Source organism: Odocoileus virginianus, chromosome 17 (genome assembly GCF_023699985.2).
Source record: "Odocoileus virginianus isolate 20LAN1187 ecotype Illinois chromosome 17, Ovbor_1.2, whole genome shotgun sequence".
Lineage (NCBI taxonomy): Eukaryota > Metazoa > Chordata > Mammalia > Artiodactyla > Cervidae > Odocoileus > Odocoileus virginianus.
In genome coordinates, this window is record NC_069690.1 from 52467772 (window position 1) to 52703237 (window position 235466).

General features: G+C 49.8%; 9 protein-coding genes and 3 non-coding genes across 23 annotated transcripts; 7 read left to right on the plus strand and 5 right to left on the minus strand.

Annotated features, from left to right (window-relative positions):
• The first annotated feature begins 8086 nt into the window (after nt 1-8086).
• PRPSAP1 (phosphoribosyl pyrophosphate synthetase associated protein 1) lies at nt 8087-34054 on the plus strand. 2 transcript variants are annotated; one of them, XM_020915562.2, is made up of 10 exons: nt 8087-8510; nt 11473-11525; nt 14363-14429; nt 24054-24226; nt 25765-25880; nt 26363-26418; nt 27136-27281; nt 30908-30978; nt 31752-31898; nt 32772-34054. In XM_020915562.2, exons 1-10 carry the CDS (start codon nt 8341-8343, stop codon nt 32928-32930), a joined length of 1158 nt encoding a protein of 385 aa, XP_020771221.1. In that variant the 5' UTR covers nt 8087-8340; the 3' UTR covers nt 32931-34054. The 2 variants fall into 2 exon arrangements, with proteins under 2 accessions (XP_020771221.1, XP_070336028.1); XM_070479927.1 differs by having other exon boundaries at nt 8119-8177.
• Nucleotides 34055-36306: 2252 nt separating this feature from the next.
• QRICH2 (glutamine rich 2) lies at nt 36307-60795 on the plus strand. Its single transcript, XM_020915626.2, has 20 exons — nt 36307-36816; nt 36969-37058; nt 38619-38678; nt 39081-39191; nt 42215-45383; nt 46682-46767; nt 47866-47969; nt 48467-48581; nt 53133-53393; nt 54125-54247; nt 54325-54399; nt 54591-54755; nt 54851-54972; nt 55653-55718; nt 55939-56040; nt 56667-56870; nt 57559-57706; nt 58003-58090; nt 59024-59149; nt 60574-60795. Exons 1-20 carry the CDS (start codon nt 36307-36309, stop codon nt 60756-60758), a joined length of 5910 nt encoding a protein of 1969 aa, XP_020771285.2. The 3' UTR covers nt 60759-60795.
• Nucleotides 60796-63192: 2397 nt separating this feature from the next.
• On the minus strand, nt 63193-69057 carry UBALD2 (UBA like domain containing 2). 2 transcript variants are annotated; one of them, XM_070479928.1, is made up of 3 exons: nt 68647-69057; nt 68199-68261; nt 63193-64237 (listed from the first exon to the last, which is right to left on the minus strand). In XM_070479928.1, exons 1-3 carry the CDS (start codon nt 68764-68766, stop codon nt 63917-63919), a joined length of 504 nt encoding a protein of 167 aa, XP_070336029.1. In that variant the 5' UTR covers nt 68767-69057; the 3' UTR covers nt 63193-63916. The 2 variants fall into 2 exon arrangements, with proteins under 2 accessions (XP_070336029.1, XP_070336030.1); XM_070479929.1 differs by having other exon boundaries at nt 63193-64234; nt 68647-69054.
• Nucleotides 69058-85062: 16005 nt separating this feature from the next.
• On the plus strand, nt 85063-159809 carry RNF157 (ring finger protein 157). 3 transcript variants are annotated; one of them, XM_020915558.2, is made up of 20 exons: nt 85063-85420; nt 104589-104707; nt 130733-130821; nt 134253-134399; nt 135468-135585; nt 136165-136231; nt 136516-136559; nt 136972-137019; nt 139544-139615; nt 140489-140648; nt 140766-140878; nt 142977-143215; nt 144176-144284; nt 145665-145776; nt 146371-146558; nt 146841-146906; nt 147738-147786; nt 150342-150452; nt 154431-154471; nt 156791-156878. In XM_020915558.2, the coding sequence occupies exons 1-19, from the start codon at nt 85333-85335 to the stop codon at nt 154469-154471; spliced, it is 1980 nt and encodes a 659-aa protein (XP_020771217.2). In that variant the 5' UTR covers nt 85063-85332; the 3' UTR covers nt 156791-156878. The 3 variants fall into 3 exon arrangements, with proteins under 3 accessions (XP_020771217.2, XP_020771216.2, XP_020771218.2); XM_020915559.2 differs by lacking the exon at nt 154431-154471 and adding an exon at nt 87440-87599 and having other exon boundaries at nt 85335-85420; nt 156791-159809; XM_020915557.2 differs by lacking the exon at nt 154431-154471 and having other exon boundaries at nt 85064-85420; nt 156791-159809.
• Nucleotides 124853-124925, minus strand: TRNAG-CCC (transfer RNA glycine (anticodon CCC)). The gene has a single exon. It is a non-coding gene; the product is annotated as a tRNA-Gly (tRNA).
• TRNAE-UUC (transfer RNA glutamic acid (anticodon UUC)) lies at nt 153410-153481 on the plus strand. Its single transcript has one exon. It is a non-coding gene; the product is annotated as a tRNA-Glu (tRNA).
• Nucleotides 159810-160998: 1189 nt separating the features above from the next.
• FOXJ1 (forkhead box J1) lies at nt 160999-165782 on the plus strand. The gene is made up of 3 exons (XM_020915590.2): nt 160999-161133; nt 161688-162354; nt 164006-165782. The coding sequence occupies exons 2-3, from the start codon at nt 161857-161859 to the stop codon at nt 164771-164773; spliced, it is 1266 nt and encodes a 421-aa protein (XP_020771249.2). The 5' UTR covers nt 160999-161133; nt 161688-161856; the 3' UTR covers nt 164774-165782.
• A 13037-nt stretch (nt 165783-178819) lies between these two features.
• On the plus strand, nt 178820-196990 carry EXOC7 (exocyst complex component 7). 8 transcript variants are annotated; one of them, XM_020915546.2, is made up of 21 exons: nt 178820-178960; nt 179144-179209; nt 180356-180540; nt 180731-180836; nt 183214-183436; nt 186256-186423; nt 189269-189361; nt 190272-190340; nt 191311-191456; nt 191706-191858; nt 192086-192184; nt 192559-192621; nt 192873-192939; nt 193687-193725; nt 194449-194514; nt 194808-194928; nt 195129-195224; nt 196005-196068; nt 196287-196328; nt 196436-196569; nt 196817-196990. In XM_020915546.2, exons 1-21 carry the CDS (start codon nt 178901-178903, stop codon nt 196917-196919), a joined length of 2163 nt encoding a protein of 720 aa, XP_020771205.1. In that variant the 5' UTR covers nt 178820-178900; the 3' UTR covers nt 196920-196990. The 8 variants fall into 8 exon arrangements, with proteins under 8 accessions (XP_020771205.1, XP_020771206.1, XP_020771207.1 ...); XM_020915547.2 differs by lacking the exon at nt 193687-193725; XM_020915548.2 differs by lacking the exon at nt 190272-190340.
• On the minus strand, nt 181461-181567 carry LOC139039223 (U6 spliceosomal RNA). Its single transcript, XR_011492546.1, has one exon. It is a non-coding gene; the product is annotated as a U6 spliceosomal RNA (small nuclear RNA).
• Nucleotides 196991-197950: 960 nt separating the features above from the next.
• ZACN (zinc activated ion channel) lies at nt 197951-199791 on the minus strand. The gene is made up of 4 exons (XM_020915556.2): nt 199349-199791; nt 199028-199235; nt 198762-198926; nt 197951-198141 (listed from the first exon to the last, which is right to left on the minus strand). The coding sequence occupies exons 1-4, from the start codon at nt 199682-199684 to the stop codon at nt 197951-197953; spliced, it is 900 nt and encodes a 299-aa protein (XP_020771215.2). The 5' UTR covers nt 199685-199791.
• A 2941-nt stretch (nt 199792-202732) lies between these two features.
• GALR2 (galanin receptor 2) lies at nt 202733-205185 on the minus strand. Its single transcript, XM_070478456.1, has 3 exons — nt 204818-205185; nt 202906-203511; nt 202733-202823 (listed from the first exon to the last, which is right to left on the minus strand). The coding sequence occupies exons 1-3, from the start codon at nt 205183-205185 to the stop codon at nt 202733-202735; spliced, it is 1065 nt and encodes a 354-aa protein (XP_070334557.1).
• Nucleotides 205186-211346: 6161 nt separating this feature from the next.
• On the plus strand, nt 211347-235097 carry SRP68 (signal recognition particle 68). Its single transcript, XM_020915564.2, has 16 exons — nt 211347-211554; nt 213115-213181; nt 215162-215275; nt 218198-218393; nt 218984-219066; nt 219314-219423; nt 219763-219845; nt 220149-220289; nt 226752-226850; nt 227766-227830; nt 229974-230130; nt 230998-231092; nt 231600-231729; nt 233322-233397; nt 233836-233888; nt 234300-235097. The coding sequence occupies exons 1-16, from the start codon at nt 211380-211382 to the stop codon at nt 234525-234527; spliced, it is 1872 nt and encodes a 623-aa protein (XP_020771223.1). The 5' UTR covers nt 211347-211379; the 3' UTR covers nt 234528-235097.
• The last annotated feature ends 369 nt before the right edge of the window (nt 235098-235466 follow it).

Genomic DNA, 235466 nt, shown 5'->3' on the forward strand with positions numbered 1-235466 from the left:
CCCAAATAGTTATTACAAATTCATCTCTCTTTTTGAAGGCTGTTTTTGGTGTGGACCATTTTTAAAGTCTTTACTGAATTTGTCACAACATTGCTTCTGCTCCATGTCTTGGTTTTTTGGCCATGAGGCATGTAGGACCCCAGCTCCCCGACTAGGGATCAAACCCCAACCCCCTGCACTAGAAGATGAAGTCTTAACTGCTGGACCACCAGGGAAGTCTCCCTAATTCATTTTTTATGGCCCTTCCTCCCTATCACTGGAGAAATAAGAGAAGTTTGTAGGAATTTAGACATTGAGGCTTTGTGAAGGTGAGGACTTCTGATCTCAAATTTTGTACATTTTTTCATCAGAGACTTCTAAACATGAGATGGGGCTGGCTAAATGTGATCTGTCTGGTCCAGAGACACAAGGATGAAAGAACACAGACTCATCCATGCCTTTTGGAGCTAACAGTCTGGTGGGGAGATAAATAATCACCTGAAAATGGGGACCAGTTGGGGACAGGCTAAAAGGCTCTAAGAGAAAGCTCCCAGCATACCATGCTTTAAATCAGATAGACACTGATCTCCGGTCCTCTGTGACCAAGCTGAGGTGGGTGGTCCAGGACTGGCGGGGCAGGTCTGCTTCCTGAGGTCAGCCAGCAACTCGGGTGATAAGCTGACTCTGCTGTCCTCAACACATGGCCTCCAGCTCCAGGTCCACAGGGGTTGCTCCAGTGGTTGTCATTTCCCAGCAGTGAAGTGACGGACTGGGGGCACCAGATGCCTGCACGCTGCACACATCGCTTCCTTTCTCACTCTCTTGACCAAATGTGTTCAGGTGGCCACCCAAGCTGGGGCCTGGCACTAGCTGGGCGGGTTCTAATACTGAAAGGAAGAGGGAGATTGGGTGCAGTCTCATGATTGGTGGTCCTCACAATATACACATTTGCAAGTGTGAGTTCAGTTCAGTTCAGTCACTCAGTTGTATCTGACTCTGCGACCCCGTGAACCGCAGCACGCCAGGCCTCCCTGTCCATCAACTCCCGGAGTCTACCCAAACTCATGTCCATCGAGTCAGTGATGCCATCCAACCATCTCATCCTCTGTCTTCCCTTCTCCTCCCGCCCTCAATCTTTCCCAGCATCAGGGTCTTTTCAAATGAGTCAGCTCTTCCCATCAGGTGGCCAAAGTATTGGAGTTTCAGCTTCAACATCAGTCCTTCCAATGAACACCCAGGACTGATTTCCTTTAGGATGGACTGGATGGATCTCCTTGCAGTCCAAGGGACTCTCAAGAGTCTTCTCCAACACCACAGTTCAAAAGCATCAATTCTTCGGCACTTAGCTTTCTTTATAGTCCAACTCTCACATTCATATATGACTACAGGAAAAAACCATAGCTTTGACTAGAGAGACCTTTGTTGACAAAGTAATGTCTCTGCTTTTTAATATGCTGTCTAGTTTGATCATAACTTTCCTTCCAAGGAGTAAGCGTCTTTTAATTTCATGGCTGCAATCACCATCTGCAGTGATTCTGGAGCCCCCCAAAATAAAGTCAGCCACTGTTTCCACTGTTTCCCCATCTGTTTGCCATGAAGTGATGGGACTGGATGCCACGATCTTAGTTTTATGCATGTTGAGCTTTTAAACCAACTTTTTCACTCTCTTTTACTTTCATCAAGAGGCTCTTTAGTTTTTCACATTCTGCCATAAGTGTGGTGTCATCTGCATATCTGAGGTTATTGATATTTCTCCCAACAATCTTGATTCCAGCTTGTGCTTCCTCCAGCCCAGCGTTTCTCATGATGTACTCTGCATATAAGTTAAATAAACAGGGTGACAATATACTGCCTTGACATACTCCTTTTCCTATTTGGAACCAATCTGTTGTTCTATGCCCAGTTCTAACTGTTGCTTCTTGACCTGCATACAGATTTCTCAAGAGGCAGGTGAGGTAGTCTAGTATTCCCATCTCTTTCAGAATTTTCCACAGTTTATTGTGATCCATACAGTCAAAGACTTTGACATAGTCAATAAAGCAGAAAGAATGAAGGGACGGAACCAAAGCAAAAACAACACCCAGCTGTGGATGTGACTGGTGATAGAAGCAAGGTCCGATGCTGTAAAGAGCAATATTGCATAGGAACCTGGAATGTTAGGACCATGAATCAAGGCAAATTGGAAGTGGCCAAACAGGAGCTGGCAAGAGTGAACATCAACATTCTAGGAATCAGCGAATAAGATGGACTGGAATGGGTGAATTTAACTCAGATGACCATTGTATCTACTACTGTGGGCAGGAATCCCTTAGAAGAAATGGAGTAGCCAACACAAGAGTCCGAAATGCAGTGCTTGGATGCAATCTCAAAAATGACAGAATGATCTCTGTTCATTTCCAAGGCAAACCATTCAATAGCACGGTAATCCAAGTCTATGTCCCAACCAGTAATGCTGAAGAAGCTGAAGTTAAATGGTTCTATGAAAACCTACAAGACCTTTTAGAACTAACACCCCAAAAAGATGTCCTTTTCATTAGAGGGGACTGGAATGCAAAAGTAGGAAGTCAAGAAACACCTGGATTAACTGGCAACTTTGGCCTGGGAGTACAGAATGAAGCAGGGCAAAGGCTAATAGAGTTTTGCCAAGAGAATGCACTGGTCATAGCAAACACCCTCTTCCAACAACACAAGAGAAGACTCTACACATGGACATCACCAGATGGTCGACACCAAAAAAAGATTGATTATATTTTTTGCAGCCAAAGGTGCAAAGGTGTTTTTGCTCTATACAGTCAGCAAAAACAAGACCAGGAGCTGACTGTGGCTCAGATCATGAAATCCTTATTGCCAAATTCAGACTTAAATTGAAGAAAGTGGGGAAAACCACTAGGCCATTCAGGTATGACCTAAATCTAATCCCTTATGATTATACAGTGGAAGTGAGAAATAGATTTAAGGGACTAGATCTGATAGACAGAGTGCCTCATGAACTATGGATGGAGGTTCGTGACACTGTACAAGAGACAGGGATCAAGACCATCCCCAAGAAAAAGAAATGCAAGAAAGCAAAATGGCTGTCTGAGGAGGCCTTACAAAAAGCTGTGAAAAGAAGAGAAGTGAAAAGCAAAGGAGAAAAGGAAAGATACACCCATTTGAATGCAGAGTTCCAAAGAACAGAAAGGAGAGGTAAGAATGCCTTCCTCAGTGATCAGTGCAAAGAAACAAAGGAACACAATAGAATGGGAAAGACTAGAGATCTCTTCAAGAAAATTAGAGATACCACGGGAACATTTCATGCAAAGATGGGCTCAATAAAGGACAGAAATGGCATGGACTTAACAGAAACAGAAGATATTAAGAAGAGGTGGCAAGAATACACAGAGGAACTGTACAAAAAAAGATCTTCATGATTCAGATAATCACGATGGTATGATCACTCACACTCACCTAGAGCCAGACATCCTGGAATGTGAAGTCAAGTGGGCCTTAGGAAGCATCACTATGAACAACGTTAGTGGAGGTGATGGAATTTCAGTTGAACTATTCCAAATCCTAAAAGACGATGCTGTGAAAGTGCTGCATTCAATACACCAGCATATTTGGAAAACTCAGCAGTGGCCACAGGACTGGAAAAGGTCAGTTTGTTTTCATTCGAATCCCAAAGAAAGGCAATGCCAAAGAATGCTCAAACTACCGCACAATTGCACTCATCTCACATGCTAATAAAATAATGCTCAAAATTCTCCAAGCCAGGATTCAGCAATATGTGAACCGTGAACTTCCAGATGTTCAAGGTGGTTTTAAAAAAAGCAGAGGAACCAGAGATCAAATTGACAACATTTGCTGGATCATTGAAAAAGCAACAGAGTTCCAGAGAAACATCTATTTCTGCTTTATTGACTATGCCAAAGCCTTTGACTGTGTGGCTCACAATAAACTGTGAGTATGAAGTGAAGTGTTAGTTGCTCAGTCATGTCTGACTCTTTGCGACCCCAGGAACTGTAACCCACCAGACTTCTCTGTCCATGGGATTCTCCTGGCAAGAATACTGTAATGGATCACCATTCCTTTCTCCAGAAGATCTTCCCGACCCAGGGATCAAACCCGGGTCTCCTGCATTGCAAGCAGATTCTTTAATGTTTGAGCTATGAGAATGTGACCAAGGTATATTGCTGGTAGAGCCAATGGGAGGAGACTTTGACCTTCTCAGAGAGGTCAGAGAAGGCTCTCCAGGGCTGAAAAGGAATGAGAGCTGACTGGGTGATGAGAAGGGGGCAGAGCTTCCCAGTAGAAGGAACAGCACATGTAAAAGTCCTGTGGCAGCAGGCTACAGGGCCAGAGCAGGGCGGGAAGGAAGCCAATCAGGTTGATGCCAAAGGGAAGAATATAAGGCATGAAACTGAAGACACAGGCAGGGATCAGACCTTAAGCTTTGGCTTTATTCTGAAAGTGACAGGGAACCTCTGATACCTTTTGGGAGGAGTCACTATCAGATCTGTATATGTAAATCCCAGGCTGGCTTATGTGGAGAACAGGTGAACATAAAGAAAAGGTCATAATGAATGGAACCCAATAGGGAGGAGCTGGTTACCCTAGTGAGACACCTATCAACAGGGCTAAGAAGGTGGGAGGGCTTCCAGAACTTTTGGTAAGTAGAAAACACAAAACTTGGTTGGTACCCCACCCCAGAACCCTCTTCTGCTCTTTTCCCTATTTTTTTCTTCTGTGGTAGCAAGGATAACAGTCCTCCAAAGATGATGACATCCAGATCCCCTTGTCAATGAAAATAATCAATAAACAATCTAAGGGACTTCCCCAGTGGTCCAGTGTTTAAGACCCTGCACTTCCACGGGGGGGGGCGCAATGGTTTGATCCCTGGTCAGGGAAGTTCCATACACCTCGGAACAAAGCAAAACGGAAAACAACAACCAAAAAACTATAATAGGAAAAGAAAAGAGTATTATTTGAGCCAAACTATAGGCTGGAACACAGCCTACCAGATAACTCTGAGGAACTGCTCCAGAGAAGCATGGTTTTCAGCAGTTTTATGTCTTATTAGGACAAAGAACATCAAACAAGTCAGCAAGACACTCTTTCAAAATTAAAAAATAAAACAGATCAGCAGGAACACAGTGACTCATGGCCTTGTGCCTGGGAAGGGAGTCTTATCATTCAAAGAGTAACCAACATTGGCACCCCAGAAGGGAGGCATTCAATCTTTATTTTATTTTCAATCTTTATTTTTAAATTTTTTTTTTTTTTAGTTCTACCACTTTATTGCTACCAACCCATCTCCCTCAACCCTCATGTACACATGCTCAGTCATGTAACCCCATGGACTGCAGTCCACCAGGCTCCTCTGTCCATGGACTTTTCTAGGCAAGAATACTGGAGTGGGTTGCCATTTCCTTCTCCACAATCTTTAACATGTACATTCTTTACGGTGCCCCGATAAAGAATCTGCCTGCAATGTGGGAGACCTGGGTTCAATCTCTGGTTTAGGAAGATCCCCTGGAGAAGGAAATGGCAACCCACTCCAGCCTTCTTGACTAGAGAACCCCATGGACAGAGGAGCCTGGCTGGCTACAGTCTATGGGGTCGAAAAAAGTTGGACACGACTGAGCGACTCTTCTGGTCAGTGTGCCCTTTTCCTTAATAACTAAAACAGATGTACACTGTAATTTTCATAGGCCACTAACAGACTGTTAGAGTTAGTATAAAATTCAAGTTAACTCTTAACTCGTGTATAAGCCAGAATGACTTCCCATACCTCAATATGTGAAAATTTCTTTTATAGTACCGAACCAGCGAGTCGATTACTTTACACGGTAAAAGTGACTTCACAGATAAGGTTAGGACCTTGAGATGGGGAGATTTTACTGGATTCTCCAGTTGGATGCAGTGTCATCACAAAAGTCCATAAGGGGGAAGGGATGTCAGAGTGGGTAAAGATATATGAATGGAAGCAAAGATGAAAGAGATTTGAAGATGCTAGGTTGTTGGGTTTTTTTTTTTTTTCTTTTTTAGGTTGTTGGTTTTGAAGATGGAGGATGGGGACCACTAGCCAAGGAGAGAGGTGGTCTCTAGAGAGTGGAAAAGGCAAGGAAATGAATTCTCTTCCAGAACCTTCAGAAGGAAATCAGCCTGCCAACACCTCCATTGTAGGACCTTTGACCTCCAGAGCTGTAAGATGGTATAAGTTTGTGTCATTTTAAGCCACTTCGTGGCTCAGATGGTAAAGAATCCACCTGCAATTCAGGAGACCAGGGTTTGATTCCTGGGTTGAGAAGATCCCCTGGAGAAGGGAATGACAACCCAGTCCAGTATTCTTGCCTGGCAAATCCCATGAACAGAGGAGCCTGGCAGGCTAGAGTCCATGGGATAGCAGAGTCGGACACAACTGAGTGACTGACACTTTACTTTTTTACTTTTAAGCCCCTTTGTGGTAATATATTACCGCTGCAATAGGAAATAAATACAACTTCTAACATACTATATAATTTACTCAATTATTATGTTTATTTTTCAATCTCTGTCCCCCTGATAGATGTTCTTCTCCAGGGTAGGAATTGCCTTTTGTTTTTTCTCTAAAGTATCCCAAATTACGTAAAATGGGCCTGGCAAACAGCAGATGCTCTGTCAATGTTAATATATGGATAAGTGGATAGATATAGAAAGTGAAGAAAAGGAAAGTGCCAAGGCTTCTCTTGCGCTTTATTGACTGGGAACCTCATGTTATGTTTACTCACAGAAGGAACAGAGGAGCCAGACAGTTTGGAGAGAATCACAAAAACAAAGATGGGTTCAGTTTGAGGTCTGAGAGGTTCTGTGCGAGATATAAATAGATAGACATGACGTGAGGGACTTCCCTGCTGGTCCAGTGGCTAAGACTCCACACTCCCAATACAGGGGGCCTGGGTTCACTCCCTAGGCAGAGAACTAGATCCCACACGCCTCAACTAAGAGTTGGCCTGCCGCAACTAAAGATCCCAAGCGCCGCAAATGAGACTCAGGGCAGCCAAAGTAAGTAAATATTTACAAATATATATTGCTTTAAAAAAGAAAGAGAAAAATGTGTCAGTAATTCTGCAGAGGCAGCGGGAATGTGGGTCAGGCTGCTAACAGGCCCTGGGGCAGTTCAGTTTCCAAATCCTGAAGCTTGTGGCTTGGGAGGCTTCACAGCACAAGAGTCACAATCAAGTGCCCCCTCAGGATTAATGTCACAACAGGCAGGGTCCTCAGAATAAGGAGAAACGGATCAGCCCCCCTCCCCAATCCTGGGGCAACTGATAAACTCACAAGTTTCCTCGTCCTTTAACTTTCTTCTTGGATCTTAACTGATAGGAATTGTGTGCCTCCGGAACTTGTAACACCGCCCCAGACACCAGGAAAGACAAAAGCACTAAGTGTTACACGATCTTGCCCTCAGAGGACTTACATTCTAGTTGGAAAGTCAGACGTTCACAAAACTAAATTAAAATAGAAGCAACCATACACGGTGCCGCGCATGGTACTGTCCAGCGGGCGAGGGTGGCTTACTGTGGCTGAAGCATCTAGAAAGACACAGTGGAGCAGATGTCACGTGAATGGGTCTTCGAGGGGCAGGGGCACAGAGAAAGCCTTTTCTGACCGACAGCAAAGACTACCAAGAATGCTTTGACTCGTTCAGAGAGCCTTGCCTAACGTGCAGATTCCAGATTGGAGTCTGTTGGGGGAATAAACACTTGGTTTAGGTATACACCACATTTGGGGCATTTTAGTATCCCAGGCAACCTACCATCCCAGCGCATGCGCCTCGCAGGGCTCTCGCACAGTGTTACCATAGAGGCTCAGGGCTAGATCGTCAACCAGCGCAGAGGCAGACATTTTGGATCCTGGCAGGAAAAAGTTGGACAGGCTGGCACCACTAAAAAGTCAGCCTGAACCGCCCAAGAACGTGGGAGCAAAAGAACGCCCGTGGGGGCGACAAGATAAAAGTGGCGAAACGAATCTTTAATGCCTTCCTAGGAAAAAAATAAGCTTGTGGAAAGTTGCCCACCGCCCTGCCCTTATCTAAGATGGCGACCGTGCGGGCGCTCTAGCTGCGCCTTTTCGGATTCCCAGAGGGGGCGGTGCCCTCGTCCCTATCTTCGAGGTGATCGGCGGCGCAGGTTGCTTTGCTCTCTCGTCGCGCCTGATTCCTCAGCGAGTGGCCTTAGGTACAAGGAAGTTGGGGGTCTCGAGACTCTCCCCCGCTCCCCCGCCTCCCGTGTCGGTTTTCTCGGCGCCTTCGCTGCGCTGGCCTCGCGGCCGCCTCCGTCAAAACCACCCCCGGGTGCAGCCCCTCGCGGGCCGGCTGTAACCGCGCCCCCGGGCCGGACGATGCCCAGGAAGCTGCTGCTGCTGCCCCCGCTCTCCGTGTCCTCCGCTTTCCGCGCCCCGCGTGCCTGCCCCGCCGCTCGCCCGGCCATGAACGCCGCCCGCACCGGCTATCGAGTCTTCTCTGCCAACTCCACGGCCGCCTGCACCGAGCTGGCCAAGCGCATCACCGAGTAAGGGGCGGGGGACGGGGATGTCCTAGGGGGCCCTTCCTTTCAGGGAGACCGTCCTTGCTCCTCTGCCTCCACATCCCCCGACCGGGGCGAGGGGTGATTTGGCCCCTTCATCCTGCCGCCCCCACCCCAACTTTGCAGCTGAAAACGCGTTGGGCTGGCCGACTTTTGGCTTTTCCCCCAGCCCACCCCTCGGGTCCTTGGAGCGCCCGCCCTGCTTTCGGCTCCCCACTCCCACCTCCCAGGCAGTGGAACCCCACCCCCACCCCCAGATTAGAGCTTTGTGGGAACCGGGGCGGCTCTGGGTTTGGCTCCTTTTCCCACGGTTGGAGTTGGCCTCTGAATCTGATCGCCGCCGTTCCCAAGTCTCCCCACCCTGGGAGACGGAGGCCGGCACGTAGTTACAATATCGGGTGCAGTAGATGGGGCAGGGGGCGGCCTTGGAAGTGAAAGACCCCCGAGGCCCAAGATGCACGCGTGTAGGGGAGGGCAGTGAGGACAAGGCAACCCCAGGGGAGCAGATTTATCGCAGCTTATGATTGGAACGACAGGTCTAACCGTAGTCTGTAAGTCAGTTAGGTTCGATCAGTCTTAAGTCTGCTTTTTCACCTGAGGAAGCCTCCAGCCTCGAGTGGCCTTTGGGGTCTTAGGACCTTGCCCGTCTTGCCCTTGGGCAAGAGACTTGATTTTCCTTAACTTCATTGGTAAAATAGAGACAGTTCCTTCTACTGGACCCAGAACATTGTGAACATGAACCAAATAATGGTTCATGCGTTCAAGTGCCTAGCAGAGCAGAGGTTCATAGTGGCCCTCTGAATAATACATGCTTACTAAATGGCCTCTTTTCTAGTTGGCTCTTGTAGAGAGTTCCAGAGTCCTATTGTAGAGAAAGAACCTTCTGAGCCCTTTGCAAATAAGTTGTTAAAAAAATAAATAAGCTTGTTTTTTAACTTTTAGAGTCATTCTCACATTTTAAACAACTTACTAGAGTTCTGTGGAGTTTTCAGAGTTTGTAAGTAATGGCATGAATATATTTTAAAATTCTAGATGAAAAATATAGAAGAAAGGGGAAACTTCAGTGATATTATCTCAGTATTGCCTGTGTTCTTTTCAGTTAGTTTTAAATGAGATTAGAAGAGTTTAAAAAAACACACAGTCCTTTTGCAGTCTACTACCTAGTTTCCATTTCTGACCACTGATTATTTGTCTTTTTGAGGCCAACTAAAACATTTAATTTTAAATATAAAGCTTGTGTTTGTTTATTTTGGGTCAGATTTACCACAGTGACCTTGCTAAGAGAAACCAGAGAGGGGAGGGCAGAATTAAATAGTCAGTGGTTTTGCCTTGGTCTTATATTTGGTTCTTGAAAAAATTGTTCCAGAAAAGTTTTAAGTTTTAACCATTTTTAAGTGTGCAATTCAGTGGCATTAAGTACATTCACAGTGTTGTGTGATTATCAGCACTGTTCATTTCTAGATCTTTTTCATCATTTCAAACAGGAACTCTGTATGCTTTTAAGTACTAACTCCCCTTTATCCACCCCACCCAGTCCTTGGTAACCTCTGTTCTATTTTCTGTGACTGTGAATGTTCCCGTTCTAAGGTCCTCCTATACATGGACTCATATAATGTTTGCATTTCTGTGTCTGACTTTTTTACTTAGAATCTTTTTTTTTCAACCAAGGTTTATCAATAATGTGGGCTTCCCTGGTGGCTCAGATGGTAAAGAATCTGTCCACATCCCTGGGTTGGGAAGATCCCCTGGAGGAGGGCATGGCAACCTACTTCAGTATTCTTGCCTGGAGAATCCCATGGACAGAGGAACCTGGACGGGCTACCGTCCATGGGGTCGCAAAGAGTCAGACACAGCTGAGCATCCGAGCACACAGCACAGCCTCCGTGCTGTAGCGTGGACCAGAATCTCACTTCTTGTTAAGACTGAGTAATGTTCTGTTGTGTACTTGGCTGGAGTGTTTTTAAACAGGTTGCAGAACATAAACAACAACCATTATCAACAACCCTTATTTCACTCATAAAAATGGTAATACTGACCAATAAGAACTGAAAACAAACCAAACCCGCCATTAATTCCTATATGTCTACTCTCTTGTCTAGTCCTAATGTCTAGTTCTTGTGCATATTTCACTGTGTGTGCTAGTCACTCAGTCATGTCTTTGCGACCCCACAGATAGTAGCCCACCAGGCTCCTCTGTCCATGGAAGCAAGAATACTGGAGTGGGCTGCCATTTCCTTTTCCAGGGGATCTTCCTGACCCAGGGCCTGAACCTGGGTCTCCTCCATTATAGGCAGGTTCTTTACCATCTGAGCCACGAGGGAAGCATATTTCCTAGATTGTCTCAGAAATGAGTTTTCCACTTGGTTTGTTCTAATCGGGATCCAAACAAGATTCATACTGCGTTTGGTTAATGACACGGAAGTCTGATGCTTTTGACAATTGAGGCATTTGCCTTTGGCTTGTGTTTTTTGAGTTATTGCTGCTAACCACGTGTTTATTTGGCATCAATTTTGCAAGACAATTATTATTCGAGAAATGATGGAAGTAGATGTTAAACTTTGGTTGTGGGCTCTTCCTAGTAAAGCAGTGTGTTACAGAATGGTGAGCGCTGGAAGCTGCTCATGGAATGACAGGATTTTTAGTTCTTAATGAGTTAAATTTTCTAAATTTTTTTTTTTTGTAAGAGAATGCTGGTGTAGTTATTGTAGTCTTTTTGTTAAACACATGCCTGTGAACTGGAGTTTTTCTAACAAGAGCCTTCATTCTTCTTTTTCAATTAATTTGTTTATTTTTTGGCTGAGTTATGCAGCATGTGGGATTGTAGTTCCCTGACTGGGAATTGAACTCCAGTCCCCTTCATTGGAAGCATGACTTCTCTGATGGTCCAGTGGTTAAGAATGGTTAAATGCTCCTAAAAGAGCTTTAATTGCTTTTTTTCTCCCTTTAGGCGTCTTGGTGCTGAATTGGGGAAGTCTGTGGTTTATCAAGAGACCAATGGAGGTAAGTTAAACTTCTTAAACATTCTTTGTCCTTCAAGCTCCGTTTAATTGACTGGCATGTTTTTAAAAGGCGAGTGTTACTCATATTTAACACAGAAATCTGTTGCTCTTTAACAGTAGGGCTGGAAGGCTTTCAGTACTTCTAAACCTTGACTTCTTATTTTCTCCTTAAGTCTTCTTTCCTGTTGTTCCAAGGTAATGCAAATATCTTGTTATTTTAGAATGAAAAAAGTGATGGAGGAGATTTTTCTTCCTTATTTTGCTGTATTTGATATATACGTTCTACGTTTATCTGTCTCACTAAGTCATCAAATGGTGTTAGGAGCCATCTGTACTAGATAGGTAATGACTTACTTTAAAAACCTCTGAATTAGTTTTATCTCTCATTTTTTCTCTCAAGTCTTATCAAAGCTTACCCTGGGTTAGTCACCACCTTTTGTTGCCACCTGAGTCTTTTGTTCCGAACCAGGTGGAGGATGTGGGACTCTTCATTCCCAGCCCGGGATGGAACCCGCACCTCCTGCAGTGGAAGCGTGGAGGGCCATTGGACCGCCAGGGAAATCCCCTGCTGGGTTTCCAGGGAGAGCTGGAACATGAAATAATACTGCTTGAAGGCACTTTGTTGATAGCCGTGTTCCAGGAATAAACCCCCAGCTGGGAATTATTTTTGCAAAGTTGAAAGCCTTGGATTCATGTTTCTGTGTTTGCCCAGGAGATAATTAAGATGGAACTGATGTTTGGGGAGCTAAAAAAGCCAAGTATCGGACAGTAATGTAAAGCGTGCGTTCTGGAGTGTGTGCAAGTTACATCTGTGTTATAATTAACCCCCAGAAACCCTTAATCCAGTTTCCATACTCAACAGCTGTTAACTTGGTGACTTCAGAAGCTTTCCTGTCAGGGCAAGTCAGGAGATGCTTATTTTTGTTGTTGTTGTTAAACACATGCCTGTGAACTGGAGTTTTTCTAAAAAGGGCCTTCATTCTTCTTTTTCAATTAATTTGTTTATTTTTTGGTTGAGTTGTGCAGCATGTGGGAATCTTAGTTCCCCAACCGGGAATTGAACTCCAGTCTCCTTCATTGGAAGTGTGACTTCCAATGAAGGTGAGTGCATGTAGGTGAGATAGCCTATTTAACAGTAACAGATTTGGTTCATTGTGATGGCATTTGGAGATCTCATAAATGAAGCACTCGAGGAAAGCAGGGAGGTTTAGGGAGGACCTTTTTCTCCATCTTCCCATCACTGTTCTAGGCCTCCTCTCTCTCTTGCTGTCAAAGTAGCTTCTTAACAGGTCTTCTTACTTGCATTTTTAGCCTTTAGTTTGTTCTACTCCCCTCCAACGGGTTATTTCCACAATACAAACATTTTTTACTTATCTCTGCTTCACATTTTATAGGCCAGAGTTCAGTCTCCTTAGCAATCATGTTGGGGCCCTTTAGGACCTAGGTTCTGCCCATCTCACCTGCTTCATCTTTCATCACGCGCATCAGCATGTCTTGTGTGCCCCGATTCAGGAATCCATTTGAAATCTCCCTGCTTCTCTCACTGTCTCCACTGCTGCTGCTCTGGTCCAGCACACTGTCTGTCACTTCCCTGGACTCCTTAAAAAACAACCTAGATGGGGAACACATGTAAATCCATGGCTGATTCATGTCAATGAATGGCAGAAACCACCACAATATTGTAAAGTAATTAGCCTCCAACTAATAAAAATAAATGGGGGAAAAAGAGAAACCAACATGGAGTGGCTTTCCCCAAGTAGCCTCTCCTGCTTTGCCACCATTCTCTTTACACTGTAGCCAGTGATCACACGGATCCTCCAGTGGTTCTCCTGTCTACTTTGGAAGAAAACCCAGACTCAGTCTGGTCCTAGTTGGCTCCCTGCCCTCCTCTCTGTCTCCTTCTCCTCTTTAGTCTGTTTCCAGATGCACAGTGACACCCCCTCTGCTTGGTACCCCCTGCCCCCGCTGTCCCACACTTTCGTTCCCACTACATGGTCCGGCCCGCGGTGAGGCCATCGTTCCCAGGCCTGTTTCTCCTTTCTCGTGGCTGCGCTTTGTCGTATACATTGTCCTGGAGTGTTTGCCAGTCTTTGGCATTGCATTGTCTCTCCTGGGTCAGTCTTCCCCTTGGTCCATTTCCTCCTCTTTGGGACCCCAGCTCAGGGCCTGACACAGAGGAGACCATGGCTTTGTTAAAAAGAATAATAAGGATATTAACCTTTGGCCTCTTTAATTGCTGAATGCTTTTCCCTGAGCATCTTGTGTTTATTTAGTGATGGATTTTCTTTTCTGGACCCTGAGATTTTTACATAGACCTGATTATTGCTTTTGCCTTCAAAGTCTATTTTTGGCTTATTTTCCCCTGAGCTTGACTATTTTTTTTTTTTTACATCAGTACATGTCATTCCCAGATCTACTAAGAATTTATTTTGATGCACTAAGTGAAGTGTTGATTTCAGTTCAGTTCAGTCGCTCAGTCATGTCTGACTCTTTGTGACCCCATGGGCTGCAGCACGCCAGGCTTCCCTGTCCATCACTAACTCCCAGAGCTTGCTCAGTCTCATGTCCACCCAGTCGGTGATGCCATCCAACCATCTCATCCTCTGTCGTCCCCTTCTCCTCCCGCCTTCAGTCTTGCCCAGCATCAGGGTCTTTTCAGGTGAGTTGTTGTTTAAATTCCCCTTCACTCCCTCCAAGTGTTGGCTTAGATTTCCCTTTACTCCCTCGATTGCTGCCCAATTCTTACAGCATTCTTTTTTTTTTTTTTTTTCCTTCTTACAGCATTCTTACAGCATGAAGTACTTTTCCTTAAAACTATAGAACATTTTTATTTTTCAGAAACAAGAGTTGAAATAAAAGAATCTGTTCGTGGCCAAGATATTTTCATTATACAGACAATACCCAGGTAAGAGCATGACTTTATCCCTTTTCCTCTAAAAATCTTAGTGATGTAACATGCTGTCTCTTCATGTGAACTTCAGTTTTCTCTAAATTGTAAATGTGTTTGCATGTTAACTGCTTTCTAAAACATGATGTATATGTATGCGTTCGCATGTATACACACACATTCGGTCTTTTGGAATTCTTCCCATGATTGTCACACTGCACTTAACTGCTGTGTGTTTACTTGATCATCTTTTCCAAGCTTGAAAATCCTCAAGGACAAAATATCCTCCCTGCGTTTGCCAGGGTCTGTCTGTTCAGCTCTACTGAAAGCCTTTGTTGTTAAATGCAGTGCATGGCCGCTCTGGTTCGTGTCCACTGAGGCCAGTTTTTGCACTACATTTAATTTTGCACAGTGGCGGGTCCCCCCACATTGTCTCTATCGCAGATGCCATCTACTCCTCTCCAGGCAGGACAGGCCCTGGGAGAATCCTGGCATATCTGAGCGTGAACTTCCCTGTGGGGTTATCTCCTCTCAGCCCCTCACTGGGAATGGGGTTGGTGTCTTTGAAAAATCTAGACCTTCACGTCTTGATCAGATTAGTTCCTGAGACTGTGTGAGTAATAAGCAGGGCCCTGGGTGCCAGCAGCGTGCGGGTGCTTTACATGTGTCACTTTTAATCCTTGGGTGTCAGTTCCACGTGGCCACTCTTGTTTGGCCTCTGATTCTGAGATTTATAATAAGAAATATGGATTTGGTCTTCCTGTCCTGGTGCAGAGCTCCTAAAACTATTGGAACTTCCTCCTTGAGAATAGCAGTCAAAGTATCTCCATTATTCAGAACAAGCCCCTTTCAGTTACTGCTGAATTATGTTAACGCAGGGAGTTTTGGAAATCCTCTGGATAAACCCAGGATGGGGGCTGGTTCCTAGGGGTACCAACCTTGTGATGAGAGGGTGGGTGCCTTCAACCTAGCCCCCGTGACCTCTGGAGAGGAGTTGAATCCATCTCCAGTGGCCAGTGATTTGACAACTTGTGCTGGTATCATGCTGCTGCTGCTGCTGCTAAGTCGCTTCAGTCGTGTCCGACTCTGTGTGACCCCACAGACGGCAGCCCACCAGGCTCCCCAGTCCCTGGGATTCTCCAGGCAAGAATACTGGATTGGGTTGCCATTTCCTTCTCCAGCTTGTATCATGAAGCCTCCATAAAACCCCCAGAAGGCCTGGGTGTGGAGAGCCTCTGGGTTGGTAAAGATGGGGGTGTTTGGAGGTGGGTGCACGCAGCAAGGGTGGGGACGCTCTGCACCCTTCTCCCATACAGCATGCAGGATCTTCGTTCCCCGACCAGGGATCGAACCCGTGCCCCCCTGCAGTGGAAGCACCAAGGCCTAACCACTGGGCCTCCAGGGAATTCCCTGAGTTCTTTTATTGTTATTATTAATTTGTTCTAGCAAACTAATCGGAGCTGAGGAGTGGGTCCTAGGAACCTCTCAATTTATAGCAGGTTGGTTAGACATGTGACAGTCTGGACTTGCCTGTATCTGAAATGAGGAAGGGTGGTCTCATGGGACTGGGCCCTTAAGCTGTGGGATCTGTTGCTATGTCCAGAGAGAGACAGTCAGAATTGAACTGAATTGTAGGACACCCAGGTGGTATCCCCAAGATTCTGAGGATTACATATGTATGGGAAAACCCCTACACATTTGGTGACCAGCAATATTCAGTGTGTGAGTGTACAGAGAAGGAAAAAGCCTTTTCCTCACACTCCCCTCTGGAGGGATTGAGAAAGCTGGGCCTAAAGGAAGCCGAGGACCACAGGGTCATGGACAGAGTGATCTGAACCCTAGTATAAAGAGTTTCCTTGTATAGTGGTAACTGGTAGCTACTAAGTATTTTAATATTTTTTCTGAACATAGGAGTAATAATCATCTCTAAAAACACAGGCTTTATAGAAACATGTATCAGAAAATAAAAATTCCCCAGCCCTCATCCACCCGCCTAGTCTTCTGAGATAACTAGTTTAAGTAGGTCCTCATTCCTCTCTGTTGGATATGTACAAACAAATTTAGGCTCCATAATTCAGGTGATCCTCAAAACCAAAATAAAAGCCATTTTAATTTGTCTGAGTGGTTCAGATTTCAAAAGGGTGTGTAACGAGGTCTGCCCTCAGCCACTCCACTTCCCTCCCTGGATGTGGCAAGTGTCATCAGGTTCCTAGGCATCCTTTCAGAGACTCTGCATGTTCAAGCAGTTGCGTATATGTTTTTCTTAATTTTTTGCATAGAAGGAGCCTGATAGGGAGTTCCCTGGCAGTCTGGTGGTGAGGACTGTACCCTTCTGCTGCAGGGGGTACGGGTTTGATCCCTGGTTGGGGACTAAGATCCATGTATCATATCAACATAGAACGAGCCACCTCATCTTTTAAAGATTCAGATTTTGAAACAGTCACAGACTTACAGAAGACTTGCCTGTACAGTGCAGCCACTGAGACAAACTTGCCAGTCTGACATCTCCCCACCCCCCAAACACTGTTCAGTGTGTGGTTCCTGCAAAGGAGAGCTTCCTCTCTCTCTCTCTCTCTCTCTCTCTCTCTCTCTCTCTCTCTCTCTTTCCTGCACCACATGGCCTGTGGGATCTAGTTCCCCAACCAGGGATCAAACCCGGGTCAGTGGCAGTGAAAGCTCGAGTCTTAACCACCGGACCCCAAGTTAGTTCCCAACGAGGGCGTTCTGTACCACCACAGTCAGGACACTGAGACCGCTGTGTCATGACCGCCTGAGCCTCAGGCCCCATCCCCTGGTGTCCGCTGTCTCCAGGGCTCTTCCTGGCTCAGGGAGCCAGCTGAGGCTCAGGCGGCGCTCACTTGTCATGTCTCTCATCTTCTAGTCTGGAACCGTCCCTTAGTCTTTCCTTGACTTTGAAACTTTTGACGCTTTTGGAAGATGTTGACACTTCGGCCAGTTGATTTTGTTGCGTGCCCCTCAGGATAGGCAGTTTATTTCCTTGGTGGCAGGAAGTTGTGCTTTATCTAATTATTGGTTTCCATATCATGGTAACCAAGAATGCAGTAGAAATATTAATACATGCAATGCAGGGTGAAGTTGGGACAGTACTATAGACTGAACTTTATAATGTGCACATGTTTTCCAGGGGGAGGATAACATAAACATGGAAAAACATGTTGGTTAATAGCTTACTGGCAAATATTTTTTGTTTTTTTGTTTGTTTTTTCTACTCATGCTTAGGATATTTGAAATTTAACCAAAGGAAGAGGTAGGGAGCAGTCCTCAGAGTTACAGTGGAGAGAGTGAATCTTATAGCATAACATGACAGTAATTTTACATACTCACCATGTGGAAAGTCTTCTCTTTGAAGAAGCAGCACAGATACACGAGATGCTTTTAGAAACCAGAACCTTGTCCTGAAGATGGTGGGGTTCCCCGTGTGTACTTGTTTTGAGATTATTTTAGAAGCCACCGTTGTCTTCCCTGTGGTTCAGTTTGGTGGTATCAAAGCAAAAACACCTTCCCTGGACAGTTCCTGTATCTTTCAGGATGATGGGGATGGGAGAGGAAATTTGGAGAAAAGACAAAGAGAATGTGTGTGGGTGTGGATCCCATGTAGAGTTATTGGGTTTATCCCAATAAACAGTATAAAACAACATTCTGTTGCCTGACTTCAGAATATTTGAATGACAACTAAATTTAGTTAATTTAGTGGGGAATTTAGTTTTTTAGTCCTATTTGCCATACATGGTTGTATAGATTGCCAATTGGTGCAAAATACACAGCCTAAAAGTTGCAAGTTAGGTTTTATTTGAGGACCTTACTTGAGGACTATAGCCTTGGAGCCAGTCTAACAGATGGAGCTAAGGAACCACTCTGATGAGGTAAGAGAGGAACCAGAATATGTGTGAGGTATTTTCCGGGTGGGGGCGGAGTCGGGGTAGTGAAACATCAGAAGATTGTTGGTGATCACAAAGCAGAGACATCACAATGATTTTAGTGCTTTTCTGTACTTGGGAAGACAAGGATTTTTGGTCATTGAAATTAGCCCTTAGGCATGCATCTGTTTATCTAGGGCCTGTTACCCAAAGCCTAGAGAGCCGCTTGTTTTTCTCCATCCTGAATTCCCCTCAGGGTTTGACTCTGGTGGAAGTCAAGAGGTGTCCTGGGCAAGGTATGCAGGGAGGGGTCCAGAACTTTCAGCCGCTCTCCCCCCAGCTCTCCAACCCAGAAGTTCTCTGAACTCCCTCCTTTTGGTTTTTACAGAGGCTTCATTACAAAGGTATGATCTATTAAATCATTAGCCTTTGGCGATTGTTTGAATCCACAGGGTAGGACTTAGTCACGGGGTAGGACTGAAAGTTCAACTTCTCTAACGTCGTGTGTCTCCCAGGCAACCAGTCTCCTCCTCCAGGTGCAGTCCGAAAGTCACCTCATTAACATAAGGTGTCCCTTTATTGTCTCAAAGCTTAGGAAATTCCAAGGGTTTCCAGAAAGCCTGAAATGGCAACCAAATAGGCATTCCTTACAGTCAGTCACACTACCACAGGGGGGTACTCGGGAGCTCCCAGGTGCCTGAACTAGGTGGGGAGCTTTACCAACTGTTGTTCGGAGGACAGTGTGTTTTATGTCACACCTTCTAGTTTGTTGATGTAACTGTTGGTGTTTAGTCACTAAGTCATCTTAAGTGATCTCTTAAGTCCATCTCTTTGCGGCCCCATGGACTGTAGCCCGCCAGGCTCCTCTGTCCATGGAGTTTCCCAGGCAAGAATACCGGAATGGGTTGCCATCTCCTTCTCCAGGGGATCTTCCCCACTCGGATTGAACCCGAGTCTCCTACATTGGCAGGCAGATTCTTTACCACTGAGCTGCATAAGACGACTCATTAGAAGAACATGACAGCTTACTTGCTGCAAGTGATTTATTGTTGGAGGTGGAGGTGGCGCATGTCCTGCTCCCTGACCCTGTTCTCAGAACTTCCATCTGTGGTGCTGGTCTGTCTTTGCAGTTTTAACTGATATGTATAGACTGTGTCCTTACCTTGCACTCATTTTTTGCCCATTGAAAATGGGAGAGCAGTAAAAGCCAAGGTTAATGTAAGATGTGATAGTCTTAGGGAAGAGAAAGAGTTGGTAAACAATTAAGATTGTTCTACCTAGAGATTACAGGCACTAGCCAGAATGTCGGAGAAGGTAATGGCAACCCACTCCAGTGTTCTTGCCTGGAAAATCCCATGGACGGAGGAGCCTGGTGGGCTGCAGTCCATGGGGTCGCTAAGAGTTGGACACGACTGAGCGGCTTCACTTTCACTTTTCGCCTTTATGCATTGGAGAAGGAAATGGCAACCTACTCCAGTGTTCTTGCCTGGAGAATCCCAGGGACGGGGGAGCCTGGTGGGCTGCCGTCTGTGGGGTTGCACAGAGTCAGACATGACTGAAGTGACTTAGCAGCAGCAGCCAGAATGTGCTGGGAACAGATAAAGCAGAAGCTGCCAGCTAGTTTCTCTTGGCCCTGCTAGCCCACACAGTAACTGCCTGGTATCCAGTTTGTCCGGAGTCCTTCAGAGAATGGGTAAAGCCCCTGTGACAAAGGCCCTTTTGTCCCCTTCCTGACCAAAAAGGGGTGGGGCATGGGAGGCTTTCCTTAACCTTGATCTAAAGAATGTTGAATCCCCTGGTGCATAGGTCATTAGGAAACGGAAAAAGTTAAAAAAAAAATAAAAACCTCATGGGAGAGATTAGTAATTAGTGGAAAGAAAATTACCCTGAAATCACGGCTTCTCCAGAACTTTTGTTCCTCTTGTTACGCTCAGCGTCTTACCATCTGGCCCTCCCTTGGTGCCTCTAAACCTGGTGGCGTATGGTTGTGTATTGTAAATGCTGTCACAAGACAGCTGAAAGCCCATGGCCCAGATAGATATCCTTCCAGGGTCTGTTTAATTAACTTCAACTCTCAACGTATTGCTGGCATTGGGATCTGGTATAAGAAACCACCACGTCCAGTGAAGCTTTTTTAATGCCACACGCTGCACCACACCAGTGGAAGATTAAGAAAGCTTATCTAACGTCAACAAGCAGTCTGTATGTGGAAGAGGCTTTTGATAGAGGGTATATGATGCCTGATGTTTAGAGATGGGCTCCTGAGTTACCTTCATTCTATCCCGAGTGCCGTGCCGGCTTCATCTCAACCCCCAGAGCCCACAGGCATCCCTTGAGATGATCTGTTGTGGGTGGGGAGCTCTCCTCTGGGCTGAAGGATCAGAAGGGGAAGGGGACATTCTTAGGTGAGTTAGCATGCTCCTTCTAGGGACAAATGATTCCAAGGGTGATGGTGGGAGAGAGCCAAAGGATCCCCTCCCCAACAAGATGAGGTCAGCCTCATTTACCAGGTTATCTCCCCACCTGACACAGTACCTGATGCAAGGTGCTCAGTAAATATTTGGTAAATGGATGATGCAGGATGAAAATTGTTGAAGAGTGTGGAAAACTGACCAAGTATTATGAATTCCTAAGTGTTAGGTTGATACAAATGTAATTGCGATTTCAGACCATGAATTTTAAATCATTAACTGGGCTCAAACACATCTTTATTATAAAATAGGAGCCATTAAAATCAACACATTTTTGCCAGAGGAATAAGTTTCCGGGAATAAGTTGGTATATTCTTGTAGTGTAAAAATCTGTGCTTCAGGATTATACAAACTCTTGGAAAGCATTTTCTTCTGCCTTCTGCTGGTTGTGGAAACATTTTCCCTGCAAAAAGTTGTCAAGATGATTGAAGAAGTGGTAGTTGGTTGGCGAGAGGTCAGGTGAATATGGTGGATGAAGCAAAACTTTGTAGCCCAATTCATTCAACTTCTGAAGCCTTGGTTGTACAACGTATGGTTAGGTGTTGTCATGGAGAAGAATTGGGTCCTTTCTGCAGCCTCAGTTGCAGGCGTTGCGGTTTTTGATGCATCTCATCGATCTGCTGAGCATACTTCTCACATGTAATGTTTTGCCAGGATTCAGAAAGCTGTAATGGATCAGACTGGCAGCAGACCACCAAACAGTGACGTTGACATTTTTTTGGTGCAAGTTTGGCTTTGGGAAGTGCTTTGGAGCATCTTCTCAGTCCAGGCACTGAGCTGGTTGTCGCCGGTTGCCGTATAAAAGATACTTCTCATTGCATGTCACAGTCAATCCAGTCGAGACGTGGTTCACTGTTGCTGCATGGAGTAAGAGAAGACAGCATTTCACAATGACAGCGTTCTGATTTTTCGGTCGCCTCGTGAGGCCTGCGCTCAGAGCGCTCTCACCGCTTCAGTTTGCCTCGAAGGCTGTGTGATCACAGAATGGCCGTTGTGGAGTTCTTTGGCAACTTCTTGTGTAGTTGTGAGGATCAGCTCCGGTGATGCTCTTGGTTGTTTGTTGTCAGCTTCCGATGGCCAGCCACTGCGCGCCTCGTCCTCGAGGCTCTCGTCTCCTTTGCAAGACTCCTGAACCACCGCTGCCCTGTACGTTGTTAGCCAGTTCCTGGGGCCAGTGCATTGTTGATGTTGCTAGTTGTCCCCGCTGCTTTATAACGCATTTTGAACTTGAATAAGAAAATCGCAGGAACTTGCTTTTTGTCTAACGTCATTTCCCTAGTTTAAAATAAATATAAAATACACAGTAATAAGTTATTAGCAAAAAAACATAAAGTGAGAAACATGCATTAAAATGATGTATAGTATAACCATATTTATTTAAGGAAATATTCCAAAACAGCGAAGTTCAACAGTGCAAAACCAAAATTACTTTTGCACCAACCTAATAACCTTGAAAGTGTTTGATAAATGTCTTGTCATGATTATACCAAAAGGTTGTGTGTCTTCTGACCTTTTGATGCCAGACATGGGATGTTATTAACTTGGAAATATGAGGGAGAAGAAGATTCTAGTTTATTTCAGAGGAAGGAAATGATAATTGGAAAATATGTAACCTGTTAGCAGTCCAAAAGGAATATCTTAGTCGACAGTTGCATCTTGAAGTTGAGCCCAGAATCAACTCTGCCTACCCTGTGGGAGAAGTAAACATAGAAGCTTATGACTGAACCTTGAAATAGTCATGAAAAGTCCAGACTACAGAGGGGAGGTAAGGAGTCCCCCCAGTGAACATGGGTGCGGAAACGGTGTCAGAGGGAAAGGGTGTCTTTGCATCGCTCCCTCCCAGGTGCACAGGTGTGAATATAAACTGGAAGAGACTAGGGGGAAGCAGCCTGACAGTCTTTCAAGCTGAAAAGCATTTCATGATGAGTATTTCATTCTTCCACTTATTCAACAGTCATTTGTTAAGTTTCTGCTTTGTTGATGGCAGGCCTTTCCATTTTGATCAGGTGATTCAAGAACTAAATGATCCAGGGATTTCCCTGGTGGTCCAGTGGTTAAGACTCTGCCTTCCAAATCAGGGATGCAGGTTCAGTCTCTGGCCAGGTAACTGAGATCCCACATACCACGGGGTATGGCCAAAAATTAACATAAATAAGTAAAACTTTTCCTTTTTTCTTTTTTTTTGTAAAGTATAATCTGAAGAGCCTTTTCCTCACTTGGGTGGGAACTCGGACATGGGAAATGATCTTCTCTATCTTGGGAAGGCAAGGGAAATACACTCCTAATGCCAAAGAAAGGGTGTTTGAGGACGGACAACTCCAAGAAGAGTTGGGAGGAGGCTGGAGAGAGAGGATTGAACTTTGGAAGGTCATCCTGAAGGATTTCAAGGCCCTTTAAGAGCAGAGCCCTACTTGCTACTTGATCAGTCTTGGCAAAGGGTGGCACTCAGCATTCATTAAAATTTGGAAATAGCCTTTCCTTTGAATACCTTTCAGATTCACATTTCCTTCTTTGTCTAGCTGGGTGACCTTTGTATCGCAGGTGGCTCAGTGGTAGAGAATCCACCTGCCAATGCAGGATCCACAGGAGACGATTCCTGGGTCAGGAAGATTCCTGTGGAGAGGGAAATGACAACTCACTCCAGGATTCTTGCCTGGGAAGTCCCATGGACAGAGTAGCCTGGTAGGCTATGTCCATGCCCTTTTGCCTGGGAGGCAAAGGGTCTGATACAACTGAGCGACTAAGCACGCACGTGAATCTGTGTATCTCACGGAAAGAAGGGATGGGGGAGATTTTTGGAAATTAACTTCCAAGACCTTCCTGCCCCACTCACCCTTCTCTCCACCCGAAAAAAAAAAAGACCAAATTCCTTCAGCTAAGTGGAAGGGCTTGTGGATTTCCCATGGTGTTCCCAGGAAAAGGAGGTGCCAGCACCCTGGCCTGAGTTCAGATCCTGGGGATGGTACCAGCAGGTGTTGGTTAACCGGTCATCAGCAGTCAACATCTGCTTCACCTGCCACTCCCATGACCGGGTCATTGACAAGATCCAGGCAGAGATGAGTGTGGATGATGGTGCTGTGAATGTCAGTAACCTCAGATGCAAACTAGAGTTCACTCAGCTCAAAAGAAAAGTGAACCAGCTTCCTCCTCTATTCAGGAGGTGCCATCCTAAGCTACTGAGATGATTCACATTAACACCCATCTTGGCAACCCAGGTCAGGTTGCTGGGATTGAGATCCTTGCCAGGGGTTAATAAATGACATTAATCCCAAAGGACAAATCACCTGTTTCAGAGACGTGAACACGGCTGTGATGGAGTTGCTGATCATGGCGTATGCACTGAAGACCGCCTGTGCCCGGAACATCATTGGCGTCATCCCCTACTTCCCCTACAGCAAGCAGAGCAAGATGCGGAAGAGGGGCTCCATTGTGTGCAAGCTCCTGGCATCCATGCTGGCAAAAGCAGGTGAGTGCGGCCTGCGCCTGGGGCCCTATACCGGCAGTTAGGACCCTCCCCGGGCCAGAGTAGTCCATACCCCACCAGCCATAGGTGGTTGGTGGTTACCTGTTTCTCTGAGTGTTGTTGGGTAGTTTCTTTGTCTTGCTTGTTTTTGCATAATTCTGGTTAAGGATCTGTGAGCTTAGGTGTACATTTTTTTTCCTCTTTGTCCCACTTCAGAGTGACCTTGTTTGTTTCAGGATTCTTTTCTCTTAACTTGGACTTTTTCCACATTCTATGTCCTAGTCATCTTATCATCATTGAAATTTTAGCTGACCATCTTGGCATTCGGCTGTGATCTTTTGAGCTTCGGTCTAGATTTGTTTAAACCTTAGCTACCAGGGGGCTCAGTGATAAAGAATTCCCCCCTGCCAATACAGGAGCCACAGGAGACGTGGGTTTGATCTGAGCCCTGGGTTGGGAAAGTCCGTTAGAGGAGGAAATGGCAGCCCACTCCAGTATTCTTACTGGAATAATCCTGTGGACAGAGGAGCCTGGCGGGCCACAGTCCATGGGGTCACAAAGAGTCAAACGCAATAGCACAAAATTCAGTGTATGTACATAGTAGTAAAACTGGGTTTTTCTTTTACCATTTTTTCAGCTTACATACTCTCTTCTCCCTCCCTTCTGTATAGCAGATCATTTCATCATATGTTTTTGTACTGACATACTTTCTGTTCAATGTAATAACCTTTCAGTTGTCGGGATTTTATTTGCTTCATGTTTATTTAAAAACTCAAATATAGATCTGAGTCCTCAGAAACATATTTGAATTCCATTCTTTAAAAATGTGTAATGTTTTTGGAAAGAACAAGTCATTCTGGTTGTTTCCAAAGAACCAGAAATTTTGCTCTGGAAATTTTTCACTGAGCTTGGCCACTTGCCATGAATGTACATTTTCTTTTGTTTAGCACTGTTGATTATAAGAGTATGTTTTCACTGTTTTTCTGTAGGCGTACTTCCTAACCCATTCTCTTAGGACATAACACAGATTTTTCCAGACTCTTCAGTGTCTTATCCTTGTGTTTTGTGGTTTCTTTCTTTCTAGTATATATATATTACTTTGCTTTTGCTTTCTTGTTCCTTCTTCATTTATCTACAACCCTTCAACATTTCTTCCTAGATTCTTTAATCAAGGCCTTACTTGTTTTTAACATCTATTTTTGCTCCAGTATTTAATGCCCTATTCATACTTTTGCTTCTGCCTGATTTTTCTTTCTCTAGTTTTCAGGCCCAAGCTAATGGTTAGAGGAGAAGGAAGCGCGCTGTTCTTTCTAGGTTTAGTTTTCTAATCCGTGTGGAAGTTTATGGGCTTCTTTACATCAGGCTTAGCATTGTCTTTACTAAGTTTTGTTAAGGTTGCAAATAAGGTATAGAACCAGCGCACTTCTGCACAGTACCCCCTGCCTTCTGTTAGGAAGCAGGCATTGGGCGCCTAGTTTGTGTCCACTGTAGCCGTCAATTTGTAGGGGTGAACTTTGTAATTTTGTGTTTTAAAATTTCAGGTTTAACTCACATTATCACTATGGATCTTCATCAAAAGGAAATACAAGGCTTTTTCAGCTTTCCCGTGGACAACCTTAGAGCCTCACCTTTCCTGCTTCAGTATATCCAGGAAGAAGTGAGGAGCACCAGCAAATACCCCCTTGTCCTCAAAAGAGACCCCATGTAGTTCTTCTCTGGTACCAGGTTTCCATATTGAAAGGCACAAAGGGTGATCACATGATCTCTTGCTGAAGTCTTAATGCCTGAGGCAACCAGCCAGGGTCAGCGTTGAGGCACAGAGGTTCTTTTATTTTTTAAAGACATTAAAGACAGATTTCCTTCTAATTATCTTTAGCCATTTGCTTATATTTTTTAAAATGAAGGTTTTAAGAATTGTTTTTTATCTTCTTGATGTAGCCTACTTTGGCCATGATGCTAATTGATAGGGATTAAAAAATGGTAACTGTGTGAATTGAGATTCTAGCATACTTTTTTGCTAATATGGATCATTTTTATAAGAGGAAAAAATTATGTAATGCCAGCACCCAAGTATTTTTGTTTATTTATTTATTTTTTTGATATCTTTTCAGTATTTTCTTATTTTTCCTCCAAATCTAGATTCCAAATTACAGAAATGCAGTCATTGTAGCTAAATCGCCTGATGCTGCAAAAAGGTAAATAAGCTAGACACACTCATCGCTTTCGGGTGCTTCTGAAGTCAAAATGGGCTGTGTTAGGATCCAGGGTCTGTCCACATACAGCCTGTGAAAGCTCACAAGTCCAGCTTTCCCCCAAGTCACTGTCATACTCCAAACCACAGCTTTACCTCTAGTCTCCAAATAACATGTGTGGTTCTTGGAATTACTCAGTTTTCCCTTGGGAGAAAATTAAGTCCTTTGAGTTCTCAGCAAAAGGGAAACAGGAATGCCACAAGTGCCTTTCAGGCAGTGGTTTTTGAGACCTTTTTGAACAGAATTCTGAAGATGAGTGACTTCCCTGGCAGTCCAGTGGTTAAGACACTGAGTTTCTACTGCGGGGGGGTCTCAGCTTCCCTCCCTGGCTAGAGAACTAATATCCTGATGTGACAGGCAGCCAAAAAGTAGAGAAAAAAACAAAACCAAAAAGCAACTAAAAATGAATGTTAGGCTGTTGGGCAGAGAGTAGAACCAAAATGACCAAAGTCAGATGTCAGCCCACTTCCCACCTTGGGGTCCTCTTGAGACATTTGCATTCTGGCCCAAGCCTCACATTGTGACTTGCAGAAACAGTTACTTTGCGTGTCCCTAAAATGTGGACTGGTATTTTCATTCTGTGGTTAATGAAGTGATGAAAAAGCCACGCTTGGGTCTTCTTCCCATGCATCTCACCCTCTCCCGTTGGCTTCCTCTCAGGGCCCAGTCGTACGCAGAGAGGCTGCGTCTGGGCCTGGCTGTCATCCATGGGGAGGCCCAGTGTGCGGAGATGGACATGGACGATGGCCGCCATTCCCCGCCGATGGTCAAGAACGCGACTGTCCACCCAGGGCTGGAATTGCCGTGTAAGATCAGCTGTGTCTTTATTCTGTTTGTAAATCGAAGACAGTTTTGAATAGTAGGAGTGGCTAGGAGTTCATTCCTACATGGATGTATTTTGGTATTTTTTTTTTTTACAAGTTTGAAATTTTATTTCTTTTTTTAGTATTATTACAAGTTTTAGATTTTATTTCTTTTTTTAGTATTAATATGATTTAAAAATTACTTTATATTGGAGTATAGTTGATTTACAGTACTGTGTTAATTTTGAGTGTATAGCAAAGTGGTTTAATTATTTGTGGTTGTTGCTGTTTAGTTGCTAAGTTGTGTGTCTGACTCTTTTGTGACCCCATGGACTGTTGCCCACCAGACTCCTTTGTCCATGGGATTTCTCAGGCAAGAATACTGGAGTGGGTTGCCATTTCCTTCTCCAGGGGATCTTCCTGATCCAGGGATTGAACCTGCATCTCCTGAATTGGCAGGTGGATTCTTAACCACTGAGCTACCAGGGGAGCCTAGTTTAATTATTATATCTATTACACATATTACACACACGTATATCTATTCTTCTTCAGAGTCTTTTCCCTTATGCGTATTACAGAGTATTGAGCAGAGTCCCTGTGCTGTGCAGAGGCCCGTGCTGACTGTTTCACATACAGCAGTGTACATGTTAGCATATCTGTCAATCCCAAACTCCTAACTATCTCCCTTCATACCTCTCCCCTTTGGTAACCATAAGTCTGTTTCCTAAGTCTGTGAGTTTGTTTTGTTTTGTAAATAAGTTCATCTGTGTGCTTTTTTAGATTCTGTTTATAAGTGACATGCTATCTTGGTATTTTAAAATAATTGAATGGTATTACAGTGGTTTCGCCTTTGGTGAAATATTTTGTTACACACATTTGTAGGCATTGAGGACAGTAGAGCTAATATGGGTAGCCCTTGGCTTTCCAAGAGTGTGAAATAATTTTGGCTTTAGTAAAAAGTTGTATGTGTAGTGGTATGAAATCTTAAGCATTTGTATTTTGGTAAGATGGGTGATGACGCTTTCCAGATGGTGCTAGTGGTATAGAACCTGCCTGCCGATGCAGTCGACTTAAGAGAAACGGGTTGGATCCCTGGGTCAGGAAGGTTGCCTGGAGGAGGGCATGGCAGCCCACTCTAGTATTCTTGCTTGGAAAATCCCGTGGACAGAAGAGCCTCGTGGGCTGCAGTCTGTAGGGTCACGGTGTCAGACATGACTGAAGCGACTTAGTACACCTGCACACAAGATGGATGTTGGCAAACATTGGTCAAATATCAGGCTTTGGTGATCAGGTAACTAGCATTTATTTTAGTGATGTAGCTCTTTTCACCTGATACCTAACTTTGTTGTTGTTAGTAATTTATTTGTTGATTTATTTCCGGCTGTGCTGGGTCTTTGTGGCTGCACGGGCTTTTCTCTACTTGTGACGAGCAGGGGCTACTCTCTGGTTTGGGTGCGAGAACTTCTCCTTGCGGCGGCTTCTCTTGTCGCAGAGCACGGGCTTAGCTGCTCCTGCAGCATGTGGGATCTTCCCAGATCAGGGATCAAACCCATGTCCCCGGCATTGGCAGGCGGATTCTTAACCCAACGCGCCACCAGGGAGGTCCTGTGGAGGCCTGTTCTCTTGATGCTCTAATGAAGTCTGTCTCTTTTAGTCACCACCAAATTGCGTGTTGAATTTGTGCTGCTCCCAAAGCCAGTTATGAGCAGGGACTGAGTGTACCAGGCGTGAAGCTTTTGTTTTCTTAGTCTTTTTTTTTTAGGCCTCAACCCTAGCCATGCCTGTTTTTTCATTTCAAACTGATAGAATTTGGGGGTGGGGGGGAAGGTAAGCTTACCAAACAGTCAACAGGAGCATCAAACGAGAGCCGAGTGTCTGCTGCGGTCTGACGGGACTCTAGCTTGCAGTCTTTTCCTATTTTTACAGAGAAAAATGGTCAAGAAAGGGACCACTCTCTTTAAGAAGTGGGTAGGTCAGCATAACCACCTACCCACATGGTTTAATTTACAGACAGGATTTGAGGAAGGTTTTTCTGATGTTGGTGGTTTACTTCCTTCTCTTTTAGGTGATGCTTATATGCAGAGCCTTTGTGACTGCCCAAATTCAGGAAATTGCCCTTGTTTCCGGGATGGGAAATCAGGAAATGTCTGTTGAAGTTTGCCAGTAATGTGGTGTTGGATTTCAGCCTGGCTGATTTGCTGGTACACGCGGAGGGACACCTGTTCTTGCAGGTTTACAGCACCTGTCGAGAGGAGTCAGCTCTGGTGGATGGCCTGCTGATGATCACTGAACTGTAGAATTACCCTGAATTTAGCCTCTTCCCTTCCCTCACTACTCCTACAGTAGATATTTCAGAATTTAAAGAAGCTTTCCAAGACTTCCCCTGCGGTCCGGTGGTTAAGACTTCACACTCCCAGTGCAGGGGGGCACAGATCGGGGAAGTGGCTAGAAAAAATTAAAAAGCTTTCCCAAAAAAGCAGAATGTCTGTTGTGAAATACTTCTGCCCCCTCAGTTTACTGGGGCCTCCCTGGTGGCTGAGCAGTGAAGAATCTACCTGTAGTGCAGTAGCCTCGGGGGACGCATGTTCATCTCTGGGTTAGGAGAGTCCCCTGGAGCAGGCCGCGGCAACCCCTCCATTCTTGCCTGGAGAATGTCCCCGTGAATAGAGGAGTCTGGCGGGCTGTAGTCCATGGGGTCGCAGAGTCGGTCACAACTGAAGCAATTTAGCACGCTGCATGCCCAGTTTACTTAACCCCCTTTGCAAAGTGAATTCCTCTGTCCCTTCTGCATCCTGTAGTTTGCTTTGTATTCAGGATGGGCCTTTTTCACATGTAAATTTTGTAGTAGATAAGAAGCCTCAACTTTAAGGACCAGTTAAATCAGGAAAAGATGATGGACTTGTGATTATTGTCTTCAGCTTCCTAATTTTCAGGAAACTGATTATGTCTGTGGTGTAGTTGTTTGATAGTGAGGTTACATTCTTTGTCCCAGGAAGGTCACCGTGGAAGAAAATGAAGTCAAGCCAGCTCTTTGACAGCATTTCCCTGTTTACTTTCTCAGCGGCATTTATTTACATTTCTGTTTCTGTTCTGAGTGGCTTTGCGGTCGGTCGGGCTGCTTCTCTGTACCAGTGAGCTCTTTCTCGCTCTGCTCCTCCACCCTCCTCTGGAGGCCCCCGAGTGCCCAGCGTGGTCTGGGTCTTGGGCACATGGGGCCACTGAACCCTTGAAATGCCGTTTGTCCCAACTGAGAATCACCATGTGTGGAGAAGGCACACCAAATAAGAAGACAGTGATGAGGGGAAACAAAGTCTCTAATAAAGGTGCATATCGATTCTGTGTCAAAATGATAATATGTTAGGTATACTGAGTACAGGAAAAATCTGTGAATTTCATCTGTTTCTTTTTGCTTTGTGATGTGGGTATGTAAAGTTTAAACTCGGCTTCCTTGCTGGTGAACGGTGCTCCTCTAGATAACCCATCTCTGAGAGGCCTCAGGTTGACTAAGGCACATTTTTAAATTGTCTGTTCGGGCTCTGCCACCCGTTCCAGGGTATGTGATGTGATGACTTCATTCACCTAGTGACCCTTGGCTGACTGGGATCTTGTGATTTGTTTTGCTTTCCTAGTGATGATGGCCAAGGAGAAGCCACCCATAACGGTAGTTGGAGATGTGGGAGGACGCATCGCGATCATAGTGGTAGGTCACCATCTCCCGTCCTGTGCAGACCTACTAATGTCCATCTTGGGATGGGTGTCCGGTGATGATCGTACATTTAAACGGATCCATCTGGCCTTGGACCCCCTAGGACAAGTAGCAGAAGCTTTTAAAGCAGATGAACAGAGATCATTATTACAACTTAACACATGTAAAATGAGCACAGTAGTAGCACCTGTAAGTAAATACAGTTCCACAAATAACCTTGTCTTCAGGGCCCTGGGTTCTATCAAACCAGCTGACCCTGCTCCTCACCCTTAAGTCTGTGGGCCGTGACGTGAGCTAGACGGCCCTTCCATTTTCACCAATGAGAACATGTGTCTCCTTTGTTACTTTAACACAGTACCTGTGCTCCCAGCTCTTAACTGCGTCTGCTGGGCCACAGGATCAGACCTTTACTGTGGCTCACTTCATTGCTCTGTTCCCATCAGTTAACTTTCTCTTGGGCAAACAGTAAATGAGACACTGGCTATGTGGTTTTCATCAGAAGTTTGAAATAGATAGGGAGAGGAATCTTGGGAGATCTCCTGAGCTGAAGCGGAATGTCACGCTGTAAGGCTTTGCCGCGCTCTCCTCTGAAGTTCAGTCCACGCGGCTCTGTTGCCGCTGCCGAGGGCTGTTCAGTCCTGTCTTTGACCCGGGCGGATGGCTCCGTTCTTCCATTGGACAACCTCGGAAGCAAAGTGCAGAGAGGCGCGTGTTTACAGACGGGGGTGGAGGGACCTCCTCGAGCCCGAGCGTGGGTCTGTCCGCAGGATGACATCATCGACGACGTGGAGAGCTTCGTGGCCGCTGCGGAAATTCTGAAGGAGAGAGGCGCTTACAGGATCTACGTCATGGCCACACACGGCATCCTGTCCGCAGAGGCCCCCCGTCTGATCGAGGAGTCCTCCATCGACGAGGTCTGTCTGCTCTTTTCGAGGTTTTAAATCTTTATTTTATACGGAAAGAGCTAACATTATTTCCCTGTAAGGTAGACGTCCTGGGTGAGCCATTCAGGGAAGTGCACTTAGCCTAACTTAGAGGTCTGTCTGCTCCTGAGTCATGATTTGCTGCTCTGTCTTCTGTGGATAGTTCAGTGGCTCAGTCAGTATCACTTCCTCCCTCTCCAAAGGACTGAAATCATGCTTTGGGTGGCTAGCAGTCTGGGCAGATGTCAGATTTACAGTTAGAAATAGGGGCTTGCCTGGTAGCTCAGCGGTAAAGAATACACCTGCCGTGCAGGAGCCGCAGGAGACACAGGTTCGATCCCCGGGTTGGGAAGATCCCCTGGAGGGGGCCATGGCAACCACTCCAGTATTCTTGCCTGGAGAATCTCATGGACAGAGGATCCTGGTGGGCTGCAGTCTGTAGGGTTGCAAAGAGTCGAACATGATTAAAGTGACTTAGCACACATGCGTGCACAGTTAGAATATGTCTATTTTCATAAAGACTTGCTCTCTGTACTTCAGTATAATTTGTATTTCAGTATAATTTCATTCTAAAGTAGCATTTCTCTCAAGACCTAAATTCTTCCCTAATAGGAAGGTTTCTCGCAGAGCTGGGTCTCACCCTATCATTTCTGCATACATAGACGAAGACCTCCATAAGCTTCTCTTTTGAACCCCTTCCCTTGAATGTTGGTTTAGTTTGTAAAAACATACCCTGTGAAGTAAGGTTTTGTAGTTTGAGACTTGGTCTGTGGGCACCAAATGTTAGATACACGTTTCCAAGTGACCACCTCAGGCCACACGACGTCAGTGACAGTGTTCATTTTGCATCACCGCGTCAACCAGGTGGTGGTGACGAACACTGTCCCTCACGAGGTGCAGAAGCTGCAGTGCCCCAAGATAAAGACTGTGGACGTCAGCCTGATTCTCTCTGAGGCGATCCGGAGAATCCACAACGGGGAGTCCATGGCGTACCTCTTCCGGAACATCACAGTGGACGACTAGCTCTCGCGGTTGCCTGCGCCCTCGAGCTCCTAAGGAAGACGTGTGGAGAGCAGTGCCGTCAATTATGTGCACGGTGTTTCCTCTCAAGGGAGGCACGTGGTTTCTCTTGCCACGTTCGGTGGGTAGGAGGCGTTAAGATAGTCCAGGGGACAGCAGGGATCCTCAGCTGTCTGCTGTCACCATCCTGTCTCTTAAAAGAGCTAGATGCCTTCCTGAATAGAATCTGAAAATCTTGCTTGTGTTGAAAGGGAGTGAAAGGCAGATGAAACCCTGACCCTCTAACGTTCTTTCAGTTGTTTCCACCGCAGGACACATCCGTGTTAATGTTGAACCCAGTTAGGGAAGCTGAGCACCGTTCTTGTTCCACTTGTCGTCTCACCGGTCAGCTTTCTCCAAGTCTTTTCTAGAGAATCCTATTTTTCTTTAAGAACCCGCTTGCCAACAGTCAGTGAACAACGATGCATTGGTTGTGGTGCTCCTAGCAAGGACTTCACATTAGCGAGTCACGCTTATCTCTGGATCCCTGCGTTACTCTTAAATTGCAAATAAAAGAATTTGCTGTGGTGTTAGTGTCTTCACTGCAGAGCTGCCCACTCTCCTGCCTTCTGTCCAGACGCTGCAGAAGCCAGTGCCTTGAATGCGGGACAACCCAGGTCCGGCTGGCCCCAGCCCTGGACAGACGTGCCCCTCTGCACATTCCATTCCCCTCCCCTCATGTTCCCTGAAGTTAAATTCTTGTTGAATAATAAGTGAATGTTTGAATATTCATATCTGAATGTTTGAATGTTCAATATTTGAAACCTAGGTGGCAGTTTTTATTTTAATAGACCTAAACTGTACTTTTCCCCTGTGTGCTAGGTGACATTTAGTTTGGTTGCGTTACTTAGGACTGCACTTCATTTCTCTGCCAACACTGAAAATGACACAGTCGTGGTTCTGTTGTAGTCGACATCTTATTTGTCAGGCAGGCCTTGCCGCAAGTGCCATGTAGACTTCTTCTAGTCTGATCCAAGTCAGACCTGAATGAGACGGGAGGGAGCAGTGTCCGCCCGGAAATGAACTGCAGTTGCTCGTTTGTTCTGTTGGTTCCTGAGATTAAATAAACACCGATTCACTTGCTTGTACCATTGCATTTCTCTGTGGGGAAGTTTCCTGGACATTCTTCTCCCTTTCCTAACAGCTAGGAAAGTTCCCCAGCCCACCATGGAGACTTGAACACATTCCCTTTCTCAAGCACACAAAAAAGTTGCCTTCTGTTAAGAGTCCAAGTAGGAGGATCTTGAGAAAAGAACTTAATTGTAAAATGATTCCCGTGGTTGTAGAGGAAGTGTCGTGGACTGCTGTTACTCAGCAGACTGGTTTTGTCCTGGAGGTTGGGCCAATGACCCTTCCCAGGTCTCTCTCATCAGCTGTCAAAGGGGAGGTTTGAAATCAAAAGCCAAGGTCCTTTTCAACCCAAATTCCATTTACACCTCCAGTAAGTGTTTTCTGTGTCTCCAAGAGATTTTAAAGGTACTTATTTAACAGAAGCATTTGGGTGTACAGTTCCTGGGGTTAGAATTGGAGTATGTTAGAATAAGCCCTTTGCATTGACATTTAGTGAGTCCTAGTGTGTGCTCAGGGACGGGGGAGCCTGGTGGGCTGCCGTCTAGGGGGTCGCACAGAGTAGGACACGACTGCAGCGACTTAGCAGCAGCAGCAGTGTGTGCCTAGCATGATAGCAAGTCTCGGACGTGAAAATGGAAACATGAGGGCCCAGAGAGTTGATGTTCTGGCCTTAGCTAGTGTAGTAGCAGTCATATTTTTCTGGAAGGTCCCTGAACTTAGAATCAATTAAGCCCACACATTTCACCCTCCAATACAGCTGACGCTCAATCCAAAAGCTTCAGCTATGACTCTGACCTGCCTTTATGTTTTCTAATGTAGGAGTGTATGTGCACGAAAGACTGCGAAGAATTTTTTCTCCCTATTTTTTGGCCACTTCTCGCAGCATGTGAGGGTCTTAGTTCCCCAACCAGGGATCGAACCCCTGCCCTCGGCAGTGGACACTCAGAGTCCTAACCACTAAACCACCAGGGAGGTCTGAATAATTTCTTCTGATCACAACAACCCCTCTGAAGGCCTGCTGTATGTCAGGCTCTGGGAATATTATAGTGAACAAAAATCCTTGGGTTGTTAACCCTCATGGAGGTTACAGACTCGTTAACTCCATTTCCAAGAAACACTGCTTTTATTTTGGAGGGGCGTAGGGAGTGAACATGGAGGCTTTCAATTTTACCAGTTCAAACTAAAAATTTTACTTTGAAAAGTAGTGAAAATAGTATCTAGTATAAGTGCCGATGCAGGTTTTCACTGAAAGCGGTACCCATTTCCTGGGAGAATCTGGCATGGGAGAACAAGCCTCAGTTGCTGAGAGCATCACTTTCCCCGTGGTCCTATCTCATCAGCCCTGCCGTGTAACCAGGGGAGATGCTGGCACATGACCACATGAATCTGTTCTGAGATAAGCGAGGCCAGGGCAGCACAGAAAGTCCTATCAGCTGGTGGCTAACTAGAACCACCTGGATAGTGTGACTGGTATTTAAGTTACCTTCCCTCTGATTGAGCAGATATGGGAACTGTGCCCAAGGGGCCAAGGTCTCACAACTGTGTCTCTTAGATTGCCATTGCCCTATGAAGGGAACACACAAAACCCAGTGGCCATGAGGCCTCCTAAAATCTTTGCATTATTGTGACCCGCCCTGCCCCCCGCCCCCCGCCCCCCCCCTCGAGTGAACCAGCTGGAATCTAGGTGAGCCTTAGGGGGCCTCCACCCTTCTACCCCCAAATTGATGTGTTCCCTGGGTGTGGGGGTGGGGGGCGTTTACTGAGAACCAGAATTGGTGGCGCTTTGGGGTGTGACCAGGGCTTCCCAACCCACTAGAACAGGCTCTCCTTGGGTCTGGGGTGGCTTCAAGGACCAGCAGGTCTCCCCTCCGAGGCTAACTCTCTGCTGGGCGCGTTCTTCCGTGGAATCCTCCGAATGCGCGTGGGGCCCCCCACAACCGGGCAGCGAACGGGGCCACGAACTTCGTTCCAAACGTCCGCCGGCCGCTTGGACACTGCACTCCCGAGTTCGAGCTCGGTGATCGGATGGCGGCGGGCTGACAGCAGAGGCTCTGCGGTCCCGGGACCCGAGTTTCCCGGGAGCGAAGAGTGGGAAGCCCGTGGCCGGGCGCTTCCTCTCCGTCCTTCAGACAGGCTCCAGACCGAGACTGGTGTCCAGCGCGGCTGAACCCACGGGCAGGGGCGCCCCGGGGCGCCTCAGGGGCCCTGAAAGGGCCCGGAGGCGGGGCAAGCAGTAAGGCAGGCAGGCGGTCGCCGGAGAAGGCGCACGATGCCGCCCGCGACGTCGGCCCCCTCGGTCTCCCTCCGGGAGCTGGCTGACCTCGCCATCGGCACCCCGGAGGTGGGCGCCGTCAACTTCATGGCCCTGCACACGCTCCTTGTGGCCATGCTCAAGAGCCTCAACCTGCAGGATACGCGGATCGACTTCCAGTCTCCGATGCTCGACCAGAGCCGCTCCTTTGAGTCCGCGCGGGCGTCGACCAGCACCCCGCAGCTGCCGGGGCCCAAAGAGAGGCGAAGGAGCAGCGTGGCCAGGGCGCAGACGCTGGAGACCCAGGTGAAGGACCTGGGCGGCCAGGTCCAGGACCTCGGCCGGCAGCTCAAGACCATGGGGAGCCAGGTGCAGGCCATCGTGGCGCACGTGCGGCACCTCCCCACCCAGACTGGCGGGCTGGAAGACCGCGACTGGCTGGAAACGAAGGATTCGGCCTTGCTGGCGCAGGAGAGGGGGCAGGCAGGGCCAACGAAAGGCAGGAAGGACACCAAGCCGGTCTTCCAGGTGGGTGTGCGGGCGGCCCGCCCCCTCCAGGCCGCTCTCCAGCGCCGCGCCCCCAGGGAGCCGCGCTCCTGGGAGGAGTCCCGGAGCCCAGAGGGAGGCGTGGGAAGGCCGGTGCAGGCCGGGAGCCCTGCGGCTGGTTTTCTACCTCTTAGGGCCCCGAGCTGCTCCAGGACCTCATGGAAGACATGAAGATTTTGAAGGAAGCCCATCAAAAGAAGGAGCAGCCTGAGTTGCAGCCCGAGGTGAGGGCGGCAGGGGCCCCCACCTTGGGGGGCTGAGTTGACCCCCTTCCTGGGCAGCCTCCTTCCTCCCCTCTGTTTACCCGGGGCTCACCCACCCCTTGTCAGACACCCATGCGTCCTGAACAGACCCAGAGAGGGCCCAAGAACTTCTCAGAATGTTTTTAAGTGACTTTCCTTTAAACTAAATAAAGGAGCACGGTGGTGGGTGTTGAGGGATAAAGTTTGGTCCAAGAGAAGGGAGCTAGAACGAGAGGGTCATGGGTCACCACCCGCAGCCCCCCAGGCAACACCTCTCTCGCTTGGATCTTTGTTTCCTTGGAGGGAGAAGCCGGAAGCCCTGAGTGTAAGCATTTCCCAATGAACAGCAGAGCCCTGGTGCAGGTCAGTTCCAGGAGATACCAGGCCCGGCTCCTGTTTCAGGCCTGTATGAGGCTGAGTCTGGGATTAGAGCTGGAATAAGGAGGAGCAGTTTGGAGGAAGCCCAGGGAGAGAAGAGAGACTTGAGGGAGAAAAAAAGCTCAAAGGAGGCGGCTACCAAGACCCTAGAGGGGGCCCGCCACCAGGCCCACGTGCCCATTTCATCTCAGACCTCCGGCCAGACTCATTTTTGCTCTGGGAAGCTTTTCTTTTTAAAGTTGTGGTGGTTTTAGGTTTGTGGCTTTCCCAGTGACTCAGCAGTAAAGGTTTGATCCCTGGGTCAGGATGATCCCCTGGAGGAGGGCGTGGCAGCCCACTCCAGTATTCTTGCCAGGAAAACCCCAGGGACACAGGAGCCTGGCAGGCTACGGTCCACGGGGTCGCAAAGAGTCAGACACAAGTGACCAAGCACACTTTTAGGTTTGGGGTTTGTCTTTGGTCTTTAGACTAAAGGTTGTTTTACCTTTAGATTGGTAGATTCTGAAGTTTTGCCCAAGTTCTAAGGGGCCACTTGTGGTTGTTGTTTTGCTAAGTTGTGTCCAACATTTTACAACGCCATGGACTGTCGTCCACCAGGCTCCTCTGTCCAAGGAATTTCCCAGCCGAGGATACTGGAGTGGGTTGCCATTTCCGCTTCCAGGGAATCTTCCTGACCCCGGGATTGAACCCGCATCTCCTGCATTGGCAGGCGGATGCTTTACCACTGAGCCACCGAGGAAGCCCCAAGGAGCCACTTAAGTGGTAGCGATTTGCGTTGATCCTTCAGAGGCACTTTTCTCTTTAAACAGTGCAGACTTTCAGACACCCAATCGCCTTTGTTCTTGAGAGGCGAGGTCAGTCTGATTCCAAAGTCCCACTAGTGGGTTGTATGAAATGCATCCTGGGACCAAAGAAAGGGTCCCATCCCCGCACCATTTTTGTCCGAGGCATGCAGCCCCCAGGTACCACCCACCACGCCTCATGTCCCTTCCTCTTGTTGCTTGGGAAGAGAATGGGGAGCCTGGCTTGGCAAGCTTCCCTGTACCTTGGGCTCCTCTAAGACCCAAGGACCTCCTTTCCTCTTCTGCCTTGTGTGTGTGAGTGTATGTGTAGGGGCCACTGGAGGGGCTGTTTTGATCCTCAATCTCTGAACTCTTCTTCCAGAAACTCCTTCAGCGAATTGAAGAACTGGAGAGGATAATTAGAGAAAGGGACGAATTCCTGGTAATATCAGCCAGTTCTGAGGGAAAGGGTGGGTTCTGAGAGAGGGGGGTTAGGGGTAGGATGGTTGCCCAGAGCCTGGCCCCTCTCCCGGAGCTCACCCAGATTCCCACCCCAGGGGTCTGCATGCCTTCATTCTAGGGTGATGTATGTCCCCTGCCTCTTGGGGTGCCGTCCATGGCATGTGGGAACATTCTTTCCCTGCTCATTGGTCCATCTGGGGCCCATACAGGACACGAAACCAGCCACCCAAGATGCACTGGTTTCTTGAAGGACAGTACTTCTCCTTGGGGCTTCGGAAAGACCCACCCCATCCTGTGCTGTTCTCTTCTGTTCCTAAAGCTTCCTGGGATTAAACTAGGGGTGTGTCTGTGCTTGTCTGTGTGTGTGGTCTTTCACTGTCAGGAATTATTAAACCGGAAGCTGAGTGGGATGCCGTCTCCAGAAGAGGCCACCATGGTCACCTGGGAAGAGCTGGAGCAGGCGATTACTGATGGCTGGAAGGGTTCACAAACGGTAAATAAGGGTGGGGGGTCCTGGGGGTGGGCAGTGGTCTTGGAAGGGGCCCCTGAACCCACAGTGTTCTGTTATGTGGGTGTTTATAATTTCATTCATGAGTTTTCTATTAATATTACGGATAGTTTTAATGTTTTTCCTCAAGCTTATAAGGAACCCTGCTCTAATGTGACATTCACACAAGTGAAGGTATTCATAGGGTAAATTCCTAGAAACAGAATACATGTTTATAGTTTGGCTAGCTTTGGCCAAAATTGCCTTTTGTGGTTGTGGTTCCGATTTGGAATTCCACAAACAACGGAGGAGAGGACTTGTTTCTCAATACTGGATTTTCTTTGTTTTGTTTTGTTTTATTTTTAAAAAATATTTATTTGCTGCATCGGATCCTGGTTGCGGCATGTGAGATATTTTCAGTTGCAGCACGTGGGATCTAGCCCTGACCAGGGATCAAATCCAGGCCCCCTGCATTGGGAGCATGGAGTTTCAGCCACTGAACCAGCAGGGAAATCCCTGGAGCATAGTTTTGATTTGCTTTCCTAGCTTTTCAAAGTTCCTTTAGAGTCCTTCCTAAAACGCATGAATCCCTTCACTATTAGTGCCCAAAGGTGACTAACCAAGGAAATAAAACCTGTTCAGGGAGCCTTTTGCTGATGGGGACTTGTACACATGGGTGGCATCTGCCTCGAGGCAGTGCATAGGATAACCAAACCAAGCTTTCTTCGTCTGAACAAAGTGGGTATTTTCAAATGACCCTCAAGGACAAAGATCAGGTGCCCTTTTGGTCTTGACATTCCTCTTCCTCTGAATTTGTGTATCTGGATTCCTCAGAAAGGGTCACACGGATGGACAGAGAAGCAGGGGAAAGAGAGTGAGCCCTTTGGCGCCACCCAGTGGCCATCCTGGGTGCGCCAAATACCATCTGGGTACAAAGACACCTTTCTCCTTGTTTTCTGAGCTCAGGGCCCTCTTTGAGATAAGCAGCATCAGAGAGTTCAAAAAAGAGCCTGCAAACCAAGTGACCAGCCTATAAAAAGGTGGCCTCTGCTTTCACCGTCATTTTTTTTTTGAAGCCAAAGCTTTTTTGCATTTACCCACATATCACTGTTCTGTGTTTTGAGTGAGCAGCACATTTTTCAGGGTACCAGCAGAAGACACCTGCAAGACCTAAAAATAAGCCTCGACAGAAGTCCTCTAGACTTTTTACTTTTCCAGAAGTAAGAAAGTGTCAGGGTTCTGACAGTTGCTCAGAATCACGAACAGCCCCAGAAGCGGATGAGAATAAATATAAATATTAATTTTTGAGAAGCAAGAGTCAGTAATGACCATAATGAAAGCAGTGGAGAGTTTCACTCTCTCAAGCTGAGGAAATACAACATGCTTGAGTCTAATGTTTTGGGGTTTTTTTTGCCTTGTTGGCAGTAACTCTGAGGTGATTCTGAGGTACACTGTCCGCCTGCATCATGAGCAGACAGGCAGGATTGAAGCTTGGATGTGAGTACAGGGGGAGTGTGTGATGAGTACAGAGGAGTGGATTCCATGCTTGGAGACGCAGACATGAGAAAGGACACGGTCCATGAAGCAACTACAGTTCAAGGAGCTCAGAATTCACATGGAAGGTGCTCATCCCAGGACTTGAGTATGAAGGGACACTGACTGCTTGTTCCCAAGGGTGTGTTCTGATGGCCGACAGGGCACATCTTTGCAGCTTTGTTCATATACCCAGAGGTGCTCGTGGGGCTTCTCTCCCACCTTCTTTTTCTCTCCCTCCTCCTCCTCTTCAAGCAATTCTTGTATCAGTTGCATCCCTAGAGGAGAGGTCTTGAAGAATCTTCTGTAAAACAGAGTTGACTACCTCCCGCGGTTCATCTGTTTAGAATTTTGTTTATTCTTGACTGCGCTGGGTCTCTCGCTGTGTGCAGACTTCCTTTCATTTCGATGAGTGAGGGCTGTTCCCTAGTTGCGCGGGTTTCTCACTGTGGTGGCTTGTCACGTGGCAGAGCCAGGCTCTAGAGTGCGGGCCCAGTAGCTGTGGCACATGAGCAGAGTTGTTCCATGGCATGTGGAATCTTCCTGGATCAGGGATCAAACCAGTGTTCCCTGCATTGGCAGGCAGATTCTTTAGCACTGGACCACCAAGGAGTCCAGAAGCATGGAGTCTTAACCACGAGGCCACCAGGGAGGCCTCTTGGTCCCCTATGGATAACCTGTTTCATAAACAATGCCTCAGACTCTGTCTTTGTACATGTATCTTGGCCTGTTCTTTTGTGAGAGTCAATGCAGACAATTCCTATCTATGGAATTTCTGAGTTTGTGCTTTACGTTTTAAATACATGGTTTACTTTCCCTACTGTGTACGCTTCTACTGCCAGCAATGGGTCAATGGTGGAGTAGACTTTATATTGTAAACTCAATAAATTACTCATGTCCTTTATTTGTAGACTCAATAAAAGCTGGAGTTGATCACGTGGTTTAGCAGGTCCCCCCCCCTTTTTTAAATTTATTTTTTGGCTGTGTTGAGCCTTCATTGCTACATGTGGCCTTTCTCTAGTTGCGACGAGCAGGGAAGATTCTCTAGCTGCAGAGCATGGACTTCTCATTGTGGTGCTTTCTCTTGTCATGGTGCATGAGCTATCTATGCCCACAGGCTTCAGTAGTAGTGGTGTGCAGGTTTAGCTGCCTCATGACATGTGAATCTTCCCAGACCAGAGATCAAACCCATGTCCCCTGCACAGGCATATGGATTCTTAACCACTGGACCACCAGGGAGCTCCCCCCTCCTGTTTTTTATGAGGAAAATTACATATAAGGACACCATTTACAAATGTACAGACTCAAAAATCTGGAGAACTGTCTTTTAAGGATGTCACAGTCAGTCTTTGTGTCCAGTTTAGTTTTATAAGGGTGCTTGTTTTTTCCCCAAGGACTCTAAATCATCTTCATCGGATACCCCAGACTTCCTACCCTCTCTTACCATGAGTACTTTTTCCTTAGAGTCACTGATTTCTTTCTTCCTCTTTCACCAGATCTCAGAGTCATCAACAGGACTTCAGCGGCGCAAAAGACAGGGTTCCATAACATCAAATGACCTCACTGCAAGTGGAGTCTCCACCATGCATCCAAGTGTTGACCAGGCTATAGACTCTGCTGGTTTTATCACAGACAAGACCTTTTCAGGAACCAGCGGCATAGGATACCCCTTTGATGGGCCTCCTGGCAGGGAACGAAGCAGAGTTTCCTCTGCTACTGGGTTTCCGGGTAGAGAACAGCACTTAAGAGCCCGTGATGAAGCTGGCCTGGCCAGACCCCATCCGCCATCTATGTCCCAGTTGAGGGCAGAGTCAGACCGCCGCCGGTCTAGAGAGCAGCACAGCTTAGGTCATCTACGCAGAGATGAACGGGATGCACACCTTGGCCCAGTGTATCAGGATGTGTCCTTGCCCAGAGATCGACACCCTCAGGTGTCCCCAGATCAGCACAGGGGAGTGTTCACTAGCCAAGGCCACCTCTATGCAAGGCCTGATCAATATGGACTTGGATCATTTGACTTGGATCAGTTTGAATCGCTATATCCCAGCACTTATGTGCCTGGCATGGTACCCCTCAGTGTGGATCAGGTTGGAGTGATGCTGCCTGGAATGGATGAGCAGGAATTGGTACTAGCTGGCATGGCTCAGAGTGATGCAGTGCCAACATTGGTACCTGGCAGAGATCAGCAAGGATCAGAACAGCCTAGTATAGATCAGCCTGGTATGGTTCCACTTAGCACATATCAGCTTCCTGGAATGGATGAGAGTGGTATGGGACCACTTGGCACATATCAGTCTGGATTGGTACCTCTTGGTGTAGATCAGCATGGATTTGTAATATATCCCATGGATCAGCAAGTTTTTGTACAGCCCAGTTTGGGAACATCTGGCTTCATACAACCTGGCACAGAGCAGCATGAGATGATCCAGCCTGGTGCAGGTCAGGCTGGCATGGTGCAGCCCAGCGCAGGTCAGGCTGGCGTGGTCCAGCCCGGCGCGGGTCAGGCTGGCGTGGTCCAGCCCGGCGCGGGTCAGCCTGGCGTGGTCCAGCCCGGCGCGGGTCAGCCTGGCGTGGTCCAGCCCGGCGCGGGTCAGCCTGGCGTGGTGCAGCCCGGCGCGGGTCAGGCTGGCGTGGTCCAGCCCGGCGCGGGTCAGGCTGGCGTGGTGCAGCCCGGCGCGGGTCAGCCTGGCGTGGTCCAGCCCGGCGCGGGTCAGCCTGGCGTGGTCCAGCCCGGCGCGGGTCAGGCTGGCGTGGTGCAGCCCGGCGCGGGTCAGGCTGGCGTGGTCCAGCCCGGCGCGGGTCAGCCTGGCGTGGTCCAGCCCGGCGCGGGTCAGCCTGGCGTGGTCCAGCCCGGCGCGGGTCAGCCTGGCGTGGTGCAGCCCGGCGCGGGTCAGGCTGGCGTGGTGCAGCCCGGCGCGGGTCAGGCTGGCGTGGTCCAGCCCGGCGCGGGTCAGGCTGGCGTGGTCCAGCCCGGCGCGGGTCAGCCTGGCGTGGTCCAGCCCGGCTCGGGTCAACCTGGTGTGGTCCAGCCCGGCATGGGTCAGCCTGGTGTGGTGCAGCCTAGAATGTATCCACGAGGTTTGGTGCAACCTGGGATGTATCCACGAGGTTTGGTGCAACCTGAAATGTATCCACGAGGTTTGGTCCAACCTGGTATAGGTCACCCTGGTTTCATGCAGCCTAGAATGTATCCACGAGGTTTGGTGCAACCTGGAATGTATCAGCGAGGTTTAGTGCCACCTAGAATGTATCATCGAGGTTTGGTGCAGCCTGCTGTGGGTCAACCTGGTGTGGTGCAACCTGATATAGGTCAGCCTGATTTGGTGCAACCTGGTGCAGGCCAAGCTGGTGTGATCCAAGCTGGTGCAGGCCAAGCTGGTGTGATCGAACTTGGTGCAGGCCAAGCTGGTGTGATCCAACCCGGTGCAGGCCAAGCTGGTGTGTTCGAACCTGGTGCAGGCCAGGCTGGTGTGACTGAACCTGGTGCAGGCCAGGCTGGTGTGATCCAGCCCGCTGCAGGTCAGGCTGGTGTGATCCAGACCAGTGCAGGTCAGGTTGGTGTGATCCAGCCCGGTGCAGGCCAGGCTGGTGTGGTGCAGCCTGGTGCAGGTCAGGTTGGTGTGATCCAGCCTGGTGCAGGTCAGGTTGGTGTGATCCAGCCTGGTGCAGGCCAGGCTGGTGTGGTGCAGCCTGGTGCAGTCCAGCCTGGGTTGGTGCAACCTCAAGTGGATCATTATGGTTTAGTACAGTCTGGTAGAGGTCAACATGGCTTTTTTCAACCTAATATATCTATGCCTGGCTTGGTCCCACCTGGGGCATATCCTCCTGGTCTGGTCCAGACTGGTGCCTATCCACGTGGCTTCGTGCAGCCTGGTGCCGATCAGCAGGGTTTGGTTCAGTCTGTAATAGACCCGCATTGGGGGAGGCAGTCTGGCACAGGTCGAAGCATAATACCGCCAGGCACAGAGCTTCTCGGGTTTCCAACATACCGTGCCGATTCTCGAAGTTTGACATCACCACGTCCATACCAGCAAGGTGTGGCACCTCCTGGCAGGGATCAGTATGGTCGGGTGTCATCACTCCTAGCCAGTCAAGGTCTGACACCATCAGGTATAGACCGAGAAGTTTTGGTACGAGAAATGTATCGACAAGGTTTGCTGCAGCGTGGCCCAACACTATCAAGCACAGCTATAGGACCTTCACCCCAAGATCAACAGCATTTGGAAACACCTGAACCAGAGCAGCGTGACCAGGCTGTTCCTGACTCTATCGCAGACTCCCAGGGCCTAATGTCTGGTGGCCCAGGGTATCAAGGTGTAGATCAGCAAGTCCAGGTAGGTGTGGGTCCAAAAGAACTATATAACTTAAGCCAAGCTGGAGTTTCTGTTCAGACTTCCCCAAGCCAAGAGGCCCTCTTTCCCAGGAGCACACACTCCCTTGACTATCTGAACCGAGGCTCATCCGAAAGGAGTGATACTCAGAGTGAGAGACATGAATCACTGGATAAATTGACTCCTAGCTTCCCCATAGCAGTGGAAACATTTCGTATGATGGGAGAGATTATCGCCCTCTACACGGAGCTTAAGGAGAACATAAAGGACCTGGATGAGGAACAGGCTGGCCAAACGAACTCGGAGAAGATCCAGTATCTGCTGGCACTGATGGGTGGGTGCTGCATGCACAGAGGAGAGGCCACTGTCCTCCTCCTCAGCTGATTTCATCCTTTTTTCCTCCTGCGCCTCTGCCTGAGACCCCAAAAAGGGCATTTCCATTCTCAGCTATTCTGGGTTCTCCCATAGCCTTCAAGGGTCCAAGTTGTTGGTGTTTAGTTGCTAACTTATGTCTGACTCTGCAGCCCCACGGACTGTAGCCCACCATGTTCCGCTGTCCATGGGATTTCCCAGGCAAGAATACTGGAGTGGGGCCTTCCCTGGTGGTCCAGTGGTTAAGAATCCACCTTCCAGTGCAGGGGAACACAGGTTTGATCCCTGGTCAGGGAGCTAGATCCCACATGCTGCAGGGCAACTAAGCCGGCACACCGAAACTAGAGAGACGCCCTTGAGCCACATGACAAAGACCCTGAGTGCTACAACTAAGACCTGATGCAGCCAAGTAAATAAATATTGAAAGAAAGAAAGAAAAGGAATACTGGAGTGGGTTGCCATTTCCTCTTCCAGGGGCTTTTCTGACCGAGGGATCAAACACACGTCTCCTGCTTGGCAGGTGGATTCTTTACTGTTGGGCCACCTTGGAAGCCCTCGGGGTCCAAGGGATGAGATTAAACGAGTAGGAGTGAAGGAGCCTCAAGAGAGGAGGGAGGCAGCTTCCTGTGCCTCTGCTGGGCTCCCTGGAAAGCAACCAGGAAGATGCTGAGCAAGAGGGAAATGACTGTGCTGGGTTGGACGGGGAGAGAGAATGTTGAAAATTTAAGCTTAACCTTTGCACAGTCACAGCTCTAGCCCCAGAGAATTAAGATTTGAGTGGCAATTGTGAGTTAAACGGGTAATATCCTTTAGGAAATTAAGCATTAGGTGGACTTTTAAGGCTAAGGATTTTGTTGTCCTTGTTTAGTTGCAAAGTTGTGTCCGACTCTTTTGTAATTGTTGTTTAGTTGCTAAGTCATGTCCAACTCTTATGTAATCCCATGGACTGTAGCCCACCAGGCTCCTCTGTCCATGGAATTCTCCAGACAAGAATACTAGAGTGAGTTGCCATTTCCTCCTCCAGGGGATCTTCCTGACCCAGGGATCGAAACCATGTCTCCTGGATTGTAGGTGGATTCTTTACCACTGAGCCACCAGGGGAGCCCTAAAAAGACACTCCTTTCTTCCCATCCCCTCTCCCACCCCCCAGCCCCCAGGAAAAGCCAGATAAATGATCCATGTTGTTCTTCATTGTGAGGCTGGGACTGGGAGCCCCTTAGAAATCTGATTTTTTGACTCTAAGATCTCTGTTCTCCATAGTCAAGAAGTCCATACCCCCTGACCTGCAGGAACAGCTGAAGACCTTAAAGTCTTTGACCAAAGAAATTCGACAAGAAAAAGCAAAAGTAAGTAAGGGAGGGTCCACCTGCTTTGCCTTCCAGTGCCGCCAATCCCACTTTCCATTTGCATTTTCATGGACTACACAGTCCTTTCACCTCCGTTACTGTCACATGATCTTTACAGCCCCCTCCGGTGGGAAATACACCCCAGGTTTCAGCGTGTTTCTTTCCTAGATCTAAAACCTGTCATTCAAAGCTATTAAGATTCCACTGAGCCAGCAAGGTGGCCTGGGCTCCTTTCATTACGTGTGGTTGTTTGCAGGAATACCTACTGTCCCTGGAGCAGCCTTGGAGTTTGTGGGACTGTCTGGGACCAGCAGTCACGGCGAGGGGCTGTTAGGTCTTCAGTCCTTCTCTCTGTCTCTTTTTAAAGTTTTTATTTTGATGTGGATGATATTTAAAGTCGTTATTGAATTTGTTACAATATTGCTTCTGTTTTTTTATGTTTTGGTTTTCTGGCCCTGAGGCATGTGGGAATCTTAGCTCCCCTACCAGGGACTGAACCCACTTGCATTGGAAGGTGAAGTCTGAATCACTGGACCACCAGGGAAGTCCCCAGTCATTTTCTTAATGCCAGCTCTCTACATCCATGGGCTTCTCTGGTAGCTCAGGTGCTAAAGAATCCAGCTGTGATGCAGGAGACCCTGGTTCAATTCCTGGGTTGGGAAGATCCCCTGGGAGGGCATGGCAACCTACTCCAGTATTCTTGCTTCCATAGACAGAGGAGCCTGGCGGGCTATAGTCCATGGGGTCGCAAAGAGTCAGACACAACTGAGCGACAAAGCAACAGCATCTTCATCCACGGGGTAGACGGACTGAATGTCAGGAAGGGACCTCAGACTTTGCTAGAGGATTGGATTAGGATTAGGGGGTGGGGTGACTTGCCTGGAGGTCCAGTGGTTAGGACTCTGTGCTTTCCCTGCCAGCAGCCTGGGTTTGATCCCTGGTTGGGAAACTAAGATCCCGCAAGCCTCATGGTATGGAAAAAAAAAAAAAAGAAGAATGGATTAGGGAATGGGGGAGGAGCTTGCTGGGCCTGCAGAGGCACATTCAGAAAGCAGAGATCTAAGCCTGCCTGACACTCCTCTTCCATTGGATTTGTAGATGGAGAAGATGAGCAAGATCCTGGAGGGTCATGGTCATGGGGAGAAAGAAATAGGAAAGGAGGAGAAAGATAGCCCGCTGAACCTGCAGCTGGGTATCCTCAGGTAAAATCCCCCGGCCGAGTGCAGCTTGTGTCCTGGCATCACGTGTTCTCAGCCAGGGAGGCGGTAGCAGCCTCCGGTCCCCTCATTCCTGAACTGACTGCTCTCTTTGACCCAGATCATATCTGCTCTTCAGGTTCAGGTTGCCTGTGGGAGTTTCCCAGGTTCTTAAAACAGTTCAGCACCAGGGCTTGGAAGAGCACTCCTCTCCCTGGACCAAAAGCTCCCGAGATTCTGTCCACAGTTGGAGGCTTCAAAGCATCTGCTGGAGCCCCTCAGAGCAGTCTCGGTGCAGGGCCAGACCTCACCCCCTTGAAGCCGGGCACACTGGGCACCCACCTCCACGGCAGGCAGGGCCTTGGATGCTTTAGCCAGAGCCCAGAGAGGGGATATGAAGGAGCGCCGGTCTGCCTCCTCCATCCCTGACGGCCAGGGCTCAGCCATGGCGGGCCCAGGCCCCTGGGCGGGTAGTGGGGCTGGACCGTCTCTTGCGCACACAGAGTCACCATGGCCGACATCGAGAAGGAGCTGGGTGAGCTGAGGGAGAGGCAGGAGAAGGGCAAGGTCAGCGTGGAACATTCGGTCTCCGAAGCCTCCGTTTACCTGCAGGATCAGGTGAGGCCCTTCAGCCACAGGGATGAGCTGGCTGAGCGCGGTGGGATCTTAAACACTCATCCGATATACATTTTGCAAGTATTTTCTCCCATTCTGGGGATTGTCTTTTCACTCTCCTGGGAGTGTCTGCCTTTACATCGTGAGTGTTGGTCGCCCCAGAATGTTCCCAGTGAGGACTGTCTGGACTCAGACCAGCTCTCTGAGCGCCCACAGAAGGATCAGATGGGCAAAGTCACGGGCCCAGGGGGTTCACGACGGGAACCCCTTTATGCTAGAGGCCCCATTTGGGACCCACTCCAAGTTTGCCAGGATGGCGGTGTGCACCATTTCGCAACCCAGGACTGACTGTCTTGGATAGGATGGCAGTAGATGGTGTGTTTGAGAGTCACGTGTTATCCCAAAGCTCAGGCCTCAGCTTAGTTAGCCACCTCTGGGGCTCCCCGGGGCCACACCTGGAGGGCACCCACCCGCCGCTGGGCAGGCCCAGCTCCCGACTCTTCTGGCGGCAAGAATCATGCTGAGCTCAGGCCAGCAGGAGCCTGGTTGAAAATATGTATGTGTCGAGGAAATTGGGAAGGGCAAACTTCCAGGCCAAGGGGCCAGTCTGGCCCAGGCCATTACCTGTCTGTCCTTGCGTGTCTTTTTTGAAACAGATTTATTTCTTTCTTTATTGGCTTGGCTGGGTCTTCTTGGCTGTGTGCGAGGGTTTCTCTAGTTGCATTGAGCAGGGGCTACTCTTGAATGCGGTGCGAGGGCTTCTCCCTGTGGTGTCCTCTCTTGTCACAGAGCACGGGCTCAAGGTGCGCGGGCTTCGGTAGTCGGCTCTAGAACACTGGTTCAGGCCCGTGGAGCACCAGGTCAGCTGCTCCTTGGCCTGTGGGCTCTTGCCAGACTAGGGATCGAACCAGTGTCCCTTGCTTTGCAAGGCAGACTCTTAACCACTGGACCGCCAGGGAAGCCCTCTGCGTCTTTTGTATCTGTCTTTGCCTCCGTGTCCCTTTCTTTATCCATCTTTCTCAAACACCACCGTATCTCTCTTCCCTTCTCTATTCCGTCGGCTTTCTTTTTTTTTTTTTCCTAATTTTTTCATTTATTTTATAATTGGAGGATAATTGCTTTACAATGTGGGGTTGACTTCTGCTGTGCAACAACATGAATCAGTCATAATTATATATATATATATATATATATATATATCCCCTCTCTCTTGAGCCTCGCTCCCCGCTCCCATTCCACACCTCTGGGTCATCCCGGAGCGCTAGGCTGGGTTCCCTGTGTCAGTCAGCTTTCTTATCTCTCACACATGGTCCAAAAGGGCTGCCCCAGGCCTTGCAATGTCACATGCTTCCGAGAAGGGGGGCCCTAGGTTGGCGCAGCCCCTCCCCCCGAGGCTGCAACACGTCACAGATCTTTGGCCCGTCCGGTGTCTACCCAGGACCAGTCCTTTATGGGGACAAACTGGGACCCTGGGATCCAGAAGAGAGCAGGAGGGCCAGTGGAAGGAGTCTGTTCCCACCCAGGCCGTGAGAGACCCCTGCAGTGGTGGCGCCGGTCACATTCTCTCTTTTTAATTGAAGTGTAGTTGATCTACAATATTACATCAGTTTCAAATGCACAACATGGTGATTCAGTATTTTGACAAATTATACTCCTCTGAGGGCTTCCCAGGTGGCTCAGTGGTAAAGAATCTGCCTGCCAAGCTGGAGACACGGGTTCGATCCCTGGGACAGGAAGATCTCCTGGAGAAGGAAATGGCAATCCTAAATGACTCAACAGCAACTGCTCCATTGAAAGTTATTATAAAAGAATGGCTCTCTTTCCCTGTGCTACACAATACAGCTTTGCTGCCTATTTATACATAGTAGTTTGTACCGTTTAATTCCCTCCCCCTGTCTTGTCCCTCCCCGGGCTCTCCCCCAGCTGTAGCCACTAGTTTCTTCTCTAGATCTGTGAGTCTGCTTCTGTTTCGTTACACTCACTAGTTTGTTTTATTTTTTAGATTCTACATATAAGTGACAACATACAGCATTTGTCTTTCGGACTGATTTCACTAAGGATAATACTCTAGGTCCATCCACGAAAGTGAAGTGGAAGTGTTAGCTGCTCACTCGTGTCTCTTTGCAACCTCATGGGCTCTAGGCCCGCAGGCTCCTCTGTCCATGGAATTCTCCAAACAAGAATACTGGAGTGGTTAGCCATTCTCTTCTCTAGAGGTCCATCCATGTTGTTTTGCAAATGGCAAAATTTCAGTTTTTGTGACTGAGTAGTATTCCGTTTTAATATATAAACCACATCTTCTTAATCTATTGATGGAAACTTAGGTTGCTCCCATATCTTGGCTATTGTCACTAGTGCTGCTGTGAACATTGTGGTGCATCTCTCTTTTTGAATTCGTGTTTTCATTTTCTTCAGATACATAACCAGGAGTGGAATTGCTGGATTATATGCTAATTCCATTTTTAGTGTTTTTGGAAATCTCTGTACTGTTTTCCATATTGACTGCACCAATTGACGTTCCCAGTAGACTTTTTGATGCTTGCCATCTTGAGAGGTGTGCAGTGATATCTTATTGTGGTTTTGACTTGCATTTCTCTAATAAGTAGCAATGTTGAGCATCTTTTCATGTCCCTGCTGGCCATCTGTATATCTTCTTTGGAAAAAATGTCTCTTTAGGTCTTCTCAGTTCAGTCACTCAGTCGTGTCTGACTCTTTGCAACCCCATGGACTGCAGCACACCATGCTTCCCTACCATCACCAACTCCTGGAGCTGCTCAAACTCATGTCCATTGATGCCACCCAACCATCTCATCCTCTGTCATCCCCTTCTCCTCCTGCCTTCAATCTTTCCCAGCATCAGGGTCTTTTCCAATGAGTCAGCTCTTCACATCAAGTGGCCAAAGTATTGGAGTTTCAGCTTCAGCATCAGTCCTTCCAATGAACATTCAGGACTGATCTCTTTTAGGATGGACTGGTTGGATCTCCTTGCAGTCCAAGGGACTCTCAAGAGTCTTCTCCAATACCATAGTTCAAAAGCATCAATTCTTTGGTGCTCAGCTTTCTTTATAGTCCAACTCTCACATCCACACATGACTACTGAAAAAACCACAGCTTTGACTAGATGGACCTTTGTTGGCAAAGTAATGTCTCTGCTTTTTAATGTGCCATCTAAGTTGGTCATAGCTTTTCTTCCAAGGAGCAAGCATCTTTTCATTTCATGGTTGCAGTCATTACCTGCAGTGATTGTGGAGTCCAAGAAAATAAAGTCTGTCACTGTCTCCATTGTTTCCCCATCTATTTGCCATGAAGTGATGGGACCAGATGCCATGATCTTAGTTTTTTGAGTGTTGAGTTTTAAGCCAGCTTTTTCACGCTCCTCTTTCAATTTCATCAAGAGGTTCTTTAGTTCTTCTTCACTTTCTGCCATAAGGGTGGGATCCGTCCATTTTTAAATCGGGTTGTTTTTGAATGTTGAGTTATATGAGCTGTTTATATATTTTGGATATTAACCCCTTATCAGTCAGATCATTTGGAAATATTTTATCCTATTCCATAGGTTGTCTTTTCGTTGGTGATTTCCTTTGCCGTGTAAAAGCTTTTCAGTTTAATTAGGCCTCATTTGCTTATTTTTGCTTTTATTTCCTTTGACTTAGGGGGCAGATAGAAAAATATTGCTACAATTTCTTTTATTTTTTATAATTGATTTATTTATTTTTGGTTGCGCTGGGTCTTCGTTGCTGCTCGTGGGCTTTCTCTAGTTGCGGTGAGTAGAGGCTACGCTTCATTGCAGGGCACAGGCTTCTCACTGCAGTGGCTTCTCTTGTTGCAGGGCACAGGCTCTAGGCACATGGGCTTCAGAGTTGCCGCCCTTGGGCTCAGATGTTGTGGCAGGTGGGATAGTTGCTCTACGGCATCTGGGATCTTCCTGGACCAGGGATCAAACCTATGTCCCTTGCACTGGCAGGCAGATTCTTCCAACAGACCACCAGGGAAGTCCTATTGCTATAATTTATGTCAAAAAATGTCCTGCCTGTTTTCTTCTAGGAGTTTTATGGTCTTGGTTTTACATGTAGGTCTTTAATCCATTTTGAGTTGACTTTTTTTGTAGGTGGCATTAGAAAATCACGTTCTCTTATTGTTATTTGCATACTAAATGGGGAGAGAGCATGTGTGAGTCCACCGCTCCTCTGCCCAGTGCCCGAAGCAGGGCCTGTGTGTCGCCAGGGTCCTCAGAGTGTTTGTGGACTGACTGACGGACATCAGCACTGGGATTTAGCTAGAGGAGATACATTCTCACATTGCCGCAATGGGCTGGCTGGAGAAAGGTCCAGAAGCCTCCTTCCTGCAAGGCCTTAATCAGCACCTGCCCTACCCTCCCTGGGATCACTGTTCACTGTTTAATGGACGGACATCGAGCACTTCCCATGAGCTGCATACCAAGGCACCAAGGCTCCAGCAACTGCCTGGATCACAGCAGGTCAGGGCAGAAAGGCTGGTGGTGACCATGTGGTGACTCGCTCACTGCCCTGCACCCGCCCTCTCTCCCACACCCAGTTAGACAAGCTCAGGACGATCATTGAGAACATGCTGGCCTCGTCCTCCACGCTGCTGTCCATGAGCTTGAACATGACCCCGCACAAGACCCTGACCACCCTGGCCCCCAGCCAGATCGACCCTGCGGCCACCTGCCCGGCCTGCAGCCTGGACCTGAGCCACCAGGTCAGCATGCTGGTGCAGCGCTACGAGCAGCTCCAGAACATGGTCAACAACCTGGCTGCCTCCCGGCCCTCCAGGAAGGCCAAACTGCAGAGCCAGGTGACGTGCCTGCCTCCCTCCTGTGTGGCTGCAAACAACCCGCCCACCAGAAGCTGCTTGGGGAGTCCCCGGGGGAGGGATGTTGGGTCACTTTTGCATGATGGAGCCCTTTAGCAACTGCCCGAAAGTGCCTGGTCTTTCTGTAGGGTCACAGCAAGGGCAGCCATCAAGCTGGCCCTGGGCACAGGGGACTGTGGGGCAGAGCTGGGTCCACGGGTTGGGATGGGGGCAGCATAGCTGGTGGATGGGTGGAGCAGAGCCATTCTCGTGCCTCGGGGACGCTGACACAGCTTTAGAGTTTGTTGCCCCCCCCCTCCCCCGGCTCCTTCACACACTGGTCTTCTGGTCCATTTCTCTCTTCCCCTGTAAAGGGCAGGCCTGCTGGGGGTGGGGAGGGCAGGGAGGACAAGTCCCGGAGGCCTGTCTCTTGGACTCCAGAATTCACACTTACCTCAGGGCAGGAGGGGAGACTGTAGACCACACCCCAACTCTCAGGGGCCCTGGGGCAGCTCACCACCTCTACTGATCACCTGCGCCAGTGGACCGGGTCCCTGGAGGCTAGTCCATGGGGAGGTGGTGGGTTATGATGGCAACCCAGGAGACCTAGAGTGGGGTCTGATATCAGCCTGTCTGCTGGGTGATATTCTAAGGGCTCCCCTGTTTGGGGGTGGCAGTACCCGAAGTGGGGGTGGGGGAGGCTGCCCCAGGGAGCCTGCCTTTGTCTTGCGCAGGATGAAGAGCTGCTGGGCCACGTCCAGAGTGCCATCCTGCAGGTGCAGGGCGACTGCGAGAAACTCAACATCACTACCAGCAACCTCATCGAAGACCACCGGCAGAAGCAGAAGGACATTGACGTGAGGGCCGGCGGGGGGCGGGGCTGGGGCGCGACCTGGTTCCCTGCTCCTTATTCTCTGCTCCCTCGGCCTCCCAGGTGTTGTACCAGGGTCTGGAGAAGCTGGCGAGGGAGAAGGCCAACAGGGAACACCTGGAGATGGAAATTGACGTGGTAAGGCCAGGCCTGAAGAAAAGCCACCCAGGGAGGTCCCATTGCTCCCACTCTTGAAAAGGCAGAGAGAGGAGAGGAGCCCAAGGTGGGATGTGGGCTCAGCATCAGAGTTGAGCTATGTGGAGCGGGGCCCCGCTGTGACTCTCTCCCATCTTGGTGGGGGCGCATCTCGTCCCTCTGTCTCTGGGCAGAAAGCTGACAAGAGTGCCCTGGCAGCCAAAGTGAGCCGCGTCCAGTTTGACGCCACCACGGAGCAGCTGAACCACATGATGCAGGAGCTGGTGGCCAAGATGACAGGGCAGGAGCAGGACTGGCAGAAGATGCTGGACAAGCTCCTGGTGGAGATGGACAACAAGGTGACCGGGGCAGCGCCACCTCCGCCAAGCACTGCAGACCCCCACCTGCTTTCTCAGAGCTCACCTGGTGCCCGCCCCCCACTTCCTCCCCAAAGCTGGACCGCCTGGAGTTGGACCCAGTGAAGCAGTCACTGGAGGATCGATGGAAATCCTTGCGACAGCAGCTCAAAGAGCGCTCTCCTCTCTACCAGGCGGACGAGGCAGCTGCCATGCGGAGGCGAGGCCCGGCAGGGGAGAGGGTGGACCAGCTGGAGGGTCCCCATGTGTGTTTGGAGGGACTGGCAGATCCTGTCTGGGACTGTCCAGCAGTAGGAAGGGACAGAACTTGAAAAGCTTTTGTAGCTCAGGCTGATTCATATTATAGCAGAGAGAGGGAGGGGAGGGAGGCGTAAGGCTCTCTGGGCACAGGTGGGAGGGGGTCCACAGCCCCCAGAGCTCAGCATCCAGGGTGACAGGCCCCAGGCCACCAGAGGCAGAGCCTGGGGTGGGGGTGGGCTGTGAGTCCTCCCGGCCGGGGGGTGGGACCGGGGCGGGGTGGGGGTGGGGTGGGGGGGTGGGTGGTGTGCCTGGCTTATGGCAGCTTGAGTCCCAGCATTCCCATTCCTGGCCACCAGAGGGCCCCCAAAGCTTACGGAGGGCACCCACCCCTGGGGGCCCTTGAGAGCCCTGCCGGCTTTGGGTTAGGGGATGTGCTAGATGTGTGTCCAGAAGTGGGCATCTCTAGTAGCTGATGCGTGCAGGGAGCGGGGCCCAGACCTGCCTCCGGTGGCGTGAGGCCCCGACCCCTGGGCACTGAGCATCCAGCCTACCAGCCAAACCCTCTTGAGTTCTCCATCCCTCCCGTTGGGACCCTCTGGGCAGGGTCCTCACCCTCTGCGTGTGTCCCATCCCTCACAGGCAGCTCTTGGCACACTTCCACTGCCTCTCATGTGACCGTCCCCTGGAGACACCTGTGACTGGACAGTGAGTGCCCCCCGTGGCTGGCCGTGATGGGGGGCGGCGTCTGTACTCCTGCCTGCTCCTCCTCTCTCGGGTCCGCTCTATGCCCTGGGTTGCTCTTACCCCTCGGCCTTCAATCCCCAGGGTGGGAAGGCTCCTCGGGCAGGTGGAGCATGAGGAGTGGGTGATGGATTTGGATGCTGGGGTTTCTCACACCGACCCTCCCTTCCCTGCCCCTGCCCAGAGTCATCCCCGTGACTCCCGTGGGCCCTTGTCTGCCTGGGCACCGCTCCGTCCGCCCCTACACAGTCTTTGAACTGGAGCAGGTTCGGCAGCAGAGCCGCAAGTACGGGCAGTGCCGCGGGGTCCTGTGAGGGCTTTGCAGGGGGTCTGGAGGGCGAGAGTGGGGGCTGGGGCGGGGTGATGCTAGGGCACTTTTTGAAGCAGCTCCCAGCTCTTCCCGGGGGGGGAGCATCAGCCCCGAGGTGCAGACCTAGTAAGCACCTGCCTTTGTGCCCCTGCTGGGCATCCTGGTGGGAGGTTGCCTCTGAGACTCCCCCCAGCCCCCGCCTTTTCCCTGCTCAGACTGGGCCTGGGAGGAAGGCAGGGGGCAGCTCCATGAGTGTGAGATGAGTGGTGGGGGCTGTGTTTCATGCCCTCCCAGGCTCCTGCCCTCCTCCCCACAGCCTTGCCACCTCCTGAGGCCGGAGGTTCAGTGGAACGGCTGGTTTTCAAAGCTGCCCTTGGAGCCCACAGGGGCCAGGGGTGCAGGGCCAGGGCGAAGGGGCCCGATGGATTGGGCTGCTCTCCTCTCTGGCTCTCCCGCACGCTCTCGGCTCAGGAAACTCTCCCCGGCAAGCCCGGCCCTGGTCCCTGGGGTTTGATGGAGGGGGCTCCCACCCCACAGGTCTCTGCTTCCTGGGGATGGTGCCGGCGCACGGCTCACCCCTCCGCTGGGCCTGCACCCCACAGCCTGAAGCTGGGCAGCAGTGGCTTCCCGCGGGGGGACCTGGGGCCGGTGGAGCGGAGCGTGGGGCGCCTGCGTACCATGCACTCCAAGATGCTCCTGGACATCGAGAAGGTGCAGATCCACTTCGGGGGCTCCGTCAAGGCCAGCAGCCAGATGATCCACGAGCTGCTGCAGGCCCAGTGCCTCAGCTCCCCCTGCTACAGACGGTGGGCGGCCCGGCCGGGCCCGAGAGCCTGGCAGAGTGTGTGTGTGTGTGTGTGTGTGTGTGTGTGTGTGTGTGTGTGTGGAGTGGGGCCTCCATGTAGGAGACAGTATGTGATTGTGTATGTCTGTGAGAATGTAAACATGCCTATAAGTGTGTATGAAAATGTGGGCGTGATTATACTGTGTGAACGTTTGTGTGTGTGCTTCTGAAAGAATGCAAGAGAATGTGTATGTGTGAATGTGTGTGAACATATGTACGAATGTGTTTGAGAATCTGTGTGAACACATGTATGTGAACGTGTACATGAGTGTGTGAATGCATGTGAACAAGTGTGAGAGAGCATTGTTAAATGTATACTATATGAGCAGATGAATGTGTGTGTATGTGTGAATGTGCGTATGAATGTGGGAACGCGTACGTGTGCGTTCTGAGTGAGAGTGTGTGTCTGCGAACGTATGTGTGAACGTGTGTGTGAGGATCTGTGAATACACGTGTGTGAATGTGTGTATGTGAGAGAGGGAGTGTGTGTGTGTGTCCCTCTTGAGGCCACCCTGCTCGCTCACCCCCTGCCCTGTCCTGGCTCAAGCTGTGGCCCCTGGAGCCCCCTGTCAGCGCCACCCCACCTGCAGCCCCCCACCCCCACCGAGGCGTGTCCCAGGACACACCCGCTCCCTGTGTCTCCACCGCAGGCTGCCAGACATGGCTGATTACAGCTACTCCTCGGCGCCCCGGCCCTGCGGGGGCAGCCACACCCTCACCTACCCCTACCGGCGCATCCGCCTGCAGCATCTTTCCCAGGGCCTGTACCCCCCCGAGGAGATCCAGATCGCCATGAAGGTGGGGACATTCCTGGGAGCCTCCAGGGAGGGCCCCCCAGGGGCCCCCAGACTCCCAGGTCCCTCCGGAAAAGCTGCCAGCAGTCCCCTGCCCGGCCCTCGGCCTCGGGGGCAGTTTCTTAATCAGACCAGTAAAGCCTCAGGTTCTTTTCCTTTCCTGGGAAGAAGACAGCCATCCCGGCCACCTGGCCCTGTCCCCAGGCCCCTTTGAGGGCTCTGAGCACCGTTTGGCTCAGAGAGAGGGCAGGAAGGAAGCTCAGGCAGCAGGTGGCCATGGGCAACCACCCGTCTCCACAGCACGACGAGGTGGACATCTTGGGCCTGGACGGACATATTTACAAGGGCCGGATGGAAACACGGCTGCCGGACCTCATGAACAAAGACAGTGAGTGTCCAGATGACCCAGGCGCCCTCGGGCTCCTTGCTTGGGTCCTGCAGGGCCTGTCCAGCTCCTGGAGGCCCCAGCACTTCTTGCGGCCACCAGACCCCGACTGCCTTCCTCCTCCACCTCCCTGACTCCAGACGCCCCCAGGTCAGTGTTTGCAGCAGGGGGACAGCTATCTAGTCTTAGCCAATTAGCAGGAATGTCGTGGCCGCATCTTTTCTGGCCAGCCTTCATCCGCAGGCTGTCACCCCAGTTTTCCCACCTAAGCCTCTGTTAGCATCACCCATTCTTCAAAACTCTTCCTGAGCCCCCTACCCCTTTGTGAATCTCTCGTGTTCTGGAATGTCCCCTTCCAGTTGGCCATCCTGGATGTGCTTTGTCACTTCTCTCTGGGTCTGACAGGCGTGTATGCATCTTTCGAGTCACTTCCCCTCCCAAACTGTAGACCCAGGGTCAGAACTCACCCAGCACCTGGCATGGGGCTGCTGTCTGTGGGTAGATATCAGAGTGAGTGGACAGACAGATGGCCAGACAGACGCACAGGGGGATGAAGTGCTTGCTGTTGCTCAGTCGCTAAGTTATGTCTGACTCTTTGCGACCCCAGAGACTGCAGCACGCCAGGCTCCCCTGTCCTCCACTATCTCATGGAGCTGGCTCAGATTCATGTCCACTGAGTTGGTGATGCTATCCAACCATCTCATCCTCTGACGCCCTCCTCTCCTTTTGCCTTCAACCCTTCCCAGCATCAGGGTCTTTTCCAGTGAACGAAGTGCTTGCTTATAAAGGGCATTTCCACGAATTCAGACTGAGAAGGGCGCCCGCTGAGGCAGGCAGAGACCAGCAGCCCGCCGCCCTCTCCCCATCCCCACGGCCCCCCTCAGAGCTCCCAGCTGGTGTCTCGGAGCTGACCCTCCCCACTCCGTCTCCCATCAGATGCGGGGATGAAGCACAAGACCAAGCAGTCCCGGCCCCACGGGCATCGGCAGCAGCCCCCCAGCGACGGCGGCCAGCTGCCCTCGCGGCCTCAGAGTGCCCAGACGCTGGCTGCCAGCGACTCAGGTAGCTCCTCCCTGGACGGAGGGCCCTTCTGGGTGGCACTGCCCACCGACCCTTCTCCTTGCCCCGCCAGGCGCCTCTGCTGCCCGTGGCTGGTAGAAGAGGGGCCCGGGAGCCAAGGGATGGGATGCGAGGGAGGAGAGAGAAAACCCTTCCCTCCCAGGCGCCTGCTTTGTGCCAGGTCTGTGGGCAGATACTGTCACTGCCCCCATTTCACAGAAGAGGAAACAGGTGCGGGCTTGCGGCCCAAGCTCTGGCTCCAGGCCCACGTCCTTCCCCGCTGCTCACATGTACTGACTCTCCTGGGCCTGGGAGGTCCCCAGAGTCTGTGCTCTCCCCAGAGGGGCCAAATCTGGCCTGAAAGCCAGAGGGCTAAGCCTTTCCCCGGGGTTTGGCTACCATGGGGGCCAGAGAGGGACGCTGGCCTGGAGCCGAGGGGCTAGACCACTTCCAGGTGACTCTGAGCACGTCTCCCCCTCCTCCTGGCCAGTTTCCTCATCTGTCAATAAAAGGGTGCTGGATTCTGGCTGCTAAGTTAGGAGCCCCCCCGCCCCCCGCCCCCCAGCAGAGTCTAAGAAAGCTGCTGAGTTTCTTCTCATGAAACCTTATGTACCCACAATGCTTTGCAGCTACTTGCTGGAGGCCCAGGGAGCCCCACCACACCCCCGCCCAGGTCTAGAGCCGCAGCCCGAGGTCCTCTACACCAAGCCTTCCAGTTCCAGCCCCCAGTGTCTGCAGGAGGCAGAAACCAGTGCAGTGGTGGGATGTGCAGCCTCGCCTCTGCCAAGGGTTCCTCACTGCTGAAGAGCTTTACACGTGTGAATCAATAATTTTAATCCTCACGTGTTAAAAGATAGGGACCACTGCTGGTCCCACCTACAGCTGACAAAGCCAAGGCACAGAGACATTAAAGTACATGCCCAAGGTCACACAGCTAGAAAGCCGCAGAGCCGGAGCTCAAAGCCAAGCTGTCTGGCCCTGGAGCCAGCACTGGCAAATAGCCTGGGGTGGAGGATTCCGCAGGGGACAGACAGCATTGGCCTGTGGCTCTGGCTCCCAGGACTGTTCTTGGGGGAACTTAGCTTCCCTCTCCCTGGCATGCCAGGGTCCACTCTAAAGGCCCATTACAGAAGCAGGGAGGCGGGGGGTGTCTTAAAGAGAAATTCCTGCCCTGACTTAAGTCAGTGTGGCCCTAACAGTCCCTGTATTAATAGAGGGAATGTTAACAAAGAGGCAGGCTCTTGGCCCCTGACTTATTTTTAACTCAGAGTATAAAGGAGTGTGGCTTAGGGGCTCGTAGGAGAGTGTGACCCTCCAGCATGATGTCTTGGCTCAGCCTGGTTAGTGGGGCTTTGGGCAAGCCAGGGTGGGCCGCCGGTGGGCGTGGGAGTCAGCCTGAGCCATCTGGGGCCCCTCCTGTCCCACAGCTCCTTCCCGTCATCGGAAAGACAGACCTGTCTCCACCGAGGGCCGCCTCTCCCAGCCGAACCCAGCCCACCTGCCTGGCAAGACGGGGAACCTGCCAGGGGGGCGGGACGAGCACAGGGATATGCCCCCTGGGGAGGGGCTCGAGGAGCCCACCCGGGGGCCACGGTCCACCTCTGCTCACTGAGCAGGGCTATAAATAAACGCTCAGGAGAAAGCTCGCAGCCACGAGGCTCCTCCGGTCCTGGTTCAGGTGGGACAGCAGGCTTCCTGCAGCCTGACGGACGCAGCTCCCCCAAACAGGGCCAGCTGTTCTGAGGGCACCAGGGCTTCAAGAGGGCTGAGTACGGCACCCAGGGCGAGGAGGCGGCAGCACAGGCCCGACTCCAGGCCCTGGGGACTGGCAGGCCTGCAGGGGGCCCCTCTCCTGACCGTGGCTGGACCTGGTGCTAAGGCCCTCTCTGGCACAGGCACCGCCTTCCCTCTGGGTAAGTGCCCAGGGCACTCTGGAGGGTTTAGATGCTTCACATCCATGCTCAGGCTGTACCCTGGGGCGAAGGTTTAAGGGCTCCTGGCAAGGCTCCTGGTTGCCATCCCCTCCGGCTTGCAAAACGAGGGGCTTACCTAGGGTGTGCTAGTGGTAAAGAATCTGCCCGCCAATGCTGGCGATGCGAGAGACGCGGGCTTGAGCCCCAAGTTCAGAAGGTCCCCTGGCACCCCACTCCAGTATTCTTGCCTAGAGAGTCCCATGGACCGAGGAGCCTGGCGGGCTGCGGTCCGTGGGGTCACCCTTGAATGGCTGCCGAAGACGCAAGAGGGGCTGCTGGGGCCAGGCCGTGTCCCTGCTCCCCCTCCCTCCCCAGGGAGATAGAGAACCGTGTCTGACGGCCCTCGTCCTGCTCCAGGTCACCCTGAGCAGAGGAGGGGGCTCACTGCTGTCCACCCAAGTCAACTGTAAGGGACAAGCCCTTGTCCCCAGAGCCCCAGGACAAGGTAATAGTTGCCTCCCATCCGGATAGTCATGGAAGCAGTTCTCTGCCTTCAGATCTATTCTCATCAGCCCCCTCCTCAAAGGTGGGGTTCCCTCCCCCACCCCCAGGCCCCTCTGCCAGTGGGAGGCCTGCTTTAGGGGTGTGAGGGGAGGCGCGACATAGAGCTCCACAGAAGGGCATGGCAGGAAATAGCCCAGAAAAGGGTTTCTCCCTCATCCCCCTGTGGGCACCAGAGGGTGGGGCTCACTGGGGGTGTCATGGGTGGAGCAGGCACTCCCTACAGGAAGGGGCACCCCCCCATCTGCTGAGATCTGATTCATCATAGAAGCCCGGAGCCCCAGCAGGCACCTGGCACCTTTTGCTCTGCGAGCGGGAGGCAGGCCAGGCCCAGGACCTCCTCTGCTGTGTCCTGGCCTGGAATCCAAACCCACCAGCTTGGTGGGGAGGGGGGAGGAGCAGCCCACCCCACCCCCACCCCGACGCCCCTGAAAGGACGGAGGCCCCCCACTCCGCCTCCCCGCACCTGGGCTGCCTGCTCGCCCTCAGCCAGCACTGGCCGCCCACGTGCCTGCAAGGGGCTTCCCCTTCCAGCCTGGGAAAGCACAGGTGGGCAGTGAGGGGTGCGGGTGGGAGGAGTCCCACGGATCTCCGACCAGGAAACAAAACTGAAAGGACAAACCCAGCCTCAAGCACACTGTCACATGCAGAGCAGGTGGCCGAGGGCAGCTGTGTCCCCAGTCCTGCTCCACACCCATGGGGGGCTGCCCCGCAGCAACCCCATGGAGACACGAGGGCCCAGGAGTAGGGTGGGCCAGTCAGCCAGGCGGGGCCCTTCCCAGGTGTCCCTGCACTCTGGGTCTGAATGTCCAGACCTGCAGGCCTGATTGACAGCAAGGCCCAGGCTGCCGAGAGGGAGGGAACGCGCCCACTCACATGTGCTGGAGGGGGCTGGAGGCTGGGGGGGGTGGGGGGAAGGGGCTCGAGCAGGAACCCCAAGCCTGGGGCCTGCCACCCAGCTCCTGCATTCGGGCTCCACACCCACCTGGCCACCTGTGTGGGAGAGCCTGAGGAAGGGCCCCACCAGGTCAGGAACTGCCATCACCGCTCCATCCTAGCGCCGGGAGGCCAAGAGGAAGGCGGGAAGGGAAAACAGCCAGTCCCCTTGGGGGCCCACCCGGGCTTCTGGCTCCGAGAGCTGCGACTGACCTCTGGGACAGGGCCACATGACACGCACGTGGGGACAGGATGCCCCAAAGGAGCTTGGGGGCAGGAAGAGCAGAGATGGTGGAAAGATGCCTTGGGGGGCCGGGGAGGGCCCAGGCTGAATCATAGGGCCGGCCCCCCGAGGCAGGCAGCTCCCCCCGTCCCCCACCAACTGCAAAGACAGGGGCTACAGGGCTAAGGCTCAGCCTCTGGTGGCCAAGGGCCAGGAGAGGGTCACCGTGACCTAGCCAGGACCTGTTCTCCTCCCACCCGATCCAACCTATCAGCCCCCGTGTCAGGACACCTGACCCCGCCGCATGCCCGTGGGGCTGGTCCCCCGACTGCAGCACAGCCAAGGGCCCGCCACCCCTCTGCCCAAGGAGCGCGCTCTCCGTACCAAGGCAAATAAAGGCACCGCAAACCAGGGAAGTTAGAAAAGTCTCTTTTACGTTTTAAATTAAAATTTCACCCTGGTGAGATGATTTGATTTGGGAACTCCATCCAAAGGCCAGCCCTCCGCTCTGCTGTCCGCAGCCGGACACACAGTGGGAGAGGCAGGGCGGCCCTGGGGCTGGGGGCCAGCTCGCAAGCCCTGCACGAGCCCTGCACAGCTGGCCGGGGGTGGGGAGCGGCCCCCACACCTTCAGCCACCCAGCACCACCGGGAGTCCCTTCCACAGCCTCCCGCAGGGTGGGAAGGCAGAGGTCCTTCGCCGGATTCCAGAAGGTGTGACCTTTGAAAGGAGGCAGCGAGCAGACACCACGTGACTGCAGAGTCACGCCACCTGGCTCCCAAGCACCTGCCCTGGGACAGGGGTGGAGGAAGGGGTGCTGGCCCCCTGGGTGGCTCCCCTGGCCCTTCCCCGCTGACCCAACACCCCATCGGCCAGCCCCGGTCTCATACATTAGTTATTTTTACATATTCATATATATATTATAGTTATATATTAAAAAGAGGAAAAACAAAAAAACTTGCCTGAAGAGAAACTCCTGAAGGATCCAAGTGGCTCAGGAAGTTTACTGTCCCCCCACCCACAAAAATTCTCTTCTATAAAATCTTCCAGTGCGATCTTCAGGAAAGCCCCGCGCCCAGCCTCCCCCCGCCCCTGGACCGCCCCCAGCTCCAGCCCCGCGCCCGGCGGCGCCCAGTCTCATCTCTGGCCGTCCGTCGCCGCCACGGCCTTCTGCGGCGTGCTCCCCTGCTGTCCTCCAGGGGGCCACGTGGGCTGTGGGTGGCGGAGGTGGTGGAAGCTGTGGGCCGTGGGGGAGGAGGGTGGCATCCAGGCGGCCTGGTGGCTGGGCGGGGACGAGGCCCAGAAGGGGCTGAAGTTTGCAGGGGGCGAGCAGGCCACCGCGGTCATGGGGCTGTTGCTGCTTTGCAGGCCCTCGGAGGCACGGAGCTTTGAGAACATGGCCAGCGCGTCGGGGAAGTTGGGCGGTGTGGCAGGTGTGTTGCTGGGGGTACACATCTGCTGGGAGAGAACACAGGGGTCTCAAAGGCTGCCCACGTGTGCCCCCCTCCCCGATCCCCAAGCCACAGTCCGAGGTCCTACAGAGCCTGCCTTCCCGTGGGGCTCACCCAGCCCTGACTCTTTTATTTTCCATTGTTCAGTCCAGAAGAGGTTTCAACAGCACAAAAGCATCCCTTGTACTGAACCGATAAAAACCAAAAACATAGAGATGGGCTCCTACAATTTTTGTCAAAACCAGAGTGTTTCTTTTTATTTGGCTGTGCTGGGTCTTAGCTGCAGCAGGTGGAATCTAGTTCCCTGACCAGGGATCGAACCTAAGCCCCCTGCATTGGGAACAGAGAGTCTTAGCTACTGGACCACCAGGGAAGTCCCCAGAGAGTGTTTCTTGATGCTTGGGAATGACATCCCAGTGTCAGAAGCAAATGGTTGATTCCAGCCAGGAGCTAGGGTGTCAGATTAAAGCCGGGACAAGGGAGGAAACCCAGGACACCACTGCTGAGTGCCTCAGCCTGGGTGAAAACCCAGCTGGCTCCTCAATAACCCGCCTGCAGCTGTCCCGGGGTTGTCAAGTCAAGGGAAGACAGCCAGATCTGGGGTCTCCCTCCAAGGCCAGCCCAGGAGAAGCTGCGCCTGCTCGGCGCTCCAGTCCGTTCCCCGGCAGCAGCGCTGGTCGGCGGGCCTCAGGGCCTCTGCCTCATCACCTCACTTCTCATGGGGGTGACAGGTCTTTCTGATTATTCTCTCTCTGTTAGAGGTGAGGAAACCGAGCCCCAAAGCTCAAATCACTTGACCAAAAACACAGCACTGCAGGGACTTCCCTGGCGGCCAGTTGTTAAGAATCTGCCTTCCAATACAGGGGACGCAGGTTCAATCCCTGGTCGGGGAACTAAGATTGCACAAGCCACGGCGCAACTAAACCCATCTGCCTCAACTAAGACCTGATACAGCCAATACTTAAAGCACACCACTGCAGGGCGCAAGCTGAGAAGCCGGAACGTGGGGGGCTCCCAGGTCTGCAGACCCAAGCTCTTAACCTCTACCCAGGCCCTACTCGTCTGCAATCAGTGAATCTAGCGTGACTTCATGCCCGGGCTCCCAGAGGACAAAAACCAGGGATGTCGGTTTCCGGCGTCCCTGTGACTTGCTGCCAGCGTCTCGGCGAGTCCACTCAGCCCCTCTCAGCCCTCTTCTCGGGGGTAGCTGCAAACATGCCAACCTCTGCTGTCTTCTACCACAACCCTGAGCAGGGACTCCAGCCAGGAAGGGCAGGGGCCAGGCTGGTGTGCCGTAAAGGCCAGCCTCCTTGCAAACATCAGGGAAGGCAGCCCCCAACCCCCTGCACCTGCCATGCGGGGAGCACAGAGGTGCCATCCAGGAGTACCTCGCGGGGGCCCAGGGAGGAGGCAGCAAAGAACACGGCCAGCACAGAGCCTGTTGTGACCCCATGGCCGCTTCTCCCTTTCCCAGGAAGCCATGGGAGCCCTTCTTTGAATTTCTCCTAATTTTAGCAACACCGGCCCCTCCCCCAAGCACAGGGAGCAAGATTTGCGGACTCTTCACCTTGCAGACGAGCTTACAGAGCTCTGCAGTTAAAAACTCCAGTCCCCAAATGGGGACAGGCCCACGGCGGGGTGGGCAACCCTCTCTGATTAACTGGGGTGAGTCCCCCATCAGCAGCTGGGGCTCCAACCCGTGTCCTCTCCGGGGAAGCCACAGGACCCAGGGCAGCAGGCCTGGCCCCACCCAGACCACTTCCCTCCTCCCTTCACTATTCCTCCACCACCACCCGCCTCTCCCAGGGCTGACTTCTCGGCAGCAGGAAACAATGAATGGGGGGTGGGGGCAGAAGCCAATTGCATCACAACATCGTGACCGACTTCCCCAGTTCACCAAGCCAGCGATCTGGAGCAGGCCTGTGCCCGTCTGCCTGTGAGCTCAGGCGATCTCCTTAACCTCTCTGGAGCTGCTCTCTGCTTCTATAAAACCAGGGGTTTGGACCAAGTCCTGTGAAAGTCCAGCTCTGCTTCTAACAGCTACGGAGAGCGCTTCCCAGCTCCCAAGCACACCCGGCGTCCACTGCACCCTCTGAATGTCCCACTGTTTCCTATCCAGTGTTTTTCTCCTCTTCCTGGCCCTTCCCAATCTAAGCCGGGAGCCCATCCCCCTCTTATCTGGGAAGATGCCTCCAACTGTTTATGTCCAGTAATCTACAGGACAACTATTTACCAGTTACTCATGGCCTGGGGCACTTCTGGTATTTTTATGTAACATTTTCCTTTGATTTATTATCTCTTAAAAAAATGACCAGCTTCAAGAGGGCAGGGATGGTGTTCTCTCAGGTGCTGGTTAGGTATTCAATACACAGTACACTCGTGGGGGACAACAATCATACTATCTGTTACAAAACCGGCAACAGCCCTCGAGGGAAGCTTCAAAAGGATTACAAACCCTGGGGATTTGCAGGGAAAGAGCAACAGAACCTAAAAAGATCACCAGTCCCGGCTCTCGCAGGCGAGCCTCTCTGTTGAAGGCAGCACAGAGCCGCTGAGCCGGAAGCCTGGGCCTTTTGAAATGACCAGTTGATGGAACAAACCTCGAGGGCCCCATTGAGAGGACACAGAGGCAGGACATTCCCAGGCTCACATGGCAGGTTCCCCTCAGTCAGGTGCGGGTGGAGGCCCCCCTGGAGATGAACCCCTCTTGGTTATAACAAGAGCCTGGCCTCAACTGCCACAGTCCTGCAGCCAGCATAATTCTCATCATACTCCTATGCGGTTTTGTTTTTTGATTTATACACAACACGGGCCATTCCAAGAGAAAAGCTGGTTAAAGGGGTCAAAACAGAACCCCCCGCCACCACTGGTCCTTTTTAACTAGATGAATGCATGGCATCAACAAGACACAGCAGAGGAACCCACGGCAGCTTCTCCAGGCAAAGCCGAGAACTCTCCCACTCTGAGAAGGGAGCTGGGGGCCAGGACACTGAGGGTGAGAAATGGCAAAAAATACACTTCAGAAGCCGCAACAGATCTGAAGGAGCGTGTTTTACGATCGCTATCATGGGGCCCTCCTCCCCCAGCAGGGCAAACCGGTAACTAGAGGGGGGAAAAGGAGGCATTCAGACCTCTAAAGCGAAGGGACGTCCTGTGCCCAGTGGAGAGCAGGATACCTTATGGCCAGGAGGGCAAAGGCCCAGGCCTGGGGCCAGCTTGGAAAAGAGAAGAAAGCAAATCCAGGCCTGAACCACTTCTGTTTCCTGTGCTTTATATGTCTTCACCTACAGAGATTAAATGCATTCTTGGCTTATCTAGTCAAAAACCTCTAAGTCTTCCAGGCGACTCAGGGTTAGGTCTTTTTCCATGAACAGGAAAGAGTGGACATAACTACCTGGGAAGAGCCCAGCTCCCAGGCCGGGGTGGATTTATCCCTTTCCTGTTCCCCGTAGAGCTGGGCTGTTTGGATGGGAGGGGGGGAGGGGGCTGCCACTCAACAGCAAGAAGTAGCGCTCCATAAACAGACACCCCCAGGTCCCAGTCCTCTGGGGGGAGGCCTTCACTCCCGCCCTCCGTTTTCCCCCTCCCCCGATGTCTAGTTATCCTCCGAGCCCCCTCCCCATACCTGCCTCCTGGCTACTCCTCCGGCCGCCCTCCTAGCCCCTGGCCTAGGAAGATCGCCCGGGCACAAGGCCTCAGGTCGAGCCACAGTGGCCCCGGAGGCCTGACCGCAAAGTTGGGCGAGCCGGCCGGCCCCGGGAGCCGCTCTTTCCTGGAAGACATTTTGGCTCTTTGTTTACAACGCGGCGCGGCGCTCCCCGGCAACATGGCTGTCACCGCCGGCGCCTGACAGCGGCCCCCGGCCCGCGCGCTCTGCCGCCCCGGTGCGCTGCGTCCCCGGCCGCCCCGGGTGCGCCGCGGCTGCGGCGAGGCCGGCCCTCCTGCCCGCCGCGCCCGGCCACACTTACCATCTGGTGGTGGTGGTGGCCGTTGGGAATGTTGGTTTCTTGGAAAAACGTGCTCAGGGCGGTCTGCAGACAAACACAGCGGTAGGGTGGCGGTTAACGGGGCCGAAGGCAGGAAGCCCACCGGCCAGCCCGGCCCCACCGGCCCCACCGGCCAGGACCCTCCGCGGTGTCCGTGGCGCTGCGCTCCCGGGCCTCCGGGTCCGACCCTTCGGCCCGCCGGCACGCGTCGCTAAGAGGGGGCGTCCCCCAGGCCACACGAGGGTCCCAGGCGGTGGGGCCCCGCGTCCCACCGGGGCGCGATCGCCGGACCGGGCGATATAAATAGAGCTTCCCTGCCCCCTCCCCCTCCGCGGCGCGCTGCTGGGCGCTCCGGCCTGCACCCCGACCCCAGGGCCGGCGGCCAGCGAGCGGGGCCACCCGGGAGCGCTGGCTCTCGGCCCGCACGCACCTCAAACTGCCAGTGGGCCGCCTGCAGCAGCTGCTTCGCCTGATCGGCCGCGCAGCCCGCTGCCAGCACGAACTGGTTGATCATGACCTGGTGCCGCAGCTCATCCATGTTCACCGACATGGCTCCGGCCGGCGCGCACTCCCGGTCTCGGCGGCCGCGGGAGGCCGGCTGCCCTCCGCTCGCGCTCGCCGCCGCCGCCCGCGGCCTCCGGACCCTCGGCCGCCGCGCCGCCCGCCTGGCGAGTGTTGTTGTCCGGCTCGCGCTGCCGGCCGACACCACAAACAACAGCGCGGGGCGGGGCCGCGTGTCCCAACGTTCGGGGGCCGAGAGCCGCCGCCGCTGATTGGCCCGCTCCGCTTGGCCGGCGCCCGGTTCCCGTGCGGACGTTCGATTCGAATCCTGCGGCCTGCGGGCCCGCACTGTTTCTCTTTTCGCCTGGCCGCGCCCATTGGCGGACGTCGGCGCCGTGGGGCTCCCGGGCATTGGCCAGACTCTGTGTTTTGGCTCGTCCGGGCTCCTGATTGGCCCCGACCCGGCGTTTGGGGCGGAGCCGCGCCATCTGATTGGTCTCCCGTGAGTCTGTTTGAACTCAACTTGAAAACCTTGAGTGCCAGCTGATTGGCTGAGGCTCCTCTATTTGCTGTTGTAGTTTTGGGGGGTGGTGCGGCCAAGTTCATTCATTACTTCATTGAAACTGAACATGCTCAGCTGGAAAAGCAAGACAGAGTGGCTTTGACTCACTTCCTCTGAAAGATGTGGTCATCTCGAGAAACACAGTGATCAAAATAGGAAACAGAGTCTTTGCAGCTACTCAAGTCTCAAAATTGTTTGTTTTTTTTTAACTTTCAAGCTGCTCTGCTTTTTTTTTTTTTTTTGGCTTTTTATTGAAGTGTAATGTAATCTCTTCATGCCTCCTTCCAGTCCAACCCACCCCAAAAGCCCAACAGCCTTTCCCTACGTTTTTAGGCCAAAAAATTGGCTTTCTGAAGATGTAAAATAATGTTCAGTTCAGTTCAGTTGCTCAGTCGTGTCCGACTCTTTACGACCCCATGAATCACAGCAAGCCAGGCCTCCCTGTCCATCACCAACTCCTGGAGTTTACGCAAACTCATGTCCATCGAGTCGGTGATGCCATCCAACCATCTCATCCTCTGTCGTCCCCTTCTCCTCCTGCCCCCAACCCCTCCCAGCATCAGGGTCTTTTCCAATGAGTCAACTCTTGGCATGAGGTGGCCAAAGTATTGGAGTTTCAGCTTTAGCATCAGTCCTTCCAATGTTAATGTACATTAAATATAATCTCAAGGAGAAAATGAGACTTTCTCGGACACTAATATGAAAACTAAAAACAACAAAAAAACGTTCTTCCATAAATTGATTGACCTAACTGAAACTTTAATTTTTCTATACAGGTGCTGGCTCTCCACTCTAGACATTTAAAAACAAAGTTTATTTATATACACTGAGCTTCCATCTTCTGAATTGGATTTAACCTTCAAGTTTTGTGCTTGGAAATTGTCAGGATGGGAAAAGAACTAGGAGTTTAAGCAGACTGAAGACGGGCTAGAGAGTTTAGAAAGGTAAACATTGCTAGGAATTCACTGTGAGAATTTCTGTTTCTGAAAAACTTTGTAAGTTCTGGATCTAAAATACCAATCAAAGAGTACATTATAATTAATGAAGAGTCTTCAAAACAGGAGGCTAAAAGAAAGGAAGCCATGATTCTATTTTGACTGCCTGAAGTGGATTTAACTCTCCATCTAAGAAAACCTAACCATATTTTTTTAAAAAAGAATATAAATAAGGAAAAAGTTACACCCAATGTTTATGTACTGATCAAAAACAGCTCCAGGCACTATAATGAGTTTGCCCCATTTAGTTAGTCCCTTTGTTTGTTTGTTTTGAAGGAGTAGGAGTCAGCTTTTTGCCTGCCCAGACCCATTTCTGTTGCTGTAATTGTACTTAGCTACCTCCAAGTTTGCATGGGCTGAGACCTGGAGTGTGGCTGAAGAGTCAAGTACAGCTTGCAGCCCTTCCCTTCCAGTAATTGCAAGGTGAAAACAAAAGTGAGCATCCAGAAGTTGCCATTTGCCAAGGAGCCTGGGCCACAAGCAGCCTCAGAACAAGGAAGTACTGTCATTGTGGGGCTCCAGTTTTCACAAGTACATACAGGTGTCCAGCATGCCAGGGCCATGAGTAGTAGGATCGAACTGGGCAGAGGCATTTCAGACTGCAGGAACCCTTACGTCTGTTTGTTTGTTTTGACTACGCCTTGCAGCATGTGGGACCTTAGTTCCCCAACCAGGGATCAAACCTGTGCCCCTTGTAGTGGAAACAGTTTTACCCACTGGACCACCAGGGAAGTTCCAGGAGCCCTTTTGTCTTGTTTTGTTTAGTAGCTAAGTTGTGTCTGACTCCTTGTGACCCCATGGACTGGAGCCCTGTAGGTTCTTCTGTCCATGGGATTTTCCAGGCTAGAATACTGGACTGGGTTGCCATTTCCAGGAAGACAAAGGTCCTGAAAACACCAAAATTGCCAAAGCTATTTTTGCTTGGGTATCAGTGTGATCTGTTCTGAAGCTTTCTTTCATGTTTACCATTTGCAGGGCACAGCTATAGACACCCAGCAGAGGCATGGAAGACCAGGCCCCCGAGCCATTCTGGTTATCTGCTGTGGGCATAAAGTCAACTTGGGCAGAGAAAGCAACAGAATTCTGCCTCAGATTTGTAGCTGTGAGTAGTGGAAATGCTTAATCAATACTTTGGCTTCTGAGAATCTGTTTGGCAATGAATAGGAATAGGGCTTCCCCTTCTCAGTCTGAGAAACAGGAGTGCCCCCCTCCTGGGAGCACAGGGAACATGAATGAGGTCATGTTTGTAGAGGGCTTTGAGCTGTTGGGATGAAAGCAGCTCCCCAAGTGCAAGGTGTTATTAAGTGAAGGTATTATTTTCATCTGAGAGGACAATGTGCAGCAGGCAAAACAGAGCAATAAAAGCATGCCCATTAATAACGAATAAAGCACAGTAGTAGTCTTGGAAGGAACAAAATCCTTGTTACATCAATGGTCTAGGCTACAGAAAGAGCCATGCTACAATAACTAAGAGAAACAGTCTTAGCCAGTATTTCCTCAGGGACCATGGAGGTGGGGCAGGGGGTCCGCATAACAAGGATGTTGGGAATGCAAGTCATTGAGTTGGTGGAGAGACAGGCAACAATAAATATCTGGATCATCACAACAGCTGCAATTAACCAAGCATTTCTGGTGAGCCAGGCATCTTTTGAAGAGTTTATTGTTGTTTAAGTCGCTCAATGGTGTCCGACTCTTTGTGACCCAGTGGACTAGCCCACCATATTCCTCGATCCATGGGATTTCCTAGGCAAGAATAGTGGGGAAAGTTGCCATTTCCTTCTCCAGGAGATCTTCCTGACCCAGGGATCAAACCCAAGTCTCCTGAATTGGCAGGCAGATTCTTTACCACTGAGCCACCAAGGAAGTGTTTCAAAGAGTTTACTGTCTGTTAACTCATTTCAATCCACGACAATCCAGAATTCCATTTCACAAGCAAGGCAATTAAGGCACAGAAGAGGGGAGGAGCTTACCTAAGGTCACAGTAGTAAGTACTGGAGTGAAGCATTGGCCTGTGTAGTTCCAGAACCTTGTGGTTAACCATTACACCACACTACCTTCCTTAATGCTATAGTGTCACCTCAGTGGGGCTCACAAAGAGCCATCAAGGGCACTGGGACTTGTACAGGGGTTGCTTGGAAAGGAATGAGCCCCAGATGAAGAAAAGGAGGAATCTGCTCTCTTGGGCAGTCATGGGGGAGGGGTGGAGAACTGACATTCCCAGTTCATCTCTGATGTACATTCCATTCCTATTTCTTTCTTCTTCCTTTCTACTTCTTATTCTCTGACCCAAACAGATCCTACAAAACTGAGAGAAGGACTTCCTTGGTGGCCCAATGGTTAAAACTCTACACTTCCAATGCAGTGGGGTGCGGGTTTGACCCCTGGTCAGAGAACTGAGATCCCACATGCTGTGTGGAACAGCCAAAAAATTAAAAAACAAAACAACTGAGGGGGGGACTTGAGGACTCTTGGTATGCAAGACCCACCATATGCAGTCTCCTTGCTGAAATTTTGTACAACTCTGAACATCTTCTCTGGTTTGAAACTTCGAATAGGCTTTGAGGCTCACTCAAAGTGATTCAGTGATTCAAAATCACTGCTTGATTTATGGCAGCACTAGGATTAGATCTCTCCTTTTCTTCCACTCCCTCCATCTTTCCTTCCTTCTCTCCCTCCTCAAATTCTTATTTCTTGTTTCCCTACTGTTGCTTCCAGGTACCAAGACAACAGGACGAGGTGGCCGGGAGAAGCAGAAAGGTGTTGAGAGGAGAAGAATCATGGGAGAGGATGTAGTGTCAGGTAAGGAGGTCAAATGCAGACAAAGTTCAAGGGGCAGCTGGATTAGGCTGGAGGTTAGGCATACCTCTCCTTTTATGGCTTTCTAATGCAATTGCCAACTCTTGCTTGTTTAACACAACCTATTTTTTTTTTTTCTGTTGCGGTGGGTCTCAGTTACAGTGTTCGGGCTTCTCTCTAGCTGCAGCCCATGGGCTCTCGGGCACTCAGTAGTTGCAACACAGAGGCTCGGTAGCCCTGTGGCATGTGGGGTCTTATTTCTCTGACCAGGGATCGAACCTGAGTCCCCTGCATTGCAAGGCTACTTCTACTATATGACGGTTAAGGTAAACGTGGCCACTTTTTTCCCTAGTCTTTTTCCTTAAAGAAAGGGCTTCCCTGGTGGCTCAGATGGCAAAGAATCTGCCTGAAGTGCAGGAGACCCAGGTTTGATCCCTGGGTCAGGAAGATCCCCTGGAGAAGGAAATGGCAACCCACTCCAGTATTCTTGCCTGGAGAATTCCATGGACAGAGGAGTCCATGGAGTCGCAAAGAGTTGGACACAATTGAGCAACTAACTTTCCTTAATGGAGATGCGGGCTTGGTGCAGTAGCACGTCTACTCCAGGCAAACCCCAGTCCTCCTCTGTGATCATTGAGATTTATGTCTGTCGAGAATGTTCTCTGAGTCCAGCTCTGTGCTATTCTTTATTTGGATTACCTTTTTTAATACAACAACCCGGTGAGGTGGGGACTGTGCTTATTCCCAATTAACAAAGAAGAAAAGCGGGGTCAGAGAGGTAATGAGTGACCAAGTCACCAGTTAGCTCAGGGTGGAGCTGAGATCTGAACCCAGGTCCACATGTTTGCTCCCAGAGCTCATGCTCTTCAATATCACAGGCTCCTTTCTAGCTCTGTCCACCCGCTGGAATCCACCTTCAGTGATACAAAAACTGGTCTGTATTGTTGGAAGTAGTGGGAAGGTCAAAGCCAGACCTCAGGGATGAGTTCATACTGGTTTATACCAGATTACGTTTTCACTAGATGTCACCTGTCCCAAGGTACAAAGGTCGTACCACTCCCAGCAGAGTTAATGGCATTTCCCCAAAGCAGCACTGCTGGCCTGTACTCTGTGTCCTGTGCCTGCCAGCCCTGTGATAAGCCGGCCCCGCCTCTCGTCGCCAGGTGTGTCTTATGGTAGGTAGGTCTCTGGCAACCCTTTCGAAGGGACAACATCAGAGGTGGGCCTTGGCCAGAGGGCAGGAGACAGCCTTCTTAGGAAGGTCTTCCTTCTCTGGGGTCCTCAATTGTCCTCTTGGATTCAGGCGCCAGCCTCTTTCTATGGGACAGAAATTGATGAACCTGGCACTGGGCCTCTCTTGCCCCACCCATGCTTCCAAAACACAGGAGGAGGCTGGTTGTTATGACCGACACTGACTTTAAGGTTTGAGACAGCCTTCCAACCTGGCACACCTTTTTTTTTTTTTTTTTGAGAACTATATCATGCACTAAGTTTGTGTATAACCTATGCACAGTTTGAAGCATAATGAATAATAACCCATGTACCCAGCACAGAACTCAAGACTACTACCTCTGAAAGCCATGACTCTCCTTAAATGCATATATTCCTTTCCTCCCCAGACTCATAATCCTCAAATTTGCATAAGCATTCCCTTGTTTGCTTATTTTTTGTCATTTAATCCTATGTGTATGTATTTCCAGACAAAGGTGATTATGAGTCTAAGAGATTGATTCCAGTGCACAAATGACTCACCTTTCCCCGGGCCCAGTCCCTCTCTCCCCTAACTCTGTCGGGTGAGCTCAATGGAGCCCCCGAGCAATATGAATCCTTGGCTCTTTTTTGTGACCTCAGACAGAGACAATGATCCAAACTAGCAATCATAGGAAATAGTCCAAGAAAGTTCCTTGGAGGAGGGAAATCTAAGATGGGAAGGATTTGGGTAGATAGAAAGGAGAATGAAGGGAATTTTTTTTTTTTTTTTTTTTGGCTGCACTGGGTCTTTGTTGCTATGCGAGGGCTTTCTCTAGTTGCGGTGAATAGCGGGGCTACTCTCTAGTTGCAGGGCTCTAGGCATGAGGGTTTCAGTAGTTGTAGCCCACCGGCCCAGTTGCCCCTTGGCATGTGAAATCTTCCCAGACCAGGGATCAAACCCCATGTCCACCACACCAGCAGTGGATTCTTAACCACTGGACCACCAAGGAAGTCCAGAAAGGTACTTGAAGAGTTGCCTTGAAAGCAAGTTCATAGCAAGACCCATTGGAGCTTCTGTTGGGAAGCCCCAGCTTCTGCTGGGAAGTGGAGCGGGGAATGTTAAGCTTGGAAAGGCAAGGGTTGGAGTGGACCTGTGCTGGGCAGCAGGGGAGAAGGGGGCTAAAGTGTCACTTCCTTTATCCATGAAAAATGGTACATCCTTCCTCAAGTTGCTGCCAAGACTCTTCAAATTAGGTTAGGCTAAGCTATGCTGGGGTAACTACAATCCTTACTTGTTACCCATGTGAATTTCGCTGTGGTTTGGTGACTTTCAAGAAAAACTGACCTCTGGGCAGTGATGTAACGATCCAGCCTATGGGAGCTTCCACTGTCTTGTAAACTACAGCCCTTAGGCTGCCTCCTGTTTTTGTAAATAAAGTTTTATTGGGACACAGCTACACTTATCTGCTTGTGATTCATCTATGAGTACTTTTGAGCTATAGCAGTTGCTGTATGAACGACAAAGCCTACAACATTTCCTGTCTGACCCTGTGCCAGAGCTTGGCAATGAGAGGGCTGGAGGGTTGAGCACTGGCAAGTAAGCACTTTAGCGCAAAAGTAATACACCTCTGCTCATGGTTCATTGTCTGGAAAAATCACATGGCTACTCCTAACTTCCAGGGAGCAGCAAAGTCGACCCACCACACACCCAGAAGTACAGAAGGAGGGACTGGTGAACATCAACAGTGGAGTGGGTTGACCTCTGTGAAGGTCAAATGACCTCTGTGAGGCCCTTCCACAGGTACCAGGCTGTCGGGCAGTGAGGATGGACTTATTCTCCCTTGCTTATCTGTAAATCTCAGAGTCATAGAGGGAATATAAATGGACCAGGGCTCAGCAAAATGGAGAGAAATATTGGAGAGATCTGGAGTTTCCAATGAGATGCTACTTGAGGTTGCAGAAATTTTCAGAAACACAGGAAGCCAGGGTACATTGAGGGAGGAGAAAAAAAAAGGGAAAGCAAGTCCTGGAGGGGAAGTGTTTGTTTAAAATAAAGTCCTTGGTTGGTTTTGTTTGGTGCTAACAGGTACCTTCCTCCTTTGGGAACACAGGGCACCTTGGGCAGATGATGGACATTCGCTATTTCCTGACCCCAAGAGCCCACGCCACATAGATCACTCTCTGGACCAAGCAGGGTGCTGTTAATGAATACAGGGCAGCTTTCCACATAAAGAGGAAGGAAGTTTCTACTGAGAATGACAACTCTGGGTTGTACACAACAGAATTGGGAAACTACCAGAACGCGCCTTTGTCACCAGCAGTACCCATGTCCATCAAGCCCTGGACCTTGAGAGCAGCCAGAGGAAATCCTATGACCTGTCCTTGGGGAGCGGCCAGACCAGAGCCGGCCTACTGACCAGGCTGTGCTCAGAGCCCAGTCATCAAACAGGATTGTGCAAGGAGTCAGGATTTCTGTCCAGACCTGAAGCTCCTAAAGAGCACAGTCTTCACCAAAGCGTCTATAGGAGAGAAGATTAGGCCAAGAAAGACCTTCCATAGGAGGGGTATCAAAGGGCTTGCTGAAAATGGTCCTAATTCAGATAAGGAGAAGAGGTAGAAGGAAGTGGGATGGGGAAGGTAGGTTAAACTTAGAGGGACTTCCCTAGTGGTCCAGTGGCTAAGCCTCTGTGCTCCCAATGCAGGGGGAACCGGTTCAGTCCCTGGTCAGGGAACTAGATCTGACATGCTGTGACTAAAGATCCCATGTGCCGCACCTATGATCCGGCACAGCCAAATCAATCAATAAATCTTTAAAAAAAACTTGGAGAGGCAAAGTGAAGGTGAGGTGGAGAGCAGTCCCCATGTGTTGCCCCCTTTCACTGGTGGCCCTACAGAGAGAACGACTCTGCTGGCTCAGGGACCAGCAGGCCTGGCAAAGGGACAGGTTTGCCTCGTGGAGGCTGGCAGGACCAGTAATCTGCAGGGAAGACCTGGGGCTTTAGGCTCAGGTGAACCTCAGACAGGTTCCTGCTCCCTACACCTGGTTGAGTGAGTTTCAGCTTCCTCATCTGGGAAATGGGAACAATAACCATACTTATTGCTTCAGGGTTGTTTTGAAGATTAAATGAGATAATGCACTCAAAACTGCTTAGATGGAGTCATTGTGCAAAATCGATTAATCTTTGTAAGTATTTAGCACGTCATTTATTGAATCACATACAGGAAATGGGCTTCCCAGGTGGCTCAGTAGTATAAAATCTGCCTGCCAATGTAGGAGAAGCAAGAGATTCAGGTTCAATCCTTGAGTCTGGAAGATACCTTTGAGTAGGAAATGGCAACCCACTCCAGTATTCTTGCCTAGAAAATTCCACGGATAGAGGAGCCTGGTGGGCTACAGTTCACAGGGTCGCAGAATCAGACACAACTGAGCATGGACGCACATATGGGAAACAATGCGTCTGGTCCTTCTGAGCGATTCAAAGAAATCTAAGACTGGGGGTGTGCTGGCAAACTGGCTCTGGGGTGTGGGGGAAGCCCTGGTTTGCAATTTTTGGTGGTTTCTGTGGTTTAAATAGTTCCATCATGGCCAATTTCAAGCTACTGACAGTTTAGCAACTGGCTGGCAAAATTCCAAATAATCCAGTCTAGCGAGCAGGCCCCCAACCCAATGGGCTTTCTCTGTAGTTAGCAGATGACACACCAGTGGCCGATCTAGAAGGCCTTTGAGGGCCCTGTTTTCAGGGTACAAGCAGGGTCTACTGAGATGCAGAGGGAGAAAAGGGCTCAGGGGTAAAACATCCATCTTGTATAAGGTAATAGGGAGCCACTGAAGGTACACGGGCAAGAGTATATGATGATGATGGGTGCATGTCAGTAAAGTTAAGCTGGGAGTGATTTTTCAAATGGATGAGAAGAGAGAGGATTGAGAGGCAGGAAAACCAGAGGGGAAGCTAATGAAATCGCTAGATCTCTTTTCATGCACAGATTGCATCTTGGACTAGGAAAGATAACAATACACAACGAAGCAAGATAATAAACATACACTTCGTGGAGCATAATAGCGATCTGAGGCTTCCAGCAGTTTACCCTGAGAACCACAGTGGTGAGTAGCATCTCTGTTTATTGCTCTGTCAGGCTCAACACACAAACTTTGAAGAACCCCTGATGAAGATAGTAGGTGTTGCTTAAATGAATAAGCTGTTAGCTCAGGAGTAAATGTGTCTTGTAAATGAAGTCATGCTTCCCCGGTGGCGCAGTGGTAAAGAAGCCACCTGCCAATGAAGGAGATGCGAGTTCAATCCTAAGTTGAGAAGGTCCCCTGGAGAAGGAAATGGCAAACCACTCCAGTATTCTTACCTGGGAAACTCCATGGACAGAAGAGCCTGGTGGGCTACAATTCAGGGCGCTGCAAAGAGTCAGACATGACTGAGCATACACACACACACACACACACACACACAAAGTCACGGAACTGTTTGGTGATCAAACCTTAGTGAAGAGCTGACTCATTGGAAAAGACCCTTATGCTGGGAAAGATTTGAGGGCAAAAGGAGAAGGGGGCGACAGAGGATGAGATGGTTGGATGGTATCACCGATTCAATGGACATGAGTTTGGGCAAACTCCAGGAGATAATGAAGGACAGGGAAGCCTGGTGTGCTGCAGTTCATGAGGTTGCAAGGAGTCAGACATGACTTAGCAACTGAATAGGAGCAACAGACTTTAGCAGGGAAGCACCTTGAATGTGTAAGTAACACTTTTAACCTATTTGCTTAGAATGTGATCTAGCCCTCAGGGGTGATCCTCAACCCTCTTTTCTCATCTGCCCTTTGGTTTCCATGCCTGGGAGGAGATGAATGACCCATCTGACCTCAGCTCCAATTTCAGGAGGATAGAGGCAGGGTGTAGGACTGCAGCTTCCTGCTTGAGCTTGAGCTCAGTACTGGGTAACTAATGTGGGAGGGTGGTATACCGTGTGTTGGGACTGGCATCCCAGCAGGTGAACATGTATTCACACTGATTTGTCCTCTTCTGTTGGCACTAGAAGTCAACCTACCCTGTAAATAAAGACACCAAACCAGCAATTCGGGTTTCCCACAGTGAGGCCCGGAGCACGGAGCTTGGGATCCCTGGGTTCTGAGCCAGGCAGCCACTGGCCTGACCTTGGGCAAGTCCCTCGGCTTCCCCAGGCTAGAGCTATGTCCAACCTGTCAGGTGAGGGGCCCTGGATTACATATTCTTCCGGCTTCTTCTAGAACTGACGCTCCAGCCAGCACTCGGTATTGTCAAGAAACCCCAGGAGAAGGAAGAGAATTTGTTCTCAGTTTCTCCCTTTGATTTTCTAAGTAACCGCAGTTGAGCATAGAGGTGTGGAGGCTGTCAGCACGCTGCCTCTTCCACATTCTGGTTTCTCTGGCTAGCAGGAGACAGATGCTGGGCTTTTTGCCTGCCTGGAGTGTTTCCCCCGGAGGAGGCAGAGCGGGCAGAGGATCCAAAGTGGGCTGAAACGTTAGTGGCACCTCCTTTAGCGCAGATTTCATCACGTAGCATGTGCAGCCCCAGATGGGGCTGAGTTGAAAACCAAAAGAAGGACAGGGAAGTGAAGGCAGAAGCAAATGTACCGAAACGAGCTTAAGGGCTCTGGTGTTTGACAGAAACAATCTGGGACTAAACTAAAGCAAAATAGAAGGAACTCTCCTGATTTCTTTAACTGAGTGCTTGAATGGGATTAATGTCCCAGGTCTCCTTTTTCCAAATGCCAGAGGCCCGGGGAAGCAGGGCTGGAGGCAGGGTGAGGCGCCTTGCAGGACACTGAGTGCCAACTTCAAGGTCACACCCCAGGCACCTCACTCTCCCCACCCAAGCCACACCGGGCAAGTGTAAACATTGTCTTTCATTTCAATCTTAACTTGAAAAGTAGATTAAGAAGCTACAAACCCAACTGGAGTCTAAACAGTTGACCTTTGTTAGAGGCACGCAGCTGAGCAGGAAATTAACAATGAGGAATTCACACTTGGCAAGACGAAAAAATATGAAAGGCCGACGGCTGATTTCCTAGTGGGAAAGGTTATTTTCCTCAACAGAGAGCTTTCGGTTGTCGGAGGAACAGTTTGCTGGGTCCCAAAACATTTAGGATCAGGCCCCTGTGTCCGCATCAGCCTGGCGTGTCCACCTGGAGCAGGATGTGAAATTCTCTGCTTGTGGTTTTAGCTTGAATTCACTGAAGCCAAGGGCCAAGGACTGAGAGAGAGAGCTGAGGGGTTATGCGTTGTGATTGGGCCCCTTGCTTGTTGGTTTGGTTTTGAATCTGGCTGCTCTAGAACTTCGTTTCAGCACACAGGATCTTCGATCTTCATTGTAGCACAGGTTGGGAGGGGTGGTCTTTGCTTTAGTTGTTGCATGAAAACTCTTTAGTTGTGGCATGTGAAATCTTAGCTCCCTGACCATGGAACCCGAGCCCCCTGCATTGGGATCGTGGACTCTTAGCCACTGGACCACCAGGGAAGTCCCTGGGGCCCATGTTTTGGATACTCAAGATAGCCAGAGTTCTAACTTTGCTGTCACGCAGCCCAGGCAGAAGGGTAAGGCAAACAGGCAAGAAGGAGCCTGTCCTATCTCCTTTAGGTCCCTGAGGCATGCCCCCCAACACACCAGTTCTGTTGCCTTGGGAACTCTGTGCTACCATTAGGATAGCATCTATCAGCTCTTCACCTGCAAGCTCTCTCTCTTCCTCCTGATACGGGCATCTGTGTGAATCTTTGAAATGAGTAGATGTGTCACGAAAGGTGGAAAATGCACGACGGAGCTGAAACCAGGACAGCCCAAACGAACAAAATTAAAGGCTCAAGGGGACTAGCTGACCTAGAAATTACTCATCCCTCTGTTCCCCTCCCCGCAGGCTTCTCCTTTCTCCCTTAGACCCAAGGTGGAGAAGGGCTAGGACCTGATAAAAATACACGGGCTTAAAAAAAAAAAATACATGGTCTTGTTACCTCCCTGCCTTCCTTGGATGATTAGAGGAAACCCCTGAGACCCTTAAGCGCTGGCTTCTCTCCTAGGGTTCTCCCAAGGGCGGCATCCACCTTGGCTTGAACATGGTTAGAATGCCTTGAGGCTATTTACACAAAGGATGTGTGGTATTTGCATGTAATTTCCCTATGCGATCTGCACCATCTCTCCCCAGACCATTTGTTCAAGTTAAAAGTATTTTTATGACTCTCTTGATGGCTCTCACTTCTGGATTTTTCCTCTTGTCTGTGCTATCTTTTCCCTCAGGGCCTCTCCTTGGCCCACATCTCTGGCAAGGGGAGTCCGGAGGCACCAAGGAAGGACCTGGGAGGAATGCAGTGACGGCTCTTTCAAGGGTTTGCTTATCTCGCCTGCACCCTTAGCACCGGGGAGGTTCTTTTTTCCAAAAACAGTAACACTGTGTGATTGCATTGTAGACTGTGGGACTCTAACCCAATTCACAGAAAATCTCTTTGATCTGGAATTTTTTCTGAACTACCCTCATCCCTTTCTCTTCTGCCTCTGACCCTAGTCACCCTAGTCAGCCTGTTACCATTATCACTTCTTTTTTTTTTTCAGTCTTAACTCTTTTTTTTGGGGGGGGGGGGTTCTGCTGGGTCTTGGTTGCTTCAAGCGCGCTTTCTCTGATTGCGGTGAGCAGGGGCTACTCTCTAGTTGAGATGCTTGGATTTCTCATTGCAGTGGCTTCTCTTATTGTGGAACACAGGTTCTGGGTGTACATGTTTCAGTAGCTGTGGCATATAGGCTCAGTAGTTGTGGCGTGGGGGTGGACTTAGTTGCTCTGGGATCTGCCCAGACTAGGGATCAAACCCACGTCCCCTGCATTGGCAGGTGGATTCTTATTCACTGTACCACCAGGGAAGTCCCGATCACTTCTTTTTTTAAACTGAGTCTTGATTCACTAATGGCTTCTTTGTAATAGCCAGTAAGGATTGGAGGAAGAACAAAGTTATAGGCTTGGGGAGTGTTATCCAAGATAGGGAACAGGGCTTTCCTGGTGGCTCAGTAGTTAAAAATAAAAACAAAAAAAAACTGCCTGCCAATGCAGGAGACACGGTTTCCATCCCTGATCCAGGAAGATCCCACATGCCTCAGAGCATCTAAGCCCATGTACCAATTATTCAGCCTGTGCTCTAGAGCCGGGGATCTGCAACTACTGAGCCCACGCGCTCTAATGAAGTCCGCGTGCCCTAAAGCCTGTGCTCCACAGCAAGAGAAGCCTCTGCACCTTGAGAGCCCATGCACTGCAACGAGAGAGTAGCCCTTGCTTGCCGCAACTAGAAAAAAGCCCTATGCAGCAACGAAGACCCAGCACAGCCAAAAATAAATAAATAAAAATAAAACTATATTTATACATAAAAAGATAGGGAACAAACCCACTTCCCAAGATCAGAGGTTGAGATGGGAGAACAGATCATTGCAAACAACAGGAACAGAGCTGCCTGATTGAGCTACATCCTGCCTGATTCTGGTTGCAGATGTGGGTAAATCTGCTCAGGGATGGTGCCCCCTTTACCAATGGCCAAGGGCAGGAAGGACAAAGGCTTCTTTGATAATAAGATTATAAAGCATTTTACTCTGTGATGTGCTAAAGGCCTTCAGCTTTGAGGTCATTCTGATTCTTCGTGACTTGTATTTTATCTTTACCCAGTAATTACAAGGTAGGCCCTGTGTGTGAAAAGGGTAGCTGGTAGTCATTGATTCCCTTCCAAAGATATGTCTAAAAGCCTTCTAGTGGTGAGGGTCAAGGGTTGGAGGGAGGGCTCTGAACTCTGCCACAGAGCCCTGGTGCTTGGGAGAAGCTTCCATCTGCTGGCCTGGGCCAGGGGCTTGCCTGCTCCTCAGCATCAGTCAAAAAAAAAAAAAAGACAAGTATGTGTTCCTGCCATCCTGGCGACCTTGAAGACAACCAAGGCAATTGGGTGACGGTATCTTTGTCACCAGGTCTGCAGCTGAGAAGAGGACAATTAAAAGTACAAAAGAGGAAACTTCCTGGCAGTTCAGTGGTTGGGAATCTGCCTTCCAGTGTTGGGGGATGCCGGGTTCGATCCCTCGTCAGAGAACTAGGATCCCATGTGTCCACCAGTCAATTAAGCCCCCTCTAGGCACCTGCTGAGCCCGTGCACAGCACAGACTCCAGGCAGCCAAGTAAATAAATAAGTGAATAAAAAACTAGTACAAAAGGTAATCAGGAAAGAGACTTTATGAAATGGCTTTTACAAATCTAATCAAGGGAACCCAAGGGCCCAAACAGTATACTGAACATTGTTGAAACATTGCTGACATTGTGTTCTAGCTGTTGAACTTTTTGCTAATCAGTCTACCCTCTCACCAAAACCACACACACACAAAAAAAGGTCTAAAACACACATGTCTGTAATTAAGCTCTGGAGTGGGCATCTTCTGTCTGTCCCAGTGACCCACTGTATGTGTGTGTTCTCATTCAGAGAAGCCCTTCTCCACCTGTCATCCCACCTTGACTCTCCTTGTTCACAGGTCTCTCCAAAGTTTCCAAAAGGCATGATCCGAGCTTGACTGTCTCGACCTACTCTGAGTTGAGGGTCTCCTAACTTCAGGGCTACATGAGCTGCAGAAGGGACTCATAAACAGAGAATGTGTATAGAATCCTGCTCTTTGAAAGGAACTAAATAAGAGGGTTAGAAGTAGAAGTGGAAGCGGTGTCAGATTTTGTTTTCTTGGGCTCCGAAATCACTGCAGATGGTGACTGCAGCCATGAAATTAAAAGATGCTTGCTCCTTGGAAGGAAAGCTATGACTAACCCAGACAGTGTCTTTAAAAGCAGAGACATCACTTGGCAGACAAAGGTCTGTCTAGACAAAGCTATGGTTTTTCCAGTAGTCAGGTATGGATGTGATAGTTGGGCCATAAAGAAGGCTGAGTGCAGAAGAATTGATACTTTTGCACTGTGATGTCGGAGAAGACATTTGAGAGTCCCTTGGACTGCCAGGAGATCAAACCAGTCAATCCCAAAGGAAATCAACCTTGAATATTCATTGGAAGGACTGGTGCTAAAGCTGAAGCTCCAATACTTTGGCCATCTGATGCGAAGAGCCTATTAATCAGAAAAGACCCTGGTCCTGGGAAAGATGGAAGGCAAAAGGAAGAGAGGGCGATAGAGAATGGGATGGTTGGATGGCATCACCAACTCAATGGACATGAGTCTGAGCAAACTCTGGGAGACAGTGGAGCTGGGAGATAGAGGAGGGGACATGCTGCAGTCCATGAGGTTGGACACGACTTAGAGTGAGACGGATGTCGGTGGCGACGTCTTCCGAGCGGGTCACCAGCACTGATCAATCACCCTGACCCCGGGGAGTCCCTTTGAGGCCAAGGCGCTGGGGGTGGGGGAACCCACCCGAAGTTCCTCGGCTGGGGGGGCGGGGGCTAGGGGCGCCCCTCTGCAGGGTTTCTGACCATTGGCTTTGGGATGTTGAGGGGTGGGGCTGGAGAAGGCATCCTCCCGGCCGGGAAGCCGCGTCCGCTCTTCGGATGCTGGGGACAATGGTGAGAGAACTCTTGGGCCTCGACCTGGCGCGCGCGGCGAGAAGGCGGCTCCCGCGCAGTCACCTGAGCGGGGTCAGCTGGCTCCGCTGGAGCGACGCGTCCCCGGCCCCTCCAGCCCGCCCTGGGCCGCGAGCGCCGGGCCGCGAGCCCCGAGCCGGCCGGGCGCGCCGGGCCGCCGCTCCGCCGAGTGCCGCCGCCCATTGGCTGGCACGGCGCGGCCCGCTCCCGCCCCGCCCCGCCATTGGCCGCGGCCGCCGCGGGCCCCGCGCGCTAGCCGCCGCTGACATCACGAGGCCTGAGGCGGCGGCGGCGCCCCCGGCCCAGCCCGCAGCCCCCCTCGGCACAGGCGCCGCCGCGGGGCCCGGCGGAGGATGGTGCGCGGCGCGCCCGGGGCTCCCCGCCGCCGAAGCCGCAGCGCCAAGGCAGGAGCGGGCCGCGGCGCGCAGCCGACCCCCGCACCGGACGCGGGGCGAGCGGCCGCCGCGGTGAGGCGCCCAGGGCGGCGCGGGCGCAGCGGCCATGGGGGCCCTGACCAGCCGGCAGCACGCGGGCGTGGAGGAGGTGGACATCCCGTCCAATTCCGTGTACCGCTACCCGCCCAAGTCCGGTGAGCGCGACCCGGGGCTGCGAGGAGGTTGCGACGCCCCCGCGCGGGGGGTCCCCCGGGGGTCCGAGGGACCCAGAGGCCGAGGGCGCTGCAGAGCCATCTCGGAGGGTGGGAGGTGTTGGATCAGGTCTGGGGGGGCTGCTTTAGGGCCCTTGGCGGGGGTCGCCGGGGTGGGCAGCCCCTCCGCCGGGGGCTGGGAGCGGCCTGCGCGCCATCGGGTCCTGTGACGGAGACGTGCGCTCGGGGGACTGCGGCTCGGAGGGGCGGGGTGTCCACGGCGCAGGCCGGGTCCCTTCCTTCCCGCCGGGTGCCCGGGCCCCCTCGGGAGCTGAGGGTGAGGTGAAACGGGCTGGCATCAGAAGCAGGCACCTGTGCTAGGTGCTGGCCCTGGTGGCCTCTGGAGAGGGAGGCACAGGTTTGAATTAGGTTCTCCGGGTGAGGGGGAGCTGCTCGAGGATGGCGGCCGAAAATGCGTTCGCTGTTGCGGGTGCTTTTTCAAGACGCTGTCAGAAGAAGGAGTTTAACAGAAATGTATCAGTCATTCGGGTTGTCGCTTTGCCAGAGCAGTGGCAAGCCTGGCATTTGGAATGAGAATAGCCCTGGGATAGGGCACAGGTATTGACAATGCCTAGAAGTATTATGTTTGTTTTCAGAATCATTAAAACGATTAATGTCTCCAGCCTCTGGCTTGTAGCATAAATATTGGAGGTGGAGGAGAATTTTGACAGCACAGGGAGGCTTACAAGTGGATTGAGCACCAGCCAATTCGAAACTGCTGGCCCGGGACCTAACTCCTGGCTCTTTGTTTTTCAATACTTTGCTCAAGACTTCTGGGGATCCATGACTACCATCTTCCCTTCGGCTTTGGACCTGATGGAGATTTTCATGATCTTGGAGAGATGTCAGAGTTACAGCAGTAGAATAAAGACATGCTAATGAGATGAGCTGGTTTCTCAGCAGTTGGTCCAGTTTGTGCCAGGTGAAAGCTGGGACCAGACAATGAACCTGCACCCTGCAGTGTGTCTGCCAGGGCCATGTTGCACACTGCTTTTGTGCCAAAGAATGAATCGTTGCAGACATGAATATGCTTTTGAGCTGCTTTAGTACAGTCTGAGATCAAGGGAGGCATCATTAGTGTTTTAATAAAGCTCTGACTAATTACGATCGTATGAACCCAGTGCTAAAGGAGGCATGCATTTTGCTTTTCAGTCGACAAAAATATACACAATTATTTGTGGACTTTTCTGAAATCACTTAACTTTTATTGATTAGCATATGGAGCGTGTTTTGCTGAACTTGGAGTTTGCAGTGGCATTCACTGCCTCAGAAGAGTATTCATCTATCCTTCACTTATGGGAATAAGCATAGGTCGATCAAAGTCCCCAAAGGATATTGATGCAACTGTGGATCTTGGATGATGATAATAAAAGGGTAATGGACCAAACCGAAACTTTCCCTAACCATCACCCTCCATACTTATAGTCTTAAATCATCATCTCTGCTCTACCAATCTTTTTTTAAAAGTTTCACCTAATGGTAACTCATTTTTTAATCAGAGCTTTTGCACGAGAGAAATCTTTGTAGCAAGTGGATCAAATTTTGTATGTTCACAGAAAATAGGAATCAGAACGTTCATGTCCCAGTCGGCAGACCTCTGTGTACTTGAAAATTTTGTGTACTTGGCGTACACGTGCTAGTCTAGAGGCATCTGCTATCTTTCACGTGATCTTTATCATTATTATTGTTTTATTTATTTGACTGTGTTGTCGCTTTTCGGCACACTGAGTTCTTTCTCTGCAGAGAATGGACTGTCTCTAGGACTCTGTCTAGTTGTGCCTCGAGGGTTCAGTAGTTACAGCATAGAGGCTTAGTTATTCCATGGTATGTGGGATCTTGGTTCCCTGACCAGGGATTGAATCTGCGTCTCCTGCACTGCAAGGAAAATGCAAGTTCCTCATGTGATCTTTAAACTTACCTGACTATTGGATTATAATATTTTTTGTTTTTTTGGCCGGGCAGTGCAGCATACAGAATCCCTACCAGAAATCGGACTGATGCCCCCTGCATTGGAAGCTTGGCGTCTTAACTGCCGGACCATCAGGGCAGTCCCTGGATTATAGTATTTGAGCCCCAAAGGAACCTTGCAGAGAATCTGGCCCCTGATCCTTTCATTTGGCGGGTAAGAAAATGGAGACTCAGAGAAGTTGGTAAAGGCCAAGGTTACCCAGCAAGTTAGTGCTCTTCTTACTAAACCATCAGCCTCTGCTTTTCTTAAGGAATTGGGTTTTGAACTCATCCTTGATGATTTGTGGAATGGAGGCTATTCTGCATCAGTATTGGTACAAAACTCAGAGGCCTGTCTCTCTGGCGAAGGATCAGACTGGGTTGATCTTGAGGTCTCCCTGTCTTTGGTACTGAACAAAGCAAACAGCAGAATCAGCTTTCTCCAGGTGACCGACCTGGTGAAGCTGGGACCGCCCTCTGGCTCACTAGGAGGTCTCCAAACTCCACAGCAAGCACAAGGTCATCTGTCCCTGTAATGATGGTCACAGTGCCCAGCAGAAATTGGTTTTTCTGCTTTTTGTATTTTTAAAGGAACCCCTTAATTTTGTACACACGTTGACCTGGAAACATTTAAAAGATATTGAGAACAGCTGTTTTCATGTTGGAACTTGGATTTATTGCTTTTTTTTCTTTACTAGAGATAGGCGAAAATAAAATAGCCTAAAATTGTTTAGAATTATTTATTTTTTTGAATTAGTCATATGTGACTAATAGTTCTAAGTTGAAAAGAATGAAAAGGCGTACAGTGAGAATTGTTCTCACGGTGTCTGTTCATCCACCCAGTTACTCCCTGTATGCCGCCCATGCCTACGGAACCACTTTCTGGAATTCTTCCAGAGTTTCTTGTGTAAATACAAGTAGTAACATGCTACTTGGACTGCTCTGCACCGTGTTTTGTTTTGTTTTGTTTACTTTCAAAGATATTGGAGATCTTTTTCTATTACCTCCATATTAGGGTTTTTTGTTGTTGCTGTTATTGTTGTTCTTTTAAAAAATAAAACAACTATATCCCATTCCTTGGTGTGTACATGCTATCCGTTTTTCACACAGTCTCCTACTGGTGAACATGTGGAAGTGTCTTTCCCCCAACCTTTTACTATTACAAACAATGCAGCAATGATTAATGTTATACATATGTTCTCAGGCAATTTTTAGCTTTGTTAATAAATACACAAATATTAATCACTTAAATAACAGAAGGTATGATGGGAGTTTGTTGCTGTAGAGTATTTCTACATTAGCACAGAAAGCTGTTTTTAGCACTGTTCTGCACAGTGCTAAAAGGCACAGGGTTGTGCCTTTGTAATTTTTGAGTTAGAAGCCATTCTGTGCTTTTAAATCCTCCTCTGAGATCTTTGTTTCTTTCAAAGCCCACGATCATTTGTTCAGCAAGGGTATGGTTTTGCTGAGGTGTTGTTTTTACGCGTGCAGGCCCAACTTTTGAAAGGTGTCCCCATACTGATAAGAGTCATTGGTTCTGTTTTTCTCTGTCCAGGAAGAAATAGCATACCATAAACCCATTCATTTTAATTCAGTACCTGATAAATCTAGTTCATTTCCCTCTTACGTATTTGAGCAAATTGGAAAATAGGAATAATTCGTTTTGCTCAGGTGTTAAGAGGGAAACCTATTATAAAAATTTAGAATGGGGAAGGGATAGTTGGGGGTTGGGATGGACATGTATACACGGCTGTATTTAAAATGGATAACCAACAGGGACCTACTCTATAGCACATGGAATTCTGTTCGATGTTACTTGGCAGAGTGAATGGAAGGGGAGTTTGGGGGAGAATGGTTACATGTATATGTATGGCTGAGTCACTTCACTATTCACCTGAAACTATTCACAACATTGCTAATTGGCTATACTTCAATACACAATAAGAAGTTAAAAACATAAAATAAAATAAAAAAATTTCAAAATGGTGAGACTTCCCTAGTGGTCTAGTGGTTAAGAATATGCCTTGCAATGCAGGGGATTAGATCCCTGGTCGGGAAACTAAGATCCCATTGCCCCAGGGCAACTAAGCCCGCACCCACACACCCCAACTACTGAGCACCACAACTGGAGATCCCACGTGAGGGGACAAAGATCCCGTGTGCTGCATCTAAGGCTTGATGCAGCCAAATAAATAATTTTTTAAAAAGCAAATAAAATTCAGAATGGTAATCAGAGTCCTGGACAGCTAACATCATCATTCTCCAAATTTTTTGTTGTATTGGAGTACACACATGCTTGTCAAGTGGGTCTGTCCTAGGGCAAGAGCAGTTTCTAAAGCATAGGTACTAAGTCTTTGCTGGTTGTACAGTTGTAAAAGTTTCTCTCAGCTTTGTTGTTATTTAGTTGAGAAGTCATGTCTGACTTTTGCAACCCCGTGGACTGTAGCTGGCCAGACTCCTCTGTCCATGGGATCTCCAAGGCAAGAATGCTGGAGTGGGTTGCCATTTCCTTCCCCAGGGGTCTTCCCAACCCAGGGGTCGAACCCTCGTCTCCTGCATTGGCAGGTGAATTCTTTACCACTGAGCCACCAGGGAAACTTACTGCAGAATAAAAAATTATTTGGTTTTGGCAAATTTTGATTGATGCATTAACTAAAATTAAGTAGGTCTCTTGGGACTTCCCTGATAGTCCAAAGTTTAAGACTTAGCCTTCTAATGCAGGGGGTGCAGGTTCAATCCATGGTCAGGGAGCTGAGATCCCACATGCCTTGAGGTCAAAAAAACCAAAACATAAAACAGAAACAATGTTGTAAAAAATTTAATAAATACTTTAAAAATAGTCACACATAAAAAAATATTAAAAAAAAATAAAAAATAAATGAAGTAGGTTTCTAAAATTTTTATTAATTATATTTAATACCATAATAAGGTTAATGATTGTTCTATTTAATGACAGAGTCATAAAGATCAAGAGTTCAAATGCTGGTATTATTTTTGAACACTTAAAAGGTGGTAATTCTACTTTCGAAACCTCCAGTATTTTTGCTTTATTTGTACCTTACTTCATTGAGAGCCGACTGATTTCTTTCACTTCTCAATTTTGTCTTATGATTGAGGGCCTTTGGTTTCCTTATATGATAGTGGTTGTATTCTTTTGTTCCTTGGCAACTTTTTTCTCATTCTTTTATTACTGTTGGTGCACATTTTCGGGCACTGATATATTGTGCTGTGTGCTAGTGTATAGATTCTGATCCTGGGATTTTGATGCCTATGGCAAGCATCCGGATAGAAGCCCTTAAATCAACTTTGTAGTTCATGATGTGGGTCACAGAAGGGAGGATTGCAATACAGGCTATATGGTGGCTGTATCACCAGGGTTCTCCAGAGAAAGAGAACCAATAGGAGATGTACACATATAATTGGCCTCCATTATTGTGAGGCTGGCAAGTCTGAAAGTTGTAGGGCTGGCCAGCAAGCTGGATTCTCAGGAACTGATGTTGTATTCGTCAGTCTGAAATCTGTAGGACAGGCTGCCAGATGAGAAACTCAGGCAGGATTTCTGTGTTAGTTTTTTTTTCCCCAAACTTTGAACTTTTTATCTTGCATTGGGGTATAACCAGTTAACAATGTTGTGGTAGTTTCAGGTGAACGGCAAAGGGTCTCAGCCATACATATGTATGTATAAGTCTTACAGCAGAATTCCTTTTCCTCTGTTAAACCTCAGTTTTGGCTTTTAAAGCCTTCAACTGATTGGATGAAGCCTACCCACATTATCCAGGTCAATCTCTTTTACTTAAAATCAATTAATTATAAAGGTTAATTACATCTACAAAATACCTTCACAGCAACATCTAGATTACTGTTTAGACAACAACTGACCAGCATAGCCCTAGCCAAATTGACATAAAAATTAACAATCATAGTGATTCTTTTTTTTTTTTTTTTGGCTGTGCTGCATGTCTTTTCAGGATCTTAATTCCCCAACCGTGGATCAAACCTTTGGTAGTGAAAGTACGGCGTCCCAACCACTGGACCACCAGGAAATTCCGAGTAGCTTCTTATTTTATCAAATTATTTGTGCTAGATAAGCACAAAACTTTGGCTCACGTTTTTAGTTTCTGAAAGAGTGCCTGTGCTGGGAAATCATATTTTTAAATGTCTAAAAATTACAGTCTTTAAAAATCATTTTAAGAATTACACTTCTTCCAAAATTTCAGTGCTTATCATCTAGTATCAAATGTAGAATGCAATCATAAAGATATAAATAAGAATATAAAATATACCATGATCAGGTGGAATTTATGCCAGGAATGCAAGGTTGCTTTGATATCTGAAAAATCAATTGATGTTAAGATACCATATTGGTAGAATAAAGAGTAAAAACTACATGATCATCTCAATAGATGATCCAGTACCTTGGACCAATACTGCTTAACATATCCAATACCTTTTCTTTTTTTTCTCAATACCTTTTCAAGATAAAAAACATTCAACAAACTTGGAATAGAAAGGTGCTTCTTCAATCTGAGGGACTTCCCTGGTGGCTCAGAGGGTAAAGCGTCTGCCTTCAATGCAGGAGACCTGGGTTCCATCCCTGGGTCGGGAAGATCCCCTGGAGAAGGAAGTGGCAGCCCACTCCAGTATTCTTGCCTGGGAAACCCCATGGACTGAGGAGCCTGGTGGGCTACAGTCCATGGGGTCGTGAAGAGTCGGACATGACTGAGTGACTTCACTTCCCTTTCTTCAATCTGATGCAGGGTATCTATGAGGTACTCATAGCTACCAGTATAATTAATGGTGAGATACAGATTTCTTTCCTGCTAAGATCAGGATCAAGACAAGGATGTCTGCTTTTGCCATTCAGTATTGACTGAAGATTCTAACTGGAGAGTCTAACCGGATTGGAGATTCTAACAATAAGGTCAAACAAAGAAACACATTAAAAAGAAATTTTAAGGCATCCAGATTGTAAAGAAAAAAGTGAAACTATTCACAGATGATATGATCCTATGTATAGAAAATACCCAGGATTCCACAAAAAAAGCCTACTAGAATAATAAATGAGTCAGGTTGTAGATAAAAGATCATATAAACACGAAAAAATCAATTGTGCTTCTATATACAAGCAATTATCTGAAGGGCTTCCCCGGTGGCTCAGTGGTAAAGAGTCCACCTGCAGTGCAGAGGATTTGGAGACATGGGTTCAATCCCTGGGTCAGGAAGATCCCCTGGAGGAGGGAATGGCAACCCATTCCAATAATCTTGCCTGGAAAATCCCATGGACAGAGGAGCCTGGTGGGCTACAGTCCATGCTGTCGCAAAAGAGTTGGACACGACTGAGTGACTAAACAACAACAAGTAATCTGAAAATGAAATTAAGAAAACAGTCCCACTCCCAACAGCATCAAAAAGAATATAGTGATTCTCAGGGATAAATTTAACGTAAGTATGTGATTTGTACACTGAAAATTCTAAAGTGTTATCAAGATTAATGCTCTAAGATTAAAGAGGTCTATATGAATAGACATTTCATGTATATGAATTGGAAAACTCAATATTGTTGAGATGCCAGTGATCTCCCCATTGATCTGAAAATTGACTACATTCTCTGTCACAATCCCAACAGACTTTTTTTGAAGAAACTGGCCAGCCAGTTCTAAAATACATGTGGACATGCAAAGGATCTAGAATATTCTTAACAATTTTGAGAAGGAAGAACAAACTTGGAAGGTTTTCATTACCCAATTTCAAAAATTACATGAAGACACGGTGTGGTGTTGGTACAACTAGAAGGATATAGATCAGTAGAATTGCAAGACAGAAATAAATCCTTATATTTATGGTTGGTTGCTTTTGACAGAAGTGCCAAGACAACTAATTCAGCAGGGAGAGGATATGCTTTTCAAAAGAAGGTGCTAGGACAATTGGATATTAACAAGCAGAAAAATGAGCTTAGACCGTTTATTCACATCACCAAAAATTAACTCACAGTGGAGCATAGAATGAAAATATTGACCATGGAATGGAAGAAAATGTTGGCAAATCTTCTCTATGGTAAGGGATTTGTACCTAGATTATATAAAGAATGTGTGCAATTCAAAAACAAAAGGACAACCTGAAAAGGAGCAAAGTTCTTCAGTAGACATTTCTCCAACAAAGATATACAAGTGAACAATAAGCATGTCAGTAATGAAAAGATGCTTAATATTGTTGGCCTTTAGGGGAATGCAAATCAAAACTACAGTTAGATTACCACTTTACAGCCACTAGGATGGCAATAATTTTTAAAAACAAATAGTAAGTGTTGGTGAGAATGTGGAGAAACTGAAATCCTGGTCCACCACTGATGGGAATGTAAAAAGTTACAGCTGCTATGGAAAACAGTTTGACAGCTCCTCAAATGCTTTGTTACTTTGTAACTCAGCAGTTACAGCCCTGGGGTGTGTGTGTGTGTATGCCCAAGAAAAATGAAAAAAAAAAATTTCAACACCAAAACATGTACATGAAGGTTCATAGCAGCATTAGTCATAGTAGCTAAGACTGGGAATAACCCAAATGTTCAACAACTGGTGACTGGAACAACTGATAAAATGTGGTAAATCTGAGCAGTGGAGTGTTATTCGTCAATAAAAAGGAATGACGTATTGATATGTGCTACAGCTTAGCTGAAACCTGAAAGACACTAACATGAAGTGAAAGAAGCCAGAGGCAAAAGGCCATATATTGTATAATCCCGTTTATATGACATGTCCAGAAGAGGCAAATCCATAGAGACAGAAAGGAGATTAGTGACTGCCAGTGGCTGGGGGAGGGGGAGATGAGAAGTGATTGCTAACAGGGTTTCTTTCTGGGATTATGAAAATGTTCTAAAATTAGATAATGATGAATAGTTGCATAACTTGGTGAATATACTAAAAAACCATTGAATTGTATGTTTTAAATAGATGAATTGTATGGTATGTGAATTATCTCTCAATAAAGCTGTTTTTAAAAGGGACCTGGGGCTTCCCCAGGGCTTCCTGGGTGGCTCAGAGGTAAAGAATCTGCCTGCCAGTGCAGGAGACTCAGGTTCTATCCTCGGGTCAGGAAGATCCCCTGGAGAAGGAAACGGCGACCCTTTTCCTGTGTTCTCATCTGGGAAATTCCATGGACAGAGAAGCCTGGTGAGCTACAGTCCATGGGGTCACAGAAAAAGTCGGACACATCTCAGTGACTAAAATGACAACAAAGAGGACTTCTCTGCTGGTCCAGTGGTTAAGCCTCTACCTTCCAATGCAGGGGGCAAGAGTTCAAACCCTGGTTGAGAATCCCACATGCTCCTCGATGGGGCCAAAAATTAAAAAAAAAAAAATGGACTTAGATTCAAGAGTTAGAACTATAAAACCCCTAAAAGAAGATATAGGAGAAGCTATGTATTTGTTTCAGATTGGGCAGAGTTCTTTGATACAATGCCAAAAGCAAAATCCATAAGGGAAAAAAATGATAAATTGGATTTCTTCCAAATTAAAAATGTTTCTACTTCAAACAACATTAAGAATATGAAAAGACAAGCCACCTTCTGAATGAAAATATTTGCAAAACACATAGAGGATTTACATCCAGAATATTTTGACAACTCTTACAACTCAATATTAAGATGACAACTCAATTTAAAAATGGACAAAAGAGTTGAATAGACATTTCACCAAAGAAGATACAGGAGTAGCCAATAAACGCATTGAAAGATGCTCAGCATCAGTAGTTATTAGGGAAATACAATTAAAACCACAATGAGACAGCATTTCAAAACTGCTAGGAAAGCAACAGTAAAAGAGGCAACATCAGGTGTTGGTGAGAATGCAGAGAAATTGGGATCCTCGTACCTTATGGATGGGAATGCAAAATGGTAATGGCCAATTTGGAAAAGAGTTTGAGAGTGTCTTAAAAAGTTAAACTTAAATTTACCTTATGATCTAGCAGTTGCACTCCTATTGTTGTTCAGTCGCTCAGTCGTGTCCAACTCTTGGCGACCCCATGAACTGCAGCACACCAGGGCTTCCCTGTCCTTCACCATCTCCCGGAGCTTGCTCAAACTCATGTCCATTGAGACGATAATGGAGTCCAACCATCTCGTCCTCTGTCATCCCATTCTCCTCCTGCCTTCATTCTTTCCCAGCATCAAGGTCTTTTCCAACGAGTAAATCTATTCAAAAGAAATGAAGACATAGATACACACAAAGACATGTGTTCGATTGTTCATAACAGCATTGCTCATAATGATAAAAAACTGAAAGTAATCCAAATGCCCATCAACTGGTGAATGGATTAACAAAATAAGGTATATTCATACATTATAATACTATTCAGCAATTTAAAGAAAACAGCTATTGGTATATGCTACACAATGCAGATTAACCCCAAAAACATTGTGGTAAGTGAAAGTAGCCAGATACAAGATGATGTATTATTGTATGTGTCCATTTGTATGGACTAGAAATAGCAAATACAAAGAAATAGAAAGCAGAGCAGGGTTTGCTTAAGGCTGGGGATGGGAGTGGGAATTAGTTGTAAATGGACATGAGTGAGCATTTTGGGATGGTGATATTTTCAACTGGATTGTGGTAATAGTTGCCAAAATCATTGAATTGTAGCATGGATGAATTTTATGCTGTGTATATTATACCTCAGTAAAGACTGTTTTTAAAAATAACAGTAAAGAGACTTCCCTGGTGGTCCAGTGGTTAAGACTCAGCTCTCAATGCTCGGGTTCAATCCCTGATCAGGGAACTAGATCCCACACGCAGCAAAGATGGAAGATCCCGAATGCTGCATCTAATTCCCGGCACAGCCAAATACATAAATAAATATTAAAAAAGGCAATACCCAGTATTTTATGCCAGTTGAATAAAATAAAGAGGAGAGCTTGAGGACTTCCCTAGTGGTCCAGTGATTAAGAACCTGTTGGCCAGTGTGGGGGACATGAGTTTGATCCCTGGTCGGGGAAGATTCCACATGCCTCAGGGCAACTAAGCCTGCACACCACAACTACTGAGCTCATGCTCTAGAGCCAGCAAGCTGCGACCACTGAGCCCAAGTGCTGAGGCTTCTGAAGCCCTCAAGCTCTAGAGCCCATGCTCCACAGATGGAGAGTCCACCGTGGGGAAAAGCCCATTCACCGCAACGAGAGGGTAGCTCCTGCTCACCACAACTAAGGCCCAGAGCCGTCAAATAAAGAAAGAAATACTAAAAAAGAAAGAAATTAGTGTTGAAGCATTCATAGGGTGAATGAAGTGTGAGAAAAGACGGTTGGCCTGGTTGGTGTTCTGGAGAAGAGTTTCAGTGCAGTGGTAGAAACTGCTGTAAAGATTTGGAGGAGTTGTTGCATGTGGGGGTGGGAGCAGACAGAGGATGGAGGAATGGATGGATGGGTGGGTTGGTGAATGGATGGGTTGTTGGGTGCATGGGTTGGTGGGTGCATGGGTTGGTGGGTGGATGAGTGGGTGGGTAGATGGGCTGGTGGGTGAATGAGTGGGTGGATGGATGGATGGATGGGTAAGTGGTTGGGTCTCAAGGAATTTGTTTTTGTATTTGTTTTTTAAGTCAGGGAGAGAATATGTTTGTAGAGGCCAACAAAAAGCCAGTGGAGAACGAGGAATAGAAATCTTGAGTGAGAAGGATGGTTGCTGACGAGGTCTGGAGGAGGTAGAGTTAGTTGGGAATGAGAACCTAGGTGAAAAAATTAAGCTTGCGATGGGGAAAATAGGAATATCTTCTTGAGACGGGAAGAAAGTATGAATACAAATATAGGGAAGTTGAAGGTAGTGAAACTTTGGTAACTGAAAAGGGTTTTTAAAGAGCGCCACAAAGTAGAAGGAAAACAGGTAGAGGGATCAAGGTTGGGGACGTGAGAACGTGGGAAAGGTTTGGGTCTGTTGACGTGTGCCTTGCTGTATATACTCTGAAGCTACAGTTGTTAAAACCTGTAGTGGGACTTCCCTGGTGGTCTAGTGGCTAAGACAACCACACTTCCAATGCAGGGGCTCCGGGTTTGATCCCAGGTCAGGGAACTAGATCCCACATGCTGCAACTGAGGGTTTGTATGGTGCAACTAAAAGATCCTGCACCCCACAGCTGAGACCTCGGGGCATTCCCCCGCCCCCAAAAAACCCCCACTATGTTGTACTTGTTCAGAATAGAGTAGGATCCAGATCTATATATATATATATAGCATGATAAAATTCAAATTTCAATTAGTGGAGGAGCCCATGGGCCACAATGTTTGAGCCTGTGCTTAGAGCTCAGGATCCACAGTTACTGAAGCCCAGACATCCTGGAGCCGAACTGAGCAGCAAGAGAAGCCACTGCAATGAGAGGCCCAGGCACCGCAAGTAGAGAGGAAGCCCCACTCGCCGCAACTGGAGAAAGCCCAGCAGCAACGAAGACCCAGCACAACCATAAATAAACAAATAAGAAAGTAAAATAATCAGTGGGGGAAATGTGCAACTGGAGAAAGCCCAGCAGCAATGAAGACCCAGCACAACCATAAATAAATAAATAAGAAAGTAAAATAATTAGTGGGGGAAATGGAATAGTCAAGAAATTATGTTAGTGATGTTTCCTATTTAGAAAAAAAAAATTAAACCCTTATCTCAGACGGTTCACAAGGACAATTCCAGATGTAAAAACAATAAAATTAAAAAAAAAAAACCAGACAAGCAACATAAACTAGAAAGAGTAGGGAGTGTTTATCAGGAGGGAAACGGTTAATTCAATCTGGACACTCAATGGGATTACAGTATAATGGTTAAGAGCACACACAGGCTTTGGAATAAAAATAGCTGGATTTGGGGCATGGCACTGCCTCTTCTTAACTGTGTGACCTTGGACAAAGTCCTTAACCTCTCTGGGCATTCAATTCCTCTTTGGTAAAATAATAATAAAAAAAAGTTAACACCCACCTTACAGGGTCGTAAGGAATAACCTATGTAATATTTGTTAGTATAACACTGGTATATAGAGTAAGCCTTCAAAAAGAGGTTGTTATTATATAGTCGTTAAGAACAATGAGGTTGGGAATTCCCTGGTGGTTCAGTGGTTAGGACCTGGCCAGGTCTGGGTTCAATCCCCTGGTCAAGGAGCTAAGATTTTGTAAGCCAATTGAAGTGGGCCAGAAAAAAAACCAAAAAAACAATGAAGTCGATCCATAAGTCCATAAGTACAGACATGGAAAGTTGCCAATATTACATTAGAGAAAAAAAAGCTACGTGCAGATCAATATGAGTAATATTTTAATTAGGTTAAAAAACAAAGTAAAGCAAAACCGAAAACTTGAATGTGCTTATATATGTATAGGAAAACCTAGAAGGCTGCAAACAGTTTTTTGTTGTTTGTTTGGGGGCAGAATCATTATCTTTTTGAAGTTAATTAAGTTTGTTTTTGGTTGCACTGGGTCTTCACTGCTGTGCGCAGCTTCCTCTAGTTGCTGCCAGCAGGGGCTACTCTTCGTGAGGGTGCGCAGGCTTCTTACTGCAGTGACTTGTTACAGAGCTCCGGTTCTAGGCACGTGGACGCAGTAGTTGCCACGAGGTGTGTGGAGTCTTCCCAGACCAGGGATTGAACCTGTGTCCCCTGCATGGGCAGGCAGGTTCTTAACCACCGGACCGCCAGGGAAGTCCCCCCAGATTAAGAGTTTTTGTTTGTTAACATTTAGGGTATCCATTAAATACAGAGTTGAAGAAAAGTGAAAAGTGTCAACTGCCCTTTATTGTGTGATGTAATAGTTCATAGTGGTTTGGTGGCAAATGTCAGAATATCTCATTGGGGCAGACATAAATTCTAGAATCCACTGAGCAACATTTGCTTTCATTATGATGTTAGGAATATACCCCAGTAGTGTAGTTTACTGGGTAAACAATTTAAGATTGTTAATTCCAAGATATTTCTTTTTCACATGCTGAGTAACAAATAGCTGTATTCTTCTTAGCAGATAGTTGAAAAAAGAATGTGACTAGCACCTTAAAATATTTTTATATTGATTACATGTTGAATTAGTATTTTAGATATATTGGGTTATTAGAATATCCAACGCTGGGTTAAATAAAATATATTCAAATTAATTTTGATTGTTTTTACTTCAAAAATATGGCTCTTAGATCATTTTAAATTACATATGCGGCTTGCTTTTTCTTTTTTTTTGGTCATGCCTCAAGACATGTGAAATCTTGGTTCCCTGACCAGGGATCAAACTCTTGACTCTACCCTGGAAGACCAGAGTCAACCACTGCACTTCCAGGGAAGTCCTGTCATGGTATATTATTACTGAACAGTGCTAATCTGGAAGAACAGTACTAGTGTAATTTTCTTCCCATGTAAGTAATTTTTTTTTTAATCTGGATGCCTTTTTTTCTCTAATACTTAAAAAAATACTGAACTGTACTAGTACTGATCATTCTGGGCCATACCTTATGGGGTTTTCCCCTTTGATATTTTATTTATTGTGGTTAAAAAAGGGTAACATTAAACTTAGCACCTTAACCATTTTCAAGTGTTAACAGTTCATTAGTGTGAAGATCTCTAGAACGTCTTCTTGCAAAGCTGAAGCTATACCCATTAATCATGAATTCCCCGTCTTCCCTCCCACACACATCTTATGTTTTAAATACAATTTAGGGGGTGAGTGGTAAATTAGGAGCTTAGGATTAAAATGCCTATACTACTATATGTGAAATAGATACCAACAAGGACCTACTATATAGCATAAGCAGCTATAATCTATATACTCAGTATCTTGTAATAACTTGTAATGGAAAAGTATATCTATAACCGAATCACTTTGCTATACTCCTGAAACTAACACACCATTGTAAATCAACTAGATTTCAATAAAAGTTTTTCTTAAAAGTATATAATTTTTGAGTATGATGTGGCTTCTTTTTTCTAGTTCTATTGAGATATAATTGACAACATTCTGTAAGTTTAAGGGGTACAACATGATAATTTGATCTATGTGTATCTTGCAAAACGATTACAAGATATTCTGTTTTAAAATAAGGTTTAGATTTTTTAAATTGAATTTGTTTTTGGCTGCAGTGGGTCTTCATTGCTTTGCGAGGGCTGTTCTCTAGTTGTGGTGCACTGACTTCTCTTGTTGCGAAACACAGGCTCTGGGCACTTGAGTTGAGTAGTTGTGACTCTTGGGCTTAGTTGTTCCTTGGCTTGTGGAATCTTCCCGGACCAGCGATCAAACCAACATCCTCTACGTTGGCAGGTGGATTCTTAACCCTTGAACCAGGGATGTCCCAAGATGTATCTTCTGAAAGCCTGCAAAGAATTCCAATTATGATTTGGTTAATAAATCATAGCCAACTATGGGACTTCCCTGGAGGTCCAGTGATTAGGATTCCATACTTTCTATGTGAGGACTGCAGGTTTGATCCCTGGTTGAGGAACTAAGATCCCACATGCTACATAGGGGGCCTACAAAGTAAAATAAAAACCATAGCCAATTAATAATGAAAAGCTTGCAGGCAATCTACTAGTCATGTATGTTGTTTCCTATTCACAAATAGGCAAAGAAATGTTTTAGTGTAGTTCTCTTTTCCATACCATTTCTGATCTTAGTGCGCAGTTCTCACGAAGAAGCAACAATGTGCAGACGGTGTCCACAAGGCACTTTTTTTTCAGAGCCTGTTGGTGCATTTGGTGTTCCCGTCTGTTGATGTGGCCTCACCGTCCAGGGCACTGCGCCCTGATCCCCACCTCCGGGCAGCCTGGGCAAACAGCATGCCTTACCCAGGCTGCAGATGGCAAGTTCGCTCTCTCTGCAGTCTAATTTCAAAGAGAGGAAAAAAGCAAAATGTGGGTTGTGTTTAGTTTTTCTTTTATCTCATGAGGCGTTCATATTTACGTGTGCCAAGGGAGATGAGTGTGGCCTTGGCACTGCTCTCGAAATGAAAAAAATCTCCTTTTCAAGGTGGATTATTGACCTTACTTTTAGGTCTTTGTATATGTGTGCTCTTGATTTTTACTGCCAAGTGAGGCTGGATTTCCCTGGGACTCCTGTGGTTATGACTCTGAGTTTCCAATGCAGAGGATGTGGGTTCAGTCCCTGGTTGGGGAACTGAGATCCCACATGCTGTGCAGTGCAGCCAAAAATAATTTTTTTTTCTTTTAAATAGTCATAAAAGAAAATAGAGACTTCCCTGGTGGTCCAGTGGCCTAGACAGCAAGCTTCTATTCCAGGGGGCCCAAGTATGATCCCTGACCAGGAAACTAGATCCCATATTCGACAACTAAGAGTTCACATGCCTCAACCAAGACCCTGTGCAGCTGAATATATTTATTTAAAAATAAAAAATTAAGTTAAAAGTTAAAAAAGAAAATAAAATGCCAGACAAGGTTACAGTTAGCTCTACACACTGCTTTCTGGGTAATTTCATTTATTATCGTGGCTGTCCCCTAAAGGGCATTTCCAGTAGAACCCTGCCATCTTTAATGCTTTAACCCCAAAGCCTTTAACCCTGAAGCCATTAGTGCTCTTCTCTTGCTAGGATCAATCTCTACCATGTGTAAGCTGATTATCCGTTGATTTCATTGTCCCCACGTCCCTCACCTGATGGCTCCAGGTCCTGGAAACTCAGCGTGTCCCAGATTGAACTCAGCCTGTACCACTCCAGACACCGAACCTGCTTCTCCCCATTCTTTATTCATGATCTGGGCAAGCCACCCATTAATGTAAACATCTTTCCTAATTTCACCTAATGTATAGTACATGTATATTGTCTAATGTGTAGAAAATATATTTTCCTAATGTCTGACAGTAAATGACAAATTCTTTGAGATGGCTGCTTCTGTTTGTGACAGCTAGGCACCTCCTTCTGTATAAATTATGCACGTGGAAAATAGGGCTAGCAAGTGCTAGCCATAAATAATTTATAACGAAGCTCCTAAATGATGAATTGCACCGTGTATCCCTGTGGATGGCTGCCCCTGTGTGTTTCCATGTTGATGGGTAACTGTCAAGGGTTCCTCCTAGATTGCTTAGGTTTTGGCTGCTTTCACCCTCAAGGGGCTTTCCAGGAGGCTCAGTGGTAAAAGAATCCACCTGCTAATGCAGAAGACATGGGTTCAATCCCTGGGTCAGGAAGATTCCCTGGAGAAGGAAATAGCAACCCACTCCAGTATTCTTGCCTGAAAAATCTAATGGACAGAGAAGCCTGGCAGGCTACGGTCCCCCGGGTCCCAAAGAGTCAGACACGACTTAGGAATTAAAATAACAACAACGACTCTCAAATAATGTTTTCCTGCTTGCTGGTTAATTAAAGAATTGCCTCACTTTGTGGCAAAGGATTTTATCCATGTTGTTTTGTTTAATGTGTTTCTAGACCAAAGCAACTCCATGTGTAGAAAATCCAAAAAAATGAATGTTTGATTCCATTTTCCTGTTAGGACTTTCTGCCTTTGTTGCTGTGGCTTCTTCACAGGCTAAAAGTGCTGAATCTCATTTTTTTAGAGTTTTCTGTAAACTTAAAAAATTGAAACATTTATCCTAGCCATATAACACATAAAGAAGACTTTTGCTGAATTAATCCAAGAAGTGGGGTATATGAGAGCATTGATAGAATATGTTATGGCTGAGTCACTCACTTTTGAACAGTTTACCTTTATGGGAGAATTAGGTTATAGAAATGTGGGCTAAGAAGCATTTGGGTGGTTGTTATTGTTACTGTTGTGTTTTTATTGACATACAGTTGATTTACACTGTGTTAATTTCTGCTGTACAGTTAAATGATTCTGTTTGTATATGTACATTCTTTTCTGTACTCTTTTCCTTTGTGGTTTATCACAGAATATTGAGCACAGCTCCCTGTGCTATGCGGTAGGACCTGTTGTTGATCAGTCGGTGAGAAGCGTGCGTTTAATCAGATCTAGAAAGTGTTCTCAGATGGAATGGGCAGTGTTACCTAAGCCTCGGTTACTTATTGCCATCGTGTCCTAGCTTGGTTCCTCCAGCTGTCTGGATAAGGCAGTTGGAGATCCTGACCCTGGCTGCAGATTGCCTCTGGTTAGTGTAGAGTTGAAAATATTCCTGCCTCCTGGCTGGTCAAGGTGGGTAACCTTGACCAGCCCTGTAACCTTGGCCATGAAGACTGCTAATGAATTTGCGACTAGGGTGTATATGCATGTCCGTGTCTTTCAAAATCACTAAACTTGTCCAGTTAAGCAATATAATCCGTGTGGTATGTGAGTGCCCAGTTGCTTAGTTGTGTCTGACTCTGAGACCCAGTGGACTCCAGCCCGCCAGGCTCCTCTGTCCATGGAATTTTCCAGGCAAGAATCTGTGTAGTAGTTGATTGGTAAAGCCTGGGGCAGTATTGCTTAATTTGTATTTTCCTATTAAACCATCATTTTAAAGCAAATATGGAACACAAGGAGCCTTCATTGTGGAGGGTGTTGGAGGTATACATGGAATTGGCAGGGAAATGCTGAGACTACTGTGTTTGGGTATGAGCTGGTGTATGAAAAATCTAGGCAAAGGAACATATGTGTGTGTGTGCATGCTGATACCTGCAGTTAAGATTCATGAGTACATGTAGGGTAAGGAATAACCACTTCAGGTGTGAGGGAAAAAATTCAGGAACAAAATACACACACACATATATATATATATATTCATTAATGTGCATTGTGGGGCCTTCTGGTCTTTTGCTTCTTGGTGTGATAGGCAGATCATGGTAAAGATTCAATTAGGAATGTCAAAAGGGACTTTCCCGGTGATCCGGTGGTTAAGAATTCGACTGCCAATGTGGGGGACAGGGGGATTTGATCCCTGGTCTGGGCAGATCCCACATGCCGCAGGGCAACTAAGCCCGTGTGCTGCAACCACTGAGCCACCACGCCACCACAAGAGAAGTCCTCAGTCACTGCAACTAGAGAAACCCCACGTGAAGTATAGCCAAAATAAAAGAATGTCAAAAGGAACACAGTGATCTATTTTATACTTGATATCTTGGGTTCTCACTGCTAGGATTTTGCGTATTTTGTGCCTTTATCCCCAATCAAGAGAAGAAAATCTTCCTAGGGTTAGAAATGGCTCTAATTGTTGAAGGGTTAACATTTTTTTTTCCCCCTGAATCTGCTTGTTCACTTGGCTTAGTTTGACTGGTTTCTGTCTCTCGCCCTCTAGGAAGCTATTTTGCCAGCCACTTCATTATGGGAGGAGAGAAGTTTGATTCAACTCACCCCGAAGGCTACTTGTTCGGAGAAAACAGCGATCTGAACTTTCTGGGGAACAGACCAGTGGCGGTATGGTTATTTTCTGTTTACTTTCACTCGGGGCTAAGTGGCCGAGTCAAATGGTCTTGTCAAAATAAGTTTGTAATTGCTGGTTCAGCAGTGTCTGCGGCTTGGTCTGAGTTGAGAGGAGCCAGACTGCAGCCTCTTTGGTGGAGCAGGGTCTCCTGGCACCAGAGGCTGCCCTGTGGAAAAGTACCCGGTCTGCCTGAGGGTGAGGACAGCTCACAAAACCCAGCTCTCCTTGGATCTGCCCCTCTGAAGCTTTGCCTAAATGCCACCTCTGCAGACTTCCCTTGCCCAGTCCCTAGCTTGTCCACACCTTGCTTTTCATTCCTCTTCATAGCAACTAATACCACGTTGTTGTTTTTCAGTCGATAAATCATGTCTAACTCTTTGCAGCTCCATGGACTGCAGCATGCCAGGCTTCCCTGTCCTTCATTGTCTTCTAGAGTTTGCTCAGATTTCATGTTTATTGAGTCAGTGATGCTATCTAACCATCTCATCCTCTGCTACCCCCTTCTCCTCCTGCCTTCTTTCTTTCCCAGCATCAGGGGTCTTTTTCAATGAGTCAGCTCTTCGCATCAGGTGGCCAAAATATTGGAGCTTCAGCATCAGTCCTTCCAGTGAATATTTAGGGTTGATTTCCTTTAGGATTGACTGGTTTGATCTCCTTACAGTCCAACGGACTCTCAAGAGTCTTCTCTAGCACCACAATTCGAAAACACCAATTCTCCCTAATACCAAATAAGCTTCTGTTGCCTTGTCACTTCTATTATCTGCCTTTTGCATCAGAATGTACATTTCCCAGGGCAAGGGGGCTGTGCCACTGTCGAAACCCAGCACCCAGAACAAAGCCTGGGACATTGTGATAAGCCTTTCATAAAGATCTGTTGAATGAATGACTGACAAATTTCCCCTCGATATCTGAGTTGATATCAGACTGTCTCTCTCTCCATTCATTCAACTCATTCCATAAAAGTTTATGGGGCATTTTCTCTGCACCCAGCATGAAGCTTTGCAAAAATAGCTGCCATGTGGCTACTGAGTGGCCATTTTATGCTAAGGAAGGCCCTAGAGACTTTTCAGACATTATTTCTTATCTTCATAAAGACCCACTTTAGAACTTCCCTGGTGATCCAGTGGTTAAGATTCCACACTTCCAATGCAAGGGCCAGGGTTCAATCCCTAATCCGGGTACTAAGATCCCACGTGACATGTAGCAAGGCCAAAAAATAAATAAATAAAAAATAAAAACAAAACTATATTTAAAAAAAACCCTGCCTGTCAGAGAATTTATTATCAATATTATTTTGTAAGCAAGAGAACTTGAGGTTCCAAGAGCTAAACAGTGGTAATAGCCTTCGTTGTTTACTCACTAAGTCGTGTCCAATTCTTTTGTGACCCCATGGACTGTTGCCCGCCAGGTTCCTCTGTCCATGGGATTTTCCAGGCCAGAATACTGGAGTGGGTTTCCATTTCCTTGTCCAGAGGATCTTCCTAACCCAGGGACTGAACCCACTTCTGCAGTGCAGGCGAATTCTTTACTGCTGAGCCACCAAGGAAGCCCAGTAGCCTTTATGAAGTGCGCACTGTGTTCCAGGCCCTGTTCAAAATGCTTTCAGAAAATTTTTCCCAAAGCCACATAACTAGATCTGCCTAGCCACCGATCAATAACCTTTCCACTGCTTCTCTTTGCTCCAAAATATCCTGCCGTTCTCTAGAAACTCCTATTTTAGTGGGGCAGGCCAAACACAGGAACAAGAGATATTTCAATAGCAATCAAGGTCTGAAAGGGCTGGGATTCCGTAGGTATAGAGAGTGGGGGAGGGGAATCGCAAGGGCTGATGCTTTGGTGCCGGTTTTGAGAAGCAGGCCTTGGAGGATGGCTGGGTTTTCGTGAGGTGGGTGGGCATGGGGCTTCCCGGGAGGGAGGCACAGAGCCCAGGCGTGAAAGCATTCACGTTTCTGTCGAATCAGCAACCATTTACTGAGAAACTACTGTGTGCCAAGTACTGTGGTCGGCGCTGGGGATACAAAGCTGAAATGAGAATGGTTTGTTCCTCCCCTGGAACAAATAAGGAAGCCAGTCTGGCAGGAGTGGACCTTTCCTGGTGGAGAAGCAAGATTGGAAATGTAGGTGGGGGCTCCGTTCCCTCAAGACATGTTCCACTCTCTCCCATAGGCTCTGGGGAAATACGTTTTTTAGGCAGATGAGCACCCCCAGAGAAATCATTTATTTTTTGGTCTTTAGGAAGGTTAATCTGATGACGATTTTCCATCTGGAGCTTTAATTAAAAAGCATTTTGGTTGTTGTTGATGGTTTTTATTGTTTTCTTCCTTTCTATCTGGGCTTTGCTGATGGCTCAGAAGATAAAGAATCTGTCTGCGATGCAGAAGACCCCAGTTCGATCTCCTGGAGACGGGAATGGCAGCCCAGTCCAGTATTCTTGCCTGGAGGATTCCATGGATGGAAAAGCCTGGGGGGGCGGGGGGTCTATAGTACATGGGGTCACAAAGAGTCAGAAACAACTGAGCGACTAACAGCACCTTTCTTTCTGGAGTGATAATACCCCGACCACACCCCGGTGCTGTGTGCTCAGTCGTGTCCAACTCATGAAATGTAGCCACCCCTCACCCCCCCAGGAATTTTCCAGGCAAGTATACTGGGAGTGGGAAGCCATTTCCTTCTCCAGGGGATCTTCCCCACTCAGGGATCAAACCTGCATCTCCTGCATTAGTAGATGGATTCTTCACTGTGCCACCTCGGAAACCAATTCTTAGTTGAACAGTACTTTCAAAATACCAAGTACTTTCTGCTTCACAGTCAATTATGACAACCCATACTTATCAAATGTCTACTGTCTGATTTTTCTACTATTACCTTAGCCTTTAGAGTGGAATGATCTTTTTTTCTGCTTGAGTCAGATAAGAACTCCCTCACTTCCTGGGAGTGGGCTCATGCTTGAAAAATACCCTTTCTTCTCACAGGGACTTGGCCATTTGCATCTACTTCTTCCTCCCTGTTTTCTTTCCTCTGGTGTCAGAATAGTTTATATACTTTTTTAAAGTGTAGGTTTAAAAAAAAAACTTTCAGGCCATAAAGGTGAGTTTAAAACAAGGGAACACTTCTTTAGGCTCATTTTGAGGTTGAGGCTGGTCGACAAACCTCCCCAAAGTATAACCGTCTTGTTTATACTTCTGTAAGCCCGTGAGTGACCGAGCTCTTCCAGGAGCCCCGGAGAGCAGCGTTGACCTTCACTTGCAGGCTTTCTCCCAAGGAAGCATCAACATTGGCCTTTTTGTTGTTGTTTTTGTGGACTAATCATTAAACATGCTTCATGTTGCACAGAGCAAATGTTTTCAAAGGACATCATCGTTTCACGTCAAGAAAGCAAATCGGAGTAACTTGAAAGAGGGAGGTGGAAGTAGAGAATGCAACACGTTTCCCTTTGCTTTTTCCCTTTCTTGGTTAATAATAGCTAACATGTAGTGAACCCTTACCATTTTCCAGGCCCGGTTGTTCCAAGTTCTCTGTATGTGTTAACTCTTTGTGTCCTTGTTAATGCAAGTTCAAGGGCGATGCACAGTGGGGCCAAACTGAAACATCAGAGTTTGGAGCAGAGAAAGGTTTATAGCAGGACCGTGCAAGAGGTGGGTGGCTCATGCTGTAAAAATCTTCAACTCTCCGAAGAGTTTTGGCACGGCGCTTTGGAATGGCAGGGGAGGCAGGGTGGGCGGTGTTGCGAGCTATGTGATCGCCTTGTGCAGTTCTCTGACTGGCTGAGAAGGAGGGAGCAGGGGTGTCACAGGGTCACTTTAAGGGTCCTCAGACTCCAGGAGGCCTGGGGCTGTGTGCTCCTGGTCGGCAAGTAGTTTTCCATTTGATAGGAGTTTTTTCAGATCTGCAAAACAACCCAGGAAATTTGCATCAAATACTATTATCTAGGTGCTTCAGAGAGGAGCTGAAGCAGAGGATATGGGGAAGGCCTGTCCAGGGCAGGCCCCATAGGGTCCTGCTGGGTTACAGCCTCACACCCTAACGAGGAAGGTCCTGATGGCAAAGCCTGGAGGTGACTGACTCAGGATTTGGACCCAGCAGTCCAGCTCCAGAGCCTGGGGTCCCCTGCCCTGTCCTGCTGGTCAGGCTGGGAGTACTCAGGACCCCTGCCCACATCCTGTCTGTGAGTCTGAGTAGACCCTTGAGGGCAGTTTGTGAAATGTGGGGAGAGTAGCCAGCGTGGCCGTGACACGTTTTCACAAGTATCTCTTGAGAGAGTTTGTATTTGGTGTGTAATTCCACCGGCCGACCTGACCTTGGCCGCCTGCTGTTACCGCACGTCAGCTTGTTTAGGGCAAGGCCCAGCGACTGAAGGCTGACTGGTCACTGGAGTTCTCCAGAGCTGACCTCTACTCTCTACTAACATATCCCAGTGTCGGTGGATGGGCGTCGGGTTGCAGAGGAAAGGGAACAGCCTTATAAAGCCATCCAGGAGCCCCGGGCAGGAACGGCTCCTCTTTCCAAAGAGATGGGGACATAATATGTTGAAATACATGGTTAGATTAGATTATAAAGGCCATAGACTTCCTGGCTTCTGGGACTTGTTGTATTTCCTGTCATCTTCTGAATGATCAGACTCAGATGAGTACCATTTAGCAATGGCTCGGCCTGTAGTTTTTACTGAAGCTCATCTCCCGCTTAGGATAATCCATTCGTCAAAGTCAGATGTATTATCAAGTCTTCAGGTCAGATTTAAAGAACCAGAGTGTGTGTGTATATGGAAGGACGGTTGAAGAGAGGTCAGAATCAAGATTGCAAATTTTACATGCATCTTACTATTGCAACCCTGGCAATGAAGATTGCAACCCAGACTCTTTGCATCCCTGGCAAGGGTCCATCACTCAGGCTCTCAAATTACCCACTTGTAACGGGGAGACTGGTCTGACTTTGTAGGAATGTCATGCTTGAAAAATGCGTTGGAATTGCTGGAGGAAGAGATGTACGCAACAATGTTAGCTGCACTCACTAGCCTTTCAGGTTGGTTATTTCTGTGATTACAGTTCTGGGTGGAGCACATACTCACTTTTTTTTTTTAAGTTAATTTTGAGTTTTTTCTTATTTTATTTCATTTTTTTATTTTCTTGGCCAAGCCACGTGGCAGGTGTGATCTCAGTTCCCAAACTAGGGATCTAATTCATGCCCCTTCCAGAGTCTTAACCACTGGACCACCAGACAAATCCCCTCACCGGTTGTTAAGTAACTATCTCAAGTAGTGAACAGGGCTTCTACAGGTCCTTCTGCTCTGGTCTCTGTATAGAGGAGATGAGATGGTGGTGTTTGTACATCACAGTTGAGGCCACCCTCCCCTTCCCTAGGTGGCAGAAGAGCTGATGCTGGTTTTTTGGTCCTTTATTGCATTAGATCTTTTTTTTCTTTAAGAGTTTTTTCCTTTTCTTTTTTTATGGCTGCACTGGATCTTCGTTTGCTTTGCTCGGGCTTTCTCTAATTTCAACGAGCAGGGGGCTACTCTTGCTTGCGGTGCATGGGTTTCTCATTGTGGAGGCTTCTCTCATGGTGGAGATCTAGGCACACAAGCTCTGTAATTGTGGCTCCCAAGGCTCCAGAGCTCGGGCTTCAATAGTTGTGGCACACAGGCTTAGTATGCTCCATGGCATGTGGAATCCTTCTTGACTAGGGATTGAACCCATGTCCCCTGCATTGGCAGGCAGATTCCTATCCACTGCAGCACCAGGGAAGTCCTAGATCTTATTTTATTGAGGTAAATTACTGCTAAAACTCTAAATCATTGGGAGGTTTAGTGACCTTAGGATTGTCAGTTTTCGAGAGATATCTTGACTCCAGAGGCATTTAAAAAAAATATCCACAATGCTGGAATATTTTAAGAATTCGAACAGTGACAACTATAGTGCTTTGATTTTCATTTTAGAAAGTTAATTCTTTAAATCAGCTCAGAGTATAGAGTGAATCAGAAAGACAGGAAGAGACCAGTTAGGAAGTCATAGTTTATCTTACTTTTTAGATAAAAAGTGCATTTATCTAGAGAGAAACACACTCCATAGACAAAGTATGGGCCACCTCAGAAGGCGAAAATGGCCCAGAAGTCATAGTTTATGTTAGTTAAGAATGAAAAGTACCTGAACTAGGATATTGGCATTAAAAAAAAAAAAAAAGGATCCAAGAGTTCTGGGCAGTTGGAGTTGAGGAAAGGGGAGAGGTCAAGGCAGAGGACGTGGAGGAGCAGAGCCCCTAGGGGCAGCTGCCACTTGAGCAGGGCGCTCCGCAGGTGTTTCGTCTGAAGGTTGCTTTGTGCCCCGGCCCCAGCGTAACCAGGCAGGTTGGTCACAGGTGCAGTGATATTACGGCCTTAGAGCCTCTATTCGTCTGCGCAGGCTGCTGTAACAAAATACCATAGGCGGGGTGGTTTAAACAACAGACACTCATTTTTCATGGTTCTGGAGGCTGAGAAGTCCAGGATCAAGGTGCCAGTTGGAAGTGAAGGCCCTCTTCCTTACTTGCGATGACTGCCTTCTACTGTGTCTACACACGGCAGAAAGAGCCTGGGAGTTCCCTAGTGGTTAGGATTCTGAGCTTTCACTGCCAAGGGTCGGGTTTCAGTCCCCGGTTGGGGAATTGAGATTCTGCAAGCCTGTCTCAGTGCAGCCACAAAGGAAAAAGAGAGAGAATGTTCGCTCGCTTTCCACTCCCATCTTGAGGGGCCCACCCTTGTGACTTTTTCTAACTGTATGTTTTTGTTTAGTCACTAAGTTGTGTCCAACTTTTTGCAACCCCATGGACTGTAGCCCCCCAGGCTCCTCTGTCCATGGGATTTCCCAGGCAAGAATACTGGAGTGGGTTGCCATTTCCTCCTCCAGGGAATCTTCCCAACCCGGGGATCGAACCCGAGTCTCCTGCATTGGCAGGCGGATTCTTTACTGCTGAGCCACCAAGGAAGCCCTGCTGCTGCTGCTGCGTCACTTCAGTCGTGTCCGACTCTGTGCGACCCCATAGACGGCAGCCCACCAGGCTCCCCCATCCCTGGGATCCTCTAGGCAAGAACACTGGAGTGGGTTGCCATTTCCTTCTCCAATGCATGAAAGTGAAAAGTGAAAGGGAAGTCGCTCAGTCATGTCCGACTCTTAGCGACCCCATGGACTGCAGCCCACCAGGCTCCTCTGCCCATGGGATTTTCCAGGCAAGAGTACTGGAGTGGGGTGCCACTGCCTTCTCCAAAGTACCTAATCTAATTACCTTTCAAAAGCCCCATCTCCAAATATAGTCACTTTGGAAGTTGGGCTTCAATATATGAATGGGGGAGGGGGCATAATTGAGTCCATTATTGTTGTTCAGTCGCTAAGTCCTGTCTGACTCTTTGTGACCCCATGAATTGAGCATGTCAAGCCTCCCTGTCCTTCACTGCCTCCTGGAGTTTGCTCAAACTCATGTCCACTGAGTCAGTGATGCCATGAGTTCATGGCACAATGTAAAGTCCATGGAGGGAGTGTATGGGTGTGTGTTTGTATGAAATTGGATTTTTTGCCTTTTGTCTATCTTCTTTCCCCCTTCCTTCCTTTATAATGGTACTACAGCTGTTTTTCATTTTTTTGGACGTTCAGTTTGCATTGCGTATTTAATTTTCATCTGTGGCTCAGCTATTTCTCGTCTGCAAATGTCCCTGTAGAGGAAGAACATACTTCTGTGTGTCTCCTCTGCTCTCAGTGTTCTCCTGCAGCACTGATTCACTTTGACACCAGATACCTGTGGGTTTTCCACATATTAGGCAGGAATCATCAGATAAATTATAGCGTGTCTATACTGTGAACTAGGACTCAGCCAAAAATAAGGTAGAGCTGTATTTACTAAGATGAAAGTATATCCATGACCACGTCATTTACCATGAAAAGCAAGTTGCTGTATATAATGTAGAGTCTGGTTTCACTTCTGATAAAAGTATTAGTAACAGTGTATAAAATATTTGTGCATATGTTTATGTTGATATTTACAGGTGCATAAAAATACATGAGCACACAGCATTTGAACCTGTGACGGGGTAACTCTTAGGGCTACATCCGTGACGGGAGGTCCCTCCTTCATATCCTTCTGTGCTGTTTGAATTTTCCCCAGTGGACATGTTTTTATTTTTTAATTGAAAGCATTTACATTTCCTTTAAAAAGCAAAAAAGGATTACCGCTGTGCACAGGAAGGAAATAGGCCTAGGAGAATATATAAAAGTAGGAAAATGAAGGAAGTTCATAGAATAATAGTTTTTTTTTAGTGAACTGCAGGAAGGGTGTGGTCTGCTGAGTGGGGTTGCATGCTGAATCAATCAGTCGTGTCTGACTTTTTGTGACCCCGTGGACTGTAGTCCACCAGGCTCCTCTGTCTATGGGATTTCCCCGGCAAGAATACTGGAGTGGGTTGTCATATTCTCCCCCAGGGGATCTTCCCAACCCAGGGCTCAAATCTGCATCTCCCAGGTCTCCTGCTCTGCAGGACCATTCTTCACCACCGAACCACCAGGTCAGGATGTACTAATAAGTGGTTGAGGGCTTTCGGAGAAAGACACAGACATCAGAATCAGCATGGGGAGGAGAGGAGCTGGGAGCTTCAGCCTCTGGGTGTCAAGGTGCAATGATTCACCTTTAAAATGTCAGATTCAGTGTGACTGGGTCCTGTTTTTAACAACCTGAGAGTCTAAGAAAATCCAGACCATAAAAAAGCTAAACTATGAATATTTATACTTTTAAAATGCGAATAAGGCTTTACAGACCTTTATGTAAGGGTTTTTTAAAAACAGCACTTTTATAATACCTGTCTCCCTGCTCCTGGACTCTCCCCAGAGGTGACTACCGTACTCAGTTCAATATGTTATCTTCTCAATCTTACTTTCATTTTTTAAAACTGTGACAAAATATGCATAACATAAAAGGTATCATCTTAGCAATTTTAAGTATACCAATGTCAGTACATTCACATTGCTTTATACACAAGCTCCAGAACTCTTTTCATCTTGCAGAACTGAAACTCTGTCCCCATTAAATACTAACTTACCCTTATCCTCTCCTTTCAGCCCCTAGCAACCATTCTAAGAATTTGACTTCTCAGGATCTGTATCATGGAGTCTTACAGTATTTGTCTTTTTGTGACTTGTTTCTTTCATTGAGCATAATGTTTTCAAGGTTCATCCATGTTGTAGCCTATATCAGAATTTCCTTTTTTTTTTTTTTAAAAGTGTTCAATGGCTGTATCAGGTGTTAGTTGTGGCATTAAGGAGATTTTAGTTGAGGCATATGGGAGTCTTGTCTTGCAAACTGTTAGTTGCAGCATGTGAGATCTAGTTCCCTGACTAGGGATCGAACCCAGGCCCCATTTTTTGGGAGCTTGGAGTCTTAGCCACTGGGCTTCCAGAATTCTGGCAGTCCCAGAATCTCCTTCCTTTTTAAGGCTGAGCAATATTCCAGTATATAGATAGACCATGTTTTGTTTATCCTTTCATCTGTCAATAGACACTTGGGTTGCTTCCTGCTCTTGGCTGTTGTGAATAATACTGCTAAGAACATGAGTGTTACATTCCATTTTTAAGGCACACATGCCAGTATTGGCCTAGGGAAGAAGTGACCATTTACTTTTAGAAATTATATAAATAAAATTATTGTACATCTTCAGTTTTGAAATTTAACTTGTTTTTCATCGTTACCCCTTGACTTTGGGTTAAGATGTGTGTTAGTTGCTCAGTCGTGGACTCTTTGTGATGCCATGGACTGTATAGCCTGCCAGTCTCTGTCCACGGGATTTCCCAGGCAAGAATACTGGAGTGGGTAGCCATTCCTTTCTCCAGGGGATTTTCCCAACCTAGGGATTGAACCCAGGTCTCCTGCATTGCAGGCAGATTCTTTACCATCTGAGCAACCTATTCTATTTACGTTACCTTGTAATTCTTAATAAAGATGAAGAAATCATTTCAAATGCATTCTTCTAGGGAAAGTTGCTTCCTGACACTTAGTGAATAAATATTGAATATGTAAACATATCTCCAGTGTGCAGATACCATCCTATCATATTTCCAAATACTGAAGGACTATAACCAAATTATAGATTTTATTCAAGCGTTGGCTTCAACTGTCTCTTGATTCCAGAGATAATGTTAAAAACTGGTTACTTTTATTTAAAAATTTTTAAAATCTGTATTTATTTATTTGATGGTGTTGGGTCTCAGCTGGGACACGCAGGATCTTCATTATGTCCTTGGGGATCTTTCATTGCTGTGCACAGACTCTCTAGTTGTGACACTCAGACTCAGTAGCTGTGGCCTATGGGCTTAGTTACTCCACTGCATGTGGGGTCTTAGTTCCCCACTCAGCGATCAAACCTGTGCCCCTTGCTTTGGAAGGTAAATTCTTAACCCCTGGACCGCCAGGGAAGTCCCATGCTGATTACTTTTACATGCAGTGTACTACAGATTATGTTTTAGGTAAATAAAAGCCTAAAATAAAGAGACTTAACAGTACGTGTAATGTTAGCTCCACCTTTGGAAAATAAATTATAACATAAAAAAGACAGCTTTGAAAGCTAGTTGGTTGAGTCCAAGCATTTGATACAGTACTTGGCACTAAGAAGGGATTTTTAATGTGACTTCTGTCCTGGTTTTCCACCCTGAGACCTCTGTTTTATGGAGATGAGTTTCTGCAGGTGACGGACCATGGGATGGAGAAGGGCTCCACTGGTGTGACGGGCCAGGAGGGTGACGGAGGAACCTGAGCCACACGGTCAGGTTCACGCTGGGGCCCCAGCGACCTCAGGGGCTTTTTTCCCAAAGACTGCTGTGCCAGTTCTGCAATCATTTAGTGTGGTCCATTGTTCTTCCGGGCTTCCCTGGTAACTCAGAGGCTAAAGAATCTGCCTGCCATGCAGGAGACCTGGGTTCGATTCCTGGGCTGGGAAGATCCCCTGGAGAAGGGAAAGGCTACCCACTCCAGTATCTTGGCCTGGAGAGTTCCATGGACAGGGGAACCTGGCGGGCTACAGTCCATGGGGTCGCAAAGAGTCGGCCACGACTGAGTGACCGAGCACACACATCCCCGTCTCAAGCCTTAGAGTTCGTGCCTTTCCATCAGGACCTTGACTTTGACATGATAGACTTGCCTGGACCGAGTCCACCCTCCTTCTTAGGGTTTTTTTTTTTTTTTGGCTGTGCTGGATCTACGTTGCTGTGCAGGCTTTCTCTAGCTGCAGGGAGCGGGGGCGACTCTAGTTGCGGTGCTTGGCCTTCTCCCTGCAGTGGCTTCTTTTGTGGAGCTTAGGCTCTAGGGTGTGCAGGCTCAGTAGTTGTGGAGCACTGCCTTAGTGCTCCAGGGAACTTCCTGGACCAGGGATCAAACCCGTGTCCCCTGCATTGGCAGGCAGACTCTTATTCACTGGACTACCAGGGAAGTCCTTCTTCTTAGTTCTGCCACTCCTTAATTTCAGGTTTTGTGCCTGCGGGGGGTGAGTGCTTTTAGGCCGACTGTCATACTTGGCTTCACATCGTCATAGCTGAGATTGTCTTTTTCCATTTTCATTGGACAGATGATATTTAATAACAGCCATCCAGTCCCACGGTCCTTCTTGTGGCCGTTTCTTCTGCACTTCCTGTACCAGAGACGTGAAATGGGTCAGTGTGCGCCGCTCCCCCCTCAACCTTGCCACAGGGCATAACACCCCAGGGACCTTCACCCCACTGATGGGTCCACGTTGCCAAATGGCTGGTGAACGACCCACCACCCCCAGAATTCCACCTGCCGAGTCCACTTCCGTAGGCAACTTCTGCCGCCACCTGTTCTAAGGCAGACTCTCTGGAAGCAAACCTGCATTGGAGATCTTTATGAAAGCTGTTTATTGAAGGAATACTCTTTGGAGAAGAGGTAAAACGGAAGCCAGATGGTGCAGGGGAGCAAAATTAGCAACAGTGTGGTCTTGGCAGAGACTTGCTCCAGCCTGGTCCCTTGGAAAAGCTCTGGAATGCAGCTTGCACCATAGAATCCCCCCATCTCGAGGACAGGGAGCTGACCTTTTGTAACCCCTGCCCTGCTGCTGTGAACCTTCTATTGTATGAATTTGGTTCAGCATGAAAGTGAAACTGTTAGTTGCTCAGTCCCGTTGACTCTTTGCTACCCCATGAACTGTAGCCCACCAGCCTCCTCTATCCCTGGGATTCTCCAGGCAAGAATACTAGAGTAGGTGGCCATTCCCTTCTCCGGGCGATCTTCCCAACCCAGGAATTGAACTCAGGTCTCCTGCACTGCAGGCAGATTCTTTACCATCTGAGTCCCCAGGGAAGCCTTTGTTCAGCATATGTATGCGTATTTGTTAGATGTGTGCTCATGGCTGGCATTGCTGGGGCATCCAGCATGCTGTAGAAGATTCTGCCGGACAGTTTTCCAAAGCAGCTCTGCCAGTTTTACTCCTTCCAGGAGTGTTTGGGGCCCCTGGCACCTAGTTATTTTCCATCTTTTTCATCTTAGCTATTCTGGTGGGAATGCACAATTAATTGCCATTTTCTGGATGACACAAGAGGTTGAGTACCCTTTTTTTTTCCTTAGGTTTTTTTTTTGAAGTGGACCATTTTTAAAGTCATTTCTTGAATTTTTTACAATATTGCTTTATTTTTATTTTTTTTGGCCATGAATCACGTGGGACCTTAGTCGCCCAACCAGGGATCCAGACCATAGCCCCAGCGTTGGGAGGTGAAGTCTTAATCGTTGAACCGCCAGGGAAGTCCCAGTGAGGCTGAGCACCTTTACATATGTTTAGTGGCCATTTGGATCCATCCTTGGAAAAGTGTCAGTTTGAATCTTTTCTCTTAGCTCAACTGCTTTTTCTTTCTTAGTAAGGAGATAATAGGGCAGCATGAGTCTTTGCTCAGATAAATACATTGCAAATGTCTTTTCCTAGTCTCTGCTTGCTTTTCATTCTCTCTTTTAAAAAATTATTTATGGGAGTTTCCTGGTATCCCGGTGGTTAGGATTCGGTGCTTTCACTGCTGTGGCCCAGATTCAATCTCAGGGAACCGAGATCCCACAAGCCATGCTGCGAAAAATAAAATAAACAAATATACTTTATTGAGACATAATTGACAGGTAACTATTGTGTTAGTGTGAGGTGTTGACTTGACACATTTATATATTGCAATATGATTACCACCAAACGTAGTTGCTAATACCTACCTCAGGGCATGCCCTTATTATTTCTTTTTTGTGGTGAGAAAACATTTAAGACTTAGTCTCTTAACAGCTTTGAAGTTCAATGCCTTTTTCATTCTTTTCATGGTATCTTTAGTTGAACAGAAGTTCTAAATGTTAATATAGTCCAGTTTATCTATTTTTTTCTTATATGGTGGCACTTTTTTTGTGTCCTATTTAAGAAATGTTTCAAATACCAAAATCATGAAGATGTTTCGGTTTTCTTCCAACAGCTTTGTTTTACCTTTCACATTTAGGCTTGTCATCCACCTGGAATTGACCTGGGGGTGTGCTGTGAAGTAGGGGCCAGGGTTCTTTTTTGTTTTTTTCATACTTATTTATTTGGCTACTCTGGTCGTAGTTGTGGCAGGCGGGATCTTAGTTGCAGCGTAGTTACCTGTCCAGGGATCAAACCCGGGCACCCTGCACTGGGAGCTTGGGAGCTCAGAGTCAGCCACTGGACCACCAGGGAAGTCCCAGGGCCAAGCTTCTTTTCCTTTTCTTTTTGTTTTTTTGTTTAAATTGACCCAACACCGACTGGAAAAGGCTATCCATCCCTGTCTTATGGCACTGCAAATCAGGTGACTGTATCCAATTTCTGCAAAAAAGAATCCACTCACGTCCAGCCTGAGGGCTGCAGCGGTGGAGAGGGGAGCAAGCCTGGTGGCGGGCTTCTGGGGAAGGGGCTGAGTGGTCTCAGCAAGCTTCCTTTCGGAGACTTTTGATTCAGCTGTCAGTTTTCAAAGAGCTCCCTCGCCTCAGCCGCACCCCATGTCCCTGAGTCCCTGGGACTGTCAGATTCTCTGATGTATTCTCTGAGAAACCTGACTTTAAGAAAAAACAGGAATGTCTTAAAAAGGAGGAGTTCATAGACATACCAGTGCTGTCTGCAGCCTGGCCTCCACGTGGTCCGGGGAGCCCGTGTTTGTGGACGTGTAACAAGGAGGTGGTCAGCGTGTCCCCCAGACACGTGCTGGTGGGAGCGGGGACAGGTCAGCTCTGCTGCTCCATCAGCAGCCCTCAGCCAGAGGGGCTGATCCCAGCCCCCCGCCAGCGGGTGCCTGGGTATCCCTGCAGAACAGAAGCTGGTCGTCTCAGACCTGAGTGTTGTGTTCTTCGCTAGTTCGTGTTTGCTTTGAATCTAGTGCAGAGGTCACGCTTGTGCGCTGGACCACCAGGGTCTCAGCAGACAGGAGGCAAGCTTGCTCAGCTCTCGCTTTACCTTAGACGGCACCTCCCATGTCCTTCTAATCACAAACTGAGGATCTCAGAGAGCCTTCCAGTCACTGTGGTGAGAATTTTTATGCTTCTGTAGGGAGGGTGGGTGCTGTTCCCAGGAGGTTCAATTCCAATAGAATATGTGGCAGATTTGCAGTCATTCTCCCAGGCAAAAGTGAGATGTGTCCTAAATTGTATTTATTCCAAGTGTTTTGGGACTCATGGATAAGAGATACTTATCTCACTGCTGATAATTTGTGTATTCTTTTTTCCAAGAACTCAAAATGGCATTACAGATAGAATTTTTTTTAAAGAAAATAATATTGTCACAAATAATCATCACTAATGATCACTATTGATAACCTACATTTTCATAGCACAGTGTGATTTTTAGAACATTTTCTATTTGGTCTTAATCCAGTATTCTGGCCTGGAGAATTCCATGGACTGTATAGTCCATGGGGTCGCAAATAGTCGGGCACCACTGATCGACTTTCATTATCCTCTTACTACTTACCCTACCTGATAGACAAAGGCTGTAAATCCCATTTTACAGATAAGGAAACTGATGCCACAGATGTTAAATTACTCACCCGAGAATAGAGGCAAGAACTTGGATCTTCCCTCCTGGCAGCTTATCAAATCGTTTCACTTGTATTGTTTCATTTCATGCTTGCACACAGCTCACTGGCAGGACCAGAGGATCCTAGCTCCTAGTTGAACTTAAAAAATATTGTTCCATAAAGCCTATATTAAAAAGCACATGGCAGGAACTTCCCTGGCAATCTAATGGTTAAGATTCTGTACTTTCGATGCAGGGGACCTGGGTTTGATCCTTGGTTGGGAAACTAAGATTCCACATGCCACATGGTGCAGGCAAAACTAAAAAGCAGAAAACACATGGCAAGGAATTCCCTTATTGGTGGTTAGGACTTGGTACTTTTATTGCTCTGCCCTGGGTTCAGTCCCTGCTTCAGGAACTGAGATCCTTCAAGCCAAGCAGTGCTGCCAGAAAGAAAAAAAGAAAAGAAAAGAATAATGAAAAAGAAAAAGAATGTGGTGGGAGGGGGGGTTCAGGATGGGGAACACATGTACACCCATGGCTGATTCATGTGAATGTATGGCAAAAACTACCACAATATTGTAAAGTAATTAGTCTCCAATTAAAAAGAAAAATGTGTATATGGGTAAAACTGAATCACTTTGCTATACAGCAGAGACTGGCTCAACATTGTAAATCAACTATACTTCAATCAAGAGTAAATAAAATAAAAAACACATGGCAGTCTGTTTTTTAGGTATTTTGTATTAATTGTGCCAACCTGTTGTTTAGGGCAAATATTCAAAATCCAGGTGGTCACCATGGGCACACACTGTGCTTCTCTGAAGAATTTATTCATATCTTCATTGTACAGATACCCATTTTAATCATTTCTGTGTGCTGGTCTAATCACTCTGGGTGATACAAAAATGTCTCTAGCATAGACTTTGCCCTCAAGTGTATCATCTCGCAGGAAGCTCAGACACATACACACGAAAGGGGAAGTAGTGCTAAGTGTAGACTGAGCTTCCAGAAGCTCTGAGAAACTTTACTTTGTGACATAAGTTTTGCTGACTTGGAAAGTGCTGCAAAATGCGTGAACTTTTGGTTTGTTGTTGAAGGCTGTGTCTCTTAACAAACCAGGGCACAGAGAACTGCTGCGGTTTTCAACAGTGAAACTAAAGCATCTGTGTTGTAGGAATTTCCTCGAAATTTCTTTGAAACATACTGAAACTAAGTGCACACTCTCACCTCTTGTTTCCTGTTGTCACGGTCCACCCCAGCTTACGGGAAACTATACGTATCTGTGCTGCATTTCAAAGAAAAATTCGGTTAATTTTTTTAAGCTTTTGAAGAGATGCAGAATGACCTTATATTGTAAGAAAAGTGGGTTTTTGTTTTTTTTTTTTTAACAAAAGTCTATAAAAGTCAAAGACTTCTGGGTCAGATAATGTGGTTATATGTAGATAGCATCCCTGAATGGCACACTTACTTCACTCAACTAAAATAGTAGCTCTGATTATTACAGAAATGAATCAGACGTGTGCTTTATCTTTAGAAGACAGCTCTGACAAAGCGGGCTTTGCGGTAAAGGCTGCTATAATTATAGAATAGAATGTAGTCCCATAGTTTCCATTTATTAAAAATGTAAATGCTTTAAATACCAAAGGTGCATGTCCTCTGCTAACCCACACTGTTAGATGGTTTCTTAAAGAACGAGAGGGAGATGACTTCCCTGTCGGTCCAGTGGTTAAGACTCTGAGCTTCTACCGCAGGGAGCAGGGGGTTCCTCCCCTGATCAGGAACTGAGATCCCACAGGCCACGTGGTACAGCCAAAAAAAAAAAGAGTTAGCCCAGCCACTTAACAGAAGTGATGATGATAATAAGTACCAGTGGGTGCCATTTACAGTCTACACAGTTGTTTCACAGTTAACTGCTCAGCTGTTTTCTCCCTGCCCCGAATCACCCTCCACGGTGAGCAGGGGTAATATTGGGGCGCTCTTCTGCCAGGTTTCCCCACTTGCAGGCTCTGCCAAGAGAGGATGCTAAAGAGTCTGCAGGCCTGGAGGAGGAGGAAGGGTGGTACCCAGAGGTGCCGTCTTCTGGAAGCCTCTAAGATCGGATAGCCCCAACCTCTACCCCTGGTCCCCTCTGCGCTGGGGACGGTGGCAGCTTCCCCGAGGTGACTGTGTCGGCTCAGTGTCCCTTTTTTGTATTTGGGTTCTCCAGTGCCCGTTTAACCAGTTCCTTCTATTAAATTCTCTGTTAAAATACCTGGTGTGGTTTGTTTTCCTGACTGGACCTTGATTAATATAACCTTTACTCTCTCAAATTATAAGGCAGATATTATCAGGCATATTTTACTGGTGAGGAAGTGGAGACTTAGGGTACTGCGGTTTGTGTAAAATTGCGCAACCGCTAGTACAGGAGCCGAGGCAGGTCCATCTTCCATTTTGAGATCCTCCGTTTTCCATTCCTTCTGGTCCTTTCTCTTGCTTAACTTCCTCCCTTCCTTTTTTTTTTTTTAATAATTTTATACCAAAAGAAAAAGGATTTCTCTGGCAGTCCAGTGGTTAAGACTTTGCACTTCCACTGTAGACGATACAGGTTCAATCCCTGGTCGGGGGACTAAGATTCCCCGTGCCCCTCGGCACAGCCCAAATAATAATAATAATAATTTATCCTTAACAGAAGAACTGCAAAGGTAGTAGGAAATTCCGGTATACCCTTCACCCAGCTTTCTTTAATGTTTTCTTTCTCTAATCTTATACAACCATGAAGCATTTATCCAAACTAAAAATTAGCATAGGAACATTACTATTTTTCAAAGCTACAGATTTTATTAGGACTACACCAGTATTTCCATTAATGTCTTTTTTTTAGTCCCAGATCACCTTTGGTTGTTATGTCTTCTTTATCTCGTCCAATCTTTAACAGTTTCTGTTTTTCCTTGTTTTTCATGACCGTGACAATTTTGAGATGTACTAGTTAGACATTTTGTAGATCTCCCATCAGTTTGGGTTTTCTGATGTTTTCTTGTGATTAGATTAGAATTATGGTTTTGGAGGAAGAACAACACAGAGGTAAGTGCCCTTCTTATTGCATCAGATCAGAGGCACGTAATAGTTTATGCTACTCCCAGTGATGGCAACCTTGATCACTTAGTCAAGGTGATTGTCAGGTTTACCCACTCTAAATCTTTCCTTTTCCATAATTTATTTGTTTAGAAGCTAGTTACTAAATCCTCCTGCTGAACTTTTGACTTCCCACTTAATCCTTGGGCTCTGCTTTCTTGGCAGATTATTAACTATTGCTTAAAGAATCTTTGTATTAATTGACTAGGCTGAGAATTATAAACCTAGGAGTCAGACTAACCATGCTAAGATTTATGGCTGTGTATTGCTTCTTGGAAAATTATTAGCTGTTGCACCATTTTTGCCTTGCACTATGTTTAAACATGGAACTTGGCTATTTTTAGTCTCAGAAAGCTTATGGTTAATGCTAGGACACCTTTTACTTGATGAACTGGAATCACCTCTGATAAGCCCAGAAAGATGATCAGAAGCCCAGGGTCTTAATAGCATGTAGGAAATCAGTAGAAAGTGTAAGAGACAGAGAGAAGTGGTTGCTGAGAAAATTGGAAGGAAAATTGGAAGGACTGAAGGATGTGGTTGAAGGAGTGGAAATTTACAAGGATGAATGAGAGGTGACAGGTAACAGATGGAGGGACACAGAGATCTCAGGTAGGAGGTCAAAGAAAGGTTAAGGATGGAACACAGGATGAGCGAGAAGCCTGTGACAACCTTGGGGCTGGACTCTGGACTTGATATATTATAAATATTTGTAGTTTGTCCTGAGATTCACCATCTAGGATATAAGATTTATACTTCTAGCTCTAGATTTCATTATGGGCAGACTTTAAGTGACCTTAGGCCTCAATATAATATATTTAATATATAAACCAGAGAAAGTAGTTCAGTTGGTTTACATAGCCTTGGCTAATCACTATTATTAAGGAGTGACTGAAGAATGATCAGAGCTCTCAAACTTTTGGAGGCTTAGCAAGACAAAATGAAGCAGATGGTGCCTTGTTAAATTAGCTACAAATTATAGATCTTAATATTAACAATTTAGAAATGAAAACTATCAGACATGAGCTATAGGCTTTTATTTTATGCTATTTTGTTCTAATTATATGGGATTTCCATATCTCATGATTGACTAAACAAAATAAAATCTCATTAGAGTTTTTGAGTCACTAATGGCCTTCTTCTTAAGCCTGAGGCTGTATCTGCAAATATGTAGCTTAGCCAAGATAACAGACCTCACCTGGGCTTAGAATTCTGTATTTGATTGGCTTGGTGGTGATTTAGTCATTAAGTCGTGTCTGCCTCTTGAGACCCCATGGACTGTAGCCTGCCAGGCTCCTCTGTCCATGGGATTCTCCAGGCAAGAATACTGGAATGGGTTGCCATTTCCTTCTCCAGAGGCTCTTCCTGACCTAGGGATCGAACCCAGACTCCTGCATTGCAGGCAGAATCTTTACCGACTGAGCTACCAGGGAATTGGCTTAGAAATCTGTATAAACGTAACTGTTTCTGTATTTCATACTATTATTCTTTTTCTGAAGCCAAGATTCTTTTTTTTTTTCTCAAGATTTTTAGAAATGTGGACCATTCTTTTAAAAGTCTTTTGAATTGATTGCAATATTGCTTCTGTTTCATGTTTTGTTTTTTTGGCCACAAAGCATGTGGGATCTTAGCTTCCTGACCACGGATCACACCCCCACCTCCTGCATTGGAAGGCCAAGTCTTAACTGCTGGACCACCAGGGAAGTCTCTGAAAAGCTGAGATTTCCATCACAGCAGACTTCAGATGTGATCAGGCACATTCAGGGTGGTGCAGCCGTACACAATAGCAGACCTCAGAGCATATTTTCCTTCTAGCAGTTTGAGAGATGGAGACTTGAAATTCTTGTAATTGATCTTGAATCTTACATAGGTAGCTTACAGGAGGGCCACAGGTAGGCAGCTTGGAGTTTTTCAACTTGAAAATCAACTTATTTTTTTAGTTTAGGTCTTTTAATATTTACTTGTTTGCACCAGGTCTTAGTTGCAGCACGCGGGATCTTCTGTCTTCATTGCAGCGTGTGGGATGTAGTTCCCTGACCAGGGATTGAACCCAGGCCCCCTGCATTGGGAGTGCAGAGTCTTAGCCACTGGACCACCAGGGAAGTCCCAGTTTTTAGTTTTTGAAACACAGACTGGGGATGACTTTAGCCCACTTGGCCTTCTTAATAGTTGGCCTGTTGAAAATGCCTCTGTGTTTAAAAAAAAAAAAAGACTGGAAAACTAACACTTGGTGGCATTAGAACATTCATATGCTTCTTTGGGAAAAAAATATGTTGTGTATTTTTAAATGCCTATTTTGGCTGATGCTGGTGCTTAGCCTTCTGGGCACATTCTTTACATACAGGACTAGGCATCTCGAAATCTCTTACTTAAAAGTGAATTCTTATTTGTGGGTTAGGTTACCAGTCTGCTGACCAGATGAAATCTGGAAGTCAGACATCTAGAATAGAGTGCTTGTCTGAAGGGAGTCATTTCTCTGACGATTAGTCATTATTTACCAACTTAACTGGAGGGAAAAGATGACGGTGTCTGCTTTACTAAAAGCCCCTTTTTTCCCTTTTAATGCTCCTTAAAATTAGCTGGTGTTAGGCAGAACCCTCTGTATCTAAAAGCAGCTCATGTGCGGGAAGGAACTTTTATTGTAGAAGCACAGGATGAACTGGGTAGTGTTTTATCTCTGTGGGAGGGGCTTTCAGTCAGGAACCGGAAGTCAAGTAGGTTTCACTTGTGATCAAAGCCACACATTTGATGCATTTGATGTCAGAGTGAATGGAACCCATTGCCTGGTCTGAGTACTCCTGAGCAATGTGAGTCAAGACCCACATAATAGAGGGAGGAAATGGGTCTGTGATGGTTGTTAACGGAGACCTGGGCGATTTTGTGATGGGCGCTTTTCCCCGCAGTGGATCTCTCATGCTCTGTCATCACCTGTTAAGAGAGAACTGGGTTATTGGGCATACCCATAGTAGGGCTTAAGTATTTTGGAAAGGTCAACCTTAGAGGCGATATCAGGTAGCCAGGACATTGGTCCTGTGTGCCCCTTGCCAGGGGACCTGGCGGAGGAGTTAACAGATTATAAATAGACTGCCATCTTGGATGGATTCCTTTGGTAACCAGACCTGAACACAGAGCATCTTTGAGTAAAGGTCATCTTGTGACCCCCTCTTGGTGTCTCCCTCACATCTTCAATTTGAGTGGAAAGGATGTCTTTTCACATCTTGTCAGCTTTGTGGTTACCAGTCTTTCTACACAAGTGATTGATTCCCCACGAGGATTGGGTGGAAAATTAATGTAAAGGGGTTTTACTGCTATAAATATAGCTCATTGACGTTTTGGTGGACAGCAGGCACAATAGAGCCTGTCCCAGGGCTACAGCTGGTTAAATAGGGAAATTTGTATTCATTTCACAGCTTTCAACCAGAGTGAACTGTTCTCCCCAACAGGGATCTTAAGAAAATGTTCTGAAGTATCACTAGTCTAAAAATATCCACTGGTAAAGTTTTGGATACACTGTGTAACTGAGAAGAGGGGAAGTAGAGAAGGCTGAGAAAATAACCAAGCATCAAATAAAAAGGAACTGAAATTTAAATAGAAAAGCCCTAAAATCTATAAAAGCAAGCGCTTATGTAAAAGACTGCTGTAAATGAGCTATTCATATGACCCCAGATGTTGATTTCCATATTAACTATTATTTGTTTCTCTGACACAAGTGTTACTATCTGCTGTGTATTAAATCAGTACTTTTCTATTTCCATCATAGTTTGTCTAAAAATAATTTCCTTTCTCTTCAGAAGCAGATTTTTGGCATTCGGGGCTTTTTGCTTTGTAAATAAAAAAACTGCGTTAGGTTGTATTCATTTGTTTTTCTTTTATGTCCCTCTCCCTTTTTTCCTATTAAGTTTCCTTTCAGGGAATGTGTATTGTATGAGTGTTTGTAAGAGTGAAAACTGGAGATAGAGCAGGTGTTCCATCAATAAAAGATTAGTGAATACATGATGGTCTGAGATAGACTTCTCTAGAAAGGAACCAGGGCTCCTTGGAGACATGATGGGTTCGAGGAAGGGGACAGAAAAACAGAAGGTGAGCCTGGAGTATCTTTCTGTGCCAGAAAGTAAGCAAGTGCTTCAACAAGTGATGGGGGAGGGTACCCCCCCTGGTGGTCCTGCGGTTAAGAACCCGCTTGCCAATGGAGGGGATTCAGGTTCGATCCCTGGTCTGGGAACTAAGATCCCACATGCCACAGGGCAACTAAGTCCATGCACCAAAAACTCCTAGGGGCTGCAACGAAGACCCAGTGCAGCCAAAAATAAATTAATAGGCAGTTTTTGGAAAGTGATGGGGGCGAGTCTAAAGGACCCAGGAGCCATTGAGTGGGCTCCAACAGGCCACATCCAGGCTGCTCTGTGGGTATGTGGTCAGGCCCGAATTTAATAGCAAATGTCAGCAAATTATGTACCTTTAAAAAACCTTTCATTGAAATTAATTATTCATTTTCATGACTGGATTATAGTCTCTTTTACAGACTACTGGGAATCGCCCAATAATTTACAACTGAAGTAAGATGTTCTGTAATCTCGTATGCACTGGGACCATGTTTTTTACAACAAAAATGTGCAAAAGTAGGAGGTAGTTTAACAAAATATTTGAAATTAGGATGGCTAGAAAACCTAGGATACATGGTTGATATACACATACACATGTGTGTATAAATATATACGTATGTGTTGTTCAGTTGCTTAGTCATGTCTGAGTCTCTGTGATCCCATGAACTGCAGCACACCAGGCTTCCGTGTCCTTCACTATCTCCCCGAGTTTGCTCAAACTCGTGTCTATTGAGTCAGTGATGCCATCCAACCATCTCATCCCCTGTCACCCCCTTCTCCTCCTGCCCTGTCTTTCCTAGCATCAGGATCTCTTCCAAAGAGTCAGCTCTTCGCATCAGATGGCCACAGTATTGGAGTCTCAGCTTCAGCATCGGTCCTTCCAATGAATGAATGTTCAGGTGTACACATGTTCATATCCATAGCAGGTCTCTGTAAACTGGCAATTCCACATTCGGTCACCAGGTGGCGCCTGGCTGGTGTAAGAAAAGTGTACGGGGAAACTGATGAACACCAGGATAAAAGGCCAACGAGAAACTTGCTTTATATTCACACAGAGCCTTGATCAGCAACCCCTGGGAACGCATTGAAAGAGTTCCTCTGGCTGAGTGCTATACCACGTCCTCCATGACGCCTTCCAGATTACCTCAGCCAGAAACAATCACTTCCTTTATAGTTGCCCTTTTGTTTAGCTTTTCTCTGCTCAATGTTACCGTTATTTGTGTAGCAATATCATCTTCCTTATAATGCTGCTCCCTGAAAGAGCAGGACGTCGTCTTTTCCACTTGAAGTCTCTTTACACGCCGCACTGAGGGTTGTGGATAAGACTCTGGGTTACTGAAAGGCTGCTAAGGCAGAAGCTTTGGTAGGTAGGAGCCTGCAAACCGGGTTAGTTTCTCCTAAAGAGGTTTTCAGTGGTTTTCTTCTGTAGTGGGGGAGAGAGGTAAAGAGCTAAAATGTAAGCATGGATTTATTATACTATAAAGGCTGTATGCGTGTGCGCTTAGTCACTCAGTCATGTCCAACTCCTTGCGACCCCATGGACTGTAGCCTGCCAGGCTCCTCTGTCCATGGGATTCTTCAGGCAAGAATGTTGGAGTGGATAGCCATTCCCTTCTCTAGGGAATCTTCCTCACTCAGGGATTGAACCTGAGTCTCCTGCATCGGCAAACAGGTTCTTTACCACTGAGCTACCAGGGAAGCCCACTACAAAGGATAGTTTGTATATATAAACAATTGATCCCAGGGATGTCTTTCCTTGAGCTCTGAATAATTTGTGTTCCATTGCCAGTTATCATCAAATGTAATATTCTAAGTGGGAGATGAGGAACACTAGCTTTCCCCCCACCCTTTTCTTTTGTTTTTCTTTGGGGGAAGGATGTGGAGAAAGGGGCAAAGGGTGAAGGGAGAACCTCTAATTTTGGGGTTTTTTTTTTTTAACTCAGGTAGGAGTTATGGATAGCTCTTAAGTACCCGTGCAAATAAATATGATTAACTTCGCTACTCCAGAAAAAAATTTTAATCCCAAAGTCATTTATTTTGGCTTTAGAATAGACAAGCATTTGTGTCGGGATTTCCTGCCTAATTACTTTTTGCTTAAGCTTATTTAAAAATTGTTTTAAATTCCTTTAGTGTGACAGCCCAGCAGAATGGTCGGGGGTGGGGTGGAGAAACAGGCCACAGATGGGGTCTGAACCAGGATTTCAGCTTTCCTGTATAAAAGCCTCCTGATACGCTGCATGCAGGAGAGCAAGGTTGAAATTAGCTTTCTGGAGAACAGTTTGGCAACATAGTTTTAAGAGTCTTAAAAATATGCTTACTCTTTGATCCAGTAATTCCATTTCTAGGAATTTGTCCTAAGGAAATAATCAAGCAGGCATGCAGAAATGTAGGGACAAGGCATTCACCGTGACATTTATATCAGGAAAAAAAAAAAGTAAAACCCCAACTGAAAACACTGAATAACATGGAATTGATTAAAGTTGGCCCCGTCTTCATTGTGGCGTGCTGGATCTTTAGTTGCGGCTTGTGGGATCTAGTTCCCTGATCAGGGATCGAACCCGGAACCCCTGCATTGGGAGCATGGAGTCTTAGCCACTAGACCACCAGAAAGTGTTAGGTGCTCAGTCATGTGCAACTCTTTGCAACCCCATGGACTGGGGCCTGCCAGGCTCCTCTGTCCATGGGATTCTTCAGGCAAGAATACTGGAGTGGATAGCAATTCCCTTCTCCAGGAGATCTTCCTGACCCAGGGATCGAACCAAGGTCTCCTGGATTGTAGGCAGATTCTTTACCATCTGAGCCTCCAGGGAGGCCCAGACCACCAGGGAAGTCCCCCAGTGTATTCTCGTAAGGGTCACATTCATACACATGAAGTATCAGCGATCACACTGAATACAAAATCAGATGTCTAATACCATAGGTTCAATGATGTTTCCCAAGTAAAACAGTTATAGTCAGCAAAAGTCCATGAAAGCACAGAGTTTCGTGTGGATGTTCTGTTTTATAAAAGCAGCACAAGAGAGCAGACTCTTCAGAGCTAGGAGGACCACGTTTTTACAAAGCTTCAAACGCTAGTAGGTTTTCAGGGAACCACATGTGAAAAATGTTTACTGCCCAAGTGACATTATAAGAATACCAGGAGCATTGTAGATCACCCTGATTAATCTTCTTCGAGCAATTCCCAATTAAATATTTTACTGTGCCCCCCTTTCTTATTTCCTCATTGTCATCACCTCACAACTCCAAACCCAGATGTCTAAACAGGGAGAGAGAGTGAGAGTGTAAAGTAAACGATGGACAATCGAAAACCTTTGATGACCCTAGAAGAGCTCTTGGCTCATGGTTTTTTTGTTTGTTTGTTTTCTAAAAACCCTCTGCTTTATATGATCAGCTGCGGAGGAAATTTGTTTTTCGCTGTTTGCGGGCCTTCACTGTACACACGTTGGGGTTCTCTTGTGTTTGCAGTTCCTAAACTCTTCAGACACCATGCAGCTTCGCCGAAGGAAAATCCTTGCAGGTCCGGCTCCCCGTGGTGTAAGGTCAGGCGGAAAAGCCTTTTGTGATTAACTTGGCCACCGTGTGTCGCATGGTATTTGGAACTGCAGTGGGAGCTTTTATTAGTTGTCCACATTTTGAATGCTGACTCACATAAGCTTCATCTAATGGGAAAGGCAGATAACTGTAGCATTTTGGATGCTGAACGCTCCCACCCTGCCCTCCCAGCAGCTGTGACCTTGAGCAGGTTCACTTACTATGGTGATGGGTCTTTCTAAACACACTGTCTTTTCCCACTTTGTTTCCGACAGTTTCCTTATGCAGCCCCCCCTCCCCAAGAACCAGTGAAGACTCTGAGAAGCCTGATCAACATCCGAAAGGACACCCTGAGACTCGTCAAGTAAGTTCAGGTTCCCAGCTGGGGGGCAGCCGACTCCCCAGGGGACCCACAGAACTGTTTCTGCCAGACCCAGAGCCCAGCCTCCAGGCCTCCAGTCTGTGGGCTGCTTGCATGAGATGTCTCTGCACCTGGATTGTTCAGAACTTTCTGAGACAGTTAGTGTTGGTGAGGAACCTTCTCTTTTCTGAAAGCCATCGTGGTTATCCCAACCTGATGAACTGTCCAAAACAAAGAATTGTTGAGGGAGAAAGTGAATTTTGCAGATACCAGACAAACCTATGTGAAAATGGGATATTTGAACTTGGCACAGGAAGTGCTTACTTTCCTGCTTATATTTACTTTTTAGTTTATTCTTAATCTCATGTGCCTTTCCTCTGGCACCCTGAGTTTGCTATTTAATCACCATCATCAGTATTAGTTATCATCAGCATCTGACTTCTTTGTGCTGTCTCTGAGATAGTGTGTGTGTGTGTGTGTGTGTGTGTGTGTGTGTGTGTGTCTGCACTATGTGGCTTGTGGGATCTTAGTTCCCCAACCAGGGATTGAACTTGCACCCCCTGCAGTGGAAGCTCAGAGTCTTAACTGCTGTACCACCGGGGAAGTCCTAGAGATAGTATGATTTTTAAACCAATGCTGCCCTCCAGATAGCAAATCTGTCTACCAAGAGTTTGGGTTCGAAATAGTGGTTAATGCATAGAGAACTAAGCAGCTGGGGGAGGAAAAAAAAGAGCACAAACTCTGATAAAAGCTTGTGCAGGAAAAGGAAAATGATTAGAGATTACTCTGTGGCTGAGCTGTGAATAATGCTGATAGACTCATTTGGATAGAGGAAGATGTACTGAGCTAACAAAATCATGGTGAGTTACATGCAGGAGGGAACACCACTGTGTGGAGCAGAAGGAAGGAAGGGAAAGAACGTCTTGGGACTTCCCTGGTGGCTCAGGGTTAAGAATCTGCCAGTCAACACGGAACACAGATTCAGTCCCTGGTCCAGGAAGACCCCACTTGCCACAGGGCAATGTGCCACAGCTCCCGAGCCCACGCTCCAGAGCCTGGGCTCTGCGACCAGAGAGGTCACCACACCTGGAAAAGCCCGCACGCAGCACCGACATAAATAAAGAATAATTTTTTTTTTAAAGAATAATTTTTAAAAAACCTTTTAAAAAGAAAGCCTTGTTCCCATAGTAGAAAGTCAATAAGTGAAAGTGAAGTCGCTCAGTCATATCCAACTCTTTGCGACCCCAGGGACTGTAGCCTACCACGCTCCTCCGTCCATGGAATTCTCCAGGCAAGAATACTGGAGTGGGTTGCCACTTCCTTCTCCAGGGGATCTTCCCGACCCAGGGGTCGAACCCAGGTCTCCTGCGTTATAAGCAGACGCTTCACCATCTGAGCCAGCAGGGCATCCCAGAATACTGGTGAGTGAGTGAATGAGTGAAGGTCACTCAGTCGTGTCTGACTCTTTGCGGCCCCATGGGCTACACAGTCAGTGGAATTCTCCAGACCAGAATACTGGAGTGGGTAGCCTTTCCCTTCTCCAGGGGATCTTCCCAACCCAGGGACTAAACCCAGGTCTCCCACACTGCAGGTGCATTCTTTACTAGCCACAAGGGAGGCCAAGTCAGTAGACAGCGCCTAAAGCTGAAAAAGCAACCTGAACCTGTTATTTCAAAGCATGCAGGTAAATGCCAGAAACTGTCAGCTGCAGAGGGAAAGTCGGTTTTCTCTGAAGAAGCAGAAAACGGGCAGAAAGTGACCCGCTGCGTTTTTGTCACAAGCCTTGTGGAAACTATTTAAACGATGGCATGAGTAACTTTGATTAAAGTAAAAGCTATTTTTTTTAAAAAAGTCTGGCAGACATACAAGGATGTGAACTGTGGCACCATGAAGTATCAGAAATTGCCTAAATTCCCCCCATAGCAGTAACAGGGTGCTCTGCCGTCATTCAGAATGAGGGTGGAGCCCTAAGTGTGTGATCACAGAGGGAAGCCCACATTCTGTTCAGTTAAAAAAGAAGAGAAGTGACTTCCCTGGCGTTCCAGTGCGTAAGACTCAGGCATCCAACGCAGGGGCCCCGAGTTCGATCCCCAGTCAGGGAACTAGATCCCACATGCCAGTCTGCATGCTGCAACTAAGATCCAGCACAGCCATTAAAATAAATAAATAAATTTTTATAAAATAGGAAAAGAAGGGAATTCCCTGGCGGTTCAGTGGTTAGGACTCCTTGCTTCCACTGCAGGGACCGTGGATTCAATCTCTGATCAGGGAGCCAGGATCCCACCAAAAGAAAAAAGATAGCAAACGGACCCAAGAGTGGGTGATGGACACGACCACAGGCAGGGGGAGGAAAAAAAAGAGCAAACTTGATAAAAGCTTCTGCAGTAAAAGGAATGATTAGAGATTCTTGAACTGAGGCCGTGACATATGCTGAAACTCCATTGGTTGGCTGTTGACAAAAAACGATGCTGATACATCAGGAGTGACCCTGTGGTCGATTGAGAAAGGAGGGGAAGAGCGGGCCCCTGGGCTCAGGGTAGATCTGCAGTCAGGAGATTCAGTCCTGGTCAGGAAGACCCCAGCAAGGCATTGCCGCCGAGCCTCACTGCCAGAGCACTAGGCTGCTGCGGAAGAGAGGTCAATGAAAAGCCGCACAACGCAATAGAAGTGAATTTTTTTAAGGAAAATTTAAAACTTTAAAGAAGCCTTGTCCACATCAGGGGCATGGGTTTGCTCTAACAACCTTGCGAAAGGACTGTAGCATATCAGCTCAGCCTTCCATGGATTGCACCAGGCAAGTAGAGTGGGTGTGCCACTTCTTGCCCAGTGGATCTTCCACCAGGGGTCGAACCAGCTCCTGATAGGCAAGCTCACCATTGAGCCATGCAGGGCATCCAGATGGTGGTGAGTGAAGAAAGGCACTTAGTACGGCCTGCTCTTCGGCCACCATGCCACATAGCTCCAGCAGAATACGGTAGTGGGTGGGCTTTCCCTTCTCAGGACTTCCACCTGGATAATCCCACATGCATGCTTAATCCCAGGGGCCAAGTCATCAAGACATTCGCTAAGTGTAAAAATCAACCTAACCTTGTTTTGTGCAGAAGCCAAACTGTACCAGCAGGAGGAAAGTCGCCTTTTTAAGAGGACCTAATGTACCTGCTGCGTTTGTTACCTTAGGACAATTCATGCAGAGTAACTGAAAAGTAAGCATTTAAAAAGCTTGGGAACAAGAGTGGACTTGGCAGACCCTAAATTCCATGCGTAACGGGGATCCTGCCGTCATACAAATGGGTGAGTCATTAAGTGTGTGATCCAGGCCACATTGATCCTTAAATATTTAAAATACTTACTTGTAAAGAAAAAGAGAAGGAAAAAGATCACTTTAAACATGTTAATTGGCTACCCCCGAATGCCGCGTCTCTGTGGTTTTCTAGATGTGCCGAGGAAGTGAAGACCCCGGGGGAAGAGGCAGGCAGAGCGAAGGTCCACTACAACGTGGAGTTCACCTTTGACACGGACGCACGGGTGGCCATCACCATCTATTACCAGGCCACCGAAGAGTTCCAGAATGGCATCGCCAGGTAAGAACAAGCGGCCACGGAAGCCGCGTCCTTCCCACACAGGCCAGGGTCCGTGCCTGACATGCTCCCCTGCGGAGGAAAACGTTCTTTTTCTACACTCAAGTGAGAACTGTTCCTGAATTTGGATTTTCTTACTTATACAGTCTTTTTCACTTTTTCCCTTCAAACTATGCCATCTTGGTACAGTGACAGGTAGCAGCATATAGTCCTTCAGGTCATCACAATGCTGTTAGAAATTGATTAAGCTGGGACGACTTCCTGGTCCAGTGGCTAAGACTCCACGTTCCCAATGCAGGGGGTCCGGGGTTCAATCCTTGGGCAGGGAACCTAGATCTTGCATGCCCCAACTAAGACCTAGCACAGCCAAATAAATAAGTATTTTTAAAATGTTTCAAGCTTCATTTCTGTGGATATGTGGGTTGAATAGATACCTTTTAAAAAATATTTACTTATTTATTTTTGGCTGTGTTAGGCCTTAGCTGTGGCAGGATCTCCACCGCAGCATACAGGATCTTTTCATTGCAGCAGGAGACTTAGTTGTCCCAAAGCAGGTGAGATCTTCATTCCCTGACCAGGGATCAAACCTGCGTCCCCTGCATTGGAAGGTGGATTCTTAATCACTGAACCACCAACGCTCACTCAGTCGTGTCCGACTCTTTGCAGCCCCATGGACTGTAGCCCGCCAGGCTCCTCTGTCCATGGGATTCTCCAGGCAAGAATGCTGGAGTGGGTTGCCATTTCCTCCTCCAGGGGATCTTCCCAACCTGGAGATCAAACCCTGGGATCAAACCCAAGTCTCTTGCGTCTCCTGCATTGGCAGGCAGATTCTTTACCACTAGTGCCGCCTGGGAAGCCCTCATAGGGAAGTGCCTAAATAGATAACTTCAATAGCATCACCAAGCAAGGGCAAAGAAAAGAGATTATAAGGAGGTCTTTTTTCTTTTTTTTTCTGTTCCCCTCTATACTGAGAGCCTGTTGATAATTGACAACAGACACGGAACAGAGGAAACCATCAGATCCTCTGGGCGAGACAGTAACTTGTGCTTTGCTTCCCACTTTGACCAACAGCTACATCCCCAAAGACAACAGCCTGCAGTCGGAGACGGTGCACTATAAGCGCGGGGTGTGCCAACAGTTCTGCCTGCCCTCACACACCGTGGACCCCTCCGAGTGGGCGGAAGAGGAGGTGAGCAGCCAGCTGGCGGAGCAGACCAGCCACCGGGAGAAAGCGCAGGGCAGGTTCCACGCACAGACCTGCAGGGTGTGGGAGCTCCTTGGGACCCCGGCCGGCAGCACAGAACCAGCCCAGGTGCTCAAAGGCATGCTCCCCTTCAGCCTTCTAATGCCTTCATGCCCTGGGAAGGACATATCTAATCTTCTATCCCAGAGCAGCCCCTTAATTAACCTAGGATATTTTAGGAAAGCCGTGCCCAAAGGAAAGACCTACAGATTAGAAGCCTTTACATCTATGAGGTTTCTTACAGAGAGACCGGTAGCCTTCAACTCAATGGATGCAGGTAGTTGGAAATGGCAACCCACTCCAGGATGCCTGCCTGGAAAATCCCAGGGACAGAGGAGCCTGGTGGGCTAAAGTCCATGCTGTTGCAAGAGTCAGACGCGACTTAGAGACTAAACCACCGGGTAGCTACCAGGTTGATGGGTGAGGAGCTGAGATGAAGTTAAGGCCTCCCTTTCTGATGGATAACTTCGTCCTCTGAATGTAAATCCCCCTCCTCCCTCCCGTTTTTCTTTTCTTTCCCTTCAGCTTGGCTTCGACCTAGACAGGGAGGTTTACCCGTTGGTGGTCCACGCCGTGGTGGATGAAGGCGATGGTACGGGTGCTTCCTGTCTTCTGGGCTGCACGCAGGCCCGTTTGTGGCAGGCAGGCTGGCAGCGACTGCGGCCTCAGATCCACAAGGCTCCTCCATGGACACCAGTTTCCACATCCCGGCACCCTCCTGCCCCCAGCCTCCTCGGGCACCGACAGTCCTACTGGGTGACTTAACCTCCCCCTCCCTGTGAAGCCAAAGGGTCGCAGGGGCTCGGGGAGGGTGGGTGGGGTCAAGCTGTATCATTAGCTTTCTTCTTCCCCATCGTGTGCCTTTCTTTCTTTCAGAGTATTTTGGCCATTGCCACGTCCTGCTGGGCACTTTTGAAAAGGTCAGTGGCTGACATTACGGGCCTTGCTTTGGTACGCACTGCTCTGTCTCTCCTCCGAGGACGCGTGGAGGCCCCTTCTCTGGCTGCCTGGGCTCGGCAGAGCGGGTCTGGCTGGGAGGCTGCGGGAAGCCGGGGGGAGCACCCCCTGCACACACAGGGCCGAGTTCCAGCTTGGCCAGAAGCTTGCTGATGCCCCGAGACTCCTTAGGCCTCGTTTTGTCTTCTTAAATTGGAAGGGCTAGACTACATGCTTGAGGACCCTTCCAGAATGAGGAATCTGTCATTCCACTGTCCGGGGCGGGGGTGGGGGGTCCAAGAACGTGCCTAACTGAGAGAAGTGAAGGGAGAGCAGCTGGTCCTCATCTCCCGCCCTCCTCGTCATAACTGTCGTCTTTCCGTGTTTTCGCTGCAGCACTCAGATGGCACTTTCTGTGTCAAGCCCCTCAAACAGAAACAAGTGGTGAGTATTCAAGGGCCAGGGACTGTTGGTGTTTCCCCTTCACTCGCTCTCTCTCCCCCCACTGTTTAGCTAAGCACTCTTCTTCCCCCCTCCCTGCCTTTTTTTTTTTTTAATCAAAGAAGAAAAGCAAAAAGGGATGCTTTTCTGTGTTAGAAACGACTTGGGTGGCCTGAAAGGAATACCGATTTGGGCTGTCTGTTGTTCCAGAATTGGTGGTGGTGAGGCAGCCAGTAGCTGAGCAAAGGACTTCAGAAAACGAAAGGACTGAGATTTGTCTCCTGACATTAGGTTTAGGGAGAACTCTTTTTATTGAAAATGCCAGGCTGAGAAACTAACATTTACAGCTACAAGAGTAAACTATCAGGGTCTGATTCAGGGCCAATTAGAGCTCTTGGCTTAACGTATCCCAACATTGCTTTTCTCAAATTCAAAATCTGCTGGCCATCTGCCCCCTTCCAGGATGGTGGGCAAGTTATGCAAGTATCTGCTGGAAGTCCTGACCCCTGAGGCCGGGGCAGAGCCGCGGAGGACGGGAGGGGAGAGTGGAGTCGGTGGCATTTCCAAGCGAGGGTGGCTCATCACGTGGAGGGTGAGGGGTGGTCAAGCGTGGGGCACGGTGGGCCTTGGTTGAGATGTGAAGAAAGCCTCGCTCTCCCACGAGGGCCGGCAAATATCTGAAATTCTTTTTTTTTTTAATTTCATTTTTTAAAAAATGTTTTTAACTGGAGGAAAATCGCTTTTCAATATTGTGTTGGTTTCTGCCATAAAACAGCGCAGATCAGCCATAATGATACATGTATTCCCTCCCTGCAGAGCCTCCCTCCCCTGCCCCCATCCCACCCTTCTTGGTCATCACAGATCACCAGACTGGGCTCCCTGTGTTAGACAGCAGCTTGTCACCAGCTCTCTGTTTGACACATGATAATGTATATATGTTGATGTTACTTTCTCCATTAATGCACTCTTCCCTTCCCCTCCTGGGTCCACAAGTCCATTCTCTCTATCTGCATTTCCATTCCTTTCCTACAAATAGGTTCATCGGTGTCATCTTTCTAGATTCCATATATATGAGTTAATATATTTGTTTTCTCTTTCTGCCTTACTTCACTGTGTAAACAGGCTGTAGGTTCATGAAATTCTAATTCTTCATTCTTTCAGGTACTAAGCACTCTCCACCCTTAATGAGGTCAATAGTAGTCAGTCATACCTTATGAATTTGTTGATAATGTCCTTTCCAGTATCATCACTACATTAAAGCAAGTTTTAAGAGAGGCAGGGGAGATGACAGAGCCTGACCCCGGGGGCTGCCTCCTGGAAAGGCCGGGCCTCAGTGAGTTGCCTCATGGGGAGGCCTTTCTCCAGGACACCTGTGTGGGGTGGGAAGGCTCGGGTACCGCAAGGGGGTTGGTTTATCTCTTCTTCTGTTGCTAGATTGGCATCAGCAACAGGCCTTGTCTAACTGGAGACCAGAATGTGCAATCGATAATGGACTGGGCCTCGGGGGAGGGGATCTCTGGGGGTAGAGGGAATGAGAAATGAGCTGGCATGAGGAAACAGGGAGGGGCCAGCTTTGGCAGACGTGGCTCAGGCTGTGGGAGTTGAACTGGGCCTTGAAGTTGGGGTTTTAATTTTTGGCCACACAGCATTCAAGATCTTAGTTCCCTGACCAGGGGTTGAACCTGGGCCCCAGAAGTGAGAGCGCTGAGTCCTAACTACTGGACTACTAGGAAAGCCAAGAGGCAGGATTTGTTCAGTTGCTAAGTTCGTATCCGACTCTTTGCGACCCCATGGACTGCAGCACGCCACCCCATGGACTGCAGCACACCAGGCTTACCTATCTTTCACCGCCTCCCGGAGTTTGCTCAAACTCATGTCCATTGAGTCAGTGATGCCATTCAACCGTCTCATCCTCTGTCATGCCCTTTTCCTCCTACCCTCAATCTTTCCCAGCATCAGGGGCTTTTCCAATGAGTCGACTCTTCAAAGGACTAACGGGTAATTTTGCCCACCTGTCAGCAATGGGGGTGGCTTAGTAGTGGGGGAGGGGTGCAATCGGCCCCTCCTTCCAGAGCCTGCTCTCTCTCAGCTTCTGCATTTTCCCTTCCCCCCTTTTCCTTGCCCATTTCTTCTCTTTCTTTCTTATTTCCATTCCTTCATTTGTGTAAGGTTCCATTCCATAGCTAGCTAATGCGTCTATTTTGACCTGTGGTCTTCCACCCTTTTCCTAGTCTCTAGGCTCTGTCATAGTGACCTACAGTACAAGGATTACTGTTGTATTTATGAATGTTCATGTTCCCTGTTGGACAAAAGAGTGGGTGAATTAGCATCAGATTTTCTTTTCCCTCCCAAAGAGAACATGTAAGTAAATAAGGGCATCCTGTACTTGTCTAGGCCTTCGATTGTTTCCATTGTGAATCTGTAGTCCTTGGTTACCAAAGGAGGTTCATGGTGGAGATGTGTAAGTTTCCACTTTTATCTTTCATTAGAACCAGCCTGCCCTTGCACTTTTCCATTTGTTCTTCAGGTGGATGGGGTCAGCTACCTCCTTCAGGAGATCTATGGGATTGAAAACAAGTACAACACGCAAGAATCTAAGGCAAGTTCCGTCCATGGTTTGTTTTTTTTTTTTTTGGCCTTTCCCTGCAGGATGTGGGCTCTTAGTTCCCCTATCGGGGATCAAACCCCGACCCACTGCAGTGGAAGCGCAGGCTTAACTACTGGACCACCAGGGAAGTCCCCCTTCCACAGTTCTGAATGTCCTCTTCCCAGAAGGCAGGGTGAGACCGTCTCTGATCCAGCCAGGATCTAGGAATTTAGCACACCAAACTGAAATTTGTCTGATCCTAGAAGGGTATTTCTTCTTCCTCATTTCAGATGATTATAATTATATTTAAATTTGGAAATGAAAAAAAGGGCTGGTTTGGATGGGTTCTTCTGCGGGGCTCTGCTCACCCTGTTCCTTGGTCCCTCAGTTCGTCTCTCCCCTCCTTCCCTGCCTGGCCTCCTGGGCTCCATCAGCTCTGGCTGACGGCCAGGACGGGATCTCAGCCCCAGAGGAGGAGCTTGGCATGAACAGTTGCCAGAGGTGAAACTGGGTGTGCACAGGCACTTGGTAAACCATCAAGTTCAATGCGGGTGCAAGACTCTGCTCATATTGTCTCATCTCTGCAGGCAAGCTGCCTTCTAGAGAGTATGGGGGATTTCCCTGGTGGAGGGGTCCGGCGGTTGAGACTTCGCCTTCCAACACAGGGGTTGCAGGTTCAATCCCTGGTCAGGGGGCTAAGATCCGACATGCCTTGCAGTGAAAAAACCAAAACATAAAAAAGAATAAATAAATAAAGCAGGCACTATTGTAACAAGTTCAATGCAGACTTTAAAACTGATCCACATAAAATGAACGGATGAATACTAAAATAAAGCATGGGTCATGAGGGTCTCTGTGACACTGGCTAACCTTCCCCCCGGCCAGGTGGCTGAGGACGAGGTGAGCGACAACAGCGCTGAGTGTGTGGTGTGCCTCTCCGACGTGCGGGACACCCTGATCCTGCCCTGTCGCCACCTCTGCTTATGTAACAGCTGCGCCGACACCCTGCGCTACCAGGCCAACAACTGCCCCATCTGCCGACTGCGTAAGCCCCCGGAGCCCCGCCGGGTCCCCCAGGTCACTCCCCACCCCCGCCGGGGCAGCTTCCGTGGAGGCTCTAGTCCCTCCACGGGGACTAGATGACCTGTTTCCTTCTTCGCAGCCTTCCGGGCACTGCTCCAAATCCGAGCCATGAGGAAAAAACTGGGCCCCCTGACCCCAACCAGCTTCAACCCTATCCTCTCATCCCAGACCTCCGACTCAGAAGAGCATTCCGTAAGTTGGGCATTTTTTTTTTTCACCTTCTGTCCTACTTCACGTGGCTTGGCAGCAAGTAATTGAATCTTGGCACTCTGAAGAACTGAGTAAGCTGGCCGAGATCACATTGTGTTAGAACCCCCCGATAGGACAGTGGAAAAAGAGGTTCTGATCGTTAAAACCTCCCCTTTCCGCCTTGAGAACTCAGTATCCAGTTAATATTTACCATCTCTAGAGCCAGAGGCTTGCTGTTTCACTGCAGAGGTGGGGTCAGTTCTGGAAGGCCCCCAGGCAGAAACAAGAGGATGATTGTTTGAGGTTTAGATTCAACTTACTATTTTTATCTGAATCCTCAGAGCAGGTGACTATTTTTCTTTATCTGGTTTCATGGCCTCAGATACTAGGAGCCAAGTAGATGAAGTAATTCACCTTGGTCTCGTAATGTAAGTGATGGTGCAAAGCTTCCAAGCTTTGTAGTTATAGACTAGAAGGTCTTGTCTTTAGGTTAACATGTGAGTGGAAGAGATTAATTATTAATTATTCAGTAAGTGGTACTGGAATGATTAGGTAGCTATTTAGGGAAGAAAAATCAGTTAGTTTAGCACTTCACTCCTTATCAGATAATGAATTCCAGGTGGAGTAACTAGTTAACTACCCTAAAGACAAAGCAAACCAAACCTTAAAAACCTAGAATACTTTACAGATGATTCTTCAGTTGACTATGGATGGGGGTTCTCTAAGTGGGTTCTCTAAGCTTGAAAACAACCCAAAACAAGAACATGTAGATTTTATCACATAAAAAAACTTTAAACTTTAGATATGTAAAAGATGACCCAAATTAAAAGGCAATCAATAAATCCTATAAAGAAAAAAATGTAGGCACAACAAAATGTAGTCAGAGGAAAGGCTGGGATCTCTAGAATAACTCACCTGAATGAAATAATAGATAAATGGGCAAAGATATATATAAAAAACTTCTCAAAACAGGAAACATAGCTGGTTAATGATCAAACACATTAAAATTTTAAAAGTCAACCACATTAAAAATCAACAACATGCAAGTTAAAATGAGAGACCATTTTTCACTTTTCAAATTTAGAAACTTCCTTTTTTAAAGATAACCCATGCTGTCCAGAAAGCAATTAAAATAGGTATTCTGTTCTGCTTATAGGAGTATACCTAGAAAGTTCACTATAAAAAACAAACAGCTGTATATATCAAGAGCCTTAAAAAACATTGGTACTTGGGGATTTCCCTGGTGGTCCAGTTGTTAGGACTCCGTACTTCCAATGCAGGGACCACTGGTTTGATCCCTGGTTGTGGAACTAAGACCTGCCTGCTACGCGACAAGTCAAAAAATAATAATAATAATAATAATTAAATGAAACTTTAAAATGGCTTTGTAAAAAGAAAAAAAAGAGGTGTATGATAGGGTGAAGATTTAATAAAATTAATAATTGAAAAAAAAAAGAACCTTTGGACTTGGTAATCTAAGATCTTAGAATTTAATACCCAGAAAATGATCTGAAAAAAAGAGATGTGTGCATAATAAATGAACAGATGTTCATCAAAGTTCTGCTTACAGCAGGAAATGGATGCAATTAACTAGCCAGCACTAGTGGAAGAATTAGGAAAGGTATGGTATCTATGAAAAGGGACACATGTGAAGGAAAATATTATGTTCTGTGAAATAAGCTGGGTATAAAATTATTATTTACAGATTGATCACAACTGTGTAAACAATACAGAGGGAAAAAAAATGGAAGAAAATACACTAGAATGCTAGCGAAAGTTATCAATTTGGGTGACTCAGTTGTTGACTTTTTTCTTTCCATTTTTAGGTGTTTTCCAAATTTCCTGTAAAGAACACATATATCTATTATAATCAAAAATTAAACATTATTAAGAAGAAGCTCATGTATAAGTAGAGTCTCAGCGTATGTGGTTCTCTGATATTTTCTCTTTCTTCTGCCTCTAATACAGAAGCTTTTCTTGGCAGAACCCCCAGACTAGATATAAAAGGATGCATTTTTCCACCACAGAGGAAGAAACACACTCATACCATAAAATGAAAAGTTGTCTAATTAGTTTTTCAACCTGTCTCTGATGCCCCCAGTCCTCAGAGAACATCCCGCCAGGTTATGAGGTGGTGTCTCTCCTGGAGGCCCTCAATGGGCCCCTCACCCCGTCCCCAGCGGTCCCCCCGCTCCACGTGCTTGGAGACAGACACCTCTCAGGAATGCTGCCTTCCTATGGCAGCGACGGCCACCTGCCTCCCACCCGCACCTTCTCCCCCCTCGACCGCCTCTCCGACTGCGGCAGCCAAGGACTCAAGCTCAAAAAGAGTCTCTCCAAGTGAGTAGGCGGCAAGCGACAGCGTTGGCCCTGGGGTCCCTGACGAGATGCTTTCGGTCCATCCTTCCACTCCTCCGTGCTCGCTCCAGACCTGGGTCCCAGGGGCGGCGTAGACCCTCTGGGCTGTTGCCAGAGCTGCTCATTTCACTGGAGACCTGGGCTAACGACACCCGAGGGGGAGTTATCCCATCCCTTAGGAGAGGAAAATAAGATGGTACATGGGTCCTTAGGAGGATCCAGACAGATAAAACTTAAGGTGTTCTGTTTTGGGAGGAGGGTATAAGGGACAGGGAAGATGACACTGTTACGGTCATCTAGGGGAGCATCCCTGGGGAGCGTCCCTTAGTCTGAGGACTGAAGGAAGCTTGTGATCTGTATTTCTTAAGTATTTACATCCACCTTGGCACAAGTCATGGAGCTTCCCGGGTGGCATGGTGGTAAAGAATAGGCCTGCAATGCAGGAGACGTGGGGTTCAATCCCTGAGTGGGGAAGATCCCCTGGAGGAGGAAATGGCAACCCACTCCAATATTCTTGCCTGGAAAATTCCAGGGACAGAGGAGCCCGGCGGGCTACAGCCCACGGGGTGGCAAAGAGTCAGGCACGACGGAGCGTGCATGCACAGGCGCAAGTCATCATATCAGTTTCCCTGGCAGAAGAAAGGAGGGTATTTTACAGATACAAATACTGAAACCCTAAAAATGTCAGTGGTTTTCCCGAAGTTCAGACACAACTATTTGAAGGAGCAAAAGGGAAAACTCAGATTTTTCTGACACCCAGAAGAGGTCTCAGACCCCTCGGTACCCTTTCCCATGTCTCCACTCCTTCCTAAGAGGTGAGTTCCATGCAGTTCCCCCCATGGTCGTCTGCTCCCTCAGACATCTAGTTGATGGGAGTGTGGGCAAGTTCCAGTCTTTAAGTGGGCATTGGCTGCAACTGTTTCTCCCTACGGCCTCATGCAGGTCCGTCTCTCAGAATTCTTCTGTGCTGCCCGAAGAGGACGATGAGCGTTCCTGCAGTGAATCTGAGACACAGCTGTCTCAGAGACCGTCAGGCCAGCATCTCGGAGAGGTAATATATGCTCCATCCTTGTTGGGTTTTGGACTCTGGGTCCTTTCCTTCCTGCCTGCCAGCCTCTTCCGGTCCATCTGCTCCCATTCACTCATCACACCTTCTGAACACTCTCTGAGTCACAGCAAAGGTGTCACTAGACTCATTCTTTCAACAAAGAATGGAGCCTGTGTATCTGACCAGGTGTGATCCTCTGTGCTAAGAATAGCAACAATGGGGAGACACTGAAGTCCTGCCCTCGTGGTGCTTATTATAGGCTTGGCAGTTGGGGTGGGGTGGACATGCAGGACCGTCAAAGACAGTCAAAGTGTATAGGTGGTACCGTGGATCAGTGTATCAGGTAAGGGAGGGTCAAGGCTAGGAGCGGGGATGCTCACTTTAAAAAGTGGCCCATGGCGGGACCTCCCTGGAGGTCCAGTGGTTACGACTTCGCCTTCCAATGCAGGGCGCAGGTTCGATCCCTGGTCAGGGAACTAAGATTCCACCTGCCTCGTGGCCCAAAACATAAAACAGAAACAATATTGTAACAAATTCAATAAAGACTTTTAAAATGGGTCACACAAAAAAAGTGATCCATGGAGAATTCCCGGGCTGTCAAGTGGTTAAGACTCTGTGCCTCTACTGCAGGGGGCAAAACTTCTCAGACATTGAAGAGGAAGGCGAGAGAAACATTCCTGGTCGTAGGGACAGTACATGTGAAGCACAGAGCAGAAGTGGGGGCCCTGAGCATGCCAGTGGTAAGCGGGAACTTGGCTTGACCAGGGACCCCCTGGCAGAGGTGTGCAGACAGGATCAGGCAGGAGACAGACAGAGCTAGGCAGGGGGAACGCCTGGACTACAGTTTTAAGAGAATGCCTGGAGGAGAGAGAATGGGATATGGAGGGAGAACCAGCAGACCTTTGCATCTGTCCGGGGTGGACTGAGGTTACGAGCCCAGGTGATGGATGGCGGGGTGGGGGTGGGGGACCGGTGCGGGCTGGGGAGGGAGATGGTGTTTATGTTAGATCCATCGAGCTGGAACCAACCCCCCCATCCCATAGGAGAAGCCCAGGGGGGCTCCGGGGCCTTGACTGGTTTTGTGTTCTTCCCCTTCAGAAGGAGAGCTGTTTGTAATCCTGGGGAAGCCTGGGGTGCCCCGTGTCACAGCTGCTAGCTGACCTGGGTCATCTGAGCTGCCGCCTTTGTGTGGCTCCAGCAGATGCTGGGCCTCGGGCAGGAGGCGCTCGCACCTCCCCGGGGAGACAGCCAGCCACCCCGGGTCAGGGCTGCATAGAAGTGAGGACAGAGGAGAAGCCGGCCCTGCCTCGCATGTCAGCCCCCGCCATCCCTGGCCCGGGCCCCCTGCCCTGACCCCTTCCCTCCGACTCTGCCTCTCCCCAGGAATGTGGTGTCACCCCAGAAAGTGAGAACCTGACCCTGTCATCGTCAGGAGCTATTGACCAGTCGTCCTGCACGGGAACCCCGCTCTCCTCCACGATTTCCTCCCCAGAAGGTACCTGAGGAGGGCGGGAGTCCGTGACGCTTCTAGTATTTCCTCTGGGATGGACTGGGGAAGCAGCCAAGTGATACCTCAGCGGCCGCACCAAGTAGGGCCCAACTTGAGAGGGAAGTGGGACTCGGTGTCTTACAACGAGAGGGTGGTCTTGCCACCCAGCTAGGGGGAAGGCAGGTATCTTGCTCCCAGTCCTACTGTTGTAAGATTTCTTTTAACATCGTAACAGGCAAAAGCAAATCCCTCACCCCTGAGGTTGAGTTCGGAGCTCTAAAACGTAAAGGAAAGGGATTTCCCTGGGGTCCAGTGATTCAGACTCCGAGCTTCCAATGCCAGGGGCTCAGGTTTGATCCCTGGTCGGGGACCCAGGATCCTGCATGGTCCACAGCATGGCCAAAAAGAAAAAAAAAAATAAACTTAAACAAAGCATAAAGGAGTTGGCAACCCTTACATCTAAACCCTATTTGGTGAGGGCAAGGCCAGGCCGCCATGGTCCTCACGGCCCCCGGGTGTGGGGAGAGAACCCTACTCCCAGGGAACTCACAGCAGCCGTGCCTGATCTCCATCCCCTTCCCCCAACTCCTGTCTCCAAAGACCCTGCCAGCAGCAGCCTGGCCCAGTCGGTCATGTCCATGGTGTCGTCCCAGAGCCAGCACTCCCAGATCAGCACCGACACCGTCTCCTCCATGTCCGGCTCCTACATCGCCCCTGGCACGGAAGAGGAGGGGGAGGCCCTCCCCTCCCCCCGGGCTGCCAGCAGGACCCCCTCAGATGAAGAAGAGGTAAGCGGGGGGTAAGAGATGGCTCTCGCCTCTCTGGTTCTGCAGGCTCATCCCAAGCAGCTCAATCCAGGGTCTGCCAGGGAGATCACAAAGCCCCCCCGGTGTTCGGGAAGGGAGCCTCAGAAAACAGGGTACCGCGTCCTTAAGTCAAAGATGCCCTCGTATCTGATCTTTGGTTTGGCACCACTTCTGTCCTGAGGACTTGGTTTGGGTTTGCTGCCAGGCAAGCTGGGGAGGTGAGCTGGTGGTATCTGCACCTTGATTTTTGCCGCTCTTCTGCAGGTGACGCCCGCAGCATCTCCAGACTGCAACTTCATGGGCCTCGCCGCCGAGGAGCAGGACGCAGAGGTAACAGCCAGGCGGAGGACGGTGGTGCCCCCTCCCCAGTCTAGGGGCCTTCAGTGCTGGCAGAGGGTGTGAATGGGATGGGAGCTGTTCTGGAAGAAGCCTGTTAAGAGGCGGGTGCAGAGCCGAAGGACTGCCCCGAATAGCGAGGGCACTGGTCTCAGTGTAATAGGCGTGGAGAAAGTTCTAGAGAGAAGTCTTCTAGGCCAGACCCTCGAGAGGGTGTTTGTCCTCCGTTCGCTTAGTATTCACCCGGGACAGCCGGCTCACGGGTGCTTCCTGGCAGTGGGGGCACACTGACCAAGTGACGTGGCTTTAGCCTGCCCCCCACCCACTCCACCCATCCAGGAGCTCCATCCGGTGGAGGAGTCAGGATTGTAATTCAACATGAGAAGTGCTCGGACCCAGCTGTGGGGTTGTATAGGAGCACTCGGCTCACAGTGGGGATGCCAGACCTCTTTTTTGAGCCACAAGTTCTCAAAGGCATATCTGGACAGGGTTTGGGATCCTAAGGAATTTCTGAAAGTGTTTTGATCTCACAGTTTGCTTTTCCAATTCACAACTTTGACATCCACCTTAGAGAGACAGTGTGAGCTAAACCATTACCAAGACTATTCTTGAGAGTCCTAGGATCCGTCTGTAATGTGCCTCAGACCTGGTCCCTGCCGGCCGATCCTGCCTCACCAAGCAAAATCTGCCCTGCTCAGCCTCTGAGCCGTCTTATGTGGATGGGAAACGCATAGAGGCCAGGAGGCTGGTTGGCGCTGTTTTGTGGCCACTCAGTACACTCATGTCACTGCTTTCTGGACTCATAGCGCCTTCCTTCTGTCCTAGGGGAACGATGTTCTAGAGGAAGAGGACGCATCGCCCACACAGGAAGATGGTAAAAGACCTGGTCTTTGGCTCCCTGTTATCATATTTCTTTCCTGGGTATTCGCTAAACGGTACAGAAAGGGGCACCGGTGTGACTGGGTGGCACTGCTCAAGGGTGCGGCTTTGGAGACATGTTGTCTTCTTGATGAAATGTCAGAAAGCCAGCAGGGTATCCGAGGACCTCAGTGGCCTTCCCAGCTTTTTCCGGGCCCCCGGGCCAAGGTTGCAGAAGATATCATTCAGGTGGTTCTCCATCTACATGGAGTAGATTCTGAAGCTCCTTGGGCAGCTCCCAGCACCCTCCTGCTTCAGCTTCTCAGCAGAGTCTCCTGGAGCTGGTCGGGCAGCCCTGGAGCTAAGCTGCAGCAGGAGCAGAGGGCAGTTTACATCGCTTGGGAAGGACTGCAGGCAGGTCTGGTTTTGCTTTAGTGAAGAAAAGGGCTGCTATTATAGTAGCAGAGGGGCCTTAGCAGCAGGGGGCACGGTGAAGGCTGCGGGAGACTGCGGCAGCTCGGGGCAGCCAGCGTCCTCTAAGCTATGGGGGCGATTCTCTTTACTGTCACTTAGGCCTCAGTTATATCTGGGTTTTTCTCCTAAGTTGGAGTAGTCGGTTTACAATGTTGTGTTAGTTTCTGCTATATGGCAAAATGAATCCATTATATATATATATAGAATATATATATACAATATATATGTACAAGATATATATACACAACATATATGTACAATATATTATATATATACAATATATAATATATGTACAAGGTCTAATAAGTATCATGTATAATATTTTATTGTATACATATAGGTACACAATATATATGTACAATATATTATAAATATACAATATATAATATATGTACAAGATATAATAAGTGTCATGTATAATATTTTATTGTATACATACATACATATAGGTACACAATATATATGTACAATGTACTATATATATACAATATATAATATATGTACAAGATGTAATAAGTGTCATGTATATTTTATTACATACATACATATAGGTACAGCCACTCTTGTTTAGAGTCTTTCCCACATAGATCATTACCCAGTATTGAGTGGAGTGCCCTGTCCGATACAGTAGGCCCTTACTAGTTAGCTGTTTCACATATAGCAGTGCCTGTCTGTCAATCCCCATCTCGCAGTTTAGCCCTCCACCTCTTCCCCCTCCCAACCATAAGTTTGCTTTCTACATCCGCGACTCCTTCTGTTTGGTAAACAAGGTCAATCATATTTTCAGGGGAAGACTTTTGTTTCTAGTAAGCCTAGAGGGGGCTCCAGGCAGAGCAGGGAGCAGGATCGGGCGGGGCTGGGACTCCCACCTGGGGGGGGGAGGACCCGGCGGCCCAGGAACCGGTGTCTCTTCCCTCCGCTGCTCCGAGGCGCCTCCGCGGAAGGGCGACCTCCAAAGCAGACCCGGATCCCAGCCTGGACGCTGGTGTCGTGCTCGTCGCTTCTGCTTTGGCGCTGGCCGTGGCGGGGGCGGCGGGCGGGGGCCGCACGCACTCGGGACGGGAGCCGGGGAGGAGGGGCGTGGCGGCCCAGACTGCGCCTCCGCCCCAGCCCAGCGGGGTTTGGGCGCTGCGGTGGATGTCTTGAGGACTGGAGTTCCCCATTGTGATTGTCGCCCCCGCAGAATATTAGCCTCTGGGAAGTGCAGGGCAGCAAGTGGTTTCCGCCTGACATTCCAGAGCCCAGCACGGTAGCTGTATGTTTCTTCCTCTCCCTTCCACCAAGAAAAAAAAAAGGGGGAAAGTCTTGAAAAAAATAACGTCTAAAACTGTCCCCATCTTACGTGACTCTAGGTTTCCGTGTCAGTCCCTTAGAACAGGGGTCCCCAACTTCCAGCATCTAATGCCTGATGATCTGAGGTGCAGCTGATGTAATAATAGACATAAAAGTACACAATAAATGTAATGAGCTTGAATCATCCTGAAACCATCCCCCACCACCCTGTGGTATGTGGAAAAACTGTCTTCCAGGAAACTAGTCCCTTAAAAGGTTGGGGACTGTGGCCTTAAAACGTACTCAGAATAACAAATTAAGCCTCATCAGAAAATAAATTGTAATTTTGTGAACTAAGCGATTCTTTGATTTGATGGGCAAAATTATGGAACCGAAGAGCTTTAATTGCTGTTTTATGTATTAGTCATTTCGCAGAGCCTTGTGGTCATAAACATACCCCATACAAACCCACAGTCACGCGCCAGAGGCGGAGTCGCTTCCCGGTGGCTCCCCCAGCTCTTCCCAGCCTGACTTAGTCCTGCTCTGGGCCTGGGCCCACATCCTGCAGCCCTCCCCAGGGTCTGACTTCCCAGGAACACGGGCTGGAAAGGGGCCTGTTAAAGAAACAGCAGGACAGCAGGAGAACACAGTTTGATTCCTTTTTTTGTCCACTCTTTACCCACTTAATTACTGTCTTTTTTTTTTAAAACATATGATATGATTTTTTTTTTTTTTGTCTCCATCCTTAAGATTTTTATTTTAAGGACAGCAAAGCAGAGAAAAAACACAGCCAGCCCCTCTCTAACTGCCTTAACTCCGTTACAGGCCAGAGGACATGCGCATTTCTAGGTATGGAGTGTGACAATAACAATGACTTTGACATCGCCAGCGTGAAAGCACTGGACAATAAGCTGTGCTCTGAGGTCTGCTTACCTGGTGAGTGGCAGTCTGCTGAACATGAACTTGGTGGGAGACGCTCCCTCCCCTGCTCGCACCCCTGCTCTCACCCTGGGACACCCACCTCCCGCCTTGGAGTTCCTGCAAGAAGGCATGGGCTTTGTTAAGATGCTGGAAGCCGGTTGCTGAAAGGAGAGTCCTTGAGCAAAGAGAGACCCCTGCTCTGAGCGAGACTGTTAGGGCAGGAAGAAAAGGGGCAAAAATCCCTCCCAGTCCTTCCGATTTGGCCTGACAGGGCGCCTCCATCACAATCTTACAGATCCCATGGCAGGGGGCCACGTTTTGCTTCCATCAGCAGCACTGGAGGCAGACACCACCTCTTCGAGAAAGTCTTAGAGAGCCCTGAGCCCTTGAAAAGGGAACTTGCAACTCCCCAGAGGAGCGTGGATCATTAGGATCAGAGAGGAATTTGAGAGTCAGCGTTTTATAGATGAGCGAGTGGCTCTGTGACCCAGGGAGGCCTGGGTGACCACCAGTTGCCTTGTGCTCCCTGGATGTGGATCCCAGAGGAGAGATCAGGGGTCAAGGGTGCCTCCTCTCCCTGGAGCCTTAACTCTAAATTCGATCAGGGCCATCAGGGTGCCCCTGACGTGTTCCCACGATGCTTAACTGAATCTGGGATACATTCTCCCGGAGAAGCTCACCTGTCGGTCACACTCCAGGCACTGAGGTCCCTCTGCTCCTTGCTCACTAAGGGCTCCACCAACAGGCCTCTAAAGCCACATCTTGCCCAGTGATCTAAGTCGACGTTGCCTCTCCTGGGTTCACAGCAGAGATTGCCTTCACGTTGCGTGGTTCTGTAATCTTTTGAAGTGCCCTGAAATGAAGACTTCCTTCGCTTCAGGACACCCACGTCTTTGTCGTGGGTCCAGTGCTTTAATTGCTTGGTGACGTGCCTATGGGGCTGGAGGGACAGCCTTCTGTGGTTGCCACTCTCCATCAGCCTGCGAAAGACCCAGGTCCTCACCCCTCTGGCCCCGAGCAGGCTTGCAGCAGGGGAAGCCGTAATTCCCAGGGTCGCCTTCCCAAGGGCCCTCCGGTCCTTCCCCACTTAGCGCTGACCCTGCCAAGTCTGTGCCGGGAGCGGCTGGGGCCCAGGGTCCGCTTCATTCCTGCCTTCCCGCTCCTTACCTGGCTTCTGTCTGTCATTGTGTTTCTCATGTCTTTTTGCCAAATGTGTAAGTCTGTCCGATTTATTTATTTTGAAACTCATTTCTGTTATCCAGACTCTGTGAAAGTTCATGTTCACTCGTGCCTGACCCCGAGCTTGCTGGGCGTGCGCACACCCGAGGGACTCTTGCCGAGGCTTCCGTTCCTAACTGGCAAGGGCCTATATTCCACATTCTGGGATTTTTTCAAGGAAAAAAAAATTTCATGAGAATAGATGAATCCCTGTTCCTCAAAAATGGATGCATCCGGGGCAAAGGTTGCGGGAAGAATTTGTTTTGGTCAGTAGTTGGGGAAGATGACCAGGGATTCCCTGGTGGCTCAGATGGTCAAGAATCTGCCCGCAGTGCAGGTTTGATCCCTGGGTCGGGAAGATCCCTCGGAGAAGGGCATGGCTTACCCACTCCAGTATTGTTGCCTGGAGAATCCCATGGATGGAGGAACCTGGCGAGTCCATGGGGTCACAAACAGTCAAACACGACTGAGTGATTTAACGCTTTCACTTTGGGGAAGATGACATCTCTGCCCTGTGTCTGTAGCAGCTGTGCCCCCTGGGCTTTAAGAGAGAAGTCTAGGTTCCTCCCTCCCCCCGGGGACCCCCCCCCCCATTTCCACCCTTGTTTTTTGGCAGAGGGAGCTGCTGGGAATTGTTTCAGCCAGCCATGCCGGTGGAAACTGATCCCATTCTGTCTGCTTCTTCCTCTCCCTAACTCCCTCTGGCCAACCTGCTGGTGGATCTTTATTCCACTGTGGGCTTGCAGGAGGGGAGTGAGACCTGGGATTCCTTATGGTGATCTCAGGAGCCAGCCATTCTCAGATTAAACCAAGCGCAGCGTCCGGGCCGTGTGAAAGCACATGGCTGGGATGGCTGCTCTGGGCCCAGGCCTAAGTGCTCGAGGGGGTCCCTACATCGCCTCACCCAGAGGTCTCAAGGGCTCTTATGGGAGAGGGCAAGTGCATCTGCTCCCTCGGTACATGTTTCTCCAGTTCCACTGTTAGCATCACACTGGTAGCAAAGTGCTGGGAACTCTCTGGAAGGAGCTGTCGGGTTAATGACAGAAGTACCCACTTTGGTAGGTCCCATGGAATAGACAGACTTCATCACACTCAGCTGGAAGTTCTGAGTTCCACCCTATGACTGAGGTACTGCAGGCTGGCTTGGCCGCCAGGACAGCTTCTCGGACTCTTCGAGAGTCTCCCTCTTTACAAGGATGTTAGTCCCCTCACGGAGGGCCCACGAGAAGCAGAGACTGGGGAATACCCATGGTCCAGCGCCCCCCGCCACACACGTACCCTGCCAGGATCCCCAGCTGATGGCTAGGACTGCTCGCGTCCCCATCCTCCCCACTCTGATCACCCATGTGGGAGTGACACTGAGAGAGCACCTGTGTCAATCCAGCCCCTTTTTCTCTAAGAAGCTTCTGGATCTTCTTGGACCCGAAAACTAAGGGTGGGAGTGAGAATATGGTATATTATGAGGTTGTTCTGAAAGATTCTCAAAGGGAGGAAATCTGAGTTGAGAGGGGTAGGTGGCGAGCAGATTAGAATTGCATGCTAGGTAGATGTGGTTGCAAGGAATATGATGGCGTATCACACAAGTGGCAGGATAGTACTCAGGGGACCGGTGACAGTTCTGTGAAAATGCCTCTGGGGAGTGATGGGGAAAAGCAAAGATAATATGGTTTAGTGGAAATACAAATGTTTTTAAATGACTGCATTGTACAGGAGTGGGCATCGCCAAGGAAATGTAAAATACTTATGGAGGGAATTCCCTGGTGGTCCAGTAGTTAGGACTTGGCGCTTTCACTGCCATGGTCCAGGTTCAATCCCTGGTTAGGGAACTAAGATCCCCCAAACTGTGCATCATGGCCAGAAAAGAAGAAAACAAAAAAGTACTTATGAAGACCTCAAATAACCCAAGACTAAGGAAGGGTTACACTTCCCAGATACTAAGGAAAAATTGAAATGAACATCCTGTTTTCCTGGAGAGACCCTACAGGATGGTCGGAACTGTTACAGCCCTTATATTTAATTAGTGGCTGGGCAGAGACAGGAAGATGGCTCAGACAGTAAGGAATCTGCCTACAATGCAGGAGACTGGAGTTGGATCCCTGGGTTGGGAAGATCCCCTGGAGAAGGGAATGGCTACCGACTTCAGTATCCTTGCCCGGAGAATTCCACTGGATAGAGGAGCCTGGTGGGCTATACAGTCCATGGGATCGAAGAGAGTCGGACGTGACTGAGTGACTAACACTTTCAGAGACAGGAAGGGGTGTGCAGAAGCACCCTGGATGTGCTTCCCAAATCTGCCTCTAGAGGTCTCTCCACTCTCCCATTTCTGAGTCCCCAGGATGGAATTGAGCGAGAAGCACCTTTCTCTATCCTTGCTGAAAGACCCTGAATCTCCAGGCTCTCTTTTCTGGCTGAGGGCTGGACAGAATGGCTTACCTGCTGCACCCAGGCTCGCCCTCTGAGCAGGAGGAGCCGAGCAGCAGCAAAGTTTGGCCAAGGGTCCAGCAGGGGCCCTTTTTAGAAGAAAGGGTACTGTCACGAAGCCCAGGAGCACAGAGGCTTCAGGTCTGAGTCTTGAGGTGGTTTCGGAAGGAGCCATATGTGCGCCCTGGCTCAGGAACTGGACCGGTGGCGTTGGTAGCAAGGACTCATGCATTCAGACCTGGCGGCCGGTGGTGGTAGCCGTGTAGAGACGGCGTTTTGACTTTGTACGTGCGTGTGTGTCTGTGTGTCTTCTCTCTCGTTTACCATTTGCTTTTGGTCTTTCCCACCAAACAGCCGCCGTTCCGGAGTCCTGCCCCCTAAACATTGAGGAATAGGTATGAGTTCTACCAAATTATATACTTGAACAAACAACTCACTCTCTCTGGGGGTTCTTAACTTACAAGGGCGATCTGGCCTACTCTTCATGCCATAGTCACACTTAGAGGGCCATCCTTAGAGGGCGCCAGACTGCAGTGCCCCCAGGGAATAGGGACCCCCACATTCTGTCTGGCTGCGAGAGATAACCTAACAGTTTTCTGTCCTGCGGACTCCTCTGGCCTGGGGTCCACCTCTGCAGGCTAGTATCAGAGGTTTAGGATGGATGATCGCACCAGGACTTTATGGGAAATACTCAGTTTCTATCCACTTAATCCTAGTGTTTTTGCCATTAAAGGATTTTGTCTTGGGCTGGGCCTAACCGAAGGCTGACTCCAGACCCTCATGAGTGGCCTCTGTCACAGAATATACTGAGCCTCAGGCCCCCAGTCCAGGGTCACGGGCTCCGTCCTTGGAATGAGCCCCCTGCTGGGCCAGGTGTGGCTCTTGGCTCCGCCCAGGAGAAGGTCACAGTGCAATGGAGGAATTCAGGGATTCAGCAATTTTCACGGCATGAGGAGGGGGGCAGTGGTGCAGGCCGTGGGGGAGCAAGTCGGCACACGCTGGACCCTCTTTGGCCAGGGGGCCGTGTGGGACAGGCTGGGAGAGGCAGCTCGGAGGTTCTCAGGCCAGAGGTTGGATGGCTTTCCCTAACTCCAGGGGGTTAGGGCTTCCTCCTTTCCCCTGGAAGGAGTTTCTTGTTGCACTGGAGGGAATGAATGGATGGAGCCAGTCTGTGGGCTGGAGGACTGCTGGGAGGAGATGAACCTGAACAAGGCTGGGGGCAGGCCTGGTTGTCGAGCCAAGCACATTCTAAGAGTCAGGCACCCTGCTCAGTACTCTGCTGTGTCGCCTCACTTAGCTCTCCCAGCAACTCTGGGGGCTGAGTACTCATTTCCATCTGATGGACAGGAAACCCGGGAATCCAAGTACAATGACCTGTCCCAGGGTCACACAGTCAGTATGTTACAAGTTGGGAGTGTACCTGGTTTCTGACTTACAGATTTAGACATGACTAGAGGGTGAACCGGAGAAGGCAATGGCAACCCACCCCAGTACTCTTGCCTGGAAAATCCCATGGGCAGAGGAGCCTGGTGGGCTGCAGTCCATGGGGCCGTGAAGAGTCGGACACGACTGAGCGACTTCACTTTCACTTTTCACTTTCATGCATTGGAGAAGGAAATGGTAGCCCACTCCAGTGTTCTTGCCTGGAGAATCCCAGGGACAACCGAGCCTGGTGGGCTGCCGTCTATGGGGTCGCACAGAGTCAGACACAACTGAAGCGACTTAGCAGCAGCAGCAGAGAGTGAACAGCACTTGCTTGGTGGCTCAGCGGTAAAGAATCCTTCCTGCCAAGCAGGAGACCTGGGTTCGATGATCCCTGTGTCAGAGAGATCCCCTGGAGAAGGAAATGGCAACCCGCCCCAGTATTCTTGTCTGAGAATCCCATGGACAGAGGAGCCTGGAGGGCTACAGTCCATGGGGTCACAACGACTCGGACATGATATAGCAGCTACACAACAGCAGAGGGTGAACAAGCCAGAGATCGTGATTGGATACACAGCACAAAGGAGAGAAAAGCCCAGATCAAGGGCTGTGGGCGTTTCCAGCGTGGGCAGCCGGTGCTTCCGGTGCAGGAACCACGGCCTGGGGACAGGATGATGAGTTTAGGGGGTGGTGCCCATGGGACCCCACGGCTCTGGGGCTAACATCTCCTGGGGTTGATGGCACCAGCTGATAGCAAACCTCAGCGGGCTGTTTGGGTGCAGAAAGAGAGGAATGGCCATTGCACTGTCCTCCCCCATGCCATTCGGCCCCTGGCACCCTCTGGACAGCCAAGCACTTCCTGCTCCACCCTGGCTCCCACAGCAAACTCTCACTCTGGGCCCAAATTAACCTATTGTTCTCCCTCCCATCCACTTCCTCCTGCCTCACGAAAATCTCAGCTAGACCCAATTTCTTTTCCTTGTCTGCGGTAACACTGAAGCAGACTTTAAGACCAAATAAAGACACAGATGTGGGTCCTAGGGCAAGGTCCCAGAAGGCAGGGACCATCCCGTGTGTCCCGCCATTGTGGGCCCCAGTGTCCGCGACTGTCCCTGGCCCAGTGGGCACCACTGCTCCTGATGCCTCACGTGCTGTGGTTGGCACACCGTGGGAGCTCCAAGTAAAGGGCAGCCTGCCAGCTTTCGTGCTGAACTCCCAGGCTGCCCTGCTGGGGACACCATCTGGACCGATCTGGAGGTCCAGCTCGAGTAACCTTGCTTTTCCCTTCTCAGGTGCCTGGCAGGCCGATGACAACGTGGTGAGTCGTCGAAACACGCAGCGCCGGCGCTTGTCCTCCGGAAGCCTGGAGGACCCCGAGGACAGGCCCTGTGTGTGGGGGCCTCTGGCCGTCTGAGAACCCCCGCCTGTGTACCAGGGCCCTCCTCCTGTCCTCACATCCCTTCCTGGCCTCACTGCACTGCTGACCTGCTGGGCATCCTCAGCAAGATACGTGGAGACTCTTTAGACCCACGTGCAAGCTGGATGCTTGAGGGCACCTGCTCCTTCTCCCAGCCTTCTTCCGCAGTCGTGATCCTTCCCCTCTCAGAAGGGACCAGAAGCCTCCTTGCTCCTTGAGGGCTAAAGCCACGGGATGAACTGCAGCTCCTGAGACCCTCTGCAGAGACTTTTTGAAAATGTTTCCACCGAATCTTGGCCTTCAAATGGAGCTGAGGCCCATGGACCGGCTGTTTCTTGTGCATCTTTTTTCTCCTTAGGCGGGTAGACCAAGAGGACTCGGCGTTTGCGTGACTTCATTACAAACAGCTAGCATTTTCTGGTCTCTGGGACATCATGACCAATCTGAAACTTCCAGTTCGGGGTGGGGGTTTGGGGGATGACTCCTGCAAAAAGGGAAAGCCATATTGCACTAGAAGTGGAGTTCCCCCTCAAAAAGTGTTAGGAGCTCCTTTCTCAAGGACAGGAAACAGTGGCAACCACTGGAAGGTTGGTTGGGAAAACAGTTCTTGCTTCTTTCTGGTGGCAGAGGCAGTGCCTCATGTGTCTGTCTGCTTAGGAAGGAGGCTAAATCTTGCTTGAATCTGAGAATCCCTTAGTTACATGGCTCCCTTCTGGAGGGTTATTTATGATCAGGTGCACTCAAGAAGGCCTGGGACTCCAACCTATGGTGACACCTCCAAAACCATTTGACCCCTTCTATGTGCCAGGCACATGTTAGGGCACATGTTAGGAGTGGTATCACATTTCATCACTACCGCCCTGTCAAGTGGCCTTCTTATCCCCACTGTAGCCATCTCCACCCTCTTTTCTTAAATATTTGAAGAAACAGGTTGAGAAAGGGGGTGGACCGCTGATTCTCAATTGGTGCCCAGGAGCCCCAAAGTAAGTTGGGGAAAGGGCTGAGCTGGGGCCAGGGGTTGTCCAGGGGGCTCCCCTCCCCACCCGTTGTCCTCCCCTGCCTCCCCCCCGCCCCGCCAGATCTGCTGAGCCTGATTGGGAGGCGGGTACTACCTTCCATAGGCTTATTAGAGATGTAGAGGTATTGTTCAAATTATGTGTCCACCCCACCCCACTCCAGTCCTGTGTAGGACATATAACTGACACCCTGAAACAGCAAGGCCAGACTGTAAGCTGTTGACCGTTCGTGTCTCAACACTGGTGTTATCACTGGATTCCTCCTGGCTCCCAGATAGGTGTATGGTCTGCCAGCTTTTGGAAGAGGTCGTTGTTAGTGGAGCCTGAGACTGGGAAGCAAAGCTGGTTCCAACAGTTTGCAAGGCAGATACATGATTGACAGAGCCCTAGGATACGTCCACCACAATGACCTGAATTAATAGTTGGTATTGTGGCCCTCGAAGAGCTTTTCAGGTCCTTCCCAAGGCCTCGAAGCGAGCCCAGTGCCCAGGGGACCCTTCGAACCTTCCGTGTAGTTTCTTTGCGCTGCCAGGCAGGTGGTGACCCTCACACTGCTTGGTGGCTGTGGTTTACATCCTGCTCTGGGGGTGGGGAGGCCTATAGTCCCAACAGACACTACACAAGCCAAGCCTGAATCTCTGCCTCTGTCTTGAGTTTCCTGCATCCACCTTCTCTGAAATCCTGCAGCGGACTCTGCCATTTCAGGCGCCACTTCATGTCCTTTCTCTCCCCGAAACATTCGTATGGCCCCTATCATATTTAAGATTTGAGCAATAACCCCATTTCCTGATTTCCCTGAGATTTGAGCCCCAGAAACGTGAGGGAATGGGGACCTCCCTGAGCCTGGGGTGGCGGCATTCAGACCCACCTGCTTTCCCGGCAGGTAGTATTCACAGTGTGCTGTTACTTGAGATGAAGGCGAGGCAAGTAAACAGGAGCCACGGCGGCCAGGAACCCTAAGAGGAAGCCATTGTCTTCACCCCTTCTGGAGGGTCTGCCTTCTCCTGGAAGAGGCTCAGAGAGATTCCTCAAGGCCTTGGCTCCATAACCAAGACTGACCTGGGTGAGAAATGGCTCTTCATGCCTGCTTCTCAAGACAGTTCCTGCTCTCTCCCCAAGCCCCTCACCTCTCTGCTCTCATTTAGCTCTTTGGCAAGTAGAACTTTCACTGGTGGCCCAGTGGTTAAGACTCTGCACTTCCACTGCAGGGGGTGCAGGTTCGATCCTTGGTCTGGGAACTAAGACCCTGCATGTCACATGGTCTGACCAAAGAGGGGGGGCAAAAAAAAATTCCTAGAAATAGCCCATCTAGAGAGGCTGGTCTTCAGCCTGGTCAGGGAACAGGGCAGATGCCCCAGCCATCATCTGGATACCATCATGTTGTAAGCAGGTGACCCAGAGAACCTGTGACAGGGCCTGGCTTCTCCCACGAAGGCACAGACTCCCGAGTTTGGGGTTCCTTCCTGCCATGCTCAGGTCTGAACTCACCTGTGAGCTCACTTCTGAGTGGTGCCATGACCCTGGCCTCCTCGAGCCCTTTTTCCTTCCCCTACCCAGTCCCACCCCACCCCCAGAGGTCATGCCCACGCTGAGGCATCTCCTGGGCACAGATCCACACACTGTAAGCCATCTCACCTGAGAAGAGTTCGTGTCCTGTCCACCTGATCTCGGCATGCTGGTTTCTCACTTTGCTTTAGGATCTGCACACCTAGTACACGGGAGTCTGTGTGTCCTGTTGTGCCATCTGTGTACCCCTCACTCCCCGGAGTACACGTGTGGGCACACTACAGTGGGGACATCAAGGATGCAACATTTATGGATTGCTGCATGATTCTTAAAAATGAATAAAACTGTTGACAAGGGAAGGAGAGCCGTTAACTGCGCAGCTGGCTTATTTGTGAAAGTTTCCGTCTCACTTTCTCCAACACTTTATTATTTTTCCTCAAGACAAGCTGGATATGAAGGAGTGAACTAGGACAAGGGATCGGGAAAGACATGTTTCTGGATGGGAGTTGACTGTCCCCTGGCCTGGGCGCAGCTCCTGTGCAAAGGCGTGATAACGAGCCCTCCCCTCAACCCCCACCCCCTGCCCTTAAACCGGAGAACTTCCAACTGCAGCTGCTCAATAATTGAAGAGCAGGAAAGCTGGTGACTGGAGGGAGGCTGGGAGAAGGGAGGAGGACGGACTATAGTCCGCTGTTGGTCCTCATCACTTAAAGGTTGGTGAAATTAACGGAGCAAATGATCCTGGTAGGGGAATTTGGCAAGGGCATGGCTTTTCTGGGTACCACCCACTGGCTCAGCTTCCTAGGCTATCTTGAAGGGAGGGAGAGGCACTTCCGAAGTAGGTTCTGGGATGTCAACTTCTGGGAACCTTGCTGAGGATGGGGCTGTGAGGGAGCGCTTACCAGGAAGCATGGATTACCCTTCCCGCCATGGGGGTGTCTGCGGACCTAAGCGGCAGGTGGCATCGGGGAGTTAGACCTGCCTGCGGGCACCACTCGACAATCAGGGTCGGGAGACCGGGATAGGCCGCAGAAACGTGCGGAAGTGCCACTCACAACCCAGAGAGGAAAGGAGAACCTCAAGCACGCGGTCCCCGAGTCTAAGCCGCTCCCAGCCTTGGCCTCCGCGCCCCAGGCTGCGTCCCAGGAGCCGTCTGCACCTCGGAGCAGCCCAGACAGGAAGGTGTGGCGGTGGAGGGGGTAGGGCGGGAGTGAGGTTCCCGCAGGGGACGGCTCACCCGGCGCCCCCGGGGCCTCGGCTGGAGCGCCGAGCCGCGCGCCTCTCCGAACCCTGCGCGGGGCCCTTGCGCGGGAATGTTTGGAGCCGGGACTCGGTGGCGGGTAGGGGGCTGCGTGGCGCGGGAGAAGGCGGCAGGAGGAGGGAGTTCGAAGAGAGTTACCGCCAGAGAGAGTGTTAAGAACCCGCGGTCCCCTTGGAGACACACTGACCAATGGCAGAAGCGGAAGCTGTTTATAGGGGCGGAGCGTCGCCATGGCAGCAGGAGAAGCCTTCGGAGCTGCTACTTAATGCCGGTCCCCCGGCCTCTGGCGTTCAGAGAGGCGCCGTCGGGCGTGGGGGCGACAAGGACTGCTGGCTGGGCCCTCGAGCTGGGGGTGGGGGGGGGTCAGAGAGCCGCAGGGGGTGGGAGGAACTTCTTCCAGAACATTCCTTTGGCCCGTGCTGCGCTCTGAGCCAGGTAAGGGACGGGGTGGTCTGCCGGCCGCGGAAAGGGAGGGCGTCGGCAGCAGCCTGCTCTCCCATCCTTCCCCGACGGAAGTGGCGGGCCCGGGAGACTGACATTAGAGAAGTTTGGGGGACACTCACTTCCCGCGCCCCTGTAATTCTCTATCCTGTTTCCTTCCTTCCTTCCCCTTGCTCCCTCATCCTAATAGCCCTTTTAAAAAGATACTGCCCTCCTGGGCTCCTCGCCCCGTTTCCATTTGTTATGGAGGGAAAGGAGAGCGGTTGATTTCCCACTCTTGGGGAGAAGAGAATGTCCTCGGATGTCCCTTACACTCTTCCCTCGTTTGGCTAATTAAGTCTCCTCTAAAACTTCAAAGAGGAAAAGAGCCTGGCGGACCCTGCGGAGGTTGGACCCCCCGGGCACAGCTTCTGTTTCCCAGACCAAGGCAGTAAAAGATCCTCCCCAGCTGCGGGGACCATTTTAGAGGAGCCCCTCCCCACTCCTTGCGCACAGTCTCTCGTCGGGGGTGGGGGAAGAGGACTCAGTTCCCCCTGTGGTCCCCGCAGGCACCTCATTCAATTCGGAGGAAGCGACCCCCCGGGTCGCGGGATGGAAGCGCTCTTCCGGGAGGCTGTGTAACTCGAGCCGCGGGCGTCAGCGGGCCAGAGAGCTCGGTCGGCCACCCTCGGCTCGGCTCGTGGATGTTGACCGCCCCCTCGGAGAGTCCCCACAGATATGGCGGAGAGCTGGCTACGCCTCTCGGGGGCAGGGGCGGCGGAGGAGCCCGGGCCGGAGGGCGGCCTGGAGGAGCCCGACGCTCTGGATGACAGCCTGACCAGCCTGCAGTGGCTGCAGGAATTCTCTATTCTCAACGCCAAGGCTCCCGCCCTGCCCTCGGGGGGCGCCGACCCCCACGGCTACCACCAGGTGCCAGGCTCGGCCGCGCCTGGGTCTCCCCTGGCGGCTGACCCCGCCTGCCTGGGTCAGCCGCACACGCCGGGCAAGCCCACGTCGTCGTGCACGTCGCGGAGCGCGCCCCCGGGGCTGCAGGCCCCGCCTCCCGACGATGTGGACTACGCCACCAATCCGCACGTGAAGCCGCCCTACTCGTACGCCACGCTCATCTGCATGGCCATGCAGGCCAGCAAGGCCACCAAGATTACCCTGTCGGCCATCTACAAGTGGATCACGGACAACTTTTGCTACTTCCGCCACGCTGATCCCACCTGGCAGGTAGGGGAGCCCCTCCAGCCCGTCCCACGCTCTCGCGTGCTGGATCCGCAGGCGCCATCGAGCCAGGGCCGGAGGGAGGAAGGCCGTCGAGGAAGGACCTCTAGGGAGCCCAGTGCTTGGAACTGCCCCCACTCTGACTTCAGAGAGGAAGGAGGGCGGATGTTCAGAGGGCTTTAGGGGTGTTGAATTTGAGGTTCAAGTGAAAAGAACTTGTCCCTCATCCAGCAGGCCCAGTCCAAAGACCAGGGCTGAACTCTGCGTGGATGCTGGCCCCCTAGAGGGAGGTTGATGGACTGAGGGACACATTTTTGTCCCAAGTCCTAGAATTCCTAGACACGACCCTGCTCCAGGCCAGTTTGTCAGGGCCGGACTGGAATCGGAAACAGGCTCTACATCCTGCCTGGTTTCAGTTGGCTGGAGGAGGACAGGGAGGGGAGAGGGGCTGTGCTCTGGGGTTTGAAAGCCAGCTGTGTCCCTGTGGAAGGGCTGTGGGGCCTTCCTAAAGCTATTGTCCCAGCCCCCACCCCAAACCCTCCCCAGTTTCCTGCCGCCACTCCTCACCCCCACCCTTCTCATCAGCCTCCCTGGGGGGACAATTACCTGAGCCAGGTGCTTTCCACAGGGGCTGTGCCTCTCACGCTGGCTTCATGTTCCAAGTCTCCAGAACCTGGCGCAGAGCAGCCAAGGGGCCCAGGCCGCCGTGTAAACATCCCAGTCTTGTCAGGGGACACTGCCCACCTGCCGGCCCCACCGTCCAAGCCCCAGACCCTTGTTTCCCAGCGTGGTTGGGACTGTGCACCCAGGCATGAACCAAGCAGGGTAGTGATGGGAAGCTGGGCACACCTTGCCCTGAGCATCTTTGACCATCAGCATCTTCGATCATCTGCCTCGTGGAGACAGAGACCCAGGATGCGTGGATCACTCCCTGTGGCACAGGCCACAGGATCGCAGTTCCAAGCTGTTCCACATTTGCTTAGGCTCTGACCCGGGGTGCAGTACCATTTGTAACCTTAGTGAGAAAGCAGAGACGCCACCCTACCCCAAGCCTGAGAGGCCCCAGGAATGAGCGCTATGCTCTTGGCCCTCTTGGCTGGGTAATAATCAACCGAGGCCTCAGAGCCTGGAGTGGGAGGAGGGGGGTGTTGGGGGTGGGGGGTGAGGGCCCAGACCAGCGGCCGGCTCTACAAACAAGGAAAATCATCAGATTCCACCACCCCCCCCACACACACACACACACTCACACCCACTCACTGACTTCACAAACAGAGGCCAGCCAGGCCCAGGCAGAGAGAGATGGCCGTCCAGGCCCTGGGGGAGCCGAGGCCTTTGGCCAGAGGCCGCAAGCGGCAGGGGAGGGGAGGGAGGGCAGGACAGGGTGGCACTGAGAGCCATCCCGCGGCTCAGGGCTCGGATGACTGAGCAGGCAGATATCCTGGCAACAGGGAACAAAAGCCCCCGACAGCACTCCTGGCTCCCCGTGCCCCGTGGCTGGTGTCCCAGAGCCTCCTGGTCGGAGCAGCGCCTCTGCCACCCTCCATCCCTCCCAGTGGCCCCCGTTGGAGAGAAACTGGTGGGGGGACTGGCACTGGATGCCCCCCATCCACGACCCTGCCCACTCACCCGCCCTCCTCTCCTCTCTCCCTGTGTCCAGAATTCCATCCGCCACAACTTGTCCCTGAACAAGTGCTTCATCAAGGTGCCTCGGGAGAAGGACGAGCCCGGCAAGGGGGGCTTCTGGCGCATCGACCCCCAGTACGCGGAGCGGCTGCTGAGCGGGGCCTTTAAGAAGCGGCGGCTGCCCCCGGTCCACATCCACCCAGCCTTCGCCCGCCAGGCCGCGCAGGAGCCCAGCGCCGCCCCGTGGGCCGGGCCGCTGACCGTGAACACCGAGGCCCAACAGCTGCTGCGGGAGTTCGAGGAGGCGACCGGGGAGGCGGGCTGGGGCGCGGGCGAGGGCAGGCTCGGGCGTAAGCGCAAACAGCCACTGCCCAAGCGGGTGGCCAAGGCCCCTCGGCCCCCCAGCACCCTGCTGCTCACCCAGGAGGAGCAGGGCGAGCTGGAACCCCTCAAGGGCAACTTTGACTGGGAGGCCATCTTCGACACCGGCACTCTGGGCGGGGATCTGGGCTCGCTGGAGGCCCTGGAGCTGAGCCCGCCGCTGAGCCCCGCCTCACACGGGGACGTGGACCTCACCGTCCACGGCCGCCACATCGACTGCCCGGCCACCTGGGGGGCTTCAGTGGAGCAGGCTGCTGACAGCCTGGACTTCGACGAGACCTTCCTGGCCACGTCCTTCCTGCAACACCCTTGGGACGAGAGCGGCAGTAGCTGCCTCCCCCCGGAGCCCCTCTTTGAGGCCGGAGATGCCACCCTGGCCACCGACCTGCATGACTGGGCCAGCGTGGGTGCCTTCTTGTAAGAAACCAGGCCCTGCCCCGCCCCCTCCGGACAGCACACACGTCTGGGCCCAGACTGCCCCCCAATGCAGGCCTATGGACACCCTACTGCCCAGGCAGGGGCTGGGCCAGTTCTCCCAAGGCTGACCCCACAAGGACACAGGGCCCCCAGCCTGGGCCATGCTCAGATTCCAGCCCAGGAGGCTGAGAACTGGGACCTAGGACCAGAGTTGCTGCCTCCCCTCCCCAACCCCCCATACACACAGTGTTTCATTGATCCACTTCTTCCCGGCCCCAGGGACACACCGGGCCCCTGCAGTTTGAGAGCTGCAGCTTGGAGGGTCCCTGCCCAAGCTGGAAACCACAGTACAGGGTCTGTCCCAGAGCATCTTAGCTTCAAGACTTCTCCCTCTCCGGCTCTCCTCCCCAGGTCTCTATCCAGAGAAAGTTCCCAGGTACAACAAATGCTAATTAGATGACTGCAAATTAACCCCCTAGAGGCCTCTCCCGGCAGAGCTTCCCTGGGGCCGGGGCCGGCAGTACGTGGGGCGGAGCTGGGGAAGGGGGGCAGAGAGAGGAGACTGAATCGAGGTCGGGGTGCCGGGTGGAGCCAGGAGATTTTCTAAGGCCTCTGGGGCCTTCTGGCCCCATCTCTAGAGGTATAAATCCCTAATCTTTGAGCCCAACTTGAGGCTGCGAGCAGCGGGGAGTTGGGTTTCTGCGGGGTTGGGGACAGGAGCAGCCAAGCTGCAGAGGGAAGGGGGGACAGAAAGACTAATGTAGTGAGTGTAGCTATAGCTGAGGCTTAACCGGGAGGGACGCGGTGCTTGCTAGAACCACTGGGACCAGGAAGCGGGGGGATCGCCCCGCGCCCCCTGCCTGTGCGTGTGCAGGGGAGTGCCTTGCTCCACCTGAGCCCCTTGGGCTGTGTCCCACACCCACCCCCCTGCCCCGCGGGGCAACTTAACTTTTTCATGAAAAGTTATTTACAGTAAAACATTTTTAAAAATAAAAGTTTTAAAAATTTTATAATGGACCTGCTTGCAAATTTGTTTGGGGGAGAATGGAGGCCAGTTTTTTGGGGGGGCTTCACTGCCAAGGGGGAATGGCTGGGAGGAAGATGGTGCGGGTGGGGGACACCAAAGGCCTGCAGAGTACCAGCTGATGCCCTCCCCATGACCTCTGTGTCACCAGAGACAAGGACTGAGAGGCAGCCCTGGTGGGGGGGGCCTGCAGCCAGCTGTAGCACCTCTCTATCTGTGCAGTGGGGAGACAGCACCTATAGTCCCCAGGGGGCAGGCAGCAAAGGAGGCGCAGCCCCCTCCCTGGCCCTGGGGACTCAGAAAGGCCCAGCTTGCCCAGGGCTTGGTTCACGTCCCCCAACTCCCCCACCACGAGGGCCTGCCCGGGCTCGCCTGCGGTCCTCGCCTGGGCCTGTCTCCAGCTCCTCCCTTCCTCGGTCCCTTTCTGGAGGGACAGGGTGTGAGGTCAGAGGGCCCCAGCCCCAGGGCCCCTACTTCCCACCCTGGGGTGCAATCACCCCACCCGGCACCTTCCCTCCAACACAGACTGAGGGTGAGGAAGGCCACCAGGGAAGATGTAGGACAGGGTGCCTAGACCCTACCCTCCCACCGCCAGGTTCCAGCCCGTGGGGAACCAACCTACCAGAGCTCTGATGGGGAAACTGAGGCACAGGAAGTGGGTGACACTCAGGCACCTTTCAACCCCCTGGCCCCAGCTTTGCCTGGAACCCATCACTCCCCATCCCCGACCCCCACTAGCCCTGCCAGCCCTCTCCCATGGTGCACGGCCCCTTCCCCCAGCACGCGTGCGCGCACACACACAGGCGCAAACAGAGGCGCTGTCCCACACAATCCTGCCCAGCCTCCACGGACCCCTTTCTCCCGAAGCCCCTTTCTTTCCCTGCACTCGAGGCTGGCTCCTGGCCAACCTGGCATTCCCCGGTTAACTTGCTGCTTTCACTTGCTAATTATTCCAAATATTTCAGAAGGGCGCTCACAGTACAAGGCCAGCGGGCTGGGGCCTTACTGAGCTCAGAAACCAGCCTACTACTCTCTTCCCGCAGCTCGCTGAGGAGGCTGCCCAGCCTCCCTCTTGAGACAACTGCCCCCTGCCCCAGCAGTGGCTCCCTCCCTCTCCCCACCACCCACCAGCCTTCCTCCCCACGTTCCCCAGCACTGGGGGAACCCGGGGGCTCCAGGCTCTCCACTGGTCCCCAGGATCAGCCTCCAGCCCCCTTTGGCGGGGGTACAGCCTGGATTGACAGAGGGGGCCTGTCACTGTCCCCCCTCCTCACCCTCTGCCTGGGCCCATCCTGGGGGAAGTGGGGCAAGGTCAGGGTGCAGATGAGAAAAGGCTGAAGGAGCCTCTGGTTGCCAGGAAGAACCACCAGGAGTTGAAAATCCCCGTGCCTGAGGCTAGTGTCTCTGGCGGGGGTGGGGGCAGGGTGCAGGGTGGGGCGGCAGGCATCAGTACTTCTAAGGGTCCAAAGACACTTTCTAGGAGCCGCCAAAGCTGAGGGGGGGCTGTGAAGTAGGCCAAACACTTCCTTGCAGTGATGAGGGGAGGAGGGAGTGAAGAGTGGGAAGCGTGAGTATCAGATCCTGTCCCTCCTTTTCATTCCTGCTCTGACCGTCGGCTGGGTGGCTTTGTAAAAAAGATGTTCGGGGACTTCCCTGGTGGTCCAGTGGCTATGACTCCGTGCTCCCAAAGCAGGGAGCCTAGGTTCGACCCCTGGTCAGGGAAGTAGATCCCACATGCCACAGACAGACCAGGTGCAGTCAAATAAATAAAAATATTTTTAAAATTAAAAATATAAAAATGACGTTCATTTACTTCGGATTTATTTGTAGGTTCAATGTAATCCCAATCAAAATATATTGTGCACCATTGACTAAGTTGCAGAGAGGATGCTCCATTAGTACTAAATACTTTAGTGTGTATTTCCTTAGAACAAGCACATGCTTTCATGATAACCCTAGTACCATCATCACAATCAGGAAATTGACACTGACTTGGTAATCACATCTTGCTGGCCCAGTAATGCTCTTCTCCATTCCAGCATCTAAATCCAGGATCCCACGTCGCACTGAGTTGTCCTTTCTCTTCTGAGCTGTGTGGCTTTGAGCTCATGACCCATGTCTCTGAGCAGATTTCTCATTTTCTTTGATGTCTGCTTCTTTTTTGGCTGTGCTGGGTCTTGGCTGTTGCGTGGGCTTTCTCTGGTTGTGGCAAGCAGGGACTACTCTCTAGCTGTGGTGCACGGGCTTCTCCTTACAGTGGCTTCTCTTGTTGTGGACCACGGGCTCTAGGCACATGGGCTTCAGTAGTTGCAACTCCCAGGCTCTAGAGCACAGGCTCAGTTGTCGTGGCACACGGCTTTAACTGCTCTTTGGCAGGTGGATTCCTCCTGAATCAGGCATCGAACCCATGTCTCCTGCCTTGGCAGGCAGATTCTATACCACTGAGCCACCAGAGAAGCCCTGATCCCCACTTTTGAGGTAAGAAGGGTCACTTCATTCTCAGGTGTTAGGAACAGTCCCTTCTCAAAGCAAGAGGCCACCCTTCTGTCTCCTAACTTGCCACCTTTTCCCCATCATCTCTTCCTCATGGATCCCCGAGCCAGGAAAGTGATGAAGGGGGAAAGGGCAGGAGCTCAGGCTTTGGGAGTCCTCCCCCATCTGTCTAGAGCACATCCCATTCCAAAGGACCGACCACTCCTGGCTCCCGTGACTCTCAGGATGTCTGGAGGGGTCCCCCCCAGGATGGGGTCTCATGCTGTCCTGGAGCAAATGGGTCAGGCCTCCTGCAGAGCTGGGCCCAGGGCAGGACACACTCTCCTGCCCATCATGCCTCCCCCACCCAGGTGCTCTGGGCACCCAGACCTGCAGAAGGAAGAGTGAGTGGAGGGTGGGAAGGGAGGCCTGGGAGGGCCGGTGGGGGCCGGTGGGGCCGGCGGTTAGGAGTCAGGCGCACTTCCGTCCCCATCCCTGGCTGAGGCCCAAAGGTAAACAGGTGTATTTGGACTCCTGGCAGGGGACAGGGGGCTGGCCCCGCGGGGCAGGTCTGGGCCTGCCAGAGGTGGGGATGTGGAGAGAAGCCTGCTTTAACAATGGGTGGCAGAGTGGCCCTAGGTCCTGCTGACACATTCTTGTGTGCTGAAGAGGAAAACACAGGTCACAGGGAGGGAAGGCATTGGCACCGGGGAGGGGGCTTTGGGAGGCCACCCAGGCGGGGCCTGCACAGGCCAGTGTCAGCCAAGGAGGTGCCTGGAAGCCCCGGGGGGTCACCTTCCTCCTCGGGCCCCTGTGTCTAGCCCACTCCGAGGCTCCCGGGTGGGGACAGGTCGGAGGCATTGTGACTGGCTTGCTGGGGCCTGAACTTTCCCTGTGTCACGGTCGGGCAGGGACGAGTGGAGGGTACTGTCCCCCAGAAGCCAACCGGACGGTACAGCAGGGCAGGGAGCGGCAGGGTACACGTTCACCAAGCCAGGAGGCTGGACTGCAGGTCTGGCTGCCCCCCACTCCAGCCCCCAGATGCCACTCTGAGGGCAGGACGGTGGGGTCTGAGACCCAGACCCTCTTTTCCCTGGAAGGAAGCAGCTCACTAAGCTCCCAGGAATGCAAGCGCTCCAGGAAGTGGGGAAGCCTGGCGCCTTTCCCGCAGCCCACACCACCCACGGCCCCTGAGGCCCTTTGAAGCCGCAGTGGATTGCCGGCAGTGCTCCCAGGGCTGCTGTTTGCCCAGGGAATTAAGTTGAGGCTGAGAGGTTGCCAATCTTTCTCCACCCCTCACCCAGCCACCCACCAGCTCTGTCAGTGGCTCGTCCCCTGCCCCCACGCTGCACACCAAGCCCTGTCCCCAACCCTAGGGGCACCCCATTCCCTCCAACTTGCCTAAAGTGAACTATGGACAGGGGGTCGAGGGCTGCGGCAGGATGGCATACAGACCCCACCACTGAGAGTTTTCATTCTCAGGAGCCCATGGGCCTGTAGACTCCAGCAGGCTGATAACCTGAAGCATTCCTATATCTGCAGCATCAAGGACAGGCCCCAGCTTCCGAAGCACTGAAGGAATGAATGCACAAATGAATGAACGAATGAAGGAGCCATCTGAGCAGATCCACAAAAGGTAGAAAAACAGCCGAGTCGCTTCAACAAAATGTGACCGCAGACAGTAAACACTAGTGGGGTCATGGTCACTGGGCCCAGGGTGCTTTCTGATGCTCTCAGGGGTGCAGAGCATTCTGTCCTGGGGGGGGGGCGGCCTTTGAGGAAAGCCCCATGCTACCCTTTGCTGATCCTGTGGGTCTGGGTGGGGTAATAAAAGAGGGAGGGGGGCCCTGATGCCTGCTGAAGCTGAGTGGGATGTGTGGCAGGTATGAGCCAGGGGAGGGGGGAGGGGGAGGGGATACCGGATGAGGGACTGGAGGGAAGGGATGGAGAGAGGTGGGAGAGCCCTGGCCTTTCTCATTCTTATCTGCTTCTCCAGTCCCCAGCTCCCCTGGGGCTGAGACCCTGGGAATGAGGACCACAGAGGCCCAAGAGGCAGGGCTGGTAGGTGGAACCGGCATTCAAGCCCCCTCTCTCCCATCTTTTCTTACCCCACCCAAATCCACAGGGTCAGCAAATGGCCTTTGACCTGTCTGCACCTGGCTACAAAGTCACCAGGTCAGAGGGGTGCCCAGCTCATCTGTCCCTGCGGGCCCCACCCCGAAGGGCACCAGGATGGGCCACTGAGCTTGACGGCCTTGGAGCCCAGCTACCCAGAGTCTAAGCTCAGGCTGAGAGCTCAGTGAGGGGCCTGAGAGTCCCCCGTGCCTGCTGTGTAGCTAAAGATTAAGCCTGGCCTGGCAGAGGCTGCCTGGGAGGCTGGGCCTGCGCTGAAACTGTGCCACAGTGCTGGGCGCGCTTGGGCCCGCCAGTTCAAGGCCAGTTTTGGAGAGAGGCATGGGGCGGGAGGACCTCACAGAGGGCCAGGACTCAACCCCCAACCACATTCCCCCGGCCTCCCTAGGCTCCCTACTCCACCTGTGGGTTCTGTTGGGAGGGGGACACAGAAGGTCTCCCAAGCAAAGAGGAGAAAAATCACAACTAGGCCCACAGGAGATGGTGACCCCCACCCTGGCCCCCCACCTGAACGGTCAGCGCATAAGCTCTGCTATCCTGGGGCTCAGAAAGCTCTTCTCTGAAGGACAAGTCACCTCCCAGACTCCTCCACGTAGATGGCCCACGGTGACCTCCAAAGTGACTTGGGAAGAGACAGGTATGAGTGACAATCAAAGATGTGGCTACACAATGAAAATGACCCCCCACCCCAGGGAAAATGGAGGGTGGTTTGAAGGTGTGGAGAGTGACAGACACCGGTGGAATTCCCAGGGCGTGGGTAACCTTGTGAATTAGGAAATGAAGCAGAGCCATTTGGGAGAGGGGAGAGGTGACCCTGGCATTAGCCCTGTCCTGGCGCAGTCACCCCAAGGCCTTCAGTGGAGAGAGCAGAGTCTGTCGGTTAACCAGTATGGAGCTCCAAACCGGAAGGATTAGAGCCAAGACTAAGACGCAGTGCCCCGGGACCTCACGAAGGTAAAGGCTGTCGCCCAGGCACATGGACCCTTCCAGAAGGAGGATCAAAGAGGAGAGCAGAGGGTGAGGACAGAGCCTGGAGAAGGGCCACCCTTGGGGCGGGAGGGAGCCTCTTACCTCACCCTGCCTCCTGGCCCCCTAGACACACCTACACAGACACTCCTGTGCCTGGAGGTGGGCCGCCCCAGCGAGCCGCAGTGAGAGTCGACAGGTCAGGGTGGGCTCCGAAGGAAGCCAGCGTTTGCCCCGCAGGGCTCCTGGCCTCCCACGGGTCGTCTCATTAGCACCTTGGGGGTAGAGCCCAGAGTCTAAGAGCAGGTGGCAAACTCCAGAGCTCAGAACAGGGCGGAAGGGAGGAGAGGGTCAGCTGTGGTGAACACAGGCCCAAGTGAAGCTGTTTTATGATGAGGTGACTTGCGTGTGCCCGCAAGAGAGACGGGGCTAGCCCGGGGAGAGGGTGGATCGCAGATGCTGGGCAGACAGGATGCTGGGAGAGCAAAGGAAGGGCCCCTCTGGTGGGAACAGGAGGAGGTAGGAAGGGTGAGCCCTGCCCCAGCCCAGCAGAGCAGTCACTCTGCAGCGCCTCTTGCTGAGGGAAGATGGTGATGGTGGGGAGTGGGGTGGGGAGTCAGGGGCGGGGGAAGGGGGCTATGCTGGGGTGCGTTGAGAGGACTGTGGGGACCTCTGATTCCAGCTCCAGCTAGTGTACAGTGCAATGGGTATAAGGAGGAAGGAGCGAGCTGGAGTGACGTGGTAGGGCACTCAGGAACCTGGAGACAGAAAAAAAAGGAAACAGGAGGGACTTCCCTGGTGGTCCAGAGGGTAAGACTCCAGGCTCCCAATGCAGGGGTCCGGGTTCTATCCCTAGTCAGGGAACTAGATCCCACATCCATCCCAGCGACTAAGAGTTCACATGCCACACGCAATGAAGATCCCGGCAACTAAGACCCAGCGCCGCCAAAATAACTAAGTAAATAAACAGAAAGGAACAAGTACATGGGGTAGCCAGCCATGGCCTCCTTGAGACTCTGCAACCAATGTAACAGGTCCACAAGATCTCCTGCCTCCAGCTGGCAGGACTCGAGGGGATTTCCCACCTGCAGGGAGGACGCCCCGGTCCCAGGTGCTAGAAACCCCAGTCAGACATCACCTGGTTGCCTGGTCAACGTTTCCTTACACCTGTGGACCACAGTCTGCATGGACACAAATATGGGCAAGACCTGGTCTTAGAGAGATTTCCTGACCCCCGGAGTTGGGCAGCAAGGTGGGCTTGCCAGGATAACTCTCCAGTTTCACTCCCAGGATCGGGCAGAGTGGTCTTCTCAGGCCTGGGAGGCCACAGGGAGAGGCCACTCACTGTCCTCTGAGACCGGTGGGCGGTGGTGTCACTGTTGCCTAAGTGGGGAATGCAGCATGAAAGGGAAGGGAAGGGGGAGTCAGGCTGGCGGTAGAGAGAGTTTGAGGCACACAGTTGAGGGATGGCTGGGAGGCTTCTGGGTATCGATGGATGATTCTAGGAGACTCAGCTTTGAAAAGGCACCCCAGTGTGTGAGCAGACCCCAGGCAACCCCTCCTGCCCCTGCCCCCACTTCCCAAGCAACAACCACTCGTTTGACTTCTACCACCACAAGGCAGTTTTTCCTGTTCTAGAATTTCATATAAATGGTATCAAACACTTTGTACTCTGTGTTTGGCTTCCTTCACTCAACATATCAGTTTTGAAATTTAACTACCTTGTCACATGCAGCGGTAGTTTGTTCCTTTTCACGGCTGAGTAGTATTCTACCAGTCAACTACAGCAGTTTGTTTATCCATTCTTTGCTTGATAGATATTTGGGCTGCTTCCAGTTTGGGGCTATTGTGACTAAAGCTCCTGTGAACATTCTTGTACAAAGCATTTTGGGTTTGTTTTTTTTTTTTTGGTCTGAACCATGCAGCATGAGGGATCTTAATTCCCCAATCAGGATCGACTCCAAGCTCCCTGCAGTGGAAGCCTAGAGTCTTAACCACTGGACCACTAGGTGAGTCCTAGGGTGTTTCTTGTTTCTTTTCAGGACTTCCCTGTTGTCTTGAAATTAAGAATCCAGTCTGCCAATGCAGGGGACACGGGTTCTGTCCTCTTCCCACCTCATGCCCCAGGCTCATGCCCTTCCCCTACTGCCAGCACAGACTGCCCACCTCGGGGCTCCTGATTGCTGCCTGGAGTTCACGTTAGTTGGGGAAGGTCGTGAGCTGAGACCTGAGCTCCAGGAACCGTGGTGGGTTGGCTGGGCCGCTGGCAGATCCCAGGATCTGCAAGCCTAGGCTCTGGGGCAATGCTGGTCTGTTTGCCCCCTTTGCAGGAGGCAGGGGGCACCTGGAATGGTTCTCAGTCATAGAGGCATAGATATTTAGTCTGCAGGAAATGTTGAGAACTTTCTGGTGTCACCTGCAGAAGAGGAAACTGAGGCACAGAGACAGGACAGGGCTCTGAGGATGTCAGCACAGATGGGTTGGCTTCTCCTGGGCACTACTGGCTGGGGGACCCACCTGGACCTCTGCCACCTCTCCACTCACTGCCATCCTCCAGTGCCCTTGATTTCACCATGTTGGCATTGCGGGCCTCACCTGCTGGATGGGGAGCTCCAGGAAGGCAGAGGCAGTGCCTGGTTCTCCATGGCACCTGCCAGGAGCTGGGAGTGGCGCATGGTGTGAGCTCAACAGAGCATTGCGGAACGGATGGAGGGGGTGGGAGCGCAAGCCCCATTTCTCAGTGACTTAGAGCCAGAAGCCAGCGCTCTAAGCTGGGCAGACTGTGGAGAGCCAGGGGAAAGAAGGCTCAGTCTGCCCTCCCTGCCCTCAGGGACCCCAGGCCTTGCCTCCCAGCTCACCCCTTCTCCTTGGCCTTATTAAAAAAGCCCCTGAAAAAAAAAAAAAAAGCCCCTGTTGAAGATGTGATTGTGTGTGTTGCCCCGCAGGTGGTATACATGGAGAACTGCATATGCTGATCACTGGTCTCTCTGCTCATTCATTCATTCAATGAATACCTGAGGGATGGGAGGACTCCTCCATGGAGTGGTGGGCACACACACAATAGAAGACCAAAATCACAGAGCAAGTGGGTCCCAAGAGTGCACTTGGGGAATTTCCTGGTGGACCAGTGGTTAGGACTCCACACTGCAGGGGGGCACAGGTTTGATCCCTCGAGCAGTGTGTTCAAAAAAAGAAAAGAGAAGAAAAAGACACTTGAATGAGCTCACTTACATTTGGCATTTAGAAAAACCACCAAACTCAGAGAAAAAGATCATATTTGTAATTACCAGAAGCAGGGGTGGGCCGAGGAGGAATTGGAGAAAGGTGGTTAAAATGCTACAAACTTCCAGTTATCATATAAACAAGAGAGATGTAATTTACAACACAACGACTCCAGTTAACACTGCTTTGTGATAGAAAAGTTGTTAACCCAGTAGATCCTGAGTGAGTTCTCATCACAAGGAGAACTATTTTTTTTCTTTACTTTGGATTCTATCTGAGATGACGGATGACAACTAAACCTATTGTGGTAATCATTTCACAATACAGTTGACCTTTGAACAGCAGGGGTTAGAGGCACTGACCCTAGGGCAGTGGAAAATTCCCATATAACTTTACAGTTGGCCCTTTCAATCCACTGTTCTATTGCGTACTATCCTAGTGTATACTCACTGGAAAAAGTCCAGGTGGACTCCCATAGTTCAAACCCATGCTTGCTGTTCAAGGATTAGCTGTATATATAACTCAGCCACCATGCTGTACACCTTATGCATTGATGTATGTCAATTACTTTTCAGTAAAACTGGAGACAATAAATTAATTTTTAAAAGCCAGCAGAAGGGGTCCAGGGCACCCTGCTCAGGCTGTGAGCCCCTTAAAGAAGGCTCCCCTCCCTTTCTCTCTCCTTGCCTACAGGAACCCTGAGGCTAATGAACAAACGATTTAACCGGCCCCCTCCCCACAAAGATCCACCTGCCTCGCAGGAGGGCCTGTGTGGGGGTGCTTCCAGGCCCCTGCCCGAATGCAGAGGGAGGCCGTGGGTCCATCCATCCGGCTGGGGTCTCCACTCCCCCAAGTCCAAAGCCGGCCGGCCTGGGGGCGCTCGGAGGCTCAGAGAAAGCGCTGAGTCACGTTCAGGGCACAAGGCCCCCAGAGAGCCGCGCCTTTGGGGAACGGGGCTGTGGGAGCGCGCGGGCGCGCCCGAGGCTGCAGAGCGCGGGGGGCGCGGAGGCGGGGCTGCGGGGGCGCCCGGCATCCCTCTTTGCCAACCTCCCGGCCACTAGCGTCCTCGGTTGCTAGGAGTTTCGGGCCGAAGTGCAGTGGGTGCCAGCGCCTGACGTCACCGCCGCCCGCCGGTTCGGGGGATAGGGGGAGGGGGCACCCGCAGAAAGGCCCGGAACGCCCCCCAGCCCGCGGTTTGTGCCCGTCTTCCTGCACGTTCTCTCCTCCGTGCCCTCTCGAGTTTCCCTCATTTATTTGCTGCCCGCGTTCCTCTCCTTTTCAGCGCCCCATTTGCCCCCCCCCCCCCCACCTCCTCCTTTTCTGTTTCTACCCATCCATCCCCCTGTCTTCTGCCTTTCTCCTCTTTTTCTTGCACCCGCTGGACATTCTCGGAGGTTCCAGGGGGCGCGGTGGAAAGGTACCGATGGGCATCGGGCGCCCCCTCCTGTCCCACTTGGCCCAGCCTGGCCTCGGACCTGGGAGAGGGCGGACATTGGCCGCACCACCTTGATTCAAACCAGTTTACTCAGAGCACATTCAGCTTACAGTGTGAAAATAATGTTAAAGCTCACCTGAAAAAAAATAAACAACGCATCTTTTCATTCTTTTCCTATCTACTCTTTACTAGATATGGCTGCTATAAATATAATAATGGATTCACATTTCACAATGGGTTCTCTTGAAAGTCAGATTGACAGCTTTGCATAACAGCATGCAGAACTCCCAAGCTACCCAGCCTGGGGAGGCAGAGCACAGCAGTCTCCTGGCCGGCTGTGTTGACTCAGCGGAGCTGTGACCTCTCTGACCCGACCCTCCTCCTCTGCAGAAGGGAGATGAACAGCTGTGCCTGACTTGTAAGTTTATTGTGAAGATCAGACAAGCTAATGCAAGGTGGTGCCTGTAACAGAGCGGGGCAAACAGAAGGCTCTCAAATCATGGGAGCTGGCTACCAAACTGCACTTTGTTGTTCAGTCGCTAAGTCGTGTCCGACTCCTTGTGACCCCGTGGACTGCATCACACCAGGCTGCCCCGACTTTCACTATCACCCAGAGTTTGCTCAGATTCATGTCCATTCAGTCAGTGATGCCATCTAACCGTCTCATCCTCCACTGTCCCCTTCTTTCGCCTTCAATCCTTCCCAGTATCAGATCTTTTCCAGTGAGTCAGCTCTTCGCATCAGGTAGCCAAAGTATTGGAGCTTCAGCATCAGTTCTGCCAATGAATAATCAAGACTGATTTCTTTTAGGATTGACTGGTTTGATCTTGCTGGCCGAGGGACTCTCAAGAATCTTCTCCAGCAACACAGTTTGGAAGCATCGATTCTTCCATGCTCAGCCTTCTTTATGCTCCAACTCTCATATCTTTACATGACTACTGGAAAAATCACATGTCTGACTATACGGACCTTTGTCTACAAAGTGATATGTCTGCTTTTTAATACATTGTCTAGGTTTGTCATAGCTTTCCTCACAAGAAGCAAGCAAATTGCCCTTAGAGAAGGATATTTGAGAAAATACAAAACACACATGTATATAGTTTACAAAATTGCAATGAGAAATAAAAAGCTCAAAGTATTTGTTCACAGCCATAAAGGATTTCTTCTTGAGATGAAGTTATTCATATTTTCTGGAGCTTCTACTGTGGGCTGGGTGCTGTTCAGAGGGGTTAAGTGTTGAATGAAGCTATCAGGGCTGGTCCACCTGAGCCCAAAGTCCTTTCCACCAAAGCTGTCTAGTCCACTTTTTCTTTTCTCTGGCTGCTAACAATTTAAACTTTTCCTTTCACTTAGTTCTCAGGACTTCACAAGGACCACCTCAATGTCCTTACACAAGGATTCTGCGTTTTTATCTCCCTCATCTGCAACAGGGGTGCGCCTCCCAGATTATTTCCTTCATCAGTACTTTCACGGCCATCAACCAGATCTGAAACTGTCCTCTCGCCCCAACAGAAAGCTGCCCAATCCCCCTCCAGGTGCTCAATCCCATTTCTTCCTCCTTTTTGTGGAACTGGGCCGTGGGAGAGCCTTGGGAACCCTATAACTTGGTGCCCCCCAAACCTTCTCACCCACCAGCATATGCTTCATTGTCTGTCTTCCTGTACCTGGATGCCTCAACAAAGCTGCACAGCCACTTACCACCCCAGGGTAGGACCAGAGGCAGGGTGAGCCTCTGCAATGGAGGAGGGAGTGACACTAGGTTTTGCAGGAGCTGTGTCTGTGGTGAATCCAGAACATTCATCCCTGCAGGAACCCTGATCCAGGGCCACCTCCCTACCCCTGGCTGGCCCGGAACTAATGAGAGGAGACTCTGGGCAAAGGAGCTGAGACATTCTGGCACCTTGCAGGAGGGTCCCTACCAGCCCTCCAAGCCTTTCTGATTTCCCCAGAGGCCCTGTGGGAAACGCTCCCCTGTGTCTGAGTACCCGCAGACAGGCCTCAACGTCTCCATCACCGAGAACACCACCTGGGTCCCAACTCCTCGGACAGGTCTGGGCTTTTTCAGCCTTTCCCTTGCACTGTTTTCAGACCTGGGAAAACACACCGCTGAAGCCACTCTCTACCCCCGGCCCAGCCCTTGCCCCCAGCAAATAAAACCATGTATCTCTCTCCAAAACAGACACCTTAGTGTGGAGCTAGGAGCTCCTCTCTGGCCCCATTCCAGTGCCCGGGATGAGTGCTCCTAGAACTCCTCCTACCCCAGGAATCTGGCCGAGCCCCTCACAAGTCGGGATTGTAGTTGTGGATGCCTCTGGGGCCATGGGCGACCATTCCTTGCCCGGGCCAGGACTTGCACACAGGGCCCATTCCATGAGAGCATTTAGGACCGAAGAGGGACAGGCCCCTTGGTCATTAAATGAACACACATTAGGCGCCTGCTGTGTGACAAGCTCTGTGCTGTGCTTTGCGGGGGAACGCAACATCTGTGCCTGCATCCGGACTCCGATCTAGAGAAACGAATTTGTTATTGATCTTTGTGAAAAGAGTCAGCCTTCCCACGAAGACGGCAAGTGAGCTGTAACTGTTGTGCCAGCTGCGGGACAAAACACCGCTAGAGAATCTTCTCTGATGAGGGTGGCAACGCGCATCAAGATGAAACCCAGCCGCAACTCCCCGACACACCCAAGATGGCCACTTGTCGTGTCCCCCGTCCCTGAGTTCCACGCAGGCGAACTTCCGCATGCCACTCCCAACATGGCGGCAAGCGCGACCGGGGAGGGGCCACGGGCGGAAGTGGGTGTGACAGGGACGGGAGCCGAGAGGGCCTTCTGAAGGGAGACGCTGGGCTGTGGGAGCCACACGCAGGGAGGGTCGAAGTCATGATCCCCCCGCAGGAGGCGTCCGCTCGGCGGCGGGAGATCGAGGACAAGCTGAAACAGGTCGGGCTGGGGAGGTGGTGGGGGAGGTGAGGGAAGGGTCCGAGATCCGGGCCGGGCGTCTACTCAGGGAGGTAGCAGGCGTGGAAGGGGGCCGGGTACCAGGAAATCGGGTCGGGGCGAGGCTGTGGAGCCGGGATGCGGTGGTCTCTAGCTTCTGGTGATGTCCTCCCTTCACCCCCGCAGGAGGAGGAGACGCTGTCCTTCATCCGAGACAGCCTGGAGAAGAGCGACCAGCTCACCAAGAACATGGTGAGTAACCCCTCAGCTGGGAGGGCCTCCAGACGCTGGAGCGAGAACCCTGCGACCCAGTGGTTTTGGTACCCAAAGCCTGAGGGTTCTGGTCTGGGTGGTGTTGGGTGGTAACGTCTGGGTTTCTCTAGCAACAGTGTTACACTTCTCTTACACTCTCTTCCCCTCGCCCGCCCCTTCGCTGAGGATGCTGCAGCCCCCCACTGGCCTGGACTTTCTGCTTTCTGCCTAAGTTCTCCATTTTAATCTCTCTCCTTCCGCAAACATTTAGTGAGACTTACTTAAGTGGGCTGGGTACTGGCCATGCGTCACCCTCAATTCAAGTGTGGGTATCACCGGTGGGGTTACCACTTCTGAGATTACTGAGGGCAGGAGACTCAGCTGTCACTCTGGGGAGCTGGAGGGGTAAAATGAGCCAGAAATCAAACAGATGTGGAATCTAGTCCTCGCCCCTCCACTTATTTGTGTGTGGCTCCTGACAGGTAACTCTGAGCCTCAGTGACCTCCTCTGCTAAAATAGACAATGCCAATCTCCATTGCAGCTGTGAAGGTCATGGAAGCTAATGCATGGAAATGCCTCTTGCACAGTATCTGGTATACAATAGGTACTCAATAAATATGAACTTCCTTTCTTATTCCTAAAAGAGACTGGAAAACCCAAAATGAGTAGTAGATAGAAATGTGGGTATGTATTCAGTAAAACAGTCATCAAGTGCTAGTCCTTACTTAATGCGATTTAGCCTTAGAGAGAGGGGGTTTGAAGGTACCAGGAATGCATTTGAGGCTACTCTGTATGAAACTAGTTCCTGTTTAGTCTAGGAAAGCATCAGAGAGAACAGAAATTGAAATCTGGCTTTAAGGGGTGGAAGGGAAGCTATCCTGAAGTGATTTTCTAAGGAGTTAATGTAATGCTTGCCTTACCTTCAAATCGAACTTCAGCCAATTTATTTGGGCCACCTCTGATTTGCCAGGCATGTGGTAGATCCTGGGGATACAGTGGGGGATAGGTATACCTTGTCCCTCTCCTCTTGGAGCCTACTGTCTAGAAAACCAGAGAAAAGGTAGCATGCTGAAGACCTGGCAGTTTTGGCAGAAGCAGTTCTCGGACAACCCTGAGGCCTGAGAGCACGGGGCTTCCCCCCGCAGGTGTCTATCCTGTCATCCTTTGAGAGTCGCCTGATGAAGCTGGAGAACTCCATCATCCCTGTGCACAAGCAGACGGAGAACCTGCAGCGGCTGCAGGAGAATGTCGAGAAGACCCTGTCCTGTCTGGACCATGTCATCAGCTACTATCACGTGGCCAGTGACACTGAGAAGATCATCAGGGAGGGGTGAGCTTGGGCCAGAGGGTCACATTCCTAACGCCTCTTGGACCACTGGGCTTTGGAAGAGGGGGTAGAATATATATAAGCCTGGAGTCCCCAGTGTTAATTCTGTTCTCCCATTTTCAAATACCATTCCCTTAGTCCTTCCTCTTTATCTTCCATCTGCCCAGGCTAATATGGCTCTTCTCCTTTCCAGCCCCACAGGTAGGCTAGAGGAGTACCTGGGAAGCATGGCCAAGATTCAGAAGGCTGTGGAGTATTTCCAGGACAATAGCCCAGACAGCCCAGAGCTCAACAAAGTGGTAAGGGGCCAGCAGAGTGATGTGTGAGGTCGGGAGACACCAATCCCTGCCTGGGTCTCATGAGTGACAGCTGAAGCAGCTGAAAGATAATATAGTAGAATAAACAGAAGTATATAGTACTATGCACATACTACAGACATTAAAATCTCTGTTTCAGGAATTACAGGTATATATTTTGATTGCATTTTAATAATTTAACTAAATTATAAGTTGTTGTTTAGTTGCTGAGTTGTGTCTGACTCTTTTGCAACCCCATGGACTGTAGCCTGCCAGGCTCCTTTGTCCATGGGATTTCCCACGCAAGAATACTGGAGTGGGTTGCCATTTCCTTCTCCAGGGGATCTTCTCAACCCAGAGATCTCCTGCATAGGCAGGCAGGTTCTTTTTTTTTTTTTTTTAACCTTTTAATTTTTTTTTCATTTGTTTTTATTAGTTGGAGGCTAATTACTTTACAATATTGTAGTGGGTTTTGCCATACATTGACATGAATCAGCCATGGATTTACATGTATTCCCCATCCTGATCCCCCCTCCCACCTCTCTCCCCACCCCATCCCTCTGGGTCTTCCCAGTGCACCAGCTCTGAGCACTTGTCTCATGCATCCAACCTGGGCTGGTGATCTGTAAAAATATGGAACTCTTCACGAATTTGCGTGTCATCCTTGCGCAGGGGCCATGCTAATCTTCTCTGTATCATTCCAATTTTAGTGTATGTGCTGCCGAAGCAAGCACCAGGCAGGTTCTTTAACACTGAGCCACCAGAGAACACACATTACAACTTACTTATGAAATATAAATTTAACATTTGATTTTTTATAAATGCATGGGTTTTTTTTTATTGTAGTGAAAAATACATAATATAAAATTTACCATTTTTAACCACCTTTAAGGGAACAGTTCAGTGACATTCATGTTGTTGTATAACCATTGCCACCTGGCTACACAGAAGACTGACAGGATCAGTCCATTGTCATACCAGTAACCCAGAGGGGACACACCAGTATAACCAGTATACTGCAGCCCATCAGTGGGCAGCCTCGACTCAGAGATTGGAATGTCAGGGGTTGGAGAACTTTGTTCTTGAGGGTCTCTACCAAGTTCAGATCACAGAGTGATGAGCTCTGTGCTAGAATTGGGCATGGGAGTGGTCTAGAGAAGGAGAAGACAAAAAATCTATAACTCTGGGTTTACCCTAGAGGACTTACTTTTCAAGTAAGCAGAAACACTCCAACTCCTCTATTTTTAAAGCATCTTTATTGAGATATAATTCACATACCAACAAAATTTTACTCATCTAAAGTATAAAACTTAGTAGTTTTAGTAATCAGTAATTTAGTAGTTTTAATAATCACCGAGTCATGCAACATCCCTGGAATAAATTTCATAACATATTCATCCCCTGTAAAAAGAAACACATTCACAGTCACTCTTCTTCCCTCACCTCCGCCATTCACCCCGCCACTAGTACTCCCTCAGCTGTTTTCTTTGTACTTTTACATATTCTGGACTTCTGTAAATGGAATCACACAGTATGTGACCTTTTGAATCTAGCTTCTCTCAAATTGCCTGTTTACAAGGTTCATCTGTGTGGTAATGTGTGTCAGCACTTCATTCCATTGTGGGATGGAATAGTGGGCAGGATAGTATTGCATTCTATGGATCTACCACAGTTTGTTTGTCCATCCATCACTTGATGATCATTCCACTTTTTGGTGGTTATGAACAGAGTTGCTATGAACACTTGTGTACATACTTTTGTGTGGGCGTGTTTTTGATTCTCTTATCTGCTCTGAATACCTGTCACTTATCAGATACATGATTTGCAAATATTTCCTCTCATTCTATGGATTGTCTTTTCACTTTTTTGGGGTGGAGGGGGCTCACAGCATGGCATTCAGGACCTCAATTCCCTGGCCAGGGATTGAACCCTTGCCTCCCTCAGTGGAAGTACGGAGTCTTAAGCCTTGGACAGTCTGGGAAGTCCCCCTCTTTTCACTTTTTTGATGGCATCATTTTCAGCACAAAAGTTTTTGACATCCAATTTAACTGTGTTTTTTTCTTTTGCAAACGCTTTTCTAACAAGGACACAAATTAATGGTGGAATGAGAAAATAATCAGCTGATGCCTGTAAGCACCTACTTCTTGTAAAACTCTGGGTTTCACCTGCAAGCATACATTTTAAGAGAACACAAGGGAAAGAAATAATCAAGGAAGGCTTCCGAGCGTTTCTTCTCTGGGAAAAAGGAAGTGAAGGTGGAGGAGGCCTGAGCCCCAGAAGCAGGAAGGGAAAGGAAGGATATGGGGAGGCGAGAGCTGGCTGAGTGCTGGAGCAGCTGAGGACCCTTATCTTTCCCTCCTTGTCTCCCTTCGCCCTATAGAAGCTGCTGTTTGAGCGGGGGAAGGAGTCCCTGGAGTCCGAGTTCCGCAGCCTGATGACTCGGCACAGCAAGGTGGTGTCCCCAGTGCTCATCCTGGATCTGATCGGTGGTGAGGAGGACCTGGAGCTCCAGGAGGAGGTGCCCCTGGAGCACCTGCCCGAGAGCGTGCTGCACGACGTGGTCCGCATCTCCCGCTGGCTGGTGGAATACGGCCGCAACCAAGGTGAGGCGGTCTGGTTTAATCCACTTGCATGTCTTTGATAAGGAGTTTAGTAGGAAGCAGTGTGAGCCGTAAATCCCTAGCGTATGTGTCAAATTGTGAATCTAGCAAATCCAAGCGTTTCTTTATATACCTTCCTTTCCTGTTTCTTTCCTTTTTTTTTCTTCAATTAATTATACAAATTTCAAATGGCACAGAAAGGTTTAGGTGGAAAACAGAAGTTCACCTCCCCACTTCCCTGATGCCTACAGCATAACCCAAAGATGAGTGCTGTTAAGGTTATTTACACCCTTCCAAAAAAATCTTTGTTTGTATGTGAGAGAGTAAATATGTGGCTGTCTCCCCCTCATTCCCAGGTGGAAGGAAGCACACTAAACAGTCTCTGAAAATTGTTTTCTGTTTTTTTTTTTTAACTTAGTGACATGCCTTGAGAGCATTCCATAACAGTACATGTATATCTGCTTCATTCTTTTTGACAGCTGTGTAATATTCTGTGGTGTGTTGGTCCCATCATTTCTTTGGCCTGTCCCAGGATTTTTATTTTTTTTTTATTTTTTATTTATTTTTTATTTTTTTATTTTTTTTTTCCATTTATTTTTATTAGTTGGAGGCTAATTACTTTACAACATTGCAGTGGTTTTTGTCATACATTGAAATGAATTAGCCATGGATTTACATGTATTCCCCATCCCGGTCCCCGCTCCCACCTCCCTCCCCACCCGATCCCTCTGGGTCTTCCCAGTGCACCAGGTCCGAGCACTTGTCTCATGCATCCAACCTGGGCTGGTGATCTGTTTCACCCTAGATAATATACATGTTTCGATGCTGTTCTCTTGAAACATCCCACCCTCGCCTTCTCCCACAGAGTCCACAAGTCTGTTCTATACATCTGAGTCTCTTTTTCTGTTTTGCATATAAGGTTATCATTACCATCTTTCTAAATTCCATATATATGTGTTAGTATACTGTAATGGTCTTTATCTTTCTGGCTTACTTCACTCTGTATAATGGGCTCCAGTTTCATCCATCTCATTAGAACTGATTCAAATGAATTCTTTTTAATGGCTGAGTAATATTCCATGGTGTATATGTACCACAGCTTCCTCATCCATTCGTCTGCTGATGGGCATCTAGGTTGCTTCCATGTCCTGGCTATTATAAACAGTGCTCCGATGAACATTGTGTCCCAGGATTTTTAAAAAAAACTCTTGAGTTAAGCAAAAATTTAGAAAAACTGATGAATATTCAATGTTAAGCTACTTAGTCCTCCACATTCTTCTTCCCTTTGGTAGTGTGTACACGTACCAACTGTCACTGTGCCTTATCACTGTCCCCCTCCTTCTCGAGGACTAGGTCTCAGGGCTGCCTGTACCAACCACACAGGCTTGTCTGTGGCTCACGAACTGCACTCTGGGAGCCGAGGGGTTGCCAGGAGCGATCCAGGGGCTCAACTTGAGATAAGGGAGGCCAGTGGATGCCTCCAGACCCCTCTGCCTCCTTCAGCCAGAGCCTCTGTGCTTTGGTCCATTTTTCATGCTGGTGACACATTGGTTCAGAGCTGCTGAAGTGTACCATGGCATCTGTATCTTTTTTCCTCACTCATTTGAACTTTTTTTATTTTCTAATTTTCCAGTGTTGATAAAGTGCCAGAGTGAACATGCTTGTACTGCTTGCTCTTCTTATTTAGGAAGTTCTTTGGGTTATTTTCTCAAAGGTGCAGTTATCAGGTAGAGCTGTCTGAGTAGATCTATAACCTTCTTGCCATCTTACGTTCCTCTCTGGGCAGATGGGGCCAGTGGACTGACCGGTGGACAATCCTCCAGCTGTTTGTTCTTCCTTAACTTCATTTATCTTAGCTATTTGACTGGGCTATCATGATCCTCTAGTTTTTTAAAATTTTCACTTCATTCACAGCTAAAGAATGATCTGTTTTTTTCATTTACTGACATTTATAGTCTCTTTACTGCCTATACATTGCTCACATCCTTTGCATGCTCAGTCGCTGAAGTCATGTACGACTCTTTGCAACCCCATGGACTTTACCTCACCAGGCTCCTCTGTCCATGGGATTATCTAGGCAGGAATACTGGAATAGGCTGCCATTTCCATCGCCAGGGAGAAGGACTTCCTGACTCAGGGATCAAACCCCAGTCTCCCACATTACAGGAAGATCCTTTACTGACTGAGCCGCCAGGGAAGACCAAGCCTACTGGGCCTATCCCTTCTCCAGGGCATCTTCCCCACCCAGAAATCACATCCTTTGACCTCTTACGAAGTTGAAGCTGGCTGTCAAGTTTGTATTTTTTTAATCTAAAAAAAATTTAACCAGGAATTCCCTAGCAGTCCAGTGTGTTAGGACTCTGCTTTCACTTCTGGGGGCCTGGGTTCAATCCCTGGTCTGGGAACTAAGATCCCACAAGCCTCGAGGTGTTACCAAAAATGAACAAATGAAATAAAAAATAAAAAAACCTTACTTTCAAAGGGAGCTCTCTGGTGGTCCAGTGGTTAGGACCCTGCTTCCACTGTAGGGAGCACGGATTCCATCCTTGGTCGGGGAACCAAGAACCACATGCTGTGTGGCACAGCAAAAAAAAAACAACAGAAAACAAAACTCACAGCTAACTGTTGGTTCTGTTGGGGGATAGTTTCCCTCATAAGACTTTGCCTGATTTGGGACGAGGACGCATTGGGGGCTGCTAGGAAGAGGTTCGCAGGTAGCAATAGCAGGTACCCACTGCTGCCCTGAGGAGCTGTGTCTGGAGGGGAGAGGGAGGCTCCTGGGCCAGGGTCAGGGACCTCATCTGTCGCCTGTCTCCCCTCAGATTTCATGAACGTCTACTACCAGATCCGCTCCAGCCAGCTGGACCGCTCCATCAAAGGCCTGAAGGAGCATTTCCGGAAGAGCAGTTCTTCCTCCGGGGTCCCCTACTCCCCCGCCATCCCCAACAAGAGGAAAGACACACCCACCAAGAAGCCAGTGAAGCGGCCAGGTGAGCCCCCACCCGACCCACCTCAGAACCATCCAGAGGGCCACGTGGGACCTGGGTTGCCCAGGCCCCCCCTGGGGTGAGCAGCGTCGGCCCCTCTAGAGCTTGTCCTCACAGTACCCCTGACTGTAGGTACACAGGACAGAAAGCAGGTGTCTGCCCACCCAGCAAGGCCTCCAGTGAGCTCCTTTTTCGCGAGTCTTGGGGCTGCCTAAGTGTCCTTGGAGCGGAGGGTCACAGGCCTGGGGAGGTGGGCTGATGGGCGTGCGGGGTTAGCCACTCGCTGGGCACCCTGGAACTCCCTCCGTCATCTTGTGGAAAGGCCAGGCCTGCCGCCACCACCAAAACCGTGGAATGGGCCAGGGGCAGGCACGGCAGCCTTCACCTTCCAGGAAGCCCAGGCCACATGACGTGATACGTAGTTAAAAAGTGGAGAGGGGAGAGTGTACTCTCACAGTCCATCCATCCAGGAAAAAAAAAAATCCAGGCCATCCTCGCCGAAGGACACAATCGGGCTTTTGGGTTCCACTCGAAGCTCGTGTCCAGCCGTGGGGAGTCGGGGGAGGGTCGTTGAGGTGCGAGAGGCCTGGGCTTCGGGTGTCCTGGGCGAACAGCTCACTGTCTGGCCTTCTTCCCGGCATCGTGTGCCCCGTAATCTGTGCTCTAGGTAAACATTGTCCCCGTGTGTCATCTTCCGCTTGGCAAGCCTGGCTGTGTCTAGCTGCTGAGAGATGTTGCCCTTGAGAGCCTGGGGTCTTCCGGGGTGAGGGACCGCTGCAGACCCCAGGGAGAGAGAGCGCACCAGTGAGGCCGGGGTCTGCTCCTGCCTCAGCCCACCCAGTCCAGCTGCTGGTGCCGGCACATGCCCCGAGGCACTGGTGGGACCGTCCTTCGTGACAGCGCTTTCCCTCCCTGCCCCTCAGAGAGCAGGGTTGCCTGTTCAGGTTGCCCTGAAAACCCGCTCCTCCTCAGGCCTTTGTTCAGGGTTTGGAGATGCGGCAGAGCAGAGGCTGCCCTTAGGCAGGGTACCAGTGGGCAGGGCGTGAGAGAAGCCGGGGGCCCTTCCCCTCTAGTGTGGATGTCCTGACCGCCCCCCCGGGAGAACTGACTGCAAACTCTGCTAAGGCTGCCTGCGTGGCTGCAGCCGCCTGCCACATGGGCCTGTCCATCTCTCTGCCTCGGCTCAGTGAGGCTGTGGGGCTCCTCGGGCCTCGGCAGGCCTGCGCTCTCCTCCCCTCTCTCTCTTCTCCGACGGGCACCCCAGGACCCGGACTGCATCCAGGAGCACTGCTGGCCCTGCGGGGGAACTCCCGCCGGACCTAAAGCAGGCTTGGCTTCGAGCCTCCTGAGAGGACTGTAGCTGTGAGGGTCCCTCTGGTTTCCGTGGGGTTTCAAGAGTTGTCAGGAGCTGGGGGTGGGGGGGGGGCTCAGAACTGATGTCAGAAACTAGGGAGGCAGGCCCCCAGGACATGATTCCCAGCTCTTGAGGAGCGAAGCTGGGAGGCGCAGTGGGTAATCAGACACCGACCTCAGCATTGTCCGAGGTTACTTGGGCACCTGATGGGCTTGGCGGCTGCCAGATCAATGTCCCCAGCCCACATCCACACAGACGTGCTGGCGAGGCTCCTGAAGGCCGCGCAGGCCCATCTGCTCCCCCTCAGCTGTGGGGCAGGAAACCAATTGGCTCATTAGTGTGGCCGCTCGCTGCAGACGGAGAATGCGGCGAGACGGATGCTGAACCGGAGCCCCAGACTCGCATGTTAGTAGCTAATTGTGGTTGGTGCACACAGAGAGAAATGTCCCGCCTCCCCCAGCCTTTTGGGGAGCTGCCAGGACCCAAGCAGCCTCACTGTGTTCAGAGATGCCGGGGTGGGGGGGCATCCAGGAGTCCCCAGGGGAGAGGGACCCGAGTTGCCCTCACGGGTGCCCCCCCTGCCCCCAGCTTTGCTAACGAGGCAGTTGCACACATCTGTTTGGAATGCTGTTTCATTTCCCCCCACATGTCCTGCCCTGAGCTGTCTCGCTCCCGTAGAGGTAGCTGGCCCGAGAGGCTGTGGGCACTGCAGTGTTGTTTTCATTGTTCTCACGTGTGATACTAACTGTTGGTTTTTTCCCCCCATGCCAAGAGCATGCCCCCTGTCCTGCAGCCCTCCCCCTCCAGCTCTCTGTGTGGTGGCCTCTGTTAACTTCTCCTTGGCTTTTGAGTCATTCCCTGATGAGCTCTGATGGTTCGGGTCCCTCCCCTGGTGTGTGGGCCACTCTGCCTCTGGATCTCCAAGCCTCCCACTGCTGTCCCTGGGAGCCCAGTCCCCTTTCACCGCCTCCTGGGCTTCCTGCTTCCGGTGGGCTACTGTTCGGCCGCTGCTGGCACTGAGCATGCCCGGAGAACTCGGCCTGCCCTTTGGAGAGGAACTGAGGGCCTCGAGGTGTCCCCAGGATCTCCCTTTCTGGGCTCGACAGCTCCATGACTTGCTCCTCTGTCCCAGGGCCTATAATCTAAGTGCTACTCAGTACTGTTGTTTTCTTTTTTTTTGATTTTTGGCTTCTCCTGGTGGATCTTTGCCCATCTCATCTCCTTCACCCGCTGCATTTCCTCAAATGAACGCAGATCCAGAACCATGAGGGTCACTGGCAGAACCAGGAGCTCCCCTGGGGGAACAAAATGTCTCCTCCGGCAGGGCCTCCGGTGGTCCCGGGAGGGGCCCACTGGAAGCGATGGCCACCGGGTGTGCTCACTGCTGGGGGTGGGTGCAGGCCTGGGGGAAGGGGCCGGTGGAGGGCTGCTGCTGTTTTCTCTTGCTCATTTCCTAGGTCTTCTTGTCTCCTCTCTGTGTGGCTCTGGTGACAGGGACGATCCGTAAGGCTCAGAACCTTCTGAAACAATATTCCCAGCATGGTCTAGATGGGAAAAAGGGGGGCTCTAACCTCATTCCTCTGGAAGGTAATCACCCCGTGTTCCTCTCCAGTTCCCTCCTCCTCTACCATGTGTCCACTCCCGTGGCAGGGCAGAGCCTCCACCCGCCCCCCCGAGGGCCTCTGGCGCAAGCCTGAGAGGGGCGGGGGGCAGGGGGGTAACTGAGGCCCCTGGGGCCGCAGACCCCCAGTGGCTGGCTGCCTTTGTGGTCTCGGCCCAGTCCTGTCTGGCTGACGGCGGCTCTGCCCCACCCCCGGAGGCTTCCTGCCCCCTCCCCATCCTGTCTGTCTTTCTTGTCTCCTGTATGAACTCTGAGACAGAAAGTTCTCTGTCACGGGCAGCCCTTTCACGCTCAGACCAGCAGTGGCAGGACCAAGCCGGCTGCCCTCTGCCACCCCCCACCTTCAGAAAGGGGACCATGTGCTGTGGGAGACGGGCAGCCTGTGTCCCCCCTGTCTCCCATCAGAGTGGGGACAGCCCAGCCCCAGTGGACCAGGTCCGCCTTCAAAAGAATGACCCTGGGGGACAAAAGGAGCCTGTCCCCATTCATTGGGCAGTGACATTTCTCTAACTGGACCTCTCCCCAAATACGGTGAGACACAGCTCCTGGGGCTGAGCATCAGATCTTCTGTGGCTGCCGGAAACTCTCCAGAAACCCTCTGCGGTCCTCACAGCTTTCTCAGCCTTCGGGTTTGGGGAAACCGGCTCCCAAGGGTGGTCTAGGCACTGCAAGTCAGGCTTGAAACGGCTGTTCCCGAGGTGGTCTGAGGCAGAGGAGGGGCTCAGAGCCCTCTCCAGTGCCCCCCACTACACCCCATCTCATATCCCCCCTGGAGATTGAGGGCTTCTTCCCAACGCCCCCTCGCCCCCAACCCGAGAGGCAGCTACCCCACCCCTGGATAAACGCTGCTTGTGTTTGCGGCTGACGTCTCGCTAGGTCACGAGCATGATTTCCGAGTTAAGCACCTGTCCGAGGCCCTGAACGACAAGGCCGGGCCATTGGCCGGTGAGTACCGCAGCCCAGCCCGCGGGCCGCCGCCGCCACACTCCCGGCCACCCCCTGGAGGGCCTGCTCCCGCTGCTCAGCCAGCCTCCGCTCCGAGGACGAGCCAGGCCTACTCGCCTCTCTCTGTCTCCCCGGTCTCTCCCTTTCTCGGGCACTAGGTCTCCCTGCCTCTCTCCAGATGGGAGTGCAGGCTGGGCCGAGGGCAGGAGCTGCAGGTGGCCCCCTTGGAGGGTAGCGAGCACCCGCACCTGACTCCAGCAGCAGCTCCAAGACTCTGACCCCCTCAGAGCCCGTCCCTTGGCACGTAGCATCCAGTCGCCCGCAGACACCACGGCCCCAGCCTCCAGTACTGTGGAGAGACCCCCCGCTCCTCCAGGGGCAGCTGACGACCAAGCAACCCTCCCTCTGGGGCTCATGTGGCCTGCTCTCCAACTTTGATTCCATGTCAGCTGGCCTCAGAGACCAGGGCCCACCGCCTTTTCATACATTCCAGAAGGCCTGGTCAGGCCGGTGTCTGCCTTCAGAGGCCCAGCATCTTCTGAGATGACACCCGCCTCCTCGGGGTGGACATTGCCACTTGCCCATCCCTGGGTGTCATCTCCCCAGTACAGTTCAGAATCCCCCGTTCTGGGGTCAGGTCAGGTGTGTGTTCTCATGGGAAGTCGACTGAAGGGTCTTCTTGTCCTTGAATCCATCTCCCCCACATCTCCTGTACCTGACACTCTGGGACGGTAATACTGCCCACAGCAGAGCGGAAAATGAAGCTCAGACAAAGGCTGGACTCAGCCCCTGTTTTTCCCCCTCCAACCCTGGCGGCTCTGCTGGAGTCCTCTCAGCTTTCTGCCAGCAGTCTTCCCATCTGCTGCCAGTCTGGCTGCAGCCAAGAAGCTGGAGAGATTCGCGGCCCGCACCCCAGCAGGGAGAGGGGCTACCCCAAACCAGTAGCTCAGGGGCCCTACTGTCCTCCCAGGGAGAGACGACATGCTGGACGTGGAGACCGATGCCTACATTCACTGCGTCAGTGCCTTTGTCAAGCTGGCCCAGAGCGAGTACCAGCTGCTGACGGACGTCATCCCTGAGCACCATCAGAAAAAGACCTTCGACTCTTTGATACAGGTCTGGCCCCGCCCCGCCCCGACCAGACGCCCCAAGTGAGAGCTGTCCCTGCAGAAGCTTGAGTCCAAGCCAGGTTCATAGCCCTTAACTCCAACCACTGCCTCCACCCCGATCCTGGGGCCTCTGAACTGGGTGGTGTGTCCTGATTGGAGGTACACTCCCCCCAACACCCTTCCAGGTGCCCTCACCGGCCGTGGGAGCCAGCTGGCTGCCCCTCCCCTGAGCCCTGCCCCTGCCCCCCTCTCTCAGGACGCTCTGGACGGGCTCATGCTGGAAGGCGAGAACATTGTGGTGGCCGCCCGCAAGGCCATCATCCGACACGACTTCTCGGCTGTGCTCACCGTCTTCCCCATTCTGCGGCACCTCAAGCAGACCAAGCCTGAGTTTGACCAGGTGCTCCAGGTACGTGGGAGCAGGGGAACCCTTGGGGACGCCGCCTAGCAGGGCCTCCCGGAAGAACCGCATTCTTGGCCCCAGCCTTTGCTCAGAGGGGGAGCAGTGGCAGCTTCCCCGGAGCCCTGGGTGGGTGGAGGTGCTCTCGAGGGAGTGAGAAGAGACAGTCCCCAGGGCGGGGGCTGGGAAGGCGAAGGGCTCTGGAACCCTGTGCAGCCACGCGGCTACATCCGCAGGGCACGGCCGCCAGCACCAAGAACAAGCTGCCCAGCCTCATCACCTCCATGGAGACCGTGGGAGCCAAAGCGCTGGAGGACTTCGCCGACAACATCAAGGTGCCCTTCCTCTGTCCACGCCACCCAGGCTGGCTGGCGGGGCTGTGGGCAGGGCCACTGGCGACCGGGCTCAGGAACCGCTTCTGAGAGCAGGCCTCTAAGCGGGGCGGGCCTGCCCTGAAGGGAAGCCGGCCGGCCATGCTGCCAGTCGCCTGTCAGTACCCATGGGCCTCCCTTTCTTTCCCAGGGGCTCCAGAGGCCCCACCGGAGGCATCAGCTCCTGTAGGTCCGACTTGTTCGCTTTTGTGCCCGTTGGGGGTGTCCTGACACTCGTCCGCCAGGAGGTGGCGCTGTGGGCCCACAGGCTGGGGCGCGGGGTGGGCTCCGGGCCTGCTTAGGAGCTGTTGCAGGGACTCAGGCTGTCTCTCCCACAGAACGACCCAGACAAGGAATACAACATGCCCAAGGACGGCACCGTGCACGAGCTCACGAGCAACGTAGGTGCTGCCGGGGCTCCTGGGGTGCGGTTGGCAGGTGGGCTGGGAGTGCTGAGTGCCCCCTGCAGACAGGGCCTTTCCCCAGAGGCCAGACCCACAGGGTGAAGCAGGAAGCTTGCTGACACCCGTTTCACCAGGCAGACGCCTGCCCTCACCTGTCCTGGAACGGTCAGAAGGGATGCACCGTGGGGGCTGATCCAGCCTTTGGGTCCTGCCCTTGACCTCCTTGGCCCCGCTTTCTCCCCACGCAGGCCATCCTCTTCCTGCAACAGCTCCTGGACTTCCAGGAGACAGCGGGTGCCATGCTGGCCTCCCAAGGTACTTGACACCTCCCAGTGGGGGCCCCCCCACGCCCCCCACCCCCCCCCACCCCATTCCTCCCTCCAGGCTGGAGACTTGGGATTAACCCCCCAGGGGGCAGTGGCCCTCTCTGGAAGAGGAGATTCCCCTCACCCTGGGGGGTGGAAAGGAGATGTGACCTGTGGTGGGACCCCCCCCCCCAAGCCTCTTGGGCCATCGGACCCAGCATCAGGAGAGCGGGGGTCTGACCACCTGCCCTGGCCTCCGTCCCCTCCTGGCTCCCTCTGCTGTCCTCGCCCTGGAGAGCAGAACCCACTTGTCTGAAGGTGTCTTTCCTGCCCCGCTGCCCCCTCCTTCTGCATTTCCCCACCTCCTCTTGTGCTGCCTCTCCTCCTACCTGGTCTCACACGGCTGAGCCTTTGAGCGGGCTTGGCTGGCATCTCAGGGCCAGCCTGGTATTGTCCGTGATGGGGTTGGGAAGCCAGCACGTGGGGAGGCGCGCGCTGAGACCAGCCCTGGGCCTTCCCGTAGCCCGCCTCCGGGGGGCAGCCTCTGGCCTATTGTTCTCCCGATGCCCACTCTCCAGCGAGCCCCTGGCCCGCGGGGCCAGCCTGGGCTGCCTGCTGTCTGGCCCGGCGCTGCGGGGCGTGGGCTGCTTGGCCCGGGTGTGGTGGCCGCGTCTCTAACCTGTTTTGCACTTTTTGCATCTTTCTTCCTCCTTTGTCTCCCCCCTCCCCTCTGTGCGCACTGCCTCTCGCTGCGTAGTTCTTGGGGACACATACAATATTCCTTTAGACCCCCGAGGTAAGCAGCAGGGCTCGGCAGCCCCATCCTCCCTCTCTGAAGCCCCGTGGGTGAGGTTCCCTGGGGACAGAGGCCTCTGGACAGGCTCAGGGCCCCAGTCGGAGCGGGGTCAGAGGGGCACGGGTTCCTTCAGGGTGCTCCTGACCTTCTCAGCTCCCTGACCACCAGTTTCTGTCTCTGGGCTTCTGCAGACAGCATCCTGCTGTGCCCAGCACCCTGACTACACCCTTTGGGCTGGTCCAGCACCTCCCTGTCCCCTTCCTCCACTCCCCGCCTCCTTGGCCTTCTGCCCTCTGCGGGCAGGACACCTCTGGTCTGGTAGAGGAGGTTATGGGCGGTAGGGGAGAAGGTGAAGAGGCCATCAGGAGCCTATTCTAAAACTCTGCTGCTAACACACTGGATACATGGTACCATCCAGCATGGGTCGGGGACAGGGGCTGTCCCCACGCCCATCCTGCCCATCTTTCTGCTGGTCCTTGGGGGTCAGCTCATTAACCCCACCACCCAAGACCATGGAGGGGCCTCCCCGGATTCCAGGAAGAGTCCTGGGAAGCGCTCCCCTTGGTGGGAAGAGAGCCCCGTAGCTCAAGATATACACAGCTCTGTCTGAGGAAGCCTCCGGCCCCTCCCAGGGTTTCCCCAGCTGCTCCCTGGGCCGAAGGGAGGCCAGAGAGGGTCTTGGCCACTGCCACCGCTGCGGTAACAGGACTTCTCCTCTCACAGAGACCAGTTCCTCCGCCACCAGCTACAGCTCCGAGTTCAGCAAGCGTCTGCTGAGCACCTACATCTGTGAGTGCTCCCCACCGGCCAGTAGCCCCGGCACCCGGCCTCCCTGCCTCTTCCCTCCCTTCTCCTCTTTGTGTGCTCCTGCTAGTCCTGGTCCCACTCCTGAGGGCCCCCCACCCCGCCCCGGCCTTTAGAATTGCAACCTAGCCTCTGGTTGGGGGGCTGTGGGGGCTGGGCCAAGGGCTCTCAAGTCTGGCAGAGTCTCGGGTCCGGGAGGGACAAGGCGCGACGAGTGGGAGTTGGTTTGCAGATCAGACTGCCATGGTTGGTAAGTGACCACATCCTTCCCTGTGCAGGTAAAGTCCTGGGCAACCTGCAGTTGAACCTGCTGAGCAAGTCCAAGGTGTATGAGGACCCGGCTCTGAGCGCCATCTTCCTGCACAACAACTACAACTACATCCTCAAGGCCCTGGAGAAGTAAGTGGCCGCGGGGGCTGCTCTGCGGCTCTCACCTGCCTCTGCCCGGCCTCCTGGGGATGGCTGTGCCCCCTGGTGTCCCGGTGGGGAGGGCACCCCTTTACCCTTGGTGGGCCCAAGGCCCAGGGAGGTGGGAGGCAGGCCCCACCGGCAGCCTGTTGGGCCTCCCCTCTCTCCTCTCCCCGCTGCTCCCGCCCCAGGTCCGAGCTGATCCAGCTGGTGGCTGTGACCCAGAAGACTGCTGAGCGCTCCTATCGGGAGCACATAGAGCAACAGATCCAGACCTACCAGCGCAGGTGGGGACCCCCCCAACCCCGACCCCCGGCCTGTGTGCCCACCACTCATGTCCCTTCCCAGAGCCTGGGGATGCTGCGCCCGGTCAGAGTGGCATCAGCGATAGGGAGCTGCTGCCCCATAGACCCCAGTCCTCTGCTTTTTAATCGCATGTGTGGGTGGGTGGGAAGCCCCCTCCCACCCCCTACTCCTTGGTGGGGAGTGGCGCTTTGCCAGCCTGTTGAAGGGTCGTCTGCCAAGGGTGATGGCTCAGAATGGTTGACTGTCAGAGATGTAGGTAACATCTTGGCCAAGCAAAGAGCAAGGTCGCAAGGGCCCTTGGACTTGGCTGAGCCTTGCTCTCCGGGGCTGTCTCTGGTCCTCTCCTCCTGCTTCCTAGTTTGTGTGTCTCTCTCCCTTTGGGTGTTTCTTCCCTGTGACTGTATCTCTTCCTTCCTTCCTGTTTACCTGTTCTCTGCGCCTCCTTTGTCATCTGCTTCTCCATCTTAATTGGCTGTGATACTGACGTGAAGTGCAGTTGGTAGTGCTTGATCAATTTATTGAGTGCTCTGTTTCCTGTCCTTAATTTTAAAAGCGAGCAGCTTGAACATTTTTATTCCCAAGGGGGGAAAAAAAAAAATCTCAGCTGTGTTCTGCTTAGTTTTGACCTGGACTGATCCCTGCCCTCATCACCTACCCCAGTAGATCAAGAGATTTTTAAAAAAACAAAACCATCCTGCCCCAGGAAAGGGAGCAGGAGCCTGAGGCTGTCCATTTTCTGCCCTGTGCTTCCCTCCTGGCAGTTGGTTAAAGGTGACTGACTACATTGCCGAGAAGAATCTACCTGTGGTCCAACCTGGAGTCAAGGTGGGCTGACGGCCTGGGCTGGGAAGGGGAGGGATGGCTAGTGCTTTGTGTTGTCTCTCTGGGAAAAAAATAAACAGCCAGGATGAGAAAGCAAGGATGCCTGTGGCCCGGAGGGCAGAAGGGAAGGAGCCTGGGTGTGGGTGTCGGGGGTAGGAGCCAGGGGCAGGGCACCTCTGCTCTGAGCTCCGCTTTGTCTGCCATCTCCCCTGGCCCCCCAGCTTCGGGACAAGGAGCGGCAGATGATCAAGGAGCGTTTTAAGGTAAGTCAGGATATTCTCCCCTCCATCGATTGATGCCGCTCCTGTAGCAACACAGACCCAAACATTTGTCTCTGGGTCACTGCTATTTCTCCCTGTTCGGTGGCCAGGGTTTCAACGATGGCCTTGAGGAGTTGTGCAAGATCCAGAAGGCCTGGGCGATTCCCGACACGGAGCAGAGGGACAAGATCCGCCAAGCCCAGAAGAGCATCGTTAAGGAGACCTACGGGGCCTTTCTAAGCAGGTGAGCTCTCCATCTCTGCCTTCCCAGCCCCATGCTCCCCCTCTGCCCCAACTGGACCTCTGGGCTCTTTTCCTTGAGAAAACATGGAGAGAGGGTGGTGGGTTCGGGTGGCAGACCCAGCGCCCATGGCTTTGGTGTGGGGCCAGACCAAAACATGACTGAGGGGCACCCCGTTAGGACGGCCTTAGGCTGAGGCAGAGCTGGGGAGGGGCTCGGCCTGCCCCCGCTGACCTCAGCACCTGGGCAGGTATGGCAGCGTGCCCTTCACCAAGAACCCGGAGAAGTACATCAAGTACCGCGTGGAGCAGGTGGGGGACATGATCGATCGCCTCTTTGACACCTCGGCCTGAGCTGCCGCTGCCCCTGCCTGGCTCTGCCAGAGCAGCTGTGTCACTGGACAGATAAACAGGTGTGGACTTGCCTCTGGGCTGGGTGAGTGTGGCGTCCTTTGCGACAGGGGCCTTTCTCTGCCACTCGGCCAGGAGCCCCGCCCCCGAGTCCTGTTCTGCCCTTCCTCTCGCAGCCCCCATTCCCTACCCAGGCAGTGCTCTCCCAGAACTTTGGGGTTCCTCCACACCTTGGGGTTCATGATCCTGACCACGGCCTGCAGCAGCCATGGGATGGCTTCAAGACGAGAAGGACAGAGAAGGGAGACGGAGGTCTGTGCCCACAGCTGCCTCGCGGGATGGGAGGAGGAGGGCTGCTGAGTAGCCCTGCCTCGGGCCAGCTCGGGACTGGGGTGGAGAACGCCCGTCAGCCCAGGCCTGAGGGTCAGGCTCAGAGGAGCAGGCCACACCACAGCCCCAGGCCCTGCAGAAAAGCAAAGGGGTTGACCTGCTCTCAGACTCATTGCAGAAAATGCCTGCCCCATCCCCACAGTCCTGCCGCCTGGGGGGTTCTGCCCCCGAGGTGAGTCCCGGTGGCTGGAGTAGAAGTGCTCTCCCTGCCCTCTGAGCACTTGGCCGGAATTCACAGAAGGGGTCCTGACCATCCCAGGCCTGTCTCTGGGGCTCCAGTGCTCCTGGCCCGGGGCCAAGCGGCAGCGGTTGCAGGAGCAGTTAGGTGGTGTGTGGGGATGGGGTGACCAGCGGACAGTGGTGAGACAGTCTGGAGCAGAGCAGGGCTTGGGGACGTGAGATGGGGCCCCACCTACTCCAACAAGAGTGAACAGCTGAGCGCAAAAATGAAGCCAGACCCCAGAGGCGCCCTTGCCCTGGGGTGATGTGTTTATTCCACACTCCTTGCTTATGTGCTAACAGGAAGGAGAGCTCGGGGTGGCCTGGGGTCCTCCAGGCTGAGGGAAGAGAGTCCACTTCCCTCCCCCTCCAGAGGCCCCATCACAGCCCTCCCCCCCCACATCTGCAGCCCTGGGCCCTGCCCATTACAGCCGGGGCTGCCCGCCATGGGGTGCAGCCGCTCCAGGGGCTGGGTCCGACTTGCACGTCGCCCACATCCAGAGCACAATGAAGATGAACTGGCTACACGCCACCCCTACCACATACACCTGGAAGAAGATGTGGTCAGCAGCCTCAGCCCAGCTCCTTCTGGACCCCTTCCCTGCTCCGGGGGCTTCTGTGTGGACAGGAAGAGTGAAAGAAGACATACTGCACGCTCTGCATGTGCACAAGGGTGAACCCCAGAGAGTGCTAGTCTGTGTCCCCTTCATCAGAGTCACAACTAACGAACATTCGGGTCTGGCTCCTTCTAGATCATCGTGAGTTGAAGAAATGCCCTCTGAGACAGGCTGTGCAAGGCACAGGGTTATCCTGTGCTAAGTCACTTCAGTCACGTCTGACTCTTTGTGACCCCACGGATTGTAGCCCACCAGGCTCCTCTGTCCATGGGATTCTCCAGACAGGAATACTGGAGTGGGTTGCCATGCCCTCCTTCCGGACCCAGGGATGGAACTCATGTCTCACGTCTCCTGCATTGGCAGGCAGGCTCTATACCCCTAATGCCACCTGGGAAGCCCAGGGAGTCTGAAGTCACTGGGCCTTAGGGCGGCTGATTCTGCTCCCTGCTCCACACCTGCTGCTTCTAAGCGCAGCCACGGTGGAGTCCGGTCAGCGGAGCTGGCAGAGGTGGGTGCAGGAACCTCTATAAAGAGCCCGGTGACCTGCAGCCCCAGTCTGCCAGCTCTGCCCCTAGGCCTGCTCCTCCACCCACCAGGAAGGGGCCCCAGCCCTGCCCACCTTCAGGGTTAGACCCTGGCTTCCCATGGTCTTGCTGCTCCCCATTCAGCACTGGATTGCGGCTGTCCTCTGCCCTGAGGTTGCCCCGGGCCAGGAGCCCGGCCAATAGCACAGTCTCGGTGGTGCTGACAAAGAGCAGCAGCAGCAGGACAGTGAAGTAGTAAACTGGAGATGGGGTGGAGAAGAGAGGTCAGGAGCCAGGTCTGGCCTTGCGGGCCCCGGGACCTGAGCAGAGGCCCCGGGCCGAGCGAGGGCTGGGGCCTTACCTAGCAGGGGGTTGCAGGAGGAGGAGCTGGGCAGGGCCTGCATCATGGAGGAGTGGAAGACAAGGTAGCTCAGAAGCAGGGTCACCTTGTAGGCGATGCGCTCAGTCTGGAGGGGCAGCAGCCCCCCACACAGGTCAGCCAACAGCAGCGCCTCCCCGGGGACCAGGAGCGTTAAGATGGCCTTTAGTGCTGTGTTCTGCAGGCGCAACTGGAAGGAAGCCAGGGCGTTCCAGGGGGTGGGCATAGAAGAGTGAGGCCATGGCCTCTGGCTGTGCGTCCCCAACACCCCCCTCAGCCCTCGGTAGCCATCTCCCAACTCACCGTCACCTGGAAGCAGGGTACCAGCTGCTGGGACGGGATTTGGATTTTCAGATCCTGAACCATGAACTCCCTCTTGACACTCACAATCTCGTTCACTGCGTGGACCTGGAACTCCAGCTCTGTCACTGAAGCGGGAGGGGTGAGAATGGTGAACTCAGAAAGAAATACCCTGTGCCTCCATGTCTCTTGGGAGTAGGGGCAGGGATGGACTGGAGCCCGGGGATGATGGAGCCCTCTGATGGTTGCTGGGGGCAGACTTGGAAGCTGGTCTGTCCAAGGGCTTTCCAAACTGATTTTGCAATACCCCAAGTTTTCTCCACTTAGAGGAAGGGCCATCTCAGATTCATAAAATGAATTTTCATTGTAAAAATAAACGTACTTTGCACCACTTCACAGAGGGGCAGGGGACATGGTCACAGACTCGCTCACCGGTATATCATCTCACACCTGAAATACTCGGATTCATGGGGTGGCAGCTGTGGTATTTCCCAGAGGGGAGGGATGGAAGGGAAGGTGGGACTACTCTGCCAAGATGAACATCGCCTGCTGGGTTTGTGGGCTATTCAGTGGGTCGCTCCACCTTCAGGATGTTTCCAGGAATGAGGCTGCAGCAGCCTGCGCCTCTCTGGACACAAGTGTGCAGTTTGGCCCTGGCTGTTGGGAGCCATTGCTTTGGGGGTGAGGGAAGAAGATGAGGGGCCCACAACCTACAGCAGGGGAGGACCGGGAGATGCAGCTGCTATTCCAGTGGGAAATACGGAGTGAAAGAAGCGTGCCCAGGTCCTCTAAGCCAGGGGGTAGATGGGTGTGAACACAGGCCTGGTCCCCCAGGTCAGGTGTTAGCTGGGGGCCAGAGGCTTCCCCTCCCCTCTCCCCTCATCCCCCAGCTCCTGTCCTGTCAGCACCAGTGCTGCTGAAAGCGAAGAAGCTGAGATGGCAGTCGCTCTGGTCCCTGGGGAAGTGGAAGAGCTCAAAGTCGCAGTTGGTCTCCGTGGTGAGGGCCAGGTGGAACTCGATGCGGCCGTCCCTGTCTACACGGGCCTGTGGGTTCTTGTCCTGCCAGTTCACCCATAGGCTGCAGAGGGACAGGCACCCCCTCAGAAGGGGGAGGAGGTGGAACCCCAGCATGTTCCCAGCTGCCATCCACTGCCCTCGGGGTTCTAGAAGGTAGGGCCCCACAGGGCCCGGGAGTCGTGCCAGTGGTCCGGCAGGGCCACCAGGAGGGGGATCTTCAGTAAGAGGACCTCCCATCTCCAGAGGAGTAATAGCGGAAGCTGCGCCTGGCCCGTGCCAGGGAAAACAACCCCCGCCTCACTTACGCCTCCCGAACAGTGAGTCTCGGCATCCAGAGCACATCCCAGGGCAGCGTGACTGTGTTCTGCTGGTGCCCAGTTGAGTTCAAGGCCAGGCGTGTGTCCAGCCAGGACTGGGGACACAAGGATGCTACTAAGGCTCCCTCTCTCTGTGTATATGTGCCCCTGGGCTTAGCAGGTTGACAAAGGCCAGTACTTCCGTGCTGGACTCACAGGGGTCTCTCCCTTCTTCAGCACCGCCCCCCCCCCCCCCATGGATGCTCACCAGCCGAAGCAGCAACGTGGAGGACACTGTGTACCGGAGGATGTCCTGGGGGGGGCGGGGAGCAGTGTGTCACCTCGGGGGTGGGCGCCATGTGGCAAGAAGGCAGGAGACCCGGGCGTTCACTAGGCTGAGTCCTGTTCCATCTCCAGCTCAGTACTTGGGGCCCCCGGGTCCTCAGGACACTCACCACATTAAACACGTTGGACACGAACACATGCACATCCACCACCAGGGGCTTGCTTCCATTGCTCGGAATCTGGATGGGAGCCGGAACCTCCTGGGGTGAGTTGAGGTTGGAGAGGGATGGCCAGTCTGAAGGATGGAGGTCGAGGTCACCCTGTGCCTTGGGACCCAAATCCCAAAGCTCAAGGTCTTATGCTCTCTACCTACCAAACGCTGGCGCACTAAAGCTCTGCTGATGAGCCAAAGGCTGAGTGGTTCCCAGCCCGAGGAAGGCGAGATGGAGCAGGAGCCGCAGGGCCATCATGAGAGGCTACGCGGAGGGGCTGGATGGAGCAGCAGCGCCTAGACTACAACCTCTATTTCAGTCACTTCTCTGGGGGACTGGGCAGTTGGTTGGAGGCAGCTGTTCTGTGCAACGACCCTGGAGCCTCAGACTTGGCACACCTGTACCCCAGGTTCCGCAAACACCCAAAGACAAAGCTCAGGACCCAGCCCTGCCCAGCTTGCATCTGCCCAGGCTTCCAGGTCCCCGCTCCATTTCCACCACCTGGAACCAGTGTTCACATTCAAGATGCCAAGCAGATGAGGCAAGCATGGGGCCCCTGCCTAAACACACACACACCTTTCCCTGACAAGGTCCTGCCAATCTAGGCAGGTGCAGCCTGGGTTTCCACAGCAGGCACCTGCCTGGCTAAGTACCCAAACCCTCACCACAGTGCACTGTGCCCAACCGTGTGAAGGTGGCACACCCTTGAAGATTTCCCTGCCTCTCCTCAAACAACTACTTTCAGGTAAAAAGCCTTGGCTCAAGGACTCCAGAAGTGGGGCAAACCTGGGGACAGGCAGAGGCTAGCTTCTGACCAAAGCCCCTGGGGTATTGCTGTTTCCCGCGGTTTTCTCAGGCTGCCCCAGGCCAGCAGTGCCTTAGAAACACCACTGTGCACCCTGGAACAGGACCAATGGCTGTGGGGGTGACTTTTCTAGCCTAAGGATAAACCTGCCTTGGAGACCAGGTCCCAGACAGCTGCGGGGAGGGAAGGAAACGCAAGGGCTGAAGGTGGTTAGGTTGACTGATCTGGTTGGTGTGACTCCATAGGGCCTCAGAGAGCTGGCAACAGGCGAGGACCCGCCACACGCCTGTACACAAACGCTAATGAGAACACACATAGTGTCCAAGTCTGCCAAGTCTGTTATCAGCTGATTTGTCCAGCGCGCTCCAACAGTCAGCTTGCTTTTGTGCCGCTCACTGGCAGCTGCTGTTTCCTCGGTCTATATACACCTGGCGCATCCAGATGACCACGTGCAAAGAGCCTCAGGTCATCTTAGGTCGTCCCACGCTCCCCAGCATCCATTAGGGATTTCTACTCGGATTTTAACTCTGCTACCTTATGTGCAGGCCCCTCTCTTGTACTCATCCATCCAGAGCTCCCCTGGGAAGTCCCAGAGGCCTCTCACCAGGGAGCCTGGGGCCCCTGAGACAGGTAGAGACAGCGTGCCACAGCATGTAGAATGGTTCGCGCGTTTTATTAACAAATGAAATTCCCTCCACAATCCCCCAGCCTCTGACTCCAATCTTTCAACACCCAAGCGTACCCTCTAAGTGCCCGCAGGTCAAATTAGCTGTCAAGATGCCTTTGGGAGCCTTTGGGTCCCTCCAGGACAGGTCGGGGACAGGGCTGGATGACTGGCCGCGGAGAGGCGCCGGCACAGGGGCAGAGGGCCCAGCGGCCTCGCTCACGTGCGTCAGGTCAGTGGACTCGCGCTCCAGCACGCTGCCGCCGTGGGGGCCCCGGGGCGCGACGCACACGCGGCCCGAGGCTCTGCGCGGGGCGCGGCGCATCAGGCCCGCGCAGATCTCTCGGAAACCCTTGCGGAAGTGCTTGGAGACGAGAGCGTAGACGATGGGGTTGACGCAGGAGTTAGCATAGGAGACCAGGTGCGAGAGGATACGCAGCGCGTAAGTGGCGCGCGTAAGAGGGAAGCGACCGAACCACACGCAGAGGATCAGCGCGTGGTGAGGCATCCAGCAGAGGCAGAAGAGTGCGGCCACGATGATGATCATACGCGTCACTTTACGCTTGGCGCGCCGGGCCCCCGAGCCGGCTGCCACCGGGTCGACGGCGCGCCAGAGGTAGCGCAGGGTGCGCGCGTAGGTCAGGCCGAGCACCAGGACTGGCAGCAGATAGCTGAAGACAAAGGTGCAGAGGTCCATGGCGCGGCGGCGCGGCGCGCTCCACGCCGGGTGGCACACGGTCAGGTTGGCTAACCGGGACTGGCGGTAGTAACTCAGGTAGGGCCCGGAGAAGAGCAGTGAGAGCCCCCAGATGAGAGCGATGGCCGCCATCGCGTTGCGAGGCGTGCGCAGCTCGCGGGAGTGCAGTGGATAGCGGATGGCCAGATACCTGCGGGTCAGGCCAGAAAGCGAGACGGCAGGTGAGCCGGCGGGATTCGCAGGAGCAGGGCCGGACCCCTCCACCTCGAGTCCCACACTCACCGTCCGGGAAGTGCTCTAGCGCAGCGTGAGGCCGCACAGGCCCAGAGGCACAGGGGCACAGTGCCATCCGGGACACCCTCAGCCGCGCCCAAACGTGGGGCCGGACTCGGCAGCAGAAAAGGCTGCCTGTTCTTTCTGAGACTACGATCACTGTCAGACTCCACCCGGGCGGGCACCCCCAAGATTAAACCTGCTTCGAGGCTCTGGCAGGCTGTGATGTCTCACCAGTGATGTTGCCCCCAGAGGTAGGACCCAGGCGCACTGACGCTCTAAGAGACAGCCTGGAGACGCCTCAGGCAAGGTAGAGAGGGGATGGATTTCTTGGAGAACCCGGTGCTCTGTGGATCCCACTAGCGCTGTGGGAACTGACACGGTTGGAACTGGGGGGGGTGGGGGTCGGTGCATGGGGAATGTGGCTTCACCTCGCTGCCTGTCCAGAGAAGGAATGTGAGGACGGAGGGGGTCAGGGAGATAGCAGAGTCAGGCCAGGATTCATCCCGGTGTTCTTCCAAGCTTCAGCATTCAGGGGGACCCTTGGGCCCACTCCTCTCCTGCCCTTGACTCCAGGCCTGTTGGTAGGGCGCAGAGGTGGGGTGGGGTAGGGTGGGAGCAACCTAGGGCCCCTCGGGCGGGCTTGCTTGGAGTTTGGCGTGGGCCCTCACAAAGGACCCAGATTCTGCAGTCGGAGCCAGAGTAGTCTGTGCCGAGCAAACTGTGGTTTGGAGGCCAGAGAGGTGGAGGTGCCTGAGCTTGACGAAAGGAGTCAGACTGCTGGCTTCAGGCACGGGATTACAGGATGGGCCACTCTGAGCAAATCACTTCTAAGCCCAGTTTGGTCTCTGAACTGGGTACAGCAATCCCTCCTGTCCCAGCCTCCCAGGGGCCTTGACCCTCAAAAGAAACACAGCATGGGAAAACGCTTCGTACCCGGAAACACTATGCTTTTTCAGACAATGATGGGCTGAAAAGCTGAGGTGCTGAGTTCCTGAGGAGCCTGGAGTCCCTGAGGAAGCACCTAACAGAGAGACACCAAGGTCCCCCATTCTCCTTCCTCATTTTCCTCCGACACACCTGCTTGTCTTTCACTCCCTCCTGGTGCCCCTCCCTTCCTAGCCTTCTTTCTCTCCTCTCTGCACATCTCTCCTTGACCCTCAAGTCCAGCCCCCTTCCTCAGCCCCAGCCTGCGTGCCCGACCCCCTGGGACGCCAGCTCACCGGTCCAGGGAGACGGCGGCCAGCGTGAAGCTGCTGGCGTGCATGGTGAGGAAGATGAGGAAGTGCACCGCCTTGCAAAGCAGCGACCCAAACACCCAGTCGTCCAGGGTGTAGATGGTGGCCTGGAAGGGCACGCAGCACAGGATGAAACACAGGTCGGCCACGCCCAGATTGAGGATGAACAGGTTGGTCGTGCTCACCGCCTGGCCACCGCGAAGCAGCACGGCCAGCACCAGTGCGTTGCCTACGGTGCCCACGAGGAAGATGAGCGCAAAGAGAGTGGGCACGATGACCGCCTCAGGCTGCCCGCTGCCCCCTCCTCCCGCCTCGCTCGTGTCCTCGGTGTCCAGGCCACCCGAGCCGTTCATGGTGCCGCCGGCCCCGGGGCTGCCTGGGCTCCGGCAGCCGTCTGGGTCCTGGCGAGCCGCCGCTCCGGGGCTTCAGCCGCCGCAGCGCCCGGCGCGACTCGGCGGAGCTGCGGGAGGAGTGAGCCTCGCAGCGGCTGGGGCAGGAGAAGGGGGTGCGCTGGGAATAAGGGGAGGAGCGAGCCGCCGAAGTGGGGGATGATCCCGCTGGCGGCCGACCGCGCCGGGGGAAGGGCTGCCCAGGGGCCCCGGCGCGCCCTGGCCAAGGCACAGGCAGCCCACCCCGGGGTCGAGGGCCGAGCGCGTTCCGGCCCTCCGGCGTCGTCGGCGCGCTCCAGCCTCCGGCTGCGGGCTGTGCCGAGCTGAGCAGCGAACTGACCTCCCGGGCAGACGCCGGAGGGACCGACCGCCGGGACCTGCGGGTGCGCCTGCCCTCTACCCGGCGCGCTTCTGTGCTTCGCTGCAGCCTTGCGGGCGCGCCGGATCTCCCGGGGTAGGCTGGGGGGCGTCCTCCAGAGAGTTCCAGGTGCCCCCTAAAGTGTGGAGGTGGGGGTGACGAGGAGTGGGGGCGGATTGGGCGGGGGGGCTGCAGTTTTCCCGACCTGGCGAGTGGGATGCCATTGGCGCGTGCTCCACGCCTCTTCCCGCTTTTAATTCCCAGGAGCATCGCGCCTCACAGGAATCCCAGGGAACAGACGAGGGAAAGGTGGAAGGATTTTGTTCCCTTCTCTCTCCCACTGAGCGCTTCCCACTTCAGGTCAGTCCAGTAAAAGTTTACTGAGCATCTTCTGTCTGTCAGGCTCGGTTCCTGGCGCCCTGCCTCCGTTTCCTCAATATTACAATGTGGGCTAATAACACCTTCTAGAGGGCTCTGATGAGAATGGGAGGAGATGTGTGTGTGAAACCTGAGGCCAGTTGGTAGAATCTGAATGAATCAAACTCTTCTCTTTTTCCTTACTCTGTTCAGATATCCAACAAGGTGAAATAAAACGGAAACACAAAACAGCAGAACTGAGACTTCCCCAGTGGTCCAATAGTTAAGATTCCACACTGCCAGTGCAGGCGGCCAGGGTCACGGAACTCAGATCCCGCAGGCACAGCCACATTAAACAAACTGCAGCAGAGCTATTGATATGCATCAGCAGCATTTTCTAAGACAGCCAGGAGGCTGTTTAGGTTGCAAAAACACTTAAATATTTATTTATGATGTTGACATGTTGGTGGTTTAGTCGCTCAGTCGTGTCCAACTCTTTGTGACCCCATGGACTGTAGCCCGGCCAGGCTTCTCTGTCCATGGGATTCTCCAGGCAAGAATACTGGAGTGGATTGCCATTTCCTTCTCCAGTCCTGTTCCTGGGGTCCTAGTCAAAAACTTCCTTTTTCCACTCACCCTCACCCAGAACCTCAGCCTCAGAAGCCCAGCTGTTTGCTCCTCTCAGTAAGGAAAGCTTATTCACACCTCTACCCTGCCTGCTTATTCATGGATTAGGAAGACAATAACCATTCATTTTTCTGAGATGCTTGCCATTCATTTATTCAATACACATTTATAGAGCACCTACTCATTTCCAGGCACTGTTCTGGGTCCTGGGGACTTACCAGTGAGCTCTACAAAGATCAAGGCCCTTTGTGAGCTTCCTTTCTAGCAGGGGAGAGAGACAATAAATGTAACTCAAGTTATTAATCAGTTGATAAGTACTTGCAGGAAAAGTAAATTATAGAGTGAGGGAACTAGGAGTACTGGAGTGGAGGTGATGGTGCAATTGAAAATGGGGTGGTCAAGCAGACCTCATTAAGAAGGTAACATTTGAGCAAAGACTTAAATGAGGAGAGGGAGCTAGCCTAGCTGATATCTAAGGGACTTGAATTCCAGATAGAATAGCCAGTGCACAGGCCCTAAAGCAGGAGTGTGTTTGTGTCCCTAAGCAAGGAGGAGGTATGGCTTGAGTTGAATGAACAAGGAGATTGGTAGGAGAGAACGTGAGAGGCACAGCATGCAGGATTTTTTTCCATTGTGAGGAAAGCTTCTAGTCGGAGTAAAAAGAGAAGCAATGGCAGAGTTTTGACCAGAGGACTAAACATGATCTTACTTAAAAAAAAAAAAAAAAGGCTTTATTGCAATATAATTCACACACCATGCAGTTTACTCATATACAGTGTTTGCTTTTTAGTATAGTCACTAAGTTGTGCAAACAGCACCACAATCAATCTTGAGACATTTTTGTTCCCGCCAAAAGAAATCACCTTTTAACCCGAGTCCACCACTCTTTCTGTCTCTATGTATATAATCTCTTTTCCAGCCACCCCACAGAATTTTTCTAGGCCATTTTCTCTTCCAGGGGCTCTTGCCTACCCAGGGATCGAACCCAAGCCTCTTGGGTCTCCAGCTTTGCAGGCAGACTCTTTACCACTTGAGCCTTTAGGGAAGCTCTGAAAGGTTCTTGCTGTCAGTTAATTACAGGTTGGAGTTTCCAGAAGGGCATTTTCTTTTCTTGATAAGCACTCCTACACGAGCCCCGAACTTTCCCTGGGCTCTTCTTCCCCACTTGAATCTATAGCTTTGCCTGTTCCAGACATTTTATATGAATGGAATCACACAAGTGACCTTTTGTGTATAACTTCTTTCACTTAGCCTAAAGTTTTCAAGATTCATCTGCAATGTTATCAGTAAGTACTTCATTCCTTTTTATGGCCAAATAATGTCCCATTGTGTAATAATTACATTTTGTTTATCCGATTCATTTGTTGATAGACATTTAGGAGACTTTTTTTTTTTTCCCCTTCTCCCCACCACCCCTCCTTGCCATCACCCCCCAGCCATGTAGGATCTCAGTTCCCTAACCAGACATGATTGAACCAGTGCCCCCTGCTGGTTCAGAGCAGGAAGTTCGGAGTCTTAACCACGACTACCAGGGAAGTCCCATACTTAACTTTTTTAAAAAAACTATTATTATTTTTTTTTTACCTTGCCAACAAAGGTCCGTCTAGTCAGACCTATGGTTTTTTCAGTAGTTATGTATGGATGTGAGAGTTGAACTATAGAGAAAGCTGAGTGCCGAAGAATTGATGCTTTTGAACTGTGGTGTTGGAGAAGACTCTTGAAGAGTCCCTTGGGCTGCAAGGAGATCCAACCAGTCCATCCTAAAGGAAATCAATCCTGAATACTCATTGGAAGGACTGATGCTGAAGCTGAAACACCAATGCTTTGGCCACTTGATGCGAAGAACTGACTCACTGGAATAGACCCTGATGCTGGGAAAGACTGAAGGCAGGAGAAGAGAACAACAGAGGATGAGATAGATGTATGGCATCACCAACTCGATGGACATGAATTTGAGCAAGCTCTGGGAGTTGGTGATGGACAGGGAAGCCTGGCGTGCTTCAGTCCATGGGGTCGCAGAGTTGGACATGACTGAGCAACTGAACTGTTTTAATTTTTTTAAAAAAACTTTGGCCATATTGTATGGCTTGTGGGATCTTTTAGTTCTCCAACCAAGGACTGAACCCACGCTCTTGGCAGTGAAAGTGTAGAGTCCTAACCACTGGACTACTAGGGAATTCCCTAGAAATTATTTTTAATCATGGTAAAATATAAAAAACAGTTTGCCACCTTAAACATTTTGTGTGCAGTTCAGTAATGTTAAGAATATTAAAAAAAAAAAAGAATATTCACATTGGTGTGCAACCAATCTCCAGAACTTTTTGATCTTGCAAAACTGAGACTCTATACACATTAAACACTATCTCACCATTTCCCCTTCCTCCAGCCCCTGGCAACCACCATTCTACTTTCTATGAATTTCACTACACTACATACCTCATGTAAGTGGAATCCTACCATGTCTGTCTTTGGATGACTGGCTTACTTAGCACAATATTTTCAAACTTCAATCATGTTGTAGCAGTGTCAGAATTTCCTTCCTTTTTAAGGCTGAATCATATTCCATTGTAGGGATTAGACCATATTTTGCTTATTCCTTGAGGACCACCGAGTTGCTTCCATCTGCTGGCTATTGTTAATGCTGGTTTAAACGTTGGTGTACAAGTATCTCAAGACCCCGCCTTTAGTTCTTTTGCACATATACCCAGAAGTGGAATGGCTGGAGCATATGGTAATTCTTTTAATTTCTTGAAGAGCTGCCACACTGTCTTCCACTGTGGATGTACCACTTTATATTTCCACTAAAAGTGCTGCAGTTACAATTTCTCCATATTCTCACCAATACATGTTATTTTCTAGTACTGTTATTTTAACAATAGTAGCCCTTCTAATGGATGTGAAGTGATGGCTCATGGTGGTTTTGATTTGCATTTCCCTAATGATTCATTCAGAAAACTAAGATCATGGCATCTGGTCCCATCACTTCATGGGAAATAGATGGGGAAACAGTGGAAACAGTGTCAGACTTTATTTTGGGGGGCTCCAAAATCACTGCAGATGGTGACTGCAGCCATGAAATTAAAAGACGCTTACTCCTTGGAAGGAAAGTTATGACCAACCTAGATAGCATTTTAAAAAGCAGAGACATTACTTTGCCAATAAAAGTCCGTCTAGTCAAAGCTAAGGTTTTTCCAGTAGTCATGTATGGATGTGAGAGTTGGACTGTGAAGAAAGCTGAGTGCCGAAGAATTGATGCTTTTGAACTGTGGTGTTGGAGAAGACTCTTGAGAGTCCCTTGGACTGCAAGGAGATCCAACCAGTCCATCCTAAGGCAGATCAGTCCTGGGTGTTCAGTGAAAGGACTGATGCTGAAGCTGAAACTCCAATACTTTGGCCACCTCATGAGAAGAGTTGACTCACTGGAAAAGACCCTGATGCTGGGAGGGATTGAGGGATTGGGGGCAGGAGAAGGGGACGACAGAGGATGAGACAGCTGGATGGCATCACTGACTCGACATGCGGTCACATGGACATGTGTTTGAGTAAACTCTGGGAGTTTGTGATGGACAGGGAGGCCTGGCGTGCTGCGATTCATGGGGTCGCAAAGAGTTGGACACGACTGAGCGACTGAACTGAACTGAACTGAATGATTAGTGCCTAACATCTGGTGGCTCAGATGGTAAAGAATCTGCCTGCAGTGCAGGAGACCCAGGTTCAATCCCTGGGTCGGGAACATCCCCTAGAGAAAGGAATGGCAACCCACTCCAGTATTCTTGCCTGGGAAATCCCATGGGCAGAGGAACCTGGCGGGCTACAGTCCATGGGATCACAAAGAGTTGGACATGACTGACTGACTAACACTCTCCTTTCTAATGATTACTGCAGACTTACTTCAAAAATGCACCATTTCATTTAGTCTTCATAACAGTCCTAATTGGAGCTTCTCTGGTGGCTCAGTCGGTAAAGAATCTGCTGGCAATGCGGGATCTGTGTTCCATCCCCGGGTCAGGCAGATCCCCTGGAGAAGGGAACACTCCCGTATTCTGGCCTGGAGAATTCTATGGACAGAGGAGCTTGGCGGGCTACAGTCCATAGGGTCACCAAGAGTCGGACACGACTGTGCCACTTTCACACATTCACAGATGAGGGAAGAAAGGTTTAGAGACAGATTCGGCTATTTGCCCAACATCTCCCAGTCGTGACGACAGAGCTAGAATTAGAGCTCGCAGTGCCATACTGCAGAGCAAAGGTTCACAGTCTTCCACACTTCAACACTTCTCTTTGCTCGGACTGCTCAAGCGCGCCCCAAAGTCCAAAGAAAGGCACAGATCCCCATGCAGCTGAGAGTTCCTGCATTACGGCCGGCTCCAGAGGACGGCGCAGACAGAGGCTGTCCCCTCCCAGGCGGGGTGTTTCCTTCCTTAGGGTGGGAATCCCATCTCCCAGGTTCCCAGGGAGGAAGACACTCCGGAAAGCAAAGGTCTTATCCAACGGGGTCTCCCGCGCAGGGATGCAGGAGGTGGGGGCGGGCGGAGCATCTCAGGGCCCTCCATCCAAGGAAGGCTGCCTCCAAGAGACCTTAACAGCTACAGCGTCCTCGCGCCTACAGGGCCCCCAGCCCTAATCCCGCCACTGCTGCAGACCCAGAATCGGCGTCCACGCGCAGGCGCGCTACCGCAAGTGGCCGTTGCCTGCGGGCAGGGCCGTAGGCGGCGGAGTCCGCTGCTATCCCGTCAGCCAGTCCGAGCCGGCCGGGCTCTCCACCCGCGTCTTCTCGCCTCCTCTATCCCGTCCTGCTCTGCGGCGCAGGGGCAAGATGGCTGCTGAGAAGCAGGTTCCCGGAGGCGGCGGCGGAGGCGGCACTAGCGGCGGGGGCAGCGGCGGTAGCGGTGGTGGACGCAGCGCCGGAGGAGAGGAAAATAAGGAAAACGAGCGGCCTTCGGCTGGGTCGAAGGCACACAAAGAATTCGGGGATAGCCTGAGTTTGGAGAGTATCCTACATCAGTCGGGCCTAACTCGGCAATGACTACGTGTCGATCTGGCGGGCGGGAGAGGCGGCGGGTCCGGCGCATCCTGGGAGGAGAGGCCGGGGGCTGCACTTCTTCTCGCCCCTACTTTTGGGCACTTAACAGTTCCAGGGTCTGCTCTTCGACTGGCTTTTCTTCACATCTCCTCTGCCCTCCGCGCTGGGGAACGTTCTCTTTCAGGCGGCACCAGAAAATGGGGCAGTTTTCGGCAGTTTCCCCGCAGTTGTCCAGTTTGGGGGGGCTGGTGGTGGGGCTGACACTGACCACTCTGATGAACTTGGCACCTGGGGCCGCTGAAGTGGGGAGAGGGAAACTGCAGTCTCGACGTTTTGGCTTGATAGTTCTGACAGCCGTCGGAGAGTGCATAGTAAAAACTACAGTTTGATGCTGTGCAAGTGAAGGCGAAGGTTGACTGTTCCAAGGAAAAAGCTTGTTGCCCATTTTGAATATAAATCATCGAAGATTGTTAAGGTTACTTGTGTAGTTCTCTTAATATGTCTCGTAGGCATTTTGTCTTGTCGAGAGTCATTCAGATGAGCTGTTGAGGAATCGGTTTCTAGTTTTCATCAGAGTGCATCACAGTTGAGTGTTTATGATATTAGTTTGTGGCTTTTTGAAATGAAAACGTAGGCGAATTTCTGAAATAGTACTTTTAGCTTGACTTTTTAACATACTGAAGTTTTTCAGCAGATTGAAGTTTTACTTTTTGAACTGGTGATGTCCTTCCAAATGGATGTTAGAATGCTCTGATTTTACTATAGATCTTGTACATGCTGGTCTCTTTTTAGTTGTTGAAATAGCCCTTTCATTGTTCAGTGTTTTAAAATATACCTATAAAGAAGCATTGAGGGAACTTTAAAAGAAAACTAAAATGGTACACAAAGGTCATCGGACTTCCCAAAGTTTGGGACATAATCTTAAAATATTTTAAAATTCTTGAAGAGGAAAATTTGGTCAGTGCTTTTTCTTTTAAAAGAAAAACTGGTATTTTAATGCAAACTGGCCTGCTGTGGTCGGCATGTGCTCACCTTAGGTGCAGACAGCATCACAGCTGTTAAGCAAAGTCAGGTTTGGCTGTTGTAGAAGGTTATGCAAATAGAGTAGTAGTACACATCATTTATAACCTGAGTCTGCTGAAATGAGTAAAAACACTAGGCCCAGGTGTAAATCACTGGGAACCACCCCAAGTGTAGCCAGCATTTATCAGTAGAATCCAGCAGCTTTATATTTAAACTGTTGGGTCTCATTAATCCTCAATGACTAAGGATGCCCTCCTTTTTTAGTTTAAAGTAGTAAATGAAAGTTCAGGCTATCAGGTTTTTTACATGCTTAGCCCTATCCTCTGACAAGGCAGCTATTGCAAATGGTCACTAGAGATTTCACTAGTTAATGTACTAAGCATTTTAGAAATGTTGAATGAGCTGTGATTTGATACAAATATAGATTACTGTTGCTAATGTGGATAAATGTTTTGGGTTATTTGGATTCTTGACACTGGAAGCTTTTCCTTAATCTGGACTCTAGTTCTTCAGATTATAAAGGAATCCCAGCAGCAGCACGGTTTACGGCATGGAGACTTTCAGAGGTACAGGTTAGTGTCACTTGCAAGGTGTATAGACATCTCTGGCTTTTTCAAACTTGGTTTGCCTTTGTTACTACCCCCCCTACTGTGCCTTACCAGAAAGTATACCTGGAAAGTCTAATTCTTAACTTATATCAAATCCTCAAAAAGATACTTGATTTTCAAATTTAAAAAGATCTAATCTTTTTATCCATTTTGCCTTAAGATGTTGCAGATACATGGAAGCTTCGGGCGAAAATAACAAGGAATTATGGTGATCTTTTTTTTTTAAAATATAACCATGTTACAACATCTGGGTTATATCCCAGCTCTTGGCATTTGCTGTTCTGATTCCTGTCCTTGTAGTTTTGCTTTTTCCGGAACATGGCCTTTCGTGTCCAGATTCTCTCACCTAACATATTACTCAGTGGTAATCCATTGCAGGGCTGAACCATAGTCTGCTTTTATCCCCCAGTTGAATGGCTGTTGGGACTCCAATTTTGGTTTTTCTTTTTTCCTAGTTATTATTAATCTTTTTAATGTTGAATTTTCAATTAGATTTTTTGGTAGTAAAATAGAACATAAAAATGACTTTGTGTACATTTTAGTCTATATTTCTGTCTTTCAGTACATAAATATATTTGTGTATGTGTGCCTACCAAATAGTATTTTTGTTCTTCTAGTCTTTTCCTACGTGTTTTTCCCATAAGTTTGCTCACATTGTGTGTACAGCTTTGTATCCTACTCTCTTGCCGAACATTATGTATTAAGTATTTCTCCATGCTTGTAAAAATGTTCTATACATGTGATTTTTATTAGTTGTGTTATAACCTGACATATATCTATATCAACTATATAGACATACCATAGTTTATTTACCTATTCCCCTGAGTTGGTTATTTATATGGTAGCCAGTTTTGTAGGCTTAAAAATTCTGTTCCCTTGAATCTCTGATCATTCCTCTTTGTATTTCTGATTATTTCTTTAGTGTAAAGGTAGACTGTCAGTTCAGGAAGAATGAACATTTTTAAGGATCTTGATAAATGGATTGCCAGAAAATTTTTACTGATTTACATTTCTAGCCATAATGTGCGTGTTCCATTTGATTTTTATGTCAAAGGGTAAATGATAATTAAAGCATGATTATGAATTGAGGAAAAAGACCTATAGTTCATAGATTCAGTCATACTTTTTTTTTTAGTAACCTGTTCCTTGGTAGCTTTAAGACTGAGATGTTGAAGTTACCATTTAAATATCATTTTATATTGTAAATGTTATGCTGTTTTGAGTAAGAGTGGTAAAATTTTGTATGTATTTTTACACTAGCTTAGTCAAGATACTTTTATTGTGCATGTATATGTTAGGCACTGTGCCAAGACACTGGGAGAAATTTGAAAATAAAATCATCTTTGTACTCAAGGAGTTTATATTAGTGAGAGATTTAAGAACATGATTATAATATTCTCAAACTATAGTAGAAGTAAGAATTAAAAACTGCATGAGTAGAGAAGAGAGAGTCTTGGCATAAGAGGTGATGTTTATCATATTTCTTGGTGATATCCTCGTTCACCTCATTTTTCTTCAGATATGCTTGAGTTCCTTTCTCCATGTCTTCCTTGTCATCACAGTCTTTTTCAGGATGCCGCTTCTTCCCTTTTACATCCATCAGAATCCTACTCATTCTTTCAAAGCCCACCATAAGTCCACGCCAGGGAAGGGGGTTAACAAGAAGAGAAAGGTTACTTGGGTCACTTTCAATTTGCCATTTTATCTTCATGATTCTCTCCAGCTTGAGTGTGGTTCTTTGAGAATGGGTACCATGTCCTCTGTCTCTTCATGTTTTCTGTAATACCAGTCATTCTGCCTTGCATGTTTCCATTCAGTAAACATTTGCAAGAGGGCAACCATAAATAGAATATCCCAAACTTTTGACCTTGCCTTATTACAGAACTTACTGTTGAAAGTACTGTCAGCTTAGCTGAATGGTTTTTTGGTTGTGGTTTTTTACAGGGGCTACTGTTCACGTAGACAAAGACGTCTTCGGAAAACACTCAACTTTAAGATGGGAAACAGACACAAATTCACAGGGAAAAAAGTAACTGAAGATCTTCTGACTGATAACAGGTATTGACTGCTCAGTGCTGAGTACATCTTGTTAATGCATTTATTGAACAATTACAGTGTGACAGATGTCATGCCACACACTTGAGTTATTGCATATGGTTTTTGTAGCAGCTCTGTGGAATAGGCATCTTTACAGCTCCTCTATTATGAGGAAACTGGGACTTCCCTGGCGGTCCAGTGGTTAAGACCCTGAACTCCCAATGCAGGGGATACAGGTTCAATCCCTGGTGAGGAAATTGGGATCCCGCATGCTGCACAGCGTGGCCCAAAAAACAAAACAAACAGAAAGCAGGCTCAGAGAGACTCTGCAACTTGTTCAGAAATAACTGTGGTGGAATGGTAAATGTGGAAGTCAGTGATTAGACTAATAACCTAATTGGTTATTAGGTAAGGTTTCTGGAATGCAAATTTCAGTGTCTATTCAGTTGCTCAGTCATGTCCGACTCTTTGCAACTCCATGGACTGCAGCTCGCCAGGCCTCCCTGTTCATCACAGACTCCTGGAGTTTACTCAAACACATGTCCATTGAGTCGGCGATGCCATCCAGCCATCTCATCCTCTGTCGTCCCCTTCTCCTCCTGCCCCCAGTCCCCCCCAGCATCAGGGTCTTTTCCAATGAGTCAACTCTTCGCATGAGATGGCCAAAGTATTGGAGTTTCAGCTTCAGCATCAGTGAACACCCAGGACTGATCTACCTTAGGATGGACTGGTTGGATCTCCTTGCAGTGCAAGGGTTCCTCAAGAGTTTTCTCCAACACCACAGTTCAAAAACATCAATCCTTTGGCGCTCAGCTTTCTTCACAGTCCAACTCTCACACCCATATATGACCACTGGAAAAACCATAGCCTTGACTAGGTGGACCTTTGTTGGCAAAGTAATGTCTCTGTTTTTTAAGATGGTATCTAGGTTGGTCATAACTTTCCTTCCAAGGAGTAAATGTCTTTTAATTTCATGGCTGCAATCACCATCTGCAGTGATTTTGGAGCCCAAAAAAATAAAGTCTGACACTGTTTCCACTGTTTCCCCGTCTATTTCCAATGAAGTGATGGGACCAGATGCCATGATCTTAGTTTTCTGAATGTTGAGCTTTAAGCCAACTTTTTCACTCTCCTCTTTCACTTTCATCAAGAGGCTCTTTAGTTCTTCACTTTCTGCCATAAGGGTGGTGTCGTCTGCATATCTAAGGTTATTGGTATTTCTCCTGGCAATCTTGATTCCAACTTGAGCTTCCTCCAGCCCAGCATTTCTCATGATGTACTCTGCATGTAAGTTAAATAAGCAGGGTAACAATGTACAACCTTGATGTACTCCTTTCCCGATTTGGAACCAGCCTGTTGTTCCATGTCCAGTTCTAACTGTTGCTTCCTGACCTGCGTACAGATTTCTCAAGAGGCAGGTCAGGTGGTCTGGTATTCCCATCTCTTTCAGAATTTTCCACAGTTTATTGTGATCCACACAGTCAAAGGCTTTGGCAAAGTCAATAGAGCAGAAATAGATGTTTTTCTGGAACTCTCTTTCGATGATCCAGCGGATGTTGGCAATTTGATCTCTGGTCCTCTGCCTTTTCTAAAACCAGCTTGAACATCTGGAAGTTCACAGTTCACATACTGTTGAAGCCTGGCTTGGAGAATTTTGAGCACTACTTTACTAGCGTGTGAGATGATGAGTGCAATTGTGCAGTAGTTTGAGCATTCTTTGGCATTGCCTTTGGGATTGGAATGAAAACTGACCTTTTCCAGTCCTGTGGCCTTAAATCCATATATCTCAAGTGAAATCTGGCCATGTGTAAATTACTGCATGAGTTTTGTATTTCATTGCTGAATGTAACATGGTTGTTAACATGACAGGATTACCCTATCAAGCAATGTGTATGAATAGTCTGTGGGTCAGTTTCTCAGACTTACTTATTTGGCTGCACCAGGTATTAGTTGTGGCATGCAGGATCTGCTTCCCTGATAAGGGATGGAACCTGGGTCCCCTGCATTGGGAGTGTGAAGTCTTAACCATTGTACCACCAGGGATGTCCCTCTATATCTGTATTTAAACCAAGAGCTCAAAAACAAGAGATGCCAACTTCACCTTTTAAAAGCAAGATCATTTACATATGTGTAACTCAGCCATAAAGAGGAGTGAAATCTTGCCATTTGCCACAACATGGATGAACTTGGAGAGTATCATGTTAAGTGAAGTTAGAATACCGTGCATTCTCAAGTCTATGTGGAATCTAAAAAACAACTGAACAAATAAAACAGACTCCTAGAAAACAAGTTGGTGGTTGCCAGAAGTAAGGGAAGTAGGAAGGAGTTGGTAAAACAAGGGAAGGGGATTAAGAGGTAAAAACTTCCAGTCATGAAATAAATGATTCATCAGGATGTAATGCACAGCATAGGGAATATAGTCAATAATACCTCATACCCTGCACCTGAAACTAATGCAGGATTTTAAGTCAGTTATATTTCAGTAAGGGCTTTCCAGGTGGCGCAGTGGTAAAGAATCTGCCTGCAACGCAGGAGATGTAGGTTCAATCCCTATGTCAGGAAGATCCCCTGGGGAAGGGAACAGCTACCCACTCCAGTATTCTCATGGAAAATCTCATGGACAGAGGAACCTGGCGGGCTACGGTCGATGGGGTCACAAAGAGTCAAACACAACTGAGCAACTAACAACATCAAGTCTGGGTTTGCCAAGTTTGAGGTGGTAGCAGGTTTTTCCATGAGATGTGTCTGGTAGGTGGTTAGAGACCTACTGGAGATGCTGATTTGGGAACCATGGTTGATACTGTGAAAAGAGCAGCTCCGAGGAGGAAAGCAAAGCAGGGTATAGGGAAAAGTCGAGAGACCGAAGATTGTTCCTCAGACAATATCTGAGTCTGGTGCTCCTGGCCTTTGCTGTTCAGTTGGCCTTTTCTGTCTCTGATTTAGATATTTGCTTCTGGTTCTGATGGATGCTGAGAGAGCCTGGAGCTATGCTATGCAGCTCAAGCAGGAAGCCAACACCGAGCCCCGAAAACGGTTCCACTTGTTGTCTCGCCTACGCAAAGCCGTGAAGCATGCCGAGGAGTTGGAACGCCTGTGTGAGAGCAATCGTGTAGATGCCAAGACCAAGCTGGAGGCTCAGGTTAGTGTCATAACATCAGCTTTGCTTTATTGTGGAGATTAGAGATGTGACTTTAAAATACAGTTAAACAGAACAGAGTCTCTTCCGTTGTATGTTGGTAATCAGGGGAGGAAAAAACCTAGTCTTGCCTTTAAGCGGTGAAGTTGGCTCTTGTTTTTGTTTTTGAGCTCCTGGATTTTAAGAATTGGCTCTAACTTTTAAGAAAGCCCTTGCTTCTTTTGACGTGTATGTGAAAGACTTGTATCTGGGAAGTTCACAAAGTAAGAATTTTGTTCTTAATGAGTATTTGAAAAGGAATGGAAGAGATTTCAAGTTTACATCCAATTTTTGATGCTAATGGTATACCCAGAAGTGGGTTGTTAAGTAATATAAAGAGAGCAAATTTTCTTTATTTTGAAGTTCTCTCCTGGGAAGTAAATGAATCATAAATTACCCATGGGTCACATTTTATTAGTGAGACACGTTTTTTTATTTTTTTAGAATCAACCTGAATATCTGTTCTTGATATCAGAGTTTGAAGCGAGTAGAGGTTGGGCTGTACCCTGGTTCCTGGGCATTGAAGCAGTGTCTCTTTTCCTGTCACCTCACAGGCTTACACGGCTTACCTCTCAGGAATGCTGCGGTTCGAACATCAAGAGTGGAAAGCCGCCATTGAGGCTTTTAATAAATGCAAGTGAGTCCTCTGGCTCAAAGGCTATGGCCAGTTTTGATAATAGTCACATGCAAGCTGCAAATCAGCCAACGATTGCTTCTGTGAAAGTTATTGCAGTTTCTTTCTTTTTGCCTTCTCTTGAGAAATGTGGATTGTTCTCTTTCAGCCTCAGAATTTGCCAGTAGTTCTGGTAGTTGATCTGTGTTCCTTGTGAGTTTATTTTCTTAAGGCGAGGCTACTGTGACCCGTGATGTTCCTTGCCTGGCAGGACTATCTACGAGAAGCTGGCCAGCGCCTTCACAGAAGAGCAGGCTGTGCTGTACAACCAGCGGGTGGAGGAGATCTCGCCCAACATCCGCTACTGCGCCTACAACATCGGTGAGCGGGGCTGTGCGGGGCAGCGACAGGCGGCCTGCGGAACCTGGAGGATGGTTTTAACTTTCCTCCCTTTCTCCCGCGTCCATCTTTGGCGTGGGTTTGTGTTGATGAAAAGAGTACAGTTATTGGAGTCAGCTCTGCTCGACATCCAGAAGGCAGTTCCCTAGCTTCAGTTTTGGCCCTGCCGTATCTGTGCTCACCCAGAGCCTTGTGAAAGGACTTAGGATTCATTGAAACGTACCGGTGGACGGGGAGGAGCTTGGCGTTGACTCTGAGAGTTCTTGAGGAAACAACCAAGACCCTTGAGGATTTTCCACTCAGTCTCTCTCTTTTTCTCAGGTGACCAGTCAGCTATCAATGAACTCATGCAGATGAGATTGAGGTCTGGGGGCACTGAGGGTCTCCTGGCTGAAAAATTGGAGGTAATCCAGTGTGCGCATTCTGTGAAAGGTCTTCAGTTTGAAAAGAGTCAGTAGAAGAAGTAACTCACAACCCCCTCACCCAGGGATAGTTGCATTAACATGTGCATGTTTTTATCTGTATTTTTAATGAAAACTTTTTGTCACTTTTTTTCTTTGGCCATGTCTTGTGGGATCTTAGTTCCCCCGCCCAGGGATATGTAATATGTTAGTTACAGGGAGAGACAAACACTAGTTCCCAGTGAACTTCACCTTGATCACTCACATCCACAGTTGAAGCTTTAACATTTTATAACTGCTTTCTAGGCGTTGATCACTCAAACTCGAGCCAAGCAGGCGGCCACCATGAGTGAAGTGGAATGGAGGGGCAGGACGGTTCCCGTGAAGATCGACAAAGTGAGGATCTTTTTACTGGGTTTGGCCGACAACGAGGCCGCCATTGTCCAGGTACGGAGCCGGGCCCTGTTCTGTTCTCTTGGTGTGTCTCCAGGTTGTCCTTGTGTGTTAAGATGTGATACTTTGTTGCTGCTTAGGATTTGGGTGACTATCTCAAGATGCATGCTCTTGAATAGAATTCTTTTGAAAGCTGAGTTTATCGAGGAGTTTTTCTGTGTAGAGGCCAAAGAAATTGACAGTGACACTCTTCAGTGAAGATGGGAGCGCTGAAGGGCTGCTTCAAGTCAGGGGTGACACTTGGCCCAGCAGGTGGTGCAGCGGCGTGGTTTCATGTCTTGTGTCTCTCTGACCTCTCATCCTCTCCGTACAGCCCTGAAGGGTCACCTCTTGTCCCTGGGTCCTTTAAAGACTGCCCAGCTAAACCCGATCAGCTTGTTTTACGTGTGGTATTTATGCAGTCTTCATGCCGAGCCTTACTGCCCGATGCTCCTGCTGACATAATTATTACCTGATGGTGGGTGTGAACAACCAAATGAGTTCCAGAAGAGAAGAGATTTTGGTGATCTTGGTTTGTATGGAGTAGACAGTAATGATAGAGGCATTTTTTAGAGCTCCTTCTCTGTATTAGGCGAAGAACATCTGAAAAAGAGACCACACCACTCCCTGTGTCTCCAGCCTCAGCAGGGACCAGTGGCATTTCATTGGACTTCATAGCAGGCTACTGTCCCCAGAGGGATATGTGTGTGAGGCGCTTTGCTAGTTGTGCTGGTTGGTTGTGTTAAGCATCCAGGCCTTTTAGTGACTTGTTCCAAAGTGGCTCGTTTCGTTGGGGGCAGCTTTCAACAACTGAAGGATTTCTTTGTGCCTTTTGTCTGTATTTCATATGGCCCCTCACCTCCTCCTTTATTTGCTTACAGGACAGAAGATTAGAACAGTACCGGAAAGTTGAGTTTTCTTTCATCTGAAAGACTGAACTTTTTCTGAGAGCATTTCATTGGCACTTAACAGTAGAGGTCTCTTTTCTTGACTAGGGCTGATAACAACCATTTAGATTATGCAACTGGGTTTTCTCTTTAAAGTGATACATATTGGAAGGAGAAAACTGCCACAGTTCTGTGCCGGGCATCAGTGACAATGGGGTAGGAATTCTGGATAGAATGGGGGCAAATAAAATAGAGACACCTTAGGAATGGAGCCACAGACATAGATCAGGTAAAGGACAGGACAAGTTAACATTTACTAAGTAACTTTAAAAGTTATTCATGTTTACCATTTATACAATATGTGTTTATAAGAGATCAGCGTACAGTCTGACTTCACATATCACCTGGTAGTCGCTTGGACAGAGACACCACAGAGAGAAGCAGGGAGGGTAGTGATCCTCCTCTGTGTCCTGGACACACTACTTAATGGTCTCATTATTTCTCTCTTCCACCCTGGGAGGCGGGTGATGCTCATTTTACAGATGGGAAAACTCACCTGTCCATAACCATATGTCTGATAGAAGGGAGTGCCTGCATTTAAAACTGTGCCCTTTTGATTCCAAAGCTCATGTTCCTTGAAGTTTTCCATATAGCCTTAGATTCGTCAGGAAGGTTAGTAACAGGATCGTTTTACTTGGCTTTGGTGAAGAGCTAAATTTAATTTCACTTAATAGAAAAGCAGAGTCCTGGGCCCCTGACTGAAAAAGTTTAATCTTAATAGAAAAAAGTAGTCCTTCACAGGAGAATCCTCTTTAGAAGGTTACTGGGGGGAGGGGTTTCCCACGTGGGAGGAGAAGATACAGTCATGTTTTATCTGAATTTATCTTTCCTTTGCTTTTTTTACAAATAGAGAATAATAATCTAAATGGGGAGGTATTTTTGCTTTATTCATACAGTAATTCAGTTTGGGCTAAATTAGACCAGGTGAAAAACATTTCACAATTGCACATGAAGCTGTTGCCTTTAAAATTGAAGATCACTTCAATCGCATGGTGACTAATTGAGCTTTGTGCACATACTAAAACGATTACTCTCAAACTCGGGTTTTAGTGTAGGTGAACGGCTGACTTCTGGACCTCCAGGTCATAGTCCCCCTTACAAAGCAGTTCAAAGAAATCCCCTAGTGGTACAGTGCTCGGGAGTCTGCCTTGCGATGCAGGGGTTACCAGTTCAGTCTTTAGGGAGCTGGGATCCCACATACCGCAGAGCAACTGAACTCGCACACCTAGAGACTGGTGTGCCAAAATGAGAGATCCCGCATGCCCCAACTAAAACCTGATGCAGCCAAATAAATAAATAAATACTAAAAAAAAGTTCAAGATTGGCTAACATTTTGATAATATTGGCAAGAAAAAGCAGTGACATCATTCCAGCCTTGGATAGATGAAGATACTCATGGTCAGTCATCTCATCGCAGCTGCTGTTAGTTCTGCGTTCCCACCTCACCTTCAGTGTGCCTGTTTATGTTGTTAAATATATTCCTTTTAAGTCCTTCTTTATACAGATAATGGCAGATGTCTTTTTTAGGATGGGTGTCAGGGTTATACATACCTTGTAAAACAAATTTGGAGATGTTCCCTCCTGTTTTCTGAAAGAATATGTAACTTTTTGTTTTCTCCTTAAATGTTTGTTATAATTCACTAGTGATAGTATTGGGCCTGGAGTTTTCTTTGTGGGAAGATTTTTATAATTTGTTTTTGCTTGTTTTAAAAAAAATATAATTCCTTTATGAGTTGGAGGGCTGTTCAGATTTTCTCTTTCATCTTGTGTCAGTTTGGATTTTATTTTTTAAAGTAACGTATTGATTTCATGTAAATTGTCGGTTTTGTTGACAGTTTAGAATTTCTTTTATCATTTTAGTGTTCGTAGAATCTAGTGTTCTATTCAGTGCCTGGTTAATGTGCTGGTTGAGGTGAATACAATTAATTGTGGTCTTTAAGGATCTTAGGGTGAATTAGGATCACTTGAATATTCAACACCTTTAAATAATTTGGTTGAACAAAAAAAATAAATAATTTGGTTGAGCAAACAAAATGTGTTTTAATCCCAGGAATCCCATTAAGGTTTTAACCTTAAAAACAGTTACATGCCTAATATGCTGTATCACACATATACCAGGTCAAGCCAGTAAGAAAATTAAGTACGGTGTCAAATGAAGTTTGGTTAAACCCTTAGGTTTCAGGTGTAGCTCTGTGGCTGATTATCTGTGAATTGAATTGAATGAACGCTGGGTTATTACGCATGGCAAAGGCCCTTTGGCTATTCGGGGCTAATCTCCAGAAGAACTGCTTGCTCGTTGGTGCACTTGGCAGGTGATTTGCCAGTTCTCCATATTGTATCGAGTTTTCTGCTCAGGAAACATTGCAGTGTTTCCTAACCCTGCTGCTGTTGGTGTTTCCCACCCTCTGGGAACTCTCTTGGAGGAATCTGGTAGACCTCCACTTGGTTGCTTGTAGAGGTTTTTGTGACCTTTAAATACTAAAACAACAGTTTACTGAAAGGCAAGAAGAAAGAAAGAGTTCAAAGAGATAATACTAAACTGCAAAGACTGGAGCTGAGGCTTAATCAGCTGCCAAAATCCAGCTTCCACAGCCTTCTTTTCTTTAGCCAGGCTTTAGGTCTGCATGTCTTTAATGTTGTCTTACTTTCTCATTTGTTTTTATTTTGCTTTGTTAATACTTGATCACACCTGAATTGTCTTGGTGGTGATTTGAGGATGTCAGGTGGCTGGGTGGGGGGGCGGGGAAGGTTAAAAATGTCTATAGGTTTGATGATTCTTATCCTCAGATTATGACTAACACTTTAATATTTGACTGGAAGGAGATCATATCTTCTTTTTGTTAAAAAAACAATCTATTTTTACCTGAGGTTTGTGTCCTTCTTTACTCCATTTCTGTTTGTTTTTTCCTAGACCTCACTGCCGAGTGAGGCTGTGTTGCCATCCCCTTGGTTCTCCTATGGGTGTGGTGGAGAATGTGGTTGGACTTGTCTCTCAGTCACACCAAGTAGAGAAGTGAAAACAGTCTGGGAGCTCTGTCTTTAAGAGCCGGGGGTCTTACCTCAGGACACATAGGGCTGGTTTTCCTCAGCCTTGGGATGTGCCTTGGGGCTGTGGAAAAGCACTTCTGAGAGTGTTTGAAGTTTTATAAAGATTGATCTCAAGCTTGTTTGTTAGGACTGAGTGGCGGGTTACTTCTGGGCTGCGGGTTTCTCCCTGTCACCGGTACACCCGGGAAGGTCCTGGCCGGCCACGAGTTCTGCAGGGAGTTTGCCCGTGTGTGCAGGAGCAGGTTCTCGGGGGTTCGCTGGCAGACCTGCGCCATCTGCACGTAGGTTCTGAGGGACCACCCCCCCCGCCGCATAGACGTGGAGAGGTATTTCTTGTTCCACTGTCCCTTCAGAATTATCTTTGCCTCCGAGATAGGTTTACAGAGTAAAGTGTAAGTAGCAGAATGTGCTTCAGGCTTCCTGTGTGGACATTTTGCCCAGCCCAGGGAGAGCCGTGAGAGGCTCTGCTCCGGAGATGAGCGGTCTCTGTCCCTGTGCAGCGTGGCTGCGTGGGGACAGCACAGCCGACTGACAGCCCTGACCCGGATCGGCCTCTCCCTGCATTGTGGCTTAAGGCCTTGTGAGATTCCCAGGGGAACGAAGGATGTTCTGGAAGCAGAGGGGAGACTTGCTGCTCTTCAGGACCTTGATGCAGAGGTTTCCTTATTCAGAGGGAGCGAAGGCAAAGGCAGTGAAGGCAGACAGCGTTTCTGCATCGTGTTAATTTTTTTACTTGAGCCATTCCTTCCCTAGGAAAGGAGGCAGGTCCCACGAAGCTGGTAAAACCAATTGGCTCTTTTCTTGTACTTAAACACTCACTGCCCCGACTGCTGAACCCCACCAGTCTTCAAAGGGTGTTGGTGGCATGTTTGCTGGATTGCACGATACCAGGCTGGTGCTGGAGTTCATCTTGCCTGCTCCCGACGCGGCTCTGGTTTGTGTGTGGCTGGTCCAGGTCTGTTTTCATGTCTTATTCCAGTTGTTAACTCTGCAGCTGCCCCGTTCCAGAGGGTTTGTACTTTGAAAAATTCGGCTAGTTTGATTAAATGGGTACGAAGAGTCTCACTGACTTGAGCTCCTTGACGGCGTTTCATGTGAAGTTGTTTCTCCAGATCCAGGCTTTCTGGTACGCTAGCCACCTGAACACATATGGCTATTTAAACTTATTAAACTTCCAGGTGCTCAGCAGCCACCTGTGTCTAATGACGCTACACTGGACCGTGCAGGGACATCACCGTCACAGAAAGTTCTAGTGGACAGCCCTGCTGTAGCCTGCAGTGTGTTAATGGTGTCTGGGTTTGCCTTTATAAACTTATAGAATAGCCATGCCCCTGATTTGTTCCTAAGTTACTGAACAACAAGAAAGTCAAGTAACTTACAAAAGTATGTTTGATTTATATTGGGTAATTTACAAGGAAGTTTGGTTTTTTTTTTTCTTCCCCACACTGGAAACTAGGAAAAACATGAGAGTTCTTAAGAGAAGAAAAGGTTTTTCTGAAGGCCCCTCCCAACCATATCTTAAAGGAGTGGGCAGTACTGGGTTTTCTTTTGAGCTTTTTCTGGAGGTCAGTTGAATGTCAAGAGATCAGACTGGATGTTAGTTTCTGTGGAAAGTCAAATATAATCATGGGAATGTTGATGTTCTAATGTCAGAGTAGGTCTGCTAGTAACACAAGTTCATCTCCTTTCTGCTTTTTGTCCATTCCCACCTGCTTAGTCAGATTCTTTAGAATGATAATGTGGTTTGGCAGGTATTCAGTTAGTGAATCACCTTTTGCCTTATCCCAGTTGGCTAGCAGAGGGGCAACGCCCTGTGCTTTGCAGAGACTGTTATTAAATGCTTGTCAGTTTATCTGCCCTGAGATGTTCTCAGCATAGCCGTATGGAATACCTTCTATATGCAGGAAAACCTCATATGGCATTTAGGAGAGAGATATATCTTTGGTTGGTTGTTGACTAGTAATGTCACTCATCTAGTTGGGGCTTAGAAGAAATCTGATATCTACAACCCTGTTGGGTTACATTTGCGAGGGAAAGAAACTTGTGCTGTGCTTCAATGTGAGGTGGCAGTGCCCCAAATCTAATCCATAAGGCTCCCCTGAGATGCCAGGTGCTGGTCCTGAGCACAGGTAGAGGCATTGAAGGAAAACAGTGGGAGGTTCTATGGTAGAGGAAAGATGAAAGCCTCTGTTGGTTGACAGTTTAGATCAGTTGTATCAATGCTTTTTCAGTATGTTCACTTTACATCTATATATACTCACTGCTCATTTCTGTACAAATTAATGAGTAAAACCATAAGAGAAATTGTATATGATGAAGAATATTAACAGTTGAAATGATCTCTGATCCAGGCTGTTTTTTGGTTGGATGTGTGTATTCGTGTCTAATGAGAGGAATCAAAGTGCTATCATGCCCTCCTCCCATCAGAATACCATGACTTACTCAAAAAGAAACTCGTTCACCACCTTCTGCCTTTGTTTAGGCTGAGAGTGAAGAAACCAAGGAGCGTCTGTTTGAATCCATGCTCAGTGAGTGTCGGGACGCCATCCAGGCCGTGCGGGAAGAGCTCAAGTCAGATCAGGTAGGACTCTCAGCTGAGCCCCCGGCTCTTGCTCTGAGCTGAGACCCTCTTTGGTCTGTGTGTCGTATTCCCAGAGCAGGGACGTTGTATTTAGATGTGACAATTGGCTGACCAACAACAGAAGCCTCCTCTGGGCTCCACCAGGTTGAGAAACTCTTTTCCCTCTGTTCTGCTTCTAATGGCTTCATGTCTTACCTGTTGAGCCTTTGGTCTCAAATCCATATCTCCAGGTGGATTTCTCCAGTGCTCTGTTTTTCTAATAACATCACTGTGATTCATTCAGGCATCTAGGCTGAAAACCTCAGAACCATTTTTGTCTTTCTTCCCTGTTGCCAAAAACTTGGTTTATTCTCCCTTTGTAATTTTCCTCTCCCTTTGTCCATTCCACCTGTCTCTAATGAGCTTTTTTCTATTATGTCTGGACTCTTAGAGAAGTCTCCTGATTTTTCTATCCAGGCTAATCAAGAGATCCTTAACTTCACCACATCTGTAAGGTCACCTACCATGTAAGGTTCCTTCACAGGTTCCTCCCTTTAGGGGCCTTTATTCAGTCAACCACAAAGGCAAGAGCTGACAGCACAAGGCATAGAACTTGGGTCTAAGACACGGGTCCTAAAATGGAGCCGTGGACTGTCTGCTTTAATGCTTTGAGTCTAAACACTGGACACAGTGGACTAGAAGCCTTACTGGCCACTACTTTGAATTTTTGTTCAAGTCTGGTTTTTCTTTCTCAGTGGAAACTGCGTGACCTTGTCGTTGCAGAAAAGCCCAGGAGTTCTCTGATATTTGAGGACCTCAACTTACTAGAGTCTGTGCCTGTGTCCCAGGGCACTTTGAGGTCCACACCATTGAATGAGGTGGTCAGAGCCAAAGACGTAATCAGCCATTTTATCTCTCCCTTTTCACTTTCTGCAGAAACAGAGAGATTATACCCTAGATGTGGAGTCGGGGAAGGTATCTAATCTTCAGTACCTGCACAGGTAAGAGATGTGACATTTTTACTTTTTAACCTTGCATGATATATCATTGAAACAAAAGAGTATGCACAGTGTTTATGTACATTATAATTTATTGATACATATTAAAATGTGAATGCATTTGCACATTTTTGCATATGAGATTTGCACGTGTATATTATTCTAATATCCATATAATTTCCCATTTTTGTACAACAGAACTAGAATGTAACCAATAACTTTGAAGCTCCTTGTGCCCCCCCTTGTTGAGTCCTCCCCCTCTTCTAGAGCTCACCACTCTCCTTCTAGGAGCTCCAGGCTCCTAGAGTGACTCTCCTCTGTGTTCTGAATGTTTTATGTTGTCCACATTTAAGTTAAAGTTCAGCTGAACTTTAATTCCATCTAGAGTTTATTTTTGAGTGCGGTAAGGCTCCGCGTCACCTTTTTCCACGAGGGTGACGGATTGTTCCAGTGTGTGATTTATGACTGGCTTGTCCTTCCCCGCTGGTGTGCGGGCGGACATTCCACACGCCTTGCGTGCTCGCTTTCTGGACTCTCTTCTGCTCTGCTGATTTATTTGTCTGTACTCACACCAGCGTAGTGATTTACTGTAACTTTATCATGGGTCTGGGTGTCTGGTCCACTCCCACCAGGTTTCTCAGGCACATCTTGACTGTGTTTCTCCCTTTGCTCTTTCATATGCATTTTGAAATCACCTTGTTAAGTTTAAGTTTTTAAGATAGGTCATTTTGTTTCACAGAAGAAAGGAGGAAGGAAGAGTGACATTTTTGAAACTTCCTGGGAGAAATAAAATTCCACTTCTCCTCAGGTGCTCTTTCCATGTGATCTTGAAATTCTTCATGTCTTAGTCACTGCTTACAACTTTTTAATGAACCTGGCAATATTTTCAGTCATTCCCAACCACCCTGCCCCCTGCCCATTTTAATAAAAACAAACCAAAAAAACTCCTCTCCCTGCCTTAATCTCCATTCTTAGAGAATTTGGTATTATCGCTCAGATGTGCAGAGTATTAGCAGGAGCAGCCCTTACCTAACCCTTTTGTTTCAACAAGCCCATGAGAAAAACAAGGCTTTAGGAGGTTAGGGGACGCACTGGTAGTTAACAGCCACAAAGAGGCAAAGGCAGGTGTCAGCCTCCAGCCTTGAAGGACTGAGAGCTTCAGCAAGGCTGAGGACGCTTACAAATTGTGAAGCCCCACTGCCCTGGGATCTGTCTTCCCGCCTCCACATGTAGCTGGTACAGGGATGGTGATCAGTTAGGACCAGAGGCCAGCTTTGGGGTAGATTAAGTCAGGAATCCAGTAGCTCTTGTATTTTAATAAAGCCCTGGTATCTTAATAAAGATGTATCTAGATTCCTGTTCCACTCGGTGAATAACAGTTATTTGTTTTGAGAGTCTGATTTTTCTGCAGAGCTCTAGGAAAGCCCATCTCATGACTTTCCCTTGTGCTTCTCAGATGCAGCCACTTTTGGGGATTCCCTGGTGGCCCAGTGGTTAGGACTCTGCACTTTCAACGAAGGGGGCACAGGTTCAGTCCCCTGAACTAAGGAACTAAGTTCCCACAAGCCTCTCGGTGCAGCAGGAAGAAGAAGGGGCCAGTTTTAATTCTTTAACAAACTCTTTGGTATTTACCTCCATGTCTAAATGGCATGTGTATGCTGCTCCTTCTTGATTTTTGGCTTTTAGCATTTATTACTGCATTCTCCTACAGCCCTCTCACCAGTTCTACTTCCGCGCTTCACCCTGACCCCTCTGGCCTTCCACCTGACTCCTACACAAGTGCTGTCGTTTCCCATGCTATTTTATTTATTTAGTCCTTATTTCAGGAACTAGCTTGCTATCCGTCTCTTGTCTTAAGGACCAGCAGTGTCCTCTGAAATTAGTAACTATCTAAAGATACAGAAGATATAATTCAAGTTAAAATCAAATTTTGTCATAAGGTCTCATACGGGTCCCCTGCAAGTTCGCCACGGAACAGCAGCCAGAGTCGAAGGCCCTTGGAGGTTGAGGCCCAGGCCTTGCAGCCCTGCCATGGTCACCCCTCACCCCCGCAGCTTCCCAGGGAAGCCCAGCTTGTGGTCCAGTGCTCTTCCCAGCACATCCACTTCCCTGAGCATCACCTGAGCTGACATGTGGTCCATTCCAGCTACCTGACTTACATCAAGCTGTCAACAGCGATCAAGCGGAATGAGAACATGGCTAAAGGGCTGCAGAAGGCCCTGCTGCAGCAGCAGCCGGATGATGACAGCAAGCGCGCCCCTCGGCCCCAGGACCTGATCCGCCTCTATGACATCATTCTGCAGGTGACCCTGGAGGACTGGGAAAGCCTGTCCTGTGCGTGGGTTGGATACAAAATGACATGGCAAAAGGGTTGTGATAGCCAGGAGCTGTTGGTGACTCGGTGAAAGACAGAAGTTCTTGTTTTCATACCAGTTCAGCCGTCCATGAACCTGATATCCAGACATGTTGATGTGTTTTGTTGTTGTTTAGACTCTTAGTCATGTCTGACTCTTTTGTGACCCCGTGGATTATAGCTCACCAGGCTCCTCTGTCCATGGGACTTCCCATGGACAGAATACTGGAGTGGGTTGCCATTCCCTTCTTCAGGGGATCTTCCCAGCCCAAGGATCGAACCCATGTCCCCTGCATTGGCAGATGGATTCTTTACCACTGAGCCACCAGGGAAGCCCGTGTGGATGTGTAGACACTCGTAAACCCTCCAGTATTCCTTCACGGAGCACTTCCCTCTGCAGGCTGGTCGCCCACATGCCTTGAGTGTCCTGAGACCTGAGGCCACGCTGCCTCAGCTCCCTGGGAGCTCGTTGGTGAGGGAGTTTGAGACCCCTGCCCACAGTCAAGGTATCTGTATAGGTGCCAGACAAGTGGGCTCTCTGACATGAGAGTTCAGAACCAGAGGGATCCCCTCCAGCTGAGAAGGTCCAGGGAGTCTCTGAAGAAGGTGAATTGTGACAGAAAGAGGCCACATGGGCTTTCAGTGTCAGGAGGGCGGAGGTGATGCCAGATGTGGGCGGCCAAGTCACTTACCACAGACGTCCCCAATATCTGAAGCCCAGGCTCGCTCTGTCCACATCTGTTCTTCCAAACCTTCTGTCAAACACTCAGTGTGGGCCCCCGTCTTCATGAGTTTTCCTGTTACATTTGTTGTGCAGAATCTGGTGGAATTGCTCCAGCTTCCTGGCTTAGAGGAGGACAGAGCCTTCCAGAAAGAGATAGGCCTCAAAACTCTGGTCTTCAAGGCTTACAGGTAAGTTTCCCTGGGGTGGGCAGGGCTCCCCTCAACCGTTGGAAGGTTCTAGAAGCCTCGGGAGCATGTCCCTGGAAGGTTGGGTTTTGGTTTTGGAAAGACATGAGCAGAGACGAATGGTTATGACCTAGATGTGTGGGCAGTGTAGGTAGCATTTGCAGCGTCCCTCCTTCCTGCCCGTCTTCAGCTTCCTCCCTGTGCCTTTTGGGAATCGCAGCTTTTTTGCAGAGTTAGCAGTGAGTAAAAGACAGTGGGTCAGCTTTGGACCTACACTGTCAGCTCCAATTTCAGGGAGGAGTCTGTGGGTTAGCCTGGCAAACTGGAACAGTGAGAATGGTGAAATCTCCCACCCCAGGGAGTGAGCCTGACGTTAAGAGACTTGACAGTTTATTTAGCCTAAACAGCAAGGAAAGCCTTGATCTTGGGTGATTGTTGCTTAAGAATAGTGTGGCTCTTTCCTTCCCCATCAGGTGTTTCTTTTTTTTTTTGTTTGTTTGTTTTCATCAGGTGTTTCTTCATCGCTCAGTCCTACGTGCTGGTGAAGAAGTGGAGTGAAGCCCTTGTCCTATATGACAGGGTCCTGAAATACGCAGACGAAGTGAATTCCGACGCCGGAGCCTTCAAGAACAGCCTCAAGGTAAGCCAGTGGCCTCTCCTGTTTCTAAGCCCTGAGCAGTTGGCCGTGAGGCCGTGATGCCTTCTCAGGCGGGTCCTGCTTGGTCAACCATGGGATGTGGTGAGCCCGAGTGCCTGGGAGCTGTGGGTGTAACTCATGGCAGCGTTCCAGGCCTGAAGAGGACTCGGGTACCAAGACAGCCTCCGCCCGGTACACTGCCCCAAAGTACTGTTCTCAGACTCGGCTCCCTATTGGAACTGCTTCCAAGGTGGATGTCTGACTCTAATTGGTGTGGGATGAGAATTGGGGTTTTTATTATATTTATCTACTTTTTTGCACTGGGGCTTTTTTAAGCCTTTCAGTGATTCTGCTCTGCAGCCAAGTAGAGAACCAGTTGGCTCTCCACACGAGTGCATGGGGACCGCCAGCAGCAGCATTTGGGAGTTTGCTAGAAATGCAGATTCTCGGGCCAGGGCCCAGGTCTACTGAGTCTAAAAGTGTATTTTGCTTTAGCAAGACTGCCAGGTGATGGAGTATATGTCGAAGCTTACATGCCGATCTGGTTTATTTTACTGATTTTTGAATGACAACTAGAGTTTCAAGCTTATGGACTGCTGTGAGGTTACAGAGATTCTTAAAGCACTGGTCCAGGGGACCCATGTATATTTTACAAGTAGAAACTATTCAGAAAAGCGGGGCTGAGGTCACTGTTACCAACGTTACAGCCAGTGTGGGAGTGCCTGCCTGGAGCAGCCCTGGACTCAGCAGTAGAGAGACTCTGGTTTCTGCCCTCAGAGACCTTGTGGTTTTGCTGCAGCCACGAGACTTGCCTCGGGCCCACCTCCAAATACAAAAGAAGGAAGCGGAATCGGAGTAGGTGGGAGGCGGGCGTGGGCAGTGGGAGGAGTGACCAGTGTGGCGGCAGCATCGGGTGGGGTGTTGTTGGAATGTGATGACAAACCAGTATGGACGGTCTGTCTCCAGAGAGAAGTAAGAGGGCTTTCACGAAAGCCCATCTGCCCTAACATGCCGGGGTTTAAGTTAGGGGGGAGCTAACAGGAAACAGGCGTGAGGGGTGTGGCAGTACCCAGACCTGACCGATCATTCCAGATTCTGCCGAGTGAGAGGCTGAGGCAAGAGAAGGGCCGTGGTTAGGGGCTGAGGTCCTCGAGCTGGGCGGCCGAGCTCTGGGTCCTGCCCCGCGGCCACCGGGGAAGTGACTGGACATGTTCTTTGGCTTCTCTGTGCTTTGTCTTCTCACCTGTAAAATGCAGGTACAGACTGTCTTGGGATTATCATGAGGATGAAATTGACAGTTGTGTGGACTGCTTAGGGCAGTGCCTGGCATGTAATGCATTTGCTGTATGATAAATGTGTTAATGTTATCTTTGTCATTATTATTATTTCCAGGCAGTATTGCTTAAGACATGGCATAGATTTCTCCCCTTGAAACAGGCTAGTTTCTATGTATTGCTTTTTTTTTTAATAGGGAAAATGTTCAAATTACTTGAAATCCCTGAAAACACCAGTGGGGTTACTTAGCTCAGGTTAGTTTGGTGCACCTCTCTGTCCCGGCCTCGGCTCACGGGTCCACGTTTTCCTCGTTGTTACAGGACCTGCCGGACGTGCAGGAGCTCATCACACAAGTGAGGTCGGAGAAGTGCTCCCTGCAGGCGGCCGCGATCCTGGGTGAGCCATGCGCCTCTTCCCCGCCGCCTGTGTCCCCAGACTCCCCTTCTCTGCTGCTCCTCTTCTCTCCCACCCCGTCCGCCACTGGCGTAAGACTGAAAAGAGGTTGTTTCGGTTCATCTGTGAGATTTTAGTTTTTCCTGCCATTTCCTCTGCCCCAGTGAGGCATCGGGTTATGTGGAAGAATCTAGAGGAGCCCTGGCGTGTGGTCCCCCCGCCTGTCCCAGGGAGCCGTGCCGGCTATGCTGGGCTGAGCACGCTGGTTCTGGGTGTGTGGTCTGTTATCGGCACAGCTTGTCTGCCTTGGGTTGAAGAGGGCTGACTCCCTGCAGACGGGCTGCCTTTACCCCCAGGGTTTAGAATCCAGGTGGGTGACAGGTATCATTCCAGCCTGTTGCATTAAGCCCATTTTCTCACTGAATCCTGTGAAACTTTCAGATACAAATGATGCTCTCCAAACAGAAACCTCTTCCCAAGTCAAGGACAATAAGGTAAGTCTGGGCTGTGGCTTTTGAAGAATGAAGAGGATTTCGTGACTCCCTAGGATTGTGCACTCATGTGTAGAGCAGAGGACCCTTCATTTCCCAGGGAACACCCTCCCTTCCCCGCTGCTTTTACTGAGGACCTGAAAGCTGCCTGTGTGAGGTGTGTTAGCTGTCATGTAAATGGTCCCAAATAACGTTAGGAACCTGCTCTGGCGAGGAGCTCTGGCTCTGACTCAGACACTGGACAGGCTTGTAACCCACTCCAGCCCACCACTCTCAGCCTCTCTAGATTTCAGTGACTCTCAGCTGTAAAGAAAGTGAGGACATAACATCCCCTCACAGGAGGTTTGTGGGGGTTGAATGTTCCACCGATGGGCTGCGACTCACTCTCGTTTCCTGCTTTGGTTTGACTTCCAGCCCCTGGTTGAACGGTTTGAGACCTTCTGCCTGGACCCTTCCCTTGTCACCAAGCAAGCCAGCCTGGTGCACTTCCCGCCAGGATTCCAGCCCATCCCCTGCAAACCTTTGTTCTTTGACCTGGCCCTCAACCACGTGGCTTTCCCACCCCTTGAGGACAAGTTGGAGCAGAAGACCAAGAGTGGCCTCACCGGATACATCAAGGGCATCTTTGGATTCAGGAGCTAACCAGGCTCTTCCCTGGGGCAGGGGGCGAGTCTGGCTCTCAGTCTGTGTTGTGAGAAACCCCAGCAGGTCCAGGCCCACGTTGGCCCAGGGCAGGAGTACACCATCCTCACCTGCCTTCCTGTGTCTCGTGTGTTTGTACACTTCGCTCCCACCCAGTGTGCAGGAGGACACCCTGCTGTCCTCTGGTGAACGTGTGCAGGGTCCTGTGTCGTCCTCCCTGGGGGAGGGGCCCCTGCCTCCTGGTCTCGTCTGAGCCACGGTCAGTAATGGTTTCATGGGGTCCACACCCGGCACGGATGGGGGCTCGCATGCTTTGTCGTGTTTCTTCAGTACCATGGATTTGAATGAACTCATCCTTGCTGTGAGCACCCAGGAGCCCTTCAAGAGTTGGTCTGAGACGAGGAGACATTGGCAGCGTCACCCCAGGGTTACAGTCAGCCTTATTCCCCTCCACCTCCGAGCGACAGTTAAGAAGTTTCAGAACAAGCAAAGAGCTCTATTTTTAGAAGAAATATGTTATCCTCAGAAATGATGAAAACAAATCTTCTATTAAAAGGCAAAGATGCTGGCTGCTCTGCCCGTTCTTTACACTCCCTCTTTCCCGTCTGGCCCCAGCTCTCTCCTTGGGAGCCTTGTTGCAAAATCCCATCCTGTCACATGCTTCCTGACTTCCTGGCAGCATGGGTCTGTCTGATGCCTGATAAGAGTGTAGAGGCCCTACAGGATTTCCCCACCTGTAATTTTTATATGCCATCATATTTTAGTCAGTTTCCTTCCCTACTCTTGTTTTTTCTTAGTCACTTTTTTATCTCTACTACAGCATCAGCAATAGAATTCCCAAAAGCAAGGTCAGACAGCAAGGAATAAAGTGACTTAAACATGAGATGCATGAAGCTCTGGGGGCTCAGTGGTGCTGCTGCCTTCCCGGTGGACTGCGGA

Coding starts and splice junctions, on each gene's coding strand:
- PRPSAP1 (XM_020915562.2), top strand. CDS start 8,341: ATGCCCAGGAAGCTGCTGCTGCTGCCCCCGCTCTCCGTGTCCTCCGCT. Junction 24,227..25,764: donor ATCCATGCTGGCAAAAGCAG/GTGAGTGCGGCC, acceptor TTAAAATTTCAG/GTTTAACTCACATTATCACT. Junction 25,881..26,362: donor TTCAGTATATCCAGGAAGAA/GTGAGGAGCACC, acceptor CTCCAAATCTAG/ATTCCAAATTACAGAAATGC.
- QRICH2 (XM_020915626.2), top strand. CDS start 36,307: ATGCCGCCCGCGACGTCGGCCCCCTCGGTCTCCCTCCGGGAGCTGGCT. Junction 37,059..38,618: donor AGCCTGAGTTGCAGCCCGAG/GTGAGGGCGGCA, acceptor CTCTTCTTCCAG/AAACTCCTTCAGCGAATTGA. Junction 54,248..54,324: donor AGAAGCAGAAGGACATTGAC/GTGAGGGCCGGC, acceptor TCGGCCTCCCAG/GTGTTGTACCAGGGTCTGGA.
- UBALD2 (XM_070479928.1), bottom strand. CDS start 68,766: ATGTCGGTGAACATGGATGAGCTGCGGCACCAGGTCATGATCAACCAG. Junction 68,262..68,646: donor CGGCCCACTGGCAGTTTGAG/GTGCGTGCGGGC, acceptor GTTTGTCTGCAG/ACCGCCCTGAGCACGTTTTT. Junction 64,238..68,198: donor GCCACCACCACCACCAGATG/GTAAGTGTGGCC, acceptor GTTCTCTCCCAG/CAGATGTGTACCCCCAGCAA.
- RNF157 (XM_020915557.2), top strand. CDS start 85,333: ATGGGGGCCCTGACCAGCCGGCAGCACGCGGGCGTGGAGGAGGTGGAC. Junction 130,822..134,252: donor GACACCCTGAGACTCGTCAA/GTAAGTTCAGGT, acceptor GTGGTTTTCTAG/ATGTGCCGAGGAAGTGAAGA. Junction 150,453..156,790: donor CTCTGAGGTCTGCTTACCTG/GTGAGTGGCAGT, acceptor TTCCCTTCTCAG/GTGCCTGGCAGGCCGATGAC.
- FOXJ1 (XM_020915590.2), top strand. CDS start 161,857: ATGGCGGAGAGCTGGCTACGCCTCTCGGGGGCAGGGGCGGCGGAGGAG. Junction 162,355..164,005: donor ACGCTGATCCCACCTGGCAG/GTAGGGGAGCCC, acceptor CCCTGTGTCCAG/AATTCCATCCGCCACAACTT.
- EXOC7 (XM_020915546.2), top strand. CDS start 178,901: ATGATCCCCCCGCAGGAGGCGTCCGCTCGGCGGCGGGAGATCGAGGAC. Junction 183,437..186,255: donor GGAATACGGCCGCAACCAAG/GTGAGGCGGTCT, acceptor GTCTCCCCTCAG/ATTTCATGAACGTCTACTAC. Junction 192,185..192,558: donor ACTTCGCCGACAACATCAAG/GTGCCCTTCCTC, acceptor TCTCTCCCACAG/AACGACCCAGACAAGGAATA.
- ZACN (XM_020915556.2), bottom strand. CDS start 199,684: ATGGCCCTTCCTCTAAGTGGAGAAAACTTGGGGTATTGCAAAATCAGT. Junction 198,927..199,027: donor CTCCTGCAACCCCCTGCTAG/GTAAGGCCCCAG, acceptor CCCCATCTCCAG/TTTACTACTTCACTGTCCTG. Junction 198,142..198,761: donor GCCAGGGTCTAACCCTGAAG/GTGGGCAGGGCT, acceptor CTGTCCACACAG/AAGCCCCCGGAGCAGGGAAG.
- GALR2 (XM_070478456.1), bottom strand. CDS start 205,185: ATGAACGGCTCGGGTGGCCTGGACACCGAGGACACGAGCGAGGCGGGA. Junction 203,512..204,817: donor GCCGCCGTCTCCCTGGACCG/GTGAGCTGGCGT, acceptor CCTGACCCGCAG/GTATCTGGCCATCCGCTATC. Junction 202,824..202,905: donor TCGGGCCGCGTGTGCGTCGC/GCCCCGGGGCCC, acceptor GCTGGGCCCTCT/GCCCCTGTGCCGGCGCCTCT.
- SRP68 (XM_020915564.2), top strand. CDS start 211,380: ATGGCTGCTGAGAAGCAGGTTCCCGGAGGCGGCGGCGGAGGCGGCACT. Junction 211,555..213,114: donor GGATAGCCTGAGTTTGGAGA/GTATCCTACATC, acceptor TCTGGACTCTAG/TTCTTCAGATTATAAAGGAA. Junction 230,131..230,997: donor TCTATGACATCATTCTGCAG/GTGACCCTGGAG, acceptor TTTGTTGTGCAG/AATCTGGTGGAATTGCTCCA.